The sequence below is a fragment of the Gobius niger genome (assembly GCF_951799975.1).
Source record: "Gobius niger genome assembly, chromosome: 13".
Lineage (NCBI taxonomy): Eukaryota > Metazoa > Chordata > Actinopteri > Gobiiformes > Gobiidae > Gobius > Gobius niger.
The window spans coordinates 18328911-18549623 of NC_136864.1; the positions used below are offsets into that span (position 1 = coordinate 18328911).

General features: G+C 40.6%; 9 protein-coding genes across 10 annotated transcripts; 8 read left to right on the forward strand and 1 right to left on the reverse strand.

Annotated features, from left to right (window-relative positions):
- The first annotated feature begins 4520 nt into the window (after positions 1-4520).
- LOC306972361 (solute carrier family 25 member 36-A-like) lies at positions 4521-14099 on the forward strand. Its single transcript, XM_079568951.1, has 7 exons — positions 4521-4944; positions 5809-5973; positions 6742-6819; positions 8449-8549; positions 11453-11519; positions 11792-12081; positions 13255-14099. The coding sequence occupies exons 1-7, from the start codon at positions 4904-4906 to the stop codon at positions 13446-13448; spliced, it is 936 nt and encodes a 311-aa protein (XP_079425077.1). The 5' UTR covers positions 4521-4903; the 3' UTR covers positions 13449-14099.
- A 4108-nt stretch (positions 14100-18207) lies between these two features.
- Positions 18208-71298, forward strand: LOC306973151 (SPRY domain-containing SOCS box protein 4-like). 2 transcript variants are annotated; one of them, XM_079569978.1, is made up of 3 exons: positions 18208-18439; positions 45732-46678; positions 70512-71298. In XM_079569978.1, the coding sequence occupies exons 2-3, from the start codon at positions 45946-45948 to the stop codon at positions 70637-70639; spliced, it is 861 nt and encodes a 286-aa protein (XP_079426104.1). In that variant the 5' UTR covers positions 18208-18439; positions 45732-45945; the 3' UTR covers positions 70640-71298. The 2 variants fall into 2 exon arrangements, with proteins under 2 accessions (XP_079426104.1, XP_079426105.1); XM_079569979.1 differs by lacking the exon at positions 18208-18439 and adding an exon at positions 37226-37535.
- A 1059-nt stretch (positions 71299-72357) lies between these two features.
- On the reverse strand, positions 72358-182222 carry LOC306972186 (calsyntenin-2-like). Its single transcript, XM_079568706.1, has 18 exons — positions 182033-182222; positions 137654-137776; positions 108940-109135; positions 106572-106683; positions 106398-106494; positions 102041-102190; positions 99672-99857; positions 98931-99188; positions 96745-96866; positions 82134-82296; positions 78872-79038; positions 78624-78772; positions 77043-77248; positions 76187-76354; positions 75848-75993; positions 74718-74838; positions 74435-74625; positions 72358-73827 (listed from the first exon to the last, which is right to left on the reverse strand). The coding sequence occupies exons 1-18, from the start codon at positions 182103-182105 to the stop codon at positions 73642-73644; spliced, it is 2814 nt and encodes a 937-aa protein (XP_079424832.1). The 5' UTR covers positions 182106-182222; the 3' UTR covers positions 72358-73641.
- Positions 182223-183844: 1622 nt separating this feature from the next.
- nmnat3 (nicotinamide nucleotide adenylyltransferase 3) lies at positions 183845-190438 on the forward strand. Its single transcript, XM_079569413.1, has 5 exons — positions 183845-183935; positions 184564-184685; positions 185917-186100; positions 188692-188768; positions 189042-190438. The coding sequence occupies exons 2-5, from the start codon at positions 184574-184576 to the stop codon at positions 189455-189457; spliced, it is 789 nt and encodes a 262-aa protein (XP_079425539.1). The 5' UTR covers positions 183845-183935; positions 184564-184573; the 3' UTR covers positions 189458-190438.
- Positions 190439-191261: 823 nt separating this feature from the next.
- On the forward strand, positions 191262-193238 carry rbp1.1 (retinol binding protein 1, cellular, tandem duplicate 1). The gene is made up of 4 exons (XM_079568605.1): positions 191262-191470; positions 191622-191800; positions 192275-192376; positions 193061-193238. The coding sequence occupies exons 1-4, from the start codon at positions 191398-191400 to the stop codon at positions 193109-193111; spliced, it is 405 nt and encodes a 134-aa protein (XP_079424731.1). The 5' UTR covers positions 191262-191397; the 3' UTR covers positions 193112-193238.
- A 1520-nt stretch (positions 193239-194758) lies between these two features.
- rbp2b (retinol binding protein 2b, cellular) lies at positions 194759-195611 on the forward strand (the record flags this gene model as incomplete). Its single annotated transcript, XM_079568606.1, has 4 exons — positions 194759-195025; positions 195125-195303; positions 195365-195466; positions 195558-195611. The coding sequence occupies exons 1-4, from the start codon at positions 194953-194955 to the stop codon at positions 195609-195611; spliced, it is 408 nt and encodes a 135-aa protein (XP_079424732.1). The 5' UTR covers positions 194759-194952.
- A 467-nt stretch (positions 195612-196078) lies between these two features.
- Positions 196079-201532, forward strand: copb2 (COPI coat complex subunit beta 2). Its single transcript, XM_079568898.1, has 22 exons — positions 196079-196196; positions 196614-196751; positions 196863-196949; positions 197043-197169; positions 197261-197409; positions 197493-197639; positions 197743-197842; positions 197917-198059; positions 198132-198331; positions 198417-198527; positions 198607-198695; positions 198790-198896; positions 198990-199133; positions 199229-199359; positions 199451-199658; positions 199745-199855; positions 199940-200154; positions 200262-200400; positions 200481-200618; positions 200692-200769; positions 200863-200982; positions 201227-201532. The coding sequence occupies exons 1-22, from the start codon at positions 196194-196196 to the stop codon at positions 201320-201322; spliced, it is 2781 nt and encodes a 926-aa protein (XP_079425024.1). The 5' UTR covers positions 196079-196193; the 3' UTR covers positions 201323-201532.
- Positions 201533-202303: 771 nt separating this feature from the next.
- dvl3b (dishevelled segment polarity protein 3b) lies at positions 202304-212121 on the forward strand. Its single transcript, XM_079569980.1, has 15 exons — positions 202304-202823; positions 203996-204065; positions 205166-205281; positions 205467-205579; positions 205677-205812; positions 206226-206316; positions 206393-206462; positions 207470-207609; positions 208776-208852; positions 209010-209077; positions 209176-209325; positions 209861-209992; positions 210157-210324; positions 210474-210674; positions 211115-212121. The coding sequence occupies exons 1-15, from the start codon at positions 202663-202665 to the stop codon at positions 211468-211470; spliced, it is 2049 nt and encodes a 682-aa protein (XP_079426106.1). The 5' UTR covers positions 202304-202662; the 3' UTR covers positions 211471-212121.
- Positions 212122-212766: 645 nt separating this feature from the next.
- LOC306972134 (AP-2 complex subunit mu-A) lies at positions 212767-219902 on the forward strand. The gene is made up of 11 exons (XM_079568623.1): positions 212767-212928; positions 214309-214430; positions 216364-216629; positions 216842-216924; positions 217371-217563; positions 217665-217809; positions 218482-218601; positions 218679-218814; positions 218900-218997; positions 219089-219200; positions 219603-219902. The coding sequence occupies exons 2-11, from the start codon at positions 214357-214359 to the stop codon at positions 219735-219737; spliced, it is 1362 nt and encodes a 453-aa protein (XP_079424749.1). The 5' UTR covers positions 212767-212928; positions 214309-214356; the 3' UTR covers positions 219738-219902.
- Positions 219903-220713: the final 811 nt, after the last annotated feature.

Genomic DNA, 220713 nt, shown 5'->3' on the forward strand with positions numbered 1-220713 from the left:
TATCTGTAGTAGTCCGACATCAAAGCCACAATAACAGGATAAATACAATCTGTTGGGGTATTTTTCTGCGCTGGGTGTTAGGCGAATGCGTAGGCTGTATCAATTCACCACGTTCATATTCTGAAATATACCGACCAGTTTTAAAAAGGGATAGATATGGATGCAGCAATGTCGGTTGAAAGAATCCGCCTAGACCCCTCCATGATCAGACATGCATCACTTTGGTGGTGTTTTCATTTTCACCACAAGGGGGATTCGTTGTTCTGCCTTTTTTTTTTAGGTGAAGACAAGAGAGTCATATCCTGAGTTGAAATATTTTGAGGTTATTTGATATGCAGTGTTGGGGGCAACATGTTACAAAAGTAAGGAATTACAAAAATATATTACTTTTTTCAGTAACTGAGGAATATAACATACACTTACACCAGTGTTAATTTCGTCGACTAAAATATTTAGTCTTAATTTTAGTCAAAGTGATATTTTTGCCGACTAAAATTGAACTAAGACTAAATTAAAAGTTTTTCGTGAGACTAAAACTGTGACTAAAATGTTCAGATATTTTAGTCGACTAAAATAAGACTAAATAAAAATGAAAAGGAGAGACTAAAATCATCCAAACATCTATTGACCGTCTGAAAGAGCCTCATATGTAAATTCACTGCTAAAGGATCAGCTCTGAGCTTTGTTCATGTGGAGCAGCTCCATGAAGCAGAGGAACAAGGTTTAACATGATTATAATATTATTATAAATATAAGTCGACTAAATTAGTCTTAATTTTAGTCGATTAAATTGACATGCAATTTTAGTCGACTAAAACTAGACTAAAATTGAAAAGGTTTTTTTGACTAAATCTTGATTAAAATTAAATTACATTTTAGTCAAAAGACTAAGACTAAAACTAAAATAAAATATGTCGAAATTAACACTGACTTACACAAAATGCGGGAATATATTAGTCATTACAATTCAAGTAACTCGAGTTACAAATGCATTTAAATATTTGAATGAAAAAAAAAAGGCAAACTCCCCCCAAACAAAATTCAGCACCAAATCAAGTTGGACACTGGTGTGTACGATTTTTGCACTTTTGCTCGGTGGCATTATTACTATTTTCAGTTTACATTTACCGAAAAGTAACTCCAAGTAGTGTAACTCAGCTACATCTCCGAAGTAATATGTAATACAAACATATTACATTTTTAAAGCTGTAACTACTAATATAGAATATATTACAATTTTAAAGTTACTTGCCCAACACCGATGATATGGTTAAAAATACTGCTTAAATAAATGTATTTTTTGGGCTGTTCCAACACGATGAATTTAAGGGGTTAAATCGGGTGGAAAAATAGGCTAGATGAAAATTAAGAAAAAAAAAATCTATATTTTTTTAATTATTATTATTATTATTATTATTATCATTATTATTATTATTATTATTATTATTATTATTATTATTATTATTATTATTATTATTATTATTATTATCGACCATCTAAACATGAACCCAAGAGGTTTTAGAGTATAAATAGTAAAGCCAAATAAGGTTTTCAAGGCATTAATTTTCAACCACTAGTCAAACAATTTCTATTTTTATCCTATTCAGTCCACTCTGTCCTGTCATTTTGCTCCCTTTGAACCCAAACATAGATAAAGAAGACTGACTGACTGAGAGTGATCTGAACTCATCAACACAAGAGGTTTGTGCAGCTCGTCCAAAGTCCACAAAGAATCAGACAGATCTGGACTTTATCATAGACACATATGCGCTACGGTTATGATAGTGATTTTTGACATGTATTTAAGCTCTTTCAGCTCATATTGTTTTGTTTGTTTTTGCCTTATACATGGTCCACGCTAAACTATAGTATAGCGTACTAGTTGAACCCCGGACACAAGGTTGTACAACTTATGCACAACGTTTGGCTTTCAATAACTTTAACTTTCCACTGTTGCTGTATCTTGTGATCCTTTAACCTAAAATCCAATCAATTAGTTTGGCTCATTACAAATTATTCTATACTATTTATATTTTGTAATGCACTCTCTAAATGTAATATAACATTAGTATTACATAGCATATTTTTTGTGTTGTGAGTAGTTACTTAGTTTAGAAGTAGCTTTTAAAGTCTAATTGGGCACGGGCTCAATATGCAAAGTAAAATGAGGAAAGAAAAAAATACAATATAAATACATTTTTTAAAGCAAACAGAAAACATTTGCTAATTTTGTGCTTTTTTGATGTTACCAAGTAACTTTTTCATGCTTTGGGAACCATTTACCTGCAATTAGATCACAATTAGGCCTGTGCTCTCTGTCATGAGACGAGCGTGCCCACAGTAACTGGGAACACTACGCTGAACACCCAGGTCTCCCGCATGACTCTAACTCAGCTCATACTACACAGCTGGCTGCTTCCACTTATGACACAGCATGGATTCATTCAGCCTTGTTATTAAATTTAACAACTCCCCCTCTGGAGATGCTAGAGCAATGTTTCAAAGTTTGTCATTTTATTCACTAATGCATTTTTATTGTTCGCCCCAGAGGAGTGTGTTTGTTGGTGTTTGTTTAACATAGAAAGAGAGAGTTCAGCCACATAACGCTTCAGAAATGTATCAGTGGCATATAGCCTACTATATGCTCGCAGTTACCCAAGCGGACTTTGGTCTTCAGTGCAGCCGTTAGCAATTATTAAAAAAGAAACAAAAAAAGTTCTCTCTGCAATAGGATTTCTTCAAACTATTCAATTCAATTCTTTTTTTTTTATATCCGTAAACAAACTACAAGCTTCCATATGTTGAATAGTCATCGTCTTGCCATCCATCCTCGTTCTGTGATTGGTCCCCAAATCCATGCGAAGATTTCGTCCATGGTCCCCAGGCTGCTGTGCAGTTTGAAATGATTCGAGCGCACACAGCAGCATGAGTATTCCCAGGCTAGGCTCAACCTGCATCTAAACGGAAAAATTGCTTTGCGATCAAGCAAAACTTGCGTACCTTTGCTATAAACATTCGACATTGTTAAATGTGTTGCCATCCCAGAAATTATCCCTGACCCTGCTTGCCACCCCGTGATTTTCCATAGATGTGCCTCTGGGCCCAGTTTAATTTTGTTTAGTACTTATATTCATAGTAAATTTATTGAGGTGAAGAGGGAGCCGAGTCGCTTTACCAGTCGATCTACGTTCCTACCCTCACATATGGTCATGAGATCTGGGTAATGACCGAAATGACAAGATCGCGGATACAGGTGGCTCAGTCACCTGGGAAGAGCTCGGAGTAGAGCCGCTGCTCCTTCACGTTGAGAGGAGCAGCTGAGGTGGTTTGGGCATCTGACTCGGACACCTCCTGGTCGCCTCCTTCGGCGTGTCCCATTAGGAGGAAACCCCAAGGAAGACGCAGGAGGGACCATATCTGCAAGCTGGCCTGGTCCCTGATCCCCCCTGAACAGCTAGAGCAGTGGTTCTCAACCTTTTGAAGTCGCGACCCCCATTAAAACAGTTAAAGGGGTTTGTGACCCCCGCCCGGGTCACACTGTGAGAAATCGGAACATTAGCCAATATAATTCTTAATAAACAAAGAAAAAAGCAAATGGTTTAAATAAAATTAATAAAATTCCGAACATATAAGGGCACTCTGGTAAAATAGCACACACATGCGACAATAAAATATTATAATAGGCGCTAAAAAAAGGATGTATATTTTATCTACATGATCTGGGGACCCCCCAAATTCATCTCGCGACCCCCTTGGGGGTCCCGACCCCCAGGTTGAGAACCACTGAGCTAGAGGAAGTGTGCACTGTGAATGGATAGGGAGGTCTGGGCATCGTTGCTCAGACTGCTGCCTCCACAACCTGGCCCCAGATAAAACAGAAGAAAATGGATGGATGAATGACCCACATCTAAACAAGGGCTAAATCAAGTATAAAGAGCCAATAGCATTAGTTATCAGTCTTAACAGATAAGATTTTTTTTGGGGGGGGGAATAATTTACTTTGAACCCAGGTAGGTGGGAACATGCCCTAGATCTAAACCAGCCAGGTCATTCAAATTACAATAACAGGCCTAAACTAAGGCTAAAGGGATTAAAATAGGACTGGAGCATATTGAAGAATTTCTAAACATTGACACTCAAAAGAGGACAAATACATTAATTGAACACATTACCTCGAAATCAAACAAAGACCAGCACAGGGACCATGTCAGGTCTACAACTTGAAGTTTGTATCACCACGGTTTGAGAATCACTGCCCTGCAAATATCTACAGAGTAAGTTCTTTTGCAACTGGTGCCACTAACAACTAGCCAAAATAACCAACTATCAACAACAACACTTTAACTTTAACTGTCATAACTTTGAGTGGCATAGACCAATATACGCCAAATAAATAGGCTGCGGTGAATTTCTAGCCTGTCTTCATTGATAACATCCAGTGTGCATGTGTAGACTGCATGATCAGGGCGGGCGCTCATGACGCAGGGGCGGCTGTAGCCAATAGCAGGCTCCGTGTCACTGTACAGTAAATACAAGGCTCTGTCCCGTCGTCTGCCTTGCTACTACGGAGATGGAAGCAGGGGGGGCAAATTAAGTCAGTGGCGTAGACGCTCAATAAAACCCTTCGTCCGAACCCGGGCTGAGGTTCGTTCTTTCTAGAGCAGATTGTGGAGCTGCAGATCAGGCCTGTAGGCTACTCTTTTAGTGGCAATACTCGACACTGTGATAGGAAGTCACAGGCTGAAGGCCCATCATCATCGCCCGCCGCCGCCGCTGCTGCTGCGTCGTCGTCGAGCTTGTCCATCACTGCTCGAATCTTTCCCCCAAAGGCAACGGGAGACAGCGAAGCTTCGCCTTCACAGCTGCGTGAGGTGCTCTGCCACAAGGCAGAGCATGCTATATAATGAGCCAAAGGGACACACTGGTTCATTTATTTGCTGGAGGGTAAGTCGATCTGATGAACATATTGGCATTTTCATTGCATAAGACAGTACCTGGCTAACGCTAATCACTTCCCAGGTTTCTAACGTTACCGTTAACACGGCCCTTCCGCCGCAGTGGACATTACATGACTAGGCTCGCTGAGGTGGTAAACGCACCCTCCAAAAATAATAATGACCCACAGAACACGATTGACTGAAGAAACTTAAAAACATATTTTGTATTTTCGTACGGTAACACACCACACTCGTCTCTCTCTCTCTGTGTGTGTGTGGGGTTGAGAGGGAGCAAAGCTGGTACCAATGTGACCTACTTTTAAAGCGTTAGCCTATTCTGCTCTGGCAACTAAGAAAGGTTATTGTACTTGTTGGATACCATTGCCCACTGCGCCGACTGTCCAACTCTTCATTATATTGTAATGTAATTTGTTAGTTTTCTTGGCTGAAACGCCTTGACAAGAAGTGCTACTCTTACAGTAAATCTACTCAACATCTCCTTATTAACCTTTGCACATTTCGTTCGGCCAAATCTTTGCTTCGCAAAAAAAAACATCAACAACGCATATTATTTAAAGTGCATTGGCACATCCAGTATGAAGCAGTAGCACAGGCTAAAAGTAGGCCAAGGGTCACCGTTGCTTGTGCGCATGAATGTGGGTCGATCTTTGAAAGGTAAATATAGCTGGTGTTCAGCTGTAGATTCCTGCAGCTTGAATATTTTGCTTATTGTTTGTGTACCAGTAACCCCAACCAAACCCCAATCTAATAAAGTACTAGAACATAACAAAGACATTATAGATCTATCTAGGCTGAAGTCTAAAACTTTACAATGTTGAGAAATTTTAATACAACCATTTGTTTTTAATAGATGTGGTGGAACGGTGGGCGCTATTCTGACCTGTCCATTAGAGGTGGTGAAGACCAGACTGCAGTCCTCCTCCATCACACTATATGTATCTGAAGTCCAACTCAGCACGGTCAATGGAGCCAGTATGGCCCGCATGGCCCCCCCTGGGCCTCTGCATTGTCTCAAGTAAGAGCAATGTTTTCTACTTTAACCTTTTTGTTTTTAATACTGTCGTTTTCCATCAGCAGGCATCTCAAAAAAGGTACATTGATATTGTTAAAATACAGTTTACTTCTACAGAAACATTAAATACATGACCCTTATTTCAGGCAAGTAATCTGGTATTTTTGCTAATAATGTTCTTTATATACACACACTTTTTCGAAATATGAATACTTTTGCATTCTGCTTGCATCATTTTATGCAAGGTTCAGGTTTAGTTTTAAAACGTGAGCTAACCAGTCTTGTTGCACCTAAGTAAACAACCGCTAGCTGGAATAGTACACCCCAAATATTTGTTTGTGAAGGCTCTCATTCGTCTAGGAAGTGTTCATCGTGAAGCTTAAATTGTCACCTGGACTGGGTTTGGTTGAGTTGAGGACGTTTTGCTTCTACTCACAGAAGCTTGGAGTGGCCCTTGTGGACAGAATGTGACATCACATTCTGTCCACAAGGGCCAAGAAGAAGCCAGTCAACGATTTAAGCTTCACTACAACCCCAAATATTTAATACACTGTTCTGCGGTATTAAGTGTCCTGCCATGGCTGATTGAATTCAAAATGCTCAATTGGGCAGGGTATTAAAAGTTCTAACAAACTGCTGTGATATCAGGTTAGACCTCTGTGTTCTATAGATACACGTTTTGGTTGGTGTTTGCAGCCAAATTGTGTAGTAACAATGCCGGAATGCAGTCAATATTTTCTGTATCTAAAATAAACTTCTTCCCTTTTGTAGGTTGATTCTTGAGAGAGAAGGTGCTCGCTCTCTATTCAGAGGATTGGGACCGAACCTCGTGGGTGTGGCTCCTTCCAGGTATGAGCAGCATATAAGCGTGTTGGCTTATGCCTATGACTGTAGACACAAAAGCACAAAAATATACACAAGCCATAAAAATACACACAAGGAAAACAGATTTGTTTCCATTTTCAGGCAGTTTTCTCTCGTGATTAGCAGGTTGCGTAACAGTCTCAACACAGTCAATCAGTGTCACACTAGAACAGCTGTGGAGGTTATCCAGGTCTGACCTTTGGCATGTGACTGTATTGAAGCCTGGTGCTTTTCCTAATCTTCCACATTTAGTGAATTGTGCATCACATGATCGGAGAGATCCATTTCCTGTTGCGTTCTCTCTGTATGAGTCACTGCCTGCATGACTTAAGCTCTGGCTGTGTTTTAGGCACGGTTTACATGGCGTCAAAACGGTGGCATGTTTGTATTGGACGTACATTTCATTTACACAACAACACATATCGTATTGTCTGACACCTGGCCTCACTGAAAACTTTGGAGGAGGTAGTTTTGTGTCTCTGCGAGAGGCCGCTCTCAGCCGCTCTGCCTCATGTGAGAAGACGAGTACGAACGCAGAACGGTCATTTCATGGCCCAATCTGAACATCGATTGCCTAAACTCACCATCTCATTATATTGTGTTGTGACGCGTCTCACATGAATATTTAATGAAATAACGCCCTGAAAGTAATTTGCAATGATTTTCTTTTACTTTAAAAAGCTCCAGAGTTGCCTTATAAAGCCATATTCATCCCAGAAGGTACAAACCGATAAGTTGTCTTCCTCTGTGTACCTGTGGCATATACTGTAGTGTACAGTATGGTTGCTGAACAACGGCGTGCACTGCACTTTCATTGGTTTTGGTGACATGCCGTTCTTTTTATATAAAAGCAGACTGAGAGAGGACGAGACTGCTGCATTTTCCTTGAGACTACTGCCTTGTAAATGGTGCCTTACTCACTGCTAGCTTGATTAGCTTATATTAGCTAGTTATGAACCAAGCATTCTCAAACTGTGGTCTGGGGTCCCTGAGACATGTGTAGCGAGTCTATAAAAGATAAAGATTAGATCAATAAAAATAGATCTTTCAGTCTGTTGTTGATTAAAAGAACAATTCCGACAAGGTAAATATAGCTGCAAAGCCTGGCTGGCCCCAAAGCATGGGGGCGCTTCACGCCCTTTGTCTTCCTCAATCTTATATTACTGTGTTATTGCTGCTGCCTTTATGTTTTTATTTTATGTTTTTATTTTTTTTATTTTTTTAGGAGTCTTAGTTTTTGGATTTTGAAATCAATATTATGGTGATTGCAGTGATAGAGCTTTTGATTGAGTTCATCTTTTGGCAGGGGCGCTGACCTTATGCAGAGAAAAAATTGTATGAATTTGCGTCACTATATGTGCAAACTGAAGCATATTTCAGTTAAAAATAAAATATACATTTTGCTTGGGTAGAAAAGGTCAAATCATCAACTGGACTGGGTTTTGGTAAAGTTGAGGACTTTTCGCTTCAAGACAGAACTAATCTTTCAAAATAATCTCCAATGCTTTGAACTGTAGTGTGAATTATTTATATAAAACAAACTACACACTTATGGTTGAAGCCGAATTCATTATGACAAAGAAATGTTTTATTTGTCTTGTCTTTTTTCAACAGGGCTATCTACTTTGCTGCGTATTCCACTGCTAAAGAGAAGCTGAATGGAGTGTTAGAGCCTGACTCGACCCAAGTGCACATGGCATCAGCTGGAATGGCAGGTAATGATGACTGTCTCCCCTACAATCCCTGTTGTAGGTCTGGCTCCACGTTACTTTACCTGGACGAAACAGCTCACAGAGCACACTCATTTATTACATCAAACAAATTCAGTTTATGTATTTATTTATTTATTTATTTGTCTGAACATTAAGATTGCTGAAAACTAAATATCTGATTGGATTCCAAAAAAGAAAAAAAACAACAACAATTATTGTGTGGTAACTAAGTTGAAGAAAGCACAATTTAAGGCCATCAGGATCAGTTTGATCTAGTTTCATTTTTGCAAATGCGATGGTGTAGTGGTATAATGTTTACAGCATAATCTGACTCTTTATGATGTAATCGTGCTAATGTGGATTTGAAAGATACATTACTACTGCCCTCTGTAACTTTGTTGCCTGCAGCAACAACCTTAGAAATAGTCTTTACCCAGAGCTGCAATGCAAACGGGACATTTCCGTCTTAACCTTTGTGTTACTAACACTGAACACCTTGATGTATTTGGTCAGGGCAGTATTTGCCTCTGGTCCTAAAAGTTTAGGTTGTGCTTTCAGTTGCTCTGAGCCCCTTGTCTCTATGTTCTCTTTATTTTTGTCCTTGCCCCCTTCATCTGTTTTATTTGTTCTTTTATTCCATTTTGAGACCTCTTTAAAGGCCTCTGTTAATGGTTTAACATCCCCGTTGTTACTTAAACAGTGTGGTGTGGGCCCCTTCTTTGCTCTGTGTGCACAGAGGAGAGAGCACGGCCCCCAATGGTCAACAGGGGCCCCTGGCACTCGGGCGGACACGTCAGGTAGCACCCCATTTCTTTCCACTGGTATGAGCAAAGTCATGGTGATTTCTTTTATAGGAAGATTCGTAATCGTTTTTATTTTTAACTAGTACAATGCTTATAGCAGTGTGTCTGCTGCTTGTTCTAGTTCTAGGCTCTTTGTAGTTTTTGTTAGCACCTTTTATGCACACCTTTTCCTCTTAGGCTCTCCACTCAAGTAACATGCAAAAGAAATGCTAACCTTGTCCTACCTGGAAACAGAGTATAGCATAACAAGGCAATGAGTGTTAATGAGAATGACCGGTTTAAATGATTGATCAATATTTTAACATCTGCTTGATCTTTCTAAACAGTCATCTGGGTCTGCATTGTTAAAATGACTTTTATTATACGCAGCATCGCTTCCCTCTATTACAAATGGCTCTTTTAACACTGAGAGTAAAGCTCTCTTTGTCCAGTGACATCCGTTCTAAGTATCCATTACTTGTGAATCTTGTGTTAGAGGTTTAGCATAACATGACTCTTGCAGCATAATGCAATGTTGCGCACCAATCCTTTAAAAAATATTCCAAAAAGGATTTAATCTCATGCTTTTTGTCTACAGAACAAAACAACGAGGTTAGCATTTCTGTATTTGTTTTGCAATTTACCATCTTTAGTAAACACTAATTATAAGTGTAAGAAGAGTTGTTGAAATAATCATCTTTTACTGTAGGTTAACTGCAGTTAATGGTCGCAATTGAAATGCTATGATAAAATATTGTTTTAGTAATAACATAGTCATATATAATTTTGGATGAAGGTTTAGTTTTTCTTTGCAGAGGGGTGGGTGGGGTTTGGGACGGGTTAGATGACTGCTGTTGTGTGTGACTGTGGTACAGAAAAGCCTGTGTCTATTTTAGGGCATTATTATAAAGCTTTCACCCCTGCGTGATTGGGTGGGAGACCCCCGCCATCTGAGCCCCCCAAATCTGCAGGCTTCTAGCTGCAGCGGGGAGGAGCTGGAGGAGCTTTGCCCCTCCCTCGTGAGTACACGCCATAGATGCTACTTTCCCTTTTCTACCTTCTCTCTCTCTCTTCTCCAGACCTGTGCAGTCCTCCTCTCATGCCGCTGTCCTCATGTAGGATTGTGTTGTCTACATAGATTGATGCCGTGGCCTTAGCTGTTTCTTGGAGATTCTTGTTTTATGTAGTGTCATTTACATTTGCATTTCAACACATCTATACAGTAGCATTTTACTCAATATTCAAATTCCAAACAGACTTGCAATTCTGATTTAATTCACTTAAGAGATTACACAAACAACATATTGCCAATATGCACATAAGTACACATAATTGATTGAACACAGTGACTACAATACTAAATGATAGAACACACTTTTTACTGCTATACACAGGTGACTGCAATACTATCATCTCTTGCACTTTGTGTAAAATTCCCATTTTTGCAATGTTTCATAATTAAACATTGTTCTCTAGGCACCATTGTGTTCTTGTTTCTGCAGTTGACATGCTGAAATAGACATCTAACCCACAAATTAAATGTACTCGTTTATGATTGATGCACATTTTCAAAGACAAAGATGTAAAGTATCACAAAATAATCTTGTTTAGTTCATAAGATATAACATTTCAATGTTTTAATGTGATATTCAATATTGCCACTTGTTGGAAGGAGGAATGGCACAATGGTTTAAAAATGTGTTGTTAAACACACAGTACAGTTCTTGCCAATCATTGTCCCTCTTCACTATAGAGTTCATAAATGTATACTTCAATACTACAATTCTAAGCAAAGCATTCGTGTTTATCTCAAATGTAAATAAAATAAAATGCAGCTTATAAAGTACAGTACTTTTTACTTTATACTACATGTCATTCTAAACTCCGCTTAATATTATGTCCTTGAAAAATGTTCAATAGACATGCATCTGTGCAATCATTTGAACAGATAATGGATTACGTCTTTGTGATTGACGCACATTTTCAAAGACTCATCTAAAGTATCAAAGAGATTCTCACTGTTGTTGTTTAGGTCATGAAATATAATAGTTCAATGTTTTAATGCAATATTAATATAATTTTGTGTTTACATGTTGTGACTTTGAAACTCTTCTTAATTTTCAGGGTTCATAGCCATTACCGCCACCAACCCAATCTGGCTCATCAAGACCCGGATGCAGCTGGATGCAAGGTAAACTTTGAAATTTACTTCAAAAGAATGCATTTGGTTCATCATTAAAAGAGATGATGTTTAGTTTTAATTCTCGTCTCCTTTTCTCGTCCTCTTTTGTATTTATTTATTTATTTGATAGGGACAAGTGTGAACAGTCAACATGTACCAAACCACAACATTTATAGCCAAGGCTGATTTGCAATGTCCGTCCCTAGTCATGTTTCATCACTGTGGATAAGTGACGTGGTAGTTTTACTTTGACTGTTTTAACTGTTGGTCATTGTCCACAGAAACCGAGGTGAGCGGCGCATGAACGCCTGGGACTGTGTGCGGCGCGTGTATCAGATGGATGGACTTAAAGGTTTTTACAAAGGCATGTCAGCCTCGTACGCTGGCATTTCGGAGACTGTGATCCACTTTGTCATTTATGAGAGCATCAAGCGTAAACTGCTGGAGTCCAAAGCTCATGCCAGCATGGACGAAGAGGACGAGGCTGTGAAAGACGCTTCAGACTTTGTGGGAATGATGCTTGCAGCTGCTACCTCCAAAACCTGCGCCACAACCATTGCTTATCCACATGGTGAGACCCCCCCCCCCCCCCCCCCAAAAAAAAAAAAATGACATAATTTAAAGCCATACTGCACAACATTCCACAAAATAAATAGAATCAACTGGAGCCATTCATTTTATTGCAGAGAAAAACACGGTTCTCGATATTACAGTATATCGAATGCCCTCTTCAATTAAATATGCAAATATATTGAATATGAATCAATGAAAGATTGTAGATGTGCTGCGGCCCACTATAAGTCTTTTCCGACGTTTCATTTGCGCATTCTCACGGAGAAGCGTGACACGCAGCCACCTCTGAGATCGCTGAGTGTGTTAGCTGTTGTTGTTTGTAGCAGACGGGACACACGGCCAGGGTGCGCAACAACGAGACAAGAGTTTAAGGCAACGTGGCCAGGGCATCGCCTCTGATAAATATAAGAAAATCACACCTGTTGGATTTGTGGCCAAAGCGTTGCAGCCATGTTCTGTGATTGCGAATGATGACTTTTGTTACCTGATGAAAACGGTAGATCACCTTAAAAATGTTGTTTGGAGCACTTTATCTGGTAAACTCGGGAAGGATTAAGCTGTATCAAATGTCAAGGTAACATCAGTTGTATGTGAGATGCTGTTATTAGTAGTTGGGGAAAGCATGCACAAGCTGAGTATTGAATATTGAATATGGGGTAGGTACGCATAACTTTCCTTGTTTCAACCTACTCCTTTTGAGCTTCCATTACTGTGTAGTGATATGAATCCCATTAGAAAATAACAATGTAAGCAGCTCAAATAAACTAAACTAAACTCTATTAGACAGTATTTTCAAAAATCTAAAGAAAATACTGAAAATACTTGAATATTTTTCACTAGATCAGATATTGATACAATACAGACGATGGTGTAATTCTGCTTGGATGAACTTTTGCTTGTTAGCAAAACGATATTTGAAAGAAGAAAAAAATGTTCAGCACATTAAATGTATTGAATCAATTCGAAATCAAGACCTTCATATCGAAATACGCTTAGAATTGTGACAAAAGTGAATCGAGTGAAGCGAATCTTGTAAGGTTAGGTTGCTCTTGTGACATTGCAACAAATAATATGTAATGTTCTGTAGTGTGGCTTTAACATTTAAAATCCAAAGATTTAATGTATTAAATGAAAAATATAAATGCAAGAGTAACATGTATTTTTTTTGCAGAGGTGATACGCACACGACTACGAGAGGAGGGCAGCAAGTATCGCTCTTTCTTTCAGACTTTATTGACTGTTCCAAAGGAGGAAGGATATCGAGCACTGTATCGTGGCCTGGTAACTCACCTGGTCCGACAGATCCCCAACACAGCCATTATGATGTGCACCTATGAATTCGTGGTCTACCTGCTCAAGCGCTAGGCAACCTTCCTGTGAAGAGATCCCAATAAGTGTTGGAAAAGATGCCTGTCTGAAGACCAAAGTACTTGACCTTACCAGAGACAACTATTTTTGTTGCTGTGAAACCAGTAAATATAGGTTCTATAGTTCATCAACATTAACATTCAGTATCATTTATGAGAATACTAGAGCAGAAGGGTCAGACTGTGCTCCTGATTACAGAATGTTTTAGGGTTAGGGTTGGTTCTGATGCATGAGAGGATGGTGAGATAAACTACAAGGTAACGCTATAGGAAAAGCACACATCAGTGGCCTTAATGCAATTTAAAGCTTACAATGCAGCCTTTTCCGCTGGTACACTTGATATTGTGAAAGAGAGTTGGGAGATGTCTGGAAAACCTTTTTTGTTTGTTTATCTGGAAAACCCACCCAGTCTTACTTCATTGTCCAACATTATTCTCACTGAAGGTCACACAGCCATGAAATTTACTTTGAACGCTAAGCTACTATAATCCTTTTAAATAACGTTGTGAATTACGATGCTTTTTAAAGTTGGCTTGCGATGCAAAGGTAATTGATATAATAGATCTTAATCCAATATTTATTTTAACCCTGTATGGTCTGTTACTAATACATTCGCCATTTTGGGCTTTAACCTTAAAATTGGTTAAATTAATTGGCAAAGGAAAACGTTAACGTTTTCCTTGAATTCTATGAGAAGGAGAGGAGCAGTTTCAAAATTGGTGTGGTAACTAAGGAAGTACTTCCAAAACAAAAAAATGTTAGAAGTCACAATTTTAAAGATGGTGTCTTAATATGTGTGCAATAAATTATCTTATGTAATACCCCTGGTGAAAATGGTTTTGATCAACACTGTGGTTGAGAGCTACTGTTTAAAAATGGCAGCTTTCTTTCACACTTTGGCATTTCTACTTTTCTTGTGGCTTCCAGTTGACCTGAAACATGCACTTTTGTGGCCTTTTAGGGGCTTGTGCTTTGCTTTTTATTGTGTGAACATTTATGGAAAGTATTATTGTACATCAAATGTACTTTGTGCAACTGTTATAGAAGATATATTGTACAGCTTAATAGTTCTCTGTAGCAGTGAAGGATGTCTAATGTGTGTGAACTACAAAGCTGTGCATATCACATTTAACTAGGTACTCATCATGCAGGCCTAGTCGGAATTAGCAGATTTTTACCTTTGCTGTTAAATGTGTTTTTGTTACATTCTGGTTTTAACTGTATGCTGCCATGTGAAAAAACAGGATAACAATTATTACTTTGTTTTAAGATTGGTGATGTTTCTGTTTGTTTTTGCTGACATTTTCAACATGACATTTTAGACTTTCTGTTTACATTTGTCCCAAAATATATTTCAGACAGTTTTAATATTCTCATCAGTGCCGTATTTCGTTGTAAACATCTTTCATACATACGATTGTTCCCACATGAAGACCAAATTAAATATTTGTGTAAAGAATATTTTTGAATTTCAATATTGTCAACAAATACTGCAAAAAGTAGTATTGCACCAGGCGACCCATGTGTAAATTAATCTTCAATACTCTTTACTATTACTTGCAGATCAAATATATATCAAATACCAAATTCAGTGCCCGTTGAAACATCAAGGCGCTGAATTTGGTGGGTGCAACAAATAACACCCACCAAATGTTTTTCATTAATTCTAAAATATTCAAACATTTCAGAACTACATTTTTCCTTTTTTGTCTGTGTACATTTCTAAATGGGCAGTATGTTTTGAATACAGCATTCTGAATGTTTGCCCATACTTTGTTTTTAAAAAATAAAAATGCAGTTAAAATTATCTTTGTGTACAACTGGTAGGTCAGAGCAAGAACTTTTATTTGAAGCACTCTGTTGGCTATAGGCACATGTTTTTAGCCACTTCTGCAGTGTTCATTTTGACAGCACCTTATTTAGATGCAGCCATTTGCTGTACATGTTTTATAGTTTTCTTTCTTTCTTTTATTTTGAACATGTGAGCAACACAACACACCTTTACAAATTTTAAACGTAAAGGCTGTTACTAATCAAAAAGACAAAAGCAAACTTGTCAGTTCCCTTGAAAAGCCAAATACAAATGCACATGTCCAAAAAGGAGGGAGGAGATGTTTAACTTATTTAACCCACCCCCATTACAAAAACAGATCGATAACATTCCTATATAGTTTCTCAAAACTCAAAAGGAAAAAACTAAATAGCAAAAATAACAAGGTAAACTATTTTCTGAAAAATGAAAAAGAAGGCACATACATGAGACGAATCACTTGTAAATCTGTAAGTTTTGTCTCATATTTCAAAATAACGTTTTCTTTATATTTCTTCTTGAACAGATTCATACTTGAGCACAGTTTTAGATCTGAGCTTAAAACATTCCATAATTTGGCACCAGTAATGGAAACACTAAAACTTTTCATAGTTGATTTGAACGTTTGTATTGTAAATGTATGGTCATCAGCACTCCTGAGGCTGTACACATTTTGTTGTGTGAGAAAATGTTTGTGTATATTGTTTGGTGACGTATTCTGCTGTACTCTGAACATTATTTGGGCTGTTTGATAATCTACAAGGTCTGTAAATTGAATGACTTTTGATTCCAAGAACAATATGTTGGCATGATCAAGATAACCGGATTTGTTGATAATTCTCATGGGTCTTTTTTTGAATACGAGTTAATGAAATCAGTGAACTTTCGTAATTATTTCCCCAAATGTGTTTAAGTCGGAAGAAAACATTTACAAAGTACTAGAATTGTTCCTTGAACTTTAGATTTTAATCAATCAAACTAGAGGCTTTAATGTTTCTAGTTGTTGTTAAATTGTACATTTTATTCACACTGATTATTTACTTTTAGACCAATTTTACTTTGAATGAAACTAACATGAGACATTTTAGACGACGAAATTAAAACCCCTTTTCTCTCGCCAGATGGCGCCAAATGTCTATAAATGAAGAATGCGTTCAAGCCCCATCAGTTACCTGGGTGTCAAATGATTGATTTCTATATTGTCCTCTAATGCGTGTGATCAATAACCGAACTAATCAATGGACGTGGACAAATAGAAATCGGAATAGCCCAATCCATCCTTAGTTTGGATATTGATTCCTGTGAACAAACGTTTGAATTTGTGGTGGCTAAACAGACTCAGTATAAGTCAGTTTTAGGCCCTGGTGGAATAAAATTAGTTTTATCTTTCAGTAGCCTATATCATATTGTAAGAGTGGTCATTTGTCCAGAAAAGACCTGTGCTTTGCCTTTTATAAAGCTTTTTATCGATTGTGAACCAGCAGCTTATGTTGTTTAGCCAAGTGGGATGTTTGAAAGGCGAAACAAACAAGCTTTGCCTCCCTTTTTCATTGTTTGTAGCCATGTAAACATTGACATAATAATCTGCCATAGAGCCTTGGGAAGGTTTATCCCGAGGTAGGGGTCCAAACCTGTGGGCGCGGACCAGAACTGGGCCGTGGGCTGTCCATTATAGGGCCACAGTGGCGCGCATCACCTGACATAAAATGTGGATTTCCTTTTGCTACAGAATCAAAAATCTCATTCATAGCAACTATCCAATACAATATCACGCAGAAGTACAAACAACATTTTATTCATTGAATGCAACTATGGGGTTCTTATTTCACCTTGGCCAGGATAGGGCTGCGTAGTAACAAATGAGGACCCGTATTAAAGATAAAGGTAAAATAGAGCATGTGGGTTGCTGCCTTGTGTCCCGCCTAACAACAAGGTGTTCGATTCCTGGTCCAGCTTGGCTAGACTAGGGTAAAACCATGGGAACTCCCAACTAAGATCTTTCATCAAGATCTAGAGATGGGTCCCCCTGAGCCGCGCTGCTATCATCCACTGCAAATGCTAAAAAGTTAAAGGGGCTAGATGCAAGTTGGCCATTTTATGCTCACTACTGCCACCTCAGGTCATACATGTAACTGCTGGCACTTAGGACCGAAGTAACAACTTTCTGAGTGACAGTATAGGATTTTCGAGGCAGTTATGGTGAATAGGGCTGGGCTCATTCTACACCTTAGGACATTGCTGGAACATGCAGGGGGAGGAAAATACATAAGTTAAGCATTTTTAAACTCCGTAGAGTCCGTTTAAAGAAGACCCCAAATTGTATAAGCACACGCAAAAGTTACTTTAAAAAATGAATATATTCTATATTAGTGATTACAGCTTTAAAATGTGATATGTTGGTCTTACATGTCACTGTTTCAAAAATGAAGGTGAGTTACACTACTTCGAGTTACTTTTGAGTTACTTTTGACAAAATATAAACTGAAAATAGTAATAATGCCACAGAGCAAAAGTGCAGTCAGCAGATTTCCTTTTCCTTCGCTTTCCCCATTCTTTTGTGTCTTGTTTTGAAGACATTACATGCAACTGCAGAGTCCAACTTGATTTACCATGCTGCATTTTATTAGGGGGAGTTTGGCATTTTATGATTTGAATACACTTGTAGCTCGAGTTACTTGAATTGCAATGACTAATATGTTCCACTAAGTAATAGGCCTATGTTTTATTCCTCAGTTACTGAAAAAGTAATATTTTTTTGTTACTCGTTACTTTTGTAATACGTTACCCCCAAAACTGCGCAAGAGGATCAGTTGAATCTTTACTTAAACATCTAATAGGCAATGAGGCGAAATAAAAGTTCTGCCTAAATGATATGAGACGTGAGCGCCCCTCCCTGTCCAATCCGGCCTGGACACGGCCTGACGTCACAGCGGAGGAGCCAGTCAGTGCGCGGAGTGTGGAGTAAACGAGTCTCTGCATCGGTCCTCAGCTGCTGCTGCTGCCACCGCCGACCGAGCCTCTGTTCCCCGCAACAAAGAGCCGCCTGTCACACTTGTTTCAGAGCTGGGATTATGTCGTTGTGATCGGCGGACTGGTTGACTGACCGATGCCGATGTCCGCGTGCTCGTAGACCGCCGGATAAAAGTGCACTTCTTCGGGGACGAGTTGAGTTTCTACGGTAAGTGTTTCCCTGTTTACACCGGATACAGCGCGGCTCGTGGTGGAGCACAGGGTTATGTAGTCCTGACCGAGGCGTGTTTTTCTTTTGTTTTTCTTTTTTCAGTTAAACAGTGTTTTCGCCTGCCGATCTAATCTAGTCTGATAACTTTCTTTGAGTGGCTCCATGAATCGGCTGACAAAGTTAAGGCAGCGCAAACCAATGTAACGCAATGTGTGCCAAGTTCTGCCATAACAGCCATAAATAGGCTGGAATAGGTCCTTGATTTTCATTTTACACCAGATTACATGACGATGACAGTACTGACATTGAACCACATCTAGTTAAATATCTTTAGGCCTACTCTGCCCTTTTGCATATTAAACGACATATTAAAATAAGGTTGGATTATCAAGGTTTCTTTTTTGGTGGGACAGTGGGTGGGATAAGCAGAGCATAAGGAGAATGAGGGACTGGAGACTGATGCATGGTCATGTTGAATTGACATGGATATTGTAAAAGGACTTAGTCAAATAGTAGATATTCCTGTTTTGAATTGAATTTGCTTTGGTTGGGTGTTTAGTTGGTGAGCCGTCAAAGTCAACAGACACTCCAGAGTTGACTCAGTGTTGTTACACGCTCATTAATCAACGCAGCGATGGTGATTTAAATTTGTCCATGCTATTTACTGATCCAATTGCTCAGCAGTGCACTCCATTCCTCAAATCACTCTCTCTCGCACCCACTTGTGTCATCCCGGCCATTTGGTGATTTTCAGTGTGAGGCGTCGTCATTATTTTTAATTGGGTTTTATTTCCTCGGTTTGCCCCCTCTGTGCATGTGTTGCATTGCCACAGGAAGTGGGCTCCAGCAGGAAGCAGCCTCAACACATTCTGAACCCTCAAATTAGACCAATTCGAGGCACACATCAGAAAAACAGAGGAGGTCCATTGAGTGAGAGCTGCTGGCGAGGAAAGCCAATGACAGTTTTCAAATAAATCTGCCTGAATCCCCGGCTGCGTTGCCTCAAAGTAACAGAAAAATGCTGTGACAATTTTTATTCTGTAATAAACTTTGAGATTTGATGCTTTCAAACACAGCTAAACATCTGCTTCACTTTGTTTCAAACTCGGAGAAATACACTTCCAAGTGTTTGTTGAAACTTATTTGAACACTTTTTTAAAATAGTGGTTGGTGTGGTTTACTGAGTGGAATCTCAAATGAAATATTTGACCAGTGTCTTTCCTCAGACATTTGTAAAACTGGTAAACTTTTGGCAAGTCAGGTATGTGTTATACCTTTTAGGGATGAGTGATAGTGATTAAATAAACCCCTCCTGAGTTCTGTACCATTTACACTAGGGTTGGGCCATATCGTATCGCATATCGTTATCGCAATTTTTTTTTTTTATATAATTGTGGACACGATATCATTTATGTTACGGTCAGCTCCATCAGAGCAGCATAAACACTGACACGGGGACGAGTAAAATGAAAAGAGGGATGTAAACTGCCTGTGTAGATCATATTTGCGAGGAAATTAGTTTGTCATAAAAAACCCCCGAAGAAAATATCGCTGAATTAATCTTCCCAATAGGCGTAAGGCTGGGATTTTGAAGTACTTTGTCCATTGTCAATTATATCGTCAAATATATCGTTATCATGATATTTCTTTTTCATATCGTGATACAGATTTTAGGCCATATCGCCCTGCCCTAATTTACACACACAAATATTCAATTGTTTTCCTCCAAACTCCAAACCTGGTTGATGTTACTGCTATAGAATTGGCTGTAGACCTGACCATTAAAAACCTGACCATTACTTTTGCTATTGACCAAAGCTGAGTTTGCGATTTTGATTCATTTTGATGATTTGCCCAGCTCCATTTGTTATATTAAGAGCCTATAACTGTCACCAGCATCACTTGTCCTCGTCTGAATCAGAGGCAGCAACATGAACAGTCGTGCATGGAGACAACTCACCAATGAAGCGTTCCTCCTGCCCTTGACAAGTGCTCAGTGTCCCAGTACTCAACCGAGCACACACCTGTCCCGCTGAGGACGTGACAGACAACTGGGGCGACTGTCACGCCATCACGGAGGTAATAGTTCTTTAAAATGGGAACATTCACTGCCTGAGCCTGTCAGTGGGACGTTTTCACAATTTTCCCGAGTTTGATGTCATAATCTCAGATGACACAGTGACCTCAAATATGTGCAATTCACACTTTTGATGGAAATTTCTAAACAATTTGCTGATCCAATGATTTAAACTTCTGTTTCTTACATGCTTATTTTAGTTTAGTGGTCCATATCTGTTCTCTCAAATGCTAATAGGCATATATAAAAAGCTGTGTCCTGATTTTCAACAAATATCACAAATCTAATTGCAAACATACTCGCCGAAAATTGCCATTAGAGATTTTTAACTAAATCGTGCAGCTCTGATCCCGGCGGTAAAGTCGACAAATGTTGAATGTCATCAATTAGGAATAAGGGGATTAAAACATTTCCATGTAAGCCTCTGTAAGCCCTACACAACTACAGTCACACCTGTGCGATTATAGAAGCAAATGTATAAACACATTTTAGTTTAGTTTATTTATACTCTCAATCATGTTAAAACCTTGTGCCACCTTTAGTTTAAGGTGGATATATGACCAGCGATTAACTATTAAACTAAACTACTACTAAAGGCAAATTCTCTTTTGAAACTAGATTTTCTTATTTAATATTGGGGTCATGTGACTGTAACCTATAGATTGGCTGCACATGTTTTTTTCTCACCGATGTTTTCCGCGTGCTCATCAGTTCAGGTCGAAAGAGCCTTGTTGATTCTGCTTGTCATGATTTGTGCTACATGTCACTTTTGGAATTGATTTGCAGTAGCGGTGGTGGTGGGGGGGTTTGTCATCGGTGTTTGGGGCATGTCCGGTTGAGCTCCGTCCCAGGCAGGCATGATCCATGGGAGGGGACGTACAGTACACTGGAGAATCTCAGTGCAAAGGCATAAGGACTTTGTTTTTTAGACTGCTGCTCCACTAACTCTTGTGGTTGTTTTGTCGGTGAGTACGCAGTCATCCGTCTGACACGTTCCCAGAGAAACTTTGCACATTTTTTTTACCCCTGTGTGCAGTAATTTGAAGCAGAGACTTGCTACATAACTTGCATATAAATGGAGATTGAGTAGTGTTTGTTCACTTCTCATTTTTAGCGTTTTCTGTTCGTTTAAAGTCCACAATTTACATGCTGAAACTTTCTCACATGCTTTTGTCTCACTGTATAGTAATGCATATTGCACATCAGTAGCCAATTGTTTCATACAGTAAAATGATTTTAAAATCATGACGTAGTTTGGACTCATTTGACCTTCCATCTTATAAAACATCAGTGAATAGTTTGCGTTCTGTTGAGTTTATGCAGACTGTTTTAACAGCATCAGAGTCTTACAAATGTAATATGAATATGGCCAATATCCGTAATTTTGATGGTTAAAGGCAACAACGTCCTTAGAGTCACATTAGCCTAAACAATATTTAAAAATGATACAAAACAGCAGTGCACCACTTGTAATTTAACACACTAAAGCAGCATGAGTAATGTGTCGCAGGGCCATATATAGAGGTTTGTGGCCTTTATAAATGACTGCTCATGAATTGTTTTGATAGTTTTATTTGGATAGACTTCGGTTGAAGGTCCTGAAGCTACATAAAAAAAAAAAATAAAAAAAAAAATCACTCCTTTTTTGAGTAAAAATGTTAAAATTAACATTCCACAAAGTGACAACTTGAAGTATGACTGCACCATGCGATTTCTTTGAGGTACATGAGACATTCATCTTGAGCGCTGAATCTAGTATTACACCAATTGCTAAGTAATGTGTTCTCATGTTAACCAGAAAGGAGAATTATGTTGTGTAAGCTCATGTATCATATTGTAACAGGAATCCTGGCTGCCTGCGCCCACAGTTTACTTAGAAAGCTAAAAATAGACTAGACACACAGTAAGGCTCCTGCCCACACATCATCTTCACTAATATTAGAGTTTTACACTGGATTTGTGAATGCATATATTTTAAAATAATATACCGGACTGGCTAAGCTAAGTTGGTTTTGTTTTGAGAATTGGCCTGTGTAAATAGTTGTTGTTTTTGACCTGCCTGAGTGTGTTTGTGCATCTCTGCAAACAACAAGTAAAGAGCTTTTAGTGAAAGTACCTGCTTCACATGAAGTGCCCCTCAGTTCTGTTCCTGGTAGCCTGCCCAGCTCCCCTTTGGCAAACTCCCCAAAGCCAAAACTGACAAAATGTGTGCTCCTGTAAGTATTATTGATTTCTATTCATTGCGCTCCTCAGTCGAGGCGTCTCGTTTTTTGAATGGAACGTTTTCCATTCTTCAGTATAAAAAGGCAGATACTTGGATGTTGTAGTTTTGGGCTGAATTAGGACTAAACTGGAAATAAACAGGTCTAAATTTTAACTAAACATAATTCTTGACTCTAAAATGTTGCACAACCAATTCACATGAAAAATCAATCATACTAGTCTATTTTTCACGTCTTTGTGTCTGTCTGTGTTGTATGTTGGGTCCATAAGGCTATTAGTGAGTGTTTTAGGCTAGTGAATATTTAGACTGTGAAGGGTAAGAGTCAGGGGGAGGCCCGTGTGTAGCCGCTCTGCTCTAATTATGGCGACATACTAGGCTCATGACTGGGGCATGATGGGAAATGATCAAATGCTCAAAGATGGAAGGGCTAATGTAGGGCCTAGAGAGTCACCGACCAATCAGGACACCGACACATAAGATCACAGCTGGCGAGGGCTCTAGAGCAGCTGCTTCTTTTGTTTAACCATGACATAATGATGGTAATGAGTTTGATAAATTAGTGAGGCCCCGTTTTCGGGGGAAAATCTTGTTTAGGCAGCAATGACACGATGATTAATAAGTGAAATCTGTCAACTCATTTCCATTATTGAAACGGATTATTGTCCTGTATTACACACTTTCAGCCACTTGGCAATTTATGTTTCAGGCCCAGAACTGACCTACTACTAGAATCTGAATCACTACATGTAACATACAATTTTAGAACCTTTTAATGAAGGCTGTAGCTTATCAATGACCACCATGATATTTGCATTGAGAAAGTTATTGAGAAACACAGAGTGAGGTAGAAAGATTGGTCGTCATGATTTAGAGGCGGAGACTGTATCTTCATAGGTGATGTTTCTGCCAAAGCGTGAAGCGTGGGTGTAAAAAACAAAAAAACAGAAAATGATTTGAACGTGGTGCAGGGCTGATACAGTAAATGAACTCCCGGTGATGGAGAGATAAAAACAGTCCCTGAGGCCGGAGCTCACATTTGCATGAATTACAGCAGATGTTTAAGGCAAAGCACGCTTCACATACGGGGCAAGAGAGGCGGTTGATTCAGGCAAAACGTCCGGACGACTTGCTTTTCAATGTTTTAAATTATCACTCCTCACATCTGCATAATTATTTTACAAGGAATTCATAGAGTAAATAGACTGCCTGACCAAAAAAAGTTGCTATTCTCAAAGTTAAAGGCGATCCAACCAAATTATAGAGCGGGGGACTTTTTTTGTTTAAAAGTCGGGCTCTGTATTATGAAATTTCTGTCAGAAAAATTTCCAATTAATCCATTTGAGGAACATTTTATAAAGCATGAAAACAAACCACTTCCCTTTGTAACCGTTTGTGCGTTTTACTCAAGGACCAACAAAATGGTCCAGGTACAACAATTGATTCAAACACTGTGAATTCTTGACTCACCAGTCTGGTATTTTTGTTTAAAATGCTGTTTTTCCTGTGTCTGTGTTCTCTCATAAAACATCCTCAGACTGAAGTATTTAGCTCTGACCATGAACCCAGTGCCTGCCTAGTCATCAGTGCCCAGTTGGCAGCACCGTCAGTGCCACCCGCACTTGTCCAGACAGGATATCGTGCCTGTCCCACCACCGTCACATGTGTGTTTTATCATCACCACATCACAGGCCCGAGAGTGTAAACTCAACCACAAGCCGAGAGGTTTAAAAGTTAGTTACTCTATTTATGGATAGAAGGACCTATATTATGCTTTTACAAACCTTTTAAGCTGTACAGTAGTGTATTATATGATATTATATTACACAGTATATATAATACGTGAAAGTGTGCAAAGCAGTAATCAAGGCAAAAGGCAGCGATTCTGAAGAATTTATGTCAACTTTTTTCGTTTAAAGGGACAAGATCAGGGGTCTCCAACCTTTTTTACCTGGCGAACTACTTTTACACAACCAGAACGTCGGAGAGCTACTCGTGCTTCAAAAGCACTTGTCTAAAATGCGACTTAGGTGGACTACACCCTGGAGAATTAGTTGCCAAGATAGAATTGCAAAGTACTATTATTGTTTTGTTCTTTAAGTAAGACAGAAGGTTTAGTTTACCTGCTTTACTAGTTTCGATCACTTCCTGGGATCTTCCTCAGAATCGGTGGGGGAGGTGACGTGTCGTAGGCAGAACAAAAGAACAAAGCAATAATAGTCTTTACCTAAGAAGACAGTATGAACCTTTTACAAAGAAAATGACTCATGAAAATGAGTTTAGTGTTTACTTTACAATATCGACCCAACTGTTCACAGATTGTGTTCAGCATGGTCAGAACAAACAGAAAATGCATCTAAAAGTTGAGTTATCTTGCGTGTAGAGATGTAGAAAGTCTTTGGCGAGCTACCTAGAAAGGCCTGGCGAGCTACTGGTTGGAGAGCCCTGGACTAGATGGAAGAGCCACCATTACACACTAATGGAATTAGGAAGAAGAAGCTAACAGGCTAATGGGCAAAGCTAACTGCGGGCTAGCGCCACATTAACAGTACAGCCACGTTTGAGTGAAAAAAATGATCTCCATTGTGTAATTGGATGTACAATATCCCTCTCTCCCTTTGTCTTTCCCTGTCAGTGTAGTATTTGCTCTCAGACAATTAATGAGTAAAAAAACCTAACATGCTACGACACCTGCAGTGGCGCTTATGGCCTCTAGGGGCATGAGTTACTTAGTACTGCTTTGAAACTGGTCAAGCAGCAACGATTCCTGGAGGAGTGATCCCAAATTATGCTGTTTTAGTGGCGAGATGTCATAATTAAAACATTTCAGCACCTCTCACAGCCTGGCTCAACATCACATGTGCCTTTTGCAATTTCAGCTGAATTCAGACACCAATCTTCCATTTATAGCCAAAAGGTGATAACAGTTCGAGTAATCCAGATTACAGAAGCATCTATTCACAGGACAGTTTTTTTCTTAATGTTTGTTATAGGAATGTTGTATTTACTTTTTGTAGTAAACAAAAATACCCTCATACACCAATGTGAGCAAATGGGAAGACGAACCATAGCATTTGTATTTGAAGTATTATTGATTTAAACATGAGCTTTCTGTCATCATTTTCTTGACAGCGCTGGAGACGTGCCTTTGAAGTTGCGCTCTGCGAGTTTTAAGCTGTCTTCCTCCTAATGCTTTAAGCGTCTTGTTGGCTACAATACAAAATAAACAACCCATCTTTATTACCAGCTTAGCATTTTCACTGTAGTCGTCTCCAGATAAAATGTCCTGCTTTTGCCACATGTTGACATTTAAATACATCGCTCAACCTGCGGAGCTCAGGCCTGACTCGCAGTGCTGGGGATTGAAGGCTTTTGAAGACTCAGAAGGGAACAAGCGTGTCATCAAGGCAGCACTTCAGGCCTATAACACCGAGAGGCTGCGGCATCAGTTTATGTAGAGCCAACACTCGAGGAGGGAAACGGCACTGCACTTATGGGGGATTACAACATGAGGAGCTCTCGGTGTGAGTGGTGCTGAACACATGGAGAGGAGCAGTTGGTGGAATTGTGCAAACCATATTAATAAAAATAAAAAAGAACATTTGATTTCAGGTGGCTGGTGGCTAAATAAAAGCAACAGTGTCTCAGCGCTTGCATTATCAACCCGTGTGAAATAGGTCTGCATGATTGATTAAAAGTGATTCCATCGAACCAGAAATGTGCTCCAGCTGTTTATATTACTGTTTCCGCAGGCCCTGTGGTCTCAAACTAAACAGGTGCTGGACTTTCGACGGCGAAACCTCACTATTTGTGGCAGCGGCGGCTTGTGTGAAAAGAGGCAGATAAGAAAAGCTTTATTCTGCTCCAGGGCCTCCGCTTCCTCGGCTTGTTTATCGCCGCTTGTAATCGATCTAACCCATTGCCTTGAATTAGTGAAGGAAACAGGAGGTGCTGGTGAAACTGGAGAGTCTATACATGCAAGTTACAGTGTCTCCAGCTCCGGCATGTTAGCAGCAGGGGGTGTGTTCGATAGCTCTCACTGGACAAGCAGTATTTAGCCTAGGCTAGGAGAATTATTGCAATTGCCATTTATTGGTGAAATAGTCATTTTCCAAGTTTCAGAAAAGATGCTTACACGCCCGGCGAATGCTCCACGATCTGCTCAAGTTTGGATCTAGTGAGCACAAGAAGAAAACAAACATGAATTAGAGAGGATTAGCGAGGCTGTGTGCTGCGCCACTGTCTAAGTTTAGCATCCATGATTATTCAAGTGTGGCCTGAAACTACATGATCGCAGTCGCACGAAAATGCAGGTTTAATTTGCTCATTCTTGTTTTAATATTTGTATTTTCATGACCGGAGGATATGGTTTGTGTATTAAAGGGAGAACTTTGGCCCATTTCAAGGCAAAGGCAACAATATAGATTTATAGGACAGACAATTAGCAGAGCTCGAGAGTGTTAGTGACACGGCAGTTGAACGAGTTGCTCCTTATTCTTCCTGTTTATCTTTTCACTGTTTTAGCCAATTTATATCTATAGACATCGCTTTGCACTTGGTGTTTCGGTTCCTACTTCCTACTCATAGACTCTAAAGACATCTGGTATAAAATCAGCATGCCATTGAATTATGATGAACAATAATCTGATTATTTTAGACACATCATTATATCATCAATCAATGACGGATAATATATTTTTGTGCTCATTATTTTTTCATTTATTTGCATATTTTGTCATTTTTCTTTCCAATACTTGAAATACGTTTTGTTTAATTGTATTTTATGATTATTGCAATGTGTGTGTTACTCAAGAGTACATTTCGAAGGAAACTTTGCTTTGATTTTAATGCTGTAAATGCTGCATAAAATGTCCTTCTCTATAATTGTTCAGCGTAATATTTTGCCAAGGCCCAATGAGGCATTACTGTCCATAACAAACCTGTTCAACTCCAAAGGACACATGGTTGCAAGTCACTGTCTCTGATCTAAATAAAGCTCCTGGTGAAGCCCAGGCACCCCTTCTTTGCGTTATATCAGTGTCTGTTCAGGGCGGGCTCCCCTGGGGAATGTTTAGCCACGTCGAGGAAAAAGCGCGATGCTCTGAAGATGAGCTGGAGATACGGGAGACACGATAAGACTCGCTCTGTTCCTATATTTGGCAGCACTTATACTCTCACACTTCCAGTAACGTCACCCCTCTCCGGTACTCGCCCGGTCGTCATGGCAACGTCAGATTGTGGCATATAGAGATGTTTTCTGCAGATAATGAGCTCCGACTCTTTTGTTTCAGTAATTCATTGGCTTGACCTATCACCTTTTGAAGCAAATAAATACTGTGGGCAACTTTCATCTCTGTAACAGGATCCCCCATATATCCATAAGGGGTATCACTCCTACTTTTTACTAATAAGTTTAACCCCCTGCCACCCGCCTTAACCAAGGGTATTTTCTCCAGTTCGACTTTAACCAAATCTAAACACTTCTGCACTGGCGCTTACTATTGGCCAGTGTAACGCCTCATTTGAGAGCTAAGACCTACAAAACTGATCTAAATGGATCTTTTATCCTTGCGTTGTTGCCGTGTTGTCGTCGTCACTTTTCTTTTTTTCCTTCCATCTAATTTTTGCTATGAACTTTCATACTTTTTAATGCTTTACAAAGAGTTGACGTGACGGAGTGGACTTGTGCATAACTGAGGCTTAAAAATGTCACATTTAAAAGAAAGAAGAGTCGTTGGTCGTGATCAAAATGTCTGTGGAGTTAAAGCAGTACTAAGTAACGTGTTTACCTTAGTAAATCCTTTTCGTAGTCCCTGTGGGGGTGATACAAGTGTTTATGGGATGATTGGAGGGTCTTTCATCTCCCCCTGGTGTCTCTGGCCAGAAAACCATGTTTGCAACTTGACTGCCACCGGACCGGAGCAAGCAATACACACTAATGGGATCACGAAGAAGAAGCTAACATGCTAACGGGCAAAGCTAACTGCGGGCTAACGTCACTTTAAACAGTATTTACAGCCAAGTTTGAGTGAAAAAAAATATTTCCATTGTATAATTGGATGTACAATATCCTTCTCTCCCTTCGCCTTTTCTGTCAGCGTAGTATTTACTCTCCAAGACAATTAATAAGTTAAAAAATCGTAACTTGCTACGACACCTGCAGTTGCGCTTATGGCCTCTAGGGGCAAGAGTCACTTAGTACTGCTTTAAACCAGACAGATTTTGACTTTGGTAAAAAATTACCTGCTTAGTAGCTACACAGGCGAAAATGAGAATGGCTCAACATAAACATATTTCATATATAAACATTTCTTCCTTTTAAAATATTTTTGTTACTTATGCTCCTTTCATGGCAACATTATTCAGTTTAAGTTATGGCAGCTGTTCTATTTGCAAACACTAAAGGAGTCTTGACTTGCACCACCCTGAGTCGCATCACTTGGATGTTTGACTTTATGTTGCTGCCTCGGGAGAGCAATACGTTAACTCCTACACAAATGTTTCACACTGTGATTCTACAAAGCCAAAAGTCTGATGCAAATGTATACGAAAATACAAACATATATTTACTGCTGCAGCTCTTGCAATGCTGGAGGCATTGTTTGTCTTCACTCTCACAAAGCAATTCACAAGTTGCAAAAACTTCTTCCGGAAAGTTCCACTAAGTCATGACGAAGAATGACTGAAAAATGGATGGAGGGAATGTTTCTAAGGTTGAACATTTGTATACAAAGTTACTTACCCCAAAGGAACTGAATACTTCTCTAATACACTTGTCATATTGTGGAAATGTTCATATTTCAGTTGTACATTGAAACAATTACCACTGAAAATGTTCACTGTGTAACATCTATTTCTGCAGCTTTTCTCTTCCAAGGGCACAGCAAAATAGTTTTGTATTATAAGCCAGAATTCCACTTACCTAACCCTGCTTGGGGCTGGTACAGTTCAGGTCTGTTTGCCGTTGTGGATGTATTCCATGCCTTTACATAATTATAAATGTTAAACAATTTCTCTCATTCGTTCTGTTTTGCAGTTAGATTTGCGTTTCATTTTTTAAAAGTTTCATCAAGTCCAGGAGCATTCACTTTTGAAAGAAGACTAAAATATGTGTGATATCTGTTATTCAGAACCATTCACACTGCTATTTAGATTAAATTGCCCCTAAAATGTCTTGCATTGGTGGAAACATTTTCCATCACTGAATCTAAAACTCATTCTGTATTCTGAACACTTGGAGAAATTCATGAATGGTGAGGCGCAGAGCTGAGAGGACAGACAGTGAGTGACACCTGCTGCTAATCCAAACTAAAGGAGCTTATATGAAGCTGCCTGATGCAGTCTGTGTGAGGAAATAGAGCTGTCATAATCTGTGGACTGAAAAAAAAACTGTTGAGGTAAGGGTCGTCCTGGGCTGTTTGTCCCTCTTGGGCACCGCTACCACACAACGGTTCAGATTTCCTTCAAAATATAGTTATATGTTTTTTAATGATTTGGATTGGGTCCTCAAACTTGCAACTTTGATCTTGTACCCCTATAATGAATGTCACATGAATGTAATCACCATCTATAGATTATATGGTAATATGGGTGGCTGACGATTAAGTAGCGGACCGCTGGTGTCCAGGAGATTTTGCCTTTAACGTAATGGTAATTGATGACAGCGTAGCAAACTAACTGAGGGCATTTTCATTCATTGTTGGCCAGTTCCTGCTCTAACAGGTTTTTATCACTGAGCATGTTATTGCACAACATAAGTGACCTTTAAGGCTCAAAGAAGTGCTTTTGAATGAATCTGTTTTCTAATCAATAAGATGATTAATGCTGCTCTTCACTTGGAAAGATGGCTTCTGTCTCTGACCTCGTTTACATAACTGCAGTAACATTGTCAAAGGATCTATCATCGATTCTGTTGCGTTAGACATGAGCTATCTGTGATTGCGTTTTAGCTAGATGTTCTTTCTGTTACAACCCGCTCTGCTGTGGTTGGGCTGTTAACCTTTGACTTTTGCACCTTTTAGTCCTTTGCATAAAAGAGGCTGCCATATTGCGCTGTTAGGCTTTTAATGTCCTGTAAGACTTGATCCACTGGTTTGAGTAGGATGGTCGCCACATTTTAAAAGTCCTCTGAAAGTCAATGTTTCAAAAACAAAGGAGATGCACGTCGATTTCAGGAAGTCTCCTTCTTTATTCCCACTATCTTTGGATAGCCGATGGAAGTGATGACAAACTGACCTTTGAGGCTCAGGTTGATGCTCTCTGTTCTGAAGCTCATCGGCACATGTTCTTCTTTCGGAAACTCTGGAATTTTAATGTGAAGACTTTTATGAGAATGTTTTATTCATGTTTTATTGAGTCTGGTTTGACCCTTTCTTTTTATATGTTGATTTGGTGTGCTATCCTTGAAAAACACAAAGCACTTGTGGAGAATTGTGTACACTTGTGGGAAAATTGCAGGATGTACAGTACATTTAATAACCTTCAGTACATGGCACACATCTTGAACCGGGCCAAGCAGATCTCCTCGGATTCTAGACATCCTTTTTGGGCGGAGTTCAAGTTGCTCCTGTTCGGCCGCAGATTCAGTGTCCCCAAGGGTAGGACAGATCGATTCATGAACTCCAGTGGCCATTGGTAGTTTAGATGACAATTTGTAATTCTATTGTCACTGTACTTTTCTTATTGTTATTGAGTGTTTTTGATGCATGTGTTTTACTGCTGCAAATCAAATGGTCCTTCGGAGATAATAAAGACTCTTTGAACCTTTGAACCTTTGAATGTTGTGCGGACAGTAGTTTTCACAAAAGCAAATGATTTGCACTATGAGTCCATACCTAATGCATTTCCAAAGCATATATGAATTACTGCAGGTGATAGTCCACGACAAGCATTCACTTTTTTATTATTTCAACATCCACGTATTTGCAATTTCCTCTTTACAAGTTGTCAAAAACTGCCTTACTTGACAATGTTTTTTCCATGTATTTGTAACATGCACAAATCTCATTATAATTCTTGTTCGATGTGTGCAATTTTGTAGAGAAGTTACCATATGCTCAGTTAGTAACATTCTTGCTTTATATTCCCTGCACATCTTGTTCTGCTCTTCTTCAATGAGGGATCTGGCATTTATAAGACATTAAAGTGACAAACGATGCAGCGTAATGTGATGAGAGTCTCAATCAGACGTTAACTTTCTGTGCGTCTCTCGCTCAGGACAGACGAGGGGGGACCTTCTGTCTGCGTGCCCGTTTGATTTAGGGTCTCTCCGGGACAGTGTGCAGGGGACGTGGCACGTGGCACTGAGAGGTCACAAGTGACAGACAGAAGCTCCCAGCAGCTGTGGAGAAGAGACAGGCGGAGAACAACCACGTCAGGAGAGGGACTCGGGGTGATGGATGGATGGGAGGAGATGTGATGGGTGTGACAAGGAACGAGGGGGAAGAGGGAAGATGAGCAATACGTGCAAAAGTCTATTTCTGTTGAACAGTCAAAACATTTAAAAATAGCTTTTCTCACAATAATAAAAAAAAAGGCAAGGCAAGGCAACTTTATTTATACCGCGCATTTCGTACACAAGGCAACTCAATGCGCCTTGCGAAAGATGCGAAAGATTGTTCACTTTGTGATATGTAAAATCCTCAGACCAGACATGGCTTTAGACCCACACAATAGTTGAGATAGTGACCAATGTCTTTAAAAGGGACATCAGTGCCGTGTGTTTCACCAGAAGCTAAAACAGAAAAGGATATAACAGCTCTACAAAGCTGTCATAGGTGAAGAACAGCTAACAACCTGAAGAGATTTAGAATAGGAATTGTAGTCTCATATACTCACTTCTTTTTTTAACCACAAACCACTTCCCCGACACAATATTACCATTCAAATACTAAGTGCACTTGTTTCATGATTCGGAAATGCAAAGTCTGTTTTAGCATCTACACAGGGAAACAAGAGATCCCTGTCTGCCTCCTGCTGCCTTCATTGATTGTGCAGCGGGCAGAGCTAATGCAGTCCTGCTGGACATGGAGATAGCAGACATCTGTTTCGACGTGTGTCAGAGCAAAATGAGTGGAGCTTTGTCTCACAGTGACTTCTCTTTGTGTCTGTAAATATTCTGAAACACCGGGCTGTGGCTCTTCACAAAGTTGAGCCAAGGGTCTGAAAAATGCATCTCTTAAACTAAAATGCTGTCACCCCGAATGAGATTAAGAGGTAATTTGGTAAATTTACTGAATTATAGAGGGTTGTGTGCAGAGCTAATGCCACTGATAGTGACTCACCACAACGAAGAAGGTCTGTCCCCAGGTTGGAAATTTGTTCAGGATCATCCTCTTTTTGAAGCCGCAAAGTTTATTCAAACACTCATTCAAGCAAGCAAGTGATTTGTACTTTCTGCTTTGAATATAAACCAGCATTACCTGCACTTTTACTATTCTAACCACCTCTGGTATGGATGTAGTATTTATCATATAGGATCATTAAATGCCCGGTATATGCATTGCTAACACTTGGGAAACCTGTAGACATGTATTAATGCCTGTGTATGTTATATGCAATTTAGATTCTTCAATTGACCTTTACCTCGCCACTCTAACTGAAGTCGTTGCGCACACGTATCCATCATGCTACGTGACTGGAGTGCTGAGCAAGCAAAAAGATCTTTATTTATGCTCTAACAGGTGAGGAGGTTCTCCCCAGTGTCCCATGACGGGGAGTATAGGAACATGTTGTAACAAACGCCGAATAAAAGATTTCCTTGGTCCTCACGATCCACAGAATGTAGGAAATAGACCATTGAGGCGAAGAACAGTCTGCTTTTTCATTACATTCTTGTCCAGTCGGGCCGGACTCCTGTCGCTCTTTTCACTGCCATCTGTACTCCGTAATTCAACCGTTAGCCCTCTTTTCATGCCCGGACACTCTCTTTTCACCGTTTTAGCCCCGGGATCGTTGCTTGATAAATTCTCTTCTGTCCATTCACCCTTGCACCCCGCTCCCTTGGGCCTTACGGACAGTTGGGTGGCTTTTGTGTGACACGGGTTGGCAGCAGGCACCTTGGCTTCCCTTTTGTCCGTAAAGCTGCCCCCAAGTCGTAACGCTGTGTCTGGGATGGGGACAGGGGCCCTATTGTCCTGCAGATTAACTCTCTCTCAGATGCGCACGTGTCTTAAGACCCCATGGGGCCCCTTAAGTGAGAATGTGCCCTGAGGCAGAAAATCAGGGGGCAATTTACGCGGGACTCCAGCAGAGAAGATTGGAGATGCCGTGCACGCTTCAATCCCAGTGGACAACCCCTTGTCACTCACTGTGCTCACGTGACAATAGAAAAGTGCCATAATTGAGGCCAAATTGAAAAGATATTTGTTATATTTACCTCCCTCTGCAATGAAGAGAACTAAGACATATGAAAGAAGCTCTAATATATATCATAAAAAAGTTAAGATTAGTAAGTGCCTGGTTAACTCCGCTAATGTACTTTCATATAGCGCTTGCAGACCTTAATCTTCTTGGAATAGCAATACTGCAATACTATTTCACACGGTACTACCTTTTACTCTAGCATGTGGACTGTTCCCGTTCATTTTGCATTTTGAGTAATTGCTGGTTGGACTTCTTATTTCTGTGATCACTGAACTGAAGCAAAACCTCCCTAAAACTCCAATTCCATAACATTAATATTCTAATCCAGTAAGAAAAGTGGGACAGATTAGCCAGAGCATTACGGCTGCACTCTATAATGTCAAATCATCGTTATTGGAATAGGTGATGCAATAGTGCATCCATTTCCATCCATCCATTTTCTTCCGCTTTATCCGGTGCCAGGTCGCGGAGACAGAAGTCTGAGCAGAGATGCCCAGACGTCCCGATCCATGCAGACCAGGCCAGCTCAGAGACATAGTCCCTCCAGTGTGTCCTGGGTCTTCCTCAAGGCCTCCTCCTACTAGGACATGCCTGGAACACCTCTCGAGGGAGCTGACCAGGAGGCATCTGAAACTGTCGCCCAAGCCCACTTAGCTGGCTCCTTTTTGATGTGAAGGAGCAGCGACTCTACTCTGAGCTCCTTCTGGGTAACTGAGCTCCTCACCCTATCTTGAAGGGTGCGCCCAGCCACCCTGTGAAGGAAACTTATTTCAGGCTCCTGTATCTGCAAGCTTGTCCTTTCGGTCATTACCCAGATATACATTTAGATCGATCAGAAAATTGAGAGCAGCAGAGATGTGATCCTGAGGCTCCCAAACCGGACACCTCCGGCCCCTGGCTGCGTCTAAAAATTCTGCCCATAAAGATAATGAACTGGTGACAAAGGGCAGCCCTGAGGGAGATCAACATGCACTGGGAACAGCCCTGACTTACTGCCGGCAATACGAACCAAGCTCCTGCTACAGTCATGCAGGGAACGGACAGCCCTTAGCGGAGAGCCCCGGAACACCCTCCACAGGGCACCACGAGGGACACGGCCGAGCGCTTTCTCAAGATCCACGAAGCACATATGGACTGGTTGGGCGAACTCCCACGAGCCCTTGAGCACTCGATGGAGGGTGTTCCTCCTGAATCCGAGGTTCGCAATAGTGCAAGAAGTCAAAATATATCACAAAATCACAGTCTCCCATCTGACTGAGAATTACACAGCCTAAAACAAAAAGTCTACTGAAAGTAAACTTAAAAATGTGTCATGATTTTCCTAAATTTGGTGCTATTTTAGCCTTGTGTTGGTCCGGATTTAGTATTTTTCGGTCTCGTTTGACATAGTCTCATGAAAAACAAATTTAATTAATAGAATGCACTTATTTTTCTCATTGTGCATAATGCATGTTGGTTTTGTATTTGATTTATTTTTGATTCCTGCCTGAATTTTGAATTCTGAAGAGTGCGATGAATCCAAAACAGTATTTGAAATAGCCATCTGAATTTAACGGCTCGCTTGTATTTCCTTTTCATTCAATCATTTATGTATTCATTTGAGCAGCATAGCAGTGCACAAACCTTTTTTACGAAGGCAAACCCCCCCCCAAAAAAAACACTGACACTTGTGCTCAAAAGGAGTAGGGAGAAGTTCAGACAAACCGTCGACCTCCAGTATTCCTTATGTCCAGGTTTGAGAGTTCGAAATCCCCCTTCTACCTGCGCGCATTATGTTAAGCCCTCAGTGACTGCTTGCATTCAAAACCACTGACCTACATTGACGCAGTCTAGAGTAACAGGCGCTGCTCTCATTTGGATGTATGCAGCCAGAGTGTGTGTAGGCCAAAGGTAAAGTCTGCGCCGCTGAACCATAGAGCGTCTGTGTTTGTGCACTTTTACACGTTTCCTTTTTTCCGACCCCCCCGGCCTGAATGATGCTGAGTGATTGCTCTTTTGGCTTGTATACACGGGATGTTGCTTCCTGCCGGTTATGGCTTTTTTTTGTGTGTAGTTCTTGTTTCAAAGTCCTCATGCTTTACATAGGTTCTCGATTAAATGCATCTTTTTTTCCTATGTGTCTGATAGCCTGGAGCAAACTGAACCATTTGACGTATAATCCTGGGACTGCGGATCGAGTTGCTGTTACACTGATTGCTTGTGCAGACGTTGTGCCATTATTGAAGGAATGGTAATGGCTGAGGCATTTTGTACATAGCTGTGGGAAACTGTAACACTTTTCCTGATAGCGGAAGTAAAGTAATTGATTTGAAGAGGGAAAACAAGTACAAGCATATTATTTGCTGGTTATTTCTTGGTCATCATTATGCAAGGATATTTACTCAGAGTTCAGGCCCATCTATCCCCCCCCCCACACAAAGTCAGTGTGGTCCCTGGTGGTCTTTAGGGCTGGGAAAAGTCTCCACAGGAAGTGACCTGCTCTCTCTTGTGGGGTCTGTCTACAGCACAGCTCTTCAAAGTGTGGACATTTCCAACTTGGGCAGTTCAAAAAAGGCTTTGTATGGCATTTTCAAGGAAACTAAAGGCAACATTATGTGCGTCTTTCTTTTTTATTCGTAGCATATCTTTTAATATCAATTAGCTCAAATCAACTAGCTGAATTAACTACATTTTATAAAAGATTGAAGATGACAGTCAGCTGAGTACAATAGAAAATGGGTCTCACAAACCGCTTTAAATAGCGTTTTCCACATAGACTGCTGTGCTGTTTACTGTGCCAGCGGGATTTGTGGCCCGTGCAGGTAATTAGTTACTGCTCTCTGTAGAGATTTGCACATGTGTTGCCCGTGCCTTTGTTGCGGCACGTGCAGAAGTGTGTGCATGGGAGGGATTGGCTTGAGTTCTCTCTAAGACGGTGGATATTCGTAGCATTAAGAGGAGGAGGAGGGAGTAGAGGCCGTATGCTGCTCTGGTTGCTGCTGCTAACTCAACTTGATGAGATCAGAGAGAGATCGCCTTTCAGTGGTTCACTTCTTTGCTCCTGTCCGCCTTTTTTTTTTTTTTCCTTCTTCTTCACCGAGAAGTGGAACTGAAACTGCACAGCTTTCAGTGTGTGCATGTCAGCGGAGAGTGTTGTGATGAGGCTGCCCTGGAGACGCAGGATAGAGTCGGGGCGTTAGAGGTTGAAGCCGCGGGACACTGCAGCCGGGACGGGGGAGGAGGTACAGGAAAGGAGGAGGGACAAGAGGGGAAAGGACACATCTCTGAGGAACTACTCACTCTTGTGTCTGACTGGCTCTGGATTAAGTTTTACTCTAGGGGCAACTTGGGAGGAGAGTGACACATTTCTTGGTTAAAGCTTCTGGATAAAGGTGCCAAATAATTAAGGATTTACATAAGTCATTTGGAATTCTTCCGCTGGAAAATGCTGGGTAAGTCGACTAGTTTGCCTTCATCTGTAGTCTGTTACTTGTTAAACTGTTTCAAAACAACTTTATTTGGCATATTGTACAGAACACAGAGATGTTTAGGGACACAAACTGGACTTTCATATTTCACCACAACAAATTGGATGCAAAGGGATTTAGTAGATCATGTTACTTCATGTTCTGATTCGATTATACTTTACCTGTTATCTCAAAATATTGCTTCTTTTTAGTTCTGTTGAAAAGTTCTATAGTGTACCGTTTTGTACCATTAGCTGATGAGTTCTGCAGTCTTGCTTTACCCACATCTCGTCTTTATACTTGATTTTGCATTTTCTATAAACCTTTGCTCAACAGTTCAGTGCTTATGCAACACCCTGGGCATTTCCAGTGCCTTTTACCTCAGTTGTGCTCTTGCTGCCAACCCCTTTGACTCTTCGCTGATGCTCCTTCCTGTGCCCGCGTCTCCCCTGCTGCGGTTCAGTTTCTCTTGTGTTAAATCTGCTAATGGTTTGAGCACCAGCTGGCCTGCCGGGACTCCCCTCATGCGTGTATTTGTCTCCGCTTTTGTTTGCAAACGAAAGAGAAACTACAGCCCGTAGAACGATATCCCCCCTCATAATAGCGGGGTCTGTTTGGGCTTTTGGCAAGTTTATATTTAACTTCCTCCTGTTTTCATCAAATTCACGGATATAAATGTTTACTTTACGCTTGAAGGAAATAGAGGGATGTTCGAAAAAGTCAAAATGTTTAGTAATGGGTTTGCAACGTATGGAACAAGAACACTGTAGTTAGACATAGGGAGGTTGCTTCTCAAAGGATCGAGCATTTACCCCTGAACTACAAGATTCCTCATTGTTGCTGCTGTTGCGGGATAGGCCCAAAGGTGAGTATATCAGTGCACTGGATGGTTAAGTAGCTCTTTTTAAAAGCCTTTGTTTGAGAGAGCTGGAGAGCTGGGTGGGCTGCACAAGGATTTCCCCCTCACATAGAATAATAGAATGGATCCTGAGGGCTATTTTTAAGCACATTGTCCCATATGGGCTAATCTGAGTTGCTGTTTAGTCTATGGATGGAGGGGGTTTGGCCCGGTGTGCCTGTGTGTTGGGGGGGGGTGTTGTGGTGTATCCTGGGACATAGAGATAGCAGTCATCTTTTCTGACATTATCCTTTGTTGTGTCAGCTGCCGACCTATGGTTCTGTCTCCTCCATTGTTTGTGTTCCCTTTCACTTGCAGTATTTTTCTAAAGTCTACAGCCACACTCCCTACAGGCTTTGTCAGTGGGTCCTCCCCTCCTCTTTTGAGATGCACCTCAGTTCTCTTCCACACATTTTACAGCCTTTTGTCTTAAAAGTTGGCCATTTCACACACATGGCCACTATTGTCCATGTCCAAGTTATTTCTTAGCTCTGTTCTAACATCACTCTCGAAATTCTGCTTTCTACTCTAAACTTTCAAACACTTTCCACACAGAAAAGTTACACTGAAAAGTGCGTAGTAAATGAGTCATTTAAAATTGTTGCCACATATTGTTTAAGTAACCTTTTCTTCCACTTTATCCTCCACAATGACGTGAAAACAAAAACATTGTAAAAGAGATAATGCCACTCACAATAGAAGGATATTCGTTCAGGTAACCTCCATGGCAGTTGACACTGACTACAAGATGTTGCTTGGAAACTCTTTCAACCACTGGACTTATAATAGTCTTTTTAACTTATATGGAAACCTAAAGAATCGGGACTCATTGGCCAGAAGCAGGGATACATTTTTACTACTCAACCAGTAATAAGTTTGTCATATAAGAATATAAGATTCTGTGCTATATTGGCTTGTTTCAGTGAATCTTTGATGCTTTGATGTGATAAAGTAGCCTAGACAAAAGTTAATAGACAAATAATACAACAAATGCTCATTTTTAGACCTATTCAAACTTGATGCCAGCATCTTATTTCGATACTATCTGCTTAGCACCTTTTCTATCTGTTCTCATACGTTGCTATTAAACATTCCTGTATTGCTACAGTCTAACAGCTGCTGAGGTCATGTGTGTGCTATGTGGGAGTGACCTGTTCCTCTTGCACTGCGCCCGGACATGAGTGAGTGTGCAGTAGTGCGTCATACAGGCCAGACTTTGATTCTGTTTCATTACTGCTGGGGCTGTGAATCTGCCACCGGAATGTCCCGCTGCCCCTGGGAGCTTTATGGATGGCACCACCAAGGCCTCCTGTACCTCTATATGGGTGTGTGTGTGTATCTTCATATACGTGTGCGTGGGAAGATGGATCGCTTTTACCAAGGTGTCCATAAAGGAGTGCTCAATCACTGCACCGCTAATGGTCTTCCCTCAGGGTTCCATGGATTTCTTAAGTGTCACTAGCCACAGGAGAAATAGAAAGATTTTTTTTTTTACATTTGGTTATGGACGTATACAGTGGAGAGGAGGATACTTTATATTTATTTATATATATAAGACAAACATTTCAGAGGGGATCAGCGTAGTTCATCCACGACATGTAAAGGATTCTTTGTCAATTTGAGTTATTGTCTGGATGTGTTATAAAGTTAAAATATCTGTGGCTGAGTTTTAGAGGATAGCTGTGGGATCGGAACAAATGAACAATTCTGGTGGGACTCTTTGGATCTCTGTCCGTGCCTGATTTAAAGGAAGGATCCGTGAGAGGAACTTCCCCGTAAGGGCCGACAAATGGGAAATGTCTGGGAATCTGACGTTGGAAAGTCTGAAGTGAAATAAAGAGAGGAAGTGCAGTCTGCTTCTCGACATTTTGACGGTGTTGTGCACATTTCATATTCTTGAGAACTGCTGGTGTTTCCCCAGTTGAGGACGTAATGATGAGCTCAGATAATTGTACAGCATGAGAGCACGAGTCTCGCCGCACTGCTTCTTAGGCACGGTAGGAAAAAGCCAAAACAGTATGTCCTGTCTCTTTTCTTGTACCTTAAGTCAGTGTTACTCAAGGTCATTTACGGTGGTTCTATTTTTTGTATTATATGGAAACAATAATTTTGCTTATGTTATGTTCTCATGCCAGAACTACTGTATAGCCGCATTTTTGACCGGTAGTTTAGATCTCAATTAGAAGTCAAGTTTGGGAGATTGGGAACTTTTTTTTAAATGTAAGTCAGTGGGTTGGGACCTAAAAGTGGATCACATTGTTTTTTCCCAATATGTATTTATAAAAAAAAAATATATATATATATATATATTTTTTACGCGTATTCAACAAAATATTTTGGGAAAAATATGGGATTTTCCATTGTATAGTTTGGGATGCAACGATCCGATACTGGTATTGGATATCGGAGCTCATACTGGAAAAATACGATATCGGGTATCGGCTACAAATATCCGATACTGAACCGATACTAGTCTTGGCTCTCAGCGCTTTAAAAACACAACTTTTACCATCTAAATCTAATGCTGTATATCATTGTAAAGCCAGGAACCTGGAGAATTCAAGCGCAGAGTTAGTAAATGTATTTTTAATCACAACGCAAAATTCTGCGGTTAGCAATAGCATGACAAAGCTAGCTGGAGCATGCTAATGCTAACGAAAACGAATCAAGGCTGGGTCAGAAACTATGATAGAAATACCTAGTAACCAAGTAAATATCTTACCGCTGCTGAAGCCAAGTGTTTGCATTTTAGTTTAAGAAATAAGTGATCTCACATATTTGTAATTATCAGATCACTTTATGTGAGTTGTTTATATTAATGTAACCTAAAGCCTGTCTTATAGCCTCCCCAAGGATATCGAGTTTAGACAAGTCATTCTTGTCAAAATGTTTATCCAAGAGTTTATCAATAGATATAATTGATAATTGATCTGTAACATGACAGTAAAATATGACTTTATTGATCTTATTGATCCACTTTAAAGAATGTCTCTTGGTATCAGTAAATATCGGATATCAGCAGATGCTCGAACCCTAGTAGCAAAAAAGCTGGATTGGTGCATCTCTACTTTTCTCCTCATTATTTTTTTGTTTACATGCATGAGTCCCATGTATGTTCATTAACACTCACTGTCCCGACCAAATAAACAAATAAAGGTTTGTGTCGCAGACTCGTCGCTCGTCACCAAGGGTGTTTTTGGGTCCTGATGCCATCCATACCAGATGAGATTGAGAACCACTACTTAAGTGGTTTAAAAAGACACGACACCTACAACTGAACTCAGGTTGCCTTGAGCTAAGCACAAGTATCAGGTTATATATTTATTTGTTCAAATCTTTCATACCTTAAATACTTTTTAAACATTCCACCAATATCACGTTATGTTCTATTGGGTGCATTTGTTGAGTTCTTTCTCTTCTTTTTTTCAATACAAATGATATGAAGAGCTCTGTTTGCATTTTGACTTTGCGCTTGGAGCCAGGCAGCACAGTGTGCGTCTGGTCGCTGCTGTTTCTTCTGGGATTCCCTCACTAAGATTGAATGTTTGCATCCTTGAGGGTAAAGTGTGTCTTTGGATATTAACAGATTGTGCATAGATACAGCAGCTCTGAAAAGTCCTCTCTAGGAATGGAAAATTAAATGTCATGAATGTGAATCACTTTTATATCGTCACTAGATCACAGTATGACTGGTTGCGTAACAAAAAGCGTATTCTGTGAAATTGCAAAACAGGAAGATATTTCATCTGTGTATTTGCTAATTTCTCAAAAGTTGATTAGTATTAAATTCTTGGTGACTAAAAATAATAATTCCTTTTAACAAATATGTTGAAACTAAAAAAAAAGAAAAAAGAAATCTATAATTACGGTAACCAATCTTATCTGTTGTCCTGATCCCTGTGTTCTACTATCTTGAGAGGATGTTTTGCTTGGCTCTCCTGTCCTGAAATGACCCCTTCACTCCAAAGCCCCCTCAATGAACAAACCACTGTTAGTCACACGTCAGACCGGCCATGTTTTGTGTGGAAAAGCCTCCTGACATCTGTGGAGTGGAGTCATCTCAGGGGGGCACTACGTAGTTTCCCAACCCCTGTTTATGTGTCAGACTTCAAAGCCAGTCGGGCCCGTCAGAGATTGTTAAGCACATTCAAATGAAAGCCCAGTTTACGGGTATAGCACCAGCAGCAGACAGTGCAAGTGGGTGATGCTTGTTAGCAGTGCAGCCTGAAGAAACCAGATGAAGGCTGCCCACTCACCAGGTGCGCCCCACAGCCTGTCTGACATCTGTCTCCTCTTATCTTTGCCAACTCTCCAAGTTAATCGACAGTGACAGTTTGTTTTGTCCCACTTGTTCATAGAGTTTTTCTTTGTTTGTTTGTCTACATCAGTCTACATGTCTACTAGCCCACTTACAGCTTAAACGCAATGTTCTCCAAGCAGTTTTGAGTCTTCTTCCAGTAAAGTTCAGGCTTGTAAGATTTTAGTTGGTTTCATTTCTGACCTGTTGTTATTTTGGTGTTGTATCATCGCTAATTTACTGTGTGGTCTGTGTTGACATTGTGTTTGGTGCTTCTGCCTGTGTCTAAGGAGTTCAATGCCATGACTGGCCCATTCAGTACTCCTCTCAGTGTCCAGTTTACACAGTGCAATTCCAAAAGCTGAACCCTGCTTATAAGGAACAATGGAAAGCATTTGAGAAGATTCACACATCCTTAGATTCAAGGAGAAAAAAAAGGAAAAATGTTGATTTAAAACCCAGCAATCCAAGTATGAGCATTAAAGGCCCTAGGTGCATCATTGCATTCATGTAACCACATACGCTCTGTGCTCATTGGGAGCAACAATAAAAGGCTGTTGGCAGGACAGAGCCAGGCCTGACGCAGCTGAGCGGGCAGATGAAGACCGGGGGAGCGAGGCAGTCCTAAATGAGTTGGCTGCACACAAACGCAGAAATGAAGGGAGGGAAAGTAAACAACAGATGGCACTAGCATGTTGCGACTATTCGCACCAGCAGACGGTGTGCCAGCCCCTTGGCCTCTCGAGAGGTTACCGCGCAACTGTAACCGTGACGACCCTGGGTCAGATGTCGGGGCCTTGGTTTGACGACGCCACGTTAAAGCCAGGTTGTCTTCCACATGCTGCCAAAGGCCAGGACCTGGAAACACACTTCGAACACATGCTGTGACCTAAGCACAAATTGATATCGGGGACTGTTTGCTTTTGGGCTGCAATAGGCCTACAGTATATACGATGTGGCATTTTGGTAAACCCTCTCAGCAAAGGTATAATCGCATTTCTCAAAGATCTAGTAACCCGAGCTAGATTCATGGTGTGAGCTGCATGGACATTTTTTCCAGTATATAGTGATTGTTAGTTGTTTGAAAGAAACGCCATGTAATTAGAATATGAGGCCATAGCGTTTAACATTCCCATGTTGCCCTGGAAGCACCTGCCAGGCTGCTCTGACTCAGACTGGGCCAGCCGACTGTGAGTTTGACCAATCCTTGAACTGCCCTCATGCCGCGCGGTGGCACACTTCGGCTGCCAGCTGCCATGACCTCATTCATGGGCACAGACAGAAACAAGAACAGAGAATGACAAAAAAACAAGTGTTATGGAGGTGTCTCAGTGCCGGAGGAGACTGCGGGGCTTAGAAAGTCACAGAATTACACCATGACCTCAGCCTCAGGCGTCGGGCTGGACTGTGGGAATATTTCTGCCTCTGTCATCAGCTCTTGAACAAAGCGGCATATTAGCATCACTGCTGCTATGAAGCTAATCTTTTGGGTGCTCCCTTCAACTTTTGAGTTAATAACAGCAAACCCATTTGGCGTCTTGTGGGTGAAGTGCCTTATCAATTTTTTATTTTTATTTTCAATTAATCATGGGATTCATGTCTAGACTAGACTAAATATCTGCTTCAATGTCATCAGCAGCTACATCAACACAAAGACCGGATAATGGGATGAATATTAAAAAGCTAAATGTTCAAAAGAAACGCTCACTGCTCCTACAGGTCGCCCCAGGAACATTGAGGATGGGTCAAATGCAGAGAACAAATTTCTCTACAGAGATGAATAAAGAATAACTTAACTTAAAAGTAATCTTCTCTGTCCCTGTGATCCCCATTTGCTTAACCAACTGCTCTACCACCAAACATTGAATTAATTGTTCTCTAAAATACCATGGTCCAAGTATTGTTATAATAAACCACTGCACTGCTCTGTATCACGAGTGTAGCTTGACCACTGTCATCATGAGGAGCATTGAGCGTCCTGTGGTTTGTGGGGTGTGGAGCAGCAGACATCACAGGGCCAAGGGATGATGCAGCCAGCGCTTCCCGTCTGTCCCGTCTGAGTGAGTCTCTTCCCCCGAACAGGAAGCTGACACGATCGCATCACTCGGACCGCACCATTATCTGTCTTGACATCACCCTTTGTTGTGGCTTCATTGGCGAGTCCCGCTTTGAGGTGAATATTACCTGATGCATTTGCTCATCATCTCCCGTTTTGTCTTTGCTGACTCAGTTGTAGCTCATTAAATTTACATTAGATAAATGAATGTAGCCCTGGACAGCGCTGTACGACTGACTTTAGTGCAGTGTTAGAGATGAGTCAGAGGAAATGTGCCAGTGACAGTCGGTGTTCACACTTGTCCTTCCTGTTCATTGTTGGTTCTCATCAAAGTCACAAATCTCAGTGAAACTGTAGCAATAAATTCACACCTTCAAACTGGGCTCTTTCTTAACAATAGCCTTTTCCAATGCTTCGCAAATGGAGAGGAATGTCCTTTAAACTGCGGGATACTTTCACAACACTTGTGGGCATATTATGTCAGATTAAAACAATTTGTTAAGTGCTGAACTGAGTAGAAGACCTCTGCCGCAAGGTGCAGTCGAAAAAACACTGCAAAGTTTTGGCTACTTTTACATTTGAGTACATGTTAAAGGAGAAGTCTTTTTTCCTGTCTTACTGTTCTAACCCCATGTCTGAAAACCCTCTTTTATACAAGATATGTGCAATGGTGTGCGTTTATTAAAGAAATACTGCTTGTGCCTCGTATGATGCATGCCATGTCACTTGAGATTTACCTTGCATTATATCTGAGTACATTTTTTCACTTTTTCATTTCAGGCAAACAATATATCACTTTGAAGCCTACATAATTATAATCTTTTTTTGACACAAAAAGATATATTATGATATTTTGAACCAATGACGCTTCAACTCCGCCAATTCTCGTCTTGACTAATTGTTCTTTCTCGTCTTTTTTTTTGTCTGCAGGAATGGCAGCAGTAATCTGACGTTATGACAACTTAACTGGCATGAGCCTGGGCTGCAAACAGCTTCCATCCATCACCCCTTTCATCTCACAGCTCCCCCCGTCGCCTTGGCTCGTCTCTCCTGCCTCGCCCGCTGCATTGATGAGGTAACGCCAAGCTTTGTCTACCGCCCTGCCACGCCCTCCACCGTGTGTGGACCTCTCAACGTCACCGTGATGGGTCAGAAAATCTCCAGTGGCATCAAGTCCATAGACAGCCGCGGGGAGAGTGGCGGATCCCCGTCGTACCGACCTTTAGCACACAGACGACAGCACCCAGAATTTAGAGGTCCTGATTTTTCCAGGCCGCCTAGACTAGACCTTCTTTTGGACATGCCTTGCGCGGGACAAGAGACACAACTTCGTCACGCGTGGAACCCTGACGATAGATCGCTTAACATTTTCATTAAGGACGAAGATAAGCTCACGTTTCATCGCCACCCCGTTGCCCAAAGCACAGATTGCATTCGGGGTAAAGTAGGGTACACCAGAGGGCTTCACGTTTGGAGAGTCCACTGGCCGTCTAGACAAAGGGGCACCCACGCTGTAGTTGGAGTAGCCACCTCAGAAGCGCCTTTACACTCAGTAGGATACACCGCCCTGGTCGGGTCCGACTCGGAGTCCTGGGGCTGGGATCTGGGACGGAACCGGTTGTATCACGACAGTAAAAACAGGGCACACAGTTCGCTGCCCTTCTACCCGTGTTTCCTGGAGCCGGAGGAGTCGTTCACGCTGCCCGATTCGTTACTAGTGATTTTAGACATGGATGAAGGTACTCTAAGTTTCATGGTGGACGGACAGTATCTGGGAGTGGCGTTCAGAGGACTTAAAGGCAAGAAGCTGTATCCCATAGTCAGCGCAGTATGGGGACATTGTGAGATAACCATGAAGTACGTCAACGGCTTAGATCGTAAGTATCTTGAACTTTTTATTCCTTATCTAATCTGTGTTCAGCACCAGATAAGTGAAATTTGAGTTTGAGGGGTCAGGTCACTAAAACTGGACTTAACCAGGACTTAAGCAATCATAAACCAAGACTAGGACAAGACCAAAACCAGAACCACGGGGTCCCACATTTGGAGAACCTTGGTTTTATGTCCTGACTGTCAAAGTAATGAATGAACTTGCAGTTAAGTTTGGTATGCAAAATGCTATGTTGTGCGTTATCCTCGTCTGCCTGTCTGTGTGTTATTATGAGAGGGGATAGTTTGCTCCCCTCCCAGTCTAAACAGAGCGTCTTTGAAGAGCTGGTTAAAAGCCTTTACAGACTTATACATCACACGTCCACACACACCTGACAGCTAAGGGAAAGTGCACAGCGAACAAGCTCATGATCGACTGGGGGATTCTCTCCCCTGTTTGAAGAAGTCTTATTTGATATCACAGCAGGTGGTGTTTTTGTCCAGTAACCTCTAGAAGTCTCAACTCCCCGAGAAAAGAGCGTTTCTATGGAGTCTGTTTGGTCGGATTCTGACTTCTTTATCATCCCAGTTTCTGCCTTTTTTGGCTGACCTGTTTGGCTCCTCTCCTTTCACGCAATCCAATTTCCATATGCGCTTTAAGCAACAGTCTTATTGAACATAATTTAGATTTTGGTGATTTTTAATGCCTGCATTTCTAACGTACAGTTCAAAGTAACTTAGATGTGTGTGTGGTCTCTGGTAATCTTGTAGGTTACGTTCAGAACATGCTGACCGATGAGAGCCTCTTTCCTCAAACCATTTCCATTTACGGAGCCGTCAACAGGATTTCATGGCCGTGATTGTTTGGCCACCGTGAAGAATGTTAAATGTGTTTCAAACACCAATGCCACAATCTACAGTGTGAAATAAGATCGGACTTAAAAATATTATGGAGGAATAAAGAAGGTTGGTCATTATCTGTTTAAAGGAAGGCGAAGTGTAGGAGAAAAAGGCTGTGACCAAAGCAGCGCCAGAAGCAAATGTAAAAATACATTTATGAAACATCGGTCTTTGAGTAAGAAACAAGTTTCCACCTGAAATAAAACTAACTTTTTCAGCAGCTGTCCTAGCCAAAAATATCTTAACGAGACAAGTCAGACATGGCTGAAGACAAAATAATTGCAGTGAGAATTGATGCAGACAGCGACCTTGTATTTTTTTTTACATTTTAGGCATCCCACACTATTTTCTTGTGTTATGTGAAGTGAATAGCACATTCTTTGTTAAGGTCTGATGTAAAAGGTAGAATTTATACATAAAAAGATTTGCCCTTCAAGTTAATAACTTTGAAGGAATAAAATTGCAAACATAATATCTACTGACAGTGGCCAGGTTACAGTTCTGATGAATGAAGTGCATCACAGATGGGGCTTCAGGACACTGAGACTTATGAGTTCACTGTTCATTTGGGTTTTCTGAGGTAAACGTCACACAGAAACTGAAACAAAAAGCACAGAGGGAATGATACTTTGTTTTTCCCTCAGAGGTGGCGCAAACAGCCTTGTGGCATTGTATTTACTGCAGTGTTGGGCGATCGGGGAATTATTACGGGCACGTTCACGGTGATGTTGAGGTGACTGAAAGAGAGTGAGGTCATATTTCTTTCTGTACTGCAGTTGAATCAAAATAGCTCTACGTAGCCAACCGGAAAGCTCGGATTGTTTCACATATTCTTTCCACGTCATTTGCTGGATTTGATGCATGCCTCCTCCCGGTGAAATACTCCCCAGAACGCTCAGTAATGGCTTGATCTAACACGACCATTGCTGGATTGTTTATGAGTGATTGCTGTAAAGGGACAGCAACACAATTTACAACACGAGAAATTTGCAGAGGCAGAGTCCTTGAAACCTGCTGGTGACTTTCTCCTCTACGTATAAAAGGCAGTGAATCATCAGCAATGTCCAAACACGCCACTGGAATTAAAACGGTTTAGGTTTAATAAATGATAGTGTAAATCCAATGAAATATACCTGTACAACACCGACACAACAGCCTGACTCTTGTCGGACAAACTGGACTCAGACTAACAGTAAAAGCCTGACTGCAGGTTCACTGAGGCGGCACATTCCTTCAGATCTGGTGACCCACTTTCCCCCTACCTCACCTCTGACCTCTCCCCCTCCTACTGTTTAGTCTGTATCACATGGGCATACAGTCTCCGGGTTGGGACGGACCCAGCTGCCCCAACACTAAGGGGCCTTTCATGGCTATCGTGTTTACACAGAGCCGATCACTCTGCAGCCCCTCAGTGCCGCCCAGAACAGACCACATTAAACATGGATGCAGGCAGGACTTGGAGGAGCTTTTATAGGTCATGTTTTCAGTGCTAACCATTCGCAATATGATGAATAACTGTCTTCAGCAAAAAACACAGGGAATGATTCAAATGACTTCTGTAACCAAACAGACAGAGATTCAAGGCTATAGCATTTTGGATCGCGTTATATTCGTCATCAAGGGTTCCTCTTTACCGACTTAGCCCCATCTGGTTTTAAGTCCATTATTCCAGGTCCATTCAACACCATTTGAATTATGTATCCTCCCGTGGGACCATGTGACTCAGCTTCATTGGAAGAGTGGCAGTTGACTCGCGAGCTCTAACTCCTGGATGTGTGATATGTGGGTCACTGGGTTAGTCCTCTAGCCTCTGGCTCTGCTCTGTTTTCTATGCTTTTAATGTGTGCCCCTCCTCCTCCACTGGCTCTCATCTGTGCACGCTTATCTCGCACTTCTTCCCTTTCTTCTTCAATCTCTTTTGTCACACATTAGTGAGGACATGTCTGTATTTATTATTCCCAATGAAAAGCAATAATGCGCAACTCATAAACACACTGTTGAAAGAAATTGTGCTCAAGTACCAACTGGTGATGTGCACACCTCCCACACTGAAGCACTTGACTATTTCTTCGGTCAAAAGATCCAAAACGTTACAAATCTTGCATTAAAGGCTCTGCTAACGCTCAGATGAATGTTTAAGTAAGCTTTAAAACCCAAGTGTATTCCGGCTGGAAGGACTTGTCACGTCAGTGCCTCGCGATCAAAAATTTAGCAGTTCAAGCATCAAAGCCGGCAGCGCTGAAAAACATATAAATGTATAAAAGAATAGCTGTGGTTATTAACAGCATCTTGCAGGCGACGGGCGGGATCAATGCTCTAAAGCAGTGGTTCTCAACTAGTAAGACAGTGGTGCCCTACCACTAAAAACATGTACATTAAGTGAATCCCCCAGCCAGGTGGTTTTGATCATTAGCCTCCACATCTGGAGATGAGTCCCCAGGCGCCGGCCTACTGCAGCAGCCCACTGCTCCTACAGGTTGCCCCAGCAGCTTTGAGGTTAGATCAAATGGTAATCAATAATGTATACAGTACCTTAGCTAACTTAACCGTAACCTCAGCCTGTTACTGAGTTGTTTTGATCATGATTTAGACTTATTTAAAGCTTAAATCAATAGTAACTTGTTAGAAATATTGCTTTACATTATATTACATTATACAACAGTATATGATGTTTATAACAGATTAAATCTTTATTTGGGTTGCAGCTTGTCATTTTAGGGTGATGCTGGGTCCCGTCACCAGACCAGTTGAGAACCACTGTTCTAAAGCAGTAGATTATGAAGATGTCAAATTAACAACAGCACAAACAACATAAAGCATTTTGTAAGGCCTTAGTGGGGATCATGCATTACAAAGATTATTGCCATGTAGTTTGTTGCTGTCTGCCACACAAGTCAAAATACAGCATTACATACCCTGTGACCTCTGGCCTCGGTCCTCTTTGGTGAAAATAGTCTAAGTCCTATGTACGCAAACAAAAGTCTGACCTTGTAGTTCTGAAATAGCTCAATAAGATAAACCATTTCCCATTTCCTGCCTGTTGTTTTGTCCAGCTCTGTATTGTTCTTTGTTTATACTCCTTGATTCCTGCACTTTGTTCGGACGGTATTGATCGTGTCCCAGTTGTGTGTGCACCTGCACTCACTAATGAGCACTAAACCAGCTGCTAAAGCCTCAACACTTCACCTCTTAATCTCACTGTTGTCCATAGTGACTCGTCAATATACTACAACAATCAGTGCGAGGAATTAACCCATTAGTGCTGTTCAATGGCCAATGTTTACAGAAACAGTTTACAACCACGCCTTCAATCAGTTTATTTAATATATAATTTGTCCTGTTGTTAAGTTTGGGATTTTACTTGTTTTTTTATGTGCGATAAGCCTTTTTTTCCCAGTTGTGACAATTTGAAGTTTCTTCTTTCAAAAATGTTCTAATAAACTGCTAGTGTTGAAATTGGATTTATAATTGGACTTACGACAGAAACACATGGACTTAGAACAGTCGGAAATATGTTATTATTTTTAATTGCAAGATGAGCCCAAAAATGCCATCGCCCACCTAGAACAAGACAATGTACAAATACAAGCCTCAGTTTTAGTCACTCACTTCACCTGGAAACTCCCAGTTTGTGTCCCAGCTTTGAAAATGTGTTGAATATCTCTCTCAACACTGGTAAGCTCTACATTTCTACATATCTGTTCTGAACACAGTGAAAACAAATATTGGGTAAATATATTTTAAATATCAAATGGAAGATTCTGTGTTGAATTATCATCCTCGCGACATACTGTCCACAGAGTGTGCTACACTTTTGTGCCATAGTTACTCAACTATCCTCAAAGCATACGAATCTCTCTGCTCTCTCTCTTTTTATTTTGTGAAAGTTGCTCATGGGAGTAAACATCGGACACTCCTGCGCATAACTGTCCTATCTAATATAACTCGAGGGCCAAAAAATTCTTCTAACAAAAGAAAACATCTTATTCCAGGTGTTGGTGTCGGTTTCCAGTGTTACAATTCACTGGGGGCTATGTGTGGTTGATGTACTGTAGCAATCATGATTGGCAGATAACACGCTTTCACCATTTGGGCTGTATTTGTGAAAGCCCTGTGTATTTGTGACTTTGGTCGTACAACAGAAACCACTTCTTTGAACTGAGAGACGAAAAACGGAGGAACTGCCTTAACAAAACCGAGTGATTTCACACCCGATTATGCCTCCATTTATCCCACTCTCTGCCGTCTTACCTCGTCTGTTCCTCCTTCACAGGATGCAAATACATACAGCACATCTATAAAGACATACCGTGGGGGGGGGGGGGATTATTGCTTTTACTGCACTATGACTTTACTGCTGTGTCATTTCCTGGAGCAGAGCAGAATCATTTAAGTGCAATCAACTTCCAAAAATATACTCCAAACGGCAATGGAGCTTGTGATGGATCTGTTGTGCTCTCCAGTCAGTCATGCGCCACAATGGAAAGGCAGCCACCGGAGATAAAAAAATGTATGCAAGCGAGGCAGGCCTGGGTAGCGGTTTTGAAAGCTCAGCAGTGGCAGCCCATCAACCACTTCACTGCAACAGCTATAGACCAGCGCTATAGCAGGCGGCCGGTGAGCTCTTTGGACCAGAACTCTAAACTTAGAAGTGGAGTTTGAGTCGCAGAATGTATTGGAAACATCTTGGCGACAGCGAAGCACGTCTGCACGATGTGAAACCAATAAAAGCGGTGTGATTCCTGATGTTGCCATTGTGATTACATTTGTGATTTATGTTGCTTAGTCCACCGTGTACATTTTAAAGGAATAGGCCACCGTTTTTACATACTGAGATATGTTCTTACCTCACTTTAGCCGAGTTAATATATCCCCGTCTGGTCTTTGTCCGTGCGCTCTGTCACGCAAATGGAGCACATACGCAGCCTCTCCCACATGTCATATAGCTCCAAAAAAGCTCGCGATAGAAGCTACCAAGCTCTTCCACGTGTTCCCTGTTTAAATAAAGTTACGTGAACTGTTTTCATGCGAAGTATATTTACACAGAAATGTAGCATGTCGATTTTATAAGCAAATAAAAAGGGGTACTATATTGTGAGGTGTAATGATCCGAGGAGCAGTAACTGCGCGGACGTTTTGCTCCTACATTTCTGTGTAAATATACTTCGCATGAAAACACTTCACGCGTTTAAGCAGTACTAAGTAGCTAGTTTACCTTAATAAATCCATTTCGTAGTCCCTCTGGGAGTAATACAGGTGTTGATGGGATGATTGGGGGGTCTGTCATCTCCCTCTGGTGTCTCTTGCCAGAAAACCACCCTTGCAACTTTCCCTGCTCCGACCCGGATGCGCAATACACACTAATAGAATCAAAAAAGAAGAAGCTAGCAGGCTAACGGGCAAAGCTAACTGTAGGCTAGCGCCACTTTAGCAGTATTTACAGCCAAGTTTAAGTGACATAAATGATTGTGTAATTGGGTTGGCGTAGTATTTACTCTCAATTTAATGAGTAAAAAAACGCGACATGCTGCGACACCTGCAGTGGCGCTTATGGCCTCTAGGGGCATGAGTTACCTAGTTCTGCTTTAACATTTGAGAAAATACTGATTGTGAACTGCTAGATACGAGAATTACATGCTGTCCCAAACATGTCTGTAATAGAGGTCTGAACTATTTTCAGCTGCATCATTTAGACCCCATTATTATGCCAGGATTTTATTGTTTGTTTGTTTGCAGAAGATATTAAACAACCTGTTGAATTATTACAGGCCTTGCGATTTGCTAATTGCGACTGTTAAGATTATTTATTCATGGTCCCCGATGGCACACTGTGCTCTATTCTAAGTGTTTTTAAAATGATGGGCTGAAACAAATCACTGGGAGTTACAAGCAAAGTGCTTTTTGCAGCTGTGTTCCATTTTGAAATTTACAAGAAATCTGGAAAGTGAAGAGAGACAAACTGAAATCTATTTGTTTTTTGGTTTCGGGGGTTTAGCTAAAGCAGCCGAAGTTGTGTGCTTTGTGTGAGGTTATTGAAAAAGACTGTTTCCTCTACCAAGGCAAGCACCAGGGAATCAGATTTAACCTCGACAAATTGGCTGTGTGATTGCTGAGGCGGAATGGTCTTATATTAAATCCGACTCGAACACACTTTTACATAGGTCTAGTGTTATTAACGGGGCCGATCCAATCACCGCTCCCCTCTCTATAATGGACGCGGGCTGTAATCCTCCCCGGTCATTGTCAGCCGTCTGTGTCTTTGTGCGCGCGGCGGTCAGATTGGCCCCTAATCAACACTTCAATTTGGCCTCCCCACATCGCCAATTCACTCAGCGTTCCTTTGTATCTCATCCAGGATTGGGGTCTTTGCTAAAAGTCCCGCGGCGCTTCCTGTCTACATTTGTCCGACTCAGCCGCGCACGGATCTCAGTAGACTTATCTAACGACCGCTTCATTCACCGCATCCCCTCCTTGTCCCGTCCGCTAAATGAGTTCCGTAGAGTCTCGTCTTTCGGGAGGAGCGCCCGTCTCCTGTGGCGTGTTAGGGTCGGAGTCAAAAAAACGTCCGTCTGTTGGTGAAGACTTGACCTGTTTCCATGGCGACGACCCTTTCCCGTTTGCTCATCTCGTGAAGGAGACGGCGTCAGGGTGTTTCAGTTGTAGCGCCCGAGAATCCAGTACTTCACTTTATGATGTAATTCCTTCCACCCTTGAAATAACTCCTGTCGTGTTACTTATACTGTCTTCAGTGTTTTGAACTAGTTCCCCCCCCTTTTTTTTTCCTGAACTTGCCTATGGAGAAAGTTTACGTGGAACCGAAGGCCCGGTGCTTGTTTTCTTGGAAGCCTAAATATTACTTTTAAGGCCCTATATATACTGTACCTGTTTGATAAAAGAGGGAGCATCTACATTTTACACAATTACTCGTTTCTAGCATCTCATTTGAGATTACAAACATTTTTCACTACTTTTAAGGAGCAAAATAAATTGTCACCAGTAATGCTAAGATCAACAACTGGCCTGCTCGTCTATAATCGATAAAAAGGCTTTATAATTGGATGAACAGCGTGCATATGTTTGTTTTTTTCTCCATAAAATGCTTTCACAATATGCTGTACTGCTGGACAAAACGATTTTAACTCAACTACTAGAATCCAAATCGATTATAGGTGTTTAAGTGAGTAAATACTGACATTTCTCAGTGTAAAAGTGAGTTTCTGTTTGATACAAAGATGCAACAGCAGCATTGTGTTGTCAAAAGCAGTATTTTGTGAGGACTATTACATTTCGTAATAATAAACCACAGGGATTCGGGATTAGTTCGTACAACATGTTCAAAACATTTGGAAATGGTTTGTTATTTACCAGCATTTACCATTTATGGAGTTGTTCCGCTGCTCTTTTATACTTTGTTTATATAGTTGTTGTTTTTTAGCAAATATATTGACAATGTTAGCTAGTTCTCCCTAAAATCATGGATTTTCAACATTACATCCCAAACTTTATCACGCACAGTTAACTTCTACTTTATTGCTCTTTTTTTCCCCAACATGACACTCCTCCACCTCCGTCTGAACTTGTATTGAGGTCAGCATTACAGCTGACTACTCACCTTTTTGTATTCCTGTCCCCCAAGTTTATTTAACCATGGGATTAAACCTGCCTTATTATTATCCTCTTTTGTGCTTTTAACATTGAAGCCAAACCTAACAATTAACATCACATGGCTTGCACTTAGCAGCTGGCCTCTTGTTTTGTGTTCATAGTCGAAATTGCATGCGTTTCCTCAATGCCTATAATCACAACTCTCGATATCCTTTTTTCTGTTTAGCGTTTCCAGAGAGACCAGCCGCGTGTTTCTTTGCGATTGTACTTGTCTTTTGGATTCTGGATTTTTTTCTCCCTGTAATAAACTCAATGTGACACTGAGGAGAATCATGAAGAAACATTGTGCTCTCTCCTATTTCACAACATACCAGACAAAGCTTTCTCTGCTGAAATATTGCACAATACAGGTTTGGTATAAGAACTTTCGAACATTGTGACATGCAGTAACTTTACTTTTTCCAATCTACATATACCGCTGAGGGGCTTCTGGAATTTTTGACTTCAGATGATGTCATTTATGCTTAAATTGGGTGTTTTGTTTTTTCTGGTTTAGACATGGTTTTTGTCATTTCTAATTTAAATCCATTTTAGACCCAGTTTATTCCTGATCTTGAATTTTGCAGAAAGTGGACATAATAATGTGCGGGACTAAGTTATGATTGTGTTCTTGTGTTTATTTGATATTAAGATCTGAACTTAAATCAGGAATAATTCAGGGACATACAAAGTAAACCAACAGCCGGTTAAAATGGGTTGTGCAGGATATGTATTTTCTTGTGATTTATACTACAGCTGTATGTGAGAGTCTATAAAACGAAAGCGGACAGTTTGGCTTTATTGCAATTGTCTATCAAGTGCAGGACTACAAATAAAAGCCTCGGATAAAGCAGACCATCGGCCACCATTGTTTTTCTCATACATGTCTCGTTCTTTTTGGCTCTTCTAGACTGTAAAAGCAATAGGATCTCACTATATTGTTTTCGAATCTGGCCCTCGGGCTCTGGTGATGCCCTTGTATTTTCTCATGTTCTTGTGTTCCTGGATGTGGCACTTCCCTCAGTGTGCTCCATCTCTGTCTGAGGTCATCCATCACTGGGCTGCTCTCTCTGGGCTCACTGCCCTTCCTGTTACAGCAATACAGTGGGTTGTCCAGCACCCAGACCCGCCAAGTCCTGGAGCGGTACGATCGAGACCAGAGGGAGGGGAGAGAGTTTGGGCATTCAATACTGCTCTAGCTTTTCCCCCAATGGTTGGTTATTATTAGTTGTTGTAGTAATAATTGTTATGGGTTCTTTTCTCTAAACTACTAGCTTTGAATATTTATAGTTTGATACTTTGGTACTTGCTGTTTGCTTAGTAGATAATATTATTGTTTTGATTGAACGCAGGTATTGAATACTAATTTGCCAGTTTATAATGTCTGGTGATTGTTAGCTTTAGATGTAATATATAATAAGTCTCTTAAACAGATTGCTAGCTCACAGCACCATACAGTGTGACTCTCAGAACACTTAGAGAAGTCAAAGTCACTTTAGTCTGTGCTTTCACAGATGTGGTGCAAGGTTGAAACACTCTTCCTCTATGCATCTCTCAGTGCCAGTGTGACTTATGCTGTGGAGATATAAATCTCGCAGAAATATCACCCTGGCATTATAGCTGTAGGTGATTGTTATGTCCAGCTAAATTAAGGTTAAGGTTGAAACATCCATTTTGTGATTTACAGTATAAATCTGTCACATATAACTCTCCAGTGAATGACAAACTACAAGATGAAAGGTATAGTGGAGCTGCAGTTAAGTGGAAGTCACCTTGTAGTGCATTGTTACATATGGAGCAGAGTCGACTTTGTGGTGTGTAGCTGCATTGTTTAACCTTATCTGTCTGAAATGGTTCGGTTACGGATAATGTGTTCATTTAGGATCTCAATTCAATGCCTTAATTTGAATAGGCAAATAAAGTTCCTTTCTGTTATATTCTCCACTGAAAAGTAAATTTTCCTTCCTGCAATTCTGACCTTGTTCTATCTATGCCTCGCAATGCTTGGCAAAGGTTTTGAACGAGTTGAAAACCTTTGGTCAACACAATACAAATGTTCACTGTCCATTGTCAAGTTCAATCAAACACTGCACACACACATTTACAGTTGCACTATTCGTTTTTCTTTGAGTGTGCTTATATTTATCTGCGTATATTTCATGGTGATTGATTTAGCAAAGATTGATTTCAGATGGAAATACTTGAAGAATTGGGATTACAGTGGTAGTCTCATAGCAACAGCTTGTATGACGTGTTATCCCTGAGCATCTGTTGCATTGACAGCTCCTTAAGCCGCCGCTGGTCACAAGTTGTTTTTAGCTCTGAACAAAAGTATTTGAGTTCTTGTGAGCCTCGAGGAAAAGCCTCTGTCAAATCACAAAGGTCTTTGCTCGAGGCTTTAGATGGAGTTTGTGTCTGACGGTAAATTTGCAGCCTTTGCAGCAGTTAATCTTAATAATGTATCCAACCCTTTATTGCACTGCTGTAATAAATATATGATGCTACTATGAAATTACTGATGAAAGTTTGATACTATGTTGCCGCCGTCTTGCTCGTGCCAACACTTGCAATCACTACTACTACACGTCCCTAAAAGTGCACGCTCAACACTGCCGGTAAACCCCAGGAGGCCAACTCATTGTCACTGGGACCTTTTATAGCTGTATTAAACAAGCAGTTGTAATTAAATGTCTTTTTGGCGCATAACTCACTCTGCACGAGCACACAAATGAGTAAAGTTTTGTTTTAAACACTTTGCCCATGCTGATGTTGATAATTACAGTCCCAGTGCATTCTGACAGTGATTATTCCCTCTGTGGCCTTGTAGTCTTTATCCTTTCTCAGTATTCAACTTGCTCCACTGCCTCTGAAAGGTTACACTGAGGCGCGGGTCATACACACATTCCCAATGGGGACATTAACGTTTACAAATACAAATGAAGAAGATTCTGTGGGGCCATGCAACATCACGCAGAAAGGCAATACTTGACTCACGATTATTACGACGAGGCAGAAGTCTTAAGCACTTCTCCACTATGCACCCTTTAGTCGGTTTATCGTGCCTTGAATGCGTATGATTCTGCGTTAATTATTCATCCAGAGGAATAATATTATACTTCACACGTGGGCTTTAAAAACACGATGTTAATGTTAGTACTTTTCGCCCAGCAACTGTTTGCATTGTTTGTTTTCACCTCGAGGAAAAGGACTGAGCGTTTACATATAATATTCACGACACTCTCTACCCTGTGGCCGTCTTTACAGTGTTCACAATGACGCCTTTGGAGCCGCGAGCAGCGCCGCCTCCTGCTCCAGTATGTGCCCCCGGTGTGTGGCTGCACTGTCGCTTATTATCCCTGGGCCATTGTGCTTGAAGAGTTTAAGGAGCCTCGGCTGAAAGTTTGAAAAGTGGATTTGTCACTGGAGTCTGCAGATGTCGCAGTGTAGTACTGTAAACAGACGTGCTTGTTATTTCAGATGTGCAAAACTGTCAAGGACGAGCCGGAGGAGCTCGAGGCGGCTGACTTTTGACCCGTGTTGTCCGATGGGGGTTAAGACTTCAATTTTCGCTGCAGGGCTGTCCTCCTCCGTAACCTCTGTCCTATCTGCCGCGTACTGTCAGTCTTCCTGTACTTGACTGCTCTCTGCCCTCTCGCTGTGGATTGCACCCTTTGAAACATGTGCTCGCAGTTTCACTATTGGTCACCTGGTGTTTAGTCCTTTTGTTTTTTTGGCACGTATCACATATAGCCTGTAGGCGGCTCTAAAAGCAATAGTAACTTCTTTTGTGTGAGGGGAAAAAGTGGTATTGTGCTGCAAAGCTGTCACTAAGCCAATTTTTTGCCACCATTGATTAAGTAACTGCAGTCTTTGAGAACATTTCAATTGCTCTTTCCACTAAAGCCCTTGTGCTGACTGACACAAACTCTCGTAGAAGGTTACCGCAGCAGTTTACATTTCTCGTGCGTTCCCATCTCCTGCCTCTCGCTGTGATGACTGAGCTAATACCCTCCTGTTATCTCAATTCAGCTCCACACCTGCCTCTGCTGATGACGGCGCGTTTCTCTCTCCAACTATCAAAGCTCCAGTGATCCCGATCTGATTTTGATGGGATACTCACATTGTCATGGCTCTGTTTGACTCGTTTAGTTCGCTGCCGGGAGGCTGATAAAACACGCCGCCATTAGGATTGTTTTGTTGTCGACTCATTTGTTTCAGTCAACACAAATGCGTAAGAGCAATGCGGTGTGACAAAACTTCATTGAGATGTGTTTGTTCCCATTTTGTCTGGAAATTGACTTGTTTTATAAATAGTTGAAGGTGTTTTTGTCTTTTGTCCTTGTTATGTGCTTCTGCTGTGCCAATTGACATCTGTAATCATGCTGAATCAACATTTGATCATTGATGACACATAATTGCATGATATTGTCTTACATTTATTGGCAAAGGAAAAAAAAATCTTTCTAGTGACTCAGAACAATTACAGTATATTTTCCATTACATTTTTAAAAGCCTAGAATAACCTTTATTGTTAAAGTTGGTAGAGATGCACCGATCCAGATTCCAATACTGAGACTTTCTTAAAATTGTCTTTCTCTGAGTGAAAAAGTGAATGGCCCTCTTATTTTCATTGTGAGATCAATAAAATACTGTCTTGTCATGATGTTACAGATCAATTATATCTACTAATAAACTTAAACACATTTAACAAGGATTACTGGATTTTTGACACAGTGGCCAATTTTGTTTTATTAGTCTACTTTGGGTGTTTCTATCATAGTTTCTGTCCCAGCCTTGATTAGTTGCCGTTAGCATTAGCATTCTCCCGCCAGCTTTAGTATGCTGTTGCTAGCCGCGGAATTTTGCACGGCGATCAAAAATACATTTGCGAAGGTTAAAACTAACTCACCGATTGAATTCTCCAGGTTCTTCCCTTCAAAATAAAATGCAACACGGCCATATTCACTCAGATTTAGTCGGGGAAAGATGTGTTTTTTAAAGCAGAGCCAAAATGGGTATTTGTTGCCGATATCATATTTTTTCCAGATACGGTGCATCTCTAAAAGTTGGCCAATATTAGAAGCCAGTTTGGGCCTTTATATTTCATCAGTGATAGGCAAAGTCAGGCCTTGGAGCCAAATCTGGACCCCAGCATATACTGTATCCACTGGCGCTCCAAGATGATTCAGAGGAAAATACCTACACACTGAAACGATGACACTCTGTTCCTAACAAATACTTAAACATATTGTCAATCCCTTCATAAATTCAGCCCCTAATCTTTTGGCTTGCCACCAAGCAAATGTCCCTTTCTGACAAACCCAGTATTAAATAGAGAGATTATTTTCAATTCCCTGCGTTATCTGCATGTGAACGGAAGCACTTTCTAATTAGTTTGCTGAGACACATGACAATTGAATGATGGCATATTTCAGTATACAAACAAACTGGCTGTCCATCATGCATGCTCTCATAGTTGAGGCTGGGTACAGTTCAAAGAGGCCTTTCTGGCACAGGAGAAAGGTTAAGGTACTACTGGTACTGGAAAGAAATATGTACTGATAGAAAGCGTTGATGACTGCACAACAGACAGTCCAAGCTAAAGTAAATTAAAACATCTATAGATTTGACATTTATGATGTTTTTAAGGTTTTAGATTGTGTGAAATGCTCCATAAAGTTTGTTTTAGCCAAGATCTGTTCTCAGCCGCCCTCGTACTTACAGGGATCAACACTAGCCATAGCCAATAGTAGTGTAGTATAGTAGCATGGGAATTAGTCTATAAAAATTAAATGGATGATCATTCTCTCGATCTGCAAATATGTTGTGATTTTACAACCTGCTGCTTCAAACATTGTAGTGTAACAGCTGTACACTGGAGCATAAGTGGTCTCTTTACTGTGATAAAATCCTGAGTCTGTTTTGATTTGAAGCTTAAAGTTGCACAGGCGGCAGATTCGTTGTGGGAACAGTTTGGAGCCCAGACATTGTCCTTGCGTGAACCGGTCGGCTGCTGTCAGTGTGTAATTTCCATCTCAGGACATTGTCAAAACAAGTATAAGCCCGTGTGATGCAGAGGCAGGCTCCACCTCATAATGGGACTTAACACAGCTGCTTTTCCCTTCCTGTAAATCACATGGTTTCTCTTTTAAAAGTGCTCGCTGGAGTATCAGGCTCCGGTGTACTGTTACCCCTCGGAGTGAGTCCTCATTCTGGTCAATCTGATCTCGTGTATTCGTATGTCTGTTGAAGTACACAGTGGCCAGACAGGTAAGGCCATCCCGGGATCAAACTCTTCTCGTGCTGCAGTGCACGTGTGGGGGCTCATGCCCAGGTGCGTGTGAGTGCACGTGTGGGCCCTCGTTTACGCTAATCCACTAAAGCCGAAACAGCAGGAGTAAACTTCACTGCCCTTCAATGGAGTCTGGCGTGCACAAATCCTGCCTGTCGGTGTTATTTGAGGAGAGAAATACTGAGGTTGGCAAGTGTTCCCGTGACTCTGTGCTTCTGAAAAGGCACAACGTTTTATTAAACTTGTTGGAAAAATTATTTCACAATGTTAATATTTTGACTTTTTTAAGCTGCCGCAACCTGTAGAATAGATACAGTAGATGAGATAGCAGGATATAGATATTTAGAAATGCTTGTTATGGGACAAAGACAAATGAACCTGAAAGAACAGACATTTCTATCCAGAATTTTTTGTTTAATTAAATGTCCTTGAAACATGAAAATTGCCTTTTTCTTGTAGCAATACAGGTCTTTACTAAATGCAAGATTCATGATAATGACTGTGCAGTGTGCAACAATAGTTACTCCCACTTACACCATTTCAATTCCTAATTGCATGATCTCTCTCTTGCTAGCACTCTTCCATCCTCTGAGCCGGTGCACCTGAACTCGATTGTTAACTCCATATCCATTCATTGCATGTTAAAGCGTCATGTTTTTTCTTATTAAAGCTGTTAGGAAATGCCACAGTGCGTCAACATCAGCAGATTACATTCAGGGTCGATGGAGAGGCACGTTGCTTTGCATAAAAAAGCCCTTTACAGCGACAGACTTGCATGTAAGCAGGAATATTAATTGAAAAACGCTTAGTAAATTACACCCAACGAATTCCGCTAATATTGACGTTTTTATAGAATCGCAGGCGTCCACCTGCAGTTTGTCAAGGAGATGTCGGGGTCATCTCTTTGCAATCTGTCATTCCCTCACTACCTGGCTTCCTGTGCTGTAACTTGCCCTCTGGTTTTCTCTTCTCTGGCCTTTTATTATCCCTCAGGAGGCCATTGCTGTGGATTTGCGGTAAAACGCATCACTAAAAGGACAACAGACACTGGGACAGCAGTGTAGTTTGTAACAGTAACATCTTTTCGGTTGTAGCTGTCTTTGTGCACAGCCGGAGGCATACTTCTAAACCAGACAGTCCACTGACCTCATGCTGTACACCTTCATTGCTTTATTAGGAGCTATTTTTATTGTATTTGGTCCCAGTCGTCGTCTCATAGTTTTATTGTATTTACTATTTACTTTTTTTCCTCAAGATATTCTAATTCTATCTTCTTCAACCTTTACAACAGTAGTAGCAGCTCTATCAAACACATTCGGCTGTGAGAGAGTGCGTTTGTTGGATCAAATGTTTTTTTCTAAAGCCTACGAGACAATTCTTTTAGTCATTCTACTTCCAAACTCATTTGAGCGTGCATGCCGCACAGTTTGCACTAATGTGATTGCTCAAGAAAAGTGACTAAAAATGTGAAACCAAATATTAATACAGCTGTCTCGTGAAGAGACCAAGTTTAGTCTAATTCATAGTGTGATTTGCTCCCATTAGTTCTTGTCCCTGCGGCGGTTCCTTTGTAGAACAAAGACAAGTGCTTCAGCAGTGATTGTAGCTGCTTTCATGAGCAGAAAGCATGATTGTACAGCCTCATTACAGAGAGGAAACACGGTGTTACGCTTTAGTTATGAGTGATGGCACTTCACTCAGCGTTTAGGAAGGATGTTAGTATGTATAACTCCAGTGTCTTTGAGCATCAACTTTACCATATCAGGTTATCCCGGTGTCTGCGAAGTTCCTTTCATTTATCCTTGAGATGATTTGAAGGAGCTCTGCATCTTGATCTTTTGTTTGAGGCACTTGATGCAGAAACTTGTAATAGAAAGCTTCCCTTGTTTTCCAGTCGTGTTGTCATCTTCTTACTCGTCAGATAGTACACGTTCAAGCAGAGTCACATAGTATTCGAGTTTTCTTTGCGTCGAAATCGAGTTATCCCTTGATATACAGTATTTTTGATTAGTGCCAAAATGAAAAACTTTGTCCCCACAATAAGCCACATCTCACATTGGTTTGTTGGTTCATAGCAAGTCAGTTCCTACAGTAATTTTAAACTCTGGATTTGGTTTACTTATCTTTACCTTGCTTTTTAGCTTAATTGTTACTGAACTCTAGACATCCTTTTTTTCTGATCATGGGGTCGTTTCTGTTTGTTTTATTATATTGGAATCCCTCGATTAGTGTTGAACCCAGTAATCAGTATTCTTGCCACTGTTACACACGTCCTCACACCTACAATTACTGTATGTCCTTGTCTCCCTTTTGTCTGGCCTTGACAAATCTCTGCATCCCCGTCTTTAGAGAGCATTTCCAATCACACCTGTCCGTCTCAAAGGTACATTTGGGTGCGTGACTTCGATTTCCTGTACGCGTGACCCTGCATCAACTCCGGGGATTCTTTGTTCAACATGTTTACGGGGCTTTGGTGTATTTCCTTTGTGTAAATATTTATTGTCCTATGTGTTAGTGGGATTACAGCTGCGCCCGACACAATGAACTCCATCACTTCAAATCCGTGTACACTTGTGACGCTTTTACGTGAATTCTCTTTAATTAAAAGATTAAAGGATTAGACGTTGATGCCCCGGGGTTGCTTGCCACACGGCCATAATGTCATTGAAGTATGGCAGCCTCTCCTCTCCCTCACTTGTTGACATTTTGATGATACAGCGTGTAGTGACAGACGTGATCAAACGTCCTGGCAAAGTACAAAGGAATGGCAGATAAGACAGAATGCTGCATGGAAAGGCCACAGTAAAGTAGATGCTTTAGTGCAGGGTTGGGTTTCACATCAGGAGGGATCTGAATGAAGTGGATCGGATTCGCCTGAGTCGCCAGTTCTCCCGAACGCTCACCCGGATACAGTTTCACACGAGGAAATGTCTCCTTTAGCCATTATCTGTATGTGATTTTGCTGGAGTGGTAAAATGTCATTGATGGGGCTGCGCAAAACACTGCATTGGCAAATTGTCGTTATCGCATCATCAGCTGACGCAATATTCCACATTGCAAGAGTGTGTATGGCAGTATATCACAGACCCAGGACTTATTGGTCAGTCCGGTCAAAGCTTTAACCTTTTACCATCCGCTTGAACCAAAAAAAATCTCGACAAAAACGGAGCAAAAACATCTCCTGAAACCTGAAAAGACTCACAGAAACAGAGTGGCGTTAGGAAGGTTGATTGTACATGAATCGGGGCTCAGACCCTGGCGGAAGATTGAATTAACGATATGAAATACATGTGGATGATGAATGATGGACAGAGTCTTGGTCCTGTACACTGGTGGTGGTAGGAAGAGACCAGTTTACAACAACGAGCAGAGCCGAGGCCAGGCAAAGGAGGGGCGGAGGAGGGTCACAGCACACTGGGAAAGAGCCGAGTGATGGACGAGGGGGCTTAAGGGGATCCTGGGCGATGAATGCTGAAGCTGGGAGGAGCAGCAGCAGTGATTGTTTTTTGGGCTTGAGATGGGACTGATTGGATGATTGGTGAGGAGCTGCTGATGATGAGGCAATGAATGAGTGCTCCAGGTAGTTCTTTCAGATTGAATTTGCGCTGAAGCTTCATGACCAAAAAAAAGCAATGAAAAAGCAGCAAAAAACGCTTTTGTAGGTCTTAGCTTCCAAATGAGGCAGTAAACTGTTGCTCTCCAGTCGAAGCTTTTAGATTTGGGTAAAGCCGGACTGGAGAAAATGCGCACATTTCAGGCAGGGGGTAAGAGGTTAAAACCATTCTACAATTTAAAAGGTAAAGCAACGTGAAAAAGTAATCCAAGCATGTTCATTACCTGCCCTAAGGGATGTGTCCGCGTGTGCTTGGCTCGCGGCGCGTCCTCAGCTCTGTTTTATCATCCATCATAAAAACCCTGCTGCCGTTGCCATTTTCACCCCTGCCCCATTATCATCGTCCACACGCTATAAATTCTCCGGTTTGCTGCATCTCATCACAGACGCGGCCCTGTACCTGCTCCCCTGCGCGCCGCTCTCGGGGTCACCCTTCATATCCATATAAACCGTCTCATCTCGGCGAGGGGGGAGGTCCTCGCAATGGCGTCAATCTCAAATTTCCAGCCGCTGTCATCAGTGGCGCTGCTAAAAATTCATCACTCGTGTTGTGATCAGTCACAGCAGCGTAGGACGATGTCACACGATGAGACACGTAATAAGGCAATGATGGGGGGGAAATGACCGCTGTTTTATGCTACGGCTGTTCCTGTCCATTATATTTGATGTGACAGGAAATTATTTATACAGTGGACGCATATATTACAAACGCAATGGCCAATTTATTAGGTACAAACCTGTTACATTCTCAGAAATCTCAGAAATAGAACGTGCAGACAGCTGCTGCGAGTCTGCCATACATTAGCACTGCATCCCTTGCCTCGTTTGAGTTGTGAGCTGTCCTGGGTGTGACGCTGAACTGCATCTAGACCGAGTCCTGAAAAAAGGTCCTGGCAGAAGTTGAGGGGAAACCACTGCTGTTTCTGCTGTACAGTTAACCACAGTTGTGTCAAAAATCTTCTTTGGAAAGAGCCATATGTCCTTGTCTTTATGAGTTATTTTTGTGTATAAATCCTGCTAATCCTGTAGTTTAGATCTCTGCAAATGTACCCCTGAAATGCGTTTGTGTTTCAGTGTTCTCTTATCTTAATGCCGCTGGATTTGTTTAAAGTGAACCGGGTCTTGATTTTTAAAAACACATGAATTTCAAATAATCACAAATGCAAATCTTGTGTTGTTCTTCCAAAACTGTGATGCCCTATATGTTTGCAATGAAGACGTGAGAAGATCAAACTTTGAAAACCTGGTCAGTCGTCACTACAGGCCAAATCGAGTGAAAGAGGCGTTGACTTTGTCAATGTGGAAAACTCATAGATGGCCTTTGGCAGATGGGAGATGGAATTAATCTCCCCTCACTCGGTTGAACCCCAGAGATTGAGATCTAACCACAGTCTATAATGCCTCTGGCACATAACGCTGAGAGAGAGATGGAAAGAAATACCTAATATTTGCACCTGATACTTGCACTACTTTACACACTTAGTTCTCTGATGATGGTTCAATGTAATCTCATTGGCAAATGAGAAGAAGCGAAAATATTCTAGTGACATGGTGAAAAGAATGAGACTGGCTCAACTGACTGATCGAAAGAAAAGGTATAACAGGCAGCAGTGACTTGATTTTTTTTTTTTTTTGCTTTAACTGCTGCAAGAAACATCCTGTACCTGAATAAATTTGTTCAGAATTCAGTGTTTTACTTTGCATAAAAAGCCTTATAAATTAAAACGGGGAGCATGTACATTTTTAAGTGTAAGTTATGGTCCTAACTCTTTCCTAACTCTTTCTCAGAAATGAGATAATAAGCGCTATTTTTAACTACTTTTACAACTACAGTACCTGTGTTTTCAATGTGTAAAAAGATGCACAGTTCACAAACGTCTGTAAGTGTTTGCTTTTACAATATATTGATAAACTATTTCACAATGAATCGACAAATAAAATCTTTGAAATCTTGAAAATAAATAAAGTTTTTTTTCACTCCATCACTATGGGGCATATAGCACCACATAGGAGTAAATTGCAAGATTTAAATTAATGTATCTGTTATCCTATGTGGCATTGCAATTTTGCCTAATAAACATCACCAAAAACGTTTTAGAAACTTGGCAAATAAAACGCATAAGTGTCGGTAAATAAATGTAAATAAATAAATATGCTTTGCCAGATAAAATCAAGTTATTTTGGTGTAATTGCCTGTCGTGTCATACAGACAATTGTGCACATCCTGAAGGGAGCGCCTAATTAAACGCGATGACAAATATTTCAGATTTACTCCCTACGAGACCAGTTTGGACAAATAAACTGCTCAAGGAATATGTTTTATTTTCAATCTCTCCTTTTTATGAGCACTTGATTGCCTCTCAAATTGAGCTGTAGACTTGACAATACCCGAGTGAGTTCTTACAATTATGACGACTTTTATGTTCCCTCTGGAGAAATTAGTAAACAATTAGACGTTGACACTGCTGTATTTATCACGGCAGCTGGAGATAAAGATGTGTTTTTGAAAAGCACAAATAACAAATATAGTTAAACAAATTAACTGGATTTGGCGAACAGAATTGCTACGATACAGACGACACCAATCAGGTGAAACGTTATGGCAATCTGCATACCATTAAATACTTACTATGTGTTATATTCTGTATCAGTACTTTAATACCCTGAAGATTGTACTACTGACTACCGCAGTGCTACTCAAGTGCAGATACTTTTCCTGCTTCTAACATATCAACTTTGAGGATCTTTACTGTCTCGTATGGCTGGTTTCACTGCACTTTGGATGACAGTTAGCCTTGAGAAATCAAAAAACTTGAGTAAACAGGTAATCCAATAATCAGAGCTGATGTATTAACAACATGCAGACTGGTAATAACTGGACTATTGCAACCAAACCAATTAATATTCTTCAAACTACTGCGATCAAGAGTTTATTGGTAACCTGAGCTACCTCTTGTAGTTTGCAACAAGTCAGGGATGAGGAGAGGAAGAAGCTAATAGTTTTTTGGTGAAATTGAGTCTAATTTATGCATTGAATAAAGGGGACTTTTTGTCGATGCAAAATGGACTTTTTGAACTCAAACCTTGTTATAAAGCCATGTTACAGCATTGTTCCCTTGTCAGCAACATACCTGGAGTAGTGTTTCACTTCATTCATGCAGTTTTGAGTAATGTCCACTTTGGTGGTTTCTTCTTCTACTGCTGAAGCGCTCCAATCTGTCCTCCACTTTAGCCCATAATCTGACATTGAGCAGTTCGTCACAGCCTCATGAAAATGGAGTTCCTAACCTCGCTGTTAGCAGAAGTTTGTTTTACTGTCATTCCCACTCCTGCCTACAGAGGAGGCTCCAGGCAGAAAACCTGACGAGACCTGGCACCTGTGTTTCAGAGTCACTTTCTTATCCTTAAATAATTTTGAATCAAATGATATAAGTAAATTATGTTTGTAAGCCTCAATTATGCTTGATAGCAAGTCCATTTAGAGGTCATCTCATCCCATCATCTGAGTTTACTCTGACTCAAAGGTACTGGGATAGACTCCTTCAGGGGTTGCTAATGGAGACAATAGGGCAAGAGAGATGAACGCGTGTAGCCAAGGTCAGAGCTGATGTTGTTTTCTCCGTAATTGCAAACATGCCATTTCTGCTCTTCCCCTGCGCTAAGTTGACCACTCGCTTCAGTCGCCGCAGTCATTCCCTGTAGTTCTTCTACCTGAAGGCAGAGTAATGGAGTCAAACTGGAGGTCGCACAATTCAAGAGTGTGCCCTGTGAAGAACACAAACATACTCAAAGTCGACGCGCGCTGCTTCTGTGTGTGCGTGAGGGAGTCTACATCCTTCACGTGTCACCTTGAGCTCTCAGCAGTGGTGCAGAAGACGCAGGAGGCAAAGGACTCCCATCGACACAACAGCAGCGTTTCCCCCACGAACCAAAAAAAACACAAAGTCTAGCCATTTGCTTATTTGCATATCTCCACACATCTTTTCATTTAGTCTGTGTCTTGATTGATCAGTTGAGACGCAACAGTGTCAAAGGCCATAGTTTGTTGCTTGCTGTTTTGCACAAAAATTGAAGGCGAGGAGTTGGTTATTTTACTATCACCCTGTGCTGTAATTAAGCCAATCAGCCAAGCCCATTACCAGTAATTAAAAGAGATGGGATGATAAAACAGAATGACGCTATATTACAAAGTGGCTTCAGGAAATTGCTTCTGATGGATAAACCGTAAACAGGAAATTACTGGACTTGGTTTTTAAATGTTTTGAATGAAACAATAACTGGTACCCATTGTCTCTTCTAAAGGTTTTACGAGGGGGAAAACGACCTAATATTCATAACATTTGCACGTACATTAGTGGTTGGGCCGGCTGATATATCGGGCCGATGTTTTGGGATTTTATAATATCGGCTATTGGCTGACCTAGTGCAGATCAAAGCCGATATCTCGGTAGAATGCTAATGCTAACAGTAACTAATCAAAGCTGGGACAGAAACTATGATTCCCCACTGCTGGAGTGGCCAAGTATTTATATTTTTACAGGATTTTAGACCAGACATTTGGAAAAATAACGGTCAAAAATATTCGCTGAGCTTATCGGCATTGGCCTTAGAAAAACCCATATCGGTCGACCTTTTACGAACATCTTCACACATTAGCTGTATGAAAAATTGTGGCAAAACAAATTATGGACAGTCCACACAAGGCTGAAATGTAACCAAAAATCATGACTAAAACTGTACTACTGCACATTATAAAGTTGCATTGAGTGGGTCGTCTCGAGATCAGAAGGCCGTGGGTTAAAATCCCTGCTCCCACAAATGCACACTGTAGTTGTGTCCTTGGGCAAGACACTTCACCCTACTTGCCCCCAGTGTCTGCGTATATATGTATGAATGAGAGAGTGAATGCGTGACTGGCTCCTCACTGCGGCTTTTTGTGATACTATTGTATTTGGAGATACAATTACAATCAATTTTTACATGAGGCCAATGGTACTACACTACTTTAATTCATTACAAATAAATTCCCTTATCATTGTTGTTTACCTCCTCCTCTTATCCCTGTGTCATCCGGCCCTGCTGTCAGAGGTGGGTGTGTCCTACTCGGGCTACATCGCGCTGTATCCATTACCTCCTTACCCTCAACACGAGATGAAGGTCAAAGAGGGCCCTGACTTTGAAGTAATGCGGGGAAAAACATAGATGAGGGGGTGGCGTTGTAATTAACCGCCTCTAACAATGAGATCATAAAAACCAGGCCTGACAGATGGTGCATTCAGATGAGTTGGAAGTGTCTGAACAGGTGTCAAATGAGAAGTGTGAAAAATGCTCCGTCAAGGAACAAATGGCATTATATCTGAATATCTTTTTTTTTCTCCTGTTTTCTCCACAGCCGAACCTTTACCTCTGATGGACCTGTGTCGCAGAGCCGCCCGCCTCGCCCTGGGACGCGAGCGCCTTCAGGATATCGAAACCCTCCCCTTGCCGCAATCCCTCAAGAATTACCTCCAATACCAGTGACGGACACCAGTGGGACACTACAACTACCATCATGTCTGGGCGCGCAGGCTGTAGACGAGGGCGAAATATGAGAGGATGACAAATGATGGGCGAGTCCGCACTCAAGAAAGAGCACAGGGCTACTCAAAAACAAGGCCTTTTTTCAATGACAAATGACTGACTGACTTCAAGATGGCACCAGCTTCATGGCAATTCACAGCTGCTTAAACTTGGCCTGTTTGGATGAATTGTTAATGACGCTGTCCCACTCATGCTTTGAAAGGAAACCGTACACTCAAAGCAACACAAGAGGAAAATATTCAGACAGATTGCGCCATCTTGTGTTGGAGATGAGAACTGTACAGTAACGCAATGTGACAGGAGGACCAAGTAATCGTCCCTGGGCTCAAACAAACTGCAGGGCACTGAACTCATAGCATGCCAATCTGGTTCTTGGCTGAAGTAAAGTATGATTTCAGGGGGCAAGGTATAAGCCCTTCTCAGACATGTCACAATGCTTCTTTGATGATGATTTTGGAATTTTATTATTTATTATTTAACTTTTTATTTGACATCTTATTAAGGCAACTGAGTGACGAGATGTCAAGTTTTACTGAATGTTATTGTTATTTATGCAGTTGGCAGTGTAAAGTCTTATGTCTATAGTCTATTTTGAATTAAAGACACTGTCAGATGATCGAAGTGTATTGTTTTTATTATTTTATTTGCGTTGAAACACATGAGTCATATTCACATACTCACCCGTTTTTGTAAAAGATTCTTGTAAAAACACACAATTTGGTACATTTTTGCTGTAATCAGAGCCAGCCATCGTTTCCCCCTGATTAAGTGGGCAGCCTGCACACTGTTCATTTAAATGTTGAAAGTACACACTCCACTGCGGTGGCATTTACAATATGGCGAAACCATTCACAAATCCAATCTCATCTTGAGTTTGAGTCATAAATTGAAGCCCGGTTTGTTCAACCCACAGAACAATTTACACTCCTCTTTTAATGAGACTGTACTCGCTGCACTGAGGAAAGATTAACTGCCTTCACTTCCAAATGGGTTTAAACAAGCTGTAATTTTATTCCCAGCATCAAATACCAAACTCTAGCCTATGCGGAATTAAAGACACTATATCACTGGTTTAACTATATGATCCCTGAGCACTAATTGAGGCATCTACAATCTCCTACTTTTGCTGCGATGCTCTGGGTAATTGACCCCCTCCTCACTGGTATTATTGCTAAGAATAAACAGGCACAAGTCTGTAAATCCTATTTCAATCGAGCCACAAGGGGGCAGGAGCCATTTTGCTTTAAATGCCTTTTGAAATCTCAACCTGAGCATTAGTGTCCTGTCCTGTCCTGCCCTGACCTAATATTCTAATTCAATATCAGTTTGAGGTATGAGGTAAATCAGTAAAGGTTTCAAATTAGAATCTAAAATGTAATGAAAATTAAAGTAATTTACAAACAGATGAGCAAACTTCACAAACGTAATACAACTAGGCTACATAGTTCTCAATTTCTTGTAGCTATAACATAAATAGTATGAACAGTTTATTTGAAAGGGTTTGTTCATCCATTGTCTTAGAAACAGGTCCAGTATCTATGTCCTTCAGGACACAGTGTAAACTTGGCTTAAGTCCATATGTACATCATGACAAAAGAAGAAGAGAGAAGAAGAGATGAACCGTGAAGAAATGTATTGTTGTACACAAATAACAAATGTAGAGTCTAAAACAAGTCTTTATTGGTCAATATACAGAGGAAAGGAATCCCAACCATTTTGTTTACAAAAAGAAAAAAGGACCCAATATTTATAAATATAAAATAACGTTTGTACAGGGTTTATTTTTTTATGTAAAAGAATCTTTTTTTCAATCGCTTAATCTGTTGAAGCACAATTCACAAAAGAGACGAAGGAAACAAGGCAGTTGTCTCACAATGATGACATCACGATCACAGGCGCTCAAAGGCCAACAGAGAGGGACAGGGGGCAGAGGTCACAAGCTAAAGATCTCCTCTAATGGGACACATTTAGAGGCATTTAGTCTAATCACAAATTAGCTTCATCTTTTCCAAATGACAGGCCATTGCACAAAAGTGTGAACATTCAAATCACATTGGTTTCTCATTTGTTTGCCATCAATGAAATAATTGCATTATTTTTCTGTAAGGTTAAAGATGCACCGCTTTGATATGTATTTTTAACTCTAAGGACTTTTAGTTAGTACCGGCTCCAGAACAAACTGACTGAGGGTCTCAATGCACCCTTTTATGTGTGTGTTCTTACCTTTATAGATGAGGCCTGCCTTCAGCAAAAGACTTATTGTCAACCCAAACAAAAACAGTGTTTTATGTTGTGTTTTTCTGAAATGGAACCCACATTTGCATAGGGGCTTCTGTTTAGAGAGAGACAACAGTATATAATTAATGCTCAACGTTGCTACAATATGGTTAGGTACATTAAGAAGACATGAATGCTTATAATGCAAGACAAACTCTAAAATGCATGACTAAAATATGCAAGCATATATTTGCCAGGAATCTGGTTCCCATTGTGAGAAACCAAGCACTGGTCAGTGACCGACACTGAGGACATAAAGACAAGACACTGACATTTTATGAATGTTATAATATACCTGCTGTATGTATTATAATGGTACAGTAGTTTGTGCATCAAGACAAAGACAGCATTCGTAAATAATTATGTATGTATGTAGGAAATTCATCTTTGATAAAACAAGATGTAAAAATCTACCCTTGAAAATATATTGCCTTAAATAATATTATGAACATTTATACAAAGAAAACACTATGTAACATCAAACAGGGTGTGTTTGCTTATGCAGTGACTGTGCTTGTTCTGTTTTTGCTGTTTCTAGTGTGAATTCAAATTAGTCTGATGTTCTGAGTTTGTCCAACAGAGGGAGACCTTGCATCAGAAATAATAAGTGTGCGTGTTCTGCATCATTTCCAGCAACAGATTGTGTAGGGCTGTGTTGCACGTGCTCAGTATGTCCCGGAGCAACTGTCCCACTTCAGTTTTGTCACTCGGCTTGTCTCCTCTTTCTCGTCTTCGTCGGTGTTGTCTGAGTCAGTACTGGTCAGACCTGCCACCTGCACCTCTTCCTCCTCGTCCTCATCACTGTACTCCTCATTCTCCCCTTCAGCCACTGCCTGTGCGCCACTGATGTTCTGGAAAACATATTTCACAAGTCTTCGTGAATGAATTCTGAATATTTGCACAACCCTACACACTATCAAACGGATACCAACTTGTAATTGAACCCCCATTATTCTCTTTCAGCACCTGAAGAATATGTGCGGCACTTTTGCATTACAGCTAGAAGGTCCCAGGTTCCACCCCTGGGCCAAGTAGAGCCTTCCTGTGTGGAGGTCACATGTTCGGCGTAGGTTTTCACCGGCTGCTCCGGTTTCCTCTACCATTAAAAACATGCACAATAGGCCGAGATGAAAGACTTGTGAGTGAGAATTAGCTCATGGCTACAATGCAAGTCTCATTTGTATAGGCTACATTAAAAATAAATAAATAAGTATCAGAAGTATCAGTAACAGACTTGAACCTAAAAGCCCAGTGCAGTTCCTGTATGGACTGTGCTCTCAATCGCAGTTGTTGTGAAATGGAATGGAAGTTTATTTGTTAAGCGCTTTTCACATGACACAAGTCACCCAAAGCGCTTTACATAGTAACAAGGATCTTCTAGCTGCGAAGCACAAGCGCTAACCGCTGCGCCACTGTGCCGCCCTAAGTCCGGGGTGATTCCTTGTTACTGACACTCACCTCCATGGGGTTCACGATGATGGTCAGGCCAGAGTTGTCCCAGTCCATCTCACAGTCTTTAGGCTCATCCTCGTCCTCTCTGGAGCCTTCCTGGTGAGTGGCATGAATTCTGTACACGCCGATGACCACAATCACCACCAGGGCGGCGATACAAACCACAATGACCACAGTGGCGGCTGGCGGTGCTGGTCCTATATGAGTTAAGGTCATGGGGTTATAACAAGCTGTGGAATTGACCTTTCAGAAGCTTCCAGTGTAATGAATGACATTTGCCGCGGTATACCTGACATATGTGAGTTGAAAGAGTGGATCATAAGAGGGTGATGAACTGGTCTCATAAACTGGGACGGGGCTGCCATGTGGTTTGCGTGCTCCACAGGGGCCGAGTGATGCAGCAGGCTCATCTGTGTGGATAATAGAACAAAATCAGTGTACGCATACTAAAAAAAAAAGCAGTCTCAAAAATCCATTAACCGCAGTGATTACTTCTCAATAAAAAAGTAAGCTCAAAATTGAAAAGGAAGATGGGCATAAAACCAGAAATAAACCCAGACAATCATACTGTGGAAATTAAAAGTGACTTATTTAATTCAAATGTAATTAGATTTGTAAAGCCTCAATTGCCCATGTGGAAAGCATCTCCAGAAGACTACAAAACCATAATATTTCAAACTAATATTTTTCATTTTCTATTGATCCATGGTCAATTTTCCAATCAACAAACCAACATTAGTTATTAATATTACAAACTGCATAAATCGAACAGTTTCATAGTTTTCAGTCACCAAAGAAATAACCAATTAACTAAATAACACAGCTGTGCAGGTGGGCTCATAAGGTTAAAATAAACAATCTAGCTCTAAAATTACTTCAGTTGATTTTATTGGATGATCTGATTTACCAACATTTTGAAAAAGTTTTTGGGGAAAAGGCCTCAGTTTAAAGCAGTACGAAGACAAGTAATACAAGTGTTAATGGTGTGATTAGGGGGTCTTACATCTCCCCTTCATGTCTCTGGTCAGAAAACCACAATTGCAACTCTCCCTGCACCGGGTCGGAGGCGCAATACACACTAATGGAATCACGAAGAAGAAGCTAACAGGCTAACGGGCAAAGCTAACTATGGGCTATCGCCACAACAGTATTTACAGCCTAGTTTTAATGGAAAAAAAAAAAATCTCCATTGTGTAATTGGATGTACAATATCCCTCTCTCCCTTTGTCTTTTCTGTCAGCGTAGTATTTACTCTCATGGACAATTAATGAGTAAAAAAAACACTACATGCTAAGACACCTGCAGTGGCGCTTATGGCCTCTAGGGGCATGAGTTAGTTCTGCTTTAAGCCTATAAATTAAACATTTTCAGTGCGCTACTTCAACATAGTAGGACAGGAATACCTTTTTGAGTACTTACCTCCAGGATGAACTCGTTGCTGATGTATCGTCCGTTCAGCTCAGAGCAGGTCACTCTGAACTTCCTCTCAGTCAAAGTGGCCGGTCGCCAGTTTCTGTAGCGGATCTGTCTCAGGGCCTGCTCATAGTGCGCCATGGAGTCCACCCCTGCAAAACCAAAGGCACACATTTATTCTGTAAGTTCCGTGTTTTAGAAGTTTTGACAAGACCTTTACAGCCGTCTAGGTCCATCGAGACGGAGTGTCCTGTTTAAACCTATTGATTTCTGTGTAAAGGCCAGGTGCCGTACTGACTGTTCCGCCTGTCACAGTGGCAGGTGGGTTTCGTGACGCGCGCCTACCGTATATTGATAGTCCCGAGGTGGAGTTGGTGGCGTCCAGGTGTTTTCCTAACAAGGCGCTGTGATGTATCTCCAGACTTTCTCTTTCGGGGTTTAATTCGTCACCAATTAGCAGCACGTCACAGTAGTCCAGGTTATGCATGAGCTCTGTCACACCTGGTCTGTGCACTGTGTGGACACAATATTAATCATTACAAGAATGCACCCAAACATGCACCTCAACTTCAGCTTCTATGGGCCAAAAATAATTGTAAACTGAAGAGTGTTCACAAGTGTATGGTCACAAGAATCAATGTTAAAAGATGATGGCCAAGAATTGCAGAATGGATTTTTGCAGACTATGGCAATATTCCTGACCCATACGGCAATTTGCCATTTATGTGTTCTATATTTATAGCCATTTAGGAGACCAAACACAATTGATCACCAATACCTCCCACACAAGTGATTCAAATGGTTTGTAAGGTAGTTTTCTGAGGTGTTCCTGGCATCAAAGCAAATATAAATAATACAATTTCATAGAATGGCAAAATACCTCAGTGTCAACGCCAACAATTTGTCATTATTTATTTTTTCAAAACTGACATGGCAATAACACTGAATGTATATGAACCAGATTTAAGTGTTACAGTGCATGTCTGCAGATGATGTCACAGAAACAGCTTAGCAACAAGAGCCATCTGACTGTCAACGCTGAGTTATGACAGTCTGTAACGGTGTTCAGAATTAAAAGTGCATTGTGATGAAATGCAGTGTTTTTTGTTCATGTTTTCCTTTTTTGTAATTTTACGATGTTATCATTTGCATGACTGGATGTGTGGGCTGCCTCCACAGTCAGTGCAGTGACTGGACTCACTCCCACTCGGGCTGTCCCCTCTGATCACGGTGCTGGTGATGTGGACCTCTTTGAATGGGGCCACCCCGAGCGGTGAGCGCAGGTCACTGGCCGGTCGCACCAGGCGCTTCGAGCCAGAGATGGTGATCCGCGGTTCACTGGGAGGCATTACCATGACGACGGCCTTGACGTCTGGGATGGAGAGGCAAGAATCTTCACCAAAACACCTTGAAAAGAATGTAAAAAGTGCCATAGTGTTCACTCTAATAATTAGGGAATAGTATAGCTAAAGTGATCATGCCTATTATGCTTTATCCACACTTCTTCCTTCAAACTTTGTGGCACATGCTTAACTTAACTTAAAGTAACATATACAGAAAGAAAATATGTTTATTTTTCTTTTTTTTTTAATTCATCACAAATTCTTGAGCACACAAAATTCAAGAATTTGAATTGCCAGCAGAAACTTGATGCTGGCACAGAAGGAGTCAAGTTTGAATAAAGCTGAAAACAAGCAAGAAATAATTTGTAGTGGTGGCAACCCAGAATATGCGTGGGCTTTGAAAGCACAAGAGCAGCGGCACCTCATCATATCAGAGGGCAAGCATTTTGAGGTCTTAGGCCTTGGTCTTAATATTATACACGGCATAATATGGGCCAATTAAGGATATTTCAGGATTTTTGACATAGGGCCTCATTTCCTAGTTATCCAGAGTGTTGTTGATTTCTGGAGATATGCATATTTTTTTTAAATTCATGCAGTCCTTTTATTTGAAGGGTTTAGTGGTGCTAGGCTAGTGCAATGCTAGTGCATGTCTATGGTAACTAGTGGCCTGCATTAAAAACAGTCCGACCCAAGCACAGTGCACCTGAGGCAAATCACTGGTAACACCAGACTACTCATATAAATGTCTGCGTTGACTAAATGATTTTTGAAACATAACCATTTTGCATTTCAAATAACTTATATTTGATCAGCATCAGCTTCCTGGTTTTAAGCTACGCAGCGGTGGAGTGACCTGCTAGGATACCGGGTCTACAATATGTTTACCACACGGCATGATTTAAAAAAATAAATAAATAAATCTCCAGAAATCGACAGCACTTTGGATAACTAGGAAATGAGGCCCTTTGTCAAAAATCCTGAAATATCCCTTTAATGTACAGGACAAACATTTATGCAGTACTTCTTACAGGCTTCTATTGATGTTTTCAATTGAGATGAAACAGTGGTCTGTCATTATTTGGTTTCTGTTCTGTGTAAATAAGGTTAAAATGCAGCTGAAATGATGAACAAGATGGAATAACCTTGCTATTAGCAAAACCCAGAGATGAACAGCCATGACCTTGTTTACAAAAGGATGTTATTCTCCCTGAACAATATTAAGAATTAAATGAATGGAAGCTCAAGGGCTGAATACATCTAGAATGGCAAGGAAAGAATACTGAGGTGAATCATCGGATCTTTCTGCCTGTAACATAAAGATGCCGAAACTTGGAAAAATCTCTTCAGAAGAAAACATTACAATTGATGCTTTGAGTAAATGAATCATAAAATAAAGTAGTAATAAAATAATGCCAATGTTCATGCATTTAACTTACTGTACTGTGGTGGTGATGCGCAGTTTCCGGATGCCCGGTGTGGGGAACTGCCTTGAGTTGATGTAGGACACTTTGGTCATGGCGGAGTTGATACTGTCCAGATCCTCTCCTTCCACCACCAGTACCGACTGAGCGGGATTAAAGTGAAACTAAGCCCAAAAACAGGATTACATTTGACTTTTAGAATATCGACACGTTTAGTTTAGTTTGCATTTATTCACACGCCAAACCTGAGTAATATTTCACACCTTGATGTCCTTTGCCAGACTTTCCAGGGAGTTGATATCAAGGCCCTCTTTGCAGGCCTGCAGACAGGAGATAACCTTCTGCGTCTCAATGCGCCCCGGCCGGATTGTCAGGCCTGACAGACTGCCGTGGAAATACTGGGTGAAGCGCGGGGTCGCTACCTCTCCACCTGAAGGGGGGCGAGGCAGACGAGACAAAAATGCAAGAAATTTAAATGACCATCAAAGAGGTGCAGAAAAACAGGAAAGGTTGTATAGCTGAGTTTAACAGGTTTACTAACTGAAGTAATGACACAGTCTGTAACGGAAGCAGTTCTCAAACACTTCAGTGACAATGTCCCACCTGAAAGACAAATGTTCCTCGTCTCGCTTGGATTTTGTCGAACTGTATGCATTGTTAACACTTGCAAACAAAACATACTTTTGGAACCATGTCTGCCATGTTACAAAGTTGTGAATATCTTGTCTGCGGTTCCTCGCCTCCATAAAGCACTGAGTAGATGTTTTATGGTACATAATGTTCTGAGTGTAATGTGGACTTGAGGGAGCGCTCAGCAGAGGAGCAGATATTAGTGAGAGCAGCAGCGTGCCGCTCGAGGCACCTGCTTCAGCTGCATCGGTGTGGATCACACTGGGAGAGACACCACACCGTCACAAACACTCTGGGCACTGCCTCAGCACAGAGACACAGGAGACACAAGCAAAACTGCCCAGTCCAGCAGACAATGTGAAACTGATTTAAACACAAATGTAGGGCAATCTTTTATGTTTTTGTTGTGGATAAATAAACATAACAAGCAAATGTCCATGGGGCCACAACACACTCATCTCCAGTCTCCATCTCGTCTAATTTTGTATATAAACCAGCACACTGCCATTGCTACTGAACTGTCATATTTCCATGTTTGGTTCTTGCTCGGGGTCAGACGGGTCTAATTTATTTTAGCAGCAGAGCCATTCTCTTCTGCCTCCTTCTTTTCTATAGTATTGCTAAAGCGACAAATGAAGAGTTGAAAGCTTCTCATCAAGACAAGGTCTTTGTGTTTAAGAACAGATATTTTTGGACTGGCAGTGTCTAGACGGCCTCTTCTGTTATTAGTTAAAAGACACATGGCTAAAAGGTAAGTGGGTTGGGAAAAAGCATCCATTTAGTGTTAAGTGGAGCCGTCTGATAATTAAAGAAATGCACATCTTTGCTTGATAATAGCTTTGAGAAAGATGGGGGCAGACATTTGCCATTGTTTATAGCCTGTTTCTTTATTGTTTTATTCTGCCATGACTCCATCACACAACCAATAGTCTCAGGATTTACTGTAGGTACATTACATTGGGTAAAAGCGCTGTAAAAATTGAGACCATTTACCTCTCGCCTGCACCTGTGCCCTGTATGTACAATCCATGCATGTGCAAACGCTTTGTAAATCAGGCGCTCAATGTAATCCTTATGGTAGTCCCAAGCTTGGACAAACAGAGAGGTTGCATCAGAAAAAATACTTGATATATTTGCCAAATCAATATGAAAGTGCAAAAATAACTTCCCAGTGCAGATGACTGGCTGGAGTAACATTCAAAGATAGAGACTAAGCAAAAAAAGGAGGTGCGCATAATAACAATCTTTGAAAAGGTCGTCATTTAAACAGAATGCAGGCTCTTGTGTAGGAATGAAAAGTCTTCCAGTCCCTTCAAACTGCAGAGCATTACTTAAGGACATTCGCAATGGAATTTCTTTCATTTACAACCTTGTATTGTGCCTTTGGACTTTTTCAGAATACACTTTGAATGACTTCCCCTCCACATGTCTCGCCATTATGTTGTTGATTGTGGGGGAGAGGGGGCCCACCGAAATGAGACACTCTGAAAGGCAATCTCGCCCACTAATGGCCTGCAAAGTTATCAGTTGCGGCTTAGTGAAGCTTAAAGCGGCTTCATTGGGATGTAATAGCGGGCAAACTTGTCCTCCATTCACTCGAGCTAATCCTTCCTTCAGGGTGTTCTTTCACAATCACACTTTCATGGAAAGACGCAGAAGGAAAACGCCATGTGAAGTTTGACTCAAAAAGGAAGGAAAGAAAGTGCAATCAGGCACATGGCCATTATGATGGCGATGAAAAGAAATGTACAGGAAAAACATGGTGCTTAGCATGAGTGTTGGGAACTGTGATTTAAAGCTAGCTGTCTGGGACTACTTAGTGTGCAACATAAAAAGTGGCAAGTTCTTTATGATTACAATTGCATGTTTTTATGGCTTGTAGAAAATAATCACTTCACTTTGGTCCATGACTCATTATTATTCCAAAATTGGGCCATACCGCCTTTGCTCTGCACGATCCCGCCAGATCTCGGAAGCTAAGCAGGGAAGGGCCTCGTTGGTACTTGGATAGGAGACCGTTTGGGAACACCATGAAGCCTGGTGAATGTAGTGAGTGAGTGAGTGAGTGAGTGAGTGAGTGAGTGAGTGAGTGAGTGAGTGAGTGAGTGAGTGAGTGAGTGAGTGAGTGAGTGAGTGACTGAGTGACTGAGTGACTGAGAGAGTGGTTGGTGGTAGTCAGGACAGGACAGCTGTAGCTACAATAGTAGCAGGCCACCACCAAATATGGTGTGAATGAATAATGCACGAAATTGTAAAGCAACTTTGGGCATCTGGAAAAGCGCTATATAAGAAAGATGCTTTAATATTATAATAATTACCAATGCTCTGTTTTGATCACCAAACGTGACTGAAGTTAAAGCAACAGCTGCCCTGGGGTAGAATGTGGAAACAAGACTGCCACTCTGCGCTATAAGTCTCTCTGACTACAACCGACAACTGACCCTGACAGTACATTCACACAGGCAAGGTGGGTGGTGTTTTGCTCAAGGGAACAATGAAAGCGTGATTTGAATGTACTGCATATTTTGGTAAAGCCATTTTTAAATCACCTTCTGTTTTATGCAAAAATGAGAATAATTACAAGATTATTCTTTGTGTGTGTTCCAAATGCAACCCCATCTAGGGAGCCATCATGATTTCAACTGAACTGACTATTATGAACATAGTTATAAATTATAAATAATACATTTGGGATACACTTAATCATTTCCTTTTTTACTCGTCCTTCTGCACATTAAATGACTTCTTCTTGAAGCCACGCAGTTTCATGTCATTTCTGAAGCTGGCACAACTGTAACATCAAACCGAAGCACACAGCTGACACATACATATCCACTCCCTGTCAGCCCTCATTACTGGAGATGCCTAGGCGCACTGGAGGAGCACTGTACGGACCTTGCCAGCAGGCGCCCACCGTCAGCTGCGTGTCGATGTTGGAAGCGTGGATGGGCCAGTCGTCCGTCACCAGGTACGGTTCAAAGGTCACGCCGTCCACAAACAGCGTCACGGCCGGAAACTCCACGTTGATCACATAGTAGTGCCACTCTTTGTCACATATCTGCAAACACAGAGGGAGGGGCTCATTATCGCTCGGCTTTTTGTGGACACATTCAGATGAAAATATATTCATGAGTGCAAGAAAATAGGACATAGAAAAACACTATTCCCTCAGCGTTATGTCTTCTGAGTTTGGCAGTATTTTTTTCCCAAGGAGGCTTGTGTTTACAGAGACGCGTTATAAAGATGATGTTTACAATCATGAAGGCAAGAGCACTGGCGTTCTTTTATTTCTCATCTCACTTCAGTGAAAGGGATGCAACAAAGTCCCCGGCTCATCTGCAGCTGACTTATCTGTCGTCAAATAAACTAACGAGGCGCCATATAACGAGGTGTTCATTAGCAGAGGGTGAGAAATACGTCCTGTCACTCCGAAAGAGCCTTTGAGGAACAGAAGAGAGGCGTGTCCTGCTCTCTCGCTTCAAAAGTGAGGTCATGGTTTGCAAAGAGGAGTGTAAAATGGCCACCTATATATTTCCAGTCTCACTGCAACTATGTGTAGAGCATCGTTAATAGCATCATCTGTGAACTACTTCCATAAAATAAAACTGGCAGAGAGATGCCGATGCTTTGAGGATACTTGATGGGACTTAAGGTGCACTTCCCCAAGGGCAATTAGTAGCCAAGATGACAGAATGTACGACTATAGTGGTGCTTAAGCAATACATTTAAAGGGGCTAGATGCAAGTTAGCTATTTTATACTCACTACTGCCACGTCAGGTCATACGTGTAACTGCAGCTTCTATATTAAGCTCCCTAATTAACACCTTTTTGAGCGACAGTGCAGGATTTTAGAGGTAGTTGTGGTGAACAGGTCTGGGCTCATTCTACACCATAGGACATTGTTGAAACATGTAGGGGGATGAAAATACTTCATTTTAACATTTTTAAACTCTGTATAGTCCCTGTACAATAAGACTGTGAAGTAACGCCGACTGTAACAAGTGAATTTCTCCTTTGTGAGATCAATAAAGGTTTATCTTATCTTATCTTATCTTATCTTAAGGCATGTGTTTTTCTTATTTATACCTGGCTTGGACGGTGATTTAGTCCAACTTTGGTCCAATTTGATGTTGATCTAGGCCGAGTGTTACTTGGAAAGTCAAGAATTGATACTTAAGGTTAAGGAAATATGACCCATCCTTTGATGCCGTAGGAGCAGTGGGGGACCGCTGTACCGCCAGATGTTCTATCTCCAGATGTGGAGCCATGCTGATGGTCAGAATCACCTGGCTGGAGGATTAACCTATTGTGCATGTTTTTGCATGTGCATGGGAAACGCCCGAGGGAATCCCACACAAACACGGGGAGAGACACATGCAAACTCCACACAGAAAATTCGGGAATCAATCCTGGGACTTCTTGCTGTGAGGTAAGAGCGCTAGCCACTCAGCCGTGTGATGGGATAATGTATAATGCGATGCGCCTAACACATCCTGACAGATATTAGGTGCTATGACCTCATTACTCCTCTGCTACACCTCATTGGCTCCCCATGCCTTTTAGAATACAAGTTCAAATCCTATTGTTGACTTTTAAACCACTGAATGGCCTGCCTCAAGAGTATATTTCTGAATTGTTGTGTTGGTATAGTCCTGTGAGAGCCCTGGTCATGTGACCAGCTGCTTTTAACTTGTCCCAGTTTGAATAACAGGGCGACAGGGCGTTTGCGGTCACTGGAACCAAACTTTGGAACAAGCTTCCTTTGAGCGTATGATCTGCCTCCATTGAGTGTTTTAAAACACACCTTTATACATTGGCTTTCAACACAAGCTGAGCTAAATATTGCACATTATTGTACATTACTGATCAATTTATTTATTTATTTTTTTAGCTTCTTTATGTATATATTTTGTACCTTTTATATTGTTTATTTTTTCTTGTCTGAAACTTGTACATCACTTTGGGCAGTGTCAACTGTATTTGAAACATGCTATAAAAATAAACTTTGACTGAAACCTTGACCTAAAGAAATATAATACGAAATGTTTCTCCCAACTTGATAAATATTCAAAGGTTAATAAGAGTTATTTTTTTTTATTGTATTGTGGTTTTCTGCATACAATTTGGATTTTTATTATGATCTTTGACCCCATGTATTTTTTAACATATATTACAATTTCATTTACATACAACTGGACAGTAAGGCGAACAACAAAACAACCTCTAATCCTAATGTTTCTACTAAGTCAGGAAAAAACAGGGATTCGCTCAGTCATTAACAAGATCCTGCTCACCAATGTGGAAAGCTCTTACCCAACGTTCTCTCACTCGTGACTATTACACACATGTTCAGCTGTTGTAAAAAGGATTGTAGTCAATATCAAAATAGTGGCAACAAGTGGTCGTACTGATGTAAATTGTAAATTTAAGGCAAGGCACTTTATTTGTCAAGAGGCAACAACTCGTGTCCCCTATATGAGTGAATATGTTTTTTTGCAGAAGTAATGTCATCTGCTACAATAATAACTAAATCAACCCACCCAAACTCAGACACGTTGTCAAACTGACTTGTAATATTGGATATCATACACGCACAAACAATGCGGGTATGGCACCACACACAAGCTGTTGTGAGAGCTAATGGGGTTAAGCCCTGTGTTGGAGCCTTCTGAATTCTCTGGGGATGTTTTGATTTCTTGTGTTGACTGTCATCTTTTATGAGCATGGAGAGACAGAAACTCCCCAAGGATATCCCTGTCAACACCCCGCCCCGACATGCTAAATCCTCTCTGCAGGTAGCTTGTACTTGTACTGTGAACTGCTTCCAACATCAAGTTCCCCCTATTTCCATCGATGTTTTATGTATCATTCTGCACCAAAACAAGTGTCACCCTATGTGTGAATTACTGGCAGAAAAGATAATGCTTTAATTATGTATAATAGTGCACTTGACCAGAAAGAGCACAACAACTACGCCAGCCTGTGAAAGATGATCAATTAAACTCTTTTATTCATGTTGTCGTCACTATCAGGATGCTGAGCAATTGATTAAGTGCATCATCATTTACGTTTCCCTCATCCAGTGAGGGGAAAACAGTTATTTTCTCGTCCAAACCAAAACAACACTATTTTGTTCAGAATTTCAAACCAAAATTTCCATTCACAAGATTTTACTGTATTTTCAAAGATTTTGATTCTATCTGTTATTTCCTATCATCTGTGTCATAGACAGTAATTTCAGATGACGTCATCACCAAACTGAACAGTTGAAGAATGTGTGACTTTTCAAAGTATACTGTAGTGTACTGGCATGGCAGTGGGCGCCACGGTAGCTCAGCAGCTAGCACTTGAGCTTCACAGCTAGGAGGTCCAGTATCAGTTTCCCCTATCACTAAAAAAAATGGCTATATATAAGGCTGCAATAAATGTAGTGTGTGAGTGAGTGGGGCCGATGGCACAGATTGGCAGCCTCACTTCCGTCAGTCTTCCCCAATGGGCGGTTGTGGCTGCAATCGCAGCTTACCACCACCGAGTGTGGTGTACTTCAAGGGTGCCGAACTCATTTGAGTCATGGGCCACAAATAACGTAAACAGGAAAATACAATTGAGAAAAAATGTTTCAATACATGAATATTAATGAGCTGTGATTTTAAAGTAGAGCTGATTTGGTCAAACGCATGTATAGCACTTTACCAGCCTGCGTCACAAGTGTTGCATCGTAGTCATTATTCATTTGCTCCACACTTGGTGGTGGTAAGCTGCTATTGGAGCCAGAGCTGCCCTGGGGCAGACTTGACCATTTACCACGTGGATTTAATGTGTTATGTATGTCCTGATCTCTTATTCTGTCAGTACCCTCTGCTGGACATGTGTGGAATTCTTTCTTTCTTTTCTAAACTAAAAGGCACACTGCATAACATTTTGGACTATACTTTTGCCATCAGAACAAAACTTGATCTTAATGACCAGCTCAACACAGATACATGCTTGCATTTCAATTTTATTTATTTTACACAGTGTGGCTTTAAGCTGCCTCCTAGTGGCTGGAGTGAGCACTAGGTTTTTTATTATTATTATTATTATTTTTATTCATAACTCTGCACAGGAATGGGCTTGATACAGTACTGTACTTTTTTCTTTTTTCTTTTTTTTTGGACATACTCAGAAATCAATGCTCTACATGTCAAGGGCAAAATCAGCTTGTCTTTGAGCCATGTGGTGTATATGAATAATGACTACAGTGTGGGGCATCATTACTGCATATACACACAAAAGAAACACAAACATCTGTGAATAAACTTCTCCTGATCATTCTTTTTCAGACGGAAACAAAAGGAGGAGAGATCAGTAAATGTCACAGCTGTGTGCGTCACTTTGATCAGAAATAGAAAGGGGACATGGAGGGTCATCTTTTACACATCTGCTCACAATGCAGATTTTCTGACAAGCCTTAGAAAAAGACTGGTGTTATTATTTCACAGTTGTCCATATCTCCGTGTTGTTTGCTTTCTAAATTTAACAACACTGTCATTAGCAGGGCTCTTTTGCAGCCACTGAGGTACGTTGCCTGAGAGCACATTAGTCAGAGGAAGCTTGAAAGTGCATCTGCTTTGCTAAAACATAAGACAATGAATGCTGAACCGCAGTAATGAGCCAGTCTCCAGGAGCCAGCTCCCAGAGACACTTAGGACCAGGGCCGAGGACTATTTTAACACTTTTTCATGCACGGTAAATAGTAATTTCTTTATCTCATGCCTCAAGTAACTTTGACCACCACTGGCCACGATAATGACAAAATGCAGCAAAAAACTATTTGTCAGTCATATGTCACTCAAGACAAATTTCACACCCTAAATTCCTTGAGCGACTCCTTCAAAAGAATTTAATTTGTTAAAATGTGTCACATAATTGACTCGGAATGAACTATTTAGACACAGTGTGAATCCTTGCAGCAGTTAATCATAAATATAACCAATTCAATTATGGCACCTGTCTTCTTTGTTGATGGTTTCATCTTGTCAGCATCTAAACGAAACGGCATCTCTAGATTTCCTTTGTGCAGTTCATATATCATGGTGCAACAACAGCCGAGTTTTATTGCCGAGCATAAAGTAGAGCTGATAAGGCTGCCTATCTGTGGAGATCTGTCATGGCGTGTTTACGAGGAACTATTACATTATATTGGCACAAAAGAAGTGAGATAGTGAGAGTTGATTGGACGCAAATATTACTATGGAAACTGGGGGATGGATTTAACACCTGAGAGACCTCTGACGGTGTATTTCAGGTTTGATTTTTTTTTTTTTATAGATGAGGAAAATCTGTTAAGAATGAGAATAACATAGCATGAACATACAGGTTGATGCACTGGCATTGTATTTTGAAAGTATTAATCTTAGAATAATCTGGTAGAATATGAATCATTCCAGATTATTCTCCATGTTAGGAATGAGACAGCCTTACATATTTCTCTCACAGCTGTGCTCTCAAACTGGTTTGCAAAATAACCTACAAGCAAAATTCACCAAATTATTAGTCAAGGTCATGTTCGAGACTCGAGACTTTCTTGCTCTGAAAGGGAAATTCATCACAGTGCATGTTAGAGAATATGAACAGACAAATCTTTATTAGAGCCCGATATAGAGTAATCTGTCCTCACCATTATCTCCACAAACGGCATGTGAACACTTTCTGTAAATTAACAATCACATCTATTCTCTTGTCATCTCATGTAGCGTATCCAAACACAGATTCCTCTATACTCCCCTGCCTTGCTCCGTTCTCATCTTTTCTGCTTGTATTCATGTTCCTTGCATGCCCCTCCTCGCTGCAGCTGTTGTACCAGTGCATTATTGATAGCTGCCTATTGTACGTGTCACACTGTGCTGCTAAGAAATGTAAAGGCTGCAGCACACATGAATAAAACAAACTGTAAACAAGAGAGTAGAGTTTTGACAACGTCACTTAATACAGTATAGATGCACCAAAGTACATCTCTGACATGTTAGCGCCATATGAACCATCTTGGGCCGTAAGAACTTCAGGGACTTCTGGTGATTCCCAGAGTCAATAATAAACACGGTGAGGCTGCGTTTCAGTTTCATGCAGCAAAAATCTGGAACAGTCTTCATGAGGATGTGAGACAAGCCTCAAATCTGACAATGTTCAAATCCAGGCTGAAAACAGTTCTTTTTACCCGTGCATATGAAAACTGAAACTATTTCATCTGCACTCTTGTTTTTTTACTGTAATTGATTAATTTTTATGTTGGTGTTTTATTCATTTTATCTGCTTTATGAGATACAGTCATCTGGAAATATGCAAATGAGCATTGGAAAAAGGGAGAAAATAGGATAAAGCAACAAAGAACAGGAAACATTAGCATGCAGAGTGGAGGCTTGTAATGTTGGTGTATAATGTAGTGCATACAGCTCTCAGTGGCAGTGGAGTGGGCCATGAGCAGGAAATAGAGGGCCCTATATCGCACACTCAAAACTAAAGCAATAAGTTTTCAAATCACACTGGAAAGCAGAGAAATGTGTAGAAAGAATTATTAAACTTTGCTTTTAATTTTAACAGACTTTAGGAAATCTTAGTACTTTAGCATATATTTCATTACTATTACTATCAAAAGTAGGTCATTGATGCTTTTATGTGAAAAGGCCACAAACTCAAACCCAAAATACAGAAGGTTTTATTATAGATTATAAAGTATTGCAACGCTACATAGAAATATACGACTAAAAATGTAAGAAAGTGTGTATTTTTTCCCTCAGACTGTGTAGTTAAATAGAAGTGGTATGAAATAATATGGAAGAAGAGAATTGAACCGACATAAAAAGCATTTTAAAATAGGTCAGGGCAGTGTTTTCAATAAATCACCATGCCAGCACTCACTGATGTTTAGTTAACATATAAAATATTGGAACAAATAGGGGGTCATTTACCAAGCGTTTGCTCATGTGCAAAACGAGTAGCACGTACTAAAGTGGAGGAGCAGTACAGTCGTGTGTACATATTTACTCATGTAGCATTCTCTCATTTACATGGCCCTATAACTGTAATACACTTTATCTCAAAAGTTCAGGTCAAACACACAATAAATACAAAATAATATATTAAATTTTTCACTTTGCACTTGCTTGATTTAAATGCAAGAAATTGGTTTAGAAATTATCTCACAGATCGAACCCAGGCGGTTGTTGCTGAAGGCTACCAGTCTGAATCTTTATATCTTAAGAAGGTTGTGCCTCAAGGGTCAGTTTTAGGACCACTTTTATTTACAATGTATATTAACTCTATTGGTGATAACCTAAAACAAAGCTCCATTCATTTATATGCAGATGACACAATTCTGTACTCTATGTCGCCCTCTGCTGCACAAGCAATTCAAAATATACAACATGACTTCAATTTGGTTCAACAAAATTTACTGACTTGAAAATGTTGATGAACTCCTCGAAAACTAAATGCATCATCTAGAAAACAGTTGGTTCTGTCACAGAACGTGTCAGTGTCTGCTTTAGACGGTTCCAAATATCTTGGCATCTGGATCGATGAGAGGCTCTCATTTAGTAAACATGTCCAGGAGCTAACGAACAAACTTAAAGCAAAGCTGTCTTTTTTCTACAGAAACAAAAACTGTATCCCTCCTAACAAGAGACAACTGTTAATCCAGGCTACGTTACTTTCAATTTTGGATTACGGTGATGTCATATATATGCATTCCACTGCATCTGTGTTGAAGCCTCTGAATGCAGTTTTCCATTCAGCCATTAGATTCATCACTGGAGATGGTTATAGGACCCACCACTGTGATCTTTATGCTAAAGTGGGTTGGCAATCTCTAGAAGCAAGGAGGGAGCAGCACTGTCTGCTGTTTATTTATAAAGCTCTTCTTGGTGTCCTTCCTGATTATTTGTTTGATCTTATAAATGTCAGGTCAAATGCTTACCAGCTGAGGTCTCAGGACATTTTGACTCTCGAGTCTCATCGTGTAAAACAGAATGGGGAAAGAAGGCCTTTTGCTACTTCGCACCAAATGTCTGGAATGAGGCACAGAAAACCTTTACAAGGGATTTAAACTTGATTTAAACTTACAAGTTTAAATCCTTTGTAAAGGAGTATCCTCCATGTGTCTGTTCTTGTTTTTAAGTTTTACACATTTTCTTAGTATTGTGTTATGGTCTAATCGTTCCACTGTTGTCTTATTGTTAACTGTTATTTACCTTGTATGTTTTAACAGGTCTCTCTTGCAAATGAGACATTGAGTCTCAAGAGACCACCTGTATAAATAAATAATAATAATAATAATAATAATAATAATAATAATAATAATAATAATAATAATAATAATAATAATAATAATAATAATAATAATAATAATAATAATAATAATAATAATAATTAGCACCTGTCTTGGTAAATGACCTCCGTAGAGTACATTAATCTTAATATTGTTTCAGCACTTCCCTGTGGTTAAGTAGAGCAATAGAGGCAAAATGCACTATCAAGCACAAAGCTATCCAATTAATCTTGTGAAAAACAAAGAAACACCTCAATCAACACTGCTAATAGCACAAGCCATGGCAGAATGATGATGAGTCAAGTCTGAGGCCACATACACTGTACACAATTCATCTGATAAATGAAAATACAGTACAATACAGTACAAAGGCATGTAGGACTTAGGCACTGGTGCTGCTCAGTTCTATCTTACTTTTTTTTCTTTATCTTGACCCTTGCCTGAAGAAAGGCCTCATCGATAAGGGTTTAAATCGCGCTCTGCCACACACTATCTTATCAGAGAGAAGACCGAACTTTTACTTTAAAATCGAACACTTCTCAGCAGACAAAAGCAGAAAAAGTATAAGTGAGGCCTGGTTTCTTCAAACGGAGACGCTATCTTGATTCAAGTGAGGAAAGTGCTTGGAGAAAAGTGATGTGTCCTTAGGTCCATTAGCGCAGGTGAAAAAACAGCAGACAACACAATGGGTTGGAGGGTGTTCACGTTCCCGTGCCTGGCCGTGCATGCTGATGCGCGTGCCTGCCTTCCTGTAAGACATTCCCTCGCCGCATGCTATCGACTACCAAAATTGCAGCCTCTTTCTGCACGGCGTGCTCTCGTTGCCCACTTTCTTCCATCTCGGCCCAACCCGTTGTCTCTTGAAGTGAGAATTGCAAAATCAATAGAGCTAAATGGAGTTGCCGGAGAAGCCATCGAGTGTTCTCGCTAAGTGCTGGAGGAACAAGGACGTCAAGTAGCAGTGGTGACACCCCATAGTCACCTAACCTTCCTATCCTTACCTTTACCCTCAACGCACTTCTTCATCCATCTGCCCTTTTTATGACTTACTCTTATTCACACTGTACATTTTAGTGCTCCCTTTCACATATTGAAAATCTGAGCCAAACAATTCTGTAATTAGAAGTAATTGTATGAAAGCTATTTGTCCACAGTTCACTTAGTTCTACTTCAGGTAAAGCACAAACAGAGAATACTAATTTGTCTTTTTTATCCTTCGTGAAAAATTGATTTATGTTTGAATGATGACTGAATTATCTGAGCTAACAGTGAAAAAACTATTGACACAAGTAAGCTGTATACGATGCTGATGCAGGGATGGCCAACTGGGATAGTTTGAGCTAGTGAGCCTTTGAAGAAGATTTGAGACATGGAAAAAAATAAGGCGGGCTCAAAAGACACGGTGCATATAATAATAGACACATTTGTGTTTAAGTAACAAGTGTTAAATACCGAAACCAAACTGATAAATTATCCTTCTTTGCGCTCCATGTTTCCTCCGCTGCCTTTCTCTCTAAATCCAAAGGTGTCTACGCATACGCTAGTAAGCTTCCATATCTGCAGTCGCCTTGTGAGGGACAAGCACAGACGGTGGTCGGAAAGCACGAGATAAGAGGAACCAGAGAGAATGAAAAGAAAAACTATGTCTTGGGGTTGTTTGTTAAAAAATAAAAAAATAAAAATATCATTGTGTGTGTGTGTTTGCCCTTTCCTTTGTCACATCCACCCCTGCCAGCCTCTGGAGGGAACAACAAGAGGTTCAAGCAGAGGAAGCAGGGTCTGTCTGTGTAGGTTTTCTCCAGCGACTCTGGCTTCCCTGACCACTAAAAACATGTACAATAGGTTACTCCTCTAGCCAGGCTTTTCTGACTGTTACTGTAGTCTAGAGATGAGTTTCCCTGCTTACGCTTACTGTTGCTACACGTTGCCCCAGCGGCATTGAGGATGGGTCAAATGCAGCGAACAAATTTCCCCATATAGGGATTAATAAAGCATAACTTAACCTTAAAGGGACTAGATGCAAGTTGGCCATTTTATTCGGACCCCAAGTAACCTTTTTTTGAGCGACAGTGCAGGATTTTAGATGCAGTTGTGGTGAACAGTTCTGGGCTCATTCTGCACATTAGGACATGGCTGGAACATGTAGGGGGAGGAAAATATTTAGTTTCAACATTTTTAAACTACATATAGTCCCTTTAACTGAACATTCTCAGACATCACTGCTGTGTTTCTGTCACTCTGTGTGTTGTCGCTGTTGAGCTGGAGCTGATAACAGGTACAGTACATTTGCTTCAAGTGCTTTGTACAGGTACAAGCAAATGAAAAGAGGCTCCAGCTACACTTAAACTGAATAATAAAAGTATCTACGCAACATCTTTGTGACCTACTTTCTACACCCACAAGTTTAGAATAACGTCTCAGCATGCGTGGATAAAGGTGTTCTCTATGTAATACCAATATGTGCTATGTATCTACCTCTTTTTAGGCTGATTGTTTAAAAAATCCTTGTCTACTCATGGAAATCACTATACTGAATTTATGTTCGAATGATGACTGAATTATCTGAGCCAACAGTGAAAAAACTCTTGACACAAGTAAGCTGTATACGATGCTGATGCAGGGACGGCCAACTGGGATAGTTTGAGCTAGCGAGCCTTTGAAGAGGATTTGAGACATGGAACAAAATAAGGTGGGCTCAAAAGACACGGTGCATATAATAATAGACACATTTGTGTTTAAGTAACAAATGTTAAATACCGAAACCTAACGTTTGACAAGTTGGTTCATCCTTTTCCCATCTGCACATAAAAAATACAATTTGCAAGGTTCAAATGAAACTGATAAATTATCATTCTTTGCGCTCCATGTTTCCTCCGCTGCCTTTCTCTCTAAATCCAAAGGCGTCTACGCATACGCTAGTAAGCTTCCATATCTGCAGTCGCCTTGTGAGGGACAAGCACAGATGGTGGTCGGAAAGCATGAGATAAGAAGAACCATAGAGAATGAAAAGAAAAACTATGTCTCGGGGTTGTTTGTTAAAAAATAAATAAATAAAATATTATTGTGTGTGTTTGCCCTTTCCTTTGTCACATCCACCCCTGCCAGCCTCTGGAGGGAACAACAAGAGGCTGAGAGAAAACACTTTTCAATCTACCTTTGACCGAGAACAAACACGCTGCTGCTTAGAAAGTACACAAGAGAGAAGGCGTTGTATTTGCTGTGGGCTGCAGGGTGCAGGGCATGGCAAAGGGATAGGAGCACAAATATACTCCGCTGATCACACAAAGACTCTATGACGGGAGTGACGTACAGCACTTACTCAGGAAAATGAAAGTTTGTTTCTATTTGTCAAATTGGCGTAAGACAGTATGTTTACTTGTGATGCTTCTTTTGTTTCTGTGCTATTATTTTTCTAATGCGATCAGTGGCTTAGTTGTGCTGTAGTTTTGACATTTCTTATTCTTTTTTTCGCAATCTGAACTGCATCTTTAAAACAGCCTTTTTACTGTATTTACTGTACAATGAAATTACCCACGAACCGTGTAACGCTGATATAAGGTCTGATCGAAACTGCACATCCAATAATGTGCCAAGTAAGCAGTGGCCTCCAAGAGCACGGCTTTATCAGGAGGTACTGCTTCAGCACTAATGCTCTTTTAATATAAGGTGAGGTTATGTTGTGTCTCGGGGGAAACTGCTAAGATTAGCTTTATACATCTGCTGTTCATAATTAATGAGGAAAAGGAAGTTAGCAAAGAAATTCCCACTACATACAGGCTCACCCTCAGCAATATTTTCCCCCCGAGATTCATCGGAAGAAGACTTTTGCTTAGTCATTTTTAGGCGACCAATGCACTACACACGAGACACTGGTGTTCCACATATTGTTTGAGAAAATGGACATGATAACAATGTACAGCACAAGTAAGTTTAATCATCGGTAAGTAAAGACAACCATAATTGTGTTGATTGTTGAATGTTTACCCTTGAACTTAAAGAAAGATAGCCTTGGTGTTAGAGAAATAACAATGGTGTTCAAGAGGATAGATGAAGAATAGGCAGCAGTCTGGATGTCTTATACCATCGGTGCACGACCCGGAGACATGAACTCGAGACATTGCACTAGTCCAGGGGTCGGCAACCCGCGGCTCCGGAGCCGCATGCGGCTCTTTCATCCTTATACTGCGGCTCTGAGTGGCTTGGGAAAATAAATTACTAAAAAAGTATTTAATTGAAGTGTATTTTATTTGTGTTAGTTCTTTAATATTTTAGCTCTAAATTGGAAGATTATTGTGATCTTGACATGTTAGAATAAATATATTTTATTGTTTTTCGTCGCTCAAAATAAACGTCATACTCGCGAAAACCGGTAAACCCGCCAAAACGCCGGCTTTTCCTCCTCCTGCGGTCGTTCCTCCTGATGTTTGGGAGCCAGTCCCTGCCACCCCTATTGCCCCCCCGCTGGAGAACCCCACTGTTGTATATTTGTCACGATTTTCCCCGCGTTTGTGGGGAAAAAAGGGACAGTAAGAAGTGCCTTTCCTGCTGTCCCTGAACGCATCTCCCACGCTGCCTCTCACCAAAACAACAGCGCGTGGTTCCAGCAGCTACACCACGGAAAAGTTAAGGCTTATTTACAACCTTAAACATGTAAAACAAGCGGCGATGGGCGCGGGGCAGGTGAAGACAGGCCTGTTTTGTGGATTATAAAGTTTTTCCAAATGGAGCTGAGACTGACCAGATGAGTGAGAGTCATGGATAAAGAGGTTTAAGAGAAGCAAGTTCTACGGATCCTCAGAAGATCGAGTGCACAGTGAGTGTAGTGTTTTTATGCTTATTCTGTGGAGTAAAGTCAGCCCAAATTGTGGGGCTGTTGCACTGACTTATCTGACATGAAGCGCGTGCGTTTGTTGATGCGTTTGCCCGTGTTACACATTGACAGGAGCGGGGTTGAACTGGTGTGACTGTCCCATAAACTGTGAAAAACTATTATTATTATTCAGTATATGGACAAGCTTGAGCTGGTCTCTTTGCTTTTTGTTTAACCCGATTTGGCGAGAGCCCAACGAGTCAGGGGCGCACGGCGGAGCGAGACGTCTCTGCTCCGCCTCCAACCCGGTGTGCGCGGCAGGAGACCTCGTCCACATTCGCCCAATTCTTGACAGATTTTTGACAGAACGCAACAATTCCCAATAACCCGCAACAGGGCGCAGCAGTGCGGGACGCATATTCGTGACCGTGCGTAATAATTCGTGCCATTAATCGTAACACGCAGTAACAGGTCGCAACAGTTCGTGGCGGCGCGTGAAACCTCTTCCCCCGAATCACTCACATTCGTGATCCTCGGCCACGAATGTGGATTCGTGGCATTCGTGACTTGTCGTCGTTATGTGTAAACCCAGCATTAGATGTCCCAGTGTTTTATTTTCTGTGGAAACCGGATCAAATGGCTCTTTCGGTGTTAAAGGTTGCCGACCCCTGCACTAGTCCTACCATTCAAGTCTGGGGATAAATAAATAAATACCCTCTCAGAGCATAATACTGATATGCAAGCAAACATTCAGTGGCTGAGAGTGGCGTCTGAGCACCACAGTCAAGGCTATGAGAGAGATAATACGACTGTACAGCTTGACCCAGTATGATAAATAGCAATTTAATGTTGTCCTCTAACACTTGGTAATCCATTTTTATCTTTGGTAAATAGTGTTCCAGTTTTATTTCACACAACTTTGACAAAATGGAAGAATAGACCATAGATCAGTAAAGTAAAGTCAAATGATTTCAGTGTGTTTGCCAAAGCTCACGTAAAGAATTGCCCGCTATGTCACATGGAGGGCTAAAAAACTTTTAGTGTGTATCCCTCTAGCTACATTTCCTTTCAAACGCACTCCGGCTACAGTGAAGTCTACTTCTCAGCAAATTAGTTCTGCACTCCACCAGTATGCGACAGATAATAAAGATGTGCTGCTGGGCAGGCTATTACCCATGACTAAACACCAAACACTACAGTTTCTACTTATATGTGCAGACTGCTTCTTCTTCCACTCTCTTATCTCCTGCCGCGAGTGTGAGGAAGTGGCAGAGGGCCCAAGGTAATTAGGCAAGAGAGCTTCTTTATCATAACACAAATAATAGCTCGGAACCTGCACTAGAGCCAAAGAGTCGCCCTGAGAACTATACACACAGCGAATAGGACGTACCTGCTCAAGTTTCCAATGGAACTCGGCTGGTCTGAACGTGTCGACCTGTGAGAAGTCTCTCCGGAGCAGAAAAACCAGTCGGCAGTTGTGGACATACAGCGAATAATGGTGTCGGTTCATCTCTAAAGCAACGTCAGACAAAAAAGGACAAATTAGTGTCATAATCGTGGAAATAACATCGAGTGTAATAACCAGATTTACAGCACAAGACTGGGTCAAGAGCTTGCACACAAAATAAGCTTTGCACCATGCAGTTTTCTAATATGCAATTTGTGTTGCCTCTGCCAATTAGCCATCTGTGTGGACAATGTGAGAGTGTACAGATGGTTTGCTTAATTAAAGAGTTCAGGCAGCTCAATTTAGACTTGGTGGGAAAAATAGAACATGTTTTTGAGTTTCTATAGCCCATTTTCAATTAGAGTTTTATTCTTCAGTTTATTTCATTTTTCAGTACAACATAAAATGTCTCTTTTTTATTGGTTGGCTACTTATGTGACGAATGACAAAGGATCTTCAAGGGCAGCAGAACTATTCAAACCCTGTATTTTATCTAACTTGAAGAAATTCCCACAGAAAATAAAAAGTATTGAATGTAATACTGAATACTTTGTGTGATGACAAAAAGTGCTATTGTGTCTGTTACTGCCATTCATAATCTTACCATATAATATAAAGAGTAAGGAGTACCATCTTCTTTTCTGGAGTTGGTTTAAATATATCAATTAAATAAATACATGAGTTTAGAAATGATCGTACATCCTGTAACCACCTCACATTCACAAAATGTATTAAATTATGTATGAAATTGTAATTGTATGTTATACCTGACCTTTAAAATTGCATGTTCGGCAAGTTAATGGTAAATCCATTAAAAATATGTCATTGCAGTGTAAGCCTCAATGAACTGGAGCAACAACCATTTGGCTCAATGCAAAATGTAGTATTTTCTTTCATTGTTGGTAAAAGGTCAAGCATAAACCATGAATGACAACAGCCTGCTTTCATCTCTCGAGACGGCTTTGTACCAAATAATTCTCTCATCGTCTGCGTTCTTAAACGGCCAGTAAATCCTCTAAACACGAGAGACAGAAAGGTCAGTCGTTCATTTTAATAACTGCCTCGTTCTTCTTTGGTCCATTTTTCCACAACAACACTGGCAGAAACAAGTGTATTCTAATGTAACAACACTTGACTGTTGTTGTTTCCACAGTTTTGCCTTGTTGTAAGAATAAGACTTATAATATTATTCTATTTTGTCAGTCCTGTGTAAACTAGTTGTTATGGAACTGTTTACGTTCTCGGGTAGTTGATCACTTAATTACATTCATTTTGTTTGTAAGCTGTAAAAGTTTGTAAAGATGGTAAGCTGTTGAAATGGAGGAACAGAGTGGGATCTCTGGATGCTGCATTATTTTTGTACAATTTCAAGTTTTAAAGCAGTACTAAGTAACTTGTTTACCTTAATAAATCCGTTCTGTAGTCCCTCTGGGGGTAATACACGTGTTAATGGGATGATTGGAGGGTCTTTCATCTCCCCCTGGTGTCTCCGGTCAGAAAACCACACTTGCAGCTTTCCCTGCACCGACCCGGAGGCCCCAATACACACTAATAGAATCACGAAGAAGAAGCTAACAGGCTAACGGGCAAAGTTAAGTGCGGGCTAGCGCCACTTAAACAGTATTTACAGCCAAGTTTGAGCGGAAAATAATATATCTCCATTGTGCAATTGGATGTACAATATCCCGCTATCCCTTTGTCTTTTCTGTCAGTGTAGTATTTACTCTCACGGACAATTAATGAGTAAAAAAACGTAACATGCTACAACACCTGCTGTGGCGCTTATGGCCTATAGGGGCATGAGTTATTTAGTACTGCTTGAAACAAGGTTATAGATAAGTGTTGCTATGGTTTCACTGGATTACGGCTGCTCAACCCATTTCTTCCCATTTTCATGCCTCAAAAGGTGAGCATAAAATTGCCCCAAATTATTTATATATGATCCTCTCGTGGATAAATCAAATACATGTTTCAGGCACATGTACAGTGTCTCAAGATAGACCACCATGAAAAAACATTGCAACTTCCTTTGAACAGCAAGTTATAGGTTTTTACTCTACAACAAGAGGAGTAATTCTTCCCCCACCTCTAACTACTAGGTCACAGTCGTACTTTCTGAGAGGTGGTACCTGTCTTGTCAGAGTTACACAGCAGAGTCTCTTTCTCGGCTCTGAGTCCTGGACTGGGGCCGTGTTTCATCCAGGTTGCTATGGTGAACTGGTCTGTAAGGTTTTGGGGCACGACATGTCCTGGGATGTTCGCCGCCTGTCGCCCGTCAAACCTGTAGATGAGGTCACTGTCCCGGCCGCTGTCGGTCAGCAGCGAGGCCGTCCAATTAGAGGAGGGGCCGGGGGTGGGGAGGATGTCAGTGCTGCCTGATGCTGCGCCTGTCAACCAAACGTGCAGTGTCAGGAAAACGCACATACAAAGAAATTAGACATTATAAAGCTTGGTCAGGGGTACCAAGCTGGAGCCTACTGTGCATGTTTTGGGTGACGATTTTTTTCAAGAACCTTTGAGATTTAGGTAAAGCCAAACTAGAGACAATGTGCTCGGTTCAGGTGGGGGTTAAGAGGTTGCTTATATGACTGCTACATGAAAAAGTAGAAATGATGCCTGAAAACTTCTGAGCCCATTGTAAATATAAGATTTTGCTAAACCAATAAAACATGGAATTGAGCACATTTTCGAAGATTAAAAGCAGTTATCTCAAATGACTTCATTAATATGCTGCTGAGTATAAGCCAGACTTCAAATTAAATATTCCCTGAGCTGGAGTTATTACCAATAGCCTTTTGCACTCTCCCGTTCTTACATCTAAAAATTCATTTCGAATAAACCCTCCTGCTCCCTCATATTTTCTTGCATACCGCAGAGTTTTTGCAGAGACTTCTCGGAGTACGTCTCTCGATCGCAGCCTTTCCCAATATGATTCGTCTGCAGCTCCACCATCGCCTTCACACCAGACAGGGGGCCTCCGCACATTTCCAAGTGCATCTTGGGAAACAGCTGCCGGCTCCCCGTCCCTGGCTCGTAGTCCACGCGCCTCGTCCAACCTTTGAAAGCAGAGGAATGTGTTTGCAGTAAATAAACAAACACAACTTTGCTTTTTTTTTTTTTTTTAAATAAATCTGGGGATATTTAATGTAATAGCAGCATGGAATCATTTGCTCCACCGTTTAAGGGGAGCATTGTTTTTCTGTCATATCAATTAACCCAATGTGAAGCAATATTTTCTTCTTCATTGCTCTGAGCTCTTTCACCGTGAGTGGTCACATCACTTAACTGTAATTAGTAGAAATTGTAGCGACATTTATGCACACCCAGAGTGCCATTGTCTCCCTGTGGTGAGTCTGGTTTGTTTCATTCTAATCTCGTTTCATCTCGATCTGTTTGATGATGGAGAGCTCAAGGTGTGTTGCTCTGTGTTGCAGTAGTCTTTGATATTACATTTTCCAGCTAAACCTTGATGTTTTTTTTTTTTTTTCTTACACGTCCAGGAAGCTTAGTGAGATGTACATGTGTATCTGACACTATTTGAAGACCATTCTATAACTTGTCTGTCGATCGATTTATTTAATTCATATTTTTGTAGCGCGTTCCAAAGCAAACTCCCGTGCATTTACATAACATGCCCGTTTCTGCCGTGGTGCTGGGCGACCCGGCCTCTCTGTGAGTGTCTCCGCCCGTCTGTAATCTTCTCTGACCTTTTCTCCAATGAGCCTAAACTACCGGCCGCGCGTCCTTTTCACAGCCGCCCATCTTCTCACTAATGGCTCTTGTCTGGTGCAACTTCGTCTAAGCCCTGCATCGCCTTATTCCTGATTCAATTATGTCTCTTAACACAAAGAACATGAGCGGACGGGCAGCCAAATGCCCAGCGTGTGAGTGCCTTACAGTATTGGTGACAGTGGAAGGCTGTGGACCACCATGCTGGGAAAGCTCTTGATATGGGCTTAAAATGTTTTTTCCGTTTCTTTTTTCTTTTCTTTTTTTTCTAACTGGAAAGATGATGCAGTTATGACGAAACAATCCCTAACTTGATCCCTTGTATGACCAGAAGGTGCCCATTCTCAATCCAATTTCCTTCAGCAGTAGCATCTCAACAAGATCGTTAAATCATGCTTTTTTGTGTTGTGAACCGTTCAATGTAACAGGTTAGTGCTTGAAGTATTTCCCATAAAATATAAAAGATTGGTGAAATTGTCAAGGAAAGAAGATACTTTAATTTGCTGCCCAACTTTCCAGCTTGTAACAGACACCATCAAGATGTGTGTTGTAATGTGTGTTGTAACACTATTATTATCACCCCATTGGGGACTGCAGCTGGAAAGTAAAACTAATCTTGAATTCGGGGTAGGCACCTATAAGCTTTCTTGCTTCGGCCTACTCCCTTTGAGTTTTTCTGTTCTGTAAAGTAATGTAAATAATGTAAACAATGTAAATATAATGACTCAAATAAATCAAATCAATCAATCAATCAATCAAAAAAGATGAGTTTGCCGTTTTTTGCCCACCACATCTCTTTGAACAGTTTGAACTGGCAGCATCAATGTTGCTAGTTCAACAAGTTATTCGATATTTTACTTGTTGGCTTTAAGAAATAGTAGCTGTCTTGCTCGCTATTAAGAATACATATTTTTTAAAGTAAGATCACACTAACAAAATGCATACACTTGTGTAAAGTTGACCCTGATCAGAAAACACTGGGCTGCAGGTCTGGCATCTCCATTGGACTGTGACATTGTTTTTCTCTCTCTCCTTCTACCCCCAACCCTCCCATCTGCCCGGGTCTCCTCTCCTGAGAGCCTGACACCTGAGATGCTGTCAGCGCTGACAGCTAAAGCACAGAGGGAGACGGTCTGCCTCCAAGGCCAAAATCCGCTCGTGTTCAAAGAATGAAAAACAGACACCGCAGTCGACCTCTTTCATGAACAGATTTCAATTGATTGATGAAAGCCTGTATGTTTATATCCACAGCAAACACTCAAAACCCATGTTAGACACCATGGTTGTTCTGAGTAATAACATGTAACATACAGTACATGTAAATCACCAAGAGGGAGGTTGATATTTGAGTAAATACCAAAAACTAATACAGCCATTTACAATTTGAACTATCTTCACCTTTCTCAGATGAACACACACTTTGATAATGAGAGCTTTGGATTTAAAAGTGCGAGTGTTTATCCGACTTAAAACCACGAACACAGTCAGTGGTGGTTCGTTAAACACTGACCTTGCCACCCGGGCTTGCACACGGGCTTGACATCAATATGCACGGCCACATCTTCACTGGCTCTCTTCTGACCGCAGTCAAAGGCCGTCACCATAATTTTGTAGCTCTGCTGTTTCTCGTAGCTCAGGCGCTCTGTATTTCGGATGTTACCTGAAAGAGATTCAGAAGATGAAAGCAATTATGTTTCTAATTATTTCCCCCACGCAGTTTTTTGGACGAATTACAGCTGGGGAAGATTTTCAATTTGGCAATAATTGAATGCAACAGTGCATTAATGCCACATTTGCGCAGGCTGTAATGGAAAAACTCAAGCATACATAAGTCTTATTATGCAGCATCTTATGTTAATACGTTTGATTAAAGTTTCCGTAAACAGGTAATGTCAAAATAATAATGATAGTAATTCGATATCACGGAAAGTGTGCACAAACATGCTTTAGTTCAACATATTCAATTGGCCCCCAGAAGAGGTGATGAATACTCACACTGATATCAACCTCAAGAGCTGTAATTTTAAACACTACGAGGAGCAGAAACATTGGAGAGAACACGGCGATACTGCGATCATGAGCATTTCAACATTTGTAGAGCGCACATTAAAAAAAATAACAAAAGCGGCCGTACCCTCTGATTTTATGACTTGCCCCAGTGACAACAGTTGGCTATTTTTTGTTGTTGTTGGCATCTTGAGGCTCAAAGCATAAAAAGCAAGAGCTGTCACTCTCTGACAGGGTGAACGGGGGAGAGAAGTTATGTAAGGAGACATGTGACAGGAGGAGTAAAGCTACACAATTATGGAAAGCAATTTGAAGTTAAGTTGCACTTTATTAACCTCTGTAGAGAAATGTGTTGTTTATGTTTCTGACATTACCTTTGTGATTATATTTGTGACTTATTATATCAAAGCAGAACTAAGTAACTCATGCTCCTAAAGGCCATAAGCACCACTGCAGGTGTCGTAGCATGTTGAGTTTTAGTTTTTTTTTACTCATTAATTGTCCGTGAGAGTAAATGCTACGCTGACAGAAAAGACAAAGGGAGAGCGGGATATTGTACATCCAATTACACTATGGGGATAATTTTTTTCACTCAAACTTGGCTGTAAATATTGTTTAAGTGGCGCTACCCCTAGCTTTGCCCGTTAGCCTGTTAGCTTCTTCTTCGTGATTCCATAAGTGTGTATTGGTGGCTCCAACTCGGAGGAAGGGAAAGTTGCAATGGTGGTTTTCTGGCCAGAGACACCAGGGGGAGGTGAAACACCCCCCAACACTTGTATTACCCCCAGAGGGACCACAGAAAGGATTTATTAAGGTAAATAAGTTACATAGTTCTTCTTTTAAGGGACTATACGGAGTTTAAAAATGTTAAAACTTTTTTCACCCCCCTACATGTTCCAGCCATGTCCTACTGTGTAGAATGAGCCCAGACCTATTCACCACAACTGCCTCTAAAATCCTGCACTGTCACTCAAAAAGTTGCTACTTTGGGCCAAGGTGCTGTCATTCACAAGCTTAATATAGAGACTGCAGTTATGCATAAGACCTGAGGTGGCAGTAGTGAGCATATAATGACCAACTTGCATATAGTCTCTTTAAGTTAAGATTAAGTTCTGTGGACACAAAACAAGTTCAAAACCACTAATCTTTGAGAGAGGACTTAAAAAAAACCATCCCAATGAAGTTATTTTGAAGTTATGATTTTATGTAAATATGTGTAACCATTAAAATGGCGATTTTCCTTCAATTGTGAATAATCGTGCAGTCCTAAGGAGGGGATAAGAGACGGGAGAGAGACAGGACAGAAGAGGAGCAGCAAAGGTCAGCAGCAGCGGCAGAGAGCAGGAGTGAATGTGCCGGTCATTCAGTCGGTTCACTCCAGCAGGTAAAATGTGTTTTATTGTTTGGCTCCGTGTCAATAATTAAACAGATAAACAAAGCGCTCATTCAAATTCATTCAGCATTTACAAAGAACATTCGGCTAAAATTAATCATAATTATCAGGAGGCAGAGCAATTATTGGTATTTCCAAAGCTATTATCGCAGTAAGTTTACAAAGTCAATCTCGATACAGTCTGTTCAAGTCGCATTGCAATTGCAACCACAGTCAAGTAATAATTATCTGCCTTCTTTAGACAACAACATTGGCAAAACAGCATGATGGTCGGTTCCAGTAAACTGAGTCAGAGCTCCCCGACTCTGCACTGGAGAAGAAGCTTGAACTCGTAGTTACTGCTTTCAAACATGACTTGGACTTGGCTGGACTGTAATATAAGAATGGCCTATTTCTTCCTTAAGCCGTAAGGACATGGGGCAGGCTCTGAAAGTCCTTTGCTCAAATGGACTTTCAATTGAAACTTTAAGTTCTTATTGAACACAAGCCTTTGACCTCTGACCTCCACCTACACTCGCAACATTGTCCTATTATTTCCTTTTTTCTATTTCCTTTTTGAATTTTCCATCCTAATTAATGGAGCTGCCGCCAAACTGTGAACATGAACCTCCGACCTTCACAAATAATGAAATAGCGATGATAGCTTTCTAATTCAGGAACAGTTCAAATACTTAAGCTGCTAAGTGTAGAGCTGCTTCTCCCCCAGTTCAAGAGTCAGAGGTACAATTACTGGCTATTATGGTGATGGAAAATTATTGATGTGTTATATTGTTATGCAGTCACGAGCTCATAAACCAGCATTAAATAACATGTGCCTAGATAAATCCAAAGACTTAAAATATACAAAATCAAACATGCAGAAAGAACAAGTCTTTACAGTGTTATATGTAGGATCACAGCCTACACATTCACATACGTGAATCACAAAATATGAATTTTTCACAGCATTCTTTGCTCAATTTAGTCCATGTGCAGCTTTCATACTTTACCCGCCATGTTATTTTTGCAGACATAATGCAATCGTAATAGCAGCACAAAGCACACGGCGACTGTGCCTGAGGGCAAATAGGCGATCCGGGCTCCTCTCAAACGCATATGGACATGAGGTTAAACATGAGCGACCAATGGGACAGGACAATCAGTATGAGCCAAAGACATATTACTGTGCAGTCTTTGATCTGCTGTGAACACATCACAGTGCAGTCTCGCTTCAGCTTGAATTATACTACGCCCGGATCATCGCTGCGTGGATGAGAAGGCAGTGGGAGTATAGGCCGAGAGCTGAGATTTATCATTGGCAGATGCGCTCAGAACAGCACATCGAGAATAACATACATTTTCCTTCAATTTACTCAGATGTGGGGCCATATGTTCACCGAGGAAAGCAGCACTACAGAGCGCAGAGCAACTTTAATTATCATGATTTTTCTTTTCAGAATAGATTTGTTGGATTGGTGCCAACAATAGCTGTATTTTACTTCATATTGCTTTTTTCTGACACTAGTAACAATACGCTCTGATGATTTTAAATACGTATATTTTACATTTGCTCCAACACCACCTAACACTACTCATCCTCTGCTCTGACTCCGCTGCCTTCATTTCCTTTACTCAATGTCTACAACTATTATGTTGAGTATTGAGCTCTAAGTAAGGTTTATGGTTTCACAATCAATCAAATCAATACAGAATATGGGATTCTTTACATTATCCACCTACCAAAGATTGTTACCTCGGACCTTGTGTTTCAGAAAAGCCCATTCACCACAAAAACACAAACAAAACATATATATATACGCATCATGACTGTAATTGTTCAATTTCCAAGAGGGTTTCTTATGATGCTGATAAAAGGCCTGTCTGAGTTGTGACCTACTTTTTTTAACTTGTGTTTGTACCTTTTACCTACAAACTGAATCACACGCAAATCAAACATCCTCAGTGACAAGACCAAGCCAAGGTTCTTTAAGACTAATGTCATGTTTGTATTCCCATATGGTGTGGAAACATGCAACATGACTAAACAAGTAGAAACTGCATGTTCAGCTTCCTGTTTAAGAAAAATTCTTCTAAATATAATGGTATCAGCATATAAGCAATGAAGAAGTGTTGCAAAAAGGTAAGATACGTCACATAAACCCTAAAAAGAACTGGAACGCTCAGGCCTGGGGAATGACAACGGAACAACTGGAAGCCAGAGCGACTGCCTTACATGCCAACAGAGGCACAGGAGGAGAGTATGTACTGTTTCGCTCTCTCTTTGTTGATTTCCTTGCTTATCTACAACCTCCATTGTTCTCAGTCTGTCTGTCTGTAACCTTGAGAAGCAAGGAGTAGAACAAAGTAAGACAACGTTCAGACTTGGAACTGTGTAATTGTTGTTGTCTCCGAGTCCGGGGTCAGTACAAATCACATCCCCCCCCCGTTTGAAGATGTCATTTTCTCAACATTTACAAGTAGAGCTTACCATTACGATCGATGGCGAATGGTGTCCCAGCCGTAACAATTTCGTAGTTGCAGATCTGGCTGTACTGTGGGGAGCAGTCCTGGTCCCAAGCCTCCACCTAAAATGTATGTTTATATCATCATTGGTCCAGTGAGAAGGTTACATTTGTTAACTTAAAATCAAGTGTTGAATTACCTGCAAAATGCTGTCGTAGATCTTTCCTTCAGTGACTGATGCTTTGTACTGCTGCTCTCGGAATGTAGGACTAAACTCATTCACATCATCGACTTGGATGTGCACCACCGCTCTGAAGGAGAAGCAGAGGGGCTAATGCAGACACTATCTATATGTGTTGTTATTAAGAACAAAGTATTATCATCCGGCCTGGGTCACAGTTGCTCCCAATGAAAGAAACTCTGCAATATTATCTTTTAATGTGATTTCAGATACTGGCAATACAGTACATTGCTGTTAAGTAATTTGAACAAAAACCATAGTGTGCATTGGCCCTTTTAATAATTAGAATATCAACATCAGGACTCAAGCCAGAGAGTTTTGTGGTTAAGAGGTAGATTCTCATCGATTGTAAAAAGGCACAAAAACAAATGAAACAGAAAACAATACTGGAAGCTGCGTTCTTAGTTTGAGATAACGACAGCTCTGAACTAAACAAGCAAGTGTTTAAAAACTTGTATATCATGGCTTTTTTGTTGACATCCCATTTCCTTTTACTCAGATCCAATCACAGAGTATATAATCTAGTGGGAGTTGTTGCTGTTAGGCAATTTGAGCGCATTGGAGCGGTGAAGTATATAATTTAAACTCTTATTGCAATGCATCATGAAGTTTGTTTTACGATGACCTTTTCTGTCACCGACTCGTGGTGCAACTGAGGAAGCACATCTGGCTAATTAATGGCATTAGCGTAATGAGGCCTATTTGGAATGTCATGCAGTGATAATGTCACACACACACACACAGGCCCCTGACATACTGTGCAATTTATCTCTCCCATCTCTCACTGTAGAGCGGCAGCACACAGCCCCAAGCCCACACTGTCGCCTCTACAGGTTATTTTAGCTGCTCCCTATCACTGGCGGAAGGACCGGACACTTTGACTTGTCCGTGCCACTCGCCGGCCTGTCAGTCTTTTTTAGTAACACCTTTTCATTTCATGGTGGGCATAGGGAGCACATCCTTATTTCACTTGTCGCTACTGCAGCCACACTGAAAGTTATAATGAACAGAATGTACAAAATACAGTGAGCGCTGGCAGTGCATACAGTTCTGTATATAGTATACGTGGCTGCAGTTCACTTATGCACCGCGGATTCAAGTCTCTGCAAGTCATGGAATGTCCCTCTTTAATCATGTCCTTTAATCTTCCAACAGCACTGAAATTATATATTTGATAAATATCACTATAGGGCCGCACACTATATTGTCATAATATTGTTATTGCACTATTACCTGATGCAGTATCCATATCACAAGAAACAACAATAAGAACATAAAACTTCCATCCATCCATTTTCCTCCGCTTTATCCGGGGCCGGGTCGCGGGGGCAGCAGTCTCAGCAGAGATGCCCAAACTTCCCGATCCACGCACACCTCCTCCAGCTGTTCTGGGGGGACCCCGAGGCGACACCAGGCCAGCTCGGAGACATAGTCCCACCACCGTGTCCTGGGTCTTCCACGAGGCCTTGTCCCACTAGGACATGCCTGGAACACCTCCCGCGGGAGGTATTCCTAACATAAAACTTAAAGATCTGTTTTAGGCAGAATTTTCCTAATTTAGTCCTTGTTTAGACCCTCATTCGGTACTTTTTGAATCTTGTTTTGCAACTTTGATGAAAAAAAAAGTAAAATTGAAAATTCATGTTGTAGAATGCTACTGTGTACATCAAAATATGGCAATAATATAGGTATTGCAGTTATCGAGTACATGTAATAAGGAACTAAAGCAAAGACATAGTGCAGGATTGTTCATAAACAATTTTAATAATTGATGAAAGATGAGTAATAGATATATGATAGAAATAAATCTCTTCAAGATTGACAGTTTAATAAGGCAGATATAATTACTGAAGCATCTAAAGCTAAATTGGTCCATGTTCTAATATACTAATATCACAGGCTATGACCTCAGCAAATTGATATTTCAAGTTTGATCAAATGAAATGCTGATTGTCTATGGCAAATTTAACACTAGTGAAATGCTTTAAAATAACGCATTACTTTTGGAAAAAAATTACCAACTACAATATTTTGCGTGACATTTTGCGGTAACAGTATTTGTCCTTACACAACACCCTATTGTTTCTAAAAGTTTTTGACCGACAGCATCCACAGTTTACTTGTTTTTTTATTTTGCTACATTGTAATTTGTCAGTAGGCTGACAGACAAATGCGAAACAATAGCAGCTCTTCAAAGTGAGTCATGCCACATTGTTTCAAAATGCTTTACCAAATATGACAGGATTGATGTACTGTCAATACAACAGTTTAAAGAGTAAATTATTTATTGCACTGCAGTCCTTGTTTTCTTCTCTCTGTTACTCACTTGTGTGATTTTTTCCATTCGGCCCCGTCTGGCCCGGCCCCGCAGTCGTAGGCTTGAATAATGAAGGTGTACTCTTTCTGGAGCTCACAGTCCACTTGGCCACTGGCTCTGAGCACCCCTTCTCCAGACGTCCGATTAAGAACCACGGCCTCAAATGGAGCATCCTGACCGTAGATCTTAAAGGCACAAATCTCTCCTGAAAGACAAATGTATGGACAGTGATGAGTGAAACAGATAGAAACAGGATTACTAGATCAAGGATGACATGACTAAACAGTGGAGAAGAGTAGAATAAAACAAAAAATGCAAGGAGGCAGAGCTAAAACTCAGTCAATGAGAAAGGAAAAGTATAGCTAAAATCTTGGCAGAAAAAAAAACATGTATCTTTGATTAATTATTAAAAATTACAAAGCATTTACCATTTACCAAAATGTGCACTGAATCATTACATATGCGATAGGTTTGTTTTTCAAAGTGTATGCAGTATCTATAATGTGCTTGTCCTATGCAAATCTTTTCACTATACATGCGTAGCGTTTGCTGTTGTACAACATTGTTGGTTATTTCCATTCTGAAGGCATTTGGATATTTCAGCTCCAAAGGCAGAGAGCTGGCACTGAATCAAACTGTGGGTGAGAAAGTAAACACAACAAAAGCCCACATCTTCCTTCAGCTCAATAGAAGTCACTTCAGATTTGAGCCCGAGCCTGTTTTTCACAGTCATGTGTCAGTACAGGCTGTTCTCTGTGTTCTGCTCCCAGGGCAGACTTAAGAAAATGATAAGCTTCTGATTTCTGTCAAACGTCTGCGGCTCATAAGGATGACATGCGGTGGAAGCTCGGCAGTGTTAGCGCATGAAATGGAGAAGTGAGTTTGAAGTTCGTTCGAGGGATTAGGGAAATCTTCGAAAAGTGGCTTTGACCCAAAACCCCAAAACCTTGAGAATATATTACTGCCGTGACAACGTAAGTAATCACCCTTAGTCTTTATGTCACTCAGCGTTTTTAGTATCGACATATTTTACTTTTCAGTCTTTTGATTAAAAGAAAAAAAGGGTACATTTTATTTTACACTACGTTGATACATTGTACCTACCTAAATTTAGTACAATGTAAAGTTCTCTATAACAATCTGTAAAAACTTGTACATATGCGCTACATACACAATGGAATAATGTGTATTAGTACTTTGTAGGTACATAATGTAATAGGACATGAGACCCTTAGGGTTAGAGTTCGAGGTATGTCTTATTACATGATGTACCTACAAACTACAAATACATGTTATTCCACTGTGTACCTAACCGAGGTACAAGTTATTACACATTGTTTCAGAGCACATTACATTGTACTAAATTTAGTTTAGTCACAATGTATCAAGGGTAGTGCAAAATAAAGTGTTACTCTTTATCTTCTACATTTCTATACAGGTAATTACAGACTTTTTAAAATTTTGTTTTGTATGGTACAAATGGCAATATGTGCAATAACCACTGAGCAAAACTATGTGCAATATTCCCTGTATCAGCGTCACTTTATCGACAACCTGCACTAGGACTGTAAACTTCGCACTGCCAATGCTGACTTTGATATTCTACTTTTTTTAAAGTCTGTTCTAATTTTATTTCTTTTTTTGTTTGTTTATATTTTTCCCCTCTAAGCTTTAAGCTTTTTGTTTTTACTCATTGTACATAAGATACCTCTATTCACTATGTTTGCACATTTTCTGTCTATTTTGCACACCCTGAGTGTTTTTCTTGAGGGTCGAATGTAGCAAGTGAATATCTCCATTGTGAGGTCTACAAAGGATTATCTTATCTCTTATCTTATGGCACATGAACAGAGAAAAAGATCATTTGGGGTCTATTCAATTAAGCCCTTATAGAGCCTTTTATGAACTATACAACTACATGACTATTTGTAGTCATGCAACATTTTGGTACTTACTGTTATACTGTCATAAAATACTCCTAACATGGTTAACCGGCAGAAACCTTTCAAAGTGTCTGAATTTCACTCCATTTCTTTCACCTCATTAACCCGTGCACCTTTGTCTCCTCAAACCTTCTCATTTTCAGTGAAATGAAAAATGAAGAAGGAGAAAAGAAGGGTGCTTAAAGCTTTGCCCCTGGACACGGAAGAAGCCGCCTGGACCCCCCGTTGGCTCCTTTTAGCTCTTATCTAAATGAAAATGTAACGGCCATTATGTACTCGTGGGACTTGAGGTTATATCTATACACTGGTAATAACAAACACAGTGGGTGGCTTCTGCAGGGGCTAATAAGCTGCTCATTCACACTCCCAAGCCAATCGAGTGGCGCTCGGGACGCGGGAGCCAGACTGGAAAAAAACAGATTAAAACTCACAGTGGCAAACCTTGACTTAGCAAAAGTAGCTCCACCCGACAGTTTGGTAATGCATTTTCTGCTCTGTCTGCGGTGGCGAAAGGCGTTTTTTTTTCTTCTCCTTCTAGAGAACGAGGATCGGCTGGAGAGCCAGGCGATGAAGAGGAATGGGGCTATGTATATGTAAGTGGTAATGACAGGGATTTCAAATGGGTTCCAGCTGCGTCAGCAAATATGTACATTATACAAGCCGGCATTTCCAAGCATTTTACCCCAGCAGCAATTCCAACACTGTCGGAGAGCACACGCAAAACAAAGTCTAATATTTTACAGCTTGTTAGTTACAGGGGTACGGGGAGTGGTGATCGCAATGCTTCTCGGGGGGGATTTCTAAACTCATAGATTTTTGCTTGAGGGTGTCCGCTTGTTGCCAGGGCTGACTGAGAGCAAAGCGGACGACTCAGCAAAAACAGCTCAATGATAACAATCATCGCAAATACACGGTGCTCCACAGAGACCGAGGACATCGACAGGAAAGGCCCAGCTGTCACACAACATGCGTTCCACTGAGTGATAAATTGCTGATACATTTGGAGAGAGTTAGATGGATTAAATAATGACACCGAGATATGCACTCTATCACAACGAGGTGGTGGGAAAATGCGTTTGTGTCATAAATAACTGGAAGTGTCAGGGCGTAAAATTAGTTTGTATAAATGTTCGTGTTGCTTATTGTCTTCTCATTGGTGGACAAAAGCATCTAGTGAGTCGATGACATGGCAAGCCGTACAAAATCTAATCGTTCATAACATAGAAAAATCGCTTTATCCTGTTGTGTGATACAACTTCAGAGCATGAGGGGAAATAAATGAAATATACTGAAGCCCGAGCCAAGTACAGGGGGTCATGTTTTACTACATTCAGCGCATGGAATCATCGAGAAGTCAACTTTAAATTATAGGACAGGCATATAACATTCCCCTCTTGGAACCGCCACCTTAACGTGGTGGAGGGGTTTGAGCGCCCGAATGATCCTGGGGGCTCTGTTGTCGGGGCTTCATGTCCCTGGTAGGGTCTCCCATGGCAAACAACCCGGCAACGGACAAGTGGAAGAAATGGATGGGTGGATGTAGGGATGGATGGATGGATGGATGGATGGATGGATGGATGGATGGATGGGTGGATGGAGGGATGGATGGATGGATGGAGGGATGGAGGGATGGATGGATGGATGGGTGGATGGATGGATGGATGGATGGATGGATGGATGGGTGGATGGATGGATGGATGGATGGGTGGATGGAGGGATGGATGGATGGATGGAGGGATGGAGGGATGGATGGATGGATGGGTGGATGGAGGGATGGAGGGATGGAGGGATGGATGGATGGATGGATGGATGGATGGATGGATGGATGGATGGATGGATGGATGGATGGCATATAACATTTCCATTACAAATGCCTGAATCTGTGTCATGTGACTATCTTTAGCTAACATCCTGTGTTGCAACTGTTGTTTCTAGGCGGGGGACATTTCAAGTTATTGGTGATGTAAAGTTACCATGGTGACCTGCTGTAATATAAAAAAGTCATGACATATGATGAAAACAGAAATATGTTTTGTTTGTACCTTGGTAAACCTTAAATCCCTCACGACGTGCCGGGGATAAGTATTACTTTTCTTCCTGGTAGGCACGAACAGGTAAACAAACAAAACAAATAGCACCGTTGTTTGATAGAATTGATCTGGGATTGTATTCAAAAGAAAGGCTATTCAAGGCTTTCTTCAATTCACAGGCTTGCACATGCAATTCAAATAGTCCCCGGGCTTTGAGCAAGTCACCCACTGATGTCAAGAAGACAATTATGTAAAACAGAAAAGGTAAGAGCGCATCTTCACTGAACAGAAGAAGAAAGCTTTCTTCTCAGCAATTCAAGATTACGGGAAAAACTCTTGAAGGGTAAATTGATCATTAAAAATGCTTTTAAAAATTACACAATACCACTTTAATAATAATAATAATAATAATAATAATAATAATAATAATAATAATAATAATAATAATAATAATAATAATAATAATAATAATAATAATAATAATAATAATAATAAAAATAGTAATACATTTATTTATTTATTTATTCATTTATCAGGGACGATACAATCAACATAGTTACAATTGATGTTTGCAGCTGATGCGATGCATGAAGAGCTTTTAGCTAGTGCTAGTTTGCAGCTCATGCCCCTGGTTGGGCCTTTCTACACAATTTACAATAATAAAATACATTAATACAACATTTGTACAAAACTTTGTCAATCACACACATACATACTGTATGCACTCACGCCCACATTCACACAGACTCAGTGCTATTTACAAATGGGCACAGCTTTGGTTTGCTTTTAGCCAAGACTTAACCCTAGAAGTGAACATTTTAAAATGATACAGATAGGCTGCCAATCTGTGCCACTGGCCCCTCCAACCACCACCACCCACCCGTTCACACACTACATTCACCCAGGCTTCCTGGTGTTACCCAACAGTCCCCCGTCCAATACCGCCCAGACCCTTCTCTGCTTACCTTTTCGAGTTCTGACGGGATTGTGCAGAGCAAAGACGGTATGGCCTGCTAAGCCTCATCTTATTCATAGAAATGAAGATTTCCTCACTGACAATACATTATTAATAACATGTCATTCTATGCCAACGGTCGAGGAACTATATGTACCATTTCCAGAGTGGACGGTGCCGACCCGAAGTGCTATCAGGATTGTACCATTATTCAAGCGCTTATAGGTTGCAGTTTAGCTTTATACAGCAGTACTGGAGTTAGAATTTGCAATATGATGAAATCTGTTTACATACAAGTACAGCATGGCTTGCAATACTGTAAGGTTTAATGTGTGACCTTTTAAAGCAGGAAATCCCTGACTAAACCTTGGACCTAGTATCAACTGGGAGACCAAATTCAATCACGGTAATTCCTCGTCCTAATCAGATGCTTGTGACTCCATCTGTCCGTGAGGGATATTTGAAGAACACAAAGCCTTCCTCTCCCTATTTATCTCTCTCTCTTTGCCTCTCTCTCGCTCTGTGGTGTAAGACCTTGATTAAAGTGAGTTTCTCAGAAGAGTGTGTCTCTAAGCCCTGATGCCTTCAGTGTGCTGCCTCTCACACTTAGCCCGGTTCCTCGTTTTAATTAATGAGTGGATTAGGCCTCATCCCAGTGTTTACTGCAACCACACTCCACAGTGCACTCGCTCTCAGACACAGCAGTGCAGGGACCACGTCTCATGTGTTCACATACAACAAGCGCTCAGACTAAACAGCACATCAAGAGGTCTGTTAGACTAATCACTTACAAACTACTATGTCTCTGATTACAGTAATAAAACTGACCACACTTTTGCATTAAGCTTGAAATACAGTTATAGGGTTCTCACAGATTCATCTCATATCCTGCACTCTGCGTTCAAGTGTCTGCTGTCAGGGCGGGGACTGAGGCTGTGTGGGCTGTGGTACTCAGAGAAGGAAGTCAACTTTTATTCCTACAGTCATTCAGCTCCTGAACTCTGACCCCATCCTCCCCCTGTTCTGCACCATCCAGGCACCTAAAGTTTGATGATGCACTGCACCATGCACCATGTTTGTGTGTGTATCGTTATATAATTTATTATCATATCATATATACTGCCTATATACTGCAGTCACACAAACAGTCTTACACATGTATTATAATATTATTTTGTTTTTATAACTGTTGTTTTTTATTGTTCTTTCCCTATTGCTTTTAACACAATGTGCTTTATAAATAAATGTGCCTTGCCTTGTCTTACATAAGACCAGACAAGGTTTTGCCTTGGGGCACAACAGCAGTTTGTGCTGGTGGGAGCAGGGATCACATTTGTAAACACTACCACAGCAAAACCTATATCTTTAGCTACATGCTCATCATTGGTAGTTTAACCCAGTGTTGTGTCCTTGGGCAAGATACTTCACCCAATGCCTATGTGTGAGTGGTTGGTGGTGGTCAGAGGGACCGCTGGTGTAGATGTGAGCAGCCTCGCTTCTGTCAGTCTACCCCAGGGGAAACTGTGGCTACAAATGTAGCTTACCACCATCATAAGCATGGAGTGCTTGAACCCCCTTTCATGTGAAGCGCTTTGGGTGTGACTAGTGTCATAACGTAGACAGAGTAGACAGTGATGCTTGTACTCATTTAAAAGACACTCACTAACTTACTTTCTTCATCCAAAAAGTCCTTCAAGTAAATGTTTTAAGGACATTGCTTTTTCCCAGCTTCACCTCCTTAATGTTAGGGCAACATAGACAAACCTGAATATCTTAAATCAAAGCTTTACTATTGATTTTTATTTCTGTCCAGCATATTGTACATATTGAGAGAGTGCGTACTTGAAAATGGCCTCTTGCTACTCATTGCCAGAGTGTGGGTGGTTATGAGAGCGATGCCAAGAGTAAAAACAAACACGGTTCAGTGGCCTAGTGGTAAGCCCGTCTCCCGTCGGCTTTAATACGATTTTCTCAAGGTTTGTTTGGAGGTCGAGTAAAGACACTGATCATACAGCAGTTGAACTAAAGAGCTCTTTCGATTTGTCTCAATAAAACATATGGCCTTTTAAAATCTTCAAGACACATATTTTACTTCAAGGATGGATTACATGACTTAAAGCTGTGAAAGGTTGCAGTGATTTTTACAAGCTATATTTGCCACTTCACACAAAATACACCTCATTCAGTAAAACCATAAAGCTCGGAAGGATCGGGCAATTTTGACTGAACAATACTGAAGCTATGAAACCTAAAAAACAAATCAACCAAAGCCTAAAGGCAGTTTACATCATCTTGAAAATGCCTTATAATCAGACATTATCGGTGAAAAGATGCACTGCTGCAAGCCACAGCAGTAACAGTCATTTCTTTATGGGAGAAAAGAGCAATATAAGAAAAGGAATACACAATCACACAATAAGTAATATACAGGCTTTTCTCTCCAATAATGATGTAGTGCAGTCATAAGACACAAACCTATTTTGTCCAACAATTCAGCAAAATAACAACAAACTTTTCATATCGCTAGTTTTGCTTTGCACAAAAATGCAAAGTATTGTATTTGGATGGATTGTTCCCTGCCTTTGCAGTCCAAGATAAGACAAAAACAAACCACAATTCATCATGGTCTCCCTGGCCTCTTTAGATAGCCCACCACTTGCTAATTGCATTTGGGAGATTGTCGCACCATCTACTTGACCCCCGGCTTCAAACTGCTGCAGACACACACACACTCCAGGTTATCTATTCACTAAAGACCGCTGATACCTTGGCCTAACACACCATACGATCTGGTAGAATTCAATATCGGAGACAATAAGCATTCATTCAGCTCAGGGCATTGGTGGCCTGCACAGCAATTAGTATTAATTGCATCCTGTGAAGTTGAAGATTAGGATTCATCAGATGAACTGTGACCATCAGTGTTGGTTGTTAATTGAACCAGGAGCAGCTCGACTTGTGTGACTGAAATTTCAAGAAGGAAAACTTTCCAACTGTTTAGCTCAGGGCTGCTGTATGGCATATTTACACCAAACAAGAAGAGGCTATACTGCTGTCACTAATACAGCAAGAGCACGTTTAAAAAGATCCCATGATGTTTGGTTGTGAAAGTACATTGAAATACAAAAAAAGTAGAAGGTGTGCTATGTTCCTCAATGACAACCAAATATTCCAAACATGGAACGGCTTATGGAAGTTGAAAGCTTGATCTTACACGTGAAAAAGAAAATCTATGTTTCCAGTGAATTCTTACATCACATTCAGCTAAAGCGTACGATTCAAGCTCGGTGGGTGTGAAAGCTCTCCATGTTTACTCTGCCTTGTGGGTGTGTGACAGCAGCTCCAGAATAAAAATCAGAACCATCAGCATGTGCTGCGCGTGGTAGAATATGACTCCATAAACATTTAAAACAAGTGTTGAATTATGCAGGGGTATTCATTTTAAGTTACAATTACACTCATAAAAGTCGCCGGGATTAAATGGAATACTCACACAGCCATATTGTTTTAAGCTGTGTGTTCTGTGGAGAGATGCTTACAACCAATTATAATTCTGCGCTTGAGTTTTGTGACAGCCTCCGATAATTGCCTGTAGCTCATGGCCCCAACGTTTTTTGCTGTAGTCATGTGGAAATAGGTCCAGTTTATCCGGCTGGTGTTCCCACATAGAAATATATCGAGCACGCATCAAAGCGTCCCAAGCTACGACCATGGAAATGATATGAGTTCAACAGCGGGTCTACAGCCTGAGTGGTCGGTGGAGCAGACGGGAGCAGCTGTAGAGGCCGGACCCATACAGAGAGAGTAGGCTGTTAACTTATGCATGTAAAAAAAAAAGAAAGAAATCGCCCCGAATTTCTTAAACATCTCCTTGATTCACCTTCTCCTCCCTGTCATGTGCAGACAGTTTCCCAGCGGTCAACAATTATTCAGACTCTTTTCATCCAACCCAGGGTCAAAACAGCATTGAAAACACCCAACAGCTAATGAATTCAGACTTGCAACATCCATATTACGTCCCAACACAGAATCGTCGTTATATCAGGTTTGATTTGTGTGATTTTTGTTGTTGAAAGACTGACGTTTTCCTGAAGCTTGTCCTCGCCCCTGACACACTCCACTAACTCTTCTTCTTCTCCTGTCGATCTCGCGCATATTTCTTTATCGGGCCGTCATGCGCCTCCCTCCACAGCTGACAGCTCGCAGTCTCAGCGGGTCAGCGGTTCACAGGGAAATGCCTCTTTGAATTTTAGTGTGGGATGCACAGAAAAAGAAAAGCAGGTACGAAATAGCAACAGTACCATAATTTTCCAGCGCTTTTGATTAGTTATGGAGCCCTAATATAGAAGCTGATTGCATGATTGACACTATTAGTATTAATTAAGGATTAACTGACATTTTCAGGGTAAATAACAGATTCTAATTACGATTCAACCCAAGGGAGTGCATCAAATGTTTTAAATGCTAATGCTGTTATGAAGTGAAATTTGATTAAGCATCCTACATCATTGTACATTGATAATAAAAATGGATCCCTTACAATAGGATCAGAAGCTTAACTTATTTCAGAGGCAAAATATACTTCTCTTCAATGCATTATCTAGTGGAATGTGTTCAGTCAGGGCAAACGAAAATATAAACAGTGATATTCCATCAGTAAAATTTAATGTACCGTGTTTTCCGGACTATAAATCACACTTTTTTCATAGTTTGGCTATGGGGGGGTCAACTCATACTCAGGTGCGACTTATATATCAAAACATATCATCTCACTTCTTGTACTGCGAGAGGGCACTCTAGGCTTGTTTACCAGTATCTGCTGCTCCTGTACCACCAAAGATATAAAAAAATATAAAAAAACTGTCGAAACTTGTGAGGGACTGGCGAAAAGTGGAGGTTACTCTTTCTACAATGAAGAAAACAGAAATAACTAATCGTGGGCCAAAAGCTAGATGGCCACGGCTAGAGGAACAGGCTTGCAAACTGGTGCTTGGACAACGTGCTGCCGGGAGAAGCTTGTCAATTATGCAGTTACATCTCCGTGCCCAGGTAGTTGCCAAGGCTGGTGCGACTCATAGTCCAGAAATTACAGTAATTGGATGTCAGTGGTACTCCTGGCCCCACACCTTTGGCAACCATGCGACCATGCAGTGAGACTGTCTCACATTCTATCACAGGAGATAAAAGCAGACCAAACCTTTTAACGTAAACGTAAAATTAATTTGTGCATTATTTCCCTCAATGAATAGCTTCAAATACCTAAAGTCGGGCTTAAAAGCACTTGCTGACTTTCTTTAAAAATACAGTATATATAATGTCTACTTAAAATGACACGGTGATACCTCGGGGTTTTCTTGCAGTTTGGACGCCATTTCTCACTTTTCCCTCAAATCCTTCAGAAAACCCATATAATGCTTCTCTTATTTTGAAGGTGCGGTGCTGTGCCGCAGGTGGGCAAGGTTCAGGGATAATCACCAAGTGTCAGCTCCAGCAGGGAGTCTCCGTAAGCCCTGGAGCGGGAAATGTCATCGCTCCGAGAACAACCTTTTTGAGCTCCGGCACAAAAAAAGGACAGGGCGTGAGCTGCGGAAGAACATCAGCCACTTCAGTCAAATAAATTGCACGAGGCAGTAATGCGTGAATATGAGTAGTGTCCAATAAGTCAGGAGACACATAGTTATTAAAACATCAAACTAACAAGATTATAAAAAGGCATCAAGTAACTGTCAATCACAATGTTCGAAGCACTACATCCAATTAAAGCTGCAGGTGCACACATGTGAAGAGGGCTATCCGCTAATGCAATTCAAAGATTGAACATTAAAAAAGCACTCCTGTCTTCCACAGCTAAAGTAATACACCAGATCGTTCCAACACATAAGATTAGTTACTAATTTACTATTAATTAAAATGTGTTAAGTATTAACAATAGAATAGAATAGAATAGAATAGAATAGAATAGAATAGAATAGAATAGAATAGAATAGAATAGAATAGAAAAACTTTATTGTCTACCATGCATAATGATGGCAGAAATTTCGACACATTTGCCAAGCAGAGTACATAATAAAATCAGTTCATGGCAGACACAGCAGCAGCAGATTCACTACATCAAAAGAAGAGGAAAAGGAACAGACTGACTGAATGACAAATCATATTTGAGTTATGAACATGCTGAACACAATAGTTATATTCGTACAGTGTTGTAAGCATTAAAGCAGTAACTCATGCCCCTAGTTGCCATAAGCGCCACTGCAGGTGTCATAGCATGTTACGGTTTTTTACTCATTAATTGTCCGTAAGAGTAAATACTATGCTGACAGAAAAGATAAAGGGAGAGAGGGATATTGTTGATCCAATTACACAATGGAGATATTTTTTTTCACTCAAACTTGGTTGTAGATACTGTTTAAGTGGCGCTAGCCCACAGTTAGCTTTACCCGTTAGCTTATTAGCTTCTTCTTCGTGATTCCACTAGTGTGTATTGGGGCCTCCGGGTCAGAGCAGGGAAATCTGCAAGTGCGGTTTTCTGGCCAGAGACACCAGGGGGAGATGAAAGACCCCCCAATCATCCCATTAGCACTTGTATTACCCCCAGAAACTATGAAAAGGATTTATTAAGGTAAACAAGTTACTTAGTATTGCTTTAAAGGGGCTAGATACAAGTTAGTCATTTTATGCTCACAGTTGTGGTGAACAGGTCTGAGCTCATTCTACATATTAGGACATGGCTGGAACATGTAGGGGGATGAAAATACTTAGTCTTAACATTTCTAAACTCTGTATAGTCCCTTTGAGGTAGAAACATAATAAATGTTCTTTCTTTGTGTAACATAATTTGGCTACTAATTGTCAAGGTTGAACTCCGCCCTAGTCCCTTTATTCGGGTATCCTCAAAGCGCAAGTAGTTCTCTTCCATTTGTATTTCAAAGACGTTGCTCACCAGGGGGCAAAAAGGTTAGAGACCCTTTATTCGAACATCGCCCTCTTCACTTGTTTTCACTCAGCCACTTCAACACAAAGTTCTGCACAAACGGCAACTTCAAAAGTAAAACCTCACATTATCCACTATAGATGTTAACACTTAGCAGGAGTTCAAACAGCACACGACATCAGTAAAGTCTCACAGGTGGCGTTTCCCAACCCTGGGAGACTTTTGCATGGTAATGTTCCTATTAAATTGACATAACTTAAAGCTTCCGTCAGTTGGGCTAGCAGGTTGAAAGATGTTGGGAAATAATCCCAGAAAACATCTCGGGAAGCAGTAATGAGCGGTGATTTTTGCAAAGACAACCTAATCTGTCATCTCTCATTGATCTTTATGCGCTACTTATGTTTGTCATAACAGGCGTCAGGCAATAGCTCACGCGCGAGTCGCCGTCATGTTTGATCATTTGTAAGCTGACTAAATGTGAAGTTGTTTTTTTCCCCTCGTTTTTTTTATTTTTTTGTCTTTTGAGCGGGCGCCGTTATCCATTCACACAGATTGGCTCGAATAAATCGCTGTGAAAATGGATGAGCGCAGCCAGCTTGTGTGTGTTGCAATGGATTTAGCCTGGCAAACACAAAGCCGTCGTACCTGCTTTTGTTGTGTGTACGCAGAACAACAATATGGCAGGGTAGAACACAAGCGTGCATGAAATCATCTATGAGGAGGCCAGAAATATTAATAACGTGTATTATTCTGTGTAGATTACGTGACATATTAGTGTCAAAAGGGCTTGTTTGCATGGTCCGTAACACTTGGGTCACTAATAAGAACAGACAGGCTTTTAGCAGGATCTATGCCCTTGTTTTTGCCGTCCTCATCAGCACATCTCTATAGTGCAAAAGTGTTAAATGTTACTAAAAGGTCAGTGGAAGGTCTGAGAAGGGCAGCGGGCACAGGAGGGACACAGATAAAGGTGTTATTTCTCGCTTCGGCAATTAATACATTCAAAGAGCCGCCCAGAGGAGAAACGGCTACTGCTGCTGGGGAGAATAACAATGTCACAGAAAAGCTTGCTTGAAAGTGTGTAGAAGGGATGCCCAAAATTTGATTTGACTGAAATGTTCAGCTTTAAGGGTCTGTATTATAATAAACATGTTTTTTTCAGCCTTAAATGTTAAAATGTTGTTTCCTCACTGGAATAAAACAAAACAAAAAAACATGGATGTTGTGTTTCCTTTCATTCATGCAGGTAATCCTGCATTGTTGTTCAAAAAGTCTCCTTTTCAAGAGTCAAAATGCCCCCCTCCACCTGCTCATGTCATGAGATGGTGCTCCTCTTTGTATCAAGCAGGAGCAGGTGCAAACTGAAGAAAAGAATATGCTGTTTTGTTGGCATGTTGCACTTAATTTACCATTAGATGTTGCCTATATCATGCCTATGTAAGTTACCCTGCTGCTGATCCACTTTTAGTATTATTTGTCTATTTAGTCGGGACAGTGCATGTTAATGAACGCACATGGACTCATGCATGTAAACACACATTTCCTTGTGTCATCATGAGCACTCTTCGAACACACTCTCATTCATCCTGGCCTTTTGTCCATATTTTTAGTAGTAGGGGAAACCGGAGTGCCTGGATTAAACCTACACAGACACGGGGAGAACATGCAAACTCCACAAAGAAAGGCTCCGTCCAGGTGGAAATCAAACCTGGGACCTTCTAGCTGTGAGCACGAGCGCTAAAACACTTGGTAAATGACCCCCTTTGTGTTGTCAAGCCTACATCCTTGGTTTGCAACTGGTGTAGGTTCAGGACCCACCTTAAACACATCATGACAAGCCTCCACCCAAATCAAAATAACAATTTCAACTTATAAAGAACCGTGACCCACTAGAAATGCCCCAAAGAGCACCAGTTGAAAAACAACTCGAGACAACTCCAACAAAAACCTCGACGTTCTGGACTGACTGAAATTCAAAGTTGACACTGATTTTACTTGTGTTGCCATGCTGTTACCATGCTGTGACATCACCTGCATACCCTGCAGCTGTTTTGTAGCTTTATGTAAACTCAGATGCTAAGATTATGGAGCTGAGTTGCATTATTTCATTTAATCACCATGCATACACACATTATCAAGTCATAAAACATACAAATACCAATGCTAAGGTGTTCATTAGTTTAAAAAAAGCCAGATTGTATCTAATGTAATGAAAGCACTTGTCAATCCAATGGTCCAACTGATACATCATGTTCACAAGCATGAAGTAAAGCTGTCAATCACATGGTTCACAGCAGCACCACATTTATCATAATGCACCGGTGCACATTTCTCAGAAACAACTGCTTGAAGAAACCACCCACCGGGGTCATTTTAGTGCACTGACCCTTGCTCATGTCTGCTAGATCACCCTACACAGACCAGCTCCACTTACAAGACCTCATTACTCATGGTTCAACACTGTTCCTTGGTCCACCAAAAAGCAGGAACAATGTGTTTCAACTCTGGCTCTGTCTATCCAGGCCCAAACATGTCCTGCTTTTGAACAATATTTCCTCATTTCAAAATATTCCAGCATGCTTGTTGTATTATGCTTTGTGCGGAGGAAAAAGACACATTTCACCATGGAGGAGCAAAGAAGTACATACCTTACTCGCTTTTGTCCAAATGCAATAATGGTTGTTATAGTCAGCGCCATGCAGTCTCTCTTTCTACCTCAGAAATCCTGCTGCCAGTTTGAGCTGACATGATGTTCAAAATATTTAGCTCACATTGAAGAGGTGTGTTTGGGATAAGTCATTTCCTGTAGCTGAGTTGGGCCTGGAGCTCTCATTGAAAGTGCAGCGACACAGTGGAGAACAGCTCTTAAGTACATGGGAGCTCGACGTTCGACTGGGCTCTCTTCAACTCTTGACTGATGGCCTATTCTGTCCCCATCCATTACACTGTCACTCATTCAAAATTGCCTTTCAAATGTTCTGGCACTTTATTTTTTTTTTGTCCTGGATGGCTCGCTGCAGGTGAGATGGAAAGTCACATGTGCAGGAGGCTTCAGTGGTATAATGGGAGAGGAAATCGGGACGGGGCAGGCGAGCAGGCCAGCTTTCACGGGAGCTCACACGAGTGACAGGCGTGATGTTACCGTGTCCACGTTGACAGAGACATGAAAGTGGAAATCTAAATTCATGAGGCTGGCCTATAACATCTTTCATTTATGGATGTTTCCTTCATGGGTCACCACAGCATATCATCTGCTTTTTATCTTACTCTATTTACAGCAGGAGGCTCAACAATCCCGCCCACATCCAGGTTCCAGATATAAATTGATGCTGTAAAAGGGAATGGGTTGGTTTATGATGGTTTGATGAGGACCAGAGTGTGTTTGTCAGACAACTAGACATAAACACCTTCAGAGGTAGGCTAGTCTTTGGTGGAAAGAGCATATACAGAAACTATAAAACTGCTCTCGTGACCAGTTAGTCATAATGTTATGCCTGGTGTAGCCTGTTGCTATAACTAAAAACAGCTTTGACTCATTCCTAAATCCATACAACATTAATAAGGTCTGCAATGCTTTGTTCCCAAACCCTTGTATCCCTCTTATACAGAACTGACCTCTACAGTGTCCCAGCGCAGGTCTGGCCTTATGACAGCTCATTCTTAAAGACTATTAATGACAAAGCTCTTTCCCTTCCCTGGCCATGGACACCATCTATCACCCACAGCCACCAGTCCCATTACTCACTTTCTACTGAATTACAACCTGCTGCATGAGACATGAAATAGGGTAATGGGCTGAAAATTAGCCAGTTACAATCATTACGCCACCATAATTGACCCACGAGACCCGTGTCCAGCTAAACACTCTCTGCCTTAAGGTTGCAAAGAAGTCGGCGAGATCCAGACATCTCATTAGACTGCACAACGAGGATGCAATCTAATTTAGTCAGCAGCGGCACCAAATTCAGACTGCTGGTAAACAGAGAAAGTGGAGCAGAGCACGGGAGTGGGGATTTTTTATTACAGCTTTTTCATATGTTGTTAAGAAGCAGGGTGGGTGTCTGGACAATGTCGACAAAGCATGAAATTCCAAATAAACAGTTTGGTGGGTGGTGGTGGGGGGGGCTTTATCTGTTTCCACAAATATTAAGTGACAGTGTGAACCATTTCGGTGAATGCCAACAGTTTAGTTCAATGAAGGACACTTTAATTGAGCCTTACTTTAGTACTTTGCAGCACAGATGTAACTAAGGATAATAAGGGATAATGTCTTTTGCAACACTATTACTTCAGGTCCAAGTTATCATTATTGCAAATCACCATAAAATATATAAAGTGAAAGGAAATTGCGTTAGTCGCAATCCCTATACAAAAGGGGAGAGACATGTTTATAGTTCTGTGCCCTTAAAGGGATATTTCAGGATTTTTGACATAGGGCCTCATGCCCAGAGTGTTGTTGATTTCTGGAGATGTTTTTTTTGTAATTCATTTAGTTCTTATATTTGAAGAGTTACGTCGCGCTAGGCTAATGCTAGGCTAGTGCATGTCTATGGTATCAGCTAGCGTGCATTAAAAACAGTCTGACCCGCTCCACAGAGCACCTGAGGCAAATCACTTATAACGCCAGACTAACCATATGAATGTCTGGGTCCATAGAATCATTTTAACCATTTTGCATTTAAAATAACTTATATTTGAGCAGCATCAGCTTCGTGGTTGTATAAGCTACGCGGCGGCGGAGTGATCTGCTAGAAAATAGTCCCTCAAAATGTGATTCATGTGATGCAAGTTCAGTTATATTCCAAAAATGATTCTATCGACACAGACATTTATATGGTTAGTCTGGCGTTATAAGTGCCTCAGGTGCTCTGTGGAGCGGGTCAGACTGTTTTTAATGCACGCCAGCTGATACCATAGACATGCACTAGCCTAGCATTAACCTAGCGCCACGAAACTCTTCAAATATAAGAACTGCATGAATTAAAAAAAAAAAAAAAATCTCCAGAAATCAGCAACACTAACCGGGAAATGAGGCCCTATATCAAAAATCCTGAAATATCCTTTTAAGGGACGGGGGAGAGCTCGTGAGCCTGATGAAGATGCAGATGTCCATCAGTCGGCTGGACCTGGCCCATAGACACTACAGTCTCCTCCCTGAAGGCAAGAAACTGAAGAGACTACGAGACGTGTGGAGTAAATGTTCTAAATGGAAGAGACCGATGATACTAACCATGTTTCTAGGTAATTTATAGGCTTAAGGAAGCATTGCTTACTTTATGCTGGGATAAAGTTAGGGTAATGGTTCGGATTCAAGGGAAAATGATGAAATAAACAAGGTGTGTGTCTTGTTTCCATCTAATTTCATAATCATGTTTTTACACTAGGTGCCTCCTTGCAACTTCTATTCAATTACCATGTTATTACTTAGGTGTGAAGTAAAGATTCAATTTGCTGGAAGTCCCTCCACTCTCCACCATGTTACATGCTTTGCTTTTCTGTCCAACTAAGCATGTGGGCCAAAAAGTTTAGAAATACTGATGGTGTGAGTAGCCAAACTAAGAAAAGAAAACGGTTGATTCCATTGAACATGTGTCTATTGTGTTGATCGCAGTAATAACCTCAGTATGACCATAGAACATTTTATATGCAGTACTCCATGTATGGTCTGTTAATGGCCGCCGTCTTTACATGAGCCCGATAGCTCTGGATAGATGATTAGTGAGAGGTCGAGGACGATGGCGGTGAAAAGTTATAGCTCACGTGACGCTGACGTGGTACACAGGTCCAAAAGCTAGATTATCCTATTTTATGCCCACATGCACAAGGCAAATGGAGCAGAGGCAATATGCAAATGAGAGTCTAATTGGCCTGTCAGGATAGTGAAGGGCTGTCAAACTGCAGTCAGGCGCCGAGAGAAAAGCCGGAGAAGACACAGAATTAGTGGGTTACTTTCAGCTGCCATTCACTGCACATTTCATTAAGTGATTTCTGCGCACATCAGGCCCACGGGTCAGCGCACCATCCTTGAAGAGCACCGGTGCCTTCACACAATGGCGTCAGCACTTCTTCACTACCTCCCACTACTTTCAGCAAAACACATCTATTAGCACAGAAGCAAGGGAAATGTCATTAGAATCCCCTCCAGGCTTCCTTGATGTACAGTATTAATGCTCTGGCTTACGGACTAGCTTTAAGTCAGTTAACTAAAATATCAACATGTTTTTTTCCCCAGTAAATTTCAAGAAGTTTCAAAAAGAAAAAATGTGAAAGAAATACTTCTATCAAGCACAGGGAGAGGCTGGTGAAACCTTGCATTAGGTCAGTCACTCAAGGCTGCAGGAGAATTTTTGAATAACAGATAAGATTACCTGGAGCTTATTGGGTTGTATCAGATGTTTTGGCAGAGTGTGTTTTCAAACTTCATTTTGAACAAGAAAATATACACATACATTTATGATTTTTTTAGGCATTTTAAAAGTATTGATCGTAGTTTTACACCTTGGAATTTTATGAACAAGGCTGAAAACAGTTGAGTAATGCTATTAAGGGGTGCTTGTTCAGTATTAATAGTAATTAAAATGCTTGTACATATATTCTTAAGCTACTTAATATACTATTATCTATGACCACACAAGTAGGCCATAAACCTGTTATCTGCCATCCTTGGTTCAGGCTTAGAGTTATATTCTCCAATTCAAAATGTATTGACAGGGGACGTTACAGCCTATGTGCCAGTGTGATGCCTCATTTGAAAGCCAAGACCTTCTAGTCTCTACAAGTACGCGTGAGATCTGTGTGAGTGAAACACAACTGACATAACATTTGTCATTCCTAACCCTAGTCATAACCGTAACCCCTGACCCTAAACCTAGCCCTATCCCAACAACGCAATGAGAGATCAAATGTTTGATCAGTTTTGTAGGTCTTAGCTTTCAAATGAGGCTTTACACTGGCCTATAGGCTGAACACTCCAGTCGAGAAGTTTTCGGATTTGGGTAAAACTGAACTGGAGGCGAAGGTTAAGAGGATAATGATTAGTTTATTCATATTCTACCCTAAACCTGATAACCCTAAACAGATTACTAATGATCACTTAATGAGCAATGAAGGAATTAAGGAAAACCAACAGTTTCAAAGGGTGCGTTGTGAAACTTTAGAGACATCCACAGTCCAAGGACTCTTATGTACAACAACAGTTATGAAATGTTTGCCTCCACTTATGTCACAATCTGTGCCCATTTCCATAGTACAATAAACAACACAAATAAACCTCGCAAAATGTGAATTGACAAAAAGAACATTGATAAAAAAAATAATTAAAAACGACATCTGGCTGATTGAAAAGTGCATCAGAACCACTGAAGTGTATTGTGCATAATCTGGGAAGTACCTATAGGCCCCGAGTGCAATCAATTTGAGCCTAAGAGGTTGTTTGACGATGTATTGATGGTGGACCTGCAGTGGAGCGTTACGGCTCTTATAATTACTCTCACTATCTTATATGGATGTAATTAGCCCCGCGTAGCAGTAAATCAGCCTGGGGATCAGCATCAGAAAACTCTGTCGGCTATACAATGTGAGCCAGGAAATGTATCGGTCCCAAGTGTTGCAGCCTATTTTAGGGCTGATTTGATCATTTCACAAGGCCTTATGCTGCAGTGGCCTGTTATAGGTGAGTGCTTTAAACTTGTTCTGACGATATATGGGCCTTCTTTAGAAGTGCTGCTCAATCACATTCATTAATCATTTATTCATAGCACATTCATAAGGTAACAATTGGGTATTCCACACCTGTGCCGAGAAGTATCTACTGTAAATATACAGACAAAGTACACAAGTATGCTGCCCTTGTGTCCTCATACAGTCTTGAAATGGCAACAGACCAAATCTTAATTCCCAAGTGGAATGTATGGCTCAGGTCTGACTGGAGGTCAGATGAGCCGCGAATCACTAATAAGCGACAAACAAGTTTATGAATTATAATGAGATAAGGCTGTTGTCTTATACAGTGCAGTTCACCTAAGGCCAGGGGAAGTGAGGAGCTGACAGCAGAGGAAAGAGGGAGGAGGATGAAAGAGTGTGCAAGGACGACAGCAGTCCACACACACGCAGACAGCAGCGGAGACTCATGTCCTACGGCAAGCTGCACATATCAATTCACACGCTCCGACAGTTCACAGCCCTGGTCTCTGACAAACGGGCAAAGATACAGTGGGAGGACAGTGTGAGAGGAGACGCTGGAGGGAAAAGGTCCTTCAACTCTTAATGAAACTTTTGCAATTGCCGAGAGGAATTAAACTGTCCCCAAAATGTACTGTTGTAAATGTATTCTTTGTTTAGGCCAATCAGCAGTTAGTTGTTAAGATATAGAACTTAACTTTTACCCACTGGTCTTTCAAACACATCCCTCCAAAAGGGGCTTTGAGTTGCATTGTGTTGCTAATTTTAATATGAGGTACTGTTTTACTATACTATTTACAGATTTATTTACATTTTCTAATCCTACAAAACTAATGACAATGTGTGAAGATTTTACAATTTTTTGGACAATTTTTTTAACTGCAGTTTTTTTACTTGAGCAAGAAACAAAATATTGTTTGGCAAAATAGGGAATCCCAAACAAGCATCCTTTGGAAATGCTTTATTGCAATCCTTTAATGGCTGGAAGCTGCAGTATCGTCTCCACCAAAGTGGTCTTGAATTCTGCCAGGACAGGAGCAGTCAGCCCTCTCAACATCCAAGCACTTTTCAAAATGTTTCAACAAAATTGCTTTATTTGATTTTGCATTAATGAAGCTGACTTTCTTTTCCAACTGATCTAAGGTCAAATGTATCAGCCACTAAAGCCTTTAACAAACATGCACGTTCAGACAGGTCTTTGGAGAAGATCTGCTTATTTGTGCTGTAGCCTCCGCAGTTTTCCCACCCAGAGGAGATACTACCCTGACCCTTGTGCTGAGTGCAGCTCAGGTGGCTATTTGCCCAGAAAAAGCGATGCTTCGCGGCACAGCTGGTGACGCGTGCACTGTGCGTCTCTCTCCTAAGACAAATGGCCTCCTCGTAAAACTCCGCTCACGCCGCTACATCTTCGTGCATAACTTTTCTTTGTGTGACTAAAGTGAGTAGAAGATCGGGGATGTTTGGTGAAAATATTAGAGTCTATATCGCCATAACTGTGAAGAACTTTGCAAATTGTATGGCTGAACTTTGGGTGTGAGTTGGTTAGATAGGTCTTTTTATTGTTGTGTTGCATGATGCTTGTTATTGTTGTTTTCTATCTTTCTATTCTTGTATACCTTGAAAAGCCTAACAATGGACGGGGGCTGCAAATTAGTCTATGGCTAAAAGCCTTATGTACATAACATTGGCCACCTCGTTGATGACAGTGTTTTCTAGGACTGTCCTTGAAATAAACAGACAAACAGATAAATAATGTCATAACTTACTTATGTGAACCAAGTGCTTTCATTATTAGACACATTTTAGTAACAAGCTAGAGAAAGAGTTCACAATGTACACCTGTTTAACTATTTATTTATCATATTATTATATCACCTAATAAGTCACTTCAGAACAAATTCTCATTTACAACAATGACCTGGCCAAGATGCACCTGTTTAATGGACGCTGTGTTAGAAGGGGCCTTTCCAAACCCTCTTGTTAGGCTTTGATCCATCGCATCATGTCTGCTCCCCATCCTCATAATCCCATTTCCGGTATTTGCCTCTTTCTCTCACTTTCATCTTCTCCCTGTTCTGCACGCTTCTGCTCTCCCTCCACAACTTTGAAGTGTGCTTTGCTTTGTTGCCTGATGCAGTTTAATTAGCACCTCTGCTTTTGTCACCTCGGTGCAGGCGTATGCTGAAGTGGTCTCGGCAGATGAATTTGGAAAGTAAAACCCATCACGAGAGGGACCGCAACTGCTACATCGCCACGAGACATCCTTTAAATCTGAATAGAGGTATGGCATTTTTTAAGAGTGGGCAGATGGAAAATCTCCCATGTTATGAGCACTTTAGTCATTATCAGTGTAGAATCGCTGACAACATTTGAGAGACGAGGAATTAGACAAGTTTATTTTTTTAAATGATAATGTATTTTTGTTATTAGTATTGTCTTATCCCCAGACAGATTGTGTTTCATTGTCCTCACTGTCCACAACGTGCAAACAGAGATATTTATTTTTACTTGACTGTCGCTGCAGCAAATGAACAAGGCGGACATAGTGAATAATATATGCACACTAAATTCAGGGACGTGTTTATTAGAGAGAACAGTGCTCCCTTTGAACATGTGATAATAAACTGTCACCACCACTGTGCTGCATTCATCAAGTTATTTGGGGAGGAAAAACATGTTCCCAATTGGAGTTAATCTAAGGCCGAATAATGAACTCATTTGCATTATCAACCTTTTGTGAATATAGGAGGTACCAAAGAACGTTGAAGGAGCTGGACATGATGATGTCTAAGAACAGGGCTAGAATGGCTATATAAATCATGAATGAAACTGAACTTTACAGCTAATTCTTTGGCAGTGACAGCACCTGGTTTGGAGTTTGGACGAGAGCCATGGGGGATTTTTGTGGGTTAAATACATCTGGAGTGAAATGCATAATATTTTGTTTGAGCAAAACTCAATAGTTTATTTTGTCTATATTCATGATTCATAATAAATAAAGCTATATTTGCTTTAAAAATGACTTGAAAATGGAAATTGATTACGTTTTATTTTGTGCAGTACACCATGTGGTTGAAGTAATCCCTAATGCCTCATTTGACAGTGACAAAGACATTTGTCACAGGGTATTATAACATGGTGGCATCTGTGACAAGAAAAAATCTAGATTCTATACAAATGTCAGAATGCCATGTTATGTGTTGTCTTCTGTGTGCATTTGAATTAATGGGAAATATTGATCAATACAAAGAAGGTTGTGGATGTAGCTGTCTACAAAATACACCCCTCTAACCACCACAAACAGACACAAGTATTGTCCGTCTGTCTGTCATCCCTCACCAATACCTTGGGGCCAGCGACTGTTGTTTCCGACGCGACTTCAGTAGAGAAACAGTCCAGCGCATTATGGTGTACCGTGATAAATGGAGAGGATGTGGAGTGTGGCCTTGAGATAAAGAATAAGCAAATGAAAATGTCTCCAGCTTGCCTACCCTCCGCCGCCATCATTCATGCTAATTTGATTGAACGAGGCGGTCGGTCCAACCCCGGCCCGTGCACCTTTGCCTCTAGGCGGAGGATAGAGGATGCCATCACAGCATACAGCAATAACCATTCGTCTGCTGAACGCCTGTCTCAGTGTATAATGCTCAACGTAAGTCCACTGTGGGTAGTTTACTTCAGAGTGAAATGTAGAGCTGCGGCACAGGGTGGGACTGGTGCAGGTGGGAAGGACAATGAGGAAAAACAGAACAAAATCATAGCATTTACATGATCTAGATTTACCCAAAGTATACAGATAAAAACTGTAAAAAGGAGGTATTTCTCCCAAAGCTATATACTTTCATTATTATCATTACCTGTATAGCTTCTACAGCTGACCAGGGATGTCCAGGGTTCGATTCCCAGACAGAGTAGGGTCTTTTTGTGCATAGTTTGGATGTGTCCGGGTGGGCTTCCTCTGAGTACTCTGTGTCCCCCATGAACTCATGGAAAAAGGCTTTTCCTCCAGACAAGTTGTCCTGGTTGTATCACTTTGTAACTTTGGAGGCGTAAAATGCAGTGAACACATTTCTTTAAGGGGACATGAAAGTGTAACTTATCTCACCTTACTTTTCATCAGTGGTGGGCGATTAAATGGGCCACATGAGTAACCTGAATTGAGTCAATGATAACTTGATTCTGCTCAGATTTCTCCCATTGCAAAATAGACAAACTATATCTTGAACTTGTTTGATGGTAGCTGTAAATATTGTAAAAAAAAAAACTGATGTAAAGTGATTGTAAGTTTGACCAAGGGTCAGATATCACAAGATCACTCTTCTCTCTGTTCCTTTTCATTCAAACTGCATTGACTTGGCAGTTTTGTTGTTTTTATTTTTAAATAAATAAATACAATGAAAATTCTGTGGCAGGGGATGGTCAGGGTCCATCTGATTCACCGCTACGCAATTCAGCATGGAAAATGCCCAAAGTATTACACATATATATGTATATATATGTTACGGAAAGAGAGTCGAGGGCCAGACGTACCCACTCCCGGTAAAGTTACAGTCATGACTGAGGAGAGTTGAGCCACTCACAGTAAAGGTACATGTTTGTTTGTACATGTATGAGGTATTTTTCAATGAGGAAAATATCTGTCATAAAATAAATGCTTTTATTTATTGGGTAAAATTCTATGCAGTGTGGCTTTAAGTGGCAAATGTACAACAGTCAGAAATCTCAAACAGCTCTTTTACCAAAAACAAAGAAACATTTTTCATGAAGTACAGATGTAAAAGTGTTGTTTAGCCTGCTGTTTTCTGTACAAAGAACGACAGGCAAACACTCAACAGTCTTTGTGTATTGAATGCAGTAAACACAATGACAACAGCTAATAGAAATACTTCTGCCTGTGTACCTGTTTGATAGGAGTGCGGTGGTGAACAGAGAATACTTGAATGACAAAGACTGTGGAAGAAGGAGCAGAAAACACAAAAACAACCCCATTTGGAAATGCCATTTGGGTGAATTGTCACAATGGTTTGTGCAAACTGCAGTGAAGCTGCTGCTAGACAATTGCAAGGGAAGATAAATTGGAACAGAGCTGGTCTTTTGATGGTCTTCTTGGTAGCCATTCTTTGGGTTTCATTCATTACAGTGCACGCAATGAAATACATTTAAAGGGGAGAAATATCACCAGCGGTCTTTAGTTTCCATGGCCATATTTCAGAGCGTTTGACCTTCTCCAGACAAGAAACCAGCGGTTAATCATGGAAAAACCTGTTTGTCTTGGTACACAAAAGAACCATTAACACGTGACAGTATCTGGTATCTACGATGAGCTATGTGCCCGTATTAAAGTACGTTTTTGTTGCATGAATAAAAGATCAATGGGTTTGCAAACGAAAAATGATGACGTACACAAAGTTAACAAATGTATTTTAAAGAACTATAACTCCAAGTTAAAAAGAACAGTCAATTATAGGCCAGGACAGGAATAATTTTTCCGTGGATTCCCATCACAATTGAGAATATCTGGGACCTGCACATTTAACACTGCAAGATACAACAAATGCGTTAGTTGGCACCACCAGTTTTTATTTTATCTATTTTTCTGCATTGAGGGCAATTCCTGTGTTCATAACATTCGTTCTGTTGAATCAAGGTTAGCTGCTGTTTCTACCCTGGCGGAGACACAAGCCTGCTAATGTACATTCTGGCTGATCCACACTTCCCAAGGTCACTGGTATGTGGTCATTATTTACAAAACAACTCACACGTAGCGCTGAAAAAAGGCAAATTACGGGCGCAGTGCTGGAGTAAATACACACACACACACACAAACAAAAGAAAACCATGGGGAGAGAAATAGCTGAATATCAGTTTTCCATGCTTGTCAGGCCTTGCGATTAATAGCGGCCATTTCGCCATAATGAGCTGGTGAGCATAAAGCTGCCAAAAAAGCCCCTTGGTTTGTTTGGAGTCTCTGAATGCTCTGTCTAATTACGGCAGCGCTCTCTCTTTCTCTCTCTCTCCTTCCCCTTGTCAGTGTCACTTGTGCTTTGATTGCCCATAGTTTGTATTGTTTGAAGACATAATCAGCACCTGACACAATCACGGGAGAGGGAGGTGTGTAAATGATATCATGCTGTCACTGTCGCACCTGTACCTCTCGTATGGTATATGCTCACACAGCACGAAGCCTCAATCTGACCGCAGCAACAGTGAATGTTTAAGATGAGAGGACCATTGTGCCAAAGAGCTGTGATTCATGGCCATGGGACAAGCATTTCTTCATTCATCCAACAAACAAATCTGGGTGTTATGTGTGAGATGAGCAGAGGAACGGAAATTGCAGGGCTAAACTATGCTATATGTGAGAAAAAGGAAAGAAAAGAAAGATTGCTACTGCTGTTGTTGATGCTACAAATAATAGAGATTCGAATCGTGTCAAATTCCCAGTTGGTATTAATGTAAAATCCATACAGATTTTAAGATGCAAGCTTACTCAAATTACCGTTCAAATTCACCAGGGACACATCTGTAAAGAGAGTCTTTCCATGGCTGTTATTCATTTTCAACTTTGGAACAAATTGAATATACAACTCAAGCGATGCCACAATATCCACAGATTTAAACTGTTATATAAACATTGGGTCTGGTCACTGTTAGAGAAAAAACAATGGTGTCTAAGAGGATAGATGAAGAATGGGCAGCAGTCTGGATGTCTTATACAGGAGAAGTTTTTTTTCCAATCGGTGCGGGACCTGGAGACTTGAACTCAAGACATTGCGCTAGTCGTACCATTCAGGTCTGTCTATGCTTCCACAGAAGAGGGATAAATACCTTCGGTAGAGCGTCATACTGATATGCAGGCAAATCATTCAGTGACTGAGAGTGGCGCCTGAGCACCACAGTCAAGGCTATGACAGAGATAGTACATCTTTACAGCCTGACCCAGTGTGATAAATAGTGCTTTAATTTTATTCTCTAACAGTCACAATACATTTTACATTCATATTTTTTGTCTCCTTGCCATTGTTGATATAAAATATGTAACAGGGAAGCTCAGTGTGAATGTTGATGTGAAATGGGGGTGGGATTGAATAAGTAAATAATAACACATCTTCTTCTCACCCCCTTTCAGGCAAACTGGAGCTTGCTTTTTGGGCAAAAATCAGTTCAGAAATCAAATTGTTGGCTATATTCCAACAGTTAGCTACAATTCCTAGTACTGCTATTATTACTGCTGGTACTTGTGGTACCTGCTACTACACCACAATATAATATGTGCCAGTACTTTATGTAGCACTAATTCTTTATGTACTCCTCAGTCCTAACCTCTCACTGCTTTTGCAGGCCAGTCATGTATGGGCACATTCAGTTGTTCAGTTGTTGTTTGCCAAACAATGGATTGGAGTTGATGCGATTTACAGATAAAGCTGAATGTGTCCTCAGGGTAAAATTTGAAGTCAAGACTGAAAATTAACTTTGTCATGAAAGCCTGGTGTCCTGGGAGAAAGTCATATATTTCGCTACTTTTGGGAGCAATTTTTTGTCAGATTAATGGGGCAATTCAGTAGTGAGGAAGAACGGGATGACGCATGGCTTCAATTAGCAGGGGCCGTGAATGGATCCGTGTCAGAGGCAGAGGGGACGATGTATCCCAATTCACAATCTGACAAGATGATAAAAATAAGTGCATTGTCATAAGAGCCAATTATGATGTGTGATTTTACAAAAAGCTGACATTACCACTGTTCATTTTGTTTAGAAATACAGCACTTCCCCCTGCTATTTGCTATGTAACGTTTTAAGTATTATAGGTGCTTTCTAAGTATCAGCCCCCCTTTTGAGCACTTTCCAGGAGAACAACTGGGGGTAGTTGCTTCAGCTCCTACCCTGGAGTTTGTACTTTCGAGTCAGACCAGGAACTCTTTGGTTACGTAGCAAGATACATATGTGTAAGGCAAGTACATGATCCATGCTTTTGTAACGACGCAGCTGAACTACTGTAACGCCCTGTACACCGGCATCAGCCCGTCCTCACTCACAGGCTGCAGCTGCTTAAGAATGCTGCTTTAACTGCCTCACAAAAGCATGATCATATTTCATGTCTCATGTCTTCCCTTCACCGGAACTGCACTGTCTCTGTAACAGTGGATGTGCCCGGCCGCGCCCCACACTCTCGTCCACCTCTCCACTACACAGACATGACTCTTGAGCTGATTTGGTCAGCTGTGTGTGAGGGGTAGGGGACAGCAAACTGGGTTTTATTCATTTAGCAGCACTAAGTTTTCATTTTGGGTAACCCCCTGCTAAGGGTCATACTGGTGTGACCACAGAGAGCGTGTCGCTCACTGTGGTCCAAGGGACGGCTCAGGGATTTTGTGTGTTTGCTCAGACACAGGGAATGGAACATTGACATCCATCATGGACAACACCTCCCACCCACTGCACGGGACTGTAGAGGAGCGCTACCGCAGGTCCTTCATCCCCACCACTGTCAGACTGCAACCCAACTGTAAAGGAACTCATGTGCAATAACTTTTCTGCAAAACCACCTGCAATAATCTCTATGTCAGTGTCACTTCATCAACCACCACTTCATCAACCACCTGCACTATATAAAATCGTATTATTTATATGTATATACATACAGTACTTTTGCCTTTCTATTCATTGTATATATAAGATACCTCTGGTTACTATTACGTGATTCAATCAATAAAGTCTTATCTTATCTTAATATATGGGGAAGATCATGGCACAGCTGTGTTGGAAAAAAGACTCAATGTAATCAGTTGTTCACTGAAATAATAAACAAATGAAACTTAAACACAGTGATCTCTAAATATGACAAAGCTATCCTAGTCCCATTGTCTTGCATACCAGGTATAATACTGCATATTCCATAACAAACAATATTGCATGTTACTTATGTGCCTTTATTTACAAATAAAGGAGCATAAGCTGAATGGTTTTGTCTATGTTGAATTATAAAAACATCTGGAAAAATAAATCTCAAAATGTTGTGCGCCGCTTAGGGTGATAAATGGAGTCCAGTCTCCATGACAAACAGGCTGCACAGAAAACCGCTGCATCATCTGTTTTGTTTGATGTGAGGAAGTTTTGTGCTGTGCGCAGACTACTGAAGCGCGCACATCTCAAGGCCGATAGCAGAGTAAGTTTCTGTTACCTGCGTATGGCACCGGGGCATCCTTGTCCAGAGCCACTAAAGGAGGGTCCAGCAGCACTGTGTCCATGTTCTCTGTAATCACCCCATGGTACGACGTCTCTATCCATGGCTTGTGCTTGTTGACTGTGGAGAAAGATTAAAAAACAAAAAAGAGTTTGAGGGTCTCTGAAGTAGTAAACACAAGAGAGAGTTATGTGGACAATTGCAATGATAAAAAAGGAGTTTTTAATGCACAAGGAGAAAGTGTTTACATAACAATTGGAGGACTAAGTTAAATTGCAAGCTGTGAAAAGTCATTCATCTTTCTTCTTTTGCTTTATCAGAAAGTTCAACAGACTCACTGCATCACAGATTTATTACAAAGCTGCTGTCATCATGTGTATCATCAGAATAACAAATCTAGTGTATCATTTGTAGATTTCTTATTCATAGATAATGGGCTTTTGAGCGGAACAACTTGTGTAACAATCAGCTTCCCTTTAAATTCATTTTCATTTTGTTCAATCAGCATTTTGTTTAACTCAAAAGTGATCGAATGTGTGCGCCCCAGTCCACTGACACAATACTTTTAAATCAAAGACAAGAAGATTATTGGCTTGCCGATGCACTACAGTGGCGAATGTCTTTTGTCAAGCCTCTCTTTCTTAGCGGGGTGATAAGTCGTGGGGATGAGCCGGAGATAATCTCAGACCTCTATAGTGGCTGATTACTGTTGGTGTAAATTAAACTTCTTCTCACACGCGCTCCTGCTGTGAACCCCTAAGGTCAGTAACAGTACAAGATCCAACCCCGTAAATCAGTATTATTAAGGGTATCAGCGAGGCTCTCTGGGAGGATCCGGAGACCAACTTAACCTGCGGGAGAGGCACACTTTCTCTGATCTGCACTGCAGCTGACGTGGGCCAGCTGGAAGTGAAATAAAATCTGCACCACGCCGTTCCGGAAATCTCTGCCGCTCTTCATTGGGGTTTTGGACAACATTTAGAGTCTGTGTCCTACTATTCCATTTTCAAATAAACCGGGTCAAAGCCAAATGAAGAGGAAAAATCATACCCAGTTGTGAATGCCGCATGTAAAGATGTTATTTGTAATTGTAAATTGTGACATGTTTTTTAGAGAAGAAGTTGAAGATGCTTTGTGTAACACTCCTCCGTCACCACTTAGTCCTTGCTCATTGGCAGAATGAAGTCAAATGAACGCCAAGGGACCGCATTATTCACACTATAAGCCTCATCTCTTGCTCACGAGGAGATAGGACACCACTGCACGCTGTTGTCTGAACTCTCCTGAACGCCAGCTTTACATAAGTGTGGACTTTGAGATCAGAGGATACGTGGTCAAGTCGAAATAGCAAGACCAATAAAGGAACCTGTTAAAACAGCATTCTTACACTAAATGTATGTTTGTAAGGATTACCTTGAGTGCTACAACTGAACTTGGGTTGCCTTAAGCTGCATATGAGAGCACAAATACAAGTTACTCTATGTGAATATGCCATTCCTCATTTGAAGTTTTAACTACTGGAGACTACCGTGAGTAGGAGAGAGACCCTTCTTTTCCATGCTGATTTTAGCAGCCTAAGTGAGAAGCTTCTGACTGGATTAATGTCTTGTAACTGTAAATAAATCAATGTGACAATTGACTCAGTAAAACCAATATTTGATTTGAACATGCTGACCTCATATCTTTGTCATGTTTATAAAAAGAAATTGTACACACATTAAAGCAGAACTAAGTAACTCATGCCCCTAGAGGCCATAAGTGCCACTGCAGGTGTCGTAGCATGTTGCGGATTTACTCATTAATTGCAAATACTACGCTGACAGAAAAGACAGAAAAGATATTGTTCATCCAATTACACAATGGAGATTTTATTTTTTCAACTCAAACTTGGCTGTCAATACTGTTTAAGTGGCGCTAGCCCACAGTTAGCTTTTCCCGTTAGCCTGTTAGCTTCTTCTTCGTGATTCCATGAGTGTGTATTGGTGACCCCGACCTGGTGCGGGGAAGTTGCAAGTGTGGTTTTCTGGCCAGAGACACCAGGGGGAGATGAAAGACCCCCCAATCATCCCGTTAACACTTGTATTACCTCCAGAGGAACTACGGAAAAGATTTATTAAGGTAAACAAGTTACTTAGTACTGCTTTAAAGGTCCGACTAATTTCATTTTTTATTTCTAGTAGTGAAACTAAATTTGGTTTGTTCTCCTGTATTTTGCAAAAAAACAAAAAAAATAGATAATTGTGGAAAAAAAAAGATCTAATTACAAACTATCCGTTTCATGAGCCTGGCTAGATTTCTAACATTTCTGTGACAGTGACCCTAAATAGTGCTGCTGCCAACGCGCTTATAAAGTCATACCTGATGAGAATCGTCAGATAATCAGATAATAATGACTTAAGACCATGACTGACAATTTCATTGACTCGTTCTCTCTTTCACTGTTTAGAGCCTTTTAAATTATTATGCAATTAACTTTGCAATGTTTAATTCATGGATCTCCTCAAGAAAGATACAGTTGTGTGTAAGTAATCAAGACAAAACTGTCAGACTAACACATTATCTACTGCTTGAGCACTTTGATCATCTAAAAAAGCAAAAACAAAAAATGCTATCTATCTAATTTACCACCACACACTCTATGACTGTGCTCTGGCTGAATTTTAAAAGCTTAACATCCAATATTGGCTTTAAACCCAGAATATAATGTTGAATTTGATATGGTGTATTGGCAAGTAAATCTTTGCTGACTTCTGTGGATTTAGTCCTGTCAAGACCAAAATTGAACTGAAACAACCATAGGAAGACAATGCTACACTACGAGAGAGGCGAGGTAATAACTGCGGCTATAAAAATGAGTTTGAGCTGAATGATTCTTCATACTAGTCCTTCTGCTCTTGTGAAAATATATGGGATCCGTCATGGGTGCACAGCGTTTCATTTACATTTGAAGAAGTCCTCAGAAAGCGTGATAGCGGTTTGGTGCTGGAGCAGTTTACTCACGGGTGGCAGCTTCAATTTGTGGCTTTAGGTCTTACATTTATCCCAAATAAATTGGGTGGAGGCTGTGGCGGGATGAGGCGTGACTCTTAAAGGCAGTTTAATACGAGAGCTGTTTTATAGCAGAGTGCACACCAGACCATGGAAATGAGCCGTTTCCAAAATGGATTTTATGATGTGTAGTACTACCGAGCCATTAGTGACGCTCTTGAGGTAGTAAAGGCTAAAAAGGAAGAGTCGGTGGGGGCCTAAGGCGAGGAGAGAGAATATGTTTTTTGAGGAAAAGACCAGAAAAGAAAATATTTTTCTGATTCTTTGTATCTTTTCACTGTAATTCTAATCTTATGTAACATGGACAAACAGATTAGAAGATGCATTCCTGTGTTTATAATCCATAGACATATGTTTTTCTTTGGTGTCTTTGAAATAGGGCACAATTAATGCAATCAAAAAGAAAATTCAATTTGAATGTTTGCGATTAAGGACTGAAATAATATGACAATATTCTTAATATTAAACCACAAAATATCCATGGGTTTATTGTGTAAAACCTTCAAACTCTGAAGTTTAGACATTGCAAACATGTTCTGAAATGCATCTGGTTTAAGCAGCAGCAGATACTATTTCAGTCTCTCTAATTTAAAATGTGTCCCAATGTTTAGTTTTTTTTCTTTTCACCAAGACAGCTATGCGGCTCACCACCACCGAGTGTGAACATTCCTAAAAAATAAAAAGTGCGGTACCATATAAAAAAGAGTTCTGTTTTTGAACGTTATATGACAACTCTTACTTCTATTACAGACAGTAGCAGACAACATTTCCAGTCTGAGACATGACTATTGAAATTGGTTGAGACAGTAATGTTGATACAGGACGCCAAACAAAGACAATGTTGTGTCTTTTGTTCTGGGAGTACATTAAAGTGCATTAAAGTGAAGAGTGTTTTCTTGTAAATCCTAATTTAATTTAGGCCTGCGCTCATATCCTGCATTACGGCTCTGTTCACATATAGATCAAATCAAGTCTTGTCGGGCTCATTACATCCAGCATTACCAGGATTTATGCGTCTGTGGTGGAGAGTACTACGACTGCTGCCAAATATAAACTCAATACACAGTAGCCACAATAAATAATACAGAGCAATCTACAACATCAATCGACAATTGAAGTACAGCTTTTCAGTTTTTGTGCAATACCAGCAGGACCGACAGTATTTATAGTTTTTACTTTGTCTAAATATGGCAAATATAGGTGGGCAGGGACTTGACAATTCATCAAGCTGTGATTCCCAACCCCCAACTAACTTCTCAAAAAACCCCAAACATTTCAAAGATCTGTACAGCAACACTGTCAACATTTGTTCTAACATAGAAGAAGATATTGGCGTTGGAAGAAAGGCAGGTTTAATGTGTTGCAAAAAGTTGAAAGAGTGGCAGGGAGGAGAAAAGTAGCTGCTGAATGGTGGACAGAGATAGTGCACAGAAAGTGGGGCAGCTGCAGCAGAAAAGAGGACACATGATACACTCCACATTACAGACCACTCTGTATTTCTCTGTGCAGTTCCACATATGCAGAACAGATCAATTTACTTTACATAACACATTTCTCTGCACCCACCATTCATTATTCGTATGAATCATGTGTAGGTCTGGGTACTGTTAAACAATACCAGTGTGGTATCAGAAAAAAAGGTTTAGGTACCACTGGTAGTGAAAGTAGGTAGCCCCCAAAAAATGACATCTTTAGAGACTAAGTTTTGAAGGAAGTTTTATCTCAAATAAATCATACAAAATGATTGAATCGCTGAAAGATGTAACTGTGTGGGAAAAAAATCATATTATTGTTCTGTTTTCTGGTTCTAGATGACAAATATTTTAGTATTGCTGGGTTGCAGGTGACATCACAGCATTCTAAAGACCAATACTATTGTATGACGGAAAAATTATTTTGTTTTTGAGGAAATTTTTTGTCTTGTACAGAGAGATCACGGACCCAGTGACTGACATTAATGATCATTTTTCTAATTCATACATTTTCTTTTTAGCTACGACTTGTGAAAGTGTAATGCTGTTAATAGGAAAAACTGGCTCCTGCCCCCCCGCTGGGCCCGATGACATCAAATAGGAATAAAAAAAAGGAATGTTCAGGTATCGGAATTGAAAACTAATAATTGTTAAAGTACCGGTATCGAAAGAAAAAAATCCCAGCTTGGGAAATTATATGTAATCAATAGATGGCTGTGAATAGACCACAATGGCAGCAGTGCTAACCACTCGATCCAATCTAAGTCAACCTTTTGCAAAACCCCGCCCCAAAACAGGCATTGTCCAGTCCTAGCGCATAGCAACCGTTGCTACCAGTCATTCCCTGGATCTCCTCTCATAGATACTATTGGGACCCGTTTCTCGCCGTTCAAAGTCGATAAACAAGCTAATAAATCACCACCCGCTAACTAGACCCAGGCAAATACTCGTGTGCAATTTGTGTGTTTGCTAAGAGTTTCCTGAGCTGTCGTTGCTCGACAACGTCACAAAAAATCTGTTTCTGCCACTGGAAAACATTTGCAGACGTTTAAACAACAGGGTTTTACTGTACCATTAAAAAAGCTAATTCCATTTGATTTCATATTTATATGCATTTCTATAAGCATAAGCCGTAATAAGTAACGTGTTTACCTTAATAAATCCTTTTCGTAGTGCCTGTGGGGGTAACACAAGTGTTTATGGGATGATTGGAGGGTCTTTAGTCCCATTTCGACAGCACTAGACCAGTTCAGTTCACTTCAGACCGGTTCATTTAGGGAGGGGGAGCGCCCGCAAGTTTGTGTTTCAAGTGTCTTTAGGGTAAAGTGGTCTGGGTTGTTATGGGAGTGGCCATATTCATGTGACAGACAACAACCACAGCCTGATATCACTTTGCTTAAGTCCTGCATCAAAACACCTTTGTATATGCAAACTTTGGCCATTAGGAGGGGCAGAGGCTCTAGAGTTTGAACAAGCGCCAAAGGAACAGTTATTGAGAAAAAAGAAAAATAACAAAAATGCCCAAAACGAGTAAACCTATTAAGTTTAAGTTTAAGTTAAAACCTATTCTTTTTAGTTTGACGGTGAATTCTAAAATAAAAGAGGGAGATATGAGGCCTCGCTCCTCTAATTGGGCAATAAGAAACAATATATGGGAAAACTGTGCAAAATCAAACTTGAAAACTTGAGAAGTAGATTACTGACATAAATATGAGGGAAAATATATAATTTAATTGAATGATTTCACATCAAAATCAAAATCGTTTATGGCCTCTAGGGGCAAGAGTTACTTAGTACTGCTTTAATACGAATGCTGTTTTTCAGAACATTTTCAGTGCTATGATGTTCACAACACGCTTCCAACTCAATTACCAGCATCTTCTACTATAGCTAGTGTGTCTAAAAATCCATAAAACATATTAACGAAATCCATGCAACTGTAAAGAAAGCTTAATTAACTTTATTGTAATAACTTTTCAATGTGAATCTGTTTGATCTTTTTAGCCTTTAATCTAGTTACTCAATTACTGAACCAGAGAGAAAGTGACACCAAAAATACAGCTGTGCAAATGGGGATTCTGCAGAAAGAAGTAATGTACACGGGTTAGCATGCAGCAAAATCTATGCCTCTTTCCTTTATCATTGCATGTTTTAACACAGACAAGAGAAAGGGCTTCCCCTGAGCACTTTAGTGTTTTGGTTTCATAATGAGGCAAATTACCAAGCGTCCACTCCTCTGTGTTGGCGGTGTCTCTGGTGGGAGGGTGTTTATGATGTTGTTAGTTTAACAGTAAAAGCGGTCAGAGAATTAGAAGTGCAAATCCACAGTCATTGCGATCAGTTAAGTGGTGATAATTGCTTCGACGGAGTCCACTGAATCTCATTATATCTCACGCCCCACTTTAATTGATAGCATCTTAATATCTGGCCTTTGCAGCTGTTAATCACAGAGAAGGTCGTAAAGCTGGATCGAGCATTACGATTGAAAAAAGAAAAAAGAAATAAACATATTGCAAATCTATAATAATATCTGTGTAATAACATCAAATGCATCAAAATTTAAAAGAAGCAATTTTTACTAATCTGAGCCATTCTACAAAACTGCATATACTGTGCCATCAATTTGTTAGCATGCTGCAGTTAAAAAAAGTGTGTATGTTTGTATACGGCAGACAATTTCTACTGCTGCCTAGAGATGGGGGTCAAACCAATCAATCAATCAATCAATCAATCAATCAACCTTTATTTGTATGGCGCTTTACAACACGTATCGTATCGATATCGAGATATGAACATTCAAAATATTAAAATCGAAAAAGCAAGATATAATCGATATAGATTTTCATCAATAAAACTGCACTCTTTTGTATTATGATTTTATTTTTCTGCAAAATGCTGAGTTTTCCCCGAACCCATAGTTATATCGTATCGCATTGATATCGAGATATCGAGATATCTGGCATGAATATCGAGATATGAAATTTTGTCCTTATCATTCAGCCCTATTCTATTCCGTACACAGAAATTGTTTTATGGAACATAAAAATACAATGGTGAGATGCCCATGCAGGTTTATAAGCCACAATTATGTCCATTTTAATGGCCCGACTTAAAGTGCATTAAATGCTTTTGAAAATATGACTTATTTTGAAGGATAACAAGTTCATCATCATAATCATCATTTTATTTCAGTGAAGCAGGATTTTCTATTCCACTTCCTGTTAGTGTCTAAAAAGGAAGTGAAACTATAAACATCACAAAAATGGCTTAAGCTAAAAAAAATATTTTTAATTTTTTAAAATATTTTTAAATTTTAAAAAATATTTTTTATATAATTGTGTTCACTATGTTTTATCAAAAAATGCGTCTAATGTGTCAAATGCACTTAAAAGACTTGGGTCGCTACGGGTTTGATCCATCCATTCATAGTGACATATATCTAAAAAATACTCTTCAGACTAATGGATGGTTGTTCATATTTTTGTTGAAATTCTGACTGAATACTGAGAATTGCATGACACTTTAAATTATATACTGTTCAGAACATTTCCTTTCCTTTAGAATATGTTGAAGCTTGTTGTCACTTCCTTTCACTGAGCCACAACGGTGCATACATCTGAAAATCACCATAAAACACTGCAGAATAAGCACCAACATTATCATTACCCGCCATTAGAAACCCATTCAGCCCCAGAGAGAGAGAGCGCCCTGTCACATTTGCTCCATAAGTACTTTAGGCATCGACTCAGGCTTTTACAGTCCCAACGCTGAGGTGTAAGATGCAGTTAGCAACAACAGAGTAATTAGCCATATTGACTGGTGCACTTAAAGCAGAGCTGGGCTGGAGCCGGGCCGTGGGTCATTTTCACAACATTAATTCTTCCCACTCACTCCCAACCTCCCAGGACCTCCCTTTATGCACTCAGATCGGTGCTTGTTTTTTTTAGTGTTGTTGATCTCATTAATGTGGCAGTAATCTCCACTGGTCATGAACTTTAAAGGCCTCCAGTTGTGAGCACAATTATGTCCGGGAGAGTTGAAGGTTCCCATTGAGAGCCACAGTGTATGATAGTGGTTGGTTGGTTTGGGGTCCTTGATTAGAATAAGCTTTTAATTCTGTGAAAGGTCAAAGTAAATGATATGTTACATAAGATACGTATGTATATGTCTCTAAGTATAGAAAATAATATATTAAATCACAGAGGAGTGAGAAACAACTGGTGAGGCAATGAAGCTGCTCATCAGAGGTGAGAGATTTGCTCTAAAGTTGGCTCTGAATGATACGAGGTAATTTCAGAGGAGATTTTTGTTTTTCTTCTGACTTAGAGCGATGCGCTGCAAATAAACAACTATTACTGGAGCATCCTAAAATTAGACAGGGGAAAAAGATCATTGGCGAGGAGTGGGATTCCAGACGCTCCTGAAAGTAAGAAGTAGGAGACACTGGCTTGAAAGGCTAATGTGGAATATCACAAAATTACAGGTAATGAATGATCTGCTCCTGCAACGCCTGAAATGAAAGCATGAAGAGGGGTTGTTTCTAATTCTATGGACGTGTTCTTGGTGGCAGTGGCTTTGCAGTGGAGGCAGAAAAAGTAGCAGAAGCTGTTAAGTTGTAAGCAGTGGCTGTAAGTAACTTGCCATTTAAGGCTAAAATAAATTGCAAATGGCATTAACAATGAAAACCAAAAGCCTGTAATAAAAAAACAAGTGATTACAACACAAAATCACTGGTTGTACGGCAGATGAGGGAGGAAGTGTAATCACAGGGCAGAGGAAGAGGGAGATGAGTAGGAAATTAATGATCTGTGTGGTGTGCTGCTCCTTGTGAGCCCAAAACGAGACTCAACATGTATCATTCTGCTGGAGTGAAGAAATCAGCACAATTATGCATGCTCTGAGTGGGAAGGGACGCCCACGAAAACATAAGGAACATTTCAGCACGTTACAAACTTTTCAAATCTTAAATATCAAAAAATGCCCATTCCACACCATTGTTGCTTTGCACAACAGCACAAATCCATGACACGAATCTTATTATCCTGCAGAGCAGCAGAAAAAAGCTGCTCCGCACAGGGGGCTGAGGATGAGCTTGTTGGTAAACGCCCTCATGTTGCCAGCCAACAGTGTCTTTGATGGACATTTTGTTGTTTAAACATCTGTAATGATTGAAAATGATTCAATGTTAAAGACATGGTTGGTCTTATTTCAGGCAAAAAATAAGATTTTCAAAGCCACAATAGAAATAGAAGAAAAAACATTGAAGGCTGTTTGTAGCAACATAGTAGTTCTATTTCTAACTCATCCCCCCCCCCCCCCCTTGAGCTATTAATAATCATAAAAAAATAAATCATTGGGGTCCATGCTGAAACAAACAAACAAAAAAGGGCAACACGTAACTGTCTTGTTCGACAACAAGAGAATATTTTGACCTAATTTGTTCTGTCTACGTAACAGGTGTTGACTGCAATCTCTCGATCAAGTAACAAAACCACTATTGACCAGTAACAATAATAATGGAAGAATGAGAGAGCATTCAACGGCTGTTCTAAACCTGCCCCTCCTCACTCACTTACACTCTCTCTCGCTCCCTCCTTCTTTGTCTTTCTCTCACCCTCTCTTTTGCTGTCTCTCTATCTCCCGTTTTCAGTCTGCCTGTCTGTCTGTCATTCTCTCTCTCTCTTTGTCTGTCTCTCATCCTCTTTCTCGCTCTCTCTATCTCCCATTTTCTCTCCCTCTCTCTGTCTTTCTCTCCCTCTCCCTCTCTCTCTCTCTGTCTTTTTCTCTCCTTCTCTCCCACTGTCTCTCTCTCACACTCTCGCTCTTTCTCTTGTCAATGAGACCGCACTGTGGCAAAGAAATAATGAGCTAAAAAGAGCAGAAAGTCTGTGATATCTGTTCAAGCTGAAAGACGTCTAATTCATTTACTGCTCAGGACTTGTAGCAATAGCCATCTAACAAGAGTGAAACAGGATATGACTACCTCTCTGGTCTCCTATGTGCAGTCACTATATTTTCAAGCATTCCTATCTAACAAAAAAAAAGTTTTGCGTGTACAGAGAAAATGAAGAAAAGAGATAGTCCTCGTTCTTCAAAATAAGTCATTGATGAGTCATTTAGAGCAGGGTGCAGTTGCAGATGACCCTGACAGTTCGCCACCTTGTGAGCGTGGTGAGTTTAAAAAGGTCGTGAAGTCATTTAAGCCCTCTGTGCTCCCATGGCAACAGATTCTGTTACAATTAACAAGTTCACAGACAAAATGAAACCCGCTTCACAGTTTTAATTAGCTGTTGTTAAGCTCTGGCTTATACAACCTGTTAAAGTGCGGCGGACATGCTGAAAGGTCGCTGACTTCTTTTGAGTTTTGGACAGATTTATTCATTCAGACTTGAATTTAAAAACAAAGCAATATACCGAAGCTCTATATTTATGTATCTGTCGAACGATCTTGCTGGATCGAGACTAGGGGCTAAGAGAAAAGACACTGTTATATTTGTGCAGGCGCTCAGACGTTGATTGAGTTGAGGATGTTCAGCTTCAATATACAGAAGCTTCTAATTCGTGCTTGTGATAAGAAAGCACGAATGAGAAGTAAACAAACACCAATTTAATAAGATCTTGTGCGTACTTGTCTTACTTACTTACAGTTGTGCCATAAATTATGAGAAACAAAACATGGAATAAGAAAATATCAATTATTATTATGAAGAGTTAAGTTAACAAAATTACATCTATTTTACAGGTCAAAATGAAGATTTTTCCCTTAAGGATTTACTCACATTTTTAAGCATTTTTAAGGAAGGGAAGAGCTAAACCCCCTAAAAATGTCAGCTTTTGTCTTAAAAGACTATCCAGACAGAAATACTCACATTTTATTTGGTGACAACATCAAATAAACGCGTTTCGGCAAAAGCCTTTGTCAGAGTAAGCTGAGCCAAACAAAACAGCTACGTGAGTATTTCTGTCAGGACAGTCATCATTGCAATGCACCTTTTATACTTTTTAGCTCAGTTCCAACATCAACACCTATCACCACCACAAAGGTCAAAGTGGGAAAGGAGGGTGATACAGAATGACCGAGCCAAGACTCTGTGGGACTTCCAGATAGAAAGAATGTAATGGCAAACCAACCAGATGCTGTAGAGGTGGTGGACAAACAGCAGAACGATGCCATTGTGTGTGACGCAAGCATACTCTCTCTGGTGTACTTCAAAACCATTGCATCGCCCGTAATGAGGGTTTAGGCATTAAGGCTTTAAGCACAAATGAAGACCCATCTTTAAGTAGTTTACTGGTCCCATTAGTGAAAGTTAGAATGCAGCACTAACAGCTTAGGTCATAACAGTCCAAACTGAATTAGCAGCAGAGTGAAAACAATCAAAAGATCATTAAAGATCTCCACTATGTAATACGTAAGCATTTTTAGTTAATCTACGTGTAATTCATTCTATAGCATACATGAACCTAGTAACCCCTTGTTTCCCTAAGAGACTCATTAAAATTACACTTCTAATTAACATATTTCTAGTATTTGACCACAAGGATCTTTCTAAAGCAGTTCAGGTCATGTCTTACACACAGACTGTTCAAGAGGTTCACCTTTGACAGAAGAGCTTGAGTGCATACGTTTTCAGTAGGATGCTGTGTTTTCTTCTTCATCCTGTCTCCATTGAACCAGGTTGGGCGACGGGCATTATTTTACTCATTTTCTGTGTAAATAAACAAGCTAGACACAGTACAGCTGCAAGACCTGCTCATACATAGAGCAAAGGCCAAGAAAATATGGTAGTCCTTCTCCTCAGAGTAGACCAACGTGTTTCCTTCCAGATCAAATTTACTTTTGACCAAATAACCCGCCTGCAGGCTCCTCGTCACTGCCCATTACACTCAGAATCTTTCACTCTTAGCATCTAATGCATTTTAAAAGACTGTGCATATAAACTCACACTGGGCGGCACAAAAAGCATTCTGAAAGACTTACTGGAGAAAAACACTTGAACTTTCTGTGGATACGGTGCTTAGTGAAGATGCTAGGGTTAAGACTTGAATCAACAACGGCTGGATTAGTGTGTTGGCAAAGTGGGGAAGTCCTGCAAATATTTGTTGAGCATAATCGGCTATACAATTGTGCAGCAGCGTGTGGCTTTATATCGCACAGACTTCAGCTTTTCTTTTTCTTTTTGTGGTGCAGAATTCAATAAATTGCAAAAGACTCATTATGATGACAGTAACATGAAAATTGCTCTTATACATTGCGGCGAATGGAACAGCTTGTCTGTAATTCTAAGTACCAGCATGTACATACTCTAGTCGTGTCCTTGGGCAAGATGCTTAACCTGCCTCACCCCCATTGTCTGTATAAACAGGTGTTAATATAAGTGTAAAAGTGAAGTCAAGTTTGCGCATCCTGTTGTGCTCAGATAAACTAGCGTGATGCATCTTTGAGGATCTGAAACAAGTTGAACATGGCTCCATTAGGAAACTATTGTACTAATAAATATTTCAGAGCCTCCATCAGCGCATATGTCCAGTGCCCTCCTTGTTTACTGTGCGCCTTCAGAATCCCGAATGCGTGGAGCAAGCACACACAGCCTAAGGCCATATCAGAACCGCCGAGCTGGACTAGACCAGGGGTGATGGAGTATTGACTGGAGCTGCTCAGGCAGTGGTGTAACTCTGGCTGGGGAGCCAGTCATTTCAGCAGCAGCCTTGAGCAACCTTGCTGCCGATGCTAGCAGTCTGTGTGTGAGGCTTTTGTAGTGGGCTGATGGCATTCCCAGAAGCCCCAGAGAGTGACTGGAAGGATGTCTGACGGGCGGGGGACGTATAAATAGGACCGGAAGGCAACAGTTCGGACAAGACTCAGGGAGATCACATTGTGTATTGAATAATACAACGGGGCAAGGCGATTGGCAAAAACACACGCTAAAAGCATTTCTAAGTTGAAATTGTGCTTGGTTGAAAAAGTGGGCGTGGGTGTAAATGCTGAACAAAGAGGAATTTGATTTGGTCTTGGTTGATATAATTTAATACAAATTTGTTTGGAGAAAAAAGAAAAATAAGTAAAAATGAGAGCTTTTTTATTGGGGCACCTCAATTCCCCAGTAAAGGGTAATTTGGACACTTTTTACACAGGGCTCCATTCTGAACAACCTGCTTTAATATTTGAGGAAAAACTGTCTGTGTCTTTGTGTGTGTAGGGCTGTCACGATAATTACTATATCGACTTATCGTTCAATAAATAACAGATAAACGATATATTTTTGGGCTCGATATTTATCGTCTGTACATTTATGAGCATTTCCCCCCTATTTTTCTTTGTAAAACTTTGATTTTTAACTGAAGCAAATTGAGTTACATTATATTTCATGTTTATTGCAGCTTGTGTGGTATTTTAGGACATGATGATGCACTTTTAGGACAAAGGTTTACTGTCATTTTTATGCCTGAGAGTTGACAGTATCTAGTATAGGTTAGAGTCAATAATATCGTTTATCGTTTCCTCAATATATCGAACTTTACATTTGTTGTTATGACAGGTCTATGCGTGTGTGTTATGATTTGAAAAACAAGTTTGGATCTTCATGGCCATTTTCTTGTTTCTTTGCTGAGGTTGAGAGTTTTACCCTTGAGGAGCAGCATAATTATACATCATTCTCTTGACAAAGCCTGTCACTGTCTTTCAGTTCAAGTGCGGTCCATGGGCCTTTTGGAGAACATTAGGCCACACTTAAAATCACAGCCACAGTTAAATAAGAAATCTAGGACAAAGGACATAACAGGAATCTAGATAACACTAATACCGTGGCTCTCTGCTGTGAAGACAGCTGTCAAGTGGCTGCTATAGTGCTTATACAAGACAGAGTGACCTAGTCTTGAGCTCCAAGGATTATGGTACTCAGAGATATTCATGTTTCTGCTCTATCTAAAGCACTGATACTTTTAATCCACAGTAAGACAGGCTCCATTCTTACTGACAGAGATAAGAGCAGAATCCATTAGACTGCCTCCTGTAACCGTCACCCTCATGAGACCAGGATGGTATAAAACATATACGATAGAGAATAATATTTTTCCTTAAATTAAAGGAATAGGCCACCGTTTTTACATACTAAAATATGTTCTTACCTCACTTTAGTCGAGTTAATATATCCCCGTCTGGTCTTTGTCCGTGCGCTCTGTCACGCAAACGGAGCACATACGCAGCCTCTCCCACATGTCACATAGCTCCGAAAAAGCTCACGATAGAAGCTACCAAGCTCTTCCACGTGTTCCCTATTTAAATTAAGTTACGTGAAGTGTTTTCATGCGAAGTATATTTACACAGAAATGTAACATGTCGATTTTATAAGCAAATAAAAAGGGGGACTATATTGTGAGGCGTAATGATACGAGGAGCACAGCGTCCGCGTAGTAACTCCTAAAGACTTCCCCCGCTCACTTCCGTCAATAACCTTTAGGAGTTACTGCGCGGATGTTTTACTCCTCGTATCATTACGCCTCACAATATAGTCCCCTTTTTTATTTGCTTATAAAATCGACATGTTACATTTCTGTGTAAATATACTTCGCATGAAAACACTTCACATAACTTTATTTAAATAGGGAACACGTGGAAGAGCTTGGTAGCTTCTATCGTGAGCTTTTTCGGAGCTATGTGACATGTGGGAGAGGCTGCGTATGTGCTCCGTTTGCGTGACAGAGCGCACGGACAAAGACCAGACGGGGATATATTAACTCGACTAAAGTGAGGTAAGAACATATTTTAGTATGTAAAAACGGTGGCCTATTCCTTTAAGTTAAGTTTGTTGCTTGGTGGGACAGCACTAAGAAAGTTACATGGTTGTTCCAGCTGAATTAAATGATAAAACTAGTGGTTTTGCTCAAATAAATCTTTCTGTTTAATGGGTCTTTGTTCTTTTTTCATTAATTTCATCTATTCATTTACTTCAGGCAATGGAACCGAAAGTACAAGGTAGACAAAATATGGTCATACGGTGCAAAAAAGGAATTTACAGTGTGCAAACATGATGATCCAATTCTACCTGAAAGGCAGTGGGAAGAAGATAACTTGTTTAACCCCACCCCCAGTTCCCCATTCACTGATTGATGCATTGAGCGTCACTGTTACTTTGTTCAAGGATTATTATACAAATGTTATATCATGGTGGTGTTGCCACAATATAGTTATTACATTGTAACAACAACATATACCAACAATGCAAGGAGAATGAACAATACCAACCTTGATAATGAAATGAACTTATATTAAAAGTATAAGTAGTATAAGTAAGTATCATTAATCTACTGGTGTATAAAAAGCACCATTCCATCTTATGTGACTCTCATATGACAATGTCAAGGTTGCCTCCGTTTGAAAGAATGTGTCATTGTTACTACGACCTGGGGGTGCAAAGTAATCACAAGAGCCGAAATGCGTGAAAGTACCATTGCTCATAACGCCATATACACATAGCAAAGACAAATGACTGCAATCCAAAGGCAGCTCTCTAATACGCAGCCGGTTAGGCGGAAAGAGGAAAAATCTCTTCCATTGTTTGTAATAATTGTCACACACTGGTGCATCTTATGAAAAACTATACCACCACCATGTTCCTCTAACTTTTCCATTGTTGCAACGTTGTTGGTTACCATTAGTCAGTGCTACTAACTCAAACAAAGATGTGTGGACTCCTGGATAATAAAAAGAACTGAAGACCATGGTCACGGCGCATATTCAAATAAAAAATATATGCATCATTACATTTTTTTATTGCCATCGTTGTTTTGACCGCTCTGGACTGTTATGAATCATTCTCAGTACAGCACTGATTTAAGTCCAAACGATCCACTTGAATGAAGTTTACAAAAAGTGTAAACATAAAATAATACTGTAATGGCAAAATGAGGGTTGTATCCTGCCAGTTTAGCTCCCGGGGCTTAGCTTGACATACAGTAAGATTCATGAAAAGAATATCCAGACTTACAAATATGGTTTATTTTGTTTTACTTTGGGGTGTTGGAGATTGTTTCAATTGCACAGAATCCACAATAATCCACAATTCCACAGGTTTCCACACTAACACAAGGCACAAAACACAGTCATAAAGTGTTAGGCCTTAAGCCCAGGTAGCTTCCACTTCCATAGATCCACAGGTGTATTACACACCTGGCTCCACCCTCAGGGCACACCCAAACTCATCCACACCCACATCTAAAATAAGACTTTCCACCAATCAAAACCAATAATACATTCACTTAGTAAAAGGGATTAACATACGAGAAAAACTTAAGGCAAAGGCCAAAATAGCCTCTACATATTGCATGTGGAAAAGAGCAGAAAGATGTTACAATATGCCAATGAAGAAGCAAAGATAGAACCACACAGTTCAAATAAGCTTCGAGAGGCAGTAGGGTACTGCACATGTAATAATCCAGACAGTGTGAGCTAATTTTAAGACACTGTTGGGCCAGGTTGCATCATGTTTGCTCTGAGATCGAACACACACTATTGTACCAACAGCAGCTGGTCACTGTCCACACACAAACAACACCATGACCAAGGGCTTTGAAATGTTTCAATATGAAATTTATCAAAATTGGCTGGTGAGATTAATAGGATTTTTTGAATGAAGGAAAGTTCTAACAGGCAGGATTTGTGTGCCCTTGAGGCAAAATAGTATTCCCTGTGAACTATGAACAGTCAGTTACTGTACTGAAAATCATGTGAGAAATTATTTAGCACTCCACACACTCTACACACAACAGGGCACATAGTCTTTTACCTGTCCAAAGCTTGGATAAAACGGCGGACAGCCGCAGGAATTCAGTCAATATCACTATTTTGAAAGCTGTGCCAAGCTGGAGTGGAAAACACAGTGTGCAGAGGCCCCAAAGGAAAAACCTGATGGAGAAAAGACATTCAAATGTAAAACGAATAATTCACACATGGATTGGGGTCGGCCAATTGTATGAGCGTGGAGTAACCACACCTTCAGAACAAAGTGAGCTGTGTTGCTACGGCAGCGCTGTCTGTTTAAATCTTTTTTGTTAAGTAAGACAAGTTGGAGCAATAATGTTTACAATTTCGCATCTGCTTGAGCAAAGCATAAACTTTGGAAGGAGGCAAACAGAATATGGCTGTTTAATGTTTACATGAAAGTTTTACAGAGGAGCTCTTTCCAGCTGACCCCCTGTGGCAAACACACTCACAACTCTGTATTCTCAGTGGTAACTAATACTTTTCTGAAAAGGACAGACATTTTTTTTATCTCAGAATACAAAGCTTACTGCCCGTTAAGTGCACTTCTGGCAGTCAGTGAGCTCACGCACAAAGCTTGTTTGGTGGATCGTCAGGGGAAGGTAGCCTATAGACCATAACCTTGCCATTTACTGTAGCTAAAAAGATAGTTGCTTTGGAGAAACTTAGCCCTTACAGCTTTAATTCATAATAGCTTCTCCAGTGTTTGCAATGACCTTGGTCCTGGTCAAGCTGATTACAATGGGCTTTCATCGTGTTTTAGTGCTGGACAAATCAGAGAATGAAAATTGAAAATCAATGCTGCACAAAGATGAACGAACATGAATCAATAGATTTAATTGCAGAGGTAAGACGTCATGCACCCAGCGACCGTTTAGCGATAATGTAGGCCATTAGGTCGAACTCTTTTATTCATATGTTTTCAAATTTGAGTCTCTCAATACCAATCAGGCCCATCATCCCTCCGAGATCTGACCACATCGGGCATTCACAAGGTGGAAAAAGTCACTGTTAGTTCGAATATAATCCCACATTTTGGAACATATTCATACTTCATTTTTAGGAGGGATGAATTGTTTCACAACTTTCAGCCTCAAGTGGAGGAGTTCAAGTATCTCGGGGTCTTGTTCCCGAATGAGGGACGGATGGAGCGTGAGATCGACAGATGGATCGATGCGGGATCAGCAGTGATGTGGTCACAGTATCGGTCTGCCGTGGTGAAGAGGGAGCTGAGTCGGGCAAAGCTCTCGGTTTTCCGATCGATCTACGTTCTCACTCTCACCTATGGTCATAAGATTTGCGTAATGCCTGAAAGTACAAGATCACGGATACAAGATGCCGAAATGAGTTTCCTTCGCAGGGTGGCTGGGCGCACCCTTCGAGATCGGGTGAGGAGCTCAGTTACCCGGGAGGAGCTCGGAGTAGAGTCGCTGCTCCTTCACGTCAAAAGGAGCCAGCTTTAGGGCATCTGTTTCGGATGCCTCCTGGTCGCCTCCCGCGGGTGTCGCCTCTGAGTCACCCCAGAACAGCTGGAGGAGATGCATGGATTGGGAAGTTTGAGCATCTCTGCTGAGACTGCTGACACTGCTGCCCCCGCGACCCGGCCCCGGATAAGGCAGAAGAAAATGGATGGATGGAACTTTCAGCGAGCAAAGTGGCACCATCACATAATGCTGATAACAATGTGAACAATTATGAAGAATAAAACTGAATCAAATTCGATTGTGATTAATCATCCAGCCCATAATAATCATGTAATTCTCAATGACAGATTGATGTGTGTAATGAAGTTAGTATAGAACTACAAATCCCTAATGTTACTTAAAAGAGAGTTGGGAATCTCTCAGTTGATGTGAACTGAAGTGGAGAAATGAAGTGAACTATGGAGGTATGACCTTGCTGTACTCAGGGTGTTATAATCTGTGATACAATAAAGCAGTGTGAAAAAGTGCCTCAGCCCAGTGTGAAGACAGTCAATAATCTGATAAGCAGAAGGACAAACACCACAAAGCCAGTGTGCACATGGACACTGTCCATCACTCAAGAAAACAGACTTTACTCAGCGTGGTATCGACTAGTCCCTACTGGATGATAAGCGAAGCATGTTCTTGGATGTGGGGGAAAAAAATCTATTTCCAAATAATAAGAAAATCATGTCTGTGCATTTCTAAAGCCGCACTCTCGTATCATGTCAGTGTCTACATTTTGTCACAGATCTCTCTGTAGGTGCCAAGTTAGATTGAAAGATAAATAGATGTACTTTATTGATCCTAAAAGAAATGCAGTTTTTCAGCTGCTTATATTAGTCACTCATAAAAAACAACAAATTAAGTTGCTATTAGCCGTGCCGCTCATAAAACAGGGTGATAGGCACTAGGGCGGAACGATATTGAAGTAAGTTGCGATATGCGAAACGGCTGTGGAATATCGCGATAACGTTATTTTGGATATATTTCGTGGGACCATTTCAACACAATATGTTCCATTCTAAACCCAAACTGTAAGTAACTAGTTTTTCAGCAAATTTTGTCAAAAGAAGACCTAAAGAAGACGACATCAGGACCAAAACAAGACTAAAATTGAGCTAAGTTAGTACATGTTTAACTAAAACTCAGTCAATCTCAGTCAGATCAAGGCTTTGGTGCGATATATTGTGGCTTCTTGCGATACAGATATTGGTTCGCCTAATGTCGCGATACAATATTTTTTGAGATATATTGTGCAGCCCTAATAGGCACCGAACACAACAAGCATCCAGTCTTGAATGGGACTAAAACAATAAAGGACAAAGGACAGTATTTCATGATTATAGAATAGATATTTTAAAAAAGGATGATAATTAACCTACAGTTTTCATCACAGTCACTTTGTTACCAGCCTTGTTTATACATAGCAAACTTGTAAAATGTAGACTTTGTTTGGCGAAAACATGAAATGAAAATGCAATTAAACCTTTTTAGTCCTGTAGCTCTTTGACTATAGCTATATTTTGAGCTCCTGACACAGCAACGCTGGTGGTGCGGCACTCATTAGGCTTAGTGTTGGTGGGAACTACAGAGCGGCGCATGGCAAGAGCTTTACAGCCAAAAGGCACAAGGGCCAGAATGCAAAGCAGCTTCAAAGAGGAATAGAGAATGAGATGTATTTATGGAGGAAGAAAATGTGAAACTAAAATGTGGATCGTGCAGGACAGCTGTGTATGGTTTGTACTGAAATAATCCCTGGGTCAAGTTGGGTCTGTTTTGTCGGACACAGTCTGACTGAATCCTTAAAACTGCCAAGGCATTACCTTCATATATAGCACAGTAAAGAAAAGCAAAATATTAACAATGTAATAAGGACGCTATTTGTAAAACTGCAAAAGTGGGATATGTACATTGTAAAACTAATACACAGCCACAAGTATAATATGAAGTACTTCACTGATTCTACTTAAAGAACAGCTAAAAGCTTCAGACATAGACTTCAGACTTTAGAAAAGCCTCAAGTGTCTAACATTGTCCATTTCGCAAATAGAAAATCCCCCTCATTGAAAAAGTCATGAAGACTGAATTAGTAAGGCAAGGTCAAATAAATATGATTTGACATTGAGTTTTGACAATGTGACCACAAAACCCTGAATGTATGCATGAAAGGTATGGCATAAAACAGACGCGCCTCTGAGGACGGGTTATTCACTCAGGCAAGGTCGAACAACAGAAGCTCACGCTGAATCAACAACCCATACGGTGAAAGACCCGCAACTCAAAAGCTACAGATTTAATGTATTCCGAGTACCATGGTCTTTTTTTCACACCTACGTTCCAGCACAATGATAAGGGCAGGCAGCGGATTTGAATACAGTCAGAGCGAGGTGATAGCGAGAGCGTGTTTTCATGTAAAAAGAAAATTTCAAAACAAATTCACTTTTGTCACACTGGTTTTGGACGGTACCGCATGTGCTTTCTCCAGCGCAAACTGATAATTATCATCTAGAAATAACCAGCAAAGGTCCAGGCAATTAAGCTCCACCGACTTGAAGTGAAGCATGTTGTTACAGATGTTGTTGGTCGTTGTGTTTGTGAGATAATTCAGGTCACAACCTTTAGCTCCAGCAAGCGTGCACTGCTGTCCACTGAGGTGTGCTTTGGCGTGTGTGTACTGTGTTAGTATATTTTAGGCCTGCACATATAAATATTAATGAACACAGAAGAAATGGGCAAGCAACAACCACTGCAGGAAATCTATAACTGAGTCTCAGCTCCACATGTTGGGCAGCTGGGTTTTTACATTATACACACGCAAGAAACAATATAGAATCAGATTTTTGCTGGCAAGGCTCCACCCCCACCGTGTATCACCAAAACGATCACATGATTTTCTTCCTAGTAATGCCCACAATGTCCAATATTTGAGATCAGAATTTGAAGCAGAGCTAAGTAACTCATGCCCCTAGAGGCCATAAGCACCACTGCAGGTGTCCTTGCATGTTGCGTTCTTTTACTTATTAATTGTCCGTGAGAGTAAATACGTTGACAGAAAAGACAAAGGGAGATAGGGATATTGTACATTGTGCCACAACCCAATTACACAATTCTTTGTGATTCCATTAGTGGGTATTGGGGCCTCCGGGTCAGAGCAGGGAAAGCTGCAAGTGTGGTTTTCTGACAAGAGACACCAGGGGGAGACAAGAGACACCCCAATTACCCTCAGAGGGACTCCAGAAAGGATTTATTATGGTAAACAAGTTACTTAGTACTGCTTTAACAAGACTAATTCACAGAGAGGCTCAATCTTTTCTGTAACCATCATAATATATGCTTTGATAGACATTTTAAAATGTCTGTAACATATGACTGCTGTACAGTAGGTTGTATTTTGGGACTGGAAGCTCATGATAAAATGCTAGAATCACTGGAGTAAATAAAGAAGGGAAAGTAGTTATGGTTAATTAAGTTTTTATGTTTTTTTGTTTTTTTCCGTAATTGCTTAAAGGGGCTAGATGCAAGTTGGCCATTGTATATTTACTGCCACCTCAGGTCATACGTGTAACTGCAGGTTCTATATTAAGCTCGTGCATGACTGCAATTACCCAAAGTAACAACTTTTTGAGTGACAGTGCAGGATTTTAGAGGCAGTTGTGGTGAACAGGTCTGGGCTCATTCTACACCTTAGGACATTGCTGGAACATGTTGGGGAAAAATACATAATTTTTAAATTTTTAAACTCCGTATAGTCCCTTTAAAGGTCCTATAACTTGATTTTTTTTATCACTAATATTGAAAGAGGAAGCCACTAAATTAAAATATCAGTTGCGATAAGAACTCATTCCCAACATATTTGTAGAATCCCAATTCATTACAGAGATGAGTTTAAGGGCACATTTCACAACTTGCAGGATCACTTTTCTGGATTACTGTCACAGAAATGCTAGAAAACAAGTTCATGACATTGATACAAATCATGCTTCATAATTAGATGCTCAGCGTTTTTATAAAAAATGGTCTGAGTTCACAGTATACTAAAGGAGGACAAAACAAATGTCGTTCCACGACTTGCAAAAATCAGGTATAGACCCTTTAAATACAAGTTGAAACTAGGTTTTTTGTTTTTGGGATATCCTAGATGATACATTTACATTAGAGAGCTGGAACATGCTGGAAAAATAATATTAAACATGGGTTTGTTTACATCAGGCTAAAACAAAGACTCTTCACTGGGTGTAATGGTTTTGGCAAGAAATAACTAAAGTCTGTTGTCTGTTTGACCGATCACCATCTCCCCACTGGTCCCTCGAAGACTCTTCTATCACAGTGGTCATAGATCTTTGCAGATACATCTCCTGCTCTAATACTGTAAAGGGGCAATGGGGACAGAAAACAAATCAGAAATCTAATTTCACTCACAAACAGTAGCGTGTGTACATCAGATTACAATCAAATTGAATTTCCTTCATCCTATCTCCCAAGTTGCTTTTGTCTTTTACATTCGCTTGTACAAGGGTCCCTGTTTCAGAGCTGGCCTTGATTTTACAAGACATTAGAAAGGCCCGCATGACACCGGATCATCCCAAGCAGAAACAAATAAAGTTTTTTTTTTGCCTTTGTCTTCTTGTTCTTTAACCCAATGGACATAATAATCTTGTAATTTCCCAAGACAGCACACTAAACTCGGGTATTTCCCTGGGGCTAACTTCTATAAATGCCTCTTGCTCCACACTTTCTTTGTTTCTCGTGTTTTCATCATTCTTTCCATGTAGTTTTCTCCAAATATGGAGCAGCACTCGTTCTGTATTCAGGACAAGCCTTGGGTGCATGTTACGACCTTTTTATTTCTGCCCTCTTCCTCATAGGTGTTTGCTAGTTGAGGAGCTGCTGCTCATTTAAATGATGTGGGAAGGTAATTGAATTATTTTAACCTGTAAACCCTGTTGCGTTACATTATATATGAATGATTTATGTATAAAGTTTGTTTGATTAATGGATATAACTTGATTTTACCAGACATTATACATAACACAAAAACAATAACTTTTACAGTTCTATAGCAGTGACACACAAAGATTTTTGGACCACTTGAATAAACCGACAAAAATAAATGCTAAATAGCAATTTTTGCTCTTTTGCCTTCATGACAGAAAGCCTAAGGTAACAGCCTGTTGTAACAAACATTGTTGGGCATCATTCACATGATTCGGGTCATGAACTTTGGCCTCAAGGCCCCTGCACAAGAGCACTGCTGTGCACTAACTGTTAATGTGCTCATAAAAAATGTGTGCCAGACTTGGTAGTCTTGGTCCATAACATGCTGCAGATCAATCTGAAAGTTGGTCAGTGCGTATAATGTGCATTCAGTGTCTATTATTGTAACACTGTTTTTTATACCCATATATTTTTTGTCTTTAAGCTAATCAATAACTTGAAAACATGTGAGAATATGGAAACACATCATCAAGCATGTGACATGAATGTAACACTGAATCTGATCCCTGCACAAATAATGAATTAGTTATAATTTTACCACATTAAGATGGAAGAAGTTTGATAATTTGCCTAACCAGACATAGGCTTAATGAGGCTTGTTCTATCTTGCAGGTGAATAATTGCAGCAGCATCAACAACAGTGCCCCGTGCGCCTGGAGTCATCTTACTCTGTTGACGGGAAGGGGAAATAATAATGCAATAGCAAGCCAGGGCAAATTTTATTACCAATGATAAAGAATGGATTCATAAGTCGTGATGGAAATAGCAGGAACCAGAGGCACTCATTCTTCAGAGAAAAAAAAAAAAAGAAAGAAATGTCTACCATCTCCTGACCTTTTAGAGAGAGGGGAGAGAGAGTTCCCTCGTGATAAATTACAGCTCTGTTCTTGCTCACACATAGACTATTGTATTCCTCGCTGCAAAGGTCTCCTATTGAACACCCAACAGGCCAAAAACCTCTTCCATTGTTTAGTTTATAAGAACGCTTTCGGATGCACTCACAAGGTTAATGAGTAGTTATTTTTCTAAATACCTCTGTCAGCCTGAAAATAGTGGGTTATTTTTATATATAATGAGGGCAATTGCTCAATTACAAAGCCCTAACTACAGCGTCCTTATAGATGTTTTGGGGTTGAGAATGACTCCATTATAGTGACTGCAATTGACAAGCACAAAAGAGAAACAGTACCTCACTCCACTTCCAGGCTTTAAATTGCACTTAAACCTTGGCAAAAAGCCCCGGCTCTTTATTGAGATAAAACACTTAAAAAGAGCTCACAAGAGTTTCTAAGCAAAGATTATCCTGCCCATTATTTTCTATCCCAGCACTAAGAGTGTGACAGCCTTTTTTTTTTTCAATATACAACAAATTCCACAAAAGCATTGGCAATTTTACTAAAAACTAAAATGAATCCATTAGTCATTTATTCGTAGCTTCCTGTTGACTTCATAGCCACGGGCACAGTTTGTGTTGTGCATTATCTCCCTTCGCCAAACTCAGTAATCATTTGTCCACTTTTTCATGCAGACCCCCTGTAGATTTGGGAGCGTTGTCCCCTGCAGCAATTTTTTGGCATGACTATAAGCACTCTAAAATGGTGAACCAAAATAATATTCATCGTCTATTCACAATGTTGAAGAACCAACAAATTTCACTTCACAAAACCATTGGACAACATTATCTTTGCCCTTTTACAAAACACAAACCGCTTCAATGACAGCAGCGAATAGCGTTCAGATAGTGTACAAATACTTCGTCTGGCTCATGAAAAGAAACCAACAATTTCTACAATGAAAAAGGTCATGATGTTTTATTCTTGTGTTGCTCATATAAAGAAAAAAACATTCCTCGAATTTGAGCAGACCAGAGAAGAATAGGATTAATCTATCTACGTGACGACGGATTTCATTGAAACGAGACGAAGGTGGCGCTAATGTCTCTGTGTAAACCTGGTTAAAATAATGAAAGTATATATAGCGGGTTTTGTTGCGGACGTGCAGCAAAGTTATGATTTAATGCCTAATCTAGTTTTTATGCAGCAGCAAATGACTTTCAGTGGGATGAAAGAGGAAAATGCCTATGAATACCCGGAGGCGCCGTTTTTATGGATGTCTTTATGAAGATCATTTTAGAGCTCTATCTCTCTGTATCTGACTTTGTAGCTCCTCTTTTATCCACCAATGTTACTTATAAAGGCTAATGTTCCAAGACGTAATCTTAAAAGCTGCCACATCAGATTCCGGTCCGTGACAACCGGAGGGCACTGAGCTGCGGTGGGACTCAAAATTAATTAATGCATTTCCTAACTTCACAAAATGTTCACATAAGAGTAGATTTTCTCCGTTCAATGTTCTACTCTTCAGTCACAGGAGGTTGTATGTTCTCCCCGTGTACAGCCTCATGTAATCCTGCAGCTATTGACCAATCTAAGGATGCACCGATCCAATACTGGTATCAGATATCGCCAATACTGGAGAAAACACGATATCAGGAATCGGCTACAAATATCCGATACTGAATCGATACCAACGCCTTAAAAACTTTTACCACCTAAATCTAAGTGAATATGGACATGCTGTATGTCATTGTAAAGCTAGGAGCATTTGGAGAATTTAGTCGCTGAGTTAGTTTAACATTCGCAAATGTGTTTTTGATCGGCATGCAAAGTTCTGCAGTTAGCAATAGCATGCTAAGGCTAGCGGGTGCATGCTAATGCTAATGAAAACTAATCAAGGCTGGGTCAGAAACTATAATAGAAATACCTAAATTAGCCAAATAAAATAAAAATGGCCACAGCTGAATCCAAGTGTTTGTATTTTAGTTCAACGGTGCATTATGCAACTTTTTATGCAAAAAAAAAGAAGTTCACATTTGTGTGTATTTGACCTTGTAGTGACCCAGTGGTTGTATGAGTGGTCAGCATGGCGCCTTTACTTTTGATCATGGTGGTCTCTACCGCGCTCCAGCATCAATTGTTTTGTAGGTTTTCTGGTGAGAGGGTCCGTCCGCAGTGAAAACCTTGCAAACAATTGATCCTGGAGCGTCCTAGAGACCAGTGTGATGGAAAGCAAAGGTGCCATGTTTAGCGCTCATACAGCCGCTGGGTCACTACAAGGTCAAATACACACAAATATCAACTTTTATTTCCACATAATAAGTTGCATAATGCACCTTTAAGAAATAACTGATCTCACATATTTGTAGTGATCAGATCACTTATAGTGAGTTAAAGGGACTATACAGAGTTTAAACATTTTAAAACTATGTATTTTCCTCCCCCTACATGTTCCAAAAATGTCCTAATGTGTAGAATGAGCCCAGACCTGTTCACCACAACTGCCTCTAATCCTGCACTGTCAATCAAAAAGTTTTTCCTTCAGGTCCGAATTGCCGTGATGCACAAGCTTAATATATAGGGTGCAGTTACACGTATGACCTGTGGTGGCAGTAGTGAGTATAAAATGGAAAAATTGCATCTAGCCCCTTTAATGTAACCTAACGCCTGTCCTATACCCAAGGATATTGAGTATAGAAAAGTCATAAATGTTTAGCCAAGAGTTTATCAATAGATAGAATTGATAATTGATCTGCAACATGACAATAAAATATGACTTTATTGATCTTACAATGGAGAAGAATCACTTACATTTTTCACTCAGAGAAAGCCACTTTTAAGAAAGTCAGTAAATATCAGATATCGGCCAATATTCAAATCCCAGTATCGGTAGCAAAAACGCTGGATCGGCGCATCTCCAGACCAATCCAAGCACAAGATCTGGGTAGAATGAACCACAATTGCCTATTTGAAATGTGGAGTTAAACAAGTGACAGATGGTGAGGCTGAAAGAGAAAAGGAACGGAAAGGAAATGCCCAAAAGCACAAAGAGTAGAATTTCAATGCACAGATAACATTCACACATTTCTTACGTCATGTCAGAGGTCCTAGGTTTGCATCACAGCACATGTGTCCTTACCATCCAATATAAAGCTTTGGTGCCTGTGGTAACTGATGGTAAGGCAATGGGCCACTCAGAGTAATGGTCCCAGTGATAAAAGATCAGCCGGTAATCTATTCCTGGAGAGGGGCACACTGCATCTCTTCAGGGACAACGCATTCACAAGCACCTCCACATCCACTCTGCTATTCCTGGCCACGGCAGCAGACGGAGAGATGGCTGTGTCTGCCTTGGCACTGGCAGGAAGTGTGTTTATGATTTGTTCATCTCTGTGAGGACATCTGGGAGAGGTCAAAGTCTTTCTTATGGAGTCCATGATCACAGTGTGTAAGCAGGCAGCGGAGCGCGGTTTTCGGTAGCGGGATGGTGCAGACAGTAGCAAAGTGGCCAGGGGGTGCTTTGGCCTAGATAGTGAAGGTGTGTGCAGTCAAAGATGCAGAGCTCAGTGAAAAGTAAAAATGGAGCAGTGGTTTCTGGGGGGAAATAATTTAAATTTTAATGAAGATAGAAACTTTACACTCTGACGAACAGTGTCAACACACTCATCTCGCTCATCCATATGCAGCGTTGGATGCTCTGCAGTCTATTAAAATCGGACTGCAAGTTACTACTTCAGCTCTTTAAACATGCTCCATTATTTATCAGATATCAGTTAATGTTCAGCTGTTTTCCTGGGCTGAGAGAAGGGACAGGCTTGGATTTTTACTTTGTATGTCTTTTTTCCCCCATCCCTAACACACTGTATCCGCCGGTCAAGGTTTCTACTATTTCTGAAAATGTTCTCTATTACACACTAACAATATAAAAAGACATATAAAAACAATATAAAAAAGAAAAAGTGCTTTTAAATTAGAACACCGCTGTTGTAATACACTAAAGAATATATGTAATTATCAGGCGAGAGAAATCCCCGTGAGGATGGATGACCACAGCACATGGATATTTATCACAGCCAAAGTCTAAACAGCAGCAGATGCCGAGGCGTGGACTGGACACTGCCCTTGTCCAAGTGCATGACCCGGTGAACCATATTCAGATTCAAGGTGCAAGCAAAGTCGGCAGATAAAAAGTGAATCCAGGTTAGACAAATGCGACGACGATGGCTGTAGATAAGATGTATTAAAGAGATAGAGCAGAGGGGGAGGGAGACGGAGCAAGGAAAGGTAGTGTTGACAGATTGCAAGATAGTCCCACAGGACGTTCAGGGACGGCCCGGCTTAAGTCTCTAATACCACTTAAACCCAGCCAAGGTGTGACATCGTCATTATCCAGCCCACGTGAGCACAGAATGCTTTTTGCATTCCGGGTTCACTGTATACGAGAAGTTAATTGGATGACTATCGTATGAGCATCGAACAATACATTATATTTGTATTTCAGTATAAATTACATGTTTGACATAAAAGGAGCTAAAAAAAAGAAGCTAATCTATCTTGTGATCACTTGTAAAACCTGATTAGCCGTTATAGATTGGTGAATTCTTATACTATATTGATCAAAAAATGCAGGGGTGGTTACAAACAGTGTATATATTCTATGTCCATTCTAGTATCTTTTTTAAAATGTACTTTTGTTGTCCAAAAGTAAAGATCATTTGGCATTCGACAAATCGTTCCGCTATTAAGCCACCTTAAATTCAAGATGTCTCCGCTGTTATTCATTAAAAGCTAATAGTTTGCCGCTTTGTGAATAATTTGATTATAGTTTGTGTGCATTTCTTTTAAAAAGACAGAAGTACAATTCATTATGGAAACAGTTAAGGAAACCAGTGTGCAATAAATCCATAATTTCAAAACTTGAAAGTGAGTAAACTATGGCAATTTTGTCTGGGATCTGGATTGTAATATGCACAGTTCTTATTACCTGCTCTTTCTTTCTTGCTTTTGAAATGATAAACCGTCGCTAAACATTTTCTTTCTAGCGTTTCCAAATTGTTGAATTGAGGCAATAAAATTATGACCGTAACTAGAATTCCTTTAGAATTTCTCACATTTCTGTGTAGATTGGTCATAAAATGTGGTCTGATCTTTATTTAAATCACAAGAATTAATAAACAGTGTCCACTTAATCTAATACCACCTAAACAATTACATTTTATCATATTTTAATGGCTATAACATCTAAATATTCACAGGACAGGGAGGAAAAAGTGATTGAACCTCCTGGCTAAGGATCGTCCAAGAGCTAAATAGACAATTGGCAACGCCGCCCAAGAACTGACTTCCTGTTTTGATCCAGCACACCAAATTAAAGGCACCATCTTAGTCATTAGTTCAACTTTCTTTCTGCCCATTACCAAACAAAACACTTGAAATGTGTGTAGTTAAATTATATTCTTGTAATGTTGCAAGTGCCTACTGAACTAATCAATGAGACGAGCTGTGTGCTTTTATTTTGGCGTGCTGGATCGAAACAGAAAGTCACTTCTTGGGCGGCGTTGTTATGATTTCAAGTTATGCACAGAGTCAATTTATGCAGACATTTAGAGTCAGGTGTGAGCCAACCTGAAGTCCAATCACTGAGGTGTGGCTTAAAGCTGCCCTTGCCACTGAAAAACACATACTAGTTAAGAATTGCTCAAAAAAGAGCTCTTCGATAAAGAATTGTTGATTTGTATAAAGCTGGAAAATGCTACAAAACCATCTCTAAAAGTCTTGATGTTCATAAATTCACGGTTAGAAAAATGTCTATAAATGGATACAGTTTGAACTGGCACTGTTGCTTTACTTCCAAGGAGTGACCGCCCTGAAAAGATGACTCCAAGGGCACAGTGCTGAATACCCAATGAGGTGAAGAAGAACCCTAGAGCGTCAGCTAAAGACTTACAGAAATCCCTGGCACATGCCAACATCTCTGTTGAAGAAGAAGAAGAAGAAGAAGAAGAAGATCTTTATTTATATAGCGCCTTTCACAGACATGGTCACAAAGCAACATGAGACAATTGTACATTCACTCCATACTCGGTGGTGGAAAGCTACGTTTGTAGCTTCAGTTTCCCCTGGGGGAGACTGTCAGAAGCGCTTTCGCGACTACACACATCTGCGCCAACGGACCCTCTGACCACCACCATACATTCACTCACACACATCATTCATCCTGGCCTATTGTGCATGTTTTTAGTGGTAGGGGAAACCGGAGTACCCGGAGGAAACCTACGCAGACACGGGGAGAACATGCAAACTCCACACAGAAAGGCCCGTCCAGGTGGGAATCGAACCCGGACCTTCTAGCTGTGAAGCGAGAGCACTAACCGCTGCGCTACCGTGCCGACACATCTACAAGACGTAAAACATTGAACAAGAATGGGGTTCATTGCTGTCTAAAAAAAAAACTTAATTTCTGCACGTTTGAAGTTTGCAAATGAGCGTTTGCTCCACAGCACGACTGACAAAATATTCTGTCGACTGATGAACCCAAAGTTGAACTGTTTGGGAGGAAACAACAACGTCATGTGTGGAGGGAAAATGCACCAACATCTAAACCCAATCCCCACTGTGAAGCATCGTGGTGTGGCTTTGCTGCCTCAGGGCCTGGACAACCTGCTATCATCAATGGAAAAATTAATTCACAAGTTTATCAAGATATTTTGTAGAAAAGCTTGAGGCCAAAAGCAAATCCACTTCAGAATGGTTTCAGAAGAATAAAATATGCGAATGGCCCAGTCAAAGTCCTGACCTAAACCCGATTGAGTTGCAGTGGCAAGACCTCAAGAAAGTTATTCACACCAGACATACCTGGAATCTCGCTGAACTGCAACAGTTTTGTAAAGAGAAATGGTCCAAGATTCATCCTGATTGTTGTGCACGTCTAATCTGCAACTACAGGAAACGTCTGGGTGAGGTTATTCCTGCCAATAGAGGATCAACCAGTTATTAACTCCAACTGTTCACTTACTTTTTCCTTCCTGTTCTGTGAATGTTTACGTGTTATGGCCAATAAAAATTTGATAACATGTAATTTGGGTGGCATTAGTTTAAGCAGGCACCATTTACCTATTCTTGTGATTTTAATAAAGATCAAACCACATTTTATGACCAATTTAGGCAGAATTGTAAGAAATTCCAAAGGGTTCATATACGTCTTCGTCCCACTGACGTATGTGGAATATGTAACATGGCTGCCAACGAAGGGAAGAATCCAACTGACTGAACAAAAGCATCGATCACAGAGCGTCTCTATCTGAGGAGACACAAATCCAGCGCTCTTCTTCAGCCCGTAAAGCTGCTCTGAGCCAAGCGCAGCGTTATTTCACTTTTGTGCCTTCAAATCTCTGTTGTGACAAAGTTATTCTTCCAGCAAGCCAAATCACATCAGTAGCTCCTCGGCTGTCCAATAACATTTTCTCTTATCTTTTGCTGCAGAAAGGAAATGGTAGGCAAAAAGGCAAAGATCAAAACCCCCAATAAACACACCAGCTCTTCATTATACACTCAATCCGGCACTCACTCGGCGTACAGTAAATACAGTATGGCATTTAATATTACACACCACATTTGTTTCCTATGATGGCCCTCGGATCTTCTGTTAGCGCTGTCATATGCAATCTCTGCTAACGTCAGTTTCAATGTGGAGCTGTTTCCTCTCTCAACGTAAAACATAATCCAACAGGGCAGCTCTGTAATCTCAGGGTTACAAGAAGAGTCAAACAAAACAGTGATAAGGTCATCAAATAGAGAATATTAGAAACAGCCCTGCTCGCACAGACATTGAAGAAGCACTCCTGCCTGTTGCCACGATACAAAAATTTGTATGTGAAGAAATAAGTCTACACTCAAAAATGAAATAGTTAGGTGCATTGAAATAGAGGTACACGGTGAACTCCTGTCTCTTTCTTTACCGTGCCTGTAATCATGAAAGGTCTCATTGAGAAAAGAAGCCAAAATGTCTTATCTTTTAAAAAATAATGACTAATATAGATATTAGATCCGTATATTTCAATAGTTAAAAGTAATAGCAGATGATGAAGCCAGTACCAGTATCAGGCAGAAAGTATTAAGCCGGCCAGTGCACTTGAATCAGTGGCCTTTGTGGACGGACGAGGCTGAGAAATAACCAGCGAACACCATTAGGCTTTAATACAACCCATACAAAGCCCGGAACACGTCAAAGCGAGAAGTGTGAGGCAGCAACAATGGTGATTAGGAGCTGTTTATCTCAGACCGGCGCTTTCCACCAGGACCACTTCCATTGGCCGTCCCCGCAGAGTCGCCTCAGACCCCGCGCTGAGCAAAATCACTGTGATCAAGACACAAGCTGCTGGTGTCCTTTAAATGCGTGACTTACAGACATGTCCAAATGGCACATTACGCTTTTAAGGGGGTTTTAATGCTGTAATTTTGACTGTGTATATTTTTATTTCAATGAGAACGTGCCACAATATTTACTTTATCGGGGTTTATATAAGCAGAAGCAAGTTGAATTTAATGCTTTTTAACCCTTTCTAGGGATGTCATTGAAATACTTTGAAGTAAATAATGTAAATTTAAAGGGGCTAGATGCAAGTTAGCCATTTTATACTCACTACTGGCACCTCAGGCTATACGTGTAACTGCACCTTCTATATTAAGCTCATGCATGACAGCAGTTCGGACCCGAAGTAACACCTTTTTTAGTGACAGGGCAGGATTTTAGAGGCAGTGGTGAACAGGTCTGGGCTCATTCTACACATTAGGACATTTTTGGAACATGCAGGGGGAGGAAAATACATAACTTTGACATTTTTAAACTCCGCTTAGTCTCTTTAACAGTGTTATTGGGGGACATAACACAAGTTTATTTCTGTTGCAACAGAATTTTTCATCATCATGCACAAAATGTGAGTGAAGTTACCAAATTTGGTTCCTTTCCCCTTTAAGGAGTAAAAAAAATACGGGTTTAAATATAAAATATACATACTTTCAGGTCTCAGGGGAGCTTCAGGAGACATTGTTTTGTGATATTGATGTTTGAATGATCACACCTGTCACAGGCAAGAGTTTTCATAATGTGATTGTGCTTTACGTGCAGTGGGAGGGGTCAGTCATCTCCAATATTGTTGCCTAAAAATTTTACAAAAAATAACCTTTGGCAACATAAAAACATAGCCCTGAGGTTTAATGGTTCTTTTGTCTAAAAAATAATAATACTGTAAGTAATATTATTAATAGGTGCAACAGGCATGTCCAAATATGGACAAAACTAATAAAATGTAGGTTTAAGTGAATCAAATATGGTGCCTGCCTTTTTCATGCTGTAATTTCACAAATTTCACTATGTCCTCCAAAAGTAACACATATATCCTCATTTGGCACAATTATTCACCAATAAAATGAGTGAGTTTCATCAACTTATCACGGTCAGTTTTCAAGTTATGTAATGAAATGTTCCATGACATTGGCCAGACTTGCTCTTTTTCAGACTTCAGAGAAAACAGGAGGATGAGAGCACGACCGGTCTCTGCGGATTGGTCAAATGTCACATTGGTGGGATCTGTGATGTAGGGTGATCTCTTCTGATTGGCTGAGGGAGGACTACATGCTTCTTAACCTGACTGATGTGCAGCAGGGAAACCATGTGTAAAGTGTGCAGACATTACCACAAATAGTCACTTGCCCTATAAAGGGTTAATACCATTTTAATGCCTAAACACTTTATTTTAATGCCACAAATGCAGAACAAAGCATATGAAGAAGAAGAAGAAGAAGAAGAAGAAGAAGAAGAAGAAGAAGAAGAAGAAGAAGAAGAAGAAGAAGAAGAAGAAGAAGAAGTATAGCGCCTTTCACAAACATAGTCACAAAGTATGTTTAATTTCTTAAGATTTGCAAACATTTCTTTAAAGAGAGGAAAGAGAATTGGACAAAACGGGCAGCAGTTTGCAAAAAACTGTGGTCAATTTCAGCCAAAACTGCAACCAAATACGTTTTAGACCATCATTTTGGTATCTTCAATGAACTTGTACGGTAAAAATAAATCTAGCTTTGATGCAAGTTTGAATCCAATTTAATGCTTTTTAATGACATTTAAGGCCTTGATTCTGACACAATTCATTTAATGATTTTTAATGCTTTTTAATCCCTCGCGGAAACCCTGTTTATGTATGAAAACTTAAACGGCTTTGGTATTGAGCTTCTGACTGGTATTTTTTGATGGAATTCTTTCGCAAATAACATGTTTAGAATATACTGTCAATGGTTTAGACATGTCCAAGGTCTTTGCTTGAATTCAATGAACAAAAACTCTAAAAGAGTATGGTTTATTATTGGACACAATTTCTTGACCCAAAGAATTTGTGAGAGGTTTGGAATTGGGAAATTTCTTTGCACAAGAGTATATATGTGTTGCCTGATCAGTCATTTTTAAGACACCAGAACCAATGGGGCTGCTTTGTTTTGAGAGAGATTTTTTCTGACGGTTCTAGCAATCACACTTAAATTTGCTAGCTTATTGGAGCAACTTTTGAGATGAGACTTAAATATGAAATGATATAAAATCATGTGCATTTTAGAGCATGTTAATAGAGTCTAAACTAGCCGGCTGCGAACATAATAATACTCCACAGAGATAGGAAATGTTGTTTCCCTACATAGGTAAGACACACATTTTCCCAGAGGGCAGTCAAATTACCTCACATGTAGGAGGAGAGCCTAAATTGTCCTGTTTCCCGGGATAGTGCTGACGACGCAGTGCAGCAGACAGGTAATCATATTCCTCTGCACCGTGGCACTTAGTAACACGCTAATACCTGTCCGGATGAACTGTCAGCTACGTGATTACACTCTGATGAAGGCTGTAATGATGTGGCCTGTTTGTTGCTAACGATCGCTTGTCTGCTAGCGGGGGAAAAATCAGTAAGAAGATGCCATTTCTTTGGTTTTCATCATAAAAGCAATATTGAGGAAATAAATGTAAACAACTGTCGTCTGGAACAGTGTTTCCCAACGAGGGGTATAGCATTTTTTTTAATTCACTCCATACTCAGTGACCGTATTCCAATACTAACCAGATTTTGTAAGAAGGCTGGTGGAATTGGTATTTACAATATGTGTGTTTCTATTCATAAACAGGCTGGTTGATCCCTTTCCAAATAATCAGCTGCACAAGGTTAGTATGCTTGAGGATACCAAGGGGAACATAGGTCAAAAAAGGTTCGGAAGCACTTGTGACCGGTCTGGCATAAAAAGACAGATGGACAGACATTACCTCAATTTCGAGACGGTGCTTCAAAGGCCCATGCAAAATTCATGGACAGACAGTAAGGCAGAATGACACTTAGCTGCATCCTTGGCACAGTCGCTGCATGGCCATCATTAATCATTTAGACTTGCCTCCAACCACACTGTGCATCAACACACTGAGTGTAAGTTGTGCGTGTGGCTTTAAACTTTGCATAAAGCAGTAGATTTCATAACTACAAGGCTGTATGTAACGGGGAAAAAGCTACAAGCGACAAGCAATTCTCTACCAGAGGGAATCTGACACTTGTACAAATGAGGTTCATTGAAGCAAAGTCTAGACTTGTTTTTCGCTAAAACAACAAATGGTGTGGTGGTTAAACGGGAAAAATAACTGGCAGAAACATTAGCCATGCCATCTCAGAAATGGTCATCATGGGCCCGACAAATGAATGAATAATTTGCATTTATGATAAATTTCCCAAAAAGTATGTTGAGATGCAGAAGTCTTCCAGAGGACGAAGGGGACGGCGGACCAAATCAGAGCTGGCAAAGACAGCGGAACAAAAATAGCGTGTGTGTTGCCCCGGCTGTGCCCATACTGTGCCCGCTCTGCCTGCTGTGACATTACCTGCCCACTTCACATAATCATGATAAATCGCTCCGGGCTTCACCACTGACCACCAGACCACCAACAGCAGCACACCTCCTTTCATCTGAGCCTCTTTGTCGTTAGAGTCTTTTCTCATCCTGTTGCTGTCTGTTCCCTGAAACCGTGTTTCTTGCCTGTCCTTGCCGCCTGTTCCTCTGTGCATCGTCTCTTTGTTGGCCTCACTCAAGCTGCATGCCTTTCTTCTTTTTCATTCTTTCTTTTGCTTTTTTCTCAGATGCTTCTATCCTCCATCTTCCCTTTCAACTTCAGAGTCAGCTGCCAAAGAAATGAACGCAGCGGTTCAACAAACAGGACAGGCTGAAGGTGACTTGTCCGAGAGAAGACGGCCATTTATCAACATCAAAGCAGTATTGTATATATAATGCTATCAGTAAGTCTGATTATTAAACACTTCAAGAGGTTAGGGGCCCAGTGAGGATTGAGCCATGACAAAAGCTGAAAAGGTAATTTATCTGCCATTTAATATAGGTTATGTGTATTTTTTCAGACATGGTTTATACCTAGTCAAGACTTAACTTAGTCCCATTTAGATATTGAGACTCATATGACTCCTTGTTTAATCTTGATCTAGGCCGGGGTTAGGGTACCTGGAAGGTCATTTTATCGTACTTGGTATAAGAAGTTTGGGAATCACAGGAATCACTAATTGAATTTCACTGAAAAAACGGTAAAAACATTATAAGGTGCCTTTAATCTCTCAGACCAATCAAAGCCGGTGGCACAATGGGAAAACAGAAGCCACAAATTAACGCTAATTCTGTTTGTGTAAAATGATCAGTTTAACCCTCAATGTGTCTGATCAAAGGAAAGTGGCCAAAGAGGCTGAAAAACACTCAAAATACACTGTGGACTAGACAATGACTCGGAGTAGTGAGATCCCTCAGACCATGCCACATGACATTTGGGCTGTACAGCGGAGTCCAGCGGCAGTCATTAGAGTGTGGAAATTGAAGCGACAGCAGTGAAGGCCACAGGGTGAAGAGCGCTGAGCTGGAGTCCCCTCTCAGACTTGTCTCTATGATTTTCACACATCACTCTTATTGTTTACAGAGCTGACATCTCTGGTCACTTCCCACAGCTGATCCTCGCAAACTGCTCGAGAAAGCATCATTACACTGAGAGTCGAGGCTACAGACACAGTGAAAATACTGCCACGTGTACTTCACTCGGGTGGCATTCAAAAAGTCCTCAAATCAGAGACATCCTCCACCCAAGCAGCCCAGTCCAGTTCACAAATATATATTAAAAAAAAAGTCTTAACTATAATGGGAATCCTCTGGACATTTTCTACTTTATACTTAGGAAGCAAAGTGTGCCGCCATGACACACAGGCGAATCTTGTGTTTTAATCTCGGATACATCATGGTGTTTGTGGTGTCTTTTTAAATCCAATACAATAGCCTTTGTAGTCTCTGTGAAGAGAACAAATTGTCTGTAATTACAGAGCAAAGTGGCACAGTGATATTGGGGTGAGCAATCTACACATAAAGCGATGGCATTTGAATAGAAATGCGAGGGCTTGGTGGTGGGTTCATTGTGACACTTTGAACAAAGCCGTAGATTCTGTGCACCTACATCTTTTTGATTGTTCTTTGAGGCGCTTTTATCTCTTGGAATGACAATAACAGACAAAGAAGTTCAATTTTATTTTGAGCACACAAAGACTATTCACATAACAAATCAAATGGTGCACGACTCTCTGCGATTCCATAATCTTTTAGAGAAAAGACGGTGAGTTGTAACCAAACATATTTTTAAAACGATGATTCTCGTCGACAAAATAACAGTTAATTTCGTCCTTGCTTTAACCATTAATAATCTTTCTTAACCCTTGATAGGGCAAGTGACTATTTATGGTAATGTCTGCACACTTTACACATGGCCTCCCTGCTGCACATCAGTAAGGTAAAGAAGCATGTAGTCCTCCCTCAGCCAATCAGAAGAGATCACCCTACATCACAGATCCCACTACTGTGGTATTTGATCAATCAGCAGAGACCGGTCGTGCTCTCAACTTCCTGTTTTCTATGAAGTCTGAAAAAGAGCAAGTCTGGCTAAATTCATGGTACATTTCTTTACATAAATTGAAAACTAACCATGGTAAGTTGATGAAACTCACACAGTTTATTGGTGAATAATTGTGCTAAGTGATGATATATGTGTTGGTTTTGGAGGATGTAGTGAAATTACAGCATGAAAAAAGACAGGAACCATATTTGATCATACACTTAAGTTCACTTAAACCTAAAGTGAATTTGTTTTGTCCATATTTGGATATGCCCGTTGCACCTATTATTCCTACAGTAACAATGGAACCAATAAACCCTAGGACTATGTTTTTATGTTGCCAAAAGTTATTTTTCAAACATCCATATTACAAAACACAATGCCATTGTATTTTTTTATCACTTAAAGGGCAATGGACTAAATATGGTAACTTCGCTCACATTGATTTTCTGCATGATATTGAAAAATATAGAAAATAACACCCCCCAAAAACACTCTTAATTTGAAATTATTTATGTCAAAGTATTTCAATGAGTGTCCTATTCTTGATCAGAGTCCATTACTTTTGCAGACTGTTTTATTTATATCTTGGTTTGTAGATCACAAAATATGGCTCAAATAATTTCATTTATTTTAGCCATATTTTGGGATCCACTAAACATCACAATCTTTCTCCTTGGTGAATGATGAATGAAACAAATATACAATCAAACAATGCGGCCCGATGACAAAATGACTTGTGTTTTTGATGACAAATGTCGATTACTAATAGTGGCTTTGAAAACCCTTGGTAAGCAGCATTATCAGACGCTAAAACAATGCTGAACCTGCAGAAAGATTAATGGCACTTCTTGCTGACAGGGAACAGAGATGTAATAGCCAAGGCGCTGGAGCGTGGGTAAAATAAACACAAAATGTCATTAGATATAAGTAAGTCAAAATTAAGGCTCCTCTGCTGTGACAGGGCCTCGAAGGGAAATGTTGCAGCGCCAACAGAAACGGCAAGTGGGGGAAAGTCAACTCATTACGAGGCATGGACAGAATCTACGGTAACAATGAAAAAAAAACTTTACTAAGCCATAAGCACAGAATTCTTCGATTCAGTGCATCAGGTAAGCAGCATTTCATACAAAAATAATGTTTCTTTAGAAGAGTGTGTAGCACCGATGATGCAAACACAACATCATGGGACGTGTTCGGCACTAGATAGGAGCAACAAGCAAAGTAGAAAAAAGATAATGGTGTAAACAGAGGAGAGTTCATGCAGAGCGATAAAGAATGACATACAGTAGAGCGGAGAGTGAAAACAGGACCTGCTTTTAGTGCTCTGACAAGATTAGCTGAAAGCATCTATAGGAGTCTTGTGATGTCGGATGTGGAGGACAGGCCTTTGTTCTTTTCGATTCCTCCAAACGCCACCACAGCTTAAGTTTGTCTACTGCCATTGCCTCGTACTTGCCTTGTACTTCAGAATTTCTTATTTCTTTGGCACAGTGTACACCTGAGCTCCTCCAGTTTGACTTTGTTTCTACAAAGCTGGGGTTGTCGAACGTCAGCAGCAAAGAAATCGAGAACAAAGCCATTCGGGGCCGACAGCATGCCTTGCTGGACTGAAAATACAGCAGCCCCACACAGGACAACTTGAAACGCAGATCAAGGAGATGACTCAATTGAGCGCCAGATGAAAAGAGCCGTGCACGTGTGTGTCTTCTTTATGTTCCAACGGGTTTGAAGCATCAAGCACACACTATACTAATCTTTAGAAATACATAATAAGTTTGTGTTGAGTTATAATTAAACTGGTGTTCACTGGAGCATTGCTTCATAACTTCAGCTTCATGATGAGCCTCAACAGGCCACACTATATTCTTTAATAAAAGGCTATTGGGGCAGTGTGCTGGAGACAATGTTTAACACTTCAATTGCACAGTTCAGAGAACAGTCTACAGAGAATATAAAAGCTACTGTCTATGTATACTTAGAATATTGTGCCCAACCCCCCTGAGAAGACCACAAGATTTAAGAATAAAGGGCTAAAAACAAAACAAAAAAAGTGCCTTGAAAATTGCTCTTTTTTAGGCAAGAGTTTGAACTTCAGCTTTCATCCGTCCAAACCCCAAAGACGTCATGTGGTTAAATAACAAAACATCAGAAATCTAGTTCATCTGAGCAAACTCCTACAAAAGCAGTTAAAAAAACACACACAGAAAAGCACAAACATATTTAGCATAATTGCCGTCTCTAACGCCCTACATTCATTAATATTGTACAGCAACAACAATGTATTTTGCATCAAACGTTTTTCTGTAGCTTCTTCATTCTTACCTAATTAAACACCAGCCTCACAACAATGCTTTATGGCCTTCACTGACTTTGGACCTGCCTCTTTTCTTTTGTAGCATCACCAAGTCATTTCCCGGGCAGCGCATGTTGACACTAAGGCGGCAGCATCAGCAGCCCGTGTGGACCAGTGAAATGCTCTGCTGGGGCCCCGACCAGCTGCTGCGCCCAAAACCACAACACACACAAACAAAACAACGCATACATCATCAATGGCACGCTCTCCATTTCCTGCCCTCCGCCTTATGCCTCATCACACTTATTATCATTAGCCCAGATAAGTAATTAACATCCAAATTAGGCGTGCATTCGCATACCTTCTCTCATTAGGCAAGTAGCGCCATAAGAATTGTCGTCCCAAAGCTCTCTGATAAATTGAAGAATCAATAAGCCACACAATGCACCAAATCTCGCGAAATGGACACTTTTTGTTTGCTCCACCACTGTGTCCGTTAACAGCTTACGTTCCAGTGCCTTGTGTGATTTCCCCATATTATATAAAGTGTTAAAGTTGTTCAATAGTTGTTGATAAAACACAGAAACTCGTTTACATATCAGTTTTGTGCCACGAATAATACAAAAAATGTTTCTATTTATAAAGGAGGTGTCACACGCTACAAAAAAGTTGCTAATGTCAGAGTCGGGAGACATATAGAGAATGACAGCCCTCGTTGTGTGTGTATTGTGAGTGGTGCCAGTCAGGAGTAGTCTTGTTTCATTTTCTTCAGTCTGTGGATGAATGTCAAATACTGGACCATTTAAAACACACGACTGTATTCATTTACATGTTCATCCTTTCACACACATTTAAAGGAGCAGGCCACCGTTTTTGCACACCGAGATATGTTCGTACCTGAGCTTAGACGATTTGATGTGTCAGTCACACAAAAACACTGAACACAACCCAAATGGGGGTGAAGTTAGAAGCGACCAAGCTCTTCCACGTTTCCCTGTTTAAATACGGGTAAGTATTTACACAATGCAAGTATAGTCACACATGTTGATTTTCTAAGCAGATAAAAAGGGGTACAATATTGTAAGGAGTAATAATATCTTAGGAGCACTGCGACGTCCCCGCAGTAAAGTCAGAGAGGAGGAGAGGCTAAATGCTAACAACATCGTCGGTCTTTTTGCGTGACTGAGCACACGCGTAAAGACCAGACAGGTACGCATCAACTCGTCTAAGCTTAGGTAAGAACATATTTCAGTATGGAAAAACGGTGGCCTGTTCCTTTAAAGCCCCAGCAGCTCCACTGAGGCACGTAAACTTCATAGTAAATCCTTGGGGGAAAAGGCTGTATAACAAGAATAAATGACAATAGATTTGAAGAAATAATGCAAACCTCAACTAGGACCAGCAGAACAAGGTTCATTAGCCTAGTCTCGCACAGGTCCATTGACTGGAGCTCCTGACACAACTCTCATATCCATAAAATGCATAATCTGGTCTTTTACTGACCTTTTATGGTGACTGGAGTAAGAACGTTTATTTTTCTGTCATTTCACCGTACTGTCACTTGCGGTGACTGTCGCATAAAAACACAATAAAATATCACAAATTCTATCTATCCACATTTTAGAAGGAGTTACACTGAAAAATGGCCTTGAATTTCAATGAACTCTTTAGCAAACTTTACTCTACTCTGGGTTTTTTGTAATATCCAAATAAAAGGACAGCTGCTGTTTTTCTACATCTCTTACACTAAAAGGTGTGTGAAGAGAGGTGTGGAAAGCAGAACCGTGGTGGAATAAAGACAGTAAATTGGATGACGAAAACGCGGTCTGCCTGTGTGACATTTGCCCTCAGAATAACATCAGCTCAGTGGAGCAGAGCACACATGAGGAACCAGGGAGAAACACAGAAAATAGAAAGGCCACAACTGACAGTAAAGAGGGAAAGATGGACAGGTCCAGTCTCTGCTGTGGAGAGTGGAGCCTGAGTTATGCCTCTGCCTTCTCCATGGCTTCCACAATTTATGTTGCAGTGTGGATAATGCAGCTCGATGGCTCTGTTGAAAAGACCACCATAAATCTGATCTGATTTTCCATTCCCACTTTCTGTCTTTGCACTCGCTCTCAGTTTGTTGGCATTCATGGAGCGGCTTTATTTCCTGTTTTCTCATGTAAAGCCTGCTGTATTCAGCACATTCAGCTGATGTGGTAGAGCTTGTAAATACAAAATGACACGCGCACATCCAGCCCAGAAAGACCTTGATCTATTTTTTCTACCCACTGGATTGACAATGATTTTTTTTTTAAGGCAGCATAAAACGCATACAAACAAGTCTGTGTCCATTTTTTTCAACAACATCCTTTCTGTGCTTGTCCATGAGCTCCAAGATGCACCTGCACATACAGTCTGTATGGCTTATGCGTATTAAATCAGAAACGGTTTTAGTTTTCACCTTAATCTATACAACTAGTTAGCGTTGCAGGCTGGCTCCGAGTCATATGGAGGTCCTTCATAAACAGAAAAAATAATGATAATGTTTGGTTGGGTGCAGACAGCAGTCAGCTCTGTGCTCTCACTCCAGAGACCCAATTAATACCAGTGTAAGCTGCCACTGCATTTCACAGGCAACACCAGTCGGCGCACTAGCTCTGTGATGTCCAAGAGAGTGAGAAATATGGAAGTACGAGGCGGATAAAAACAACGGGCCTTGACCACTAACCGCCCCTTGCTAAGCAAGAATCAATAAGAGAAGTCAGGAATCATCTTCAGATCACTGGCCAACAAGCTAATCAGCACCAACATGGATGTCAACATCTGTAACATGTGCACAACAAATGTTGCTGGATATTTTCCTCATTATGTTCTGTAGAAGATAAATAGTTTGGATGAGTTTTCCAATCCAAACAAACATACGCATTGAACTTTATTGAAAACCAATGCAAGAATCACATGGATTTTAGAAGCACTAATTGCAGTACATTCAGTTTTAAGTGCATTTTCTTTACAATTATTCCATACCATTGTAATAATGAATCCAATACATGCAATGAGAGCTGATATTCAGACAGCTGACCAGATTAGTAGAGATTTGTCTAGTAGTGTCTACATTTAATTATTATCCTCTATACTGTTTTTTGTAATAACACAAAATGATGAAAAGATTTCACAATTAAGGCTTTGCCTACATTGATTAATATATTACAGATTAGTCTGTGGGTAAATCATGTCTATTACAAACCAAATCCCACTAGAAACAATGTATTGCCATAAAAATGGCAATGAATGACAAACAAACAGCCATGACATGCACTAGGCTGAAATCATTGTTCAAAACTAGAGGGCGAACTTTTAGTTAACTGTACGCTCTGCCACGCTTGATAATTGGAATTATATGAAAAGAAGTCAAATTCATACCATTCTGTTTTCCAAAAGCTAGATTCAGCCCGCTACAACACACTGAGAAAGAGCAGCAAAGTTGGCCACTTTCCTCCCGGATGAAACTGGCACATGCACTAAATCCTCAAGGAACAATTTGATGTATATTGTTTTTCTTACCTTTTCCTGCCGTCGCACACGAGTGTCCCCAGACGAGCCAAAGAAGCAGGAACGATATCCCGCGGTGCTGCATGTTTTCGGATCAGTGTGGGTGAAGATGTCTTCCCCGTCCTATCCTCTTCTCAAATCCAGGTGCTCGCCTTTACAGCGCAGCCCACTGTCCTCGCTCTGACGACGCTCCACGGAGAGAGAGGGGAGCGCACGTGCAGGGAGTGAGAGTAGCGTCGATTACAAAGGATTTCCTGTACGGACGTTTCAAATTAAGACATTTCTAGGCTGATTGGTTCATAGAAGCACCAAATATCAAATTTTCGCCTCATAAAAGAAAAGATAAGCATCAACTGTTTGAATCTAGGCATATAAACTGATCGCGTTTAGCGCAAGGGCTTATGTTCAGGGACCCTTCTAGAAAATGGTAAAACTAATTTCCGCCCTTTGTGTGGTGTCAATGCTGAGTTTTACACTGTATGTTTAGGTGAGAAAGGCAGAAATATGCAGAATTAGGCCTGCCAAAGTTAGTCAGCGTCACGCGTAACCCCACCTTAATGGGAGAACAATGTTTTGGAAATATGCCTAAAGTATATGCAGTAGACACTGACTTTGTGGTCGCGTTTTATAGTTTAGCTTTGAGTAAAATTAGCATATGTAATCTACATTATCATTATTTATTCAGTCAGTGAGTGCTTTGCTTGACTGTACTTGTTTTGAAAATATCACGGCAATCGTGACTCAAGTAAATTGCTTTCATCATGAGTGCATAAACATCTGCTATAACATGCTGTTTTTGCTGCTCTTTCTAACGAGAGCCCAAAAGGCAGAGCGGAGCTACTCCCCCTCACTGATTTGAGTGGTTCAGTTTTTGCCCTGTAGCAGAATCTCGGGTTGTCTCAGCAGCAGTGTGTTCCTCAATTATTCCCACTGCTCTCTGTGTGTGGGTGTGTGGGACTGCGTTCTGGGGATTATGAAGAGGGACAGACCCCAAGTGAGTTAAGAGGATAACAAAGAGAGTCAGCATTCAGGGACAAATACATGCAATACAACATTTACATGCACTCAAATCTCTGGCATACAGCTGCACACAGTCCCAAGGCAGAGTTTCCTGAGTCAACTGCGTGAGTTACAGCAACCGCGGTAACAGCACGGAGAAAAGGAGTCCTAATGATCATAGTGTTCTTACTGCTATCCACATAGTCTCACTGCATCATCAGTGTAACACTCATGTGCGGTGTGATGACAGGTGGCTGGTTAAACATATGTGCCAGCAAAAAAAATACAAAATAAAATCTTTAGAAAAGCAGTATTGAGATTTGAATAAGGTTTTTAAGATACCTTTTTCATACCTTGAATACATTTTACCTTCATATTAGATTTTGTTGTTGTTGAAGTTGTTGATGATGATGTTGAAAATATATATATATATATATAATAAACCTAATTAAGCTGGAGATCAAAGATTTTAATGAAAAAAAATCGTTGACGCACTACATCAAATACATGTGTTGATAACCACCTGTTACTTGTGTCCACCATGACCCTGCAGTAAATAAGTGTTTTCTTTTCTGCTTTGAGCAACAAGGCAGTGAAATGTCTCTGGGCGTCGACGTGGCTCAGCCGTAAAGGTCATTTAATTGCAGTCATTTTCTTTTTGTAGCGTTGCTGTCATGCTGTGATGAAGCCATCACTTCTCCTCCGAGTTCTATATTTTTGTACAATCGTTACTGGGCAGCAAGTTGTTTCAGCACCAAGGACAGCTCCGCCACTCTGCGCAATAATATTATCCGCCACCAGAGGGAGCCCTACTGTGTTTGTCTGCGCTAGGAACCAAATACATGAAGCTTTGCGTTTAGGGGAACTAAAAGGACGACGCACTTTCACATTATGCAACAATAACAATGTAATAAAGGTAATGTCTAAGTTATTTTATGGATACAGTTTGTATTGGTTTGATTATTTAAGCAGAGCGACTTAACAGACCGACTCCTTGCTTCGTAAAAAATAAAGAACACTCGCTATTGTAGGCAATCTGTAATTGCACGAGTGGTTCCGTTGGATTTCAGCAACTTCAATGTCATACAGGTGATTTGGGCACTTAGAAAACCTACGATTTTCACTGTGGTAGTCTTTTGTTCATATGATTATATGTATCAAAATTCGACCAACACACAGCAGCCTTCGTAATAGCACAAATTCCTCTATATTTTATCAAACCCTATCTATACATTATGTTTTGCATCATCTAACATCATATTGCATATATCACACGCGTGTTTATATTACCTTTGATATATAGGCTATATGTAAGTGTTTTGTTTTTAAAAGGATTACAAAGCATTGCAAACTTAATAGTACTACAACTGCTACTACTCATACTAATGATGATAATAATATTAATAATATCAACAATAAATGTCTATCTATGTCAGTCACATCTGTTTGGTTGTGGGTCTGTATGTTTCTGCTGACCTGCCCCTCGGGTGTCTAATGTAAGTATTGAATTGAATACAGAAAGTCTTTCTCCTGCTTCTGTTCAGAGTGAAGGAGATGGCTGGCTGCCGTATCCCTCTTGTGTTGCTGGCCTGTGGGTCCTTTAATCCCATCACGAACCAGCACATGAGACTGTTCGAGGTGGCCCGGGACCACATGCACAGCACTGGTCAGTCCGTTAGAAATCATTTGAAATCATTTATAATGTTGCCCTCCTGATGAAAGTGATGAAAACCTCTACACAGTTATCAAGTCTGGATTATCTGACCTTTAACCTCTAAGCTCAGGTGACTTGAGGTGACATAGCCCTTGGAATTGCTGTTCTTATATTCGGTTTATTTCGGTTTGGTCATTTACAAATGATTCAAAACATTCAAAACATACAAGTCAAACAATGAACACAACAAATGACCAGGCGCAGGCAGAAGCTAAAGCTTATTGTGCCTGCCCTTCACTTTTAAATCATGAATGCAGCACGTTAATGGTAATAACCATACGTTCACTGAACTATATAGTGTTGATATCTCATGAAAAGCATGCCCACAAAGTTAGATTTTGTTTTATTCAGTCTGGCACTAATGTTGATATAATACCTCAGTTATTTGAAAGGTTTTGTGATTGTGTTTTTTTGTTTTGTTTTTTTTCCAAAAGGCCAGCAACATGAACATTTGAGAGAAGGCTGAAATGGGAAATAAGTACAAGAATTAGATAGATTTCAGAACACTGTGTTATTGCAAATGACATTGTGTAGCCTAACGTAATTGTGCAGCTCTATTCTCCAGGGTTCAAAACATATTGTCTATCCTCCAGTGATGTTGAAGTCCATAAAGACATATTCTCATCATTTCAGAAATCCTCCAGACTGCCGAAAGCGTTCATTGCTAGTAGTTTTTGGTCTTATTTAAACTGCTTCACTCCCCTCTGTGCTAGCACCGTAGGATGAGCACAGGATTTGTTTGCACTGAAAGTAGATCTTAATTCCATTCATTTAAATCAAGTCATTTAAAAAGCCTGAATAATGAGTTATGTAGGACCAGGGTTGCCCGGTTAATCCCGTGGAATTGGATGGATTTTTAAGTTTTTCCATGGGTTTTGGCTGTGCTGTTTTCCATGTGAAACAGGATATATTTAACCTTTACCTTTAAAAAGATCACTACTTTAAATGACAAAACCTCAAATCCAAGACGCTCAGAGCTCTCTTTCTGTGAGAGAGGTTAAATTTGCCATCAGAGGAGTGAAATGGCACTTTTGCTGCTGATACTCGGTGACCCTGTGTAGGACCTACACTAATCAATTACTATCCTTTACTAGTAATAATGGCTTTTGGGGGAAATTGTGTCCTTGGCTGTCATTGCTTGTAATGTGTAACATGCACTTTGCACATGTTCTTGTGTTATTAGGGAAGTACAATGTGCTGGGTGGCATTATATCTCCAGTGAGTGACTCCTATGGAAAACAAGGCCTGGCTCCGGCTAAACACAGAATCGCCATGGCAAAGCTAGCCCTGCAGACTTCTGACTGGATCAGGGTTGATGAATGGGAGAGCCAACAGCCAGACTGGACGGAGACTGTGGTCACTATGAGGTTAATAGCATCACGTATTATTACTGTACAGATCCTTTAGAGCAGTGATTCACAACTGGTGCAGCTTTAGGGCCCACCTTCAGCGTGTCATCAAATAAAACTATAAACTACATTTCAACTTCATTTAAAAACTATGTGCAGTTCTGTCCTGTTTTAGGATTTACAGGACAGAACTGTATATCTGACCCGCATAACCTCTACTGGAGTGCATGTAGAGGTTATGCAGGTCACATTCCAGCATGGCAAACACACAGCTTCAGAAGCCAAATGAGTGGCAAGTTTTTATTGTTATTATTTGGCAGTACATAGTATTGAGGGTTCTGTTTGAAATTAAAGGAAATTGTATACCTTCTTTATTGACAGTTCCTTGATTCTGCTGACGATAACTACTATTACAATAAGTTATCAACAGAGGGAAAAAACAAAGACGACAAGGTCTTAAGTGAAACAAAACATAAACGCCAAAAAACAATAGCTAAACCTAGGAGTAATACATCTACTACCATGAACTATTTAAATAATGAATGCATATTTTTATGATGGTGGTTAAAAAATAGTTAAGTTAATAGTTCTGTGAACTGCAGCCCATATGTTACTCCCCTCAATGATGTGCGTTAGACTGCCGGCTCCAACAGTTGCCATTGTTTCTCCTATTTCCTGATAATCAGAGAAGTATTCAGGTACATTTACTCAAGTATAAGTACTTTGTAGTAATTGTACTTCTCAGAGTAGGCCACATGGTACTTCTTCTTCTACTTACGAGTAATATTATAATGTGTCTGCACTCTTCCTTGAGTAAAAAAAATGGTTATTTGTTTCACGGTGAGTAAATCGTTGGCAAAAGCTTCATGTTGACACATAATAAGTTTTATGTACTTAGTTCTTCAGAAAGATTCTTTTTTGTATATTTTCGTAAAGAGACAAAAGTATCTCTCAAAACAATGACAAAGCAAATCCTTTAAGTGCATGTGGAAATTCAGAATTTACTTACCAACTGTACCATTCATTTTGTTCATCGTTATTGCCTTTTATCAATATCTGGCACAGAGTAATATTAAATCCCCCATCCTTCATGTCATCTTTACTTTGTGCAGTTCAAGCCCTTTTGTAACCGATCTGGCTGAGGAGAGACTGAGGTGCATTCTCAAGGGCCTTGTGAGGGGGAATTGGTGTCTGGTCTCGACTAAGTATGAAATCAGAATCGCACGTTATAAAATAAATCTGTCCTTTGGGGATAATTGGCTCTAAAGGGTTGCCAGGGACATAAATGTATTTAAAGAAAGAAAGAGAGGATTTTGTATTTAGAAGTTTTAAAGGGGAAAAAATATGGTCCTTTTTTTAGTATTCATCATCTGTGCTTTTTGAAATAGTACCTTTTTGTTAAATGACTAGCACTAGACCAGCGCTTGAAATAAAACAACATATAAATCATCCAACAAAATCATATCTGTTATTCTTTGTATAAATTGTGAATTTATGTGTAACTTTGTGTTTTTCTCATATTCTTAAAGAAAGGCCGGTTTTAATCATATACAGGGCATAGTTTGACTATTCCCCATTAGTTTTCTTAAGTCCTGTCCAATGTACCTCTCCTGTGCTCCCTCAAATCTCCTTCTGAGTGACCTCTCTTGGTTGAACAGCCCTAAGCACTGATTGTGCAACCACAGCTGATCCACACAACGGCCCGTTGTCCACTGCCCGAGTGAGGCCTGAACACGTCACTGTGTCACTCGCAGCACATTAACACATAAAGCTACTCGTGTAAGAGGCTTTGCTTCAAAACACAGCTGTTTGTACATCTTTTATTTAAAAAAAAAAATCGAATATATGTACTATTATATTCCCAACTTGAATCATTTCATTAAATAAAATTTACTTTTAGAAATCCAACTAGATAGTTAGTACATGTGCAAAGTTTGTTATGTTTGAGCAGTGATTCCAAACATTATTTTGTATTTAACTTCTTAACCCCCGCCTGAATTGGACACATTTTCTCCAACCCAAATTTAAAACTGTCAAAACAATAACAAAAATGAAACAAAAACAAGGGTAAAAATGCAAGAAAAGGGCGATAAAAAAGTGACAAAAATGTGTGATGAAAATGCAACAACAGAGTGACAGAAATGTGACAGAAATGTGACCGAAAAGTGACCAAAAAAAGCCACAAAAGAGCAACAGAAAAGCAACAAAAATGTGATGGATAGCTTTCAACTGAGCCGTTACACTGGCTTACAGGCTGCACCCTGTTGGATTTGGGTCAAGCTGAACTGGAGAAAATGCACTCGGTTAAGGCGTTAAGAGGTTAAAGCAGCCCTATCTTGAGGATGCTGCCAATGAGTTAGAAAGTAAGAAACCAAAACGTCTATTAGTGAAAAGATTTGTTGTGCGAAAACAACAATAAAGCTAAAACTCTCAAACTTTCACATTTTAATCCAAACTATAATCGAAATGGCCTTTTAACCCTCCTTCTTTAATTCCAAGCACCACTTTTTAAGTTACTGTATCAGTCCTCAAACCTCAGGCTGGGAAACCCTCTTTTGCATTGACAGAGTGTTAATATTCTTCCCTCTGTTGTGACTGCATTTGTGCAGGCATCATCACAACCACATTCTTCAGAAATATCGGGAAAGCACAACGACGCACAATGGAAACATCACTGCCACCTCAAGTAAGGGCCTCTTAGCATCTTGTTGTATACAATTTCACTGCTTTCATTATGAGGCCAGAATATTTGCTAAGATTACCTTGCAGCCGAGTGGGAGTAGCTGAACATAAAAAGGAGAATAGAGTCAATTACGTTATTATTATTGTGCACAGATTTGTTTAGGTACAATTTGCAGAAGGGCTTTTCTCGTATGCGTGTTGTTGGAGAGTAGTAATGTTCTTGGCTGCTTTCAAACACCATTAGACATTTCACGCTTATGTCTGTGTTTGTCCGTAGATCCATCTGTACAGCTGAAGCTTCTTTGCGGGGCGGATTTCCTTGACAGTTTCAAAACCCCCGGGCTGTGGTTGGACGAACACATTGAGGAAGTGTCCGGTCGTTTCGGGCTCGTCTGCGTGAGCCGAGGGGAGCTGCTGCCTGAAAGGACAGTGCATGAGTCGGACATTTTGTCACGTCACAGACAGAACGTATTCCTAGTAACAGAGTGGGTTCGGAACGAGACCAGCGCCACAGAGGTCCGGCGGGCTTTGAGACGCGGGGCCAGCGTGAAATACCTCATCCCGGACCCTGTTCTGCAATACATCCAACAGCACAGTCTCTACACGCGGGACAGCGAGAAGAGGAACGAGGGCACCCTGCTGAGGCCGCTCACCAAACAGGCCACAAATCCAGAGAGCAGCATGGATGACTGAGAGGTGATGGACCAGGAGCAGTTCAACGGGGACGGCTTCAGGCATCAGCGCCTCTTTCTTCAGGGACGCCAGCTCTAAATTTATTCTCTCTGGACTGCCCCGTGGAATTGGTTTGCACAAGCTCAAGTGTAATGTGTTCATCAGCCAACACCTATGTTCAGCAATAAGCAGTCACTCACACGGTCGAGACGTTTACATTAATCTGATCGTGCCATGGTCCAGTTCCTCATTGTTTGGATAAAAGGATAAACAAAAAAAAGGTCAAACTAAAATAAACATAGTGCTCAAACTATATTATTAATTCAGCAATTAGAAACAGTGTCTATTTTAGCTGTTCAAGGAGTTGTTTCACAAATAAAACATGTGAGTGCCATGTTTAGTAACTTAAATTATCTGTGTGTATGGCTCAGCAGTTAGAGTTTGTCAAGCTCACCATACTTGTATTTGGCTTTGATCTGAAATACAGAAATTAAATGACATTTCCTCAGTATTATCCCTCCCTTATACATATTCCTCTTGCATTTTCTCATTTTCTTAGCAGCCTCCCAGCTACTCGTTCTTCAGTAAAACACTGTTGTAATTCTGTGTTGGTGCGGGCCTCGCTTATTTGTTTTCTCTTAAGGATTAGTTGCCCGGATACAGTCGCTGTTTTTCACTCAGTTGACTGACTCTGAGCTCTCCGCAGTGTCACCGATGTGTGTTCACTCAGCTCTGCCCAAAAGGAATATTATCAAATTAATTGAGTTATTTGAGTGCGACGGTCGCCCTAATGGGGTCATCTCAATTGTTTCACCGGGACGTTTTAAGATTAGGTTGTTTCATCTTTTGTTCAAGATTTCACATTGTCTAACGCTGACAGATTACGCGCTCCCTTGCGGCTGCACAAAATTGGAAAAATAATATATCCAGGAAAAGTGGGATGATTTCACACAGAAACCTTTCGTGATATTAGTTTGATAAAAAAAAAAAAAAATAGGACTGAGCCAAACATTGTACTGTTAAAGGTGCATTGTGCAACTTTTTGTGCTGGAAAAAAAAGATTTGTGTGTGTCTGACCATATAGTGACCCAGCGGCTGTATGAGTGGTCAGCATGGCGCCTTTGCTTTTGATCACGGTGGTCTCTACAAGGCTCCAGGATCACTTGTTTTGTAGGTTTTCTGGAGAGAGGGCCCGTCAGCCGTGAAAACCTTCCAAACAATTGATCCTGGAGCGTCCTAGAGACCACTGTGATGGAAAGTAAAGGTGCCATTCTGACCACTCATACAGCCGCAAGGTCAAATATGCACAAATATCAACTTTTTTTTTCTACATAAAAAGTTGCATAATGCACCTTTAATGTGAATGAACCAACAATAGATCTGAGCTAAACGAGGATTTTCACCAAGGAATAGCAAGTCAAGACCGCTAAATAATCAGCATGTGATCCTGAATATGCCTTCATTTTGAATATTGCTGTAGTCACTTTATCTGCAAGACCTACATTGTGCTGCTGTAATCAAGATAATGTATGTGCTCGCAGACTCCTTTGTCCGTTATGCATTGAGGAAACGTCTTTCAAAGCCACTTTCACAGCAAATCCTCACAAGTCCAAATCTGTCACATGTGGAATTCCGTATGTTATTCCCATTACAAAGGAGGCGCATTCAAACTAATCCCGTTTAGGCCGGGTAAGCTGCATACATCCATGTTTCACACTATGCCACGTGTCTCTCTAAAACATATTATATGTAAAAGGCTGGATTGGTTATGTGAACTGTGTGGTGGGAGGAGAGTGGGAGGCGCAAGTGTTAATTTCAATGCAACAAATGAGCCGGCGTTGATAATCGGATTAGAGAGAGTGGGATTCAAATTGGGATTTTTGACAGCGGGCCGTGCACTTCAGCGCCAGCAGCCCCCGGTCTCCTTGTTCGGTGAAAGTAACACCAGAAAACCCGCCAAGATGCCTGTTGATCTGAACGGATACTGGAAAATGATCTCCAGTGACAATTTTGAAGAGTACTTGAAGGCCCTTGGTATGTTCAAAATATTTGTTTATAATATCTTGCTTGTTTGATGACATTATATAATCACAATCACTAAAAGCTGCACCTTGTAGTCATAAGTTGTTTCAGCCGCTGAACTCTTGCAAATTTAACATGTGATTTTCTTGTGTTGCCGTCGCAGATGTTAACGTTGCCATCAGGAAAATTGCCACCCTGCTAAAGCCAGACAAGGACATCACCCACGACGGAGACCACATCGTCATCAAAACCCTGAGCACTTTCAAGAACTACAACATGGACTTCTACGTGGGCAAAGAGTTTGAGGAGGACCTGTCCGGGGTGGACGACAGGAAGTGTATGGTAAGTGTGGTTCATGAATTTTTAAAGTGGATCAAAGATTTTCCCCCCCAACCCTCTGGACAAACCCAAAAGTGGACTCCAAGGTTGATTAGGGGATGATCTGCTGGGAATGTGGAAAAGGGTGAGATAGTGGCATACATATACTGTAGGTGACTGGGAATATTTTTTGCGAACATGGCCTAAGCTGTCATGGCATGGCAGTCACACATTTAGATATTCAAATATATTGAACATTAACAAGTTCAAATCAAACATCAGTATGCAGAATGAGATGATTTTGAGTTTCCATATAAAATCCTAAAAGTTGAAACAAATGCATCCAAAGAGAGGCAGCCCCTTAGAGTAAATATAGTCCCTTTTGTTCCATCCAATCAATATATATTTAAAAACAGAAGGAAGACTGGCCTGTGAATGTGTTATTTTCCCTCTATATTAACTAGTGTGTAATTATAAGTTTATTATTGTGACTCTTAGACCACGATCTCTTGGGATGGAGATAAGCTGGTCTGTGTCCAGAAAGGAGAGATTGAAGGCAGAGGCTGGACCCACTGGGTGGATGGAGATGAACTTCATCTGGTAAGAAAACTTTACTGTGAATATTTATAGGCTAAATGCAATTTGGACACCCAAAAGTCAGAGTGCCTTTCAGCGTGATGGCAATATATTCCGCAGGACTTTGCTAAGTTCATAAGATCACCTACATCACACGAAAAAAGTAGAATTGGTTACAATGCAATATCATTTTAGATAATAAAAGTCTAGCATATAATTATTCCGCTGTCATTGGCGTATAGAGAAATGTGACACATGTTGGCAGCTGGAAATGTAATGAGCCATGTTCTTATCACTGCTTGGCAAACCTAATTTATTTAACAATGATTTTCACTAACCTTTTCTTACAAATCGAGAGAATGGCTAATGAAAACATTTGCATCTGAATGGGCTAAGTTATAAATTATACACCGCCCCATTTCCAGCGCCACAAACGTTTACTCTATAAAGTCACCAAGGGAGAGAGAAAAGAAAACCCTGAAAACCGTAGTTATTACAAGTCAAAGGGCATCGTTTGATTGAAGATGAACAGTGGCCTCTAGTGGCGAAAAATGCTATAATTTAATTGTAGGAACATCTACAAAAAATTACAATTTGATTCATATCCACACTATATCATCTTTACTTCAATTTATCGAACTTGGATAACCATAATAGCTACATGCAAAATCAATGTTTCCATAACCTGATTTTCCAACTCGTTTCCAGGAACTCAGAGCTGCCGGGTCTGTTTGCCAGCAAGTTTTCAAGAAGTCCTAGAAACAACCTTAACAAACCTTCTTTGAGGACACATTCTTTGGTTCTCCTCCTGTTGTGCCGAGCAACAGATGCAATTTGAAAAGCTACCCTTAGCACTCTTTTGTGTCAACAAATCTAAAACATTGTATGCGACGTACAACAACATCTAGTACACAACTAATATAACTGATATGGTGCTGCTCAGATTAAGATCTAGAGTTGTTTAAAGCTTAATGCTATATGCGATATCAAAATTGTTTATTTGGAGATATGTGTAAATATGTGTTTTACTGCCCAATCCTTAATGAATTAATGTCTTTACCTAAGTAATAAAGCAACCGTGAAACCATCATTGTGCCTGTATGTCTTGCATACTTAGCAGTATCTCCTATGCAGTTTCTCTCTTTCCTTCTGCAATCACTGTAAGCCACTGTCTGTCCTGTATCTTCCTGCAGGCACTGTTTACTTATGCCTTTCCTGGGGATTTGCAATTGATCCTGCCTGCTCTGGCTGCTTCAGAAATTATGCTTCCATGTAAAGCCCCAACGAGCGTTTAATGCATGAGTCAAGGCTCTATGCACTTTCAATAAAATATCCTACAGTAGCCTCGCCTATTTTCCTTGCCAATCAATGAAGCCTGTCTGTCTCAGATTTACCTTCTAATTTGGCACAACAATGTAATACTTGTTAAACAAATTCTTTATGCACACTTAAGGCATTTGTCTGAGGCTCTGTCCACACGTGCTTAGATATTTTTTACCCTTCTGGCACACGCATCCAGATAAATTACATCATTACTTTGGATTCTTTTGTGTTTTCTTAGAGCATTTTTCCTACATTTTTTTAATAATCCATTAAAAATCACCTATATACCTGTAGCCTACTTACATTTACTTAGGTAAGGGGTGTCCATTTTTACATAGAACATTTCCGGGCCTCTACATGTCCATGGCAACGCTATTAGTTTGACCAATAAATGAGCCCATGGCGATGGAACGTTATATCATGTGCAAAAAATCTGTGGTGTGGACAGAGATAGTTTTGTATAAGGTTGTAGAAAAGTCTGCGTTGGTGGAGATATCAGGATACGTGTGGACATGGCCTGAGTTCTTAAGATAAGATAAGCCTTTATTGATCTCACAATAAAGGCTTATCATGATTTTGTCGAGCATTAATGTCAATAAAAGACATGCTAAGCAGGTGCATTCTCTGACATCTGAAAAATATTACTGATGTTGTGGTTTACATGTCCATGAGAGCTCCATGCAGAAATATGAAAAAGTGACTAATGTTCAACAGTTCAAGGCTATTACTACTATAGTAGTTTTGTAATAGTTGTAGTTTATAATAGTAGAATTTTGTTGTAAAAGTTATATTGAAAGTGCATTCGGTTTCTTATAAAATAATTTAGTTTGGCTACTATTGGAATGAAACATGCATCAGAAAACTTTCAACAAATCTGCAGAATAACCTTTTTTAACCCCAATGCTCTGTAATTCGCCCACAGACAAGGCAAATACAGATGAAGCTATTACACAATTTCTATCAGTGCCTGTACATTTGCGTTGTTGAGTTCATAAGAGAACATTTGAGCTGTGTTTGTCTGTGTAGGCACCATAATTTGACTTGACTATCTGTCTAACCTACTACCAACCCTGTCGATTCTGCAAAGGCAAAAAAGAAATGAGTTTTCCCCACCTTCCCACACAACTGACCCCACCAATCCCCTTCGAGCTGTAAAGCAGTCTGTATCAATAGTTTTTGACCCGCATGCCCCTTGACTTAAATAAAAGCAGGAGGACACCGTGCTCTTTTTCTCTCATTACGGTTTAAAGTCTATAGTAGTGTCACCGGCTGCAACCATGCCTGCAGACTTCAGTGGCAAATGGATACTGGAAACCAGCGACAAATTTGAGGAGTATTTAAAAGTACTAAGTAAGATATTTGTCCTTTTGGTTGTCATGACTTTTTTCTGTACGTGCATGCCAAAACTATTACACTGTAATAACATTTAATTTATTGTGCACTTTCCAGATATCGACTTTGCCACAAGAAAAATTGCAATTTCTCTATCTCAGACCAAAGTTGTATCTCAAGAAGGAGCTAATTTTGAATTCAAAACCTTGAGCACACTCAGGAATTATGAACTGACTTTTACAGTCGGAGTGGAATTTGAGGAGTACACCAAAGGACTAGACAACAGAAACGTCAAGGTGGGTAGAGATTTTGCATAAAAGTCTGCCATGAAGGTATTGATAATATGTATCTATGCAGAGTTTAGTGGTGTGGGAGGGGGATAAGCTGGTGTGTACTCAGAAAGGAGAGAAGGCAAACCGTGGCTGGAAACACTGGATAGAGGATGGTAAACTTTACTTGGTGAGTTTTTGAGCGAGAATTCAATAAATTATTGAAAACAAGCATAGCCATTCTGTTTTGTTGATTCCTATTCTTTTTTTGTATTCAACAGGAGCTGACATGTGAAGATGTAGTTTGCGTTCAAGCATTCAAGAAAAAAGAATAAAATCTATTTAACATGTACTTGCTTTGTTGTTTGATTTCGAGTAGACTACACAGCATCTGGGACTAATTTTTAGTTGCAATAACCAGTAGCCTAATATTAATTAAATCTCATCTGTTAACATTCATAGACATAATACTCAAACAATAATAGTTACATCACCAACAAACAAACTTTGACCATTTCGCAGAATAGTATAGAAATGTCAAGTCGTCACTGTCGCCATCTAGTGGATAGATTAATATATAACCATGGAAGATTACCTGAGCTTCATGTCACACTGACTTCACAAACACTCCTTTTGAACTGGGCCTTTACTGGCTATGACACAGTTCTAAACTTCAGGGGCCAATATTTATTGCCGACCATGGTCGTCCAGCAGTTGCAGCTCCAGCATACAGCTTATCTCCAAAGCTCCAACGCTTTCGTGGCACGTCACGCTTCAGACTCAATTCCCGCGATATTATGTATCAGGAAGTTCCACGTCAGTCCACAGCGTCATAGAAATCAGCATCATTCAGTAAAACCGAAGCCGATTCTCTACAACTTGTCTTTTGGGGTTAAAGCAACGGCAAGGGGTGCAAAATGGTAAGGGTTTTTTCTAAATACCACCGCACTCATCAATCCTATTCGTGATATGTTGAAATATGGACAAGAAGCGGGTATATAACGAATGCCTACTCGAACATAGCGCAATGGCTAGGTAGCTTGCTGTGATCTTGAGTCTATAGTTTAAGTTTCACATTATCCGTAATATCATGACATGCAATCGTGTTTGGATTGTTACATTGCTGTTAGTTAAAAGATGTTATTGCACAGTCTGCGATTTATTTGGAATAAGTGTTCAAGTTATTCAAGGCTAAATGTTAGCATGTTAGCCAAAGCTGCTGTGTTGGCAGTTCTTCTATTGTGGTTGTATATTCGCCCACGTCTCCATTTGCAACTTGTACGTTTACATTAGGTGACATTGTTATTTTGTAAAACACCTTGTTTGTCACAATATAGCCTCTGAGACTGGACATCAAACGGAGGCTGACTGCCAGGTCAGACCGGGTGAAGAGTGTGGACCTCCATCCGACTGAGCCGTGGATGTTGGCCAGTCTGTACAACGGCAGTGTCTGTGTGTGGAACCATGAAACACAGGTAGATTATCTACACTCTACTGTAAAGCTGTTAAAGAAGAGAAAAGTTATCCGATGCGTAAAATATCTTACTATAGCCTTAGCATTGAGTGTCAATACTTTTCATTTACAGACGCTTGTGAAGACCTTTGAAGTTTGTGATCTACCAGTGAGAGCATCTAAATTTGTTGCAAGAAAAAACTGGGTCATCACTGGGGCGGTAAGTTTTGCTTTACCAAATATGCATTGCGAGCCTGTCTGTTTATCATACCACCAGATAGAAATGAAAGATGAATGTTTTTTTTTGGTTCAGGACGACATGCAAATCCGTGTGTTTAACTATAACACCTTGGAGCGTGTCCATATGTTTGAGGCTCATTCTGACTACATCCGCTGCATTGCTGTTCATCCAACTCAGCCCTATATCCTGACCAGCAGCGGTATGACCTTTTAAACTCTGATAATATATATTTTGTACTCAGGAACCATGTGTTAAAATATGATTTGGTCATTTGTTGTGTATTTTCGCAGATGACATGCTGATAAAATTGTGGGACTGGGAGAAGAAGTGGTCTTGCAGCCAAGTGTTTGAGGGTCACACTCACTACGTCATGCAGATTGTCATCAATCCCAAGGACAATAATCAGTTTGCCAGTGCATCTCTGGACAGAACCATTAAAGTGAATAGATAAACCTTTTATTTACTCAATACAGCTTTACTTATTTTATAATTTAATCATTTTTTTGATCATCTTTTGTTTAGGTGTGGCAACTGGGTTCATCGTCCCCAAATTTTACATTGGAGGGTCATGAGAAAGGGGTTAACTGCATAGACTACTACAGTGGAGGAGACAAGCCCTATCTCATCTCTGGGGCTGATGATCGACAAGTAAAGATCTGGGACTATCAGGTATGTTTTGTGTTTTTTACTTAATTAAATGCATAATAACACCGACAACTATTTTTATTAGAAGCTTCTTTGGAGTCCTAATGTTTTTCTTTCTCTTGTGCAGAACAAAACGTGCGTTCAGACACTTGAGGGCCATGCGCAAAATGTGTCATGTGTCAGCTTTCACCCAGAGCTGCCCATCATTATCACCGGGTCAGAAGATGGTGAGCAGGAATCTCTGTGCAATATCTCTTAAATGTTTTCATACTGGCTCTAATCGGTGTATCACCATCATTAGGTACTGTGCGTATCTGGCACTCGAGCACTTACCGTCTAGAGAGCACACTGAATTACGGCATGGAGAGAGTTTGGTGTGTCTGTGGTCTCAGGGGCTCAAACAATGTGGCACTGGGCTATGATGAAGGCAGCATTATCATCAAGGTAAGGAAATGAGTCACAGTATTCTGTTTGTCCAAGTGAATATTTAAAACTTTAATTTGGCATGATGTGTAGGTTGGTCGCGAGGAGCCCGCTATGTCCATGGACACCAACGGAAAAATTATTTGGGCTAAACACAGTGAAATTCAACAAGCTAATCTGAAAGCTATGGGAGATGCAGAGATAAAAGATGGAGAGAGGCTTCCTTTGGCTGTTAAAGACATGGGCAGCTGTGAAATTTACCCACAAACCATCCAGCATAACCCCAATGGAAGGTACAGTGTGTTAGATATTGCTTTCTCACAGTTAATAATTCATTATAATCTTCTACTTCTTATATCTCATTTTGTCGTGCATTAGATTTGTTGTAGTGTGTGGAGATGGGGAGTACATCATATACACTGCTATGGCTTTGAGGAACAAGAGCTTTGGCTCAGCGCAGGAGTTTGTCTGGGCACACGATTCATCTGAGTAAGTACCTTTTATCTATTTGATTATACACTGTTTATACACTGTGTTATTATTGTGCTCCGTCTTGTGGTCATATCAGATATGCCATCAGAGAAAGCAACAGCATTGTGAAGATTTTTAAGAATTTCAAAGAGAAGAAATCCTTCAAGCCTGACTTTGGGGCAGAGGGTAACTTGTTTTTCTTATTTGTGCTATTCTAAAGTTTTTTGTTGTTGTTGTTGTTATGATAGGCCTCATTTGCTATCATTTTTTAAATCTGCAGGAATCTATGGTGGCTTCTTGCTTGGTGTGCGGTCAGTAAATGGATTAGCATTTTATGACTGGGAAAACACAGAACTAATCCGCCGCATTGAGATTCAGCCCAAACATGTACGTCCCTGAAATGGCTGAAATTGTAGAATATACACCGACAAGGACTCAAGGAATGTGGTCTCACTTCAATCTACCTTGAACTTTTTTCAGATCTTTTGGTCAGATTCTGGTGAGCTGGTCTGCATTGCTACTGAGGAATCCTTCTTTATTCTGCGTTATCTGGCAGAGAAAGTAGCTGCTTCTCAAGAAAACAATGAAGGGGTCACTGAGGATGGGATTGAGGATGCATTTGAGGTCAGTGTTTAGCTGAAAATGTGTTTGGCACTGGCAGCTATAATTTTTGTTGTTTCTGTTTATTTATAACTGCATCAAACTTGGTGTTTCTGCAGGTTCAAGGAGAGATCCATGAGATTGTCAAAACTGGTTTATGGGTGGGAGACTGTTTTATATACACAAGCTCTGTAAACAGACTCAACTACTTTGTTGGAGGGGAGATTGTGACCATAGCTCATCTGGACAGGTACCACTGACATATTTTTAAAACCTATATTAAAATATATTTAATTTAATATTAAAAGTCTTTAATATTAACATCACATTTCCTCTTGTAGGACCATGTACTTGCTGGGGTACATACCCAAAGATGACCGTCTGTATTTGGGTGACAAGGAGCTCAACATCGTCAGCTACTCCCTGCTGGTGTCTGTTCTTGAATATCAGACTGCTGTTATGAGGCGAGACTTTGGAATGGCTGACAAAGTTCTTCCAACTATCCCCAAAGAGCAGCGCACCAGAGTTGCACATTTCCTCGAAAAACAAGTATGGAGATGCTCGTCCTAAACACAACATTGGCAGTCCTGTGCATTGGTTATGAGTTAGTGTAACTAACTATGTTTCCTCATCAGGGTTTCAAGCAACAGGCTCTGGCGGTGTCAACAGACCCAGAGCACAGGTTTGAGTTGGCTTTGCAACTCGGTGAACTAAAGATTGCCTACCAATTGGCTGTGGAAGCAGAGGTGACACTAAATGTCTTTTTGGTTATATTTTCATCAGTAATTGTTGTTGAAACAAGTCGACTCATAACAGTTTTCTAACCCCAGTCGGAGCAGAAATGGAAGCAGTTGGCAGAACTTGCAATCAGTAAATGTCAGTTCGGCTTAGCCCAGGAGTGCCTGCACCACGCTCAGGACTATGGTGGGCTTCTTTTACTTGCTACTGCGTCTGGAAATGCCACAATGGTGGGCAAGCTCGCTGAAGGAGCTGAAAGGGATGGAAAGAACAATGTAGCCTTCATGACCTACTTCCTGCAGGGAAAGTAAGTGCAGGGAATGGTTGTAATGTGTCCTCACTATGGATACAACTTGCCTCGATTAGATGTAAAACAAAGCAAAATGTGATAATCAACATCTGTAATTGTTCCAGACTGGATCAGTGCCTGGAACTTTTAATCAGAACTAACAGGCTACCTGAAGCTGCATTCTTAGCCCGCACTTACCTGCCTAGCCAAGTGTCACGTGTGGTCAAACTGTGGCGAGAAAACCTTGCAAAAGTGAATCAGAAGGTCTGATATAATAAAACGTATTTGTTTTATAGTGTTTTTCTAAGTAGACCTTCATTTATTTATTTTTTTACCCCTTGCAGGCAGCTGAATCTTTGGCAGACCCGACAGAATATGAGAATTTGTTTCCTGGACTTAAAGAAGCCTTTTCTGCAGAGTATTATCTCAGAGAAACATGTTTGGGTACATCGAGACCAGCTACTGATTACCCTCTAGTTACAGTAAGATCAAAATGCACTTTTGAAAGAAAAATTACATTGTATAAATATTTAAAATATAAATTTTTCCTTGTAGCCAAACGAAGACAGAAATATTCTGGAAGAGGCTCAAGGATATGAACCAAAAGGATCATTTTCTTTACCTCTGTCCAAGGTATAACTGCAGAAATGTCACATCCAGTCAAGAATATTTGTCTATATTCTTTTCTCATCATTGTCCAACCATTATGTTTGTCATTATACATAGGACACAGAAGAATCTTCTTCAGAAGTTGAAGATGTGGTCCAGGCTAAGTCTGAACCTGCACCATTCATGGAAAAAAGGGAAGAGGAAGTTCCTACATTTTCAGATTCACCAAAAGAAAAGGTATGCGTGTTGCTTTGCCTGTTTGCCTGTGTGTGTCTTTGTGTCCGTGTGTCTGTGTGTCTGTGTGTACACTGGTAAATGAAAGAGAGTGTGAATGGATGTGTGGGTTTCTTTATGTAAAACTGAGTGCTTAATGTAGGAGGAAAAACACTTGACACAATTGCTATTCGACTACAAGTTCATGTTGTATTTAACCACAGAATTTACCTGTGTAAATTGTGTGTGTGCATTTTTTCCATCCTAGAATCTGGATGACCTGGATGTGGACCTGGACAATTTGGAGCTGGATGACATTGACACCACTGATGTTAATTTGGATGACGACTTTCTGGATGATTAAGACATTATTTATGGAACGAGAACGTGACCAAACGTCCCATTTTTATATTTGTACTTAAAATATTATATTGCTGTTGTTTTAGCTTCACATTTTCAGTCTAAGATCATTGGTAGATGTTGTGCGTCGTGCTCTTCGTTTTGTATATTACAGCCTGAAAATTATTAACAGCCCATTGCAAATGTTTCAACCTTTTTGATTCCCCAAATGCAAACGTTATTAAATACATTTTCTGTGACTGAACCTTTCAACTGTCAGTTCTGCTTGCGCTTCACTACAAGTACAGAGCTTAATTTGTTAATTAGTAGTTTCAGGAACACTTTTGGAATGGTATAATGTATTCGGAGAACAGGCCAAAACGGAGAACACTAATTAAACACATATATCCTCTCAAATTGCCGGATCCTCAAACAGTTCCCGGATCTCTTACCCTGAAAAACAGAAAGATGGGGGAATGCATTTTGCCAAATGGGATATCAGTTTAAAGGAGCTATACCTGATTGTACAAAGAAACGGGGTCACTCAAATTTCAAATTGCTATTTTCTGGTCCAAACTCATCTCAAACTTTCGAATGCATTTACAACATCAAAATTCGCCACTGGGACTAAGTTTACACCAGGTTTCACAACTTTCAGGGGGGAAAACTCACTTCACTGTAAAAAAAAATGCCTACTACCCTGACATTTTAAGACTGTAAAAGGCTTTGAAACCAGTGTTTTTTGGATAAATGTCTGCTTTTACCATATACTAGAGGACAAAACAAATTTTATTCCAATACAGAAAATTGAGGATAGCTCCTTTAAGCACCTGGGATTGTACTTTCTTACCACATTTAAAAGCACCCGTTATTGGGATGAGAGGTCAATGTTTGTGAATTTTACATTATCTACATTGGCCAAAAAGAAAAAAGATGAACAGAAAATGCACCTCCTCTACGACAGAGGGCGCCACACTTAGGCATCGCTCAACGAGTCTGCGCAGTTTGTCCCACGAAATCTTTGGTGCAGGAGAAAGCCAGACCTCGGAGATTGTTTATCTTTCTACATTTCTAAAGCGACTTTAAATCATCTACGGCACTTTGTTTTTTTCGTATGTAGAACAAGCGTGAGTGGGCTTTCGGGCTGGATGTTTGTGAGAAGGGAAAGGCGGCTTTTAATTCAAAGGCTGGAGTAACCACAGCGAGCTGGTGCGAAAGGAGGAAAGCTACGTAGCGAGTCGGTCAGACAGCCAGAGCCGCAGGACCACGGCGCACACATTTGGGGAGTCAGGGCCCGAGAGGGAGCCTGCCAGGCCCTCGGCTTCATGCACCCTGTCTGCCCAACTGCCTTAGTCGCAGTCCGCCATGGGAGAGACCAAGATTATCTACCACCTCGACGATCAGGAGACGCCGTATTTGGTGAAAGTGTCGGTTCCAGCAGACAGAGTCACTCTCGCAGACTTCAAAAATGTGCTGAAGAAACCAAATTACAAGTTTTACTTCAAATCTATGGACGATGACTTTGGGTAACTCTTTTGTTTTTTTCTGCAACGTTGATCATGACGTGCTTTGACTGTCATCGCTGTATCTGCATCTGATACATGATCCTGACTTGACACCCGCGTCTGCTTTACCTGTCCCGTTTATTGACTTCTTCCATTTCATTTCCTTTGTTAGCCGCTAGCAGTGTGCTCGCAGCTTTAGCAGCTGTGTAGCGTCTTTACCCCGTTTGTTTACATTGCCTGTGTGGCTGGCTGGGCTTCTCCTGTGTGTCTGTGCTGCCCATGTTTGGTACAACTGCTTCACGACCACTGGTTTTAGTCGTTTTATTGTAAAAATGAGCCCACGGACGGTTTGCAAATACTAAAATGTCTCCATAAACTTTGAGCTGGTCGTGTGAAAAACGGGACCGCTTTAGCTGACAGGCTAATGTCAGAATGTTAAGGCCCTGCAGTTGTTGTGTATCTGCTCAGAGGAATGCAGCTTTAGACACAGGAATGCCCTGTTCATCACTGTGGCAGTTTTATGAGCATGTCCTTCAGGGTACGAAAGTGTCTGGAAACTTCGATTCTTTTGCATGCTGTTACACAGTTTATTCAACTGTGAGTAAGTGCAACTAAATATGATCTCCAAAGTTAGTTTGGCTAAGCCTTCATTGGGTGGGGCAAGTACAAATATTTGGAACGTGCTTGAAAACAGTCATAAATTTATAAGAAAGACATCTGTAAATAAAGAATTGGATGCAGGTGTTGGCAAAGATTCTCAAACCAAGCTGCAACAGAGACTGCAAAATCCCAAATAGCTTTGTGAGATTTTTGAAATTACTTCACAATATGTATCAAATTGTTTTATACAAACGTCAGCCAATCCCAACATAGATACATTTTAACCTTTTGGTATACGAGAAAAGAGGAGTAACAAAACCTGTATCTGAGGTGCAGATGTTGAGGAAAAGAAACAGCATTGCTCACTCAAGTAACCGTTGTCCAATGGTGTATTTTATTTATTACTCAAAGATTAGTTTCTGCATTGCCACAATGCATGAGTTGCACTGTGCCATGACACTAGTCTTTTTGCTCCAGATGTCACCCACTTTTGTCCATCTCCATAGCTTTAAATGTAGCCCTGTGTTTTATTGCTGCCTGAGTGCTTTGTGTTGTTAAAGGTTTACTGAAACAAAGCTTGGCTCTATTAACAGGGTGGTTAAGGAGGAAATTTCCGACGACAATGCTAAGCTGCCCTGTTTTAACGGCCGTGTTGTGTCATGGGTAAGTTTAAATACATTCTTTACTTTTTATTATTTGTATTACCAGGAGGGGTTTGTTGTTTTTTGCTAGTCTGAGTTTATTCTGTGGTTTCCATGACAAGAGTGTAGTAATCTGTTTAAAAGTGACCACAAGGAACTCTGCCTGACGTGTAACAATTGCATTTGCACATACTTTTTGTGTTATCAACCAGCTCTCACAAACATACCTGTGATATTTTAACACTTTTTACTTCCATAAAGATGCGGCATACGTTGTTCTTTCTGTTTATTTTATTGAGAGTCCCATAAACTCCTGACTTAATCCAGGAGCTATTCTGCCTGGGGTTTCTTATAACTTTGTGAACTCATACAAAGTAACAAAGCTGATACTAGCGTCACCATCGTGTGTGAAAATTTGATTAAAACAAGTGAAATCACAGGACTGGACGGAAACACCCCTTATCAAAGAGTCACATTCCATGTCGCTTAACAAGAAGATTAAATCAAAATGGGTGGGGAAAGTAAAGAGAGAAGAAAGAGAGTTTTGTGCACGGATGTGATACACAGATGTTTTTGGATAATTCAGTATAGTCTGTTTATGGATATGTAAGTCATCAAGTGGGTCATAGTATATCTGTGTAATAATCAACCTAAGTGTCTCTAAGTTGTGCTCACCTCAATTATTTGGATGTGATTCAAACCCAAAGCTCTTATGAGAGCAGACTTTATGGCACATGTTTGTTATGACATGGTCTCTGCCGAAATGTTCCATATCCTATGAAATGTTATTTTTGTCCACTTGTTTGTCTTGTTCTTCATCTGCTATTTCAGTGACTGAACAGATGATGCACTGGGGTCTTGTTGTAGTTAGCTTTTATCATACATCACACAGGTTCACTGAGCAACACGTTTGATGTCAAAAGCCAACATATTGTTCTCTTTAAGGATTTACATTTGTATTCCTTGTGGTCATTTTTCCATGTTAATTAGATGTTTTGTTATAAACCAAATTATTGGATTGTCAGAAGATATTGTCACGCTTACTTTAACTTTGCATGCTTTCAGTAGTCTGTTCTCTAAATAGTTGCACTTTGCTCATTTGTCTGATTGCTCTGTTGACAGTTGGTCTCTGGAGATGGTGCCCACACAGACACTGGGTCAGTGGCTGACAGCTCAGAGGGAGCACCTCCTTTGGAGAGGACAGGGGGCATCGGTGACTCCAGACCACCTTCATACCAGTGAGTGCAGCTTGTTTATTGTTTATTGTATTATACACAAGTTTGTTAATTGTCATTGTAAGTAAATTCATTACTGTTACTGAGTAAATTATGATAAATACAGTATAATATATTTCACAGGATGCCAAATGCAGATAACAATGTTGTCTGTCCCAAACTGTAATACTTGCCTTTACTTTTTGTAGTGGGAAAGCTGTGAGTGGTCGGGACAGTCTGGACAATGACACTGAGGTGGCATCTGTGGTGTCACAAAGAAGGGAGAAGGAAAGGCAGAGGCGAAAACATACCAGTGAACATGGTCCAAAAACTTACTTCTATTCTTATTTTAGTATAGCACCTTTATAGCACACAAGGCACCTACTTTCTGCATGCTAATGTTATTTCCTTTCCCTCAGGCGGCAAACAGAATGGGTATTCATCACGGGTAATGGCACGCGGAGGACCCGAATATGACAGCTGCTCATCTTTTATGAGCAGTGAGCTGGAGTCCACTTCCTGCTTTGATTCAGAGGACGATGATGCTACTAGCAGGTCAGTTTCTCTGTATAACACTCACATAGTCAAAAGTGTAAACACAGAAGAAATGAATCAGGAATTAATACCGCTGCACTCATTCCTGTGGTCACCTTTATTGGCAAAGCTCTGGTATTTTGGGTTAATAACAATACAGTCTTTGTCAGTTTAGGTGCATTCTGCCTCTTCCACGATCCAAGGTCAAAGTCCAAAGACACAAATCATAAATCAGCGACAATATTTCTTTATTTTCCCCTCAAATAAGCTTTTGCAAAAAAGAGAACACATCTTGCCTTATTCAGAGAATGATGAGTTTGAGCTCTGTATCTGACACTAAGCTCTTTCTTCACTTTTCTCTTTTCCTTTTTCATTTTCTGTACAGATCCTTTTTCATATCGTAGTTATGTATAAGCTATGTTTCTCATAAACAGGTTCAGCAGTTCCACCGAGCAGAGTTCCTCGCGGTTAATGAGACGTCACCGGCGCCGCAGAAGGAAACCAAAGGCCTCTAATATGGACCGGGTAAGATCTCACTCATGAGAAAATCACATTAATAAATCAGATAAGCTTTAAATTCATGGTGCTTTTTCCTCGACAGTCATCTTCATTCAGCAGCATCACAGACTCCACCATGTCTCTGAACATCATCACAGTCACACTCAACATGGGTATGTAATACTAATAATAAAGTAATATTGCATGAAAGACTGTATGAAATGAATTTTACAAAAAGAACATTGCCTTATTTTAAAATGTTAAAAATCCATTGGCCTTGGAATTGATATGTAATTTGTCCTTGGCGCAGGTTACACCCTTCACATCTCTGCACATATTTGGTTATAACTTTTCATTGGACAACACTAAAGGAATTAAAATTAACAACAAAGTGGTCTAGTCAGTGTGTACATCTTGCATAAATGTCAAAACTACTGGCAGCTAAAGCGAGTAAGCCCTAAATGAAAATGTTTGTGTGGCCAGCATTATTATCCAGCACTGGAGTCCTACTCTACTCCTCCATGATGACATCACAAAGCTGGTGGATGTCAAAGACCTTGTACTCTTCCATTTTCTGTTTGAGGATGCCCTACCAATGTTCAATAGGGTTTTACAACATGTTAATGACCAAAGTTTGCGAAGGGAGGTGACATACTCTGCTTCACTCTGTCACAGTACATGGTGGCAGTCATAGTTCCCGCGATTCTTTGCCCTGAGGGGCCATGTTGAATTTCCAGTGACCAGTATAAGTGTGGGAGAGTGCTCGAGCTCATTCACACCTGAGACCGTGTTACACCAATGAGTCACATGATACCGGGGAGGACAAATCACTCTCTGGGCCCAATTTGGACATTTTCACTTGGGGTGTACTCACTTTTGTTGCTAGCAGGTTTGATATAAAGGGATGTATCTCATTTTTGGGAGGGACAGTGACATTTATACAAGATGTACACAGACTAGGCTACTTTGTTGTTTATTTTCATTCCTTCTGTGTTGTACAATGAAACATTATAATAAAATATGTGCAGAGATGTGAGGGGTGTACTCACTTTTCTGAGATACTGTAAATGAAGAACCATATAAATATTGACATTTAACTCAAACAACTTAATGAGTCGTTTTTAAATATTCGTTGTTATGCAAGAGTTTATTATTATTTCTATCACTTTTGTTTCTACAGAGAAATACAACTTCTTGGGGATCAGTATTGTGGGCCAGAGTAACGAGCGAGGAGATGGCGGTATCTACATCGGCTCTATCATGAAGGGAGGGGCTGTGGCTGCAGACGGACGTATTGAGCCTGGAGACATGTTGTTGCAGGTGTGTGAGCTGTGACAATGAATGTAAACTTGTGTTGATGCATGAAGGAAAGATAGCATTATTTGTAGAGCAAAATTCATACACAAGTGCTTCACAGTTACATAAAATCACAAGAAGGCCGGTAAAATCAATCCTAAAACATCACTATAAAATGAATTTAAATTAATTACTCAATTACAGTAAAAGCAAAGAGTGCAGATAAAATTGTTTCAGTTGTCAGAGTTGAAGCCTGTCTTACATCTTCATGAAGATCCAGATTTTAACTGCGTAAAACTGAAATGCAGCCATATTGTTTTTATTATTGACTCTGGGAACCACAAGGAGACCCCTCCCTGAAGTTCTCAGGGTTGATGGTTCACATGGCTCTAACATTTCAGAGATGTACTTTGGTGCTAAACCATAAAGAGACTTGTACACAAGCAGAGCTGTTTTAAAGTCTATTCGCTGAGCGACAGGAAGAGAAAAGAGAGACCGGAGCACTGGACCAATATGGTCGTATTTCCTGGTTCAAGTCAGGACTCTGACATCTGCAGTACATCCGGAACGCTGCTACTCAACAGCTCAGTGAGCGGGCCGTTACAGTAGTCTAACCTGCTGGAGAAAAATGCATGGATAATACTCAAGTCTAAGAAGAGAACATTTTATTGTGACTACTATGCCCTCATTGTACATTGTAGTGACTGACCATAATTAAAAAGAACAACAGAACTATCTTTACATATCGGCCCTCAGAATTAATGTGCAGTAACATAATCCATTGATCAAAATGAAAAGAATAACTGATCCTACACATGAGACCTTTTATGCTCTGTTGGTTGCACACTGTGGTTGCAAAACATTTGTTATGAAATATTAGTATTTTCTGTCCGTATAGTTGTTTGTAAATAAATGTTTCCATTGCTATGTTTAAATGTGTTTTTGCCACTTTGCCTCGTGAGAACATTGTTTGTTCAAAACTTTGTTCTACATTGCAAACCAGCTTGGCAAGCCCTGGTGTGCCCTTTATTGACTGCGAGCTTGTAAAATGGCATGTACAAAACTGTCTGGCGTCATAGTTACTCTTAGCAGTCATAAAACTGAGTGTGTAAATGCACAATGCAATGGCAACAATGCAATGGCAACCACAGAGAGAAAAAAAAAAAAAATCTGTATTTTTGTCCTTGAAGGTGAATGACATCAACTTTGAGAACATGAGCAATGATGATGCAGTGCGTGTCCTCAGAGACATAGTGCACAAACCAGGGTAAGTGGCACCCTGTTAAAATGGTTCTCCATTATTACAGCTGATATATGGTTCTATAAAACAAATGTACAAATTAAGAATTGTTGTAAATGAAGCCAGAACTCCCAAGTGTTTCATTATAACAGTCTGTATATAAACATTTCTCTTTTATTACCAGTCCCATTACGCTGACTGTAGCCAAGTGCTGGGACCCAAACCCCCGCAGCTGCTTTGCTCTCCCCAGGAGTAAGTGCTAATGATCCACTTTTACCTGAAAATATTTCTTATGTGTGCGTCTAGTGTGCGTCTATGTTTTTAACCTCGACCCTACTATGTGTTTCCAGGTGAGCCAATCCGGCCCATAGACCCAGCTGCCTGGGTGTCTCATACTGCAGCCATGACCGGGGTGTATCCTCCATATGGGATGAGCCCTTCCATGAGCACTGTCACATCCACCAGCTCCTCCATCAGCAGCTCCATCCCTGAGACTGAACGTAAGGCCAACAAAAAGCGAATGGGCTAAACATGCTTTTTATTTATTAACCCTAATGCTTCATAATGGATTTGAAAATCTAGACATTTCATATGCACAGATGTGTTTTAATCATTCACAGTAAAGTAATGTTCTACTTTGGTATCGTCATGTTTATCTTTTGGAGCCTGAATCTGACCTTGCAAATTGTAGCCATATCATTACAGCTCCAAGTCTGGGTCAGTAAATCTCACTGTTAAGTATGGCTCTGCATTCCATTGAAGATTCTGCTCCACGGCTTCCATCTGGTCAATAACTCTTGTCAAAACTAAACATAACTCACTGCTTCGTTCTTCCCTATAATCGCGGACGGCTGGTTGTTTTACTTTTATTGTTGAGTTCACTGTTCCAATGTGAAGTTTTGCAGACAGCAATGTTTTTGACAATGAATCGAAGTCACATCATTTGATTATTGTTTTGTATTGTGTATTATTTATGCCTCAGAAAGATGCATAAAAAATTACTAAAAAATGTTGCATCTGTATTTTCTTTACCAGGATTTGATGACTTCCACCTCTCCATTCATAGCGATATGGCCACTGTTGCCAAGGCCATGGCGTGCCCAGAGTCAGGTCTGGAGGTGCGGGACAGGATGTGGCTTAAGATTACCATCGCAAATGCTTTTATTGGTATGTGTATCAAAACATGGTCAAATATGATTATTTTAAACACGTACATAAATGCTGAATTAAAGTCTCTGTTTCTGTTTGAAAAGTACAGTTGTGCTGCTTTGAGCACTTACTATATCCAAAACAATGTCAGATAGATTGCTCTGTTTATCTTTCTCCTTTAGGCTCTGATGTGGTGGACTGGCTCTTCCATCATGTAGAGGGTTTCTCAGACCGTCGTGAAGCTCGAAAATATGCCAGCAACCTTCTGAAGGCTGGTTATATTAGGCACACAGTCAACAAGATCACGTTCTCTGAGCAATGCTACTACATTTTTGGAGACCTTTGTGGCAGTAAGTGAATGAATCTAGTGTAGGCCAAGATTGAGATAAGAGTTTGTCACATGTAGTTATACATGGAACAATGTTCAATGTGTTTTTGTACCAATCTCCAGACTGTATGTTTAGACTTTTAAGCTTAAAACTATTTTATTTGATTCTAGACATGGCCCACCTGTCTCTTCATGACCATGATGGTTCCAGTGGTGCGTCTGATCAGGACACCCTTCCACCTTTGCCCCATCCTGGAGCAGCTCCTTGGCCAATGCCCATGCCCTACCAATTTCCTATTCCCCATCCCTACGACATGCAACAGCCCTTCCCTACTGGGCCTGGCGCCGGCAGTGCGGGAAGTCAACACAGTGGTGAGTAACATTTTGGTCTTAATTACATTTTAGAACTATTCACTGTAAATTTTGATTGTGAAAGGTGAACACCACATCCGAGGTGCTGTACTTGTAGACATAGCGATGTGGGGTTTTAAATGTGCGTTACAGTCACATTTTGTATCGTAATGTAGAATTATTTTTTTTGCACACATATTCACACTCTGAGATGACCTGAGATGAGTTGAACAGAATGTGGAATTTGCCTCAGGAAATAGCACTGTGGAAACAAAATAAAAATCTTGGAGAGCATTGGTGTTTAGTTCATGTATACTTTATTCAAACAGCTCTCATTGAAATGTTTGCAGATGTAGGTCAGCAGTATAATTTCAATGTTGGTGGATGGCTGATACACTGATAATAGGAATACTAAAAGGTGGACTTGGATTAATATGTTTATGATGGCCTTTTTTCTACAGGGAGCAGCGGTTCCAACTGCAGCAAGAATGAGGGTCGCAAATCGGGTGGCAGTGGCAGCGAGAATGATATCAGGAGCAGGGCTCCATCTGAGCGCTCAGTGGCGCCACCTAGTGAGCGCAGTGTCCGTAGTTCTACGAGCCACCGCAGCGCTAACTCCCACTCAATAGCATTTGGGCCTGGCCTTGTCTATGGACCTCCTGGCCTTCCTCCTCAGCCCCAACAGCTATCGATGTCTGCCCCAGGAGCGCCACAAGGCAGAGAGCTGCCCTCGGTGCCACCTGAGCTCACGGCTTCACGACAGTCCCTCCGAATGGCAGTTGGAAACGCTGGAGAATTTTTTGTTGATGTGATGTGATGCAGAAGATCAAAAGCACAAAAGCAAGAGATTGGGATTTTTTATATCACATGGAAGAGCAGGAGGGAGGGAAGGATGCATGCTGTAACAATATGATTCCTATGAAGTGGAGTCAGAGCTGTTTTGTACTACTTTTCCCTTGTACGCTGTAGCCACACTTTCTTCAGTGAAGAAGTTCCCTCAAGATGGAACCAAAGCACCTTCTTCAATTCCGCTCCCTGGTGGGAAGAGTTTATTTAAGGACATAGTAGCACAGGGGGGACGCCAGTGGAGTCGGACGGCTGTGGGAGATGACCGAGTGTTTGATGTTTTAGTCTCTCTCCCTCCTCTCTGCTATCCTTCTCCACTCTTTCTGAACAGAGATAAGAGAAACCTTGTCCTCCTGTTCAATAACAAAGCATAAACACTAACTCTCTAACCCTATTCAGACTGATCAACTATTTGCTTGGTCTAAGTGAGAAAAATGGAAATGTGTAAGTTGTACAAGAGAATTTCAAACCTTTTTACTGTACCAATTACTTTTTTATTTTCTAATAGTAGGTGGTCAAAATAGTTTAATTGCTCTACATTTTATATGAACATCAAGCTTCAAGAGTCATACATTACAAATTGTCATCTGAAACCTAGAGCATTTTCAGCCTCTATCTTGTGATAATGTATAGTGAACAAGTTTCTTACCATTTCACACTAAAAGAAGAAAATGTCTTTTTATTTATAAATATAGTTTTATGACTTAAGCTATTGTCTGTGTCTGCTTTGTGGTGAGTGTGAGTTTGAGTGGTACCGAGTAGTACTTACTTGGAAAAACAAATGTTCTGTTTTCTGCAGGTACCTGGGGTCATGTTTGTATTTAAAAGACAAATTCCAGACTGGCCAAAAAAGGAATGCAAAGGTTGGGGCAATGTGGTGTACAGATGTGTACGTGGGAGTTGTGGGTTTGCTGTGAGGAAAAAAAGGGGGAAGTTGTTTGTTAGTGAATTAAGTGTGCTTTCACACCTAGATTGTTGTTTAGTTTATTGCACACAGCAGGGACTCTTGGACTATAAGCACAGACCAGGCTGTATATAACATGTTTTACATGTTATAGAATCCTTTTTTTAGGGGGGTAATTATTTATAAAAAATAATAATATGCATGACCTTGTGTCAGCCTAATCTGGTTTATCTATGGACCTTTAAAAAAAAAAAAAAAAAACCTAAATGACATGATACAGTGGCCCGTTGCAAGTGTAGCTTATCGTAGTGCGGCCTGGGCGCGGTGCACGTCTCCTCTGCGGCCGCGCCTTTTCCTGTAGTGGAGAACTGTGCGTAAGGACGGCGCGTCAGCTGACTGCGATCAGCGGAGAAAAGCCGAGGGAAAGATCGGAATTTGCGGCTGAGAGTAACAGGATTCACTGGATCTTGACGTTTCTCAGACCATAGGAGGACAGAGGCTGGAGGTGTTGGAGAGTGCAGTCGGGTGAGTTCATCCTTTAAGGGACTTCATTCAGAATCTCCACCCGATGTCTGTGTTTCAAAACCGGGACCTTCAGTTCAGTTCATTTCAGTTCGTGCGAGCGTTAGCCATAGCCACATTAGCTTCCGTTAGAGACCGTCAAGCTCATGAGGGTATCATGGTAGGATATGGGCCACCGGAAAAGACAGGATTTTGAAATCTCACTGTGCACACAAATTTGTAGGCTTGGAAAGATGTGGACCTGAACTGATGCAAAATGTAAATGCCCTAGTGCGCTGGTGTACAGTATGTCTAACACCACTCTAAAAATAAATTTCTATTAATGTCGGTGCTTTTAATTGTAAGGGGTGTGTGTTTGGGAATTCGTACTACTCCTGCTAGCTTTCTGACACTTCACTGCTCGCTCTGCTAAAGCTAAATTAGCCTGCTAACGTTACCTCCACCTCGGTATATCTGTCACTTTGATATTTGCTGAAGGTCAAGTGTTCATACATCCTTGCTCATTGTGAGTAAAGACGAGCACACTTTACAAGGGGGTTAGTTTATTCACCTAGCGTCAGATATGAACATGAAGAGGTGTTAATTCGGAAACGGCCCTAGCGAGCAGACATCTTGACTTCGGCCAGTAAAAAGGTGGTAATACACATCCTCAGCGCATTTTCTACGGTAAGCTTTAACATTATGACATTGTATTCATTGAGTGCGACATAGTGGCACAGCCTTGTATTTTCTATCGCAATGGGAGTATATTATGCCCTCTCTCGAGGAACCAAACATCCATTTTCCAGAATCTTCACCCAAGGATGGAGAGGCTTAGTCAATCCTCAAATACATGCACGAGCCTAATCTGGGTTCAAATGCATTCATCACATAGATTTGGTTTATTAGTTAGATTTACCCAGTATAAGTAACTATCCAGTATAAATATAATGAACACTTAACAAGGCCAAAGTTTCATTGATAAACTGCAATGTTGCTTTTCTGTTGGCATCAGACGTCTTTACTACCAACTAGTGACATGTGTATTCTGCCCTCCTGTTTCCTGGATAGTGAGCTGTCTTTAATCTTTAAAAGAGAGCGCATGGGAACAGGGATTGTGGGAATTATTGCATGCACCGTTGATGGGAGCTGGGATAATCTTTGTGTATGCACTAAACAGCACTGAGTTACTATTGAGCAGGGCAGCTGCAGGCACATTCAGGAGACATCACTAAGATGGCTGTGTATGTTGTTCATAGGCAGAGGATATTAAAAGAGGATGTAGGTGACAAAGGTTTCCCTGTCTCCTCAGTCTCTCTCTCTCTCCGCAGCTTTCACTTCACTTGACGCTATCACACTTTCCTTCCTGCCATGATCTCTCATCCATGTTTTTTCTGTTCCTAGGCAGGGATTGGTTTAACCATGGCCACTTTGGACTGAGAAACTGCCACAATGATTGGAGGACTGTTTATCTACAACCACAAGGGGGAGGTCCTCATCTCTCGGGTCTACAGAGATGATATTGGGTATGTAGGACAGCGCTGCAAATATGTGGTGGTGGCGGCTCGACCATCTTCTTCATTGTGCCAAATAGGTACAAATTGATATGGTTCACACTGCACTTGTTTGCATGTCTATCTTGTATCATGATAGTTCTTCCTGCTGCAGTAATTTGTAGTTGTGGAGCCCTAAAAGCAGATGTTTCATTTAAGTTCACTATACATTTCACTCTTTTTGACTTTTTACATAAATAACGGTCATCAATGCCTGTTATGTATTTTTGTTGTTTTAACCATGAAGACACAATCTCCTAGCATTTAAACACATTTCTTATGTATTTGAAAATCTCCTGTGAACATAAACTAATGTACAGTAATTGTACATTTCTGGCTCTCATCCAAATCTAGACACTGGCTGTTAAGGTTAATCCCTGATAGCCTCTTTAGATGCTGTAAAGTGCTGATGTCAAATGTCTTTCCTCATTTATCATTTTAGCCTTGCGTTATGTTGCCAACTAACTTAAATACTCCTCATTTTAAACACATCATGAAATGAACAACCAACGTGGTTTAGTTGTGAGATTAAACTTTTAAGATGTAGACTAAGAGGGGATCCAAGGTTAATTGTATTCTGAAAACAAACAAAAAATAACTCCTAGCAAATAAATAATTTAAAAAAAGCAGCAGTTCTCTGTAGTGCAGTAAGAGGAAATCAATGTTCATGTTCAGCGAAATTTTGTCACAACTGACTCATGAGTTCTCTTTTCCTTTTCATTCACACACCAAGTTCACACAAATTGACACAAAGTTCCTACACTGATTTATGTTCACTGAGCTGTCGTTTGCTTTTCAGATTTCTTGCATCTTTGTGACGTAATCCATGTCTTGCATTGTTTAGCTGTGAGACCTTTTACAACATTCATTGTTCCCAACATGTTTGAAATGAAGGCGTCATCTGCAGCAGCAGTGTTCCTTCGACTTTCTACTCAAAGCATTACATGCCATGGTACTCACTCTGTGTACATGATGCACGAAAATGTGTTGTGCATTTTTGTCTTTCCTTTTACTTCATCCTCTTTTCCTCTCTGTACCACCATTTTACATCATTCGTCCATCTATGGCCCTTGTAGGAATAGGTAAGAGATGATCCAACCTGTGTAGCATGAGCCTTCCCTCTCATAGCAACTGAACGGTCAGCCCACCCCGCCCTAAAGTGCATGTTGTTGACCTCCACAGTGAACCTCCTGTGAGCATGAATCACCTGTCGTGACAACGTTCAGGAACATAAACTCAACATAAAACACCTCAGGTTAACTAATGATCAAATAAATTAATCTCTCACGGTCAGCAGCCTGTTAAGAGTACTGCTGCTCACAGCCCTGCCTAAGCATGTAGTCTAAGCATGGGGTCCTCCTGCCTTTAGGGTCAACCCTAAAAGTGGCTTTTTTACAGAATAGTCACAGACATGACAGATACATGACTTGTTATTTGATAAGTTCTCAGGAAGATTTGCCTATTCAAATGGTGTAGGTTTGTTTTCGTTAGTTGCTGCCACAACACTTAAACATTGTCATTTCCTAATCCACTTTAATCTAGGCTCGTTTTCTCATCTTTACACTATGGTACCTCTTAGGGCTAGAGCAGTCCCATAAGATTCAGAAAGTTTGCCTCTGTCTCACAGTTTATTCTTTTGGAGTCAAATGGTTTGGATGCAACTGCCTGGGTATGACCTCGGTTGTCTGTCTCTCCTGGTAATTATCACCAGTTACGCAGATCTTTCGCTTCGTTTTTTTTTTTTTTGTCCACCCTGCCGGTTAAGTTTTTCATGATAAACTAATCGAAAGGTTGAACTGAATGTGATCGTACAATCAATGACTATTGGTTTCAAAAAGTTAGTTTTGAGGAGAACATCATGCATAAAACCTGCCACACTTTTTAATGTAAACCTATTTGTTTGCAGGCGTAATGCTGTGGATGCTTTCCGCGTGAATGTCATCCATGCTAGGCAGCAGGTCCGATCCCCAGTGACTAATATTGCTCGCACAAGCTTCTTCCATGTCAAACGATCCAACATCTGGTTGGCGGCTGTTACCAAGCAGAATGTCAACGCTGCCATGGTGTTCGAGTTCCTCTACAAGATGTGTGACGTGATGACAGCCTACTTTGGCAAGATCAGTGAGGAGAACATCAAGAACAACTTTGTGCTCATCTACGAGCTGCTGGACGGTAATAACCTCACTCCAACTTTTTATGATATAACCGTTATGATATTAGAGGAGAGACCTTTTCCTCCTGATGCAATGAAATATGAAAGCCCAAAATGTTGAAATTGTTTTGCCAACAAAACAATTGTTTCAGTAATATACACTATGTAATGCTGGTCAGTCTGTGGTAAATCTTTCAGTTATGTTTACTGTATCTGTTATTTCTTCTTGCAGAGATCTTGGACTTTGGTTATCCTCAGAACTCTGAAACTGGGGCCCTGAAGACTTTTATTACTCAGCAGGGCATTAAGGGACAAGTAAGTCACAAGATGTAAAATACCGTCTTTTTTTAAACAATAAAATATTTATTTTATTAAATGCAAACAAAGAACAATATACTGTAAATGTTAAAATACAAATTAAAATTCCATACTCATAAGACTGTGTTTTTAGTTTTGTTTATTCATAAACACATTCACATGCACAAAGATAGTATACACACAAACCATATAACATGCAGTGAAATTTTCTTTTTTACTGTCAGCTATTTGAAAGAATTAACCGACTCAAAGTATTTTTTGCTTTTAAGATTTCAGTTTGTTTTTTTCAACTACAGCATTAATGGTTTCACTCTTGTTCTCTCCTGTCTCCTTTTCACCTGTGCCTCGGGCCGTGTCCAACCACAGCATCAGGTAATGTTTGGTCATCCTACTGTTTGCATTTCACCTGTCCCATAGGCTGAATGATCCCCTGACATGGCCAGTGGCCTTTGTCAGTGTTGCCTTTGTATTTGAATCTAAGGTTTCTCTGCTCCCTTCAGACAAAAGAGGAGCAGTCTCAGATCACCAGCCAGGTGACGGGGCAGATTGGCTGGCGTCGCGAAGGCATCAAGTATCGCCGCAATGAGCTTTTCCTGGATGTGCTGGAAAGTGTTAACCTGCTCATGTCCCCACAAGGTCTGATGGAAACAAACTACACACACTGTTAAATTTCTATGATTTATCTTTGTATTTTTCATGAGCTGTTCCTATAAAACTGTAATGTAATTTGGTTTTAGGTCAAGTCCTTAGTGCTCACGTGTCGGGCCGAGTAGTGATGAAGAGCTACCTGAGCGGGATGCCAGAGTGCAAATTTGGGATGAATGATAAGATCGTTATTGACAAGCAGGGCAAGGGTGGTGGTACTGACGACGCAGGAAAGAGGTAGGTTTAATACAATGTGCGAACATTTTAGCCCCTTGTCTTTGTGTTTCTTTGTTGCTTTCAACAACTTGGACTATTTTACTTTTGTTTAATTTTTGTTTTCTGTTTGGATGCATCTCTTCTTTCTTTCTTCCCTTCTCTCTCTTTTCTATGTGCTGTACCTCAGTGATTTAGGGGGAGGGGGAGGAAGGTACTGTATTCAAGTGTCCTCACCCTTTGCCAAGCACAAACACACTCCTGTCTGTGTGCCACACCAGACCCCGTCCTGAACTATTACCTGCTCTGTAACTCCCCGTGCAACAACACACTAGCCTGGCCAGCCAGACTACTCTTCGCTATTTATTCTAAACTGAAGAGTAAGAAGTGGCTCTGGCAGGTCAGGCTAACACACACCGATTTGGCCTGGTTCACTCGACTCATTTTACCCAAATTGGTTTTAGTCTGATTGTTTATGACCCTATGCATACCTACCTGCCTGACATTTAACCCATCACCTGAACACTTAACAGCGATTGTGACTTATTACAGAATTAGCCATTAAAATGCAGCAGAGATCGCGGTGTCTTGGTGCTTGTGTGTGTGTGTGTGTGTGTGTGTGATCTTGGTTTTGTAAAGTAGAATACACGATGAAAGAAAAGGTCCTATTCCAGATTTGTATGCGTTCTGTTGCAGTGGGAAGCAGTCCATAGCCATCGATGACTGCACCTTTCACCAGTGTGTGCGCCTCAGTAAGTTTGACTCTGAGCGGAGCATCAGCTTCATCCCTCCTGATGGAGAATATGAGCTCATGAGGTCTGTCGCAAAGCCTTGAACATCTTTTAACCATCTAAATGTATACTTTGCTCATAGTTCTGCATATGTAACTGCAGGTATCGCACCACAAAAGACATCATTCTGCCTTTCCGTGTCATCCCATTGGTTCGCGAGGTGGGCCGCACCAAGCTGGAGGTTAAGGTGGTCATCAAATCTAACTTTAAACCCTCGTTGCTGGCTCAAAAGATTGAGGTAAGCTTTTGTTAAAGATGTGAAAATGTATATTGGTGCTAAAAAAGAACGATTAGTTGATTGAATGATTTCCCCTTTATTGCAGGTGCGCATTCCAACACCCCTCAACACCAGCGGCGTGCAGGTGATCTGTATGAAGGGAAAAGCCAAGTACAAGGCCAGTGAAAATGCCATCGTATGGAAGTAAGCCACTCGTAATATCTCCAACACTGTGTTTATAAGCAGTAGCCTCACCAATGTGTAACTGTATGTTTGTGTAACGCATGTGATTTAGGATCAAACGCATGGCTGGAATGAAGGAGTCGCAGATCAGTGCTGAGATTGAGCTGCTGCCAACCAACGATAAGAAGAAGTGGGCCAGGCCTCCCATCTCTATGAACTTTGAGGTCAGTAATGCCTACACAGCAGAATGTGGATTTTATTTTGATGACGTTAAAAGACTTGTATATCCTAATCATAAATATACCTGGAGGCCTCCTTTTCCACTCAAATACGAGCTACACTACAATATACGCTCCTTTGTGTTTAGCGTCCAAGACCCCTTCAGGAAACTTGTTCTGATTATGTCCGTGGTCAAACTATTTTCTTGCGCAGTTTAGCATGTCTGTATTGGACTTTTAAGCCTAACTGGCACATCATTGTCTATACTAATAGCAAGCCATCTTTCTTCTGTAAAACACCCGTCCTTTTAAGCCTTATTATTCCCTTGTTGTGTAATGACAAGAAACCTGTGTGGCCTACTGTTGTAAACGTGCTCTGACTTGTAAGTCCTCTGTCTGGCTCTGCAGGTTCCTTTCGCTCCGTCTGGGCTGAAGGTGCGCTACTTGAAGGTGTTTGAGTCCAAGCTCAACTACAGTGACCACGACGTCATCAAATGGGTGCGGTACATCGGCCGCTCGGGCATTTACGAAACGCGCTGCTAAGATTCTCGTCGCCCGGCAGCAAACTGACCACTTTGTCTCATCTCTATTATTTTCTTTCTCCCCACTTTGTGTATGGCCCTCTACAATCTTTAGCGCCCCTCATTCACCCACCTCCCCCCATCTTAACTAGTTGTTGGAAATTAAATTTACATTGTTAAAAAAAAATGGTATAATGCACAGATATATGCAAAATGTGAACCATTGTATTGTATACCTTGTAGTGGTGAGTAAACCTGTAAATGGTGTGAAAGAATTGTGTGATGCAGGAAACCAGGGGGAGCGGGACCGTAGGCATACTATGAGCGGGTGCTCAAATGTGTTAACTTAGTGTTAATGTATCCACTATTTCTCTCCTGCTACCTTTAGATAAATTAGCTGATCACTTTATGAAGATTTGTAGCTATTGTGATTACGAATATTCCTTTTGTCCAAATAGCAAACCCTTTATATCAGATTGCTTTGTCTGTTGCTGTATCGTGAACAGGTTTGATATTTGTGTTCGGGGAAATGGTCATCAAGAACTCAAATCTTGTCTCTCTGTCACCTAGCAGGATGAGAGAAAATTATTATCATCAATGTTTTATTTGTGCGCTTACAATGACTGATGTTTTGTACTGGCCAGAGATAGTATTTTACTGTTGGATTGGCCAGTTTGGGTCAAAGATAAAAGGTCGAACATTCCAGGCAGATATGAGGTCTGACCATTTTGCTGTTTAGATGTAAGCTTTAACTTTGCAATGCCTCCATCTGTGTCTCCGCTTTGTCACCGACTCTGAGTTTCATGTGTCAGAAAGAGGCACAAAGGGAAGATTGGCGCTGGGGGGGAAGGTGTCAACAGTGAGGAGATGTCTCCCCCTGGTGTTTGCCTCATCACTGTCTGCTCTTTTGTTTGTAGCCCTGGTGACCGTTCTGTCCAATAAAATCTGACAATGTAACCAAACCCATTTACTATGTCTGTGTGTATATTTAGTTTCAT

Bases quoted from the DNA above. Each gene is read 5' to 3' on its own strand.
- copb2 (XM_079568898.1), top strand. The intron at 197,410-197,492 runs GTGAATAGATAA...TCTTTTGTTTAG, and splicing joins CTCTGGACAGAACCATTAAA to GTGTGGCAACTGGGTTCATC. The intron at 198,528-198,606 runs GTAAGTACCTTT...TGGTCATATCAG, and splicing joins TGGGCACACGATTCATCTGA to ATATGCCATCAGAGAAAGCA.
- LOC306973151 (XM_079569978.1), top strand. From the start codon at position 45,946: ATGGGTCAGAAAATCTCCAGTGGCATCAAGTCCATAGACAGCCGCGGG. The intron at 46,679-70,511 runs GTAAGTATCTTG...TTTTCTCCACAG, and splicing joins GTACGTCAACGGCTTAGATC to CCGAACCTTTACCTCTGATG.
- dvl3b (XM_079569980.1), top strand. From the start codon at position 202,663: ATGGGAGAGACCAAGATTATCTACCACCTCGACGATCAGGAGACGCCG. The intron at 205,282-205,466 runs GTGAGTGCAGCT...TACTTTTTGTAG, and splicing joins TCCAGACCACCTTCATACCA to TGGGAAAGCTGTGAGTGGTC. The intron at 209,078-209,175 runs GTAAGTGCTAAT...ATGTGTTTCCAG, and splicing joins CTGCTTTGCTCTCCCCAGGA to GTGAGCCAATCCGGCCCATA.
- rbp1.1 (XM_079568605.1), top strand. From the start codon at position 191,398: ATGCCTGTTGATCTGAACGGATACTGGAAAATGATCTCCAGTGACAAT. The intron at 191,471-191,621 runs GTATGTTCAAAA...TTGCCGTCGCAG, and splicing joins AGAGTACTTGAAGGCCCTTG to ATGTTAACGTTGCCATCAGG. The intron at 192,377-193,060 runs GTAAGAAAACTT...ACTCGTTTCCAG, and splicing joins ATGGAGATGAACTTCATCTG to GAACTCAGAGCTGCCGGGTC.
- LOC306972361 (XM_079568951.1), top strand. From the start codon at position 4,904: ATGAGCCAAAGGGACACACTGGTTCATTTATTTGCTGGAGG. The intron at 5,974-6,741 runs GTAAGAGCAATG...TCCCTTTTGTAG, and splicing joins GGGCCTCTGCATTGTCTCAA to GTTGATTCTTGAGAGAGAAG. The intron at 11,520-11,791 runs GTAAACTTTGAA...CATTGTCCACAG, and splicing joins CGGATGCAGCTGGATGCAAG to AAACCGAGGTGAGCGGCGCA.
- LOC306972186 (XM_079568706.1), bottom strand. From the start codon at position 182,105: ATGCAGCACCGCGGGATATCGTTCCTGCTTCTTTGGCTCGTCTGGGGA. The intron at 137,777-182,032 runs GTAAGAAAAACA...CTTTCTCCACAG, and splicing joins GTGTGCGACGGCAGGAAAAG to TCAACAAGCACAAGCCATGG. The intron at 74,839-75,847 runs GTAAGTACTCAA...TTATCCACACAG, and splicing joins GCAACGAGTTCATCCTGGAG to ATGAGCCTGCTGCATCACTC.
- LOC306972134 (XM_079568623.1), top strand. From the start codon at position 214,357: ATGATTGGAGGACTGTTTATCTACAACCACAAGGGGGAGGTCCTCATC. The intron at 216,925-217,370 runs GTAAGTCACAAG...TGACATGGCCAG, and splicing joins AGCAGGGCATTAAGGGACAA to TGGCCTTTGTCAGTGTTGCC. The intron at 218,602-218,678 runs GTCTGTCGCAAA...ATGTAACTGCAG, and splicing joins GGAGAATATGAGCTCATGAG to GTATCGCACCACAAAAGACA.
- nmnat3 (XM_079569413.1), top strand. From the start codon at position 184,574: ATGGCTGGCTGCCGTATCCCTCTTGTGTTGCTGGCCTGTGGGTCCTTT. The intron at 184,686-185,916 runs GTCAGTCCGTTA...TTGTGTTATTAG, and splicing joins GGACCACATGCACAGCACTG to GGAAGTACAATGTGCTGGGT. The intron at 186,101-188,691 runs GTTAATAGCATC...GCATTTGTGCAG, and splicing joins GAGACTGTGGTCACTATGAG to GCATCATCACAACCACATTC.